General features: G+C 44.1%; 4 protein-coding genes and 1 long non-coding RNA gene across 9 annotated transcripts; 2 read left to right on the top strand and 3 right to left on the bottom strand.

The window, feature by feature from the left end:
• The first annotated feature begins 52,480 nt into the window (after positions 1–52,480).
• On the top strand, positions 52,481–106,949 carry crkl (v-crk avian sarcoma virus CT10 oncogene homolog-like). Its single transcript, XM_069933577.1, has 2 exons — positions 52,481–53,482; positions 97,180–106,949. Exons 1-2 carry the CDS (start codon positions 52,697–52,699, stop codon positions 97,312–97,314), a joined length of 921 nt encoding a protein of 306 aa, XP_069789678.1. The 5' UTR covers positions 52,481–52,696; the 3' UTR covers positions 97,315–106,949.
• Positions 106,950–133,098: 26,149 nt separating this feature from the next.
• klhl22 (kelch-like family member 22) lies at positions 133,099–204,038 on the bottom strand. 4 transcript variants are annotated; one of them, XM_069933572.1, is made up of 9 exons: positions 203,931–204,038; positions 177,045–177,148; positions 160,275–160,536; positions 149,033–149,198; positions 143,561–144,279; positions 139,068–139,260; positions 136,457–136,690; positions 135,940–136,153; positions 133,099–134,663 (listed from the first exon to the last, which is right to left on the bottom strand). In XM_069933572.1, the coding sequence occupies exons 3-9, from the start codon at positions 160,475–160,477 to the stop codon at positions 134,641–134,643; spliced, it is 1,752 nt and encodes a 583-aa protein (XP_069789673.1). In that variant the 5' UTR covers positions 160,478–160,536; positions 177,045–177,148; positions 203,931–204,038; the 3' UTR covers positions 133,099–134,640. The 4 variants fall into 4 exon arrangements, with proteins under 4 accessions (XP_069789673.1, XP_069789671.1, XP_069789672.1 ...); XM_069933570.1 differs by having other exon boundaries at positions 133,099–136,153; XM_069933571.1 differs by having other exon boundaries at positions 133,099–136,153; positions 203,942–204,025.
• Positions 204,039–227,206: 23,168 nt separating this feature from the next.
• ddt (D-dopachrome tautomerase) lies at positions 227,207–240,221 on the bottom strand. 2 transcript variants are annotated; one of them, XM_069933576.1, is made up of 3 exons: positions 240,007–240,196; positions 233,609–233,784; positions 227,207–227,398 (listed from the first exon to the last, which is right to left on the bottom strand). In XM_069933576.1, the coding sequence occupies exons 1-3, from the start codon at positions 240,112–240,114 to the stop codon at positions 227,326–227,328; spliced, it is 357 nt and encodes a 118-aa protein (XP_069789677.1). In that variant the 5' UTR covers positions 240,115–240,196; the 3' UTR covers positions 227,207–227,325. The 2 variants fall into 2 exon arrangements, with proteins under 2 accessions (XP_069789677.1, XP_069789676.1); XM_069933575.1 differs by lacking the exon at positions 227,207–227,398 and adding an exon at positions 229,760–229,979 and having other exon boundaries at positions 240,007–240,221.
• Positions 240,222–246,922: 6,701 nt separating this feature from the next.
• Positions 246,923–261,659, bottom strand: LOC138761435 (glutathione S-transferase theta-1-like). The gene is made up of 5 exons (XM_069933569.1): positions 261,477–261,659; positions 258,796–258,883; positions 254,448–254,598; positions 250,283–250,459; positions 246,923–249,031 (listed from the first exon to the last, which is right to left on the bottom strand). Exons 1-5 carry the CDS (start codon positions 261,586–261,588, stop codon positions 248,825–248,827), a joined length of 735 nt encoding a protein of 244 aa, XP_069789670.1. The 5' UTR covers positions 261,589–261,659; the 3' UTR covers positions 246,923–248,824.
• On the top strand, positions 257,813–262,961 carry LOC138761436 (uncharacterized). The gene is made up of 2 exons (XR_011356322.1): positions 257,813–260,389; positions 262,067–262,961. It is a non-coding gene; the product is annotated as an uncharacterized lncRNA (long non-coding RNA).
• Positions 262,962–274,136: the final 11,175 nt, after the last annotated feature.

Raw genomic sequence — 274,136 nt, 5'->3', positions numbered from 1 at the left:
TCTCCAACAGCAGTGTTTCCTGTGGATGTTCTTCATACTGAGGAGGGTTTTGCCTATGATGTCCTGGGCTGTGTCCAATACCTTTTGGTGGGCTTTATGCTCAGGAATATTGGTGTCCCCATCCCAGATTTTGACACCACTAACTATGCTGAAGGGAAAGCCATGATCCTGGAAGAAGGAAGACATCTTAAAGGCATCCATGTCGAAAGTCTCATTGGTGACTTTGCGATGGAGATGGAAGAACTAAGAGAATGTAGTCCTCACAGCAAACAAGGTGGAGCAATGGATGTTACAATAGCTCTGGGAGTTTTTAGGCTGGTACTGAATATTTATCACTGGCCTATCCAATGCAGTGAAGGCAGATTCAGGACAGCACAGAAAGAGTCAGAGATGGATCAGCTGAGGACTTCACCATTTTGTTTTTAAAATTTAAACATACAGCACCATAACAGGCCCTTTTGGCCCATGAGCCTGTGTTGCCTAACTACACCCAATTGAACCACAACCCTGGTACAATTTGGTGAGGGGAAACTGGAGCACCCGGAGGATACCCACGCAGATATAGGGAGAATGTACCAACTCCTTTCAGACACCGCCGGATTTGAACCCTGGTCAGTGGTGCTGTAACAGTGTTGCACTAACAGCTACGCTAACTGTGCCTCCTGTAATCTGAAATCTTTTCTTTCAGATTATGGGCAATCTTTCATGGGGAAACACAAATTACTAGATATAACAATAGCAGAAAATAGCAGAATACACAATTAGAATCAACCATAGAATTGGGAGAAAGTGAAGCATAACCAACATAAAGGAAATAGTAATTATTTTCATAAAGAGATTGGAACTAAAATTGTTTTAAGACAACCTGAATACAGTAAAATCCTGGTGATCCAGAATTCAAACAACTGGCATAATCAAGCAATTAGCAAAAAAAATTGTAGAAAATAAATAGGTAAAAAATATGAAAGTTTTAAACTGGTGCCCCAGCGGTCAGTCCACCATTCACGGAACACACAGTCTCAAGCAACCGGCAAATTCACTTACCTGGCATCTACCAGGCCCCATGTGCCAGATACCAGGGGTTTTAATGTAATAATTTTCCTACAATTGCAGTTAAGAAACTGATAGGGATGCATTACATAGATATTGTCTTGGGTATGCAGCACATGTCTATAAAAACTATGTGGTATAGTTTTAGCCAAATGTCTATAAAAACTATGTGGTATAAGCCATCAGAGATATGGGTATACTTCTAAGCAGGGAAAATTAACAGTATTGAAGGATCTTACCACACATTGGATTTTAAACAAGCGGGTAAATTAATGATGTAACTGTAACAATAAATAACTCTGTATAATCTAACAACCAAGAAACTGCAGGTGACAGAAATTGCTAGATATAACAGCATGTGATAGAAAGGAACTATGGAAAATAGCAGAATACACAATTAGAATCAACCATAGAATTGGGAGAAAGTGAAGCATAACCAACATAAAGGAAATAGTAATTATTTTCATAAAGAGAGTTGTCAAAAAGTTTGTAGTGCAGGCATGGTAAAAAATTAGAGGTGCATGGAACAAGGGTTAAACAATGGTCAATTTTAACACATCTTTAAAACTTGCACGAAGCAACTGGCCAGAGTTATTGCACGTTTTCAACCTCAGTGCTACAGTCTGAGGACCCCACTTGCTTCAAAATGACTTCCACCAAACCAGAACCCAAGAAGAGCGAGGTGACTTGTCTCAGTGACTATCGGTCAGTGGCGCTTATGTCTTCTGGGAAGATAGGTTGGTAATGAATCAAGTCAACTCCTGTCTCATGAAAGACATGGATCCAACTTCAATTCATCCATTGTCATATCAGGTCAACAATGGATGCCATTTTGCTAGTTTTCCACTCTGTGTTATATGACCTAGAGCACCAGAACACCAATGTCAGGCTGTTGTTCAATGACTACAGCAGTTTGCCATTTAACACCATTATACCTCCAAAATTAATAATTGGACTCAAGGACCTACGATTCTGTTCACCTCTTTGAAACTCGATTCCTTCATCAAAAGACCCCAATAAGTGCAGATTGGCAACATCACCTCCTTTTTGCTGACCATCAACACAGAGCACTCAAGGCTTCGTGTTTAGTCTCCTGCTCTTTACTCATGAATACATAGCCAAATTCAGCTCCAACACAATCTATTAATTTGCTGACAACACCACCATTGTTGGCTGAATGAGGTCAGAATATAACGTGGAGATTGCAAATCTACTTGTGTGGTCTTCAGTGTCAGCAAGACCAAGGAGCCTATTGTGGACTTTAGAAAGGGGAGGTTGAAGGAGCACCCACTTATATTCATTGACAGTACAGTGGGGAAGGGTTTGAACCTTCAAGTTCTTAGGAGTCCACATATTGGATGACTTCTGGAACTAGCGCATTGAACAATCATGAAGAAAGTACTGTACACAAATGTCACTACTTTCTAAGAATTTTGAGATTTGGCATGTTATGAAATACTTTACCAAACGTCCACAGGTGTACTGTGGAAAGTATACTGATGGGCTGGTTCAGAAACTTTAATGTGCAGGAATGCAGAAGGCTGCAGAAAGTGGAGGATATACAGGTGCGGGCTGAGTTGATGGTGATAGAGGGAAAAACATGTTTTTTGAAGAAGGATCACATCACTGATGATCTGGCCTGGAAGACCTTATCCTGGGAGCAGATGCGACAGAGACAGGAATTGAGAGAAAGGAATAGAATCCTTAAATGTGCTGCAATGTAGTCAAGGTCACTGTAGGAATTTGTAGATTTGTAGAAAATGTCTGCAGTTTGTCTCCTGAGATGGAAACAGAGAGATTACGAAAGTGGAGTGTGTTGCCAGAGATGGGCCAAGTAAGTTTGAGATCAGGGTGAAAGTTAGTAGCAAAGTGGACAAAGTTAATATTCATCATGGTGCATGAGGCACCCATGTGGCTGTCAATGTAGCAGAGGAAGAGTTCAGGAGTTTTGTCTGTGTAGACTTGTAGCAGGGATTGTTCCATGTAACCAACAAAAAGATAAGCATTCCTGGGACCCATGTAGGTACCTATGGCTACCCCTTTGTCTTGGAGAAAGAGAGATTAGACAAAGCAGGAGTTATTGAGGGTGAGAACAAATTCTACCAGGCAGAGGAGGGTGGTGGTAGAGGGGGACTGTTTGGTTCTGTCATTGAAAAAGAAACAAAGAGCTTTGAGACCTTTGGTATAGGGGATGGAGATGCAGAGAGATTGGATGTTCATGGTGATGATGAGGTGGCCAGGTTCAGGGAACTAGAAGTTGTTAAAGTGATGGAGGGCATGTGAGGAATCACAGATGCAATTAGGCAGTGATTTTCAAACTCCCCACCTAAACTCATATTCCACCTTAAGCAATCCCGATGCCATAAGTGCTCTGTGATTAGTAAGGGATTGCTTAAGGTGATATGTGAGTGGAAAGAAAAAGTTTGAAATCACTGTTTTAATTGTCTCTAATTGACTAGTTATGTGCATGGTTTCATGTTCATGTTTAAAGGAAATGGGTCAAAGACAATTTTTCTCAAGCAGAATATTTCAGTAACAATTGGGACTAGAGCAGTAGTTCTCAACCTTCCCTTCCCACCCACATACCATTTTAAGCAATCCCTCACCAATCACAAAGCACTTATGGCACAGGGATTGCTTAAGGTGGAATGCGAGTGTGCGGGGCAGTTTGAAAACCACTAAACTAGACCAATCTTAGTACAAAGCACATGGTACATCAGGATGGCACCAGGCCTGCTTCAAGTCTTCTCCATGAGAGTATTCTCTGTGGTGAAAACATAGAAAAATACTGGAGGAACTCAGCCAGTAATGCAGCCTCCATAGGAGGTAAAGATAGAGGGAATGGTTCCCGTGGAAGGCAGAGAGGGGAGGTGAGGTGAATATGTATCTGGTGTTGGGATCACATAGGAGGTGGTGGAAATTGATATGTTAGATGCGGAGGCTGGTGGGGTAGTAGGTGAGGACAAGGGAATCCTGTCCTTGTTGTGCGTGGAAGCAGAGGGAGCCAGGGCAGGTGTGATTAATGGAGGATATGAGGGTGAGGGCTGAGATGATAATGGTAAAGGGAAAGCCATGTTGTATGAAGGACATCTCTGATTATCTGGGACTACCTCGTGCAGGGAGTAGATGCATCAAAGACAGGGGAATTGAGAGGAAGGAAATGAATCCTTACAGTGGTAGGGTGTAAAGAGGTGTAAACAAGGTAGTTGTGGGAATTGGTTGATTTGTAGAAGATATCTGCAGAGTTTGTCTCCCAAGATGGGAACTGAGAGATCAAAAAAGGAATGTTAAATTTAATTTACACATAAAGTACTGTAACAGGCCAATTCAGCCCAACAAGTCCGTATCACCCAAATTGCACCCCATTAACTTACACATGGTACATTTTAAAGGGTGGAAGGAAACCAAAGCCCCCATAGGAAATCCATGCAGACATGGGGAAAACGGACAAACTCCTTGCTGACAGCATGGAATTCAAACTCAGGTCTGGTCCTGATTGCTGGCACTGTAAATGTGTTGTGCTAACTGCAATGCCACCTGGCAAACAGAGATTGACCAAGCGAATTTGAGATCGGAGCACAGGTTGGAAGCAAAGGGGACAAAGTTGATGAGCTCATCTTGCAGGCATGAGGCACAAATAGAATGGGAGTATTGCCTTGGTAGGCTTGTAGCATGGATTGCACGAAATAGACAATAAATAGATGAACACATGTATTTGATCTGCAGAAAGTGTGATGCGTCAAAGAAAAGGTTATTGAGAATGAGGACAAGATATACCAGGTGGACGAGGGTGGAGTTGGAGGGGCAATGATTGGTTCTGTTGTTGAGAAAGAAACAAAGCTCTTTCAGACTTTGGGTAAGGGGGATGGAGGTGTGGAGAGATTGGATGTCGATGGAGAGGATGAGGTGTGGAGAGATTGGATGTCCATGTTGAGGGTGAGGTGTGGAGAGGTAGGATGTTTATGGTGAGGGTGAGGTGTAGAGAGATTGGAAGTTCATGGTGACGTTGAGGTGTGGAGAGATTGGATGTTCATGGTGAAGGTGAGGTGTGGAGCGACTGGATGTTGAGAATGAGGGTGAGGTGTGGAGAGATTGGATGTTAATGCTGAGGTTGAGGTGCAGTGAGACTGGATATTCATAGTGAGGGTGAGGTGTGAAGAGATTAGATGTTCATGGTGAGGGTGAGGTGTGGAGAGATTGGATGTTCAAAGTAAGGGTGAGGTGTGGAAAGATTGGATGTTCATGCTGAGGGAGAGGGTTGGAGAGATTAGATGTTCAAGGTGAGGGCGAGGTGTGGAGAGACTGGATGTTCATAGTGAGGGTGAGGTGTGGAGAGTTTGGATGTTCATGGTGAAAGAGAAGTGCGGAGAGACAGGATGTTCATGGTGTGGGTGAGGTGTAGAGAGATTGGATTTTCATGCTGAGGGTGAGGTGCAGTGAGACTATGTTAATGGTGAGGGAGAACTGTGGAATAATTGGATGTTCATGCTGAAGGAAAGGTGGAGAGAGACATGATGTTCATGGTGAGGGTGTGGTGCAGTGAGACTCGATGTTCATGCTGAAGGTGTGGTGTGGAGAGACTGGATGTTCATGGTGAGTGTGAGGTTTGGAGAGACTGGATGTTCATGGTAAAGACAAGGTGCCGAGAGTCTCGATGTTCATTGTGAGGGTGAGATGTGAAGAGATTAGATGTTCATGGTGAGGGTGAGGTGTGGAGAGATTGGGTGTTCATGGTGAGGTGTAAAGAAACTGGATGTAAATGGTGAAGGCATGGTTTTGAGAGACTGGATGTTCATGGTGATGGTGAGATGTGGAGAATCAGCATGTTCATGGTGGGAACGAGGCATAGAGAGATTAGTTGTTAATGCTAAGGTTGAGGTGCAGTGAGACTGGATGTTCATAGTGAAGGTGAGGTGTGGAGAGATTGGATGTTCATTCAGAAAGTTTTGTAAGGAGAGATTGGATCTTAAGTGCTAGGGTGAAGTGTCGAGAAATTGGTTGTTCAAGGTGAGGGTGGGATGTCGAGATATTGGATGTTCTTGGTGAGGGTGAGGTGTGAAGAGATTGGATGTTAATTCAGAAGGTGATGTGTGGAGAGATTGGATGTTCAAGGTGACGATGAAAGTAGAGAGTTTTGATGTTTAAGGTGAGGGTGGGATGTGGAGAGATTGGATGTTCATGGTGAAGGTGTTGTGTGGAGAGTTTGGATGTTCATGGTGATGGTTATGTGTGGAGAGACTGGATGTCCATGGTGATGGTGGTGTGTGGAGAGTTTGGATGCTCATAGTGGGGGAGAGATTGGATGTTTCATGAGGAGGGTGAGGTGTCGAGAGTTTGGATGCTCATGGTGAGGTCGGGAAATGGACAGATTGGAGTCTCATGCAGAGGGAAAGGTTTGGAGTGATTGGATGCCAATTGTGGGGGAAAGGTGTGGGGAGATTGGAATTTCAGGAGAAGGGTGTTGTGTAGAGCAAATGTACGGTCATTGTGAAGATAAGGTGTAGAGAATTTGGATGTTCCTGGTAAAGATGAAATGTGAAGAGATTGGATGTTAAAGTGAGGGAAAGGTGTGGAGAGATTTGATGATCAAGGTGGGTGAGTCAAGTGGAGAGATGTAATGGTAAGGCTGAGCTGTGGAGAGTTTGGATGTTCATTCAGAAGGAGATGTGTGAAGAGATTGGATGTTCAAGGTGAGGGTGAGGTGTGGGGAAACTGGATGTTCAAGGTGAGATCGAGTTATGAGCAGATTGGATGTTCATGGCGAGGGTGAGGTGTGATGTGATTGGATGTTCATGGTGAAGTTGAGGTGTGGAGAGACTGAATGTTCATTGTGAGATTTATGTTTGGAAAATTGGAGGCTAATGGTGAGAACGAAGAATGGAGAGATTGGATGTTGAAGTCAAGGGTGAGGTGTGAAGAGATTGAATGTTCATGGTGAAGGTGAAGACTGGAGAGATTGGATGTTCATGGTGAGGGTGAGGTGTGGAGAGACTGGATATCCATGGTAAAGGTGGTGTGCGGAGAGATTGGATGTTCAAAGGGAGGAGGTAGTCTGGAGAGATTGGATGTTCACGGTGAGGGCAATGTGTGGAGTAATTGAATGCTAATTGTGGGAGAGAGATGTGGGGAGATTGGAAGTTTCATGAGGAGGGTGAGGTGTGGAGAGGTTGGATGCTCATGGTGAGGTTGGGAAGGAGAGAGATTGGAGGCTCATGCAGAGGGAAAGGTGAGGATTGATTGGATGCTCATTGTGGGGGAAAAGTGTGGAGAGATTGGAATTTCAGGAGGAGGGTGTGGTGTTGAGAGATTGGATGTTCATACTGAGGGTGAGATGTGGAGAGATGTAATGCTCATGGTAAGCCCAAGCTGTGGAGAGTTTGGATGTTCATTCAGAAGGAGATGTGTGAAGAGATTGGAAGTTCAAGGTGAGGGTGAGGTGTAAGGTGATTGGATGTTCATGGTGAAGTTGAAGTGTGGAGAGACTGGATGTTCATTGTGAGATTTAGGTTTGGAGAAATTATAGATTAATGATGAGAGCGAGGAATGGAGAGATTGGATGTTGAAATCAAGGGTGAGGTGTGAAGAGATTGGATATTCATGCTGAAGGTGAAGAGTGGAGAGACTGGATGTTCATTGTGAGATTTAGGTTTGGAGAATTTGGCTGTTCATGGTGAGAGCAGGTTGTGGACAGATTGGTTGTTAATGGTGAGGGTGAGGTGTGAAGAGATTGGATGTTCATGATGAGAGTGAGTTATGGACAGATTGGATGTTCATGGTGAGGGTGAGGTGTGGAGACACTGGATGTCCATGGTGAGGGTGAGGTGTGGAAAGACTGGATGTACATGTTGAATGTGAAATGTGGAGAGACTGAATGTTCATTGAGAGAGTGAGGTGTGCTGAGATTGGATGTTCATGTTGAGGGTGAGCAGAAAAGAGTGTGGATGTAAATGGTTAAGGTGAGGTGTGCGGAGATTGAATGTTCAAGCTGAAGGTCAGGTGTGGAAAGAGTGGATGTTCTTTTAGAAGGTGATTTGTGGAGATATTGGATGTTCAAGGTGTGGGTGAATGTGGAGAGTTTTGATGTTCAAGTTGAGGGTGATGTGTGGAGAGATTGGATATTCAAGGTGAGGTTGAAGTGTGGAGAGATTTGTTTTGATGTTCATGGTGAAGGTGAAGTATGAATAGACAGGATGTTCATGGTGAGAAAGAGGTGTTGAGAAATTGGATGTTCATGGTGATGGTTATGTGTGGAGAGACTGGATGTTCATGGTGAGGGTGTGGTTAGGAGAGATTGGATGTTGAAGGTGAGGGTGTGGTGTGGAGATATTCGATGAACAAGGTGAGGGAGTTGTGTGGAGAGATGGGATTATCATGGTAAGGCCGTGTTGTGTGGAGAGACTGGATGTTCATGGTGAGGATGAGGTGCGGACATGTTGGATGTTCATGACGAGAACAAGATGCGAAGAGATTGAATGTTCATCTTGAAGGTGAGGTGTGGTGAGATTAAATTTTCATGGTGAAGGTGAAATGTGGAGAGACTGGATATTTATTCAGAAAATTATGTGTGGAGAGATTGGATGTTCAAGGCAAGGTTGAAGTGTGGAGAGTTTTGATGTTCATGGTGAAGGTGAAGTATGAACAGACAGGATGTTCATAGTGAGAACGATGTGTGGTGAGGTTGGATGTTCATGTTGAGGTTGAGGAGAGGAGAGACTGGATGTTCATTTGAATGTGAAATGTGGAGAAACTGAATGTTCATTGAGAGGGTGAGGTGTGGTGAGATTGGATGTTCATGTTGAGGGTGAGCAGAAGAGAATGTGGATGTACATGTTTAAGGGGAGGTGTGCAGAGATTTGATGTTCAAGCTGACGGTAAGGAGTGGAGAGATGAATGTTCATTCAGATTGTGATGTGTGGATAAATTGGACATTCAAGGTGAGGGTGGGGTGTGAAGAGACTGGATGTCCATGGCGAGGATGAGATGTGGAGAGACTGGATGTACATGTTGAATGTGAAATGTGGAGAGACTGAATGTTCATTCAGAAAGTGATGTGTGGAGAGATAGGATGTTCATGTTGAGGGTAAGCAGAAGAGAGAGTGGTCGTACATGGTTAAGATGAGGTGTGCAGAGAATGAATATTCCAGCTGAAGGTGAGGGGTGGAAAGCGTGGATGTTCATTCAGAAGGTGATGTGTTGAGATATTGGATGTTCAAGGTGAGGGTGAAGGTGGAGAGTTTTGATGTTCAAATTGAGGGTGAGGTGTAGAGAGATTGGATGTTCATGGTGAAAGCGATGTGTGGAAAGTTTGGATGTTCATGGTGATGGTTATGTGTGGAGAGACTGGATGTTCATGGTGAGGGTCTGGTGAGGAGAGATTGGATGTTAATTATGAGAATGAGATGTGGAGAGATTTGATGTTGAAAGTGAGTGTGCGGTGTGGAAAGATTCGATGAACAAGGTGAGGGAGTCATGTGGAGAGATGGGATGATCATGGTAAGGCCATGGTGTGGGGACATTGGATGTTCATGGTGAGGGAGCGCTGTGGAGAGACTGCATGTTCATGGTGAGGATGAGGTGCGTACACATTGGATGTTCATGATGAGAACGAGATGTGGAGAGATTGGATGTTCATGGCGAGTATGAGGTGTGAAGAGATTGGATGTTCATCGTGAAGGTGAGGTGTTGTGAGATTAAATGTTCATGGTAAATGTGAAATGTGGAGAGACTGGATATTCATTCAGAAGATGATGTATGGAGAGATTGGATGTGCAAGGTGAGGTTGAACTGTGGAGGGTTTTGATGTTAATGGTGAATGTGAAGTATGAATAGACAGCATGTTCATGGTGAGAACGATGTCTGGTGAGATTGAATTTTCATGTTGAGGGTGAGGGGTGGAGAGACTGGATGTTGATTGTGAGATTTAGGTTTGGAAAAATTGGAGGTTAATGGTGAGAGCAAGGAATGGAGAGATTGGATGTTGAAGTCGATGGTGAGGTGTGAAGGGATTGAATGTTCATGGTGAAGATGAAGAGTGGAGAGATTGGATGTTCATGCTGAGGGTGAGGTGTGGAAAGACTGGATGTCCATGGTGAAAGTAAGGTATGGAGAGACTGGATGTTCATGGTGAGAGCACTTTATGGACAGATTGGATGTTCATGGCGAGGGTGAGGTGTGGTGAGATTGGATATTCATGGTGAGGATGAGGTTTGGAGAGTCTGGATGTTCATGGTGAGTGTGAAATGTGGAGAGACTGAATGTTCCTAGAGAGGGTTTGGTGCAGGGAGCTTGGATGTTCAAGGTGAGGGTGAAGTGTGGAGAGATAAGATGTTCAAGGAGTGGGTGAGGTGTGGGGAGGTTGGATGTTGAAAATGAAGTGGAGGTGTCGAGAGATTGTTTGTTCATGGCTTGGGTGGGAAGTGGCAAGATTGTCTTTTCAAAGGGAGGAGGTGGTGTGAAGAGATTGCATTCTCATGGGGAGGGTGAGGTGTGGAGAGATTGGATGTTCTTTGTGGGGAGAAGTGTGGAGAGCTTGGAAGTTTCATTAGGAGGTTAAGATGAAGAGTGATTGGATGCTCACTGTGGGGGAGAGGTGGGGAGAGATTTGGAATTTCAGGAGAAGCATGTTGTGTGGAGAAATTAGATTGTTATGGTGAGAATAAGGTGAAGAGAATTTGGATGTTACTAGTGAAGATGTGGTGTGGAAAGATTGGATGTTAAAGTGAGGGGGAGGTGTGGAGAGATTTGATGATCAAGGTGGGTGAGTCAAGAGGAGAGATGTAATGCTCATGGTAAGACCGAGTTTTGCATAGTTTGGATGTTCATTCAGAAGGAGATGTGTGAAGATATTGGATGTTCAAGGTGAGAGTGAGGTGTGAGATGATTGGATGTTCATGCTGAGGGTGAGGTGTGGAGAGACTGAATGTCCATGGTGAGAATGTGTGGAGAGACTGGATGTTCATGGTGAGAGCGAGTTAAGGACACATTGGATGTTCATGGCGAGGGTGAGCTGTGAGGTGATTGGATGTCCATGGTGAAGTTGAGGTGTGGAGAGACAGGATGTTCATTGTGAGATTTAGATTTGGAGAAAATGGAGGTTAATGATGAGAGCGAGGAATGGAGAGATTGGATCTTGAAGTCAAGGGTGAGGTGTGAAGAGATTGGATGTTCATGGTGAAGGTGAAGAGTGGAGAGATTGGATGTTCATGGTGATATTTAGGTTTGGAGAATTTGGATGCTCATGGTGAGAGCAAGTTATGGACAGATTGGGTGTTAATCACAAGGGTGAGGTGTGAAGAGATTGGATGTTCATGGCGAAGGTGAAGAGTGTAGAGATTGGATGTTCATGTTGAGGGTGAGCAGAAGAGAGTGTGGAGTTACTGAGTGATTGGATGCTGATTGGATGCTGAGTTCCTGAGTGATTGGATGCTCACTGTGGCGGCAAGGTGGGGAGAGATTTGGAATTTCAGAAAAGGGTGTTGTGTGGAGAAATTAGATGGTTATGGTGAGAATAAGGTGTAGAGAATTTGGATGTCACTGGTGAAGATGAGGTGTGGAGAGATTATATGTTAAAGTGAGGGAGAGGTGTGGAGAGATTCGATGATCAAGGTGGGAGAGTCAAGTGGAGAGATGTAATGCTCATGGTAAGGCCGAGCTGTGTATAGTTTGGATGTTCATTCAAAAGGAGATGTTTGAAGAGATTGGATGTTCAAGGTGAGGGTGAGGTATGAGGTGATTGGATGTTCATGGTGAAGTTGAGGTGTTGAGATACTGATGTTCATTGTGAGATTTAGGTTTGGAGAAATTGGTGGTTAATGGTGAGAGCATATAATGGAGAGATTGGATGTTGAAGTCAAGTGTGAGGTGTGAAGAAATTGGATGTTCATGGTGAAAGTGAAGAGTGGAGAGATTGGATGTTCATGGCAAGGGTGAGGTGTGTTGAGATTAGATGTTCATGTTGAGGGTGAGCAGAAGGGAGTGTGGACGTACATGGTTAAGGTGAGGTGTGCAGAGATTGAATGTTCAAGCTGAAGGTGAGGTGTGGAGAGAGTGGATGTTCATTCAGAAGTTGATGTTTGGAGAGATGGGAAGATTAAGCAGAGGGTGAAGGTGGAGAGTTTTGAAGTTCAAGTTGATGGTGAGGTGAGGAGACATGGGTTGTTCATGGTGTAGGCAATGTGTGGAGAGTTTGGATGTTCATGGTGATGGTTATGTGTGGAGAGACTGGATGTTCATTCAGAAGGTGATGTGTGGAGAGATTGAATATTTAAGGTGAGGATGAAGTGTGGAGACTTTCGTTGTTCATGGTGAGGATGAGGTGCCTACATATTGGATGTTCATAATGAGAATGAGATGTGGAGTGATTGGATTTTCATCGTGAAGGTGAGGTGTTGTGAGATTAAATGTTCATAGTGAAGGTGAAGTGTGGATAGACTGGATATTCATTCAGAAGATGATGTGTGGAGAGATTGGATGTACAAGGTGAGGGAGTCGTGTGGAGAGATGGGATGATCATGTTTTGGCTGAGCTTTGGGAACATTGGATGTTCATGGTGAGGGAACGGTATGGAGAGACTGGATGTTCATGGTGAGGAAGAGGTGCAGACATATTTGTAATGGAAGATTCTACCTTTTTTATAAACTTGCAGCTCTGGGTTCTGCAAGGCTGAGAACCTTCTTGTGTTTTAGAATCAGCAGACATAAGCAAAATTCCACCGAGGGGCCAGAGATGCTGTTATCTGAAGAAAGGACATCTGTGCACCGAGAACATTTAATCTTCCTGCTTGTTTTGGTCACAGACTGTCAGAGGCCTAGCCTTGACGTAGAATAAACCATTGTATTCAATGTGATAAGCTGAAAATTATGTCATTCGTTAATAGCCTAGCATGCTCGCTTGCTTGCTTATCTTTCTTGCTGTGCTGGGAATAGGTGCTTGGGTAAGCATTTTTTGGGTAATATAAGCCATGGTCCCACTGCTGAAGTGAAAGACTCTCCGAGAGGTAGCAACATCTCTCAGCAAGAAGAAGAAGAACTTCTGGAGTCCAGCCAATGTCCCGGTAATGGGACATCCTGACAACCTACTACAAGTGTCCAGTCGTTGCCTCACTTCAGCAGTTGGGACCAGTCCAAGCATTGATAAGTATACTTGGGAAGGGCTTGCATATTGTAATGTGAAATCAGCTTTTGAATTTATAATAAACATTTGTATAAACTGAACTGCTCTCGGCGTGTGTGTCTATTTTCTTTCGGTAGTTCAAACACTGTGACCAATCTAAAGCAAACAAAGTGAGAGGTACAAGTTTACCCACGACAATTGGCGCTGCGAGCAGGGTTGGTCTCAAGATGTTTCACCGAAAGAAAGAGGTGAGCCCTGAGCAGTTCTTGATTCCAGGATGGACTTCCAAAATGATGGGTTTGGCATGTTGGCCAATACCCTGTCTTTGTTGGGACCACCCAATTGTTGGGATGAGAAGTTAGATTCATCAAGTGCACCTCTGGGAGAGCGGGTTGCCACTCTCCTTCGAGAAAGAAAATTTCCTGATAAAAAGGGGATGCTGACGGAGGATTTTTGGTTGCTGGCCACAGCCTTACGCCAGTCCGTTCAGCGTGAAGCAGAATCAGTTCAAAGAGAAGTAGAATCTCAGCGTAAGAGAAAGCAATTAGAGGAGGAGCTAGAAGCCATGCGACAACGCTGTTCCATGATGAGCAAAATTGTTCACACCAGTCAGGACAGAGCCAAAGAATTGGAAGTTAAGCATGTCCAAACGATCTGCCGTAATATTAAACTCCGGCAGCAGCAGCTCTGTGCAGATAAGGAAATACAAGGAGTAGAACCCGATCCATATCGTATTCGTGCCATGATAATGAATGGTGACGATCCTGATGTAATTGAGGATTGGGATGGGAATATCTGGAATGACAATGGTAATGATGCAGATACTCCCCAGCATGTGTCTACACCCTCTCCACCTGCTGTTCACGCCCGCCCCATAAGGCAGCAGACTTCCCAAACAGACAGAAGGGGGGATGATGTAAGGGTAGAGATTGAAGGGATAGATACCCCGGTCTCCCACGTGGATCCAGGGGAAAATACCCAAACCCCTGCTTATGCTCTATGGCCCCACCCCCCTCTACGGGATGGCCTCGACCTCCTCCCCGAGTCTGGGTGGAGGGCCCTGCGGGCCAAAGTGGGGGCAGAGGTCAAGAGCAGTCAATGATCTGTGACTTCTCTATAAAAGAGCTGGCTGCCATTGGAGATCGATTTAGGCAAAAGGCAGGAGAAACTCTGGCAGCCTGGCTCCTGCGTGTCTGGGAACAAGTGGGGGGTAATGTATTTTTAACCCCTGAGGAATTGTTGGGATTAGGAACATTATCTACTGATATCAGGGTCACTGCTGAGCTGCGGGTTAGAGGGAGAGAGATGGATTACTTACTTACTACTCTAGGGAATGCCCTGCAACGAGTATATCCATCACCAATAGATTGGGATTTACATTTGCAGAACAATTGGAGAACCCCAGAGGAGGGTATAGTAGTAATTCATCAGCAGGCCCTGGCCTCTGCCTTGTATGCAGGGCATTTGAGGCTGTGGGTACATGGAGGGAGCCCTGATGAAGAGATATTCACGGCCGGATTGCATACCAGATTGGTTCGTTCCGCCCAACCCACTACACGGGGGCTGGTTCTGTCCGTAATTAGTCCACTAATTGGGCACCCTGTGTCTGAGGCGATGCACGCCTTATCTGGGCTTCGAAAATTAGAATTGGGAGGTTAAATCCACTCACGTACAGCCCAGGTTAAATCAGACAAGCAGGATGAAAAGAGAGGGGCTGCTGCTAATAACGGACCGACAAGGAAGGACCTTTTTCTAACCTTGTTAAGGTTAGGCGTACCTAAAAGTGATGTTGATGGGAAACCTACTGCGGTCCTTTCTGCCCTTTATAAGAGAAAAGCAGGGGAACATCATCCCCAGCTGCTGAGTCTCCTGACCCAGCTGTGCCCTCTGCTCCCCCTGCTGCTTCTAACGAGCAAGCTTCTCCTGCTCCAGTTATCCGTGATGAGGTACAACTAATGGTTAACAAGGCTCTTATGGATAATAGTGGCATGTGGGCCTGGAAGCCCCCGAACCCAACTAAAGCATGAAGGTGTGGGCAGGGGTCTCGTGTCTACTCCATTGAGATACAACGGATACACGGGGACCCATGGCCCTACATACCATTAACAATCCATTGGGGTGGGGGTAATGACCGCCAATATTTGGCCTTGGTCGATACCGGTGCGGAGCACTCAGCGATTCCGGGTAACCCCGACCTCTGGACTGGACCAACCTTTCAAATAGAGGGGTTGGGAGGAGCGGTCACCCTGGCAAAGGAATTAAAAGTCCGTGCCATGGTGGGTGACACCCCTTCCCCTATCTGGTTACATGCCCTGGTGGCTGCTACTGACGAGTGTATCCTGGGTATTAGTATGTTGGCCGGTACGACCCTTAATACTAGGCAAGGGGGATTTGCATTTGGAATTCGGACCATTACAAAAAAACTAGTAGTGGGTCAGGCTAAGTGGGATCCTGTGATGGTGCCACCCCCATGAAACCAGTGTGCATTCCACAATATCGCCTCCCTGGAGGGCAAGAAGAGATTAGTGCCACCATTGACATTTTGCAAGAAGAAGGGGTAATGAGCCCCGCAACATCGCCCTTTAATAGCCCTGTTTGGGCTGGACGGCTCCTGGAGAATGACAGTTGATTATCGCTTTTTGAACAAACATGCCCCACCACTTGCTTCAGCAGTTCCGGATATTGTTACCCTTTTTGAAAACATTGCTACTGGGAACTCAGGAACATGGTATGCTGTCATTGATCTCGCTAACACCTTCTTCAGTATTCTTATAGCTGAGGACTCACAGGATCAGTTCGCCTTTACCTGGAATGGGCGCCAGTATACATTCACTCGCCTCCCTCAGGGTTATGTACACTCTCCCACTATTTGCCACAGCCTAATTGCCTGTGACCTGGAGACGGTGCCAGTATCGCCTTCCCTCTCAATTCACCATTATATTGATGATGTGATGATCCAAGGGGCCACAGAAGAGATGGTACAGGAAGGTTTGGAGAGTGTTCAAGATACCCTGATGCAAAGAGGGTGGGCCATTAATCCCGCCAAGGTATAGGGCCCGTCCCAGACAGTTATTTTCCTTGGAATTCAGTGGCATGCTGGAGAACAAGTGGTTCCCGATAACGTTCGCAATAAAATCGCAGACTTGGCCACTCCTACTAACAAAAAAGAGACCCAGCGTTTCCTGGGGTTATTGGGATATTGGCGACGCCATATTCCACACTTGGCATTGCTTTTACGTCCTCTGTATAAGGTTACCCGAAAGAAAATAGACTTTGTATGGGGTGACGATCAGGAACGGGCATTCCAGTCCGCCAAGCAGGCTATTCTTCAGGCCCTGCCCATTGCTCCCCACATCCCAGATACCCCCTACGAACTACAGGTCTCCGTTACTGATGATGTGGCCTCCTGGAGCCTCTGGCACAAATAAGAGGGTCACCGAGTCCTGCTGGGATTCTGGTCACGTACCATGCCTGAGGCTGCCACTCGTTATTCTGCTTTTGAACAACAGTTACTAGCCTGTTACTGGGCCCTGCTGGAGACTGAAAGAATGACAGGTGATGCAGATGTTCAATTGAGACCTGCACTTCCAATAATGAATTGGGTTCTGGCTAATGATGGTAATCTAAAGATCGGGCAGGCGCAGCAGTCTTCTATTGTTAAATGGAAGTGGTATATTCAGTCGTGCAACCAGAGGGCCTGAAGGGGTGGGCCGCATACACGAACAGCTGGCTGATCTTGCGTCTCGTCATGAGGACGTTGAACCTGCCTTGCCCCCTCCTTTACCCCCTTCACCAATTCAGTGGGGTAAACCATATGATTTGCTCACTCCAGCAGAACAAGAGGATGCCTGGTTTACTGATGGTAGCAGCCGGTGGGTGCAAGGAAAGCAAAAGTGGAAGGCAGTGGCTTACCATCCAAGTCAGGAACTCACTTATCAGAGGAGGGGGATGGTGGCTCCAGTCAGTATGCTGAGTTGAAGGCAGTCACTTTACCACTAGATCCCCATGATCACCCTCTTCGCCTGTTTACTGATTCCTGGGCTGTGGCTAATGGACTTGTGGTATGGATGCCTGATTGGCAAAAGAATGACTGGATGATACATGACGGCCCAGTGTGGGGCAAAGAGCTGTGGCAGCTGTTGTGGGATGCTTCCCACCACTGTGAGATAACTGTGTATCATGTTGATGCCCATACTAGTGTGGCGACTAACATGGCACAACATAATGCAGTTGCAGATCAGCTTGCCACTATCAGCCGCACTGATACCGTCCCCCTGGCTTGATGGGCACATGAACAGAGTGGTCATTTGGGGGAGAAGGGATCAGCTATGTGGGCTCATACACATGCTTTACCCGTACATCAGGATGATGTCCACATGGTCATGCGTACATGCCCAGAATGTCAACTTGTGAATAAAACAGGGTGCTTGCCCAGCTGCGGTTTAGCAAATTAATTACATAGGCCCCATGCCAGACTGTATGGGTAAACGTTACGTCCTAGTAAAGGTTGACACCTTTTCGGGCCTGGTTTTTGCCTTTCCCACCAAGACGGCTGACCAAGCTAGTACTATCCAAGAACTAAATCATTTAATTTCTCGTTATGATGTTCGAGAGGAGATTCAGTCTGATAATGGCTCGCACTTCTCCGGGAAAGCAATCTGTGATTGGGCAAATGACAACGGTATCTTATGGGTTCACCATATTCCTTATTACCCACAGGCTGCTGGGTTAGTTGAACGAATGAATGGCTTACTGAAGGAACAAATTTGTTTGTTAACACCACTGGGAACCCTGAAGGGGTGGTGTCATGTGCTGCAGCAGGCAGTCGACAATTTAAATCATCGCCCTTTAAAAGGAGGTACACCTTTCCACCGACTTCTTCACGCCTCTGAACTACAGTCTATTCCAAAGGAAAAACAGTCATTGCCCCCCACTCCTGAACTAGAGAATGCCGGACAAAAGGTATGGGTGGCACCACCAGGTAGTGGCCCTCCTGTAAAAGGAGAAATAGTGACACCTGCCCAGGGTAACAGTCGATGGGTAGCTATTGAGGGACAGGATGATTTAGTCAGTTTAAACACTGAACATTTACGGTATCGTGAGTGACATGTGTCAGGCTTCTTTGTTCCAGGTTCTCCGTTTTACGCTCTTGGTGATCTGGCTTAACAGCTGCTTTGGTGCCAACAACTGGATTTGTAATAACGAGGACGTTCCGAGGGAGTTGTCCGTGGGAGACACGGTCTGGTGCATTACATCAAGGAAGTCCTCGGTCACCCGCCTCAAGTGCAGCTTATATAAATATGTTATTGTTCAGCATGTTTCAAAATCTGTTCCTGAGCTCCAGTGTCTGGGTATTGTGGCCAACAAGGATAATGTGAGCCTTGGTTGGAATTCTTTTTCATGGTTAGCTGGTACATTTGGGGGGTTTTTCCACAATATTCTCCGTTGGTTGCTCACTTTATTGCTTGTTTTTGTGATTATTGTAGTTTTAATTACTCTTTTACGCTCTTTTTGTACTCTTATGCTTGTCAAGTCTCGTGTCTGACACTTGTGACCAAGGGATTGAATGTAATGGAAAATTCTAACCTGTTTTTTTAAAACTTGCATCTCTGGGTTCTGCAAGGCTGAGAACCTGCTTGTGTTTTAGAATCAGCAGACATAAGCAAAATTCCACCGAGGAGCCAGAGATGCTGTTATCTGAAGAAAGGACATCTGTGTACCAAGATCATTTAATCTTCCTGCTTGTTTTGGTCACAGACTGTCAGCCTAGCCTTGATGTAGAATAAACCATTGTATTCAAAGTGATAAGCTGAAAATTATGTCATTCGTTAATAGCCTAGCATGCTCGCTTGCTTGCTTATCTTTCTTGCTTTGCTGGGAATAGGTGCTTGGGTAAGCAGTTTTTGGGTAATATAAGCCATGGTCCCGCTGCTGAAGTGAGAGACTCTCCGAGAGGTGGCAACATCTCTCAGCAAGAAGAACTTCTGGAGTCCAGCCAACATCCCGGTCATGGGAGGTAGAGAAGCTGCTACCGGCGTCCTGACAACAAGTGTCCAGTCGTTGCCTCGCTTCAGCAGTTGGGACCAGTCCAAGCGTTGATAAGTATAGTTGGGAAGGGCTTGCATATTGTAATGTGAACTCAGCTTTTGAATTTTTAATAAACATTTGTATAAACTGAACTGTTCTCGGTGTGTGTGTTTATTTTCTTTCGGTAGTTCAAACACTATGACCAATCTAAAACGAACAAAGTGGGAGGTACAAGTTTACCTAAGACAATATTGGATGTTCATGATGAGAAAGAGATGTGGAGAGATTGGATGTTCATGGCGAGTGTGAGGTGTGAAGAGATTGGATGTTCATCGTGAAGGTGAGGTGTTGTGAGATTAAATGTTCATGGTGAAGGTGAAGTATGGAGAGATTGGATATTCGTTCAGAAGATGATGTGTGGAGAGATTGGATGTTCAAGGTGAGGTTGAAGTGTGGAGGGCTTTGATGTTCATGGAAAAAGTGAAGTATGAATAGACAGGATGTTCATGGTGAGAACGATGTATGGTGAGATTGGATTTTCATGTTGAGGGTGAGGAGTGGAGAGACTGGATGTTCATTTTGAAGGTGAGGTGTGGTGAAACTGGATGTTCATTTGAATGTGCAATGTGGAGACACTGAATGTTCATTGCGAGGGTGAGGTGTGGTGAGATTGGATGTTCATGTTGAGGGTGAGCTGAAGAGAGTTTGGATGTACTTGTTTAAGGGGAGGTGTGCAGAGATTTGATGTTCAAGCTAAGGGTAAAGTGTGGAGAGATTGGATGTTCATTCGGAATGTGATGTGTGGAGAGATTCGATGTTGAAGGTGAGGGTGGGGTGTGGAGAGAATGGATGTTCATGGTGAAGGTGTTGTGTGGAGAGTTTGGATGTTCATGGTGATGGTAATGTGTGGACGACTGGATGTTCATGGTGAGGGTGGTGTGTGGAGAGATTAGATGTTCAAAGGGAAGAGGTACTCTGGAGAATTTGGATGCCCAAGGTGAGGGCAATATGTGGAGTAATTGGATGCTCATTGTGGGGGAGAGATGGTGAGAGGTTAGAAGTTTCTTGAGGAGGGTGAGGTGTGGAGAGGTTGGATGCTCATGGTGAGGTCGGGAAGTAGGGAGATTGGAGGCTCATGCAGAGGGAAAGGTGTGGATTGATTGGATGCTCATTGTGGGGGGAAAGTGTGTATAGATTCGAATTTCAGGAGGAGGGTGTTGTGTTGAGAGATTGGATGTTCATACTGAGGGTGCGATGTGGAGAAAATGAATGGTCATGGTGAGGGGGAAGTGTTAGGAGTTTGGGTGTTCATGGTGATGCTGAGGAGTGGAGAGATGGATGTTCATGGTGAGGATGAGGTTTGGAGAGTCTGGATGTTCATGGTGAATGTGAAATGTGGAGAGGCTGAATGATCCTGGAGAGGGTTTAGTGTGGGGAGCTTGGATGTTCAAGGTGAGGATGAAGTGTGGAGAGTTAAGATGTTCAAGTAGTGGGTGGGGTGTGGAGTGATTGGATGTTCAAAGTGAAGTGGAGGTGTCGAGAGATTGGTTGTTCAGGTTGAGGGTGGGAAGTGGAGAGATTGGATTTTCAAAGGGAGGAGGTGGTGTGAAGAAATTGCATTCTCATAGGGAGGGTGAGGTGTGGAGAGATTGGATGCTCTTTGTGGGGGAGAGGTGTGGAGAGTTTGGAAGTTTCATGAGGAGGTTAAGGTGCAGAGTGACTGGATGATCACTAAGGGGGCGAGGTGGGGAGAGATTTGGAATTTCAGGAAAAGAGTGTTGTGTGGAGAAATTAGATGGTTATGTGAGAATAAGGTGTAGAGAATTTGGATGTTACTGGTGAAGATGAGGTGTGGAGAGATTATATGTTAAAGTGAGGGAGAGGTGTGGATAGATTCGAACATCCAGGTTTGTGAATCAAGTGGAGAGATGTAATGCTCATGGTAAGTCCGAGCTGTGCATAGTTTGGATGTTCATTCAGAAGGAGATGTGTGAAGAGATTGGATGTTCAAGGTGAGTGTGAAAAATGAGATGATTAGATGTTCATGGTGATGTTGAGGTGTGGAGAGACTGGATGTTCATTGTGAGATTTAGGTTTGGAGAATTTGTATGCTCATGGTGAAAACTAGTTATGGACAGATTGGATGTTAATGCCGAGGACGTGGTGTGAAGACATTGGATGTTCATGGTGAGAGCGAGTTATGGACAGATTGGATGTTCATGGCGAGGGTGAAGTGTGAGGTGATTGGATGTTCATGGTGAAGTTGAGGTGTGGAGATACTGGATGTTCATTGTGAGATTTAGGATTGGAGAAATTGGAGGTTAATGGTGAGAGCGAGGAATGGAGAGATTGAATGTTGAAGTCAAGGGTGAAGTTTGAAGAGATTGGATGTTCATGGTGAATGTGAGGTGTGGAGAGACTGGATGTCCATGGTGAGGGTGAGGTGTGGAGAGACTGGATGTTCATGGTGAGAGCGAATAATGGACAAATTGGATGTTCATGGCGAGGGTGAGGTGTGGTGAGATTGGATGTTCATGTTGAGGGTGAGGTGTGGAGAGACAGAATGTTCATTGTGAGGAGTAATTGGAGGTTAATGATGAGAGCGAGAAATGGAGAGATTGGATCTTGAAGTCAAGGGTGAGGTGTGAAAAGATTGGATGTTCATGGTGAAGGTGAAGAGTGGAGAGATTGGATGTACATGTTGAATGTGAAATGTGGAGAGACTGAATGTTCATGGTGAGGGTGAGGTGTGGCGAGACTGGATGTCCATGGTGAGGGTGAGGTGTGGAGAGACTGGATGTACATGTTGAATGTGAAATGTGGAGAGACTGAACGTTCATCGAAGGGGGAGGTGTGGTGAGATTAGATTTTCATGTTGAGGGTAAGCAGAAGAGTGTGTGGAGGTACATGGTTAAGGTGAGGTGTGCAGAGATTGAATGTTCAAGCGGAAGGTGAGGTGTGGAATGAGTGGATGTTCATTCAGAAGGTGATGTGTGGAGAGGTTTGATGTTCAAGCTAAGGTTAAGGTGTGTAGAGATTGGATGTTCATTCAGAATCTGATGTGTGGAGAGATTGGATGTTCAAGGTGAGGGTGATATGTGGAGAGTTTGCATGTTCATGGTGAAGGTAATGTGTGGAGAGTCTGGATGTTCATGGTGATGTTGGTGTGTGGAGAGATTAGATGTTCAAGGGGAGGATGTAGTCTAGAGAGTTTGGAAGCTCAAGGTGAAGCAATGTGTGGAGTAATTGGATGCTCATTGTGGGGGAGAGATGGGGAGAGATTGGAAGTTTCATGAGGAGGGTGAGGTGTGTAGAGATTGGATGCTCTTTGTGGGGGTGAGGTGTGGAGAGTTTGGAATTTTCATGAGGAGATTAAGGTGCGGAGTGATTGGATGCTCACTGTGGGGGCGAGGTGGGGAGAGATTTGGAATTTCAGAAGAAGGGTGTTGTCTGGATAAATTAGATGGTTATGGTGAGAATAAGGTGTAGAGAATTTGGATGTTACTGGTGAAGATGAGGTGTAAAGAGATTGGATGGTAAAGTGAGGGAGAGGTGTGGAGAGATTCGATGATCAAGGTTGGTGAGTGAAGTGGAGAGATGTAATGCTCATGGTAAGGCCGAGCTGTGGGGACATTGGATGTTCATGGTGAGGGAGCGCTGTGGGGAGACTGGATGTTCATGGTGAGGATGAGGTGCATACATATTGGATGTTCATGATGAGAACGAGATGTGGAGAGATTGGATGTTCATGGCGAGTGTGAGGTGTGAAGAGATTGGATGTTCATCGTGAAGGTGAAGTGTGGAGAGACTGGATATTCATTTAAAAGATGATGTGTGGAGAGATTGGATGTTCAAGGTGAGGTTGAAGTGTGGCGGGTTTTGTTGTTCATGGTGAATGTGAAGTACGAATACACAGGATGTTCATGGTGAGAACGATGTGTGGTGAGATTGGATTTTCACATTGAGGGTGAGGAGTGGAGAGAATGGATGTACATTGTGAGATTTAGGTTTAGGAAAAAGTGGAGATTAATGGTGTGAGTGAGGAATGGAGAGATTAGATGTTGAAATCAAGGGTGAGGTGTGAAGAGATTGGATATTCATGGTGAAGGTGAAGAGTGGAGAGATTATATGTTCATGCTGATGGTGAGGTGTGGAGAGACTGGATGTCCATGGTGAGAATGTGTGCAGAGACTGGATGTTCATGGTGAGAGCGAGTTATGGACAGATTGGATGTTCATGGCGAGGGTGAGCTGTGAGGTGATTGGATGTCCATCGTGAAGTTGAGGTGTAGAGAGACAGGATGTTCATTCTGAGATTTAGATTTGGAGAAAATAGAGGTTAATGATGAGAGCGAGGAATGGAGAGATTGGATGTTGAAGTCCAGGGTGAGGTGTGAAGAGATTGGATGTTCATGGTGAAGGTGAAGAGTGGAGAGATTGGATGTTCATGGTGAGGGTGAGGTGTAGCGAGACTGGATATTCATAGTGAGGGTGAGGTGTGGAGAGACTGGATGTACATGTTGAATGTGAAATGTGGAGAGACTGGATGTTCATTGAGAGGGTGACGTGTGGTGAGATTGGATGTACATGGTGAAAGTGATGTATGAAGAGTTTGGATGTTCATGGTGATGGTTATGTGTGGAGAGACTGGATGTTCATGGTGAGGGTCTGGTGTGGAGAGATTGGATGTTGAAGGTGAGGGTGCAGCGTGGAGAGATTCGATGAACAAGGTGAGGTTGGGTTGTGGATAGAATGGATGTTCATGGTGAAGGTGATGTGTGGAGTGTTTGGATGTTTATGGTGATTGTAATGTGTGGAGAGACTGGATGTTCATTGAGAGGGTGAGGTGTGGTGAGATTGGATGTTCATGTTGAGGGTAAGCAGAAGAGTGTGTACGTATATAGTTATGGTGAGGTGTGCAGAGATTGAATGTTCAAGCTGAAGTTGAGGTGTGGAGAGAGTGGATGTTCATTCAGAAGGTGATGTGTGGAGAGATTGGATGTTCAATGTGAGGGTGAAGGTGGAGAGTTTTGATGTTCAAGTTATGGGTGAGGTGTAGAGAGATTGGATGTTCATGGCGAGTGTGAGGTGTGAAGAGATTGGATGTTCATCATGAAGGTGAGGTGTTGTGAAATTAAATGTTCATGGTGAAGGTGAAGTGCGGAGAGACTGGATATTCATTCAGAAGATGATGTGTAGAGAGTGGATGTTCAAGGTGAGGTTGAATTGTGGTGGACTTTGATGTTCATGGTGAAGGTGAAATATGAATAGACAGGATGTTAATGGTGAGAACGATGTTTTGGTGAGATTGGATGTGCATGTTGAGGGTGAGGAGTGGAGAGTCTGGATGATTCTGGTAAGGGTGAGGTGTGGTGAGACTGGATGTTCATTTGAATGTGTAATGTGGAAACACTGAATGTTCATTGCGAGGGTGAGGTGAGTGAGATTGGATGTTCATGTTGAGGGTGAGCAGAAGAGAGTGTGGACGTATATGTTTAAGGGAAAGTGTGCAGAGATTTGATGTTCAAGCTAAGGGTAAGGTCTGAAGAGATTGGATGCTTATTCAGAATCTGATGTGTGGAGAGATTACACGTTCAACTTGAGGGTGGGGTGTGGAGAGATTGGATGTTCATGGTGAAGGTGATGTGTGGAGAGACTGGATGTTCATGGTGAGGGTGGTGTGTGGAGAGATTAGATGTTCAAGGGAAGGAGGTAGTCTGGAGAATTTGGATGCTCAAGGTGAGGGCAATGTGTGGAGTAATTGGATGCTCATTGTGAGGGAGAGATGTGGAGAGGTTGGAAGTTTCATGAGGAGGGTGAGGTGTGGAGAGGTTGGATATTCATGGTGAGTTTGGGAAGTAGAGTGATTGGAGGCTCATGCAGAGGGAAAGATGTGGATTGATTGGATGCTCATTGTGGGGGCAAAGAGTGGAGAGATTTGAATTTCAGGAGGAAGGTGTGATGTTGAGAGATTGGATGTTCATACTGAGAGTGCAATGTTGAGAAAATGAATGGTCATGGTGAGGGTGAAGTGTTAGGAGATTGGGTGTTCATGGTGATGGTGAGGAGAGGAGAGATTGGATCCTCAAGGTGAGGATGAGGTTTGGAGAGTCTGGATGTTCATGGTGAATGTGAAATGTGGAGAGGCTGCATGTTCCTGGAGAGGATTTTGTGTGGGGAGCTTGGATGTTCAAGGTGAGGATGAAGTGTGGAGAGTTAAGATGTTCAAGAACTGGGTGGGGTTTGGAGAGGTTGGATGATCAAAGTGAAATGGAGGTGTCGAGAGATTGGTTGTTTATGGTGAGGGTGGGAAGTGTCGAGATTGGATTTTCAAAGGGAGGAGGTGTTGTGAAGAGATTGCATTCTCATGGGGAGGGTGAGGCATGGAGAGATTGGATGCTCTTTGTGTGGGATGGGTGTGGAGAGTTTTCACGTTTCATGAGGAGGTCAAGGTGCAGAGTGATTGGATGCTCACTGTGGGGGCGAGATGTGAAGAGATTTGAAATTTCAGGAGATGGGTGTTGTGTGGAGAAATTAGATGGTATTGCTGAGAATAAGGTGTAGAGAATTTGGGTGTTACTGGTGAATATGAGGTGTGGAGAGATTGGATGTTAAAGTGAGGGAGAGGTGTGGAGAGATTCCATGATCAAGGTGGGTGAATCAAGTGGAGAGATATAATGCTCATGGTAAGTCCGAGCTGTGCATAGTTTGGATGTTCATTCAGAAGGAGATGTGTGAAGAGATTGGATGTTCAAGGTGAGGGTTAGATATGAGATGATTGGATGTTCATGGTGATGTTGAGGTGTGGAGAGAGGTGTTCATTGTGAGATTTAGGTTTGGAGAATTTGTATGCAAATGGTGAGAACGAGTTATGGACAGATTGGATGTTAATGCCGAAGATGTGGTGTGAAGAGATTGGATGTTCATGGTGAGAGCGAGTTATGGACAGATTGGATGTTCATGGCGAGGGTGAAGTGTGAGGTGATTGAATGTTCATGGTGAAGTTGAGGTGTGGAGATACTGGATGTTCATTGTGTTGTCTGGATAAATTAGATGGTTATGGTGAGAATAAGACGTAGAGAATTTAGATGTTACTGGTGAAGATAAGGTGTGGAGAGATTGGATGTTAAAGTGAGGGACAGGTGTGGAGAGATTTGATGATCAAGGTGGGTGAATTAAGTAGAGAGATGTAATGCTCATGGTCAGGCTGAGCTGTGGGGACATTGTATGTTCATGGCGAGGGAGCGCTGTGGAGAGACTGGATGTTCATGGTGCGGATGAGATGTGGAGAGATTGGATGTTCATGGCGAGTGTGAAGTGTGAAGAGATTGGATGTTCATCGTGAAGGTCAGCTGTTGTAAGATTAAATGTTCATGATGAAGGTGAAGTGTGGAGAGACTGGATATTCATTCAGAAGATGATGTGTGGAGAGATTGGATGTTCAAGGTGAGGTTGAAGTGTGGAGGGTTTTCTTGTTCATGGTGAATGTGAAGTATGAATAGACAAGATGTTCATGGTGACAGCGATATGTGGTGAGATTGGATTTTCATGGTGAGGTTGAGGAGGAGAGACACTGGATGTTCATTGTGAGATTTTGGTTTGGAAAAATTGGAGGTTAATGGTGAGAGCGAGGAATGGAGAGCTTGGATGTTGAAATCAAGTGTGAGGTTTGAAGAGATTGGATGTTCATGGTGAAGGTGAAGAGTGGAGAAATTGGATGTTCATGCTGTCGGTGAGGTGTAGAGAGACTGGATGTCAATGGTGAGTGTAAGATGTGGAGAGACTGGTTGTTCATGCTGAGAGCGAGTTATGGACAGATTGGATGTTCATGGTGAGGGTGAGGTGTGAGGTGATTGGATGTTCATGGTGAAGTTGAGGTGTGGAGAGACTGGATGTTCATTGTGAAATTTAGGTTTGGAGAAATTGGAGGTTAATGATGAGAGTGAGGAATGGAGAGATTGAATGTTGAAGTCAAGTGTGAGGTGTGAAGAGATTGGATGTTCATGGTGAAGGTGAAGAGTGGAAAGATTGGATGTTTATGGTGAGGAAGAGGTGTGGCGAGACTGGATGTCCATAGTGAGGGTGAGTTGTGGAGAGACTGGATGTACATGTTGTATGTGAAATGTGGTGAGACTGAATGTTCATTTAGAGGGTGAGGTGTGGTGAGATTGGATGTTCATGTTGAGGGTAAGCAGAAGAGCATGTGGACGTACATGGATAAGGTGAGGTGTGCAGAGATTGAATGTTCAAGCTGAAGGTGAGGTGTGGAAAGAGAGGATGTTCATTCCGAAGGTGATGTCTTGAGATATTGGATGTTCATTGTGAGGGTGAAGGTGGAGAGTTTTGATGTTCAAGTTGAGGGTGAGGTTTAGAGACATTGGATGTTCATTATGAAAGTGATGTGTGGAGAGTTTGGATGTTCACAGTGATGGTTATGTGTGGAGAGACTTGATGTTCATGGTGAGGGTCTGGTGTGGAGAGATTGGATGTTGAAGGTGAGGATGCGGTGTGGAGAAATCCGATGATCAAGGTGAGGGAGTCATGTGGAGAGATGGGATGATCATGTCAAGGCTGAGCTGTGGGGACATTGGATGTTCATGGTGATGGTGTGGTGTGGAGAGACTGGATACTCATGGTGAGGATGAGGTGCGGAGAGATTGGATGTTAATTATGAGAATGAGATGTGGAGATATTGGATGTTCATGGCGAGGGTGACGTGTGAAGAGATTGGATGTTCATCATGATGGTGAGGTGTGCTGAGATTAAATTTTCATGATGAAGGTGAAGTGTGGAGAGTCTGGATATTCATCCAGAAGATGATGTGTGGAGAGATTCGATGTTCATTGTGAGGATGAGGTTTGGAGAGTCTGGATGTTCATGGTGAATGTGAAACATGGATAGGATGAATGTTCCTGGAGAGGGTGTGGTGTGGGGAGATTGGATGTTCATGTGGACCTCTCAAGGAGAGGGCAATCTGTGGAGAAATTGGATGCTCATTGTGTGGGAGAGATGTGGAGGGATTGGAAGTTTCATGAGGAGGGTGAGGTGTGGAGAGGTTGGATGTTCATGGTGAGTTTGGGAAGTAGAGTGATTGGAGACTCATGCAGAGGGAAAGATGTGGATTGATTGGATGCTCATTGTGGGGGAAAAATGTGGAGAGATTCGAATTTCAGGAGGAAGGTGTGGTGTTGAGAGATTGGATGTTCATACTGAGAGTGCAATGTTGAGAAAATGAATGGTCATGGTGAGGGTGAAGTTTTAGGAGATTGGGTGTTCATGGTGATGGTGAGGAGAGGAGAGATTGGATGCTCATAGTGAGGATGAGGTTTGGAGAGTCTGGATGTTCATGGTGAATGTGAAATGTGGAGAGGCTGCATGTTCCTGGAGAGGATTTGGTGTGGGGAGCTTGGATGTTCAAGGTGAGGGTGAAGTGTGGAGAGTTAAGATGTTCAAGGAGTGGGTGGGGTGTGGAGAGGTTGGATGATCAAAGTGAAATGGAGGTGTCGAGAGATTGGTTGTTTATGGTGAGGGTGGGAAGTGTCGAGATTGGATTTTCAAAGGGAGGAGGTGTTGTGAAGTGATTGCATTCTCATGGGGAGGGTGAGGCGTGGAGAGATTGGATGCTCTTTGTGGGGGAGATGTGTGGAGAGTTTTCAAGTTTCATGAGGAGGTTAAGGTGCAGAGCGATTGGATGCTCACTGTGGGGGTGAGATGTGGAGAGATTTGAAATTTCAGGAGATGGGTGTTGTGTGGAGAAATTAGATGGTTATGCTGAGAATAAGGTGTAGAGAATTTGGATGTTACTGGTGAAGATGAGGTGTGGAGAGATTGGATGTTAAAGTGAGGGAGAGGTGTGGAGAGATTCAATGATCAAGGTGGGTGAATCAAGTGGAGAGATTTAATGCTCATGGTAAGTCCGAGCTGTGCATAGTTTGGATGTTCATTCAGAAGGAGATGTGTGAAGAGATTGGATGTTCAAGGTGAGGGAGAGGTGTGAGGTGATTGGATGTTTATTGTGATGTTGAGGTGTGGAGAGACTGGATGTTCATGGTGAGATTTAGGTTTGGAGAATTTTGATGCAAATGGTGAGAACGAGTTATGGACAGATTGGATGTAAATGACAAGGGTGAGGGGTGAAGAGATTGGATGTTCATGCTGTGAGCGAGTTATGCACAGATTGGATGTTCACGGCGAGGATGAGGTGTGAGGTGATTGGATGTTCATGGTGAGGGTGAGGTGTGGAGAGTGTGGATGTCCATGGTGAGGGTGAGCTGTGGAGAGATTGGATGTTCATGTTGAGGGAGAGCAGAAGAGAATGTGGACGTACATGGTTAAGGTGAGGTGTGCAGAGACTGAATGTTCAAGCTGAAGGTGAGCTGTGGAAAGAGTGGATATTCATTCAGAAGGTGATGTGTGGATAGATTGGATGTTCATGGTGAGGGTGGTGGAGAGTTTTGATGTTCAAGTTGAGGGTGAGGTTTAGAGAGATTGGATGTTCATGGTGAAAGCGATGTGTAGAGAGACTGGATGTTCATGGTGAGGGTCTGGTGTGGATAGATTGGATGTTAAAGGTGAGGGTGCGGTGTGGAGAGATTTGTTGAAGAAGGTGAGGGAGTCGTGTGGAGAGATGGGATGATCATGGTAAGGCCGTGCCGTGTGGACATTGGATGTTCATGGTGAGTGTGAGGTGTGAAAAGATTGGATGTTCATTGTGAAGGTGAGGTGTTGTGAGGGTAAATGTTCATGATGAAGGTGAAGTGTGGAGAGACTGGATATTCATTCAGAAGATGATGTGCGGAGAGATTGGATGTTCAAGGTGAGGTTGAAGTGTGGAGTGTTTTGAGGTTCATGGTGAATGTGAAGTATGAATAGACAGGATGTTCATGGTGAGAACGATGTATGGTGAAATTGGATTTTCATGTTGAGGTTGAGGAGGAGAGAGACTGGATGTTCATTGTGAGATTTAGGTTTGGAAAAATTGGAGGTTAATGGTGAGAATGAGGAATGGATAGATTGGATGTTGAAGTCAAGTGTGTGGTGTGAATAGATTGGATGTTCATGGTGAAGGTGAAGAGTGGAGAGATTGGATGTTCATCCTGAGGGAGAGGTGTGGAAAGACTGGATGTCCATGGTGAGTGTAAGGTGTGGAGAGAATGGATGATCATGGTGAGAGCGAGTTATGGACAGATTGGATGTTCATGGCGAGGGTGAGCTGTGTGGTGATTGGATGTTCATGGTGAAGTTGAGGTGTGGAGAGACTGGATGTTCATGGTGAGATTTAGGTTTGGAGAAATTGGAGGTTAATGATGAGAGCGAGGAAAGGAGAGATTGGATGTTGAAGTCAAGTGTGAGGTGTGAAGAGATTGGATGTTCATGGTGAAGGTGAGGATGGGGAGAGATTGGATGTTAAAGTGAGGGTGAGGTGTGGAGAGATTTGATGATCAAGGTGGGTGAGTCAAGTGGAAAGATATAATGCTCATGGTACTGCCAAGCTGTGGAGAGTTTGGACGTTCATTCAGAAGGAGATGTGTGAAGAGATTGGATGTTCAAGGTGAGGGTGAGGTGTGGAGAAATTGGATGTTAATGGTGAGAGTGAGTTATGGACATGTTGGATGTTCAAGGTGAGGGTGAGGTGTGAGGTGATTGGATGTTCATGGTGTTGTTGAGGTGTGGAGAGACTGGATGTTCATTGTGAGATTTAGGTTTGGAGAATTTGGATGCTCATGGTGAGAGTGAGTTATGGACAGATTGGATTTTAATGGCAAGGCTGAGGAGTGATGAGATTGGATGTTCATGGTGTGTGTGAGTTATGGACAGATTGGATGTTCACGGCGAGGCTGACTTGTGAGGTGATTGGATGTTCATGGTGAAGTTGAAGCATGGAGATACTGGATGTTCATTGTGAGATTTAGGTTTGAAGAAATTGGAGGTTAATGGTCAGGGCGAGGAATGGAGAGATTGGATGTTGAAGTCAAGGGTGAGGTGTGAAGAGATTGGATATTCATGGTGAAGGTGAAGAGTGGAGAGATTGGATGTTCATGCTGAGGGTGAGGTGTGGAGAGACTAGATGTCCATGGTGAGTGTAAGGTGTGGAGAGACTGCATGTTCATGGTGAGAGCGAGTTATGGACAGATTGGATGTTCATGGTGAAGTTGATGTGTGGAGAGACTGGATGTTCATTGTGAGATTTAGGTTTGGAGAAATTGGAGGTTAATGATGAGAGCGAGGAATGGAGAGATTGGATGTGGAAGTCAAGTGTGTGGTGTGAAGAGATTGGATGTTCATGTTGAGGGTAAGCAGATGAGACTGTGGAGGTACATGGATAAGGTGAGGTGTGCAGAGATTGAATGTTCAAGCTGAAGGTGAGGTGTGGAAAGAGAGGATGTTCATTCAGAAGGTGATGTGTTGAGATATTGGATGTTCACGGTGAGGGTGAAGTTGGAGTGTTTTGATGTTCAAGTTGAGGGTGAGGTGTAGAGAGATTGGACGTTCATTGTGAAAGTGATGTGTGGAGAGTTTGGATGTTCACGGTGATGGTTATGTGTGGAGAGACTGGATGTTCATGGTGAGGGTCTGGTGTGGAGAGATTCGATGTTGAAGGTGAGGGTGCGGTGTGGAGAGATTCGATGAGCAAAGTGAGGGAGTCGTGTGCAGAGATGGGATGATCATGGTAAGGCCGTGCTGTGGGTACATTGGACGTTCATGGTGAGGGAGCAATGTGGAGAGACAGGATGTTCATGCTGAGGATGAGGTGTTTGAATATTGGATGTTCATGATGAAAACGAGATGTGGAGAGATTGGATGTTCATGGCGAATGTGAGGTGTGAAGAGATTGGATGTTAATCGTGAAGGTGAGGTGTTGTGAGAGTAAATGTTCATGGTGAAGGTGAAGTGTGGAGAGACTGGACATTCATTCAGAAGATGATGTATGGAGGGATTGGATGTTCAAGGTGAGGTTGAAGTGTGGAATGTTTTGATGTTCATGGTGAATGTGAAGTGTGAATAGACCAGATGTTCATGGTGAGAACGATGTGTGGTGAAATTGGATTTTCATGTTGAGGTTGAGGAGGAGAGAGGCTGGATGTTCATTGTGAGATTTAAGTTTGGAAAAATTGGAGGTTAATGGTGAGAGCGAGGAATGGAGATATTGGATGTTGAAGTCAAGTGTGACGTGTGAAGAAATTGGATATTCATGGTGAAGGTAAAGAGTGGAGAGATTGGATGTTCATGCTGAGGGTGAGGTGTGGAGAGACTGGATGTCCATGGTGAGTGTAAGGTGTGGAGAGACTGGATGTTCATGGTGAGAGCGAGTTATGGACAGATTGGATGTTCATGGTGAAGTTGATGTGTGGAGAGACTGGATGTTCATTGTGAGATTTAGGTTTGGAGAAATTGGAGGTTAATGATGAGAGCGAGGAATGGAGAGATTGGATGTTGAAGTCAAGTGTGTGGTGTGAAGAGATTGGATGTTCATGGTGAAAGTGAAGAGTGGAGAGATTGGATGTCCATGGTGAGGGTGAGGTGTGGAGAGACTGGATGTACATGTTGAATGTGAAATGTGGTGAGACTGAATGTTCATTGAGAGGGTGAGGTGTGGTGAGATTGGATGTTCATGTTGAGGGTAAGCAGAAGAGAGTGTGGAGGTACATCGATAAGGTGAGGTGTGCAGAGATTGAATGTTCAAGCTGAAGTTGAGGTGTGGAAAGAGAGGATGTTCATTCAGAAGGTGATGTGTTGAGAAATTGGATGTTCACGGTGAGGGTGAGGGTGGATAGTTTTGATGTTCAAGTTGAGAGTGAGGTTTAGAGAGATTGGATGTTCATGGTGAATGTCATGTGTGGAGCGTATGAATGTTCATGGTGATGGTTATGTGTGGAGAGACTGGATGATCATAGGTGAGGGTCTGGTGTGGAGAGATTGGATGTTGAAGGTGAGGGGTGGTGTGGAGAGATTGGATGAACAAGGTGAGGGAGTCAGGTGGAGAGATGGGATGATCATGGTAAGGCCGTGCTGTGGGGACATTGGATGTTCATGGTGAAGTTGAGGTGTGGAGAGACTGGATATTCATTGTGAGATTTTGGTTTGGAGAAATTGGAGGTTAATTGTGAGAGCAAGGAATGGAGAGATTGGATTTTGAAGTCAAGGGTGAGGTGTGAAAAGATTGGATGTTCATGGTGAAGGAGAAGAGTGGAGAGATTGGATGTTCATGGTGAGGGTGAGGTGTGAAGAGTCTCGATATCCATGGTGAGGGAGATGTGTGGAGTGGCTGGATGTACATGTTGAATGTGAAATGTGGAGAGGCTGAAAGTTCATTGAGAGTGTGAGGTGTGGTGAGATTGGATGTTCATGTTGAGGGTGAGCAGAAGAGACTGTGGACGTAAATGGTTATGATGAGGTGTGCAGAGATTGAATGTTAAAACTGAAGATGAGGTGTGGAGAGGGTGGATGTTCAATCAGATGGTGATGTGTGGAGATATTGGATTTTCATGTTGAGGGTCAGCAGATAAGAGTGTATACGTACATGGTTAAGGTGAGGTGTGCAGAGATTGAATGTTCAAGCTGAAGGTGAGGTGTGGAAAGAGTGGATGTTCATTCAGAAGGTGATGTGTGGAGAGATTGGATGTTCAAGGTGAGAGTGAAGGTGGAGAGTTTTGATGTTCAAGTTGAGGGTGTGGTGTGGAGAGATTGGATGTTGAAGGTAAGGGTGCGGTGTGGAGAGATTCAATGACAAAGTGAGGGAGTCATGTGGATAGTTGGGATGATCATGGTAAGGCCGAGCTGTGGGGACATTGGATGTTCATGGTGAGGGTAAGCAGAAGAGAGTGTGTATGTACAAGGTTAAGGTGAGATGTGCAGAGATTGGGTGTTCAAGGAGAGGGTGAAGTGTGAATAGTTTAGATGTTCAAGGTGTGGGTGTAGTGTGGTGAGGTTGGATGTTCAAGATAAAGTGGAGGTGTCGAAAGATTGGTTGTTCATGGTGAGGGTGGGGAGTGGAGAGATTGGATTTTCAAAAGGAGGAGGTGGTGTGAAGAAATTGCATTCTCATGGGGAGGGCGAGTTGTGGAGAGATTGGATGCTCTTTATGGGGGAGAGGTGTGGAGAGTTTGGAAGTTTCATGAGGAGGTTAAGGTGTGGAGAGATTGGATGCGCACTGTGGGGGCGAGATGGGGAGAGATTTGGAATTTCAGGAGAATGGTGTTGTTTGGAGGAATTGGTTGGTCATGCTGAGGATGAGGTGTAGAGAATTTGGATGTTCCTGGTGAAGATGAGGTGTGGTGAGATTGGATGTTAAAGTGAGGGAGAGGAGTGGAGAGATTCGATGATCAAGGTGGGTGAGTCAAGTGGACAGATGGTAAGTCCAATCTGCGGAGAGTTTGGATGTTCATTCAGAAGGAGATGTGTGAAGAGACTGGATGTTCAATTTGAGGGTGAACTGTGGAGAAATTAGATAATCATGGTGAGAGTGATTTAATTACATATTGGATGTTCATGGTGAGGGTGAGGTGTGAGGTGATTGGATGTTCATGGTGAAGTTGAGGTGCGGATAGAGTGGATGTTCATTGTGAGATTTAGGTTTGGAGAAATTGAAGGTTAATGGTGAGAGTGAAGTCAAGGATGAGGTTTGAAGAGACTCGATGTCCATGGGGAGGCTGAGGTGTGAAGAAACGGATGTACCTGTTGAATGTGAAATGTTGAGAGACTGAATGTTCATTGAGAGGGTGAGGTGTGGTGAGATTGAATGTTCATGTTGAGGGTGATCAGAAGAGAGTGTGGACGAACATGGTTAAAGTGAGGTGTGCAGAGATTGAACGTTCAAGCTGAAGGTGAGGTGTGGAGAGAGTGGATGTTCATTCAGAAGGTGATGTGTGGAGAGATTGGATGTTCAAGGTGAGGGTGAAGGCGGAGATTTTTGATGTTCAAGATGAGGGTGAGGTGTGGGTAGATTGGTTGTTCATGGTGAAGCCGATGTGTTGTGAGTTGGATGTTCATGTTGATGGTTATGTGTGGAGATACTGGATGTTCATTCAGAAGGTGATGTGTGGAGAGTTTTGATATTCAAGGTGAGGTTGAAGTGTGGAGAGTTTCGATGTTCATGGTGAAGGTGTAGTATGAATAGACAGGATGTTCATGGTGAGACTGATGTGTAGTGTGATTGGATGTTCATGGCGATGGTTATGTGTGGAGAGACTGGATGTTCATGGTGTGGGTGTGGTGTGGAGAGATTGGATGTTGAAGGTGAGGGTGCGATGTGGAGAGATTCGATGAACAAGGTGAGGGAATCATGTGGATAGGTGGGATGATCATGGTAAGGCCGAGCTTTGGGGACATTGGATGTTCATGGTGAGGGAGCGGAGTTGAGAGACTGGAAGATCATGGTGAGGATGAGATGTGGAGAGATTGGATGTTCATGATGAGAATGAGATGTGGAGAAATTGGATGTTCATGGGAGGGTGAGGTTTGAACAGATTGGATGTTCATCGTGAAGGTGAGGTGTTGTGAGATTAAATGTTCATGGTGAAGGTGAAGTGTGGAGAGACTGGCTGTTCATTCAGAAGAGGATGTGTGGAGAGATTGGATGTTCAAGGTGAGGTTGAAGAGTGGAGAGTTTTGATGTTCATGGTGAAGGTGAAGTATGAATAGGCAGGATGTTAATGGTGAGAAAGATGTGTGGTGAGATTGGATGTTCATGTTGAGGGTGGGGTGTGGAGAGATTGGATGTTCCAGGGGAGGAGGTAGTCTGGAGATTTTGGATGCTCACGGTGAGGGCAATGTGTGGAGTAATTGGATGCTCATTGTGGGGGAGAGATGTGGAAAGATTGATAGTTTCATGAGGAGGGTGAGGTGAGGAGAGGTTGGATGCTCATGGTGATGTCAGGAAGTAGAGAGATTGGAGTCTCATCCAGAGGGAAAGATGTGGATTGATTGGATGCTCATTGTTGGGGAAAAGTGTGGAGAGATTCGAATTTCGAGGAGAGTGTGGTGTTGTGAGATTGGATGTTCACACTGATGGTGCGATGTGCAGAAATTGAATGGTCATGGTGAGGGTGAAGTGTGACAAAATTGCGTGTTCATGGTGAAGGTGAGGAGTGGAGAGATTGGATGTTCATGGTGAGGATGAGGTTTGGAGAGTCTGGATGTTCATGGTGAATGTGAAATGTGGAGAGGCTGATTGATCCTGGAGAGGGTGAGGTGTGGAGAGATTGGATGTTCATGTTGAAGGTGAGCAAAAGAGAGTGTGGACACATGTGCTTAAGGTTAGGTGTTCAGAGATTGAATGATGAAACTGAAGTTGAGGTATGGAGAGAGTGGATGTTCAAGGTGATGGTGAAGTGTGGAGAGTTTAGATGTTCAAGGTGTGAGTGGGGTGTGGAGAGGTTGGATGTTCAAGGTGAAGTGGAGGTGTCGAGAGATTGGTTGTTCATGTTGAGGGTGTGAAGTGGAGAGATTGGATTTTCAAAGGGATGAGGTGGTGTGAAGAGCTTGCATTCTCATGGGGAGAGCAAGGTGTGGAGAGATTGTATGCTCTTTGTGGGGGAGAAGTGTGGAGAGTTTGGAAGTTTCATGAGGATGTTAAGGTGCAGAGAGATAGGATGCTCACTGTCAGGGCGAGGTGGGGAGAGATTTGGAATGTCAGGAGAAGGGTGTTGGGTGGAGAAATGGGATGGTCATGGTGAGGATGCGGTGTAGAGAATTTGAATGTTCTTGGTGAAGATGAGGTCTGGAGAGATTGGATGTTGAAGTGAGGGGTGTGTGGAGAGATTCGTTGATCAAGGTGGGTGTCAGGTGGAGAGATATAATGCTCATGGTAAGGCCGAGCTGTGGAGAGTTTGGATGTTCATTCAGAAGGAGAAGTGTGAAGAGATTGGATGATCAAGGTGAGGTTGAAGTGTGGAGAAATTGGATTTTAATGGTGAGAGCGAGTTATGGACAGATTGGATGTTCATAGCGAGGGTGAGGTGTGAGGTTATTGGATGTTCATGGTGAAGTTGAGGTGTGGAGAGACTGGATGTTCATTGTGAGATTTAAGTTTGGAAAAGTGGAGGTTAATGGTGATAGTGAGGAATGAAAAGTTTGGATGTTGAAGTCACGGGTGAGGTGTGAAGAATTTTGGATATTCATGGTGAAGGTAAAGAGTGGAGACATTGGATGTTCATGGTGAGGATGAGGGGTGGAGAGACTGGATGTCCATGGCGAGGGTGAGGTGTGGCGAAACTGGATTTACATTTTGAATGTGAAATGTGGAGAGACTGAATGTTCATTGAGATGGTGAGGTGTGGTGAGATTGGAAGTTCATGTTGAGGGTGAGCATAAGAGAGTGTGGACGTACATGGTTAAGGTGAGGTGTGCAGAGATTGAATGTTCAACGTGAGGGTGAAGGTGGAGAATTTTGATGTTCAAGTTGTGGGTAAGGTGTGGAGAGACTGGATGTTCATTCAGAAGGTGATCTGTGGAGAGATTGGATATTCAAGGTGAGGTTGAAGTGTGGAAAGTTTGGATGTTCATGGTGAAGGTGAAGTATGAATAGACAGGATGTTCATGGTGAGCATGAGATGTGGAGAGATTGGATGTTCATTGTGATGGTTATGTGTGGAGAGACTGGATGTTCATTGTGAGAGTTGGCTTTGGAGAAATTGGATGTTAATGGTGAGAGCGAGGAATGGAATGGAGCGAGGAAGGTGAGTTGTAAGGAGATTGGATGTTCATAATGAAGGTGAAGAGTGGAGAGATTGAATGTTCATGGTGAGGGTGATGTGTGGAGAGAATGGATGTTCATGGATATGGTGAGGTCTGTAGAGATTGGATGTTTATGTTGAGGATGAGCAGAAGTGAGTGTGGACATACATGGTTAAGGTGAGGTGTGCAGGGATTGGATGGTCATTCAGAAGGTGATGTGCGGATAGATTGGATGTTCATGGTGGTGGTTATGTGTGGAGAGACTGGATGTTCATTGTGAGGGTGTGGTGTGTAGAGATTGGATGTTGAAGGTGAGGGTGTGGTGTGGAGAGATTTGATGAACAAGGTAAGGGCGTCGTGTGGAGAGATGGGATGATCATGGTAAGGCCAAGCTGTGGGAATATTGGATGTTCATGGTGAGGGAGCGGTGTGGAAAGACTGGATGTTCATGGTGAGGATGAGATGTGAAAAGTTTGGATGTTCATCATGAAGTTGAGGTGCTGTCAGATTAAATGTTAGTGGTGAAAGTGAAGTGTGGAGAGATTGGATGTTAAAGTTGAGGTAGAAGTGTGGAGAGTTTTGATGTTCATGGTGAAGATGAAGAATGAATAGACAGGATGTTCATGGTGAGAACGTGGTGTGGTAAGATTGGATGTTCATGTTGAGGGTGAGGTGTTGAGAGACTGGATGTTCATGGTGAAGGTGGTGTGTGGAGGGATTTGATGTTCAAGGGGAGGAAGTAATCTGAAGAGATTAGATGCTCAAGGTGAGGGCAATGTGTGGAGTGATTGGATGCTCATTGTGGGGGGAAGAGATGTGGAGAGATTGGATGTTTCATGAGGAGGGTGAGGTGTGGAGAGGTTGGATGTTCATGGTGAGTTCGGGAAGTAGAGAGATTGGAGGTTCATGCAGAGGGAAAGGTGTGGATTGATTGGATGCTCATTGTGGGTGAAAGCTGTGGAGAGATTAGAATTTCAGGAGGAGGGTGTGGTGTTGATCAATTGGATGTTCATACTGAGGGAGATTGTGGAGAAATTGAATGGTCATGGTGAGGGTGAAGTGTGAGAAGTATGGGTGTTCATGGTGAAGGTGAGGTGTGGAGAGATTGGATGTTCATGGTGAGGATGAGGTTTGGAGAGTCTGGGTGTTCATGGTGAATGTGAAATGTGGAGAGGCTGAATGATCCTGGAGAGGGTGAGGTGTGCAGAGATTGGATGTTCAAGGTGAGTGTGAAGTGTGGAGAGTTTGGATGTTCAAGGTGTGGGTGGGGTGTGGAGAGTTTGGATGTTCAAGGTGAAGTGGAGGTGTCGACAGATTGGTCGTTCATGTTGAGGGTGGGGAATGGAGATATCGGATTTTCAAGGGGAGGAGGTTTTGTGAAGTAATTGCATTCTCATGGTGAAGGTGAAGAGTGGAGAGATTGGATGTTCATGGTGAGGGTGAGGTGTGGAGAGACTGGATGTTCATGGAGATGATGAGGTCCGGAGAGATTGGATGTTTATGGTGAGGATGAGCAGAAGGGAGTGTGAACGCACATGGTTAAGGTGAGGTGTGCAGGGATTGGATGTTCATGGTGATGGTTATGTGTGGAGAGACTGGATGTTCATGGTAAGGGTGTGGTGTGGAGAGATTGGATGTTGAAGGTGAGGGTGCGGTGTGCAGATATTTGATGAACAAGGTGAGGGAGTCGTTTGGAGAGATGGGATTATCATAGTAAGGCCAAGATGTGGGGATATTGGATGTTCATGGTGAGGGAGCGATGTGGAGAGATTGGATGTTCATGATGAGAATGAGATGTGGAGATATTAGATGTTCATGGTGAGGGTAAGGTGTGAAGAGATCGGATGTTCATCGTGAAGGTGAGGTGCTGTGAAATTAAATGTTAGTGGTGAAGGTGAAATGTGGAGAGACTAGATGTTCATTCAGAAGGAGATGAGTGGAGAGATTGGATGTTCAAGTTGAGGTAGAAATGTGGAGAGTTTTGATGTTCATGGTGAAGGTGAGGTATGAGTAGACAATATGTTCATGGTGAGAAAGTGGTGTGGTGAGATTGGATGTTCATGTTGAGGATGCAATTTGGAGAGACTGGATGTTCATGGTGAGGGTGAGGTGTGGTGAAACTGGATGTTCATTTGAATGTGAAATGTGGAGAGACTGAATGTTCATTGAGAGGGTGAGGTGTGGTGAGATTGGATGCTCATGTTGAGGGTGAGCAGAAAACAGTGTGGATGTAAATGTTGAAGGGGAGGTGTGTAGAGATTGGATGTTCAAGCTAAGGGGGAGGTGTGGAGAGATTGGATGTTCATTCAGAATGCTATGTGTGGACAGATTGGATGTTCAAGGTGAGGGTGAAGTTGGAGAGTTTTGATGTTCATGGGGTGGGCCAGGTGATGGAGAGACTGGATGTTCATGGTGAGGGTGGTGTGTGCAGAAATTTGATGTTCAAGGAGAGGAAGTAATCTGAAGAGATTAGATGCTCAAGGTGAGGGCAATGTGTGGAGTGATTGGACTCTCATTGTGGAGGAGAGATGTGGAGAGATTGGAAGTTTCATGAGGAGGGTAAGATGTGGAGAGGTTGGATGCTCATGGTGAGGTCGGGAAGTAGAGAGTTTGGAGGTTCATGCAGAGGGAAAGGTGTGGATTGATTGGATGCTTATTGTGGGGGCAAGGCGTGGAGAGATTGGAATTTCAGGAGGAGGGTGTGGTGTTAATCAATTGGATGTTCATACTGAGGGTGATTGTGGAGAAATTGAATGGTCATGGTGAGGGTGAAGTGTGAGAAGTTTGGGTGTTCATGGTGAAGGTGAGGAGTGGAGAGATTGGATGTTCATTGTGAGGATGAGGTCTGGAGAGTCTGGATGTTCATGATGAATTTGAAATGTGGGAAAGCTGAATGTTCCTGTAGAAGGTGAGGTGTGGAGAGGTTGGATGTTCAAGGTGAAGTGCAGGTGTCGAGTGATTGGTGAGGGTCTGGAGTGGAGAGATTGGATTTTCAAGGGGAGGGGGGTGGTATGAAGAGATTGCATTCTCATGGGGTGGGTGAGGTGTGGAGAGTTTCGATGCTCTTTGTGGGGGAGAGGTGTGGAGAGTTTGGAAGTTTCATGAGGAAGTTAAAGTGTGGAGAGATTGGATGCTCACTGTGGTGGCGAAGTGGGGAGAGATTTGGAATTTTAGGAGAAGGGTATTGTGTGGGGAAATTGGATGGTCATGGTGAGGATGATGTGTAGAGAATTTGGATGTTCCTGGTGAAGATGAAGTGTGGGGAGATTATATGTTAATGTGAGGGTGAGGTGTGGTGAGATTCGATGATCAAGGTGGATGAGTCAAGTGGAGAGATGTAATGATCATGGTAAAGCCGAGCTGTAGAGAGTTTGGATGTTCATTCAGAAGGAGATGTGTGAAGTGATTGGATGTTCAGGTTGAGGGTGGGGTGTGGAGAAATTGGATGATCATGGTGAGAGTGATATCATTACATATTGGATGTTCATGGTGAGGGTGAGTTGTGAGGTGATTGGATGTTTATGGTGAGGTTGAGGTGTGGAGAGATTGGATGTTCATTGTGAGGGTGAGATGTGGAATCATTGGATGTTTAATTTGAGGGTGAGGTGTGGAAAGATTGGATGTTCATGGTGATTGTGAGGTGTGGAGTGATTGGAGGTTCATGGTGAGGGTGAGGTGTGATAAGAAAGGATATTCATCGAGAGGGTGAGGTTTCAAGTGATTGGTTGTTCAAGGTGAGGGTGAGGTGTGGAGAGACTGGATGTTCAAGGTGGGTGTGAGGTGTGGAGTGATTGGAGGTTCATGGTGAGGGTGAGGTGTGATAAGAAAGGATGTTCATGGAGAGGGTGAGGTTTCAAGTGATTGGTTGTTCAAGGTGAGGGTGAGGTGTGGAGAGACTGGATGTTCATGGTGGGTGTGAGGTGTGGAGTGATTGGAGGTTCATGGTGAGGGTGAGGTGTGGTAAGAAAGGATGTTGATGGAGAGGGTGAGGTTTCAAGTGATTGGTTGTTCAAGGTGAGGGTGAGGTGTGGAGAGACTGGATGTTCATGGTGGGTGTGAGGTGTGGAGTGATTGGAGGTTCATGGTGAGGGTGAGGTGTGATAAGAAAGGATGTTCATGGTGAGGGTGAGGTGTCAAGTGATTGGTTCTTCAAGGTGAGGGTGAGGTGTGGAGAGACCATGTTCATGGTGAGGATTACTTGTGGAGAATTTGGATGTCCATAGTGAGGGAGAGATGTGGAGGGTTTTGATATTCATGGTCAGGGTCAGGTGTGGAGAGCCTGGATGTTCATGTTGAGGGGTGGTGAGGAGAGTTTGGATGTTCATGGTGAGGGTGAGGTGTGAGGTTATATGGATGTTCATGGTGAGAATGAAGTGTGGAGAGATTGGATGTTCATGGTGATGTGTGGATTGGCTGGATATTCATGGTGATGGTGAGGTGTGGAGAGACCGGATGGTCATGGTGAGGGGAGTTGTGGAGAGACTGGATGTTCATGGTGAGGGTGAAGTGTGGAGAGATTGGATGTTCATGGTGAGGGTAAGATGTGGAGAGGTTGGATGCTCATGGTGAGGTTGGGAAGTAGAGAGTTTGGAGGTTCATGCAGAGGGAAAGGTGTGGATTGATTGGATGCTTATTGTGGGGGCAAGGCGTGGAGAGATTGGAATTTCAGGAGGAGGGTGTGGTGTTGATCAATTGGATGTTCATACTGAGGGTGATTGTGGAGAAATTGAATGGTCATGGTGAGGGTGAAGTGTGAGAAGTTTGGGTGTTCATGGTAAAGGTGAGGAGTGGAGAGATTGGATGTTCATTGTGAGGATGAGGTCTGGAGAGTCTGGATGTTCATGATGAATTTGAAATGTGGGAAAGCTGAATGTTCCTGTAGAAGGTGAGATGTGGAGAGGTTGGATGTTCAAGGTGAAGTGCAGGTGTCGAGTGATTGGTGAGGGTCTGGAGTGGAGAGATTGGATTTTCATGGTGAGGGTAAGGTGTAAATAGATTGGATGTTCCTGGTGAGAGTGAGGTGTGGAGTGATTAGATATTCAATTTGATGGTGAGGTGTGGAAAGAGCGAATGTTCCTGGTGAGGGTGAGGTATGGAGGGATTGGATGTCCATGGTGAGGGTGAGGTGTATAGAGATTCAATGTTCATGGTGAGGGTGAGGTGTGGAGAGATTGGATGTTCATGGTGAGGGTGAGGTGTAAATAGATTGGATGTTCATGGTGATGGTGAAGTGTGGAGAGATTAGATGTTCAATTTGATGGTGAGATGTGGAAAGAGTGGATGTTCCTGGTGAGGGTGAGGTGTAGAGTGATTGGATGTTCATGGTGATTGTGTGGTGTGGAGAAATTTGATGTTCATGCTGAGGGTGAGGTGTGGAGAATTTGGATGTCCATAGTGAGGAAGAGATGTGGAGGGTTTGATTAATCATTGTGAGGGTGAGGTCTGGAGAGACTGGATGTTCAGGGTAAGGGTTAGGTGTGGAATGATTGGAGGTTTATGGTGAGGGTGAGGTACGGTAAGAATGGAGTGAGGGTGAAGTGTCAAGTGATTGGTTGTTCAAGGTGAGGGTGAGGTGTGGAGAGACAGCAAGTTCATGGTGAGGATGATGAGTGGAAAGTTGGGATGTCCATAATGAGGGAGAGATGTGTAGCATTTGGATATTCATGGTGAATGAGTGGTATGGAGAGATTAGATGATCATGGTAAGCGTTAGGTGTGGAGATATTGGATGTTAATTGTGAGGGTGTGGTGTGGATGATCATGATGAGGGGAGTTGTGGAAGGACTGGATGTTCATGGTGAGGGTGACGTGTGGAGAGAATTGATGATCATGGTTAGGGTGTGGTGTCAAGTGATTGGTTGTTCAAGTTGAGGGTAAGCTGTGGAGACACTGGATGGTCCATTTGAGGGTGAGGAGTGTAGAGACTGGATGTTCATAGCAAGTGTGAGGTGTGGAGTGACTGGAGGTTCATGGTGAGGGTGAGGGGTGGTAAGAAAGGATGTTCATGGTGAGGGTGAGGTGTCAAGTGATTGGTTGGTCAAGGTGAGGGTGAGGTGTGGAGAGATTGAATGTTCTTTGTGAGGGTGAGGTGTGGAATCACTGGATGTTTAATTTGAGGGTGAGGTGTAGAGAGACTGGATGTTCATGGTGATTGTGAGGTGTGGAGTGATTGGTGGATCATAGTGAGGGTGAGGTGTGGTAAGAAAGGATATTCATGGTGAGGGTGAGGTGTCAAGTGATTGGTTGTTCAAGGTGAGGGTAAGGTGTGGAGACACCATGTTCATGGTGAGGATGACGTATGGTGAATTTGGAAGTCCATAGTGAGGGAGAGATGTGGAGGGTTTGGATATTCATGGTGAGGGTGAGGTGTGGAGTGATTGGGTGTTCATGCTGAGGGTGAGGTGTGGATAGATTGGATGTTAATGGTGAGGGTGAGGTGTGAAGAATTTGGATGTCCATAGTGAGGAAGAGATGTGGAGGGTTTGATTAATCATTGTGAGGGTGAGGTCTGGAGAGACTGGATGTTCAGGGTAAGGGTTAGGTGTGGAATGATTGGAGGTTTATGGTGAGGGTGAGGTACGGTAAGAATGGAGTGAGGGTGAAGTGTCAAGTGATTGGTTGTTCAAGGTGAGGGTGAGGTGTGGAGAGACAGCAAGTTCATGGTGAGGATGATGAGTGGAAAGTTGGGATGTCCATAATGAGGGAGAGATGTGTAGCATTTGGATATTCATGGTGAATGAGTGGTATGGAGAGATTAGATGATCATGGTAAGCGTTAGGTGTGGAGATATTGGATGTTAATTGTGAGGGTGTGGTGTGGATGATCATGATGAGGGGAGTTGTGGAAGGACTGGATGTTCATGGTGAGGGTGACGTGTGGAGAGAATTGATGATCATGGTTAGGGTGTGGTGTCAAGTGATTGGTTGTTCAAGTTGAGGGTAAGCTGTGGAGACACTGGATGGTCCATTTGAGGGTGAGGAGTGTAGAGACTGGATGTTCATAGCAAGTGTGAGGTGTGGAGTGACTGGAGGTTCATGGTGAGGGTGAGGGGTGGTAAGAAAGGATGTTCATGGTGAGGGTGAGGTGTCAAGTGATTGGTTGGTCAAGGTGAGGGTGAGGTGTGGAGAGATTGAATGTTCTTTGTGAGGGTGAGGTGTGGAATCACTGGATGTTTAATTTGAGGGTGAGGTGTAGAGAGACTGGATGTTCATGGTGATTGTGAGGTGTGGAGTGATTGGTGGATCATAGTGAGGGTGAGGTGTGGTAAGAAAGGATATTCATGGTGAGGGTGAGGTGTCAAGTGATTGGTTGTTCAAGGTGAGGGTAAGGTGTGGAGACACCATGTTCATGGTGAGGATGACGTATGGTGAATTTGGAAGTCCATAGTGAGGGAGAGATGTGGAGGGTTTGGATATTCATGGTGAGGGTGAGGTGTGGAGTGATTGGGTGTTCATGGTGAGGGTGAGGTGTGGAGAGCCTGGATGTTCATGTTGAGGGGTGGTGTAGAGAGATTGGATGATCATGGTGAGCGTTAGGTGTAGAGATATTAGATGTTCGTGGTGATAATGATGTGTGGAGAGATTGGATGTTCGTGGTGATGTGTGGATCGGCTGAATATTCATGGCGATGGTGTGGTGTGGAGAGACTGGATGGTCATGATGAGGGGAGTTGTGGAGAGACTGGATGGTCATGATGAGGGTAAGGTGTGGAGAAACTGGATGTTCATGGTGAGGGTGAGGGGTGAAAAGATTGGATGTTCATGGTGAGGATGAGGATGTCGATGGTGTTGGTGAGGTGTGGAAGGTTTGGATATTCATGGTGAGGGTGAGGTCTGGAGAGAATGGATGTTCAGGGTGAGGGTTAGGTGTGGAATGATTGGAGGTTTATGGTGAGGGTGAGGTATGGTAAGAATGGAGTGAGGGTGAGGTGTCGAGTGAATGGATGTTCAAGGTGAGGTTGAGGTGTGGAGAGACTGCATGTTCATGGTAAGGATGATGTGTGGAGAGTTGGGATGTCCATATTGAGGGAGAGATGTGGAGTGTTTGGATATTCATGGTGAGGGTCAGGTGTGGAGAGCCTGGCTGTTCATGGTGAGGGAGTGGTGTGGAGAGATTAGATAATCATGGTGAGTGTTAGGTGTAGAGATAATGGATGTTCATTGTAAGGGTGAGGTGTCGAGTGAATGGTTGATCAAGATGAGGCTGATGTGTGTAGAGACTGGATGTTCAGGGTGAAGGTGAGTTGTGGACATACTGGATGTTCATGATGAGGTGTTGAGTGTTTGGTAAGGCAGAGGTGTGGATAGTTTGGATGTTCATGGTGAGGATGAGGTGTGGAGAGTTTGGATGTTCATTGTGAGGGTGAGGTGTGGAGAGAATTGATTTTCATGGAGAGGGTGAGGTGTCGAGTGAATGGTTGTTCGAGGTGAGGCTGAGGTGTGTAGAGACTGGATGTTCAGGGTGAGGGTGAGTTGTGGACATAATGGATGTTCATGATGAGGTATTGAGTGTTTGGATGTTCATGGTTGGGGAGAGGTGTGGATAGTTTGGATGTTCATGGTGAGGCTGAGGTGTGGAGTGTTTGGATCTTCATAGTGAGGGTGAGGTGTGGAGCAACTAGATGTTCATAGTAAAGGTGAGGTGTGAAGAGACTGGATGTTCATGATGAGGTGTGGATGTTTGGATGTTCATGGTGAGGCTGAGGTGTGGAGTGTTTGGATCTTCATAGTGAGGGTGAGGTGTGGAGCGACTGGATGTTCATTGTGAGGGTGAGGTGTGGAGAGATTGCTTATTCAAATTGAGGCAAAGGTGTGGAGAGATTGGATGTTCATGTTGATGCGTGGAGTGGCTGTATATTCATGTTTTTGGTGCGCTGTGGAGAGACTGGATGTTCATGATGAGGCGAGTTGTGAAGAGACTGGATGCTCATGGTAAGGGTGAGGTGTAGAGAGACTGGATGTTCATGGTGAGGGTGAGCTGTGGAGCAACTGGACGTTCATAGTAAAGGTGAGGTGTGAAGAGACTGGATGTTCATGATGAGGTGTGGATGTTTGGATGTTCATGGTGAGGTAGAGTTGTGGATAGATTGGATGTTAAAGGTGAGGATGAGGTGTGGAGAGTTTGGATGTACAGTTTGAGGGTGAGTTGTGGACAGGTTGGATGTTCATGGTGTGAGTGAGGTGTAGAGACATTGGATGTTAATGGTGAGGTTGAAGTGTGGAGAGACTGGATGTTCATGGTAAGGGTGAGGTGTGAAATGTCTGGATGTTCATGATGAGGTGTGGAGTTTTTTGGATGTTCATGATGAGTTAGAGTATTGGATAGATTGGATGTTCATGGTGAGAATGTGGTGTGGAGAGTTTGGATGTTCATTGTGAGGGTGAGGTGTGGAGAGACGAGATGTTCATGCTGAGGGTGAGGTGTGGAGTGATTGGTTGATTATGGTGAGGTTGAGGTTTGGAGAGATTGGCTGTTCATTGTGAGCATGAAGTGTGGAGACATTGGATGTTTAATGTGAGGGTGAATTGTGGAGAAACTGGATGTTCATGGTGAGCGTGAGGTGTGGAGACAATGGATGTTTAGAGTGAGAGTGAGATGTGGAGAGACTGGATTGTCATGATGAGGGTGAAGTGTGGAGAGTTTGGATGTTGATGGTGAAGGTGTGGTGTGGAATGATTGGATGTTCATGGTGAGGGTGAGGTGTGGAGAGATTCGATGTTCATGGTGAGGGTGAGGTATGGAGAACCTGGATGTTCATGGTGAGGGGTGTTGTGTAGAAATTGGATGATCATGATGAGCGTTAGATGTGGAGATATTGGATGTTCATGGTGAGAATGATGTGTGGAGAGATTGGATGTTTGTGGTGATGTGTGGATCGGCTGGATATTCATGGTGATGGTGAGGTAAGGAGAGACTGGATGGTCATGATAAGGGAAGTTGAGGAGAGACTGGGTGGTCATGATGAGGGTGAGGTGTGGAGAGACTGGATGTTCATGGTGAGGGTGAGGTGTGGAGAGATTGGATGTTCATGATGAGGGTGAAGTGTGGAGAAATTAGATGTTCAATTTGATGGTGAGATGTGGAAAGAGTGGATGTTCCTGGTGATGGTGAGGTGTAGAGTGATTCGATGTTCATGGTGAGTCTGTGGTGTGGAGAAATTTGATGTTCATGGTAAGGGTGAGGTGTGAAAAGATTGGATGTTCATGGTGAGGGTGAGATGTGCAGAGATTGGAAATTCATGCTAAGGGTGAGGTGTGGATAGATTGGATGTTCATGTTGAGGGTGACATGCGGGGTGATTGGAGGTTCATAGTGAGGGTGAGGTGTCAAGTGATTGGTTGTTCAAGGTGAGGGTGAGCTGTGGATAGATTGGATGTTCATGGTGAGGATGAGGTGTGGAGAGTTTGGATTTTCAGTGTTAGGGTAAGATGTGGATAGGTTGGATGTTCATGGTGAGAGTGAGGCGTGGAGAGGTTGATGTTCATGGTGAGGCTGAGTTGTGACGAGACTGGATGTTCATGCTAAGAGTCAGGTATGGAGTCAATGGGTGTCCATGGTGAGGGTGAGGTGTTTAGAGACTGGATGATTCTTGTGAGGGTGAGGTGTGGAGACACTGGATGTTCATGGTGAGGGTGTGTTGTGGAGTAACTGGATATTCATAATGAGAGTGTGATGTGGGGAGACTGGATGTTCCTGATGAGGGTGAGGTGCAGAGAGATTGGATGTTCATGTTGAGGGTGAGGTGTGGAGAGAATTGATGTTCATGGCGAGTGTGAGGTGTCAAGTGAATGGTTGATCACGGTGAGGGTGAGGTGTGTAGAGACTGGATTTTCAGGGTGAAGGTGAGTTGTGGACATACTGGATGTTCATGATGAGGTGTTGAGTGTTTGGATGTTCTTGGTTAGGGAGAGGTGTGGATAGTTTAGATGTTCATGGTGAGGCTGAGGTGTGGAGTGTTTGGATGTTCATTGTGAGGGTGAGGTGTGGAGCGACTGGATGTTCATTGTGAGGGTGAGGTGTGGAGAGATTGCTTATTCATGTTGAGGCAGAGGTGTGGAGAGATTGGATGTTCATGTTGATGTGTGGAGTGGCTGTATATTCATGTTTTTGGTGCGCTGTGGAGAGACTGGATGTTCATGATGAGGCGAGTTGTGGAGAGACTGGATGTTCATGGTAACAGTGAGGTGTAGAGAGACTGGATGTTCATGGTAAAGGTGAGGTGTGAAGAGTCTGGATGTTCATGATGAGGTGTGGAGTGTTTGGATGTTCATGGTGAGGTAGAGTTGTGGATAGATTGGATGTTCATGGTGAGGATGAGGTGTGGAGAGTTTGGATGTACAGTTTGAGGGTGAGATGTGGACAGGTTGGATGTTCATGGTGTGAGTGAGGTGTGGAGACATTGGATGTTAATGGTGAGGTTGAAGTGTGGAGAGACTGGATGTTCATGGTAAGGGTGAGGTGTGAAGAGTCTGGCTGTTCATGATGAGGTCTGGAGTGTTTGGAAGTTCATGGTGAGTTAGAGTTGTGGATAGATTGGATGTTCATGGTGAGTATGAGGTGTGGAGAATTTGGATGTTCATTGTGAGGGTGAGGTGTGGAGAGACCAGATGTTCATGCTGAGGGTGAAGTGTGGAGTGATTGGTTGATTATGGTGAGGTTGAGGTGTGGAGAGATTGGCTGTTCATTGTGAGCGTGAAGTGTGGAGACATTGGATGTTTAATTTGAGAGTGACGTGTGGAGAAACTGGATGTTCATGGTGAGTGTGAGGTGTGGAGTGATTGGAGGCTCAATGTGAGGGTGAGGTGTGGTAAGATAGGATGTTCATGGTGAGGGTGGGTGTCGAGAGAATGGTTGATGATGGTGAGGTTGAGGTGTGGAGAGATTGGATGAACATGGTGAGAATGAGGTGTGGAAAGATTGGATGTTAATGGTCATGTGTGGATCAGATGGTTATGGTTAGGTGTGGAGAGACTGGATGGTCATGATGAGGGGAGTTGTAGAGAGACTGGATGGTCATGATGAGGTTGAGGTGTGGAGAGACTGGATGTTCATGGTGAGTGTGAGGTGTGGAGCAACTGGATGTTCAAGGTAAGGGTGGAGTGTGAAGAGACTGGATGTTCATGATGAGGTGTGGAGTGTTTGGATGTTCATGGTGAGGATGAGGTGTGGAGAGTTTGGATGTACAGTGTGAGAGTGAGATGTGGACAGGTTGGATGTTCATGGTGAAAGTGAGGAGTGGAGAGATTGGATGTTAATGGTGAGGTTGAGGTGTGGAGTATTGGGATTTTCATGCTGAGGGTGAGATGTGGAGTGACTGCTTATTCATGTTGAGGCAGAGGTGTTAAGTGATTGGATCTTCATGTTGATGTGTGAAGCGGCTGGATATTCATGTTTATGGTGCGCTGTGGGGAGACTGGATGTTCATGATGATGGGAGTTGTGGAGAGACTGGATGTTCATGGTGAGGGTGAGGTGTGGAGAGACTGGATGTTCATGGTAAGGTTGAGGTGTGGAGAGATTGGATGTTCATGGTGAGGGTGAGAAGTGGAGAGACTCGATGTTCATGGTGAGGGTGAGGTGTGGAGACACTGGATGTTCATAATGAGAGTGAGATATGGGGAGACTGGATGTTCAAGGTGAGAGAAAGGTGTGGAGAGATTGGTTGTTTATGGTGAGGGTGTGGTGTGGAATGTTTGGATGTTCATTGTGAGAGTGATGTGTGGAGAGACCGGATGTTAATGATGAGGGACAGGTGTGGAGAGATTGGATGTTCATGGTGAGGTGGTGTTGTGGAGAGTCTGGATGTTCATGGTGAGGTGGTGTTGTGGAGAGTCTGGATGTTCATCGTGAAGGCGTGTTATGGTGGGATGCAATATTCATGGGGAGTTTGATGTGTGGAGAGTGTGGCTATTCCTGGTGAGGGTCAAATGTGGAGAAACTGGATGTTCATGCTGAGGGAGAGTTGTGGAGAGATTGGATGTTCATGGTGAGGGTGAAGTGTGGAGATACTGGATTTTCATGGTGAGGGAGAGGTGTGGAAAGATGGGATGTTCCTAGTGAGGGTGAGGTGTGGAGAGCCTGGATGTTCATGGTGATGTGTGGATCGGCTGGATGTTCATGGTGATGGTGAGGTGTGGAGAGAATGGATGTTCATTTTGAGGGGTGGTGAGAATGGATGTTCATGGTGAGGGTGAGGTGTGGGGCGACTGGATGTTCCTGGTGAGGGTGAGGTGTGGAGTGAATGGTTGTTCAAGGTGAGGATGAGATGTGAATAGTTTGGATGTTCATGGTGTGGATGAGGTTTGGAGAGTTTGGATGTTCATTGTGAGGGTAAGGTGTGGAGAGACCGGATGTTCATCCTGAGGGTGAGGTGTGGAGTTATTGGATGTTCCTGCTGAGGGTGAGGTGTGGAAAGTCTGGATGTTCATAGTGAGGGTGGGTGCGGAGAGATTGGTTGATTATGCTGAGGCTGAGGTGTGGAGTGACTGGATGTTCATTGTGAGGGCGAGGTGTGGAGAGATTGCTTATTCATGTTGAGGCAGAGGTGTAGGGAGATTGGATGTTCATGTTGATGTTTGGAGTGGCAGGATATTCATGTTTTTGGTGTGCTGTGGAAAGACTGGATGTTCATGATGAGGTGAGTTGTGGAGAGACTGAATGTTCATGGTGAGGGTGAGGTGTAGAGAGACTGGATGTTCATCATGAGGGTGAGGTGCTTAGAGACTGGATGTTCCTTGTGAGGGTGAGGCGTGGAGAGATTGGATGTTCATTGTAAGGTGTGGAGAGATTGGATGTTCATGGTGAGAGTGAGGTGTGGAAAGATTGGTTGTTCATGATGTGGGTGAGGTGTGGTCCGGCTGCATGTTCATGGTGACGCTGAGGTGTGGATAGACTGGGTGTTCTTGTTGAGGGTGAGGTGTCAGGATATTGTATTTTCATGGAGAGGGTGAGGTGTGGAGAGTTGGATGTTTATGATTAGGGTGAGTTGTTGAGAGACTGGATGTTCATGGTGAGGGTCAGGTGTGGAGATAGTGGATTTTCCTGGTGAGGTGAGGTGTGGAGAGACTGGACGTTCATAGTGAAGCTGAGGTGTGGATAGATTGGATCTTCAAGGTGATGGTGAGTTGTGAAGAAATTGTATGTTCATGGTGATGCTGAGGTGTGGTGAGAATGGATGTTCATTGTGAGGGGTGGTGAGAATGGATGTTCATGGTGAGGCTGAGGTGTGGAGAGACTGGATTTTCATGGTGAGGGTGAGATGGTGGAGTTGAGGGAACTGGAAGTTTTTCAGGTGATGAAGGACATGCTGGAATGCAGCTGGACCAACTTCATTACAAGTCACATCATTGCCTGCCCTTACAATATATATGGTACATCTGGATGGCACCAGGTGTTGTCCGCCGTGGCTCCGGCCTCTGGAGTGGCGGCAGTCCTCTCTGGTGGGTGTGGCGTTGGTCTTCCAGCGGGCTCCAGCACTGGCTTTGGCACAGACATTCAGGCCCTCCGGCCGTGCCGTTTTTCCCGGCCCACGGCCACCTGCCACACTCGTCACGCCCCCCGCCCCGCTCTTCCCGCCGCCCTGACGTCACGCGTCGCCCAAGGCACCCAGAACGAAGCGCTGCGCGGCCGCCATCTTATGCAGCGGGCGGGCCGGGAAGCGAGTGGGAGGCCGTGCCGAGGCAGCCGGCATGCGGAGGCGCCTGTGAGGTGCGAGAAGAAGCCGCCGTCGTCCGTGGTGTTGCTGCGCGCTTGCTGAGCGGGGTGGGGAGGGCGGTGGACGGCCCCCCCCCCTCGCTGCCGTTGTGCTCGTCGAAGCCGGGGGGGCCCCGCTGCGCTGCGATGGCCGCCGCCAAGTTCGAATCGCACGACCGGACGAGCTGGTACTTCGGGCAGTTGAGCCGGCAGGAAGCACAGGCCAAGCTGCAGGGCCAGCGGCACGGCACGTTCCTGGTGCGGGACAGCACCACCTGCCCGGGCGACTATGTGCTGTCGGTGTCGGAGAACTCCAAGGTGTCGCACTACATCATCAACAGCCTGCCCGGCAAGTTCAAGATCGGGGACCAAGAGTTCGAGCACCTGCCCGGCCTGCTCGAGTTCTACAAGATCCACTACCTGGACACCACCACCTTGATCGAGCCGGCCGCCAGGGTGGCGGGGCAGCCCGCCTCGCTGGGCAAGGCCTCGGGCCCGGGCCACGTCTTGGTGGTCGGGCCCGGCGGCGAGGAAAGCGCCGAGTACGTGCGGACATTGTACGACTTCCCGGGCAATGACGTGGAAGACCTGCCTTTCAAGAAAGGCGAGCTCCTGGTGATCGTGGAGAAGCCCGAGGAGCAGTGGTGGAGCGCTCGCAACAAGGACGGGCGCCTGGGCATGATCCCCGTGCCCTACGTGGAGGTGGTGGTCAAGTCGGCGCCGCAGCAGCAGCTGCCGCAGGCTTCCGGCTACCGCAACTCCAGCAGCTACGGCATCCCCGAGCCCGCTCACGCCTACGCCCAGCCGCAAACTAGCAGCCCCTTGTCCACCGGCTCCAGCCCGCTGCCCACCACCCAGAACGGGCCCGTCTACGCCAGGGCCATACAGAAGAGAGTTCCCTGCGCCTACGACAAGACTGCCTTGGCGTTGGAGGTAGGCGCGCAATCGGGCATCCTTTCTCTTCGGTTGTAATCTGCCCAGATTCCGGCAAGAGGAACTCACTAATTGTTCTACTGAGAACAGTCTCAAGAGGAAGTTATGGATGGGGGCGAATAGCCCTCCTAGCCCACAGACCTCGCTCCACGTCCCCAGGCCCCCCTCCCCAGGCCCCCCGCCCCCGTCCCCAGGCCCCCCGCCCCCGTCCCCAGGCCCCCCGCCCCCGTCCCCAGGCCCCCCGCCCCAGGCCCCCCGCCCCCGTCCCCAGGCCCCCCTCCCCCTTCCCCAGGCCCCCCTCCCCCTTCCCCAGGCCCCCCTCCCCCTTCCCCAGGCCCCCCTCCCCCTTCCCCAGGCCCCCCTCCCCCTTCCCCAGGCCCCCCTCCCCCTTCCCCAGGCCCCCAGGCCCCCGTCCCCAGGCCCCCGTCCCCAGGCCCCCGTCCCCAGGCCCCCGTCCCCCGGCCCCCGTCCCCCGTCCCCAGGCCCCCGTCCCCCGTCCCCCGTCCCCCGGCCCCCGGCCCCCGTCCCCCGGCCCCCGTCCCCAGGCCCCCCTCCCCAGGCCCCCGTCCCCAGGCCCCCCTCCCCCGGCCTAACTCCCCCCCCCCCCCACCCCGGCCTAACTCCCCCCCCCACCCCGGCCTAACTCCCCCCCCCACCCCGGCCTAACTCCCCCCCCCCCCCCACCCCGGCCTAACTCTCCCCCCCCCCCCCACCCCGGCCTAACTCTCCCCCCCCCCCCCACCCCGGCCTAACTCCCCCCCCCCCACCCCGGCCTAACTCCCCCCCCCCACCCTGGCCTCCCTCTCCCCCCCCCCCCGGCCTCCCTCTCCACTCCCCCCCCCGTCCTCCCTCAGCCCCTGTCCCCCCGGCCTCCGTCTTCCCTTCCAATATCTTGTGTTCTTAAATATTGAGCCTGCATTCACCACTTCAGCTGGCAGCTACTCCCACTACTCAGTGTGAAGAATTTCTCCCTAAACTTCTCCATTTTAATCCTTAACCCATGTTCTTTTGTTCGTATCTCACCTAACCTCGCTGAGGGAAAAGACCTACTTGCATTTCCTCATAAAGTTTGTATACCTCTATTAAATCTCTCCTCATTCTTCTACACTCCAGGGAATGAAAGTCCTAACCTGTTTAACCTTTCCCTGTAATTCAGTTCCTGAAGTCCAGGAGCATCCTAGTAAATCTTCTCTGTACTCTTTCAATTTTATTGATATCATTCCTGTTGTTAAAGTGACCAAAACTGCCCGCAATACTCCAAATTTGGCCTCATATTTCCAGGATGGAGTTAGTCTATGGTTGTAAATAAAGCAATGGGCAACTATGTTCTCTTTTATCTGTAAAAACTATTTCAAAAAGCATTGGAAGGAATTTGGAATGAAGTTGGAATTCAAAACAACAGGAGGAAAGTTGTACTGTCAATTGATGAATTTACACTGGGTATATTATAATTTCTGCTCATTTTAAAAAAACATTTCAGTCTCAAATGTGCAACAATTCAGAGGTGCTGAAAAGAATTGATGGAACTCCTTTTAGATTCACGAGTAATATAGAATAAACTCCAAACGTTATTTCAACCAGCTTAGGAAGAAGGAGTTGAGCTTAAACTGGTTTTTACAACATTCTCAGTGCTCAGGTAATGCTATTTGTTTAGAACCTTGTTTCTTTTTTGGAGTGGGTTGAGATGGGACATCCACATGAAAGAAATCTGATGATTGATGGCCAATAAATATCTAGACATTAAGAGAATCGACAGATATAAAATTAATAAAGGAAAATGACAGATAAAGATCAATCGTCTCCTTATTGAAGGGCAGAATATGTGCCTTGTTTTTTATGTTGTGTGATAAAATATTTCAGATTAAGGCATCAGACAAGATGCTTTCTGAACTAGGTAGGCAGGGAAAAACAGAAGATGGGTGAAAGGTTGAAAAACTAGATTTGAGGCATGGACTGGATGGTTTATTGAAGCAGTTCACATTTCTTTGACATCCACTGGAGTTCGATGTGGGTTTATGTTAATGAATAGTTTGTGTTTGAATTTGAGAAACTATTCTGAAGCATGGGATCAGTGGAACTTTGGTTGTGTGGATATAAAATTGGCGAGTAGGAAGAAAGTTGAGAACTAGTGAAGTGCCACAAGGATCTGTTCTGGGATCCCTGCTTGTTGCGATTTATGGATATATGGATGAAGAGGTGGAAGGATGGGTCAGTAAGTTTGCAGATGACATGAAGGTTGGAGGAGTTGTGGATGGAGCTGAAGGTTGTCGATGGTTACAAGAGGATATAGATAGGATGCAGAGTTGGGCAGAAAAGTGGCAGATGGAGTTCAATCTGAATAAGTGAGACATGATTCATTTGGGAAGGACAAACCAGAAGGCTGAGTACAGGGTTAATGGTTGATACTTAAGAGTTGGATAAAGAGAGTGACCTTGGGGTTCAAATCCATACATCTCTCAAGTCACTGATAGGATAGTTATGAAGGCCTCTGGGATGCTGGCTTCATTGATAGGGGGATTGAGTTTAGACATAGAGAAGTCATGTTGCAACTCTACAAATCTCTGGACCACACTTGAGAATACTGTGTTCAGTTCTGGTCACCTCATTATAGGAAGGATGTGGAAGCTATGGAGAGGATGCAGAGGAGATTTGCAAGGTTAGCAGGGACTTTTCTCTTTGGAACGTATAAGGATGAGAGGAGACTCGATAGAGGTCTACAAGATTAAGAGAAGCATAGTTAAGGTGGACAGCCAGCATCTGTTTCCCAGGGCAGGAACAGGAATCGATAGAAGACATGTACAAAGTTATGGGATGGAAGTTTAGGGGAGATATCGGGGTAAGTTTTTTTTTTAAAGAGTTGTGGGTGCTTTAAATGCCTTCCTAGTGGTGGTGGTGGAGTCTGAAACATCAGGGACATTTAAGAAACTCTTTGACAGGCACGTTGAAACAAAAATAGAGGGTAATGGAGTGGGGAGGGTTTAGTACTTTTTTTAAAGAAATATAAGGGTCGGCACAACATCGAGGTCCAAAGGACCTATACTGTGCTGTAGCATTCTATGTTCTGCAGAATTATTTTTCAAACTAAAAGCAAAATATAGCAGATGCAAGAAATTTGAAATAAATCTGAAATGTTGAGGGGGGTGGGGGGAAGAATAATAATTTACCTGAAACTAATATTCTCATTAGAGGTGTGACCTAGCTTGATGAGTATTTCCAGCATTTTCTGTCTTGCTTTATGATCGATATAATGATTGCTGCCTGCTTGTATATTGAGATTGAACACAAGGTTTGTAGAGGGTAGTTCTGGAAAGTTTCAGTTGGGTATTAACTGAAATTAATTGCATTTATCTCACTACCTCAATGTTTGAGGGGTACATTGTTGTAGTTTATTTTACAGGATGTCACATTGGTGCAGCCAGTAGAGATGCTGCCACACAGTTCAACCAATCAGAATTCATTCTGTGATGTTCATGTACTTCCACATGGGTTTCCTCCAGATGCTCAAGTTTCTTCCTACATCCCAAATAACTGAAAGTTGCTGGGGTAATTGGCCACTGAAAATTGCCCCTAGTGGGTAGATGAGTGGAAGAATCTGGCAGAAATTGCTGGACATGTAGGGAGAATAAAGTGGGATTCGTGTAAATGGATGCCTGATTATCAGCGCAGACAGAATGGTCCAAAGGTCCCTTTACATGTTCTGTGATTCAGACCACTTTGGCTGTGAATGCCAGTCAATGAATAGTATAGGTGAGAGGAAGTGATTTTTGGAATCTGCCTCATACTGATAGGCCAGACACTAGAGCAATTTTTTTTTCTGCCACTCCAGAATTGGTAGTGCAAATGTAAACATTTGTGGCTCTTCAGGGAGACCCTTAATTTGAATTTTTCTCTTCACTGTCTTCTGGTAAATGGAAGCTTGTTGTTTTGCAAGTTGTATGTATGAAGTGATTACAAGGCAGTTATGTGGAATCTTCATTAAGCAATAGACAACTGCTGTACGGAAGGCTTTGATTAAATTGATTATGAAGCTATTTCACTTCAGTGTCTTGGCATAAATTCTCATCATAATTTCTTTGTTTCTAAGTTGCACTAAGACTTGCATAATTTTAGTGCATTAACTTGGAAGGGTAAAGAGTTTCTTCCTGGTCTATTCCTGCATAAATCATCTAGATGTGCAGGAATCATGGATATTGACATTTAATGTTTCTCGCAAATTGGCTTTCCATTAGTTTTGTATCCTCTGGCATTGCCATATAAACTTCATCTGTGTTGACCATTTTTCATTTCTAAGAAAAATGATTGTGGGTCTGGTAAGTTCCTGTCACTCATCATTGATATATTATGGATCTGATGTTTGAATGGGATTTAGTCTGTAAATAAATCTATAATTCTGTGCTATCTTCTTAATTCTAAATTTTATTTTAGCTTGTATGGTATTTGAATATCATAGAAATCTGTTGCTATGATTGATCTAACCTGCAAAACCTCTATGCACAGTGTGCATTCATCCAGTAAGGTCTTGTGAATATTGTTACTTTTACTGGTAGGTATTTCAGAAAGGAAAAGCTGGGTATCTTAAAACTAATATGAATCGTTAATTTGCTTAAATATTGGTTGATGCTAGTTTTAGTCTTGTATCTGCCATCCAAGGGAGATTAGTGACTTGCCGTACTTCAACCAAGAATATTTGGAGTTAAATGCTTTCATTTGGTAAGGGGTCAGCGGAACAAAATTGTTGGAGTTTTGAGTTTGTGACATCAGATTATCAGTGGAAAGCTTTACACTGTTACACTAAGACGTCATTCCAACAATGTACAGTTTGTCCAATGGAGGAAAGGAGCATATGTAAGTTAGGTGTGAAGAAACTTGTGCATCCTTTGGAATGTTTACGTAATAGGCTAGAATTTTGTGCTTTTTAATGGGGAAGTGGATTTGATTCAGCATTATACAGTAAAACCTCGTATCCGACACCCATGGGGATTGGTATTTTCCAGTTGCTTGAGACTTACTCTTTCCATGCCTAACTAGTACACCTACATTAAGAATAAACAGCTTAAAAGATGAAAATACTATGTTGTACTTACACTGAACAAATTTAACTTTTACAAATATATAAACCTCCACAGCCTCCTGAAAGATGAACAATAAAATTGTAGTTAATTATAACCCCTCCCCCTTTCAAAGTTTACAAATAAAGCCTCTGACTGGGGCGACTCTTACTAAGCAGGGATAAGGAGACACTTTTAAGAGAGTCACCCATGTTGTGAGCGGGTGGCATCAACCATCTCTTCATTTTGGCCACAGCTAACTTTATTCAAACAGCTTTTACAAACAAAGCACAAACGACCAAGACACTCTGCTGACCGAATATTTGCTTCCATCTTCACCAAATGTTTGTTACTTCAGAGTATCTATTAATTTATTCCCCAAGAGTTTTTTTAGCTGGTTGCTTGAGGCTGCCAGTTGCTTGAATTCCGGATACCATATGTTTTACTGTAGAAAGATTTGGAAACATGAAATGCATCTGCATTCTCCTTCCTATTCATATTATTTTTGATCTGGCCTCAAAATGGCCTAATTGCATTCATCCAGCGAGGCCTTGTGAACTTTAAGATACTTTTCCTGGCAAAAATGTCTATCTTCTGGTAGGTATTTCAGAAAGAAAAACCTGAGCGTCTTAAAACTAATATGAAAAGTTAATTTGGTTAAATATTGGTTGGGGCAGATGATTCCTAATTTTTCAATCTGCAACGTCCAACATTCTTGTGTGAGATGTTGAGAGAAGCAGTTCCAATCTAATACCAGAAATCAATCCCCTGGTTTGTTTCTGATATGGCTGCAGCTGTTAAAAGGAGGATTGTGCCTCAGCTGCCTGTTGCACTTCTATAATGTGGAAACAAGTATTGAAGCAGCTTAGAAAGGGGCCTGGAATAATAATCTCAGTAGAAAGGGAAACTTACGACAGATAAATGCCTGTGGAGTAACTTTTTAGTAGTTGTTTTGGAGAATTGCTGTTGACACAAATTTACTGTGGGCCTGCAGGTTTCCATCTTTGTATTTGACTGCTCTTGTATCTTTAGTTAACTATATACAGAGATATGGTCCAGATTCTTCATATCAGTGGGACTGGATGAAGACAGATCTTTTTGTTGAGATCATTGGCCACTTTAGTTCCAAAATATTGCCACACTGACATGTCTGCCTATGACCTTGAACTGCCAGGATTAAGCAACCACACATTGGAGAAACAGCACCTTGTATTTCATCTGGCAGTCTCCAACCCAACAGCATCAATATCAACTTCTTGAATTGCTGTTAATTACCCCCTCATCCTTTCTCTTTCCTTATCCCTCTCTCCCTTTCTCCAGCTCCCCACACCCTTACTTCTATCAAATAACTATCCTTTGCCTTTTTTTCCCCATCACTTCTCAGTGTCTTTAACCCTATCCTTGCACCTATATCCATCCGTTACCTCTTACCTGCTAGCCTCTATTTCCCTCTTCCCCCAACCCCCCCCCCCCCCCCACCCACACATTTTTATTCGGATGTCTTTCCAAACCTTTATTTTTGTTTTAAATTACATCTTCATATAGACACACAACACATGGTAATCAGGTGTGTACACCATGATATGGAGAAACACTATTTTGTCTGGTTGTGTACTTTCAGTCAGATGATAATGAATTTAAACTTTATTTTTGAGATTTTTCTTTTAAAGGGCTCTGGCCTAAAACATCTACTGCCTTTTACCTTCCTGTGACTGCTGCATGACCTGTTGATTTTCTCCAGCATTTTTGTGTACATCTATAATTATCTAGTTTTCTTGTGTTTTGCTGCAACTTACTGTTCCCCTTTAGATGGTAAAGATTGCAAGCTGGATTTTATTTGTTTTAACTCTGGAAAGAACTTAAGAATGGCAAATAAAGCGAAAGAAGTGGGATGGATGAACCTCTTGACAGGATTTTTAGGCCACCTTTGGCCAAGGCTCAGTGCAACCTATCGAACTTTCCTAGTTGCCCATACCTGTCCTCCACCAGATTTCCAAAGATTGGAAGTGATCGACTAAAATCAAGAGACTATAACTGCTCACCCTGGTCATAGAAATTACAACCAAACCAGGGGTCTTTAAACCTATCTTCTTAGGAAAACATAATTACATTTTAATTTCTGAATGCAACACTGCATCACAACTACTCCAGACTTTTTCACCCATGAAAAGCTTCACAATATGCCTGGATAGCAGAAGGAAAGAATTAGAGAATGTGAAGCGTGTAGAGGAAAACATTCATGTAATGTAACCTAGCAGAAAGGAATTATAGAAGTTGGCTGAAATTGTGAGTGAATTTCAGGAGGCAGCTCAATTGTTGGTTGGGGGGAGGTTTGTTAAGGGTTTAGGTCAGTGGCTCTCAACCTTTTTCTTTCTACTCACATACCACTTTAAGTATTCCCTATGCCATAGATGCTTTGTGCTTAGTAAGGGATTGCTTAAGGTGGGATATGGGTGGGAAGAAAAAGTTTGAAAACACTGTTCAGTTTCATAACTCCAAAGGAAATGGGCCAATGACAATTTTTCTTAAGCAAAGTATTTCAATAACAATTTGGTCAAGAGCAATGATTCTCAACCTTCCCTTCCCACTCACATACACCTTAATCAATCACAGAGCACTAATGGCATAGGGATTACTTAAAGTGGTATGTGAATAGAAAGAAAAAGGTTGAGAACCACCGGTTTAGGTCAATGAGTTGATCTGCTTGACCAGTTTTCAGGCCAGTACTGTATTTTCACTCATAATACACATATAATGCGCATGTGTATATAACATGCAGTAAATCATATATTGTGTAAGTAAATAAATAAATAGATAGATAGATAGATAGATAATTAGAAATTCATATAATGCACACATGTATATACTGCATGTGTGTAGTATTCTTAAATTTCCAACTGACAAAATAAATTTACCTTTAAATGGGACATGAGACAATACATATCAGTATTTGCCACAGTTAATCTTCAAATTTAACACACAATCAACTTCCCTCAGAGGTGTCAATTGTCCATTTATATAGATGATATCCTGGTGCAACACATTAACAAATTTTGGAGAGGAACCAATTTAATAGATCGAAGACAAGTTAAGAGTTGAGCAGGATTTTAATTCTAAAGTTACCTCAAATCAGATAATATCCTCCCTCAGGGATGGGTTTGGGCAATTAAGTTTGATAAGATGCAGTGCCCCAGCCACAATGTCCAGTTTATACGAATACCATACATTCAGTACAAAGATATTCCCAAGTTCAAAATTTCCAACACTCGCTATAAATTGTACCCGCTCTTTCATTGCTGTTATTACATTCTCTTGCTAGCTATAACATTTCCACGATTGCTACAAATTGTGTGCATTCTTTCATTGCTGCTATTACATTCTCATGCTGGCTATAACATTCCCACACTCACTATAAATTGTGTACGTTCTTTCATTGCTGTTATTACATTCTCTTGCTAGCTATAACATTTCCACGATTGCTATAAATTGTGTGCATTCTTTCATTGCTGCTATTACATTCTCATGCTGGCTATAACATTCCCACACTCACTATAAATTGTGTATGTTCTTTCATTGCTGTTATTACATTCTCACGCTGGCTATAACATTCCCACACTCGTTATAAATTGTTGGCGCGTCTTTCCCATGGCCACTATAAATTGTGCATGTTCTTTCAACATGCATTATATGCATAAAAATATGGTACGTCTCTGGTCACTTAAGAATGCTTCAAACAAAGCACCTTTCCGGTGTTGATCAAATATGATGAGCAGTACACGATACAAACTAGAATTGACCAGTGTAGTCACTGTAAGGAATGTAGCATTCTATATGCTCATAATTTAACCAGCAGAGCATAATCAGAAAATGACACAGTGAAGTACTGATTATCTCACAACCACCATTATTAAAATGGTTGTGTCCAAAAGACAGAGATTAAACTGGCACAACTGAATGGCCAACACCCAACCCCAACCAACCAATTTTCCCCTGCAACCATGTCTGCCTGTCCCGCATCGGACTTGTCAGCCACAAACGAGCCTGCAGCTGACGTGGACATTACCCCTCCATAAATCTTCGTCCGCGAAGCCAAGCCAAAGAAGAATCAACTTAAATACTTGTGGATACTTATTCTGTATTACTTTGTCACCTAGTTGTCCTCCTATTTACATTTATTTAGACTTGTAATGTTTCATCACTACACTTTGCTCAATTTCCACTTTATCTTTCTGAATCCTTTGTCTCAGGTTTAGCTTATTATATATAGCCTCTGTTTGTTGTCAGTCTCTAATGATTTTGGTCTTCACCTAATCCAAAATCCTTGAGCACCCAGTCTACTAAATTCTAGTGAATGCTCACTTAATGACATCATGTGCACCAGATGTATTTAATAGATCGAAGACAGGTTAACAGTTGAGCAGGATTTTAATTCTAAAGTTATCTCAAATCAGAGGCACTTGATATGTTAATCTCCTCCCTCAGGGATGGGTTGTATTTTCAGATGCATTTTCCTGGAAAACCTATTTTTTATTGCACATTAAAACTGTTAAATACATTTTACTGTAAATATGCACCCACCTAGTTATTGTTTTTCATGTAACTTCTCTAATACCTCATAATGGAACAAAACCTTTGAAATCGCTTTATTTCAGCAGTGTGAATTCCCTGACCTTGTGGTCCCTATTGTTGTTTCATTCATTTCTGTGAATGCCTTCCAACAGCCTGGTTTGTGCTTTTTTTTTTGGCTTAACCACCCTGCCTGTTCATGCAGCAGATCAAAGTATATAATTTTTAACCATGACTTTAATCTGTAGGATGTAGGTGTAGATAAATATACATACAGGTATTATGAATGCTGTTGAAATTCTGTTTTTGAAAGGCAGTTAAAGTTGGACAATAAATGTGTAAAACACGAAAGTCTCCAGACCCCGTGGTTGAAGTAAAAAGTAAAGATCAGTGTACTTTAAAGGTAAAGATTCCACTATTGCCCCTTTGTCCAGTGCCCCTCATGGAAACTAACAGCATCTGGTGTTCCTAGGTGGTCTCCCCTCCACAAGTACTGATCAGAATTGTGCCTGCTTAGCTTCTGAGATCAGACAATCCTAGGTGTATTTAGGCTATTAGATGCTGTATATAGCAAAGATAAAAAATATATAACCAACTTTTCAGGCTTCAGAATCCGAATTTGTCATGAACAAGTCACAAAATTCAGTGTTGCAGCATCTTATGCAAATTCATATTATGAACCATTTTCAACAATAATAATAAATAAAAATAGTAGTGTACAAAAAGTAAGGAAGTGTCTTAGGTTCATCAATTATTCAGGAATCTGGTGGCCGTGGGGAAGAAGCTGACCTTGCGCCGCTGGGTCCTCATCTTTAGGCTCCTGTACTTTTTCCATGTTGATAACAGAGTGAAGGGGGCACGGTCTGGGTGGTGGGGGCCTTTGAGGAAAAAGCTGCTTTTTTAAAACACCGCCTCATGTAGATGTCCTCGATGGAGTGGAGTCTGGTGCCCGTGATGTTGCAGGCCAAGTTAACAACTCTCTGGAATTTTTCCTTGTCCTGAGATTTGGCGCCTCCATACCAGACAGTGATGCAACCAACCAGAATGCTCTCCACGGTACACCTGTAGAAGTTTTCAAGAGTCTTCGGTGACGTACCTAATCTCAAACATCTCACAAAGTATAGCCACTGGCGGGCCTTCTTTGTGATTGTATCAGCATGAAGGCTGTAAGGACAGATCCTCAGAGATGTTGACACCAGAAATTTGAAGTTATTGACCCTCTCCTCTACTGAGCCTTCAATAAGGACTGGGTTATGTTCCCCGGACTTCTGAAGTCCACAATCTTCTTTGGTTTTGCTCATGTTGAGCACAAGGTAGTTGTTACACCACTCAAAGAACTGCTCTACCTCCCTCCTGTATACTTCCTCATTGCCGTTTGTGATTCTGCTGACAACTGTAGTGTCATTGGCAAACTTGTAGATAGCATTGAAATTGTCCCTGGCCACACAGTCCTGGGTGTATAATGGGTGGAGCAATGGGCTAAGCACGCATCCTTGGAATGCATTGATAATCATTGAGAAGGAGATGGGAGACATTGGTTCCAATTCATATTCACTGGTCAAGGATCCAGTTGCACAGTGGGGTACAGAGACCCAGAGTTTGTAGCTTCTTAACCACCACTGAGGAAATGGTATTGAAGGCAGAGCTGTGGTCGATAAAGAGCAATAGGTGAATTTCAGTGGTCTGGATCTTTGTTTAGATATTTGTTAATTCTAGCGATGTCAGTGGAAGGTAGTGCTACTGGGTGATGGTCATTGAGGCAGCTCATACTACTCTTCTTGGGCACCTCTTTGAAGCAAGTGGGAACCTCTGACTGCAGCAGTGAGAGGTTGAAAACGCTCATGAACACTCCTTGAGCCCTTCATCAGTATTCAAAATAATATACACAGTTTGTTCTGCTGAGTTTCTTCAACATTGTGTTTTGTCAATAAATGCGGACCTTACTATTGATGTTCCTGGAGGAAAAAAAAATTGAATAAGCAGTTTTGATTTTGTTGTTAGTTTTATACCACCACTCATTTTCTTGGTTTAAGTAAAAACACAAGAATGCTGGATGAGCCAGTTCCTTGATTTGGTAGGTTATGAACTACAAATGTAACAAGTGAGCAATTTTATGTAGAGGCTCACATTACAGTTTGAGAATCAAGTGTCCTTCCAACACATCATTTTCCCATATTCTTGTGTATGCAGGTAGGTGAAAGAGTTGGTTCTATTTGTGTTACCTGTGGCTCATTTGGTAATGCTCTTGATTCAGAAGATTGCCAGTTGAAGTCCCACTGGGACGTCACCAGAATTCTGTGCCATATCTCTATGCTCTATTATACTAAGTTGACTGTGGACAAGAGTGATTTGATCTTGAGGACAGGTTTAAACAAAAACCATGGCACTATTTGTAGAGAAATAGTTATCCCAAAGTGAAAATCAGAAAACTTGCAATTCTGGAAATGTGAAACAAAAGCAGGGCTGGAAGCCCTCAGATAAGGCAGCTTATGTGGAAAAAGAAAGTTTAATATTTCAAGTCAAGCATCCTTCCTAAGAAGAAGGAAAGAAAGAAATTAAGTTAATTTTAAGCTGCTGAGTGAGTATGAAGGGATGTTTAAGCTAAAATGAATATCTGACGGGGTGAGGCCAAGTTAGCTGTGGTGGTGAGCTGTTCAAGTACATTGGTTGTTAGTGTACTGAGAGGAGGTGGAGAAAATCCAAAAGCTCTGAAGTGCAAATTTGTAAGAATATTGAGTCAGTCCTTTGTTGTGATAATTAAAGACAAGTCCGTGTATGGGAGAACTGGCCGGTTGTACATTTTGTTATCACATCTGCAACTTGGCCAGACAGGGGTTGTATGCTGTTTTTCAATCTTCAGACTTCATTATAATATACAGGAGGTCCTGGTCGGTCAGTCAGAGTGGGCAAATGGAAGATCCAGGTCATCCAGAAAATGAGCATGTGCTTCAGAGTGGTCACTTGGCCTGCATTGTAGTTCTTCAATGGACAGAAAACTTGTTTGAATGTTCTGGCTAATATTTATCCCTTATTAAATATCACAATTGAAATGATCTTATCATTCGCATTGCTCTTTTTGAAACTTGGCACACAAATTGTCTGCCTTGTTTTCCTGCATTAGACCATTGCTGTCATCGAGTTCTTAAGTGATCCTGAAATTATCAAAATCGAATAGGTGCTGCTTATTGCTCTTTGGTTTAACAGGGCAGATATGAGGACAAATATATAAATGAGTGTTCACATTTTGTTGTGGTGCCAATTTTTAAGGGAGGGAGAAAATGGGAAATTATAGACCGGTCAGCCTGATGTCGGTGGTGGGGAAGATATTGGAGTCTATCATAAAAGGAGTAATAGCAGAACACTTAGTCAGTAATAATAGTATAAGGGCTAGTCAGCATGGATTCCTTAAGGGTAAGTCATGCTTGACTAACCTGGAATTTTTAGAGGATGTGACAAAGAGGGTGGACTTGGGAGAGCCAGTGGATGTGGTGTATTTGGACTTCCAGAAGGCCTTTGATAAGGTACCGCACGGGAGACTAGTGGGCAAGATCAGGGAGCATGGTATTGGAGGTAAGGTGCTGACATGGATAGGAAATAGGTTAAGAAATAGGAAACAAAGGGTTGGGGTAAGCGGGTCTTTTTCAGGATGGCAGGATGTGACAAGTGGAGTGCCGCAGGGATCGGTATTGGGTCCTCAGTTGTTTGTAATTTATGTAAATGATTTGGATGAGGGGATTATTAATAACTTGAGCAAATTTGCAGATGACACGAAACTGGGTGGCGTTGTGAGGAGGATGTCAGGAAAATGCAGAGGGACTTGGACAGGTTGGGGGAGTGGGCTGCTGAATGGAAGATGACGTTCAATGTAAGCAAATGTGAGGTTATCCATTTTGGGGGCAATAATAGGAAAGCTGAGTATTATTTAAATGGAGACAAGCTAGGGAGTGGGGAGGAGCAAATGGATCTGGGAGTACTTGTTCACTGGTCACTGAAGACTAGCATGCAGGTTCAGAAAGCTGTGAAGAAGGCTAATGGCATGTTGGCTTTCATAAAGAGGGGATTGGAGTATAGGAACAGAGACGCCCTTCTGCAGTTATACAGGGCCCTGGTGAGACCCCACCTGGAGTATTGCGTCCAGTTCTGGTCTCCAAACTTGAGGAAGGACATACTAGCTATAGAGGGTGTGCAGCGCAGGTTTACAAGGTTAGTTCCAGGGATGGCAGGGTTGTCATATGCAGCAAGGCTAGAAAAACTGGACTTGTATCCATTGGAGTTTAGAAGGATGAGGGGGGACATGATTGAGGTATATAAAATCATCAGGGGGATAGACAAGGTGAAGTCTGATTACTTGTTCCCAATGATGGGGGAGACGAGGACTAGAGGGCATAGTTTAAGAATACAGGGTAGGCCCTTTAGGATGGAGATGAGAAAACATTTTTTTACCCAGAGAAGTGTGAATCTGTGGAATGCTCTGCCACAGAGGGTGGTAGAGGTAGATTCACTGATTATGTTCAAAAGAGAGTTAGATAAGACTCTAGTGGGCAAAGGAGTTAGGGGTTATGGGGATAAGGCTGGAAAGGGGTACTGATGGTAGTGATCAGCCATGATCTGTAAAATGGCGGTGCTGGCTCGACGGGCCGAAGGGCCTACTCCAGCTCCTATTGTCTATTGTTTACTTGTCTGCTGCAGATTAAGATCCAGATTTAGTTATTAGTCTTGCAAGTACTGTAAATAAAAGAACCATGGCAGGCAGCTAGAATTAAGATGTAGGTCTGCCATGACTACATTGAATGAAACTGATCTCATTCCTTTACATCTGGCATTTTAGGCAGTAGCAAATGCCATTAGGGTTAGCTGTGATGCCAATGTAACCCTTCAGTTTTATGATTGAATGCAGCTTCACAACCATTGTCTTTGAGGCTAGTTCCTCATTTTATGGGTTGTATGTTATATATAAATAGATCTGAAAAGAGATTATGGGAGTTTAGTGTAGATCGCTTCACAAACAAAGTAACACTTCACACATTTACAAATGCAAAAGCTTTGCTGAAGCTAGATATTCAGGCTCCTAGTAGTTTGCAGAGACCATGAAACTGCTTTGGAAAAAATTTCCAAAGCAGGTGCAAATGGAAAAGTCTTTGCTCAAGTGCTGATAAGATCTTTGGAGCCCTGTAAGAAGTCTTGGTTTTTACAAGCAGAGAGAGAAAAGAACAAACCAAATTCTTCTTTGTGGGATAGAGAGAGAGAGAGAAAAATCAGTTCTACGGATTCAGTTAAGGCTGCAAAATGGAAAGCTGGCAGGCTTGTTGAAAACCCTATTTTGAAGACGGGTTGTGAGTTCTGAGTCCAGCCTGTTGAAAACCCTTGTCGTCCTTACAAGAGGAAATGACTGGCTAAGGTGTTTCTCCTGAAATAAGGGAAACAAGAGGAATTCTGTGGTGACCTGGAAGAAGAGGGTATCATTTGGGAAAACCCACGATGGGGCAAGTTTCTTCAACAAGACAGTGAAAGTAATTGATCGAAGGAAATCAGTTTGTGTGCATCCCAACGAGCAACAAATATCTCTCTGAAACCAACAAGAAACTTCCTGAGTGGTAACCATTTAACTTTAAATGGAAAGGTGCCAAAGCCTGTGAACATTCATAAATGTTAAATTCTGTGCCTGATATCGACCGTCGAACTTGGAGAAGTGAGAAGATGCCAGAGCCTGTGAAGATTCATAAATGTTAAATTCTGTGCCTGATACCGGCGAACTTGGAGAAGTGAGAAGTGAATGATTGGACAGTGAAACAGAGAGCTTTCTTGAACATTACATACACGTGCGCTTAGAATTAGAAGGGGGTTAATTTAATAGTAATAAGTTAAATTTTGATCCTGTTTTTATGTTTAAATAAACTTAAAAGGAACTTTTGTTTAAGTAACCATTGTCTTGGTGTATTTCTATTGCTGCTGGGTTTTGGAGTCCTCTGGGTTCGTAACACTCATTTCTGCTTTTGTCATGTGGAAGTGCTAAGTAGAGGTTAGATGACCCACAGGAAAGAACACCAGTCTGGGAGTTACTTTCCCATATCTGTCCATGTTCCCTGTGATATTGTGGTGTTCCATTGGTTGAAAATATATGAGCAGAAGACTGAGAATGCATAGCATGTTTGAAAATGTTTTCAAAACTCAGTCACATAGCCATAGAGAGATCTCCAGCAAGGAAATTAAACTTAGTCACTATATTAACGGGTACTGGATAATTAAAAATATTGATTTGTCAATTTAACAAACTGGAGAGTAAATTATTTTAAGAAATCCCAGTCCACCTACTCTAATTTAAAGCATTAATGTCCTATTTCTATTAAATACTAATTGATAGACTGAACTAATTTTAGAAAGTTTAATAATTCTGAAGTTCAGAACTAGGCTATTGATCTATTTTTGTCCATAAGCCCATGCTGTCCTTGGAATGTTTTTAGTCCATGCAGTGTTGGAAATCTCCTTAACACTCATTTACAATTCTGATTCAGGTGGTGCTTCTGAGTTTAGGAAGTAATTAACATGCTGGTATTTATTCTTCTTGATGGCTTTTGAGATGATATTGAACAGATTACTTCTGAGTATTGCTTGTCAATGCAGAATGTAAGATTAAACCAAAAACATCTTTCTTATTTGTGTCAAGTAAAAAAGATTTGTTTCTTTCCATTCTTCAAAATCATTAGTCATTAGCATTCTGGCTATTCAACAATTTACATTTTTTGCTCTTGGAATAGGTGTGATGTTTAGGCGTTTGTAAAATATCCTTGATTGAGGGTGTCAATAATGCATCATTTCCCACTTTTGTGCTCCCTCTCTTGATGTTCAGTGTTACAGTTGCAAACATTAATTGAAGTTGCATGAAGTCAAGTTCTTGCTGCCAAATATTTCAAATCTTGCATGTAAACTTGGTAATCTTTCCATTTGAGGAAATTAATCTATTTAGGACAGATTAACCAGACTTGGGGGGTATCTATGGATCCCTCTATTCTAAATTTATCTGATACAGAAATTGGAGCCTTCAAATTGGTAATTGCTATCACTCTTTGGGGTAAAACAAGTGAACACAACTTACAAAGAAGAAAAATAATAGTTTGCTGTATCCTTCTTCAGATTGGTCACATCTGTTTGACCGCTAAACTCCGAAAATGTTCCCAAGTTTGAGTGGGTCACTAATCCTGCTCGTAAATGCTGTACCTGCTGAAATTGTATATCATAAATAAATAATCTTGGCTTAGTTGTTTGAAGATTGTGAATCTAGCCTCAGTGTAGATTCTTGGCCATGTGATTACAATACTAGATATTTCTGCGTTCGAAGATAAGTCTTTCAGATAAGACGTTAAACAGAAACTGCCAGTTTTGCATGAATGTTTGTCAAATTCTTGTTGCATGGTTGAATGAACCAGGGTGTTTTAACCTTGCAAATGTTTGTCCATCACCTGTCAAAACCCAATCTTCTCCATACAAATTTATTAGATTGTATTTTGCACAAGTAGTGTAAATGGTTGTGATTGTAAGAAGCAATTAGTTGTCAAGGAGTTCATGACATCTTTGAGTATTGTAGAACTAGTTGTGGAACAAGTACAACCACCCCAAAAAAAGATTAGATGTCTCTAATCAAATGGGTTTGTTTTATTTGGAAATGAGACCAGTATCATTTATCATTTGAGTTTGGACACATTTCCTCTTTCAAATTCTTGCCGTGCCATAGATCCAACTTCCAGTAATGCAGGTTATCCCACAATGGGGAGGTCGCGAAAGCTGATGTTGATTCACAGTGCACATTGCTCTTAGAATTGCTACCAGACTCTGGCATGACATTTATTTTTGGTTCATGTTTTGAAAATATTGACAAAGTAGCAGCATTACTACCATGAGCAAATAATTTTATTTGAGCTAACAGCTTAGGGAAAAAGATTCTGTCATCATGCCTATATTCTATACTTCTGTTATTTTAGAGCTATTCGAAAATTGTTTTTTTGGCTTAATTCCATACACATCAGTTCAGTATGGAACATAAATTTTTGAGCCTGAAGTCTTCTGAATTGGGAGTTGGCCATTTGGCTCCTCAAATTTTCTCTACCAATTAATAAGATTGCGGCTGTTCTGATTGTAACCTCAATATATGGTAACCTTCGGTCCTTCACCAACCCCCTCTATCTTTTGAGGAAGAGAGCTCAAAAGAGTCTCAAGTTGCAGAAAAATAGAATTCACTTCATCTAACTTCAATAAGCAAGTCTAGATTTTTCTATCAAGAAGTCACTTTCAGGTTCTAGAATCTCAACCATGAAGAAGCCTCCACATCGAGTCTATCAAAACTCTATAGGATCTTGCGTGATTCAATCAGGTATTCTCTTTCTCTTGTAAATGGATACATCCCAAGCTTATTCCTGTGTACATATTCAATTCTCCCATCAATAAGGCATAACATTCTGTTCTCTCTTAGTTCGATCCAAACTAGTGCTGTCCATGTGGAGTTTCCAAGTTTTCCTCATGACCATATGTGCTTTCTCCCAGCTGCTCTTTCTTCCCCATTCCCAAAAACGTGGTGTTTGATAAGTTAATTGCCGAATGTAAATTGTCCCAAGTGGTAGGATATGGAGTATTTACAGGAACGTGTAGAGAATAAAAAGGGTTAAATTTGTCCGTGGGGATTTGGGTCAGTGAAGTGCCTGTTTCCACGTTGAGCATTTCTGTTATTTGCTTGTGAATCAGCACTTACGAATCTTGAGATCTGCCTTCTCTCCAGTTAACTGACTATCTTATGAGCCACATCATCAAATATGGAAATGTCTAGCATATTGTCATCTCCTGAAAATATTGTTACATACCAGCTATTAATTTTGTAGTTTTCTTATCCAACACAAACTCTTTTGAATACAAGCAGTCCCCAGAATGAGTTCCATTGCCTGGGTCTGTCCATAAGTCGAATTTGTACGCAAGGTGAAACAGGTACTTAAGGTTCTTATTTAGCGTTCGTGAGGTAATATCATGTGCCCGTTCATAAGTACGAATTGTTTGTAACCTGGATGTTTGTAACCCAAGGACTGCCTGTACATTTTTCTGGTTATGATGTAACCAAAGAGCACTTGTCCAAAATTCAAAATGAAACACCAATCTAACGAATGTCTGAAAGGGATGCTGATTTGTATAACAGGTACAAGAAGGACCAAGTAAAGGTGAGAGTAAGGTGAAAAATGTAAGCAAAATAATATCTTCAAATTCTGCACGAGTGTGTCCTGGAAAAAGAGATATGGGAGTGTGCTCAAGTAGGACTGAAACAAAAATTGTTCCATATATCTTTCAAAAGACAGGCAAGTGTCCATAGCTACACCATTAATCTGGATTAAGTGAATGCAGTTGATTTTGTTCAATGTGAGAATGAGTTCAGCCATGCAAATACGTGTTAGTGGAGGGAAATTGGTTAGGACTGTTTGAGGAAGAAATGGAGGCCGCCCTCTGCCCTATGAGATGAAATTAAGATGAAATGCCAACCATTGGTTTGATTTCTTAATTGTTTGCCAGGGCATTGGATAATGCTACCCCAGACCTAATCTGTTAAAATGACAGCAGAGTAGTTTTATGTTTAAAAACTTGCTGGAAATATCCAGCATGTCAGGTGGACTTTGTGGAGAAGTAAATGTGACTATTTCAGAACACAGCAATTGCATTTCATCAGAACTGAGTAAAGCTGAGAGGGTTGAAAGATTACCAGTGTTTAAAAAGCAATCCTACCTTTCTTTCTCCTCCTCCTGGGCCAAATATTTGAATTTTTGTTTACATTATCTGTTTTTTAAAAAAATCAATTGCAACGAAGAAACAAAGTGGAATTTTGACATCCCTGTCGTACCTAAGTTTGTACACGTAACCTGATTGTGGATCATTGTCGCCGTTCAATTTACGAGTGCAATTTCCCCCAAGCATTCACTTGCCTAACACTTTGTTTCTTTCCTCTCCCATTTTGGCCGATCTGTTCTTGGTTTCCTGCATAGCTTAAATGAAGAGATTATCTTGACTTTGATGTTTAATCTGTCTGCATACATTTCCAACGGAATTTTACCTTTCACCTCTATTCTCCTTTTCTTCCCCACACAGTGACTTTATCTAAACTTAAAAACTATATGCCCCTCTTTTGCCAGTTCTGATGAAAGGTTCTTGATCTGAAACTTCCACTAACTCTCCCACATATGTGAGATGATTTCAAATCAAAAAGACAGGATCCATTCCAAGACCAGATAGGATTAAAATTTTAAACCAGGTGTTGCTGTTCTGGAAACAAATGCAAGTCAGCAAGCCCAGGGATGATGGTGAAGGAAACCTGTTGTAGATGAGGATGATTGTGGCAGAGCTATTGTAATCAAATTTCCATTTTTCAAACATTTGAATGTACTGTTATCATGAGCAAAAATAAAGTGATAGGAAAACCCCTGGAAATCTGTCAGTAGCTGGACTAAATCTACACTTGACAGTAACTCATTGAGCAGATAGAATGGTGTAGCCATGCAAAGTGATACCCATCATCAGATCTCTTTGGTTATGCTTGAACAGCACTGAATATTCTGATCATTTATGTGTTGTGTGAGATTCGGAGGGTTACTGAACTGTGGTGCCTTTCTCAGAATTGCTGCCCTATTACTGCTGCAATAGTGTCTTTAGGAGGATGTGTGTTTTGATTAATTGTGCTGCTTCATTGCCATGGCAGGTTAACACTGTATATTTTTAAGACCTTAACCCTTGCAATATAATCCATTATATTCCAAACTGGTGTGCAACATTTCTGAAAGTACTGTACACCTATAGTTTTCTATGCATCAGGTTCACAAGCACCAATCTAATGAGCACAGCATTCCAGCTGACAGTCCATACCTATGGAGTGTTGCTTTCTTGAGATGCCTTCAATATGAGATTTCAAATTGAGGCTCAACATTCTGTCTCAGATGTAAAAATATTTTGAAGAACAGAGTCCCAGCTAACATTTATCCCACATTTAGAAATTTTAAAAAAGATTAGCTCTCTTTCAATGGGAACTTACTGTGCCAATTCTGCCACATTTCCTTCACAACAGTGACTATGCTTTGAAAGTCTTGTTGTGGGACGTCAAAGTTCTAAAGAGAGATGGTTGACCATTTCCATTTACTACTTGAAACATGGAGTTCAATTTGAGGATTTGCAAACATTCATCCAATCATTTTCATAGTGCATAACCTCACGGTAAGCTGATTTTATTTTTTACTGCTATTCTCCAAACCCTGAAATTCTCCCTCAAATCCTTTCTTGCTGGCTTGAAAAGCACTTTTGAAACACAAAACTGTCTTCAGTGCACCCAGTTCCTCACTGGTCTGATACTCTGTGTCAGAAGTTTATTCAGTAGAATAGACCTTTCAGTCCACAATGTTGTGAACCCTCTATTTATCTTGTCTTTTAAATGTTCCTATTGTACCAGCCTCCATCATTACCCCTGGCGATGCATTCTACAGGCACCTACCACTCTCAGTGTAAATAAATTGTCTCTGGTGTCTCTTTAACTTTTCTCCACTCACCTTAAACAGATGTCCTCTGGTACTTGCTGTTATCACCCTGGGAAAGGGTACTGGCTGTTCACCCTATATATGCCTCATAATCTTGCTTATATCTAAGTCTTTTCTCACCTTCATTGCTCCAACAAAAAAAAGCCCCAGCTCAGTCAACCTTGCTATGTAAGACATGTTCTCTATTCCAGGCAAAGCTTCCACATCCTTCCTGTAATGCAATGACGAGAATTGCATGCAATAGTCCATGTGGTCGAAGCAGAGTTTTATAGAGCCGCAACATTACCTCACAGCTCTTCAGCTCAATCCCTCCTGACTAGTGAAGTCAGCACACCATACATCTTATCCCTACTAACTTGAGGCAACCTTCAGGGATTCATGGACTTGAATCCCAAGATCCCTTTGTTCCCCTATGCTGTTAAGTATACTGCCATTGACTGTGTACTCTCCCGTCAGGTCTGACCTTCCAAAGTGCATCATTTCACAGGATTGACCTGCATCTGCCATCTTTCTGTGCCAACGCTGCATCTTGTCTATATCCTGTTGTAACCTACGGCAACCTTCTTTACGGTATACACCTCCAACCCTTCTCAAGGGCAAACTTGCTGACCCACCCCTCCACTTTTTTGTCTAAGTAGTTTGTAAAAATCACAAATAACATAAATCCCAAAATGGATCCCTGTGGAGTTCCACTAGTCACCAACCTCCAGTCAGAATGCATTAAATATACTACAACCCTCTGGCTTCCTCAGGCAACCCCCCAATTTTGAATCCAAGCAGCCAAGACTCTGTGTTTCCCATGCCTCATGACTTCATAATTAAGGTTTCCATAGGGAACCTTGTCAAACTCCTCACTGAAATTCATATACACCATATCCACTGTTCTACCTTCAATTTCTTTCGCAACCTCTACAAACTCAATTAGGCTCCTGAGGCATGACCTGCCCTTCACAAAGCGATGCTGACTATCCCAGAGAAGATTATGCTTCTCCAAATGTTCATAAACCTTTCCTCTAAGAGTCCCCTCCAATAGTTTTTCCCTTGACTGGTCTATAAATTCCAAGTATTTTCCCTTTTACCTTTCAGACATTTGCCATTTTCCAATTCTCCAACATCTCTCCTGTACCTGAGGACACAAAGATCATCGCCAATACTCCAGCAGTCCCTTCCCTCGCTTCCTGTAGTAACTTGGGGATAATCTCATTCAGCCCCAGGGACTTGTCTATCTGGCTATTTTTAAAAAGATCCAGCATTTTCTCTTTTTCAACACTGACCTCACATTGACCAAGGTCCCCCTCTCTGGTATTCATTTAGGACCTCCCCTACCTCCAGACACATGTTGCCACTTTATCTCCAAGTGATTCTACACTCTTGTTATCTTCATAGGCATGTAGAATTCCTTGAGGTTTTCTTCATCCTACTTATAAAGGCCGTTTCATGCCCCCCTCTAGTTCTCCTAAGTTGATTTTTGGCTACCATACAATTCTCATGAATCCTTCATGACTTTTGTTTCCTGATTCTGATGTATGCTTCCTTCTTGACTAGCTGTTCCATCTCTCTTGTTAACCATGGTTCCTTTCCCTACTATCTTTTCCCTGCCTCAGTGGGATGTTCTTAAATATCCTCCATATGTCTGCTGTCCATTTCCAACATCTATTTTTCATCATTTCTGTTTAATTCCAACATAATGAGCCCATCCCAATTAAACACGCCCATTTTTAAAATCTTCTCCCATCTTTGTCCAAAGCTATGCTAAAGGCCAAGGAGTTGTCACTGTTTCCAAAATGCTCACCCACTGAGAGATCTATCACCTGAGCAGGTTCAGTACCCAGTTTGGCCTCTCCTCCAGTTGGCTTGTCCACATCCTGCATCAGAATCCTGGAACACACCTGACTATTTCTTTGCCATCCTTTTTGCACCTTATCAAAATTTGCTTTTCAGTGGTCGAGTGACTATATTTGGGGACCTAAAGAATACACCCAATAGAATGATCACTGCCTTCATATTTCTGACGTCCATCCACACTTAGAATAATAGAGCCATTGATTAATTGTCATGTTAACTTAAAGCTTTACGTATTAAAATTGCTGTGGAATCTGCCAACTGTCAATTCTCAAGTCTGCGATTGGGCAGAAATTTAAGGCTGTCAACTAATCACCACGAGTATGATTTCTGATGTGTTAGTTACTCTTTTTAATTACATGAATGTTTTGTATCTTCTGTTGTTATGTTGTTTGGGGATGGGTATTTTTCTTGCTTTTAACCAAGAACAACAAGAGTGCTGGCTTCAGGGACAATTTTGGGTTTGCACCATGTAATTTGTGTTCAGCATTTTCAACCTTTGACCTCTGGTTGCAGGGAACCTCTGCGGCCTGTCCCGACACAAGTAAATCTTATTTTTGAAATCAATTGTTTGAAATAATTTCTTCTGGAAAAAGAAAAGAAGGAAAGTAGATGGACACTCACAAATGAATGTTGTGGCCCTGATTTCTGCCTGTGTGAGAGAAGGATGAAGACCTGGCGAGGAACTTGATTAAAAAAAAATAACTTAATTCTTTGCAGTGGAAACAAACAATGGAGTATTTACGCGAGCTCTCCACTGGCCACCGTGACAGAGGTGCACCAAAGAAAAGGTACAAGGACTGCCTAAAGAAATCTCTTGGTGCCTGCCACATTGACCACCGCCAGTGGGCTGATATCGCCTCAAACCGTGCATCTTGGCGCCTCACAGTTTGGTGGGCAGCAACCTCCTTTGAAGAAGACCGCAGAGCCTACCTCACTGACAAAAGGCAAAGGAGGAAAAACCCAACACCCAACCCCAACCAACCAATTTTCCGCTGCAACCGTGTCTGCCTGTCCCGCGTCGGACTTGTCAGCCACCAACGAGCCTGCAGCTGACGTGGACATTTACCCCCTCCATAAATCTTCGTCCGCGAAGCCAAGCCAAAGAAACAGCCTACTCAAACATCATTAGTGTGGGATATTCAGAAAGCATTGTGCTGATAAGCGAATAGTCAATATTTTTGGGGGAGGGATGAAAAGGATGAGAGGGAACAGTTGAAGGGAGTAGTGGTGAGAACATTGTAAAGAGGGAAATATGCAGGGAAAGGTGATCTCTCTCAAAAACAGTAGATCAGACTCTGACTAAAACTCTGAAGTTGGCTAAATTCACCAGGCACAGATTTAAGGGAGCATAATTACTACTAGTAGTTGCTCTGCCTGATTTTCATCATGCTTCTTTCCTGGGAGTCTATGGCAGAACCCTTTGAAAGTTTCACCTGAGATTATTAACGTTTATGGCTAAAACATTCCCTTAACCAATGTAGATCTTTGGAGAAGAACAACAATGGGATTTTTATTTTGGAGCATTTTGTACAATGACAATTCTGCTCTTTCACCTGGCTTTTATTGGAGAATGACTCCGTGACCTGATTTACTTTGCTGAAATTCCTGGAGCCTAGAATATTGGGGAAAGAAGCAAGCATTGCAGCCTAAAACAGGGATATTCTAAAAAGGACGAAATATGCAATAAGACAATTCTATAAAATGCAGTTCTATTTAGTACCAAAGAGAGCAAATGAGAGAATTTCCTTTGCAGAGGACATGCACTCAGTCTCCAAGCATCTGATTGCAGTACCTATGATTTTAATTCACCATCCCACTCTTGGCCCTTCTGTGGTCTCTGCTGTTATGAGATCCAGTGAACAACAATTCATCTGTCTGGATACGTTGCAACCTATTGAATTTTCTAACTTCAGATAACTTATTGCTTTTTTTTCCAAGACTGGCCATTTGTTCTTGCCATTCCTTTCCTGTTTCTTTTATTTATTCTAGCCTGATTAGCTTGCCCTAGTAGGTCAGATTATACAACATCCAGACTTCTTCACAGCATTAGCAACATATTGCTCAGACAAAGGAATTTAACTGAGCATATGACGTCAGTACCATTTCACTCTATTACTGACGTACCCTGTGTTTCCCCAGTTGCTTACCTCTACTTTCTCTGCTATCGAGACCCTCTTTCCCAATTTTGAGGAAGTCTTTGCCCTGAAACATTAGCAGGTTTCTTTTTCTACAGGTGCTGTCCAACTGGCTGAGTCCTTTCAGTATTTGTTGGCATAAATCAGTTGCTGAATTTTAGGTAACAACCATACTTGTACATTTTGGCCCTAGTCTCAGCTGTCAGGCTCCGATTTCAGATTTATTGTCAGAGTACATACAACCCTGAGATGCTTTTTCCTGCAGGTGAGGCAGGATTACCGCTTTTTAGTGGTGCAAAATAATGTACTCAATACATGTAAACAAATAAAGAAATGTAAACTGCAATACTGAAAGAAAAAGAAAAAAATGAAGTGAAAAAATAAGAGTCTTTAAATGAGTCTATGTTTATTGTTTAGGAGCCTGATGGTCCAGGTGTAGCAGCTGTTCCTGAACCTGGTGCTGCAAGTCTATACCTCTTTCCTGATGGTAGAAGCAAGAACAGAGTGTGTACTGGATAATGTGGATCCTTGATGATTGTTGCTGCTCTTCCATGGCACCATTCTCTGTAGATGGTGTCAATGGTGAGGAGGGTATTGCCTGTGAAATCCTGGGCTGTGACAACTACCTTTTGCAGGGCTTTATCCTTGGGGTATGCGTGTCCCCATACCAGACTGTGATGCAGCTGGTTAGCATACTAACCCACACATTTGTAGAAATTTGTCAGGGTTATAGCAAACCTCCACAAATTCTTAAGGAAGTAGAGGCGCTGGCGTGCTTTCTTCATGATGCTATTAGTGTGTTGGTTCAAGATGGCCAAGAAAAAAATGAAAAAGTTACTACATGCCTTCAAAATTTTCACTATAGGTTACTTTTCAAAATTTGGCCAGTAAATGTAGAAGTTGGATTTTAATATTGATAACAGGAAGTGATTTCTGCGCTTTCCTTTTCAATGTTGAAAGAAGCCATTCCGTGCACTCAAAATCCCATCAATTTTTCCCTCTTCCTGCAGCCTATTCAAACATGCCAATTAACAGCATGTCCCTTTCTCCCACCACCACCTGGAGTGTTCAGCCAGCACATCCTTGAGATGCAGGAGGAATTGGAGAACCTGTGGGGAAGCCCGCACACTCACAAGACAAATGTTTTCAATTCCACAAAGACTGCACCAGAAGTCGGAATTGAATCCAAGATGCTGGGGTTGGAAAGTTGTCACCGTTTTTTCATTCTTCATGTGTATTGCTTCCTCAGAAGAAAATTTGAAGCAACGTGGTTTCAGTAGTGGTAGCCAACTTTCTCATGACCCTTTCCTGGAAATCCCAGAAATATTCATATTTCTTTTCAAATCCTGCAGAAAACAGTGTAATATTTCTTTTGAAGATGATTGTGTGTTTGTGCTTATTGTTTTGAAAATTAACTTTCTTCAGATCCTTCTGTCGCCTCTCCCTCCCTATCTCCTCAACATTTTTCCCCCAAAGTAATAGCAGTAGCTTTTCTCCAATTATAAATTACAGATTGCTTTTCTTGCCAGCATTTTTGGTTTTTAATTGTTCAAGCTCCTGTATTTATGTATATTTCATTTGAAGGAAATTCCTTTATATAACTTTGGGATATAAATCAGAATTAACAAGATGTCAAACATGTTCTTCAATGGAGAGAATTCAATCATACGGACCCAGGCCCGACAGCTTAGTTACTTGAAGGCTGGCCTCGTCCATTTAATTTCTTTTATCCCAATCTGATCTTCCAAGGGAAACGTTGTACTCATGGAAATGGATATTGAACAATCCGGTTGACATGCCAGGGTCAGTTTCCAGCATGAGCTGGACTCAGCAGGTGTAGTGAGAACATGAAGCTACAGTTGGCTTCAGGCCATCCAGATACAGAAAGGGAAACAAAGCCTGGCATTCCTCTTCCCAGCTGATAGCTTATCATAAATTTGCATGATATTTATGGTCCAAAGCTACTTCACAGAAATGCCATCAAACTAAATTTGGCACTAAAGGTAACTCAGTACAAGCTGATTTTAAAGAGCAAGAGGTAAAGCGGTTCAGGGAATTAATGCAGGTCTGTCATCAACCAGTGGGAAAAAATGAGCTGCCAGTGAACAAAATGAAGGAAATTGGGTTGTCTTGGAGAAAGCCAGAGTTGGAGGGAATGTAGATCCCAGAGTGGTCAGGGTAAGGGAGGTAAGAGAAATTAGAGTTGTGAAAACTGCCAATTTCAATATTGTCAGTCTCTTGGAACTGGAATATTTTTGTTTGCTATTTGGGGCCAGATCTTTAGAGCGAGCTACTTTCGGATTTTGACAACCTGCCTCTGAGAAAGAGGAAACCAAAATAAAGGATTTTCATACTTGAAAATCACTGATGTTCCTGAAGAGCAATTTGCTCCATGGTGGGTTTGGTTTAATTGCAGAAGGGCGAAGATAGCACGAGAGAAAGTGACATAACAGACCAAAGGCAAAACCATTCACTGTTGCATTATTTTGACAGGATCCTTATCACCACTAAAATTATTTAAATGATTCTTCATTTTGTTAAGGGTACAGCATGTAACAGCCCCTTCCAGTCCATGAGCAAGTGCTGCCCAAATACACCCACATGACCAGTTAAATAATCCCATATGCCTTTGGAAATTGGGGTGAAACCAGAACAACTGGAGGAATGTTACCAAGACCAATGAGCTGATTGTAGACTTTAGGAAAAGAAAACCAGAGATGTGCAATCCAGTGATCATTAGGGGATCAGGGTAAGCAAATTTAAATTCCTAGGAGTCATCATCTTAGAGGAGCTTTTCTGGACCCAACATACCAGTGTCATTGTGAAGAAAGCACATCAATGCCCCTACATCCTCAGGAGTTTGCTGAGGTTCGTTATGTCATTGGAAACCTTGGCAAGCTTCTCAGATGTGTAGTGGAAAGTGTGCTGTCTTGCTACATCAGGGCCTGGTATGGGGGGCACCGACACCTCTGACCAGAAAGCCCTGCAAAAGTTAATGGACACAGCCCAATACATCACAGGGAAAACTCTCCCTGCCATTGAGAACATCTACATGGAACGCTGCCGTCAGAGAGCAACAGCAATCATGAAGGATGTGCGATGTTCTCACTGCTATCATCAGGAAAGGGGCATCAGTGCTACAGGACTCTTACCACCAGGTTCAGAAACAGTTGCTACCCCTCCACCATGAGACTCCTAAACAATACCTCAATCAGATTAATTTAAGGACTCTGACTTGCACATTATTTTGGGATATTTATATTTTCTGTATTTGCACTTTTTAATTTACATTTCTCTCTTGTACACATGTGTTTCTTGAGTACAGTTTACGGTTACTGAAAAGTAGAAATTCATATTTGTCTGGCCCTTTTCTGATTTTCTTTTGGATCCATTGTCAGGATCATACAGCATGGAAACTGGCCCTTCTGTGCCTGTACCAGCAATCAAGTCCTAATCCATATTCCTAGCATTCAGTCCAATGCCTTCTACAGCTTACAAATGCTAACCAATTTGCTAAAAATGGGAGCTTGCACCATTTCCTCTGATTGGAGTGAATTCCAGATGTCTGCCACTGCAAGGATTTAATATTTCCGTCTCAAATATCTAAACGTCCTACTTCCTCTCCTCATAGACACTTACCTTTGGGTAAAATTTTCTTCTTTTCTGTCCCCCTCATAATTTTGTGCATCTCTCAGGTGCCCCCTTAGCCACCTCTGCTCTATGGAAAATAAATCCAGCCTATCCAGGCACTCATTCTCTTAACTAAAGCACTCCATGCACACAATATTCTATACCCCCTCCATTACATTCACATCATTATTATGTAGCAACCAGAAATGCAGATGGTTCTTCAGCAGTAGTTTAATTGTTTCTATTACTCTTGTATTCTAAGTCACAGCCAATGAATAAAGTATCCTGTATATTTCATTAACTAACTTCTCTATCTTCAGGGGTCCTTGAACTTTTACATCAAGCTTCTTCAGTAATCCTGGGGACCTCCCATTTGTGGTTTATATACTTGCCTTATCAGCCCCCCCCCCCCCCCCCCCATAAATATCTCTTTTTCAGGGTTGCATTACATCTTTCATTGCTATACACAGCTTACCAACCTGTGAATATCTTGCAGTTGAAGACCAGCATCAATTTTCATATCACCTGTTTGTTGATGCCATAATATTCTTATCAGAAAGTTAAATTTGCATAAATCTGAGGCTTTCACATGCTAACCCATGCATTAAAATCAAACTGGTGTACATCAAACTGAATTGTGATTTATTGTGTGTGGTCAGCATTTGTTCTTTTGCTGGAGTTTGTTTAAAAGTTCAAGGCACCTCTTTTTCAGTCTATTATGACCATGACCAAGATTGGTATTGTTTACTGTTCTAGGGGAGAGATATCTATTGAGAGATTTTATCTTCAAAAGGATAGTGGAATAAATGAAACACTGCCTTGCCACCTGGTTATATCAGCTCTTGGTATATAGTACATCTTGTTGAATGAGCAGAATGACTGCTGGATATCTCAAGACACAAAATCCTTCGAGATCATTTGGGGGAATAAAAATATTTGTGCAGTGTTGAAACAGCTTATACTCATTGAAATAGTTCTGATATATAATAATATGTTGTTGAATGTGGGGAACTTGATCTGTGCACAGATTAGATGAGACAAAATTGTAATTGGAGGGTTTCTCTGGGTTTTGAAATAGTGCATCAGGATTTTTGCATCTGTGGCAAGACTACGATCTCATCCAAAATAGAGCACCCATCATTACTGAACTGGAATGTCAACCTAGATTTTTGTGCTCAAAATATAGTTTTTGGATGCAAATAATAATTTGGCGGCTGTTGAGACCACCCCAGTTATATGGATCTTCTCCCTTTATAAAGACGGCATAGTTAGAGCAAAGCTACTACTAAGTTTGGCGCTGCCTGTAAGGAGCTTGTACTTTTTCCCCAGGCCTGCATGAGTTTTCCCCTGATGCTCCGGTTTCCTCCTACCCTTAAAAAAGATGTACGGGGATTGTAGGTTAATTGGGTGCAATTGGACAGCACAAGAAGAATCTGTTATCCTGCTGTATGTCTGATTTAAATTTAGAAGTGGCTGCCTTAAGGATATACAAAGTCCATGTTCAAACTGGCATCAGCTATATCAATCAGAACTAAGCTGAAATCTTGCACCTTTCTGAGGAAGCAATTGCTTGTGAACAATGCCTTTCAAAACCAAGCCATATTTGACTATGACTATGGCCACCATTGGCAGTAATAGTAATAAGAAATCTCTCCAGCTCGAATTCGTCTACTTCACCAACCATATTGCATATCAGCTCATTGAAATAGTTACATTGGCAAAGGATAAAATTCAAAGAACCAAAGGGTTCATGCACACCAGAAGCAGGCCTAGCAGAATAAGCCCATAAGATATAGGAGCAGAAACAGGCATTTCAGCCTGTTGAATCTGCCCTGTCATCCAATCATAGGCTGATTCATTTTCCCACTCCGCCTCACTGCATGGCCTTCTCCCCATAACATTCGATGCCCTGGCTAATCAAGAGCCAATCAGTCTTGCCCTGGATCCCATGCATTCTAACCCTTTGGACTGGCTCACTATGTCAAAGGCCATGTTAAAGTTCATGTGGTCAATCAGCATCTCCTTGCCCTTGTCAATCCTCTTGGTCACCTCTTCAAAAGGTTTACTCAGATTTCTTGCATGTGATCAATCAAAAACAAAGCCATATGAGCTATCCTTATTCAATCCTTGACTTTCCAAATGCCAATAGATCCTATTCCCTCAGGATCCTCTCCAGTAGAATGTCAGGCTCACTGGCCTGTATTTTTGTGGCTTATCCTAAAATAAAAGCACCTTCCAGTTCATGAGCAATCCCTTCCCATGCTTCCCATAACATCTGAGAGTGTACCAGGTTAGGCAATGGAATCTGTCCACCTTGATGCATTTTAAGGCTGCCAGCAGTACCTCCTTCATAATGTTGGTGCATTTTGAGATATATTTCTCTTTTCTTTCTTTGGCTTGGTTCGCGGACGAAGATTTATGGAGGGGTATGTCCACGTCTGCTGCAGGCTCGTTGGTGACTGACAAGTCCGATGCGGGACAGGCAGGCACGGTTGCAGTGGTTGCAGGGGAAAATTGGTGGGTTGGGGTTGGGTTTTTCCACCTTTGTCTTTTGTCAGTGAGGTGGGCTCTGCGGTCTTCTTCAAAGGAGGTTGCTGCCCAACGAACTGTGAGGCGCCAAGATGCATGGTTGGAGGCGATATCAGCCCACTGGCGGTGGTCAATGTGGCAGGTACCAAGAGATTTCTTTAAGCAGTCCTTGTACCTCTTCTTTGGTGCACCTCTGTCTCGGTGGCCAGTGGAGAGCTCGCCATATAACACGATCTTGGGAAGGCGATGGTCCTCCATTCTGGAGATGTGACCCACCCAGCGCAGTTGGGTCTTCAGCATCATGGATTTGATGTTTGCGGACTCTGCCAGCTCGAGTACTTCGATGTTGGTGATGAAGTCATTCCAATGAATGTTGAGGATGGAGCGGAGACAGCGCTGATGGAAGCGTTCTAGGAGCCGTAGGTGATGCCGGTAGAGGACCCATGATTCGGAGCCGAACAGGAGTGTGGGTATGACAACGGCTCTGTATACGCTAATCTTTGTGAGGTTTTTCAGTTGGTTGTTTTTTCAGACGCTTTTGTGTAGTCTTCCAAAGGCGCTATTTGCCTTGGCGAGTCTGTTGTCTATCTCGATGTCGATCCTTGCATCCGATGAAATGGTGCAGCCAAGATAGGTAAACTGGTTGACCGTTTTGAGTTTTGTGTGCCCGATGGAGATGTGGTGGGGGCTGGTGGTCATGGTGGGGAGCTGGCTGATGGAGGACCTCAGTTTTCTTCAGGCTGACTTCCAGGCGAAACATTTTGGCAGTTTTCGCAAAACAGGATGCCATGTGCTGGAGAGCTGGCTCTGAATGGGCAACTAAAGCGGCATCGTCTTCAAAGAGTAGTTCACAGACAAGTTGCTCTTGTGTCTTGGTGTGAGCTTGCAGGCGCCTCAGATTGAAGAGACTGCCATCCGTGTGGTACCGGATGTAAACACCGTCTTCATTGTTGAGGTCTTTATTGGCTTGTTTCAGCATCATGCTGAAGAAGATGGTAGAGGGTTTTGAGATATCACTGTTCCCTGAACTCCCATTCTCGGTTAACACAGATGAGAAATATGCATTTAGTGCTCAACCAACTTCCATGACTTTACACTTGGATCACCACTCAGATCTTTAAGGGGGGGGGGTCTGTTCCCTCCCTCGCTATCCTTCTGCTTGGAATATACATGTAGAATCTCTTGGGATTCTTTAAAAATTAAAGCTATAATTCATTCCTGGGCTTCATGCATCAGATCAACATCTGGAAGTTGTTGCTCCTCCAAAAGAAAAATCTAATTGGCCTTTTTGCACTCAATTATCAGCAAAAGGATCTCAAAGCAAAAAGAAAGCAACTTTGCCGCTGGTGCGCACGCAAGCAGGGAGCGGAGACACGGTCTTGTTCCGCATAGACCTACTACGCGGTCACGTTGTTAAAAAAACTCCATACAGGCCTTAAATGGTCTGTTAAATGAGTGACTTTTAGTTTAAATTTTCAACCACAAAGGTCTGTGTCCAAGCTGGCTACAAAGGGTTGTAGCTTTTGGTGGAGCAACAGACTGGCTCAGGGGACCAGAAAGAACACACTCTTTCCTACCACCCACTGAGAGGGAGAAGCATAGGAGGCTACCCCACAGGATGGTGACCATGGCAGCAGACCAGTGAGGGCCTCAATGGCTGAAGAATCAATGCAGGTTGTTGGTGACTTCCAGTTGAGAGATCCACACAGCCTGCTGGAGGCTGGCTTATGGGGACCAATTATCGGAACCAGGATTTGAGAGGGTGCTGAGGGCAAGAAGGGCTTCTGAAAGGCCTCAGGTGCTGAAGACTTTTTTAAATATTTTTTTTATTTCTCACCCTGTGAACCATATCAACCAAAACACATACAAATATTTCCCTCACAGTGGCACTTTCTCCCCTTTTCCCCCCCTACCTTCTGACCCCCCCCCCTCCAAAACCAATAAAAATTCAGCAGATACAATAAAATCATTAAACAATGTTATCACACAATGAAAATAAACAAGAAAATTGTGTCATCTACTTTTACACACTGGATCAAGTCATTTTGTCTTCTTGTCATTTTAGGAAGTGGAGGTCCAAGGCAAGCCCTCTCTGTTACGTTCCATGTATGGTTCCCAAATTTGTTCAAATAACGTGACTTTATTTTTTAAATTACATGTTATTTTTTCTAATGGAATACATTTATTCATTTCCATGTACCATTGCTGTATTCTCAGGCTCTCTTCTGATTTCCAAGTTGACATTATATGATTTTTTGGTACAGCTAAGGCTATCATAATAAATCTTTTTTGCGCTTCATCCAGTTTGAGACCTAATTCCTTACTACTTATATTACTTAGAAGAAAGATCTCTGGATTTTTTGGTATGTTTTTTGTGATTTTATTTAGATTTTCCCAAGAGTTTTTCAGTTTCTCACATGCCCAAATGTGTTGTTCCCATTTCCTTCTTACAGCGAAAACATCTATCTGATAATGTTGGATCCCTTTTTTTTTAAACTTTTGGGGCGTGATATATAACCTGTGTAACCAATTATACTGTATCATGCGTACCTTGTGTTTATTATATTCTTCATAGTTCCAGAACATAACTTTTCCCATGTTTCATTTTTTAATTTTGTTTAAATCTTTTTCCCACTTTTATTTGGGTTTATAGCTTATTTCATCATTTTCCTTCTCTTGCAGCTTGATGTACATGTTTGTTATATATCTTTTAATTATCATTGTGTCTGTAATCACATATTCAAAGCTGCTTCCTTCTGGTAATCTCAGTTTGTTTCCCAATTTATCCTTTAAGTAGGCTTTCAGTTGATGGTATGCAAACATTGTACCATGAGTTATTCCATATTTGTACTTCATTTGTTCAAATGATAATAAATTATTTCGCAAAAAAACAATTTTCTATTCTTTTGATTCCTTTTCTCTCCCATTCTCTAAAGGAAAAGTTATCTATTGTAAAAGGGATTGGCTGATTTTGCGTCAATAATAATTTTGGTATTTGGTCATTTGTTTTTTTTTCCTTTCTAAGTGAATCTTCCATATATTGTGTAAATGATGCAATATGGTGAGCTTTTATATCGTACCAGCTTTTCATCCCACTATATATCATCCCAGTATATATTCCGGTACCTTCTCCCCTATTTTATCTACTTCTATCTTAGTCCAGTCTGGTTTTTCCCTTGTCTGATAAAAATCTGATAAATACCTTAATTGTGCTGCTCTATAATAATTTTTAAAGTTTGGTAACTGCAAACCACCTTGGTTGTACCTCTCTGTTAATTTATCTAACGCTATCCTCGGTTTCTCCCCTTTCCATAAAAATTTCCTTATTATTCTCTTTCGTTCATTAAAGAATTTCTCTGTTAAAGGGAATTGGTAATGTTTGAAATAAGTATTGTATCCTTGGGAACACATTCATTTTAATGCAGTTTACCCTCCCTATCAACATTAGCGGTAATTCTTTCCAATGTTTTAAGTCTTCCTGCAATTTCTTTATTAGTGGCTGATTATTTAATATGTACAAGTGGCTTAAATTATTATCTAACCTAATACCTAGGTGTTGGATTGCTTGTGTTTGCCATTTAAATGGCGATTCTTTTTTTAAATTATGTATAATCCGCATTACTCATTGGCATCTCTTCACTTTTATTTGTGTTGATCTTGTTCCCCGATATTTCTCCATATTCCTTCAATTTCTTATGTAGTTCTTTTATTGGTTCTGTTGCTAAAGCGAACAATGAAGGAAATAATGGACATCCCTGCCTAGTTGACCCACTTAATTTAAATTGGTTCGATACATGTCCATTTACTGTTACCTTCGCCAGTGGACCATTATATAATGCTTTCATCCAATTAATCTATTTTTCTGGTAGATTGAACCTCTGTAATACTTTAAATAATTCCATTCTACCTTGTCAAAGGCTTTTTCTGCATCTAAAGCAACAGCCTCTGTTGGCTTCTTATTTCCTTGAACTGCATGAATTAGATTAATAAATTTACAGACATTATCCGCTGTTCGTCTTTTCTTAATAAATCCAGTTTGATCTTGTTTTACTATTTTTGGTACACAGACAGCCAACCTGTTTGCTAATAATTTTACTATTATATAATCTGAATTAATTAGAGATATTGGTCTATATGATGCTGGTGTTAGTCGATCTTTCCCCTTCTTTGGTATTACTGTAATTATTCGCTGTCTTAAATGAGTCTGGCAAGTTTTGTTTCTTCTATCTGGTTCATTACTTCCAGGAGAGGAGGAATTAACTCTTAAAATGTTTTATAGAATTCTATTGGGAATCCATCCTCTCCAGGCGTTTAATTGTTCGGCAGCTTTTTTAATGCTTCCTCTATTTCAAATGGTTTTATCCGTTTGTTTTGTTCCTCTTCTTGCAATTTCAGCAGTTCAATTTTAGCTAAATAAAACTCTTCTATTTTATCATCTTTCCCCTCATTCTCGGTTTGGTATAATTGTTTATAAAATTCCTTAAAGTTCTCATTAATCTCCATTGGATTATATGTAATTTGTTTGTCCTTTTTCCTTGATGCCAATACAGTTCTTTTAGCTTGTTCTGTTTTAAGTTGCCAGGCTAATATTTTGTGTTTTTTCTCCTAGTTTGTAATACTTTTGCTTTATTTTCATTAAGTTCTTCTCCACCTTGTACGCTAGTAATGTTTGGTATTTTATTTTTTTGTCTGCCAATTCTCTTTTTGTTATATCATCCCTTGTTGCTAGTTCCTTTTCTGTACTTACTCTTATCTCCCTTTCCAACTGTTCTATTTCCCGATTGTAGTCCTTTTTCATCTTAGTTACATAACTTGTTATCTGCCCTCTAATGAAGGCTTTCATTGCGTCCCATAATATAAATTTGTCTTTCACTGATTCCGTATTTATTTCAAATGGTGGGGAGCTGGCTGATGGAGGACCTCAGTTTTCTTCAGGCTGACTTCCAGGCCAAACATTTTGGCAGTTTCCGCAAAGCAGGACGTCAAGCGCTGAAGAGCTGGCTCTGAATGGGCAACTAAAGCGGCATCATCTGCAAAGAGTAGTTCACGGACAAGTTTCTCTTGTGTCTTGGTGTGAGCTTGCAGGCGCCTCAGATTGAAGAGACATCTCCATCGGGCACACAAAACTCAAAACGGTCAACCAGTTTACCTATCTCGGCTGCACCATTTCATCAGATGCAAGGATCGACAATGAGATAGACAACAGACTCGCCAAGGCAAATAGCGCCTTTGGAAGACTACACAAAAGAGTCTGGAAAAACAACCAACTGAAAAACCTCACAAAGATAAGCGTATACAGAGCCGTTGTCATACCCACACTCCTGTTCGGCTCCGAATCATGGGTCCTCTACCGGCACCACCTACGGCTCCTAGAACGCTTCCACCAGCGTTGTCTCCGCTCCATCCTCAACATCCATTGGAGCGCTCACACCCCAAACGTCGAGGTACTCGAGATGGCAGAGGTCGACAGCATCGAGTCCACGCTGCTGAAGATCCAGCTGCGCTGGATGGGTCACGTCTCCAGAATGGAGGACCATCGCCTTCCCAAGATCGTATTATATGGCGAGCTCTCCACTGGCCACCGTGACAGAGGTGCACCAAAGAAAAGGTACAAGGACTGCCTAAAGAAATCTCTTGGTGCCTGCCACATTGACCACCGCCAGTGGGCTGATAACGCCTCAAACCGTGCATCTTGGCGCCTCACAGTTTGGCGGGCAGCAGCCTCCTTTGAAGAAGACCGCAGAGCCCACCTCACTGACAAAAGGCAAAGGAGGAAAAACCCAACACCCAACCCCAACCAACCAGTTTTCCCTTGCAGCCGCTGCAATCGTGTCTGCCTGTCCCGCATCGGACTGGTCGGCCACGAGCGAGCCTGCAGCTGACGTGGACTTTTTTGCCCCCTCCATAAATCTTCGTCCGCGAAGCCAAGCCAAAGAAAGAAAGAGAAGATTTATTTCAAAGTACATTTTAATTGGCGTTCAATAAACTCTCTAAATTCCTGCCTTTTAAGTAGCATGGAGTTTAACTTCCATCAATATGTTCTTGGTGGGATGTCCTCCAGTTCTATTGCTAATAACAGGGGTAAATGAACAGATAGCAATCTAGCTTTATGTTCAGTTTTCCTAACTCTCCCTTGAATATGGGCCGACAACAAAAACATATAAATTCTTGAGTATGTTTTATGCCTACTCGAATAATGTAAGTATTCCTTCTCCTTTGGGTGTTGTTTCCACCATATATCCATAAGTTTCATTTCCTGCATTGATTTAACTATAAATTTGGCCACTTTATTCTTTTTGCTAGTCTTTTGTCCAGTTTTATCCAACATTGGATCCAAATTATGGTTAAAGTCCCCTCCTATCAATATATTCCCCTGGGTATCTACAATCTTCAAAAAAATATCTTGAATAAACTTTTGATCCTTTTCATTAGGTGCATATATATTGAGCAAATTCCAAAATTCTGAATAGATCTGACTCCTTATCATTACATACCTCCCTGCTGGATCTATTGTTTCCTCCTCTGTTTTAATTAGTACATTTTTATTAATTAATATAGCTACACCTCTAGCTTTTGAATTATATGATGCTGCCGCTACGTGCCCTACCCAATCTTTCTTTAATTTTTTATGTTCCACTTCAGTTAGATGAGTTCCCTGCACAAATGCTATGTCTATTTTTTTTCTTTTTTCAGTAAATTTAATAGCCTCTTCCATTTAATTTGGTTATGTATTCCATTAATATTTATAGTCTTATAATTCAACATGGCCATCTCATACCCTGTTTTCACCTCATTTCTGCTTCCTCCCAACCACCACCCCCCTTTTCCCCATTTCCATCTCTCAGTTTTCCCTTTTTAAGCTCAATGTATGACCACACATTAAAATCATAAAATTACTCCCACATCCAATATTCCCTTAGCCCCAGATGTTCCCCCCCCCTCTCTAAGTTGCCCCTTATCCCTTGCCATGCACCCACAACTCTCCTCTCCATTTGGATTGCGAACCCGCTCGCAAGTATCAATTGATTTCGCAGTGATGGTTATTCTCTCCCACCCAACCCCCATACCCCCAGAAAATACTTTTTTTTGCACATATAGCAAAGCTCACCCTCTTCTTTTTCCCTCAATATTTCTTTTCTTCCCTTCTCTTTCCCTTCTTTAGTTCTTACATATACATTATTTTAACATCTTTATATCTATTTTATCTCCATTCTTCATTCTCTCTGTCTGCAGGCATTCTGCAAATTCTCGTGCTTCCTCCGGATCCGAGAACAGTCTGTTTTGCTCCCCAGGGATAAATATTTTAAGCACAGCTGGATGTCTTAACATAAATTTATAACCTTTTTTCCATTGAATTGATTTTGCTGTATTAAACTCCTTCCTCTTCTTTAAGAGTTCAAAACTTATCTCTGGGTAAAAAAATATTTTTTGACCCTTGTATTCCAATGGTTTATTGTCTTCTCTAATTTTATTTCTTGGCCTTCCAGTATATTTTCTCTTGTCGTATATCTCAAAAATTTTACTAAAACGGGTCTTGGTTTTTGATGTGTCTGTGGTTTTGGAGCTGGTGTTCTGTGTGCCCTTTCTATTTCCATTCCTTCCTGTATTTCTGTCATTCCCAGGACCTTTGGGATCCATTCTTTTATAAATTCCTTCACATTTGTGCCTTTTTCATCTTCCTTTAGGCCCACTATTTTTATGTTGTTTCGTCTACTATATTTTTCCAACATATCAATTTTCTGAGCTAACAACTTAAGTCATTCACTTCCATTTCTACAGCCGTTTCTCGTTCTTCCACATTTTCTAATTTTTTCCCTATTTCTGTCATGACCAGGTCTATTCTATTCACTTTTTCTTCTGTACTTTTCATTTTTCTTTTCATTTCATTAAATTCTAATGTCAACCATTCTTTTAATGCTCCCATTTGTTTATGAAAAAAAACTTTATTTATTTTCTGTCCATCTGTTTTACCTTCTATTTCTCTGTGCAGAGCTTGGTCGTCTTCCTCTTCTTCTGTGTCTGCACCTGTGCTTGTGTCTTCTCTTCTTTGTATCTGTGTCTCTTCTGACTTTCCTGGTGAGTTGCTTGCCTCACTTTGCTGGGCTGCTTCTTGCTTGGCTTCTTGCTGTTGGTCCTCTTCTTCTGGGCTACTCATCTGTTGGGCCTCCTGCTGCTGTTCTTCTTTGCTTTCACTCCCTTTCCTATCGCTTTCCTCTTCCAGCTGAGAGCCTTGGTGTCGGGCATCCTTCAGCTGGTCGCGCTGTGTTTGCCCGCTCCTCAGCTGAGCCCCCCTCCCGTCGGTGTTCTCCTTCTCCTTAGTAAGTGCACTTCTGTTTGGCTCAGAGAGCCATATTTGCAGTCCAGCGGTCGTTGGGGGGCGGGGGGGTGGGGTCGCAACTCTGCGGGGTCATCACCAATCTTGGAGAACAGGTGCTCTTCTCCATAACGCCTCCCTGTTTCTTCAGGCAGGTAAGGCCTTCTCCTTTCTCTTCTGGCACCTTTTCTTTTTTTCCCCTTTGTTTTTACTTTTTCCTTTTTGGGTGCCATTTTCTTTCTTTTCTCTACAACTTTATCTTTTATTTGTTATGTTTTGTGTTTTTTCTTCACTTTATTTCTTCTTTTCTGGAGAGGGCTGGTATTCCCCTACTGGCCACTGTTCCATCACGTGACTCCCTCAGGTGCTGAAGACTTCCTGATCGTGTCAGAGGTTTGGACCCCAAGCTGGGGTTGTGGGAGAGGCCTGTGGAGGTTGTGTGTCCCTGAAGGGACTCTTGCATTTCTTTATCCTTTTGTTCGGGCAATGCTCATGGTGACTCTTTGTTTGCCTTTGCATCAGACAAAAGTTGAAGTACGTCACGTATATTAAATGTTTAATGTATTATTACATGACAATAAAAGGAGCCTTTGTAGCGGCATTCTCTAGTAACTGTCCTCAGTTTGGGTTTTGCCAGGGAACTCTTCAAACATAGGAACAGGATTCCATGGTGTGATTGGAGTGATTGATTCGAGTGGTATGGGAATGCTGGTAAAAATTAAGATGTGTAAAGATGATGACGTGCTCCTCACGTGCAGTCGTTCATCCCCCTTCTGACAGTTTTGGTTTGGACCTTGTACCATTTTGCTGCTTACTGCTGAAAAGGGCAGTCCAAATTTGCCGTCTGAAGGTCATTTGAGCCAGGAAGAGGATTTTAAAACTTAATTGGTGCTATAGATGGTCTGTTGACTGCTGTTGCAGGACAACTACTTTCTTGCTCTACAAAAGGTGTTAATTGGATAATACAAGGAGAGAGTTGATTTTGTCTGAGGGAGACTGGGAAAAGGGAGATAGAGTAAGGGGAGACAACAGGGAAGAGCGGGGGTGGCGGGGTGGGAAGGTTTAATGAAAGCCAGTGAAATCAATATAAATGCCATCCAGTTGGAGGGTGCCCAGATGGATGATGAGGTGTTGTTCCTCCAATTTGCAGGTGGTCTCAGTCTGGCAGTGCACGACACCATGGACAGACATGTCAGCAAGGGAGTGGGATGGGGAATTGAAATGAATGGCCATTGCTATTGTAATGGACAGAGCTGAGCTGCTCAACAAAGTGATCTCCCAGTCTGAGTCCAGTCTCTCCAATGTGGAGGAGACCACAGTGGGAGCACCGGATGCATTAGATGACCCCTGCAGGTTCACAAGTGAAATGTTGCTTCATTTGGAAGGACTGCTTGGAGCCCCAAATGGTGGAGAAGGTTGGGTGCAAGCGGAGCTTCTCCTGTGGTCATAGGGTAGGCTTCAAGGGGACGATTGGTGGGAAAGAAGGGAATATGTGACTAGTGGTGGGATCATGTCGTTGATGCTGGAAATTGTTCAGAAAGATGTTTTGGATGAGGGGCTGGTGAGGTGGTAGGTGAGGACAAGAGAAATCCTGTCCTTATGGCAGAGGGGGGCAGGGCAGATGTGTGGGTAATAGAGGGTATATGGGTGAAGACCAAGTTGATGGTGGTAGAGGGAAAGCCATGTTTGAAAAGAGGACATCTCTGATGATCTGGCATGGAAGTCCTCATACAGAGTGCAGATGTGAAGGAGACAGAGGAATTAAGAGAATGAAATTGAATCTTTATAGGGGACAGGGCGTGAAGAGGTACAGTTGAGGTAGCTGTGGGAGTTTGGTGGGTTTGTGGAAGATGTCTGTCGAGAGTTTGTCTCCCGAGATGGAGACAGATACCAAGGAAAGGGAGTATTTTGCTAGAGATGGAACAAGTGAATTTGTCAGGATGGAAGTTGATAGCAAAGTGGATGAAGTAGATGAGCTCATCATGGGTGCATGAGGCAGCACCAAAGAAGTTGTCGGTGTATCAGAGGAAGAGATGAGGGAGGGGCCTTGTCTGTGACATGGATTACCTGCACTAAAGACTCTTTGTATTTCAATAATTGCTCTGATAAACATCTAACCGGTTAGACTCTGAAATATAAAATTTAAATTATAGAACATTACAGCACAGTATAGGCCCTTCAGCCCATGTTCTGAAGTCTTTTGAATGTCCCCATTGTACCAGGCTCGACCACCAACCTTAGCAGTGCATTCTGGGCACCCACCACTCTCTTGGGTGGGGGGGGGGGGTGGTGGGAGAAACACCTCTGACATCTCCCCTAAGGTTTCCTCCTCTCGTCTTAAATAGATATCCTCTGGCATTTACTACTGTTGCCCAAGAAAAAAGGATGCTGGCTTTCCACCCTATCTCATCTTGTACACCTCTATTGTGATTCTTCTCATTGCTTGAACGAGAAAAGTCAGAGGTGGGGTTGACTTATGTGTCATGTGGGTTTGAATGTGGTTGTGGATAGCAATGTGCTGTTGTCTGCTGTTCTAACAGCTTGCTGCAGAAATTGGCACCTGTGCCAAGCACTTTGGGTTCCACTGCCACCTGGTGTTCAGCTCTGTGCTGGCTGCATTTCCCCGAACATCCAGTATGTGATTCTGATACTGTGTTCTCTGTTGCCTGGTTGATTCTTTGAGGCTGTGTTGAGACCAACAGGTCACAAGCGGTGAGCACTATTTCCCAATGGCACATTGAGAACTTGTTTAATTTGTAGATCTTTAGATTGTGGTTAGAAAAAGGACACCTTTGCAGCATTAGGGTTCAAAGCTATTTAAATTAAATTTTAAATTTAATCATACAGCACCGTAACAGGCACCGGCCCATGAGCCCTTGCTGCCCAACTACCCCATTTAACTTACAATCCCCATACATTTTGAAGGATGGTGGAAAACTGGAGTGCCTGGAGGAAACCCACACAGTCATGGGGAGAATCTGCAAACTCCTTCCAGACAGCACCGGATTTGAACCCGGTCGCTAGCGCTGTAAGTGCTGCCCGAACTGCTATGCTAGTTGTGCCCCAGTATTTCTGACTGCACTTCTCAAAATTTGTGCAAATATATTGCCTATGTCAAAGCAGCTTGCTGATGCATAATCTTGATCATTTAAATGTGACCACATTTCAAACCTGTGGCTCCTGCTAGGATTTTGTCAAACATGAAGAAAAATAATTCAAAACCTTGTGTCACTTCCTTCAGATTACTTTGTCTCTTGATGATGCCTTTGTGATCTGAACCAATCGGTTATTGTGCAGTTTGCAACATCAAAACTCTCCAATCTTGCCTAACAAGTGTATATTTATATTTTGTTTCTGGTTCCTTAAATAATTTTATGGCTAATCGGAGGTTGTTTTCATTTGATTAAAGCATATGGAGCTGTGTTCCCAGTGCAGCATTCAGATAATGGGGCCAGTGTAGACATTGCCTGGCTCTCGCACTGAAGTGTAAATGTTGCTGAAGCTTCATTCTGCTTCAAATGGCTCCCCACCCTGCTCAAAGTGGGATTCAAAAAATTGGCTGGGTTTGGATGAGGGTCCATGGAAAATGAGGGGTGGGAAAGGGTGGTGAACAAGAAAGAGGTCTGTGGGCAAATAATGTTGAAATGGTGGAAGGAGATTGGGGTTGTTAGTTTTATTTTAAAGTTGGGGTTGCGTTCTGATTAAACCCATCGTAAGTGGAATGCCATACGCAAAACTGCTGGAGAAACTCAGCAGGTCCAACAGCATCCATAGGAAGTAAAGGTCACCAACGTCAGATTTAAGGTATTGGATGCTTGGTAGGCAAGCCTGTTGAGTCCTTAGTCTCTGGTGTGCATGATGCAAAGATACTGCTGGAGAAATTCAAGTACTAAAGTAAGGCCACAAAATTTGTACTGCTTTGTTTTCAGTGAAATGGTTTATTCCAGAATTAGCTAATAGTTCAATTGTAAATAAGATGATTGAGAATTTGTACAGCAGTTTTGAGTTGAATGGAGTCTGCTCTCTGTACAATATTGTCCTTGGAATCCGTACTGTGAATTGAAGTGTATATTTCTCTCAACAGGTTGGTGACATTGTGAAAGTGACCAGGATGAACATCAGTGGTCAATGGGAAGGTGAAGTGAATGGCCGGCAAGGACTGTTTCCCTTCACTCATGTCCAGATCATCGACCCCCAGAACCCTGAGGAGAATGAGTGACCTGAAGGTGTGAACATTTGGTCGCCTCCATCTGCCTGTTCATCACACAGTCAGCATCAGCCTTTGGTGCGTCGCTTCCAGACTAAAGGGGAACACATCATTTGCCATGGAAATGCGATTGGGTTTTTGAGTATCTGCTTAACTGCTGGAATTTAACTTTTCTGTCTGAGCTGTTCCCATGTACCATTAAAACTACATGATTACTAATAATAAATGGAAATGCAGACAGGAAAGGAGCCTCCCTCCCAGTACCACGATAGGTTCAGCTACAGATTGGAAGTTTTAACCAACTGGGTTTAGTTGGCCAAGCCTTTCACAATGGAGTACTCAAATGGATATTCCTCCTTCCTGCATTCATTAACTCTGGCATGTAGGGATGCTCCTGGGACTACTAGATTCAGCGTAATCTTGAGTGATCACCGCATCACAGCTGAGTGAATAATAACAGGTTCTGAACTCAAAAGAATCTTTTTAAATCATTTTCAGTATATTAGCCTGTGGTGCCATATACGATAGGTAGAGACATCATAATTTTGTTTGGATACAATCCTAGCTTTAGGTCACAACCATGGATGTCACTTTTGCAGTTCTGTGACGCCTGTAAACTGAGCTTTTAAAGGGGAAACACTGGGTAGACAAGCAGAATTGCCCTCAGTCCAGAAAGATTGCTCGGTGTGGGCTGAAGTGTACCCCAAAATCATCAGATGGGGCAGGTCATTGTCAACCTGAGACTTTCTGGGATTGAGAGTTGGTCTTTTACAGGCTGGTCCAGAGGCTCGCGTTTCACTCAGTAAGAAGCTTTTCATATCTGTAGAGGGAGGTCATGGTTCCATTGTTACAAGTAGCTTTGTCTTTGCTGTTTTTTTTATAAACAAAAATAGAATGGTACACAAAATATTTAGGTAATCGGCAGAAATTATTCTGGTGAAAATATTTGTGCCTTTTGGAAGTGGTTTCCAAAGTGAAAGTTTCTCAGTCTGCATTGATTGACGATGCTCTGTGTCGGTCAATTCATTGAGGAAGCCCCACTCCAGCACATGCATCACTGAGCAGTGTCCTGGTCCCATCAGGTCTCCTCCCAGTGCAGGGGTCCACAGGAGTTGAGCTTGAGGAGCCAGTAGTTGAACGTTTTATTGCTGTGATGTGACACACACTTCCTCACACATACACACACAATGCAGATGCATGTCTGTCCTCATATTCTAGGGAAAGGAATTGATGCCCCCTTAAAACAACCATTTCTCTTGAAGTGAACTTCCTGTGATTTGCTCCTTTTTCTAAGTCAGTTATTCAATATTTGAAACCTCACATGTGATTTGAATATAGGTGCACAGACTTAATGAAATGGGTGTAAAAATTGTCACCCAGAGTCCAACACTAAAATCCATCACTTGTCAACACAGTCATTACCCTGCATCACAGATGACTAGTGATTGCTGCACCTGTTTGATGTTAATAGGCTGATAATTTTGTAAATGTAAAAATCTTATTTTCTTGTAAATAAGATTTACCAATTGCATCGATACACCTGTGTATTACAATACATAGAGACGGCAGTAATGTGTTCATCATGGTCACTCACTCGGTGGCGTGGAGGCTCAGAGCAGCAGGGATTATCAGATGGATTGCTTGTTCTGTATTGGGAAGGTCAGCTCTTCTGCAGCTCTCCATGGCTCACTGTTTGGGGAGATGTAATTGCTCACTTGAGGTTGTGTCACCATCAAACCAAAGGATGTACCTAGTGCCTAAAAAAAAATGCTGTGGAAAGAGCATTTTGGGGGAGATTAGGTATCATTGTCTTGCTTATTTTAACACTTGGCTTTTAGAATCTAAACAAATGTAAGGACTGGTGAAAAAATCATTTTTAATCTGTTTTTTCCTGATGAAATTCTAGCCTTGCTGAGTGAACAGGCCTTTAGTCCTAATGAACAAATCATTGATGTGTTTCGACCTGTCTCAGTATATCTCCTTGTACTAATGTTTTGGACCTATTTTATTTTTATGTCCTTCAAACCACTATCAATCCCTTGGTAGGCATGCCAAGCTCTTACACTGGACTCCTGAAACCCTCACATTACCTTGAGAACATTTGGTGGCTGAGGCTTCTTGATTCTCCTTTTGGAATTAAATGGTGTGGTGCAGGAAAGGGAGCAAGCTCCCACAAACCGCAATGTGATGATGACTGGCACGAGCTCGAACTCACTAGCTGGTGTTTTGTGTGTGATGAGCAGAAACCGCTGGTGATGAGTGCCCAATCAACCACCAAGAAACTGGCCCAAGTGCTCCCATGTTTTAATTCAGCTCAGTGGCTCCTATTCACCTGTGGATAGGAGGTTAGTGTTGCACGTACCTTATACAAGTATAACTTCTAGGCACAAGTCAGAAAGCATGTGGAAATCTTTGCTCCTCAAAGTAGACATGGATCATTTCCATCTATTAGATGAATGTTATGGACTTGAACCCATCAGCTTATTTTCTTGGGGTTGGGTTTGGTTGGGGGTAGGGGGGGAGGGTTGGTGTCAATAGTGCTGTGCTGTAGTTTACATGGAGATAATGGGGTTGAAAAGGAGGAGAATCTTCACAATGTGAGATATGGAGCATGAAGTGATAGAAGTGTGAAACTGCAGGTAGATGTTTCTGTGTTGGTACAGCACAGTACTAGCCTTTCCGCCCACAATGTGCTGACCCATGCAAACCCACTTCATCAATTTAACCTTCCATTTTTTTCATGTGCCATGTTTTTTTTCAATATCCCTATTGTATCAGCCTCCAACATCACCCACGGCAATACATTCCAGGCACCCACCACTCTGCACAGAAAAAGCCTACCTCTCACATCCCCTAAACTTTCCTCCACTCACCTTAAATCAATGTCCTCTGATATTGGTCATTGCCACCTGGGGGAAAGGTGCAGGCTCTCCCCCTATGTCTCTCATAGAACCATTGACCAAAGCAGAATAATTGAATGGGGGAAGTGAAGGAACCAGAAGAGAGAGGATAAGATGCAGAGAGGTCATCAAGAGAACTATTGGTCAGCCTGCAGCAGAACTTGTTTAATCAACACAGAGCAAGGCTCCTTGAGGATGAACTGGCATGTGTAGTTTGTGCATATATTTCGTGGTTGTGTTACCTCCCATCAAGGACTTCTATCCTTGTGGCAATATCAGGCTTCCTGTCCCCAAAAGGCATTTCAGACGCTAGGCGCTTTTAAACTGCCTCATCTGGGTAGTCTGGGACCCAGGTGTGTTTAATGGGTCGAAGGTGCTCCCAGCATCTTTTAACCTGCATAAGGATCGCCTCATTAAATTGCCAACCCGGCGATTATAAAGGGGGATCCCGCCCCCGCGATGACACGGTGAGTGACGTGTCATGTACTCACCAGATGAAATGAAGTAAAAGATTTTAACCTTACTCTTCCTGGGAAGCCTGTTTAAACCATGTTATAATGTCCCCTTTCCTCACCTGCACTGCTGAGTTCCTCCTCTACATTTGAACTTGGCGCCAACATGCTGCCCGGTGACGCACGTACACAAGTGCTGATGTTACCGGAATAACTGGGTTGTTTTCAGGCCGTCAGTGGACAAGAACTAGATAAGTTTAACTGGGTTCCCTGACTACCTCCGAGGTAGGTCAGGGACCCAGTTGATTTAGGAGCCTTTCAAGCTGTTTTGTGAGAGGGGTGCTAACTAGGCAATTAACCCCATTTTACAAGGCAGCTTGAAAGCACCTACTGTTGTCCACTGGTCCCACTCAGTGTTGTAACAGGAAACCTACACAAAGGGAAAAAATGAAAGGTGGAGGTCATGAGCATGGAATAAGAGTACGCATGCCTTAGGTCATTGGCACTGAATGCATACCTCTTTATTCTCACCATCACACATGTCCTTCCTTCTTCATAAAGTACTCAATTAGGATTGGCCCATTTCCTCTGGACCCAGCCATAATATTTAATTTAGTGATCAGTGCAGTAACAGGCCTTTGTGTTCCACGAGTCCACATTGCCCGATTAGATCCATGTGACCAATTGATCTACTAACTCCACACATCTTTAGAACATGGAGGAAACTGGAGCACCCAGAGGACACTTTCCTCCTTCATACCTGAGTGGATCCCTCCTTTTCCTAACTACACTCTTGCCTCTAATATAATCCTAGAGATTGCTCTTGCTCCTATTCCCCAGGATATTTCATGGCCCTGTTCAGTTCTCCTCATTTCTTTTTCAAGTTGTTTGCTCTATTCTGTGAAAGCGATTACTCAGGGAATAGGAGATTCTCTTTCACTGTTGCTCATGGTGCATAGTATGTCTGGGAGGTTGTCATCCAATACTGACTACCGCTGAGGATACCTGCCCCTGCTCTGCTGTGATCTTTGTGGTCAGAGAACTGCAGGCAGTTAGCTGTTATTGGGGCAGTTTAGCCATGAGGAAGTCCACAGGAAGGGAAACCTGTTTGCCAAAATCATGTGTGATTGGAGTCTATCTTGCAAGCGTTGGAGTAGTAGAAGACTAGGAACCTGAACTAGAATGCAGAGGGAACAACACGTGAGGGATCAGACAGCTAAACTACAATTGGGGGGAGTGGGGGTGGAGGAGCACAACTGATTGCCTCAAGATTAAGCAGTCATGAAGATCATGAATATATTTCAGTAACTGTTAGGATCTTTTGCTACTGGGCATCAATGATCTGAACATTTGGAACATGACAGCTTTTCCAATTGATGCGAAACCCAGGTTGGTATGTGGAGCTCAATGTGCCAATTTGTTGCATTCTGACACTTCCAGAAATTATCTCTCTTGGGCTGGTTGATGATATCTGTCTGTAACTGCAAAATGTAGCAGCTGCAATAAATCAGAGGTGAAAGAAGTGGGTGACGGGAATGCTCAGCTCTAAAAATAGTGCCATTGATAAACAGGTTGGTAACTAACAGAAGATGCCCGATCTACGTTATCTCTGGGTTTTGAGGGTCTCAGCATCCTTGCACTTAGTTTGATAGGAATGTGACTTCCAGAAAATGTGGGCACGTGGATAATGCACGCCAACTCTTTAAAAATTTTGAGAGTGAAAACCAAACAGCTAGTTTTACGTCACCATTCAATCCCAATGTTTCCAAAAAAAATCGCATGCAATGTGACTGAAACCCCCAATATCCTCAGTAGAAATTCATTCATTCACTCTACAAATTTCAGCATTTGTATAATGTTGCAAGATGTCAGCTTTCTCTGTAGTACTGATAGATATATACTACCAACAATTCATGTTTTAAATACTTTTATTTCTTTGGGTCATACATTAAAACATTTTACTTTGTCCAAACCAAAACTTCCTCGACTTGGGTAGGAAGCCTCTCAAAATGCTACTTGCTGGAGGTGTATAATACCTTAATTGCCTGGCCTTTTATTTTTCTGACCTCACAAGCCTTATTTAACCAAGCAAGAGAACCCCAAACCATGAGACACTATTGCCCCAATTCCTTCCTTCAATAGGTGAAGAAGCTTGTACAAATTCAATTCTCTGTAAGCTCTGAAGATTCAGTAAAATAGAAGATTTCACTGAGGTTTTCAAGTATCTCTGTAAATACAATCCTAGCTCTAGCTCACAACCATTGATGTCACTTTTGCAGTGCTTTTAAAGGGGAAACACTGGGTAGACAAGCAGAATTGCCCTCAGTCCAGAAAGATTGCTAGGAGTGGGCTGAAGTGTGCCCCAAGACATCAGATGGGGCTGGTCATTGTCAACCTGAGACTTTCTGGGATTGAGAGTTGGTCTTTTACAGGCTGGTCCAGAGGCTCGCGTTTCACTCAGTAAGAAGCTTTTCATATCTGTGGAGGGAGATCATGGTTCCATTGTTATAAGTAGCCTTGTCTTTGCTGTTTTTGATATATATAAAAAAAATAGAATGATACAAAATATCTAGGTAATCAGCAGAAATTATTCTGGTGAAAATATTTGTGCCTTTTGGAAGTGGTTTCCAAAGTGAAAGTTTCTCAGTCTGCATTGATTGACAGTGCTCTGTGTCAGACAATTCATTGAGGAAGCCTCACTCCAGCACATGCATCACTGAGCAGTGTCCTGGTCCCATCAGGTCTCCTCCCAGTGCAGGGGTCCACAGGAGTTGAGCTTGAGGAGCCAGTAGTTGAACGTTTTATTGCTGTGATGTGACACACACTTCCTCACGCATACACACACAATGCACATGCATGTCTGTCCTCATATCTAAGGGAAAGGAATTGATGCCCCCTTAAAACAACCATTTCTCTTGAAGTGAACTTCCTGTGATTTGTTCTTTCTTCCCCCCCCCTCCCCCACACACCCTTTTTTTAGTGAATTATTAAATATTTGAAGTAGGGCACATTATTTGAAGTATAGTGTGGAAGTAGGCCCTTCAGCCCAACTTGCCCATTCCAATCATATCTTCCCACCAAACAGTGTTTGCCCTAGATAACCATTCGATCCATGTATTAGTGCATTTTTTTTTCTAAAAATGTTGCAATAGGACATGTGTCAAATACCTCCTCCAGCAGTTTGTTCCACACAGCCACATCCCTCTGTGTGTTTAAAAAAAAAAAAAAGTTTTCCCTCAGGTTTCTGTTCAATCCCTTCCCCCTACTCGTTAAACCCATGACCTCTGGTTAGTGACTTCCCTGCTCTGGACAAAAGACTCTCTTCACCTGATCAATTCCTCTCATGATTTTGTGCACCTCTATGAAATTCCCACTTGCTCTCCAAGGAATATAGCCCAAGCCTGCTCAGCTTTTCCCTATAGCTCAGGACCCCAGATCCTGGCAACAACCCTGTAAGTCTTTGCACCCTCTATGGCTTGACAACATCTTTCCAACACGTAGTGAACAAAACTGAACATAATACTCCAAATGGGGTTTCGCCAATGTCTTGTACAACTTCAGTGTGGCCTCCCAACTTGAGTACTTAATATTCTGACTGATGAAGGTTTAATGGCGGGTAAAAACTCACCCAAGTGCAAAGCTCAACTCCTCCTGTCAGTAAACTCACCCTGCATCACAGATGACCAGTGGATGTTGGATCCATTTCATGTTAATGGGCTGATCCACTGGTAAATTGGATTTATTAATTGTTCCAATACACAAGGTACCTGTGGAATAATTGCACAAAGACAGCAGTAATGCGTTCATCACGGTCACTCACTGGGTGGAGTGGAGGCTCAGAGCGGCAGGGATTATCAGATGGATTGCTTGTTCTGTGTCAGGAAGATCAGCTCTCACAGCTCATTGCATGGGGAGGAGAAGCAGCTGTCCACTTGAGGTCCCGTCACCATCAAACCAAAGGATGTACCTAGTGCCTAAAAAAAAATTCATGCTGTGGAAGAGCAGTTTGGGGGAAGATTAGGTATTGTTGATTTGCTGATTTTAACAGCTAGCTTTTGGAGTCTGGTCAAGTATAAGGATGGTGTGAATCTGTTTTCCCTGATGATATTCTAGCCTTGCTGAGTGAACGGACCTTGGGTTCTAATGAGGTAGCAGTGCCAATGTAATGAGCTGTCATATGCAAATCATTGATGTGTTTGGACCTATCTCACTATATCTGCTTGTACTAATGTTTTGGCCTTGAATTGTTTTTCTTTCCTTCATCAAACCACTATCGATGCCTTGGCAAGCCTGCCAAGCTGTTACACTGGACTCCTGAAATACCTTGAGAACATGTGGTGGCCTAGATTTTTCTTTTCTTGTTTTTGCATTTTGAATGTCTGATGGGTTCCAGTTTGAAAGTGTTTCCCCTTTACAAGTCAAGAGCACCCGACTGCCTCACTTCCTGCTTCACTTGCCTATGTTCGCCACATTATAATCAGGCTGTGCCATGGGGAGGAAGTAGCACTGGCACCTGTGGGTCTGGTAGGTGTACCACAGGAAGTGAAGCCACTCAGCCCATCACTTCAGCCTTTGTCACTTCCCACTCATCTGCTGTGTTTGCAACACATCAAATTAGCAGCAGCTCTTTGATGCTTGGGTGTGATCACAGAAAATACCTCTAATCTACATCATGCTACTATAATTTTTGTGTAGAGCTTTTGCTGTTTGTTCTAAAAGAACCATTAAATGCCTTTTGTTTAACATTCTGCAAATGGGAGCATTTGCCTAATAATGTTTAACCATTGTCTGAATAAACCTTGTATTTTAAAAACAAGTATTAAGTCCCGTAAACTGCTGCAATCCCAGTAAATCTGTAAAATGCCTTGTTACTTACGTAAATGGGCAATGGGTGCTTTTGATTTGCTTTCAGAAGTTAACAGTATTACAAAATGTGGTCTGTTTTCTGGGGACATTGAGGGCATGGTTTTTTTCTTGTTCACAATGTAGTATCTGAAGTAGTTTTCATCATTGAATTCAAATGTAGAAATGTCCCTGGCAGAGTCGGTCGGTGTCTGTCGTGCTGGTTTGTGTACAGTTGGTAAAATTTACATTCAGTTTCATTTTTCCTGTACAATTTCTGAATCTGCATCATTCATAGAACTCGTGTGATACTGGATTGGAGCAACATAAAGAACAAAGGGAAAATGTTACATGCCTTGCTGCTACTCCAGAGCAATGTGGTCTTGGGAATCAGGAAAGAGTCCTCCTGGTGGATTGGGAGAAGGTTCTAGGATTTGGGTGGGAAAGAGATGAGCCATTAATCAAAGATAATCAAAAGGATAGGCTGTATGTACAAGGTAATTAAGCTTACGGAACCGTTCCAGGCAACATCTGCAACGTACACTGGGTTTAGTTTTTACACTTTACTGTGGTCCGAAGTTTATATTGATGTGAATGAAGCATTTGATCACCATTGTGGCTTCAATATCCGGAATCGCTGATGAATACTAGAAGCCACAGGCTGCTAATGTGTGTCTGAGTAATGTACCATGGCAGTCGCAGCTTGAAGTATAACATTTCCACCACTGTCAGTTTGGCAATGAGTCAGTACTGGGCTAATTTTAGCTCATTTTTTCCTCTGTAGAGCTGTGGTGAACATGCTTTTGCTCAGAGCTATGGCTCTGTCCCCAAAATCAGCTGCTAATTTTTGATAATGGCATTGGCTACAATTGCAAATGCTCATTTCCCAGCCGAGCCACAAGCAAGCCTCTCCCATCAGGGCAGGGAATCTAGAAACACCTTAAGGAAAAGCCCTGTCTTCATTTACATTGAGTGTGTGGAAGGCTGTTGCTGTGAGCGTGCATGTGTGTGCACTGAGGGAGACCCATGTTTATCGACTGAAAAATGAAGAGTGGGGAAAGATGCAGTTGACTAACATGGGCCTCAAGTGGTTAATGTATTCATTGCTGTGAGAAGCAGCAGCTTCTTCTGGTTAACTGTATATCATTGCCCACAAGTGTAGTAGTTTATCTGATGTCTGGCTACTGTGCCTGAAGGATTTTGTTTGTTGAGCTTAGGAGGAGTTATTCATATCTCTCATTTTAACTGCTGCATTTTTTTTCTGTTCCAATCATGGTTTGTCATTTTATTCCACCACTCTTACCCCTCAAACCTCGTCCCCTGACCATTTTAGTTAAATTTGAACATAACATTTTTGGGAGTGTGTTCAACACTGAAATGGAAATGGTACAGATGGCTTGAAAAGATATTTGGATCGTTACCTGAAACTTAATAAAATGATTAACTCTTGTAACTGTATCATTGTTTTACTGACTGATCCAGAATTGTTCCAAGCTTTGTTAAACTCTGCAAGAATCTCCCATTCTCACACATGAGGACTATCCTGCCATCAAGGAGGTCCATCTGATGAAGCTTCATTGCATTCCTGCTGTTCTTTACAGGGGTAGGGAGGGTAGGCCTGTGTACACCTCCAGTCTAAGCTTGGCCCACAAAAACTGTTCTGTAATTGCAAATCAACTCTGATTTGTGGGTGAGTTGAGGTAAGCTCAGGATCCCTGAACAGGATCTATTACATCATCTCACTTCTTAACAGACTGAGCTTTTTTTGGCTGCTACGGTAAATAACTTGCCACATAACTGCCTCTACGTCCATACGAACAGGTGTAGATGTGGCCACTGTGTAGCAGAGCATCTGCATTCTGCGCCAGCCATCTCGAGCTTCTGATCGCATGTCATTTCGATTCCCTTTCCCACACTGGCCTTTCCTTCTGCCTTTTTCACTGCAAGTGTGAGGCCCAAACACTAGAGGAACAGCACCTTGTATCTGGATGGTCGAACAAATGCCTAATGGTATTCCCCTCCTTGAGTAACTTCCCTGTGCTCCTTTCTGATTCTTACTGGTCCACAAAGATCAATTACAATTTTTTTTGTGAAATATTTCAATAACAATTGGGTCCAGAGCAGTGATTCTCAACCTTCCCTTCCCATTCACATCCCACCTTAAGCAATCCCTCACTAATCACAGAGCACCGATGGCATAGGGATTACTTAAAGTGGGATATGAGTGGAAAGATTGAGAACCACTGCTCTCGAAGCATACAGCAGAAAAATGGGTCCTTTGGCCCTTCTAGTCTGTGCTGAATTACTATTCTGCCGAGCCATACTGACTTGCACCCATTCTATACACCTCCCATCCAAATATCTCCAAATTTTTTCTTAAATGTTAAAATCAAGTCTGCATTCACCGCGTCAATTGGCAGTTTGTTCCACTCTCTGTGAAGAAATTCCACTTCATTCCCTTAAATTTCTCACCTTTCACCCTTAACCCATGTACTCTGGTTTGTATTCACACCTGACCTCAGTGGAAAAAAAGACTGCTGGCATTTACTCTACCATTACCCTTCATAATTCTGTATACCTCATCAATTCTCCCCTCATTCTTATATGCTCCAGGGATTAAAGATTACCTTTGCATTGTCTCCCTCCCTCCTTGTAACCAAAATTTATTTCCCCCTTACCCCCAATCAAGCTACAGCTGCCCATCATTTGTACCTCTGGTCCCATCCATTGCACTGACCAAGTCTGTCTGCACCCCACCCTCCCCCCCCTCCCCATTTTGGGCATCTCCCTGCATTCAGTCCAGATTTAATGAAGGGTTTAGGGCCAAAATGTTAACCATCCCTTTGCCTTCACAGATGGTGCCTGACTTACTGAGTTATTCCAGCAGTTTATTTTGCTCATATCACAGTATATCCAATTTCCACTGCCTAGCGCTTCATATATCTAAGATGTTTACATCCCCTGAAGCCTCACAGTAATCGCTGACACCCAGTTTCAAGTTTAGATATATCAGGTAACCAATCTGTGCTATTGTATGCTGGGACAGACAGGGCTATGGCGTGGAAATTGGTGGTCATTTCAACGTGGAGTCAGGTGTGTCATCACTTGTTTGTGCTGGTGAGTGAGATAAAGGAATAGAATCTACACAGGAGACAGGGTGGGAAGAAGTGTAGATGACAACGGGAGTGAATGGGTTTATCAAAGATGTCAAGATAGTTTGCTGAGGTGGAAACAGAAACATTGAGAAAGGGGAGGGTTGCCAGAGATGGCCCAAGTGACGAGGAGGTCGGGGTGGAAGTTCACAGCAGAGGGGTTAAAGTTGTCGAGCCCATCATGGGTGCAGGAGGCAGCCACACTACCGCACTGGACACAGCGAGAGAGGAGAAAGTGGATCAAAACATTCAGACTTCACTGTCCCAGGGTAGGCTGGGCAGCCATGAGAGGCCAACCTGACCAACATGGTTTTCAGGGCGATCCCCTTCTGCCTATACTTGGTCCAAATCCCTCGAATCCATAAATCTGTTCAAATGTCCTTAGAATGTTAGTGCGCTGGCAGCTCGTTCCAGATTACAGTCTGAGTCAAAACACTTCCTTTCAGGTCCCTCCTAAATCTTTTCTTTCTCCTTAAACCTATGCCCTCTGGTTCTAAAATCATCTTCCCTGGGGAAAAAAATGACCTCCCCCCCCTCCTTGTGATTTTGTCACCTGACAGCATCCTTTGTTCCAGGGAATAAAAACAGCCTATCCAACCTCTACCTTTCACTCAACCTTTCCAGTCCCCTCAACACCCTGGTGAACCTCCCTTCTGACTTACCAATGGCTGGGTGACCAGAACTGTGGCCTCACCATCAGCTGAATCACGAGGCCCCAACTTCTGTACTTTACATCCTGCCAAGTAGAGATGAGTGTGCCTTCACCACCCCGTCCATCCACCTGTGTGGTCACTTTCAGCAAACTCTGCCCCTCTACCCCCCAAGTCTCTCTGTTCCTCAATCCTCTCCAGGGCTCAACGATTCACTGTGAATCCTGCCCTGGTTTGACCTACTAAGATGTAACACATCCCACTTGTCAGAGTTAATCAGATTTATGAGACATGATCTCTCACACACAAATCCACACTACCTCCAATCAGCCCCTAACTATCCAAATCCCTTCCAACCACTGATGTCAGGCTCACTAGCCAGCAGTTTCCTGACTTGGCCTTGCTTCCCTTTTTAAATCACCAGTCTTTCAGCACTTCACCTGAGGCCAAAGATCATCCCTCCAGCCCGCTTTTCCTCCAAATATACCTGTAGAATCTCCTGGGGTTCTCCTCTGCCCTGCCTGCCAGCCCCATCTTCTTGGCCTCCTGTATTCAACAAGTGATTCACTTGATGCCCATTTCTTAAAATCTGCTGTGAGCTTCCTTCTGACCAGACCACAATATCCCTCAGCAACTTCTCCATTGGCTCATCCCATTTTCTCCACGTCAAAGGTGCAGCCATGGATATTCACATGGCTCCCTGCCACACCTGTCATTTTTGCTATGTTGAGCAAGGCTCCTCAACTCTGCCTCCACTTCACTGTCGATGACATTGGGGCCTCGTGCACCCGTGATCAACTCGTCAGCTTTATCCACTTTGCTGCCAACTTCCACACTGACCTCAAATTGACTAGATCCATCTCGGTCAACTCTCCCCTTTTACCCTTTTTTCTTACACAGCGATCCCACTTAATTTGTGTGTGAATGACCCGTCTTTAAAGCCAGCTCAGGTCATTCACACTGAACCGTGAAAAAGCTGGGTTGGTGCAACCTTTTTACACAGCAACTGGCATCCGGGAGCAAAAGGAGGCGGGACCTGCAGCATCACAGTGTCGGCGCCCTGTGTGATGTATAATGTACGTGCCGGGCAGTGACTTCGTTGCCGCCGTTATCAAGTTTGAAGCTCCCGCACACATTCAGTGTCATCAATGCGTCACAGCCTTCGATCGTCCTGGACCAGGGAAGCCGGGTACGTCTTCCATATCAGCTCTGATACTACTCACCTTGGAATGAAAATGGACCCCCCCCCCCCCACCATCCTGTGTTTGTTGCGTTTACACAAGTAAGTGAAGTGGATAAAGGGGGGAGGGTTAATTTCCGTCTTGACAGCTGTGTAAAAGGGGTATCTGAGGGTGGGGGAGTTAATTCCCATCTTAATGGCTGTGTAAAAGGGGTATCTGTCTCCATCTCCAGAGACAAACTATCTGTAGACATCTTTTATAAACCCACTAACTCGTGGTTATGTCGACCATGCCTCTTTCCACCCTGTCTCCTATCAGGATTACTCAATTACTCCGTCCCTACTGCATTGTTCCAGGAGGGGAGCAATTCCACAGGAATACAGAGGTTTGTATGTCACCCAATCTCATGCTGGCATTTACTCATCTATACCTATCATAATTTTGTATACCTCTATCAAATCATCCCTCATTCCTCTACACTCCAGCGAATAAAGTCCAAACCCGTTTAACCACTAGGCCCTTTCAAGCAGGGAGAGCGCCTGTCTCTAAAGGCAATGGTTCTTCGCTTTTGTACCTCTGAACGAGCTGTGGCTGGCTCTGAGGCACCAATTCCAACCCTTCTCAGGGAGTGATAATCGGTAGAGCGCTGCACTTGACCACTTTTCCTGAATGTACAGCTGCTGGTTGGGGGTGGGCTGATGATGCTGTCAGCCCACAACCCATCTCCCCACTCACCCCTCTCACCCTTCTCCCCACTCATCCCTCTCCCCACTCACCACAACCTCCTCAGGGCAGGGGCAGTGGGTGGGAGCATTCGGGGCAGTGGGGGTCATCAGGGGCAGCCGGTGTGGGCTGTACCGGGCTGCTTCAGCCTTCGGGGCCGCTCTCTGCGCCTTAAAACGCAGCAGAGCAATGGTCGTCTTCCCTCCCCCCTCATGCAGCTGGAACTGTTCTGCGAAACAGAGCGGTTCCGGGTATGTGGGGGATTATGGGTAGGGAAGAGGGCCATTGCTCTGCTGTGTATTTATGACGGGTGGCGTTACAGCTCCATCAGATCCAAAGGGTGCCTCTCAATATGACGTTTTCAATCCACTCTTGTAGCTGGACGCCAGGTGGAGGCCAGACATGAAATGGCCTTTTGCCTGTAACTGACTTGCTCAAGCCACAGAAACATCCAAGTAAATCTTCTCTGTACTCTCAATACTTTTTAGACCGACAGCACTGTAACAGGCCCTTTCGGCCCACGAGCTCATGCTGCCCAATCAAACCCAATTCACCTACAACCCCTGGTGTATTTTGAATGGTGGGAGGCAGGGAACCAGAGCCCCTGGGGAAAATCCACGCAGACACGGGAGACACATACAAACCCCAGTCCCGATCACCTGCGCTGTGACAGCGTTGTGCTGTTGTGATATATCTCCTGTAGTTAGGTGACCAAAACTGAAGGAGAAACAGACAGGTACATGATTGGATGGAGTGGCAGAAGGAAAACATTTAAAACATGAAACTTTATCAGAGCTCTTGTTACCCTGAAGAATTCCGCTGGCACCATCAACAACTATTTCAATACTCAATAGTTCAACCTTTTAGTTCGGAGCCACTGTGGAGAGCTCTATGGTACACCTTGTCCTGTCTCACACTGGGCTTATACCTACACACCTCGCACTGGCATGTACTCACACCTCACACGAGCTCATACTGGGCTCACAACTGCAGGGTTCACACCTCACACTGACGTGCAGGTGAAACTTTTAATTGACACAATGGTTGCAATGTGTATGATGTGTGAGTTGACCAGAATTGTCCATCTGTTGGGGACCTGGCCGGGTGTTTTCATTGACTGGTTTTTGTTCGCCTTGACAGAGTGCATTCCCAAACTCCCCGAGTCTGTTCCAGTGAGCTTGTCGACACCCCCGTGTCCCCAGTGTGGTCCCTGAACCACTTGTTAATTTTTGCCCAGCTACATTCACTGACAGACCTTCCAGTGCATTCACCAACCCACCTGTATGGAGTTTGCATCATTTGAGAGGATTTGAACTGTATTTATTGATCCACTGGACTGGGCCTGGGGACACATCGAATGATCACATCCAATAGTGGAGCTGACAGAAGGTAGTTCTCCTGCTGCTCTTTCACATTACCCTTGCTGGGTTTCCACTGTCTCCAGTTCTGGTTCTATTCAGTCTTCTCACTCGTTCAATGGGTCGCTACATTCATGGAAAGGAAGTGAGGCTTTAAAATGCATCTGTAACAGAAACTGGGGCAAACACTAGGCTGAGTGACCTTGTCTGGAGAAGTACGCAGAGGGGTACGATCCTGAGATCACTGGGGGATCAGAGGTGGAGATGGTGAGCAAATTTAGGTTCTTGGAAGTCACTATCTCGGAGGATCTTACCTAGACCCAACAGACCAATAGCACCGTGAAGAAAGCACATCGGCGCCTCTACTTCCTCAGGAGTTTCCGGAGGTTTATTATGACACCAGAAACCCTGGCAAATTTCTACAGAGGTGTGGTGGAAAGTGTGCTGACTGGCTGCATCTCAGTCTGGTATGGGGACACCAATGCTCCTGAGCATAAAGCCCTCCAAAAGGTAGTGGACACAGCCCAGGACAACACAGACAAAACCCTCCCCACCATCGAGGACATTTACAGGGAAGGCTGTTGTTGGAGAGCAGCAGGAATCATCAAGGATCCACATACCCAGCACACACTCTGTTCTTGCTGCTGCCATCAGGAAAGAGGTAAATTTCGGCATATAAGTCAAGTTGTGAAACTCTCAAAATAAATTCACAAAAAGGAGAGGTTGTCTTGCACGTCAGATAAACATTTGAGAGTTAAAATCATCAAATAAACCAGATTGATGTCAATTCAACATAAGTCGATGTTGGAAGCACCTCCCCACCATTGGTGATGCCACTCTTCACCTCCCCACCAACTGGCACTGCCATAACCGCTCCAAGCTGGGACCCTGAGGTCGCCGCTACTGCTTGGTAGGCCGAGGGTTTTTTTACTTAAATAATTTACAGCTTTGTTATTTGCGATTGGAACATTTCTTTTTTTAAATTGTGGGTTGCTCCTGGGAAGCCCGAAAAATGTACGCTGGATTTACCATAAAATCCTTAAAATTAGCTGATATGCCAGTTGACTTATATGCTGAAATATACGGTCAGTGACACAAGACTCACACCACCAGGTTCAGGAACAGCTGCTTCCCACCAGGCTCGTTTTTTTTAATTTTTTTATTTTTCACACTATAAACCATATTGATCGATACATACATTTTCCTTCTTAAATATAGAGTGTCATTTTCTCCCCCCCTTCCCTCCTTCCCTCCCTCCCTCCCTCACCTCCCCTCCCATTTATTTAAAGTTCAGAATATAAAATACATTAAACCCATTAAACAATGTTGTCACTCAATAAAAATAAACAAGAAATTCCACTGAGTCAGTTCTTTTCATTATCTTCTCCTTCTGTCATTTTAGGTGGTAGATGTCCCCGGTAGGTTTTCTCTATTGTGTTTCATGTGTGGCTCCCATATTTGTTCAAATATTGTAATGTTATTTCTTAAATTATATGTTATTTTTTTCTAATGGAATACATTTATTCATTTCTATATACCATTGCTGTATTCTCAAGTTATCTTCTAATTTCCAGGTTGACATAATACATTTTTTTGCTACAGCTAGGGCTATCATAACAAATCTTTTTTGTGCTCCATCCAAATCAAGTCCAAATTCTTTGTTTTTTATATTACTTAGGAGGAAGATCTCTGGGTTTTTTGGTATATTGCTTTTTGTGATTTTATTTAGTATCTGGTTTAGATCTTCCCAAAATTTTTTCACTTTCTCACATGTCCAAATTGCATGAACTGTTGTTCCCGTTTCCTTTTTACAGCAAAAACATCTGTCTGATACTGTTGGGTCCCATTTATTTAACATTTGAGGTGTAATGTATAGCCTGTGTATCCAGTTATATTGTATCATACGTAACCTCATGTTTATTGTATTTCTCATGGTTCCGGAGCATAGATCATTCTTGATCTTTATGCTTAGATCTTGTTCCCATTTTTGTTTGGTTTTACCATTTGTTTCCTCGTTCTCCTTTTCTTGTAGTTTAATATACATGTTTGTTATAAATGTTTTGATTATCATTGTGTCTGAAATCACATATTCAAAATTACTTCCCTCTGGTAACCTCAGACTGCTTCCCAATTTGTCCTTCAAGTAGGATTTCAGTTGGTAGTATGCCAACATTGTATCGTAAGTTTTATTATATTTATCCTTCAATTGTTCAAAGGATAATAGTTTATTTCCAAAAAAACAATTTTCTATTCTTTTGATCCCTTTTTTCTCCCATTCTCTAAAGGAAAGGTTATCTATTGTAAAAGGGATTAGCTGATTTTGCGTCAATATTAGTTTTGGTAGTTGGTAATTTGTTTTATTCCTTTCTACATGAATCTTCTTCCAAATGTTGAGCAGATGATGCAATACCGGGGAATTCCTACGTTGTACCAATTTTTCATCCCATTTATATAATATATGTTCGGGTATCTTCTCCCCTATTTTATCTAGTTCTAATCTAGTCCAATCTGGCTTTTCCCTTGTTTGATAAAAATCTGATAGGTATCTTAATTGTGCGGCTCTATAATAATTTTTAAAGTTTGGCAGTTGTAAGCCTCCTTGTTTATACCATTCTGTTAATTTATCTAGTGCTATCCTCGGTTTCCCCCCTTTCCATAAAAATTTCCTTATTATTTTCTTTAAATCCTTGAAAAATTTCTCTGTTAAGTGTATTAGTAATGTCTGAAATAGGTATTGTATCCTTGGGAAAATGTTCATTTTAATACAGTTTATCCTTCCTATCAGTGTTAATGGTAAATCTTTCCAATGCTCTAAGTCGTCTTGTAATTTTTTCATTAGTGGATAATAATTGAGTTTATATAGATGGCCGAGGTTTTTATTTATTTGTATACCTAGATATCGCATTGCTTGCATTTGCCATCTAAATGGTGATTCTTTCTTAAATTTTGAGAAATCCGCATTATTCATTGGCATTGCTTCACTTTTATTTGCGTTAATCGTGTACCCCAACACTTCTCCATATTCCTTCAATTTCCTATGTAATTCTTTTATTGATATTTCTGGTTCTGCTAAGTATATTATAACGTCATCTGCAAATAGACTGATTTTATATTCCTTGTCTTTTATTTTTATCCCTTTTATTTTATTTTCTGTTCTTATCAATTCTGCTAGTGGTCCTATGGCTAATGCGAACAATAAAGGAGATAGTGGGCATCCCTGTCTTGTTGATCTGCTTAAGTTAAATTGTTTTGATATAGCCCCTTATATAATGCTTTAATCCAATTAATATATTTCTCTGGTAAGCTGAATTTTTGTAGTACTTTGAATAAATAATTCCATTCTACTCTGTCAAAGGCCTTCTCTGCATCTAATGCAACCGCTACAGTTGGAGTTTTATTTCCTTCTACTGCATGAATTAAGTTAATAAGTTTACAGATATTGTCTGTTGTTCGTCTTTTTTTAATAAATCCAGTTTGGTCTAGATTTACTATTTTTGGTACATAGTCGGCTAATCTGTTTGTAATAGTTTAGCTATTATCTTATAATCTGTGTTAAGTAAAGATATTGGGCTATATGACGCTGGTGTAAGTGGATCTTTCCCTGTCTTTGATATTACTGTAATTATTGCTGCTTTACATGACTCTGGTAAGCTTTGTGTTTTATCAATGTGGTTGATTACTTCCAGAAGGGGAGGAATTAATAAATCTTTAAATGTTTTATAGAATTCTATTGGGAATCCATCCTCTCCTGGTGTTTTACTGTTCGGTATTTTTTTTTATTATCTCCTGTATTTCTTCTATTTCAAATAGTTTTGTTAATTTATTTTGTTCCTCTGTTCGTAATTTTGGTAGTTCAATTTTAGTTAAAAATTCATCTATTTTATCTTCTTTCCCTTCGTTTTCAATTTGATATAGTTGTTCGTAGAATTCTCTGAAGTTTTCATTAATCTCCGTTGGATTATATGTGATTTGCTTGTCTTTTTTCCTTAATGCCAATACCATTCTCTTAGTTTGTTCTGTCTTAAACTGCCACGCTAGAATTTTGTGCGTTTTTTCTCCTAGTTCATAATATTTCTGTTTTGTCTTCATTATGTTCTTCTCCACCTTATATATTTGTAGTGTTTCATATTTTATTTTTTTTATCTGCCAATTCTCTTCTTTTAGTTGTGTCTTCCTTCATTACTAATTCTTTTTCTATATTTGCTATTTCCCTTTCAAACTGCTCTGTTTCCTTATTGTAGTCCTTCTTCATCTTGGTTACATAACTTATTATTTGCCCTCTGATGAACGTTTTCTATGCGTCCCATAGTATAAACTTATCTTTCACTGATTCCATATTTATTTCAAAGTACATTTTAATTTGTCGTTCAAAGAATTCTCTAAAATCCTGCCTTTTAAGTAGCATGGAGTTTAATCTCCATCTATACATTCTTGGTGGGATGTCCTCTAACTCTATTGTCAATAACAGGGGTGAGTGCTCCAATAATAGTCTAGCTTTATATTCCGTTTTCCTAACTCTCTCTTGCATGTGAGCTGATAACAGGAATAGGTCTATTCTTGAGTATGTTTTATGTCTGCCCGAATAATATGAATATTCCTTTTCCTTTGGGTGTTGTTTCCTCCATATATCCAAAAGTTGCATTTCTTGCATCGATTTAATTATAAATTTGGTTACTTTGTTCTTTCTATTAATTTTGTTTCCAGTTTTATCCATGTTTGAATCCAAATTAAGGTTGAAATCCCCTCCTATTAGTATGTTCCCTTGCGTGTCTGCTATCTCCAAAAAAAATCTTGCATAAATTTTTGATCTTCTTCATTGGGTGAATATACATTGAGTAAATTCCAAAACTCCGAATATATCTGACATTTTATCATTACATATCTCCCTGCTGGATCTATTATTTCCTCTTCTATTTTGATTGGTACATTTTTACTAATTAATATAGCTACTCCTCTAGCTTTTGAATTATATGATGCTGCTGTTACATGTCCTATCCAATCTCTCTTTAATTTCTTGTGTTCCACTTCAGTTAAGTGTGTCTCTTGTATGAATGCTATATCAATTTTTTCTTTTTTCAGTAAATTTAAGTTCCTTCCTTTTGATTTGGTTATGTATTCCATTAATATTTAAAGTCATATAGTTCAACATAGCCATTTCATACTTTGTTTATCTTTCTTTTCTGTTTTCTCATCATCACCTTTCCTTCTTATCCATTTCTGCTTTCTTTTTTGAAGACATTATAAGAAAACATTTCTAAAACATAAAATATTTCCATTATTCTCCTATCTAAAATTCCTTTAACCCCACTATCCCCTCCCCTTCCTGAGTTGCCCTTTGTCCCTTGTCGGGCAACCACATCTCCCCTCTCCATTTGGATTTGCGAAATCACTCACAAGCGTCAACTGATTTCGCAGTGACCATAATTCTTCCCCACCCAGCCCCCCCAGAAAAGATTTTAATCTTCATATATAACAAAGGTCACTCTCTTAATTCCCTCCTTACTTCCTTTCTTCCCTTTCTTTCCCTTCTTAGTTCTTATCTATACTCTATTTTTTTTAAATATACATACACACATATACACACACACATATATATAGATATATATACATACATACATAGATATATAGATATATATATATCTATATATCTATATGTATATCTATACCCATATACACACATACATATAGTTTGTGGTCATTTTTGGTCTCGTTACATGTCTTCATACTGCAATCCACTGAAGAGGTACTGGGCTTCTCCTCCAGGAAAAACAAGGACTGGTTTGACGAAAACAGCCAGGAAATCCAGGAGCTGCTGGCAAAGAAGCGAGCTGCCCACCAGGCTCTCCTTACAAAGGCGTCCTGTCCAGAGAAGAAACAAGCCTTCCGTCGCGCATGCAGCCATCTTCAGCGCAAACTCCGGGAGATCCAAAATGAGTGGTGGACTAGCCTCGCCAAACGAACACAGCTCAGCGCGGACATTGGCGACTTCAGGGGTTTCTACGAGGCTCTAAAGGCTGTGTACGGCCCCTCACCCCAAGTCCAAAGCCCGCTGCGCAGCTCAGACGGCAAAGTCCTCCTCAGCGACAAGATCTCCATCCTCAACCGATGGACAGAACACTTCCAATCTCTTTTCAGTGCCAACCGCTCAGTCCAAGATTCCGCCCTGCTCCAGCTCCCTCAACAGCCCCTAAGGCTGGATGAGGTTCCACCCTGGATGAGACATATAAGGCAATCGAACAACTGAAAAGTGGCAAAGCAGCAGGTATGGATGGAATCCCCCCCAGAAGTCTGGAAGGCTGGCGGCAAAACTCTGCATGCCAAACTGCATGAGTTTTTCAAGCTTTGTTGGGACCAAGGTAAACTGCCTCAGGATCTTCGTGATGCCACCATCATCACCCTGTACAAAAACAAAGGCGAGAAATCAGACTGCTCAAACTACAGGGGAATCACGTTGCTCTCCATTGCAGGCAAAATCTTCGCCAGGATTCTACTAAATAGAATAATACCTAGTGTCGCCGAGAATATTCTCCCAGAATCACAGTGCGGCTTTCGCGCAAACAGAGGAACCACTGACATGGTCTTTGCCCTCAGACAGCTCCAAGAAAAGTGCAGAGAACAAAACAAAGGACTCTACATCACCTTTGTTGACCTCACCAAAGCCTTCGACACCGTGAGCAGGAAAGGGCTTTGGCAAATACTAGAGCGCATCGGATGTCCCCCAAAGTTCCTCAACATGATTATCCAACTGCACGAAAACCAACAAGGTCGGGTCAGATACAGCAATGAGCTCTCTGAACCCTTCTCCATTAACAATGGCGTGAAGCAAGGCTGTGTTCTCGCACCAACCCTCTTTTCAATCTTCTTCAGCATGATGCTGAACCAAGCCATGAAAGACCCCAACAATGAAGACGCTGTTTACATTCGGTACCGCACGGATGGCAGTCTCTTCAATCTGAGGCGCCTGCAAGCTCACACCAAGACACAAGAGAAACTTGTCCGTGAACTACTCTTTGCAGACGATGCCGCTTTAGTTGCCCATTCAGAGCCAGCTCTTCAGCGCTTGACGTCCTGCTTTGCGGAAACTGCCAAAATGTTTGGCCTGGAAGTCAGCCTGAAGAAAACTGAAGTCCTCAATCAGCCAGCTCCCCACCATGACTACCAGCCCCCCCACATCTCCATCGGGCACACAAAACTCAAAACGGTCAACCAGTTTACCTATCTCGGCTGCACCATTTCATCAGATGCAAGGATCGACAATGAGATAGACAACAGACTCGCCAAGGCAAATAGCGCCTTTGGAAGACTACACAAAAGAGTCTGGAAAAACAACCAACTGAAAAACCTCACAAAGATAAGCGTATACAGAGCCGCTGTCATACCCACACTCCTGTTCGGCTCCGAATCATGGGTCCTCTACCGGCACCACCTACGGCTCCTAGAACGCTTCCACCAGCGTTGTCTCCGCTCCATCCTCAACATCCATTGGAGCGCTTACACCCCTAACGTCGAAGTACTCGAGATGGCAGAGGTCGACAGCATCGAGTCCACGCTGCTGAAGGTCCAGCTGCGCTGGATGGGTCACGTCTCCAGAATGGAGGACCATCGCCTTCCCAAGATCGTGTTATATGGCGAGCTCTCCACTGGCCACCGTGACAGAGGTGCACCAAAGAAAAGGTACAAGGACTGCCTAAAGAAATCTCTTGGTGCCTGCCACATTGACCACCGCCAGTGGGCTGATAACGCCTCAAACCGTGCATCTTGGCGCCTCACAGTTTGGCGGGCAGCAACCTCCTTTGAAGAAGACCGCAGAGCCCACCTCACTGACAAAAGGCAAAGGAGGAAAAACCCAACACCCAACCCCAACCAACCAATTTTCCCTTGCAACCGCTGCAATTGTGTCTCCCTGTCCCGCATCGGACTTGTCAGCCACAAACGAGCCTGCAGCTGACGTGGACTTTTTACCCCCTCCATAAATCTTCGTCCGCGAGGCCAAGCCAAAGAAAGAAGAACATGTCTTCATCTCTCTGTCTGTTTTGTAGTTGTTCTACAAATTTTCATGCTTCCTCCGGATACAAGAATAGTCTGTTTTGCTGCCCTGGAATAACTATTTTGAGTACCGCTGGGTACTTTGCCATAAATTTATATCCTTTTTTCCATAGGATCGTTTTTGCTGTATTAAACTCCTTCCTCTTCTTCAGGAGTTCAAAACTTATATCTGGATAGAAAAAATTTTTTGACCTTTGTATTCCAGTGGTTTTTTGTCTTCTCTTATTTCCTTCATTGCTTTCTCCAATATATTTTCTCTTGTTGTATATCTTAGGAATTTTACTAGAATGGATCTTGGTTTTTGTTGTGGTTGTAGTTTAGGGGCTAATGTTCTGTGTGCCCTTTCTATTTCCATTTCTTCCTGTAATTCTGGTCTTCCTAGGACCCTGGGGATCCATTCTTTTATAAATTCTCTCATATTCTTGCCTTCTTCATCTTCCTTAAGGCCCACTATCATTATATTGTTTCTTCTATTATAATTTTCCATTATATCTATCTTCTGAGCTAACAGCTCTTGTGTCTCTTTAACTTTTTTATCAGATTCTTCTAATTTCTTTTTTAAGTCCTCTACTTCCATTTCTATGGCTGTTTTTCGTTCTTCCACCTTGTCCACTCTTTTTCCTATATCTGACATGATCATCTCTCATCTATTCATTTTTTCTTCTGTACTTTTTACTCTTCTTTTTATTTCACTGAATTCTTGTGACTGCCATTCTTTTACTGTTTCCATATATTCTTTAAAAAAATATATATCCATGTACTTGCCCTTCCCTTCTTCTTCCATTTTCTGTGTTCTCCCTCCTCTTCTTCTGAGTCCACTCCAGGATCTGTGTCCTTTACCTCTGTCTCTTCTGGTTTTCTTGTTTGGTTGTTTGTTTTATCTTGTTGAGTATTTTTGTTCTTATTATTTTTATTAGAAGTATCTTGCTGCTGGTCTTCTTCCTCTGGGTTGGTCATCTGTTGTTTCTTTGATTTCTTTTTACTCTCTTCTTTCTTGTTCTCATTATTTTCTATATTCTCCTCTTGTTGCTTTGTTGTGGTTGTCAATTTCAGCTGTGGAGATCTACCCCTCAGCTGGTCCCCCCTCCTGTCAGTGTTCTTTTTGTCTTGCACATTACGCATGCGCGACTCCTCGCACATGCGCGGTTGCGCACTTTTGTTTGGCTCCGTGAGCCATTTTTGTAGTCCTGAGCTCGGGGCTTCAACTGACCTGAGGGAGCGGGTTTCTCTCTCCACAGCGGGCCTCCTCGGACAGGTAAGGCCTTCACCTTCTTCTTCCGACATCTTTTCTTCTTCTCTTCTTCCCGTTGCTTTTGGCTTTTCTTTCTTCGCTGCCATTTTCTCCACACCTTTATTTTCACTTTATTTTAGTTTTTGTGTTTGTGCCTTTGTTTTTTCTCTGTCTTTTTTAAACTTTTCCAGAGAGGGCTGGAGTTCCCCGACCGGCCACTACTCCATCACGTGACTCCCTCTCCCACCAGACTCGTTTAAGGACTCTTGACTCTGCACTTCATTTAATGTTGCATATTTATTCTCTGTATTTGTTAGTTTGTTTGCCTTTTTTTTAAATTTTACATTCCTCTCTTTTGTATCTTTTCTTGAGTACAGTTTTTTCCATTTCTGGTGAGTATAAATTCAGCCTGGCCCGAGGAAAATAGAATCTCAGGGTTATCGGTGATGTCCTGAATGTACTCAGACAATAAACTTGAACTTTGAGCTAAAAAATAGCAGTGGTGGATGGAAGTAGTTGATTCCTGCAGGGTGTGTGTGTGTGGAGCTGGGACGGCCCCGGGATTACGTTTCACTGGAAGTGCATATTTTTGGCTACTGTCAGTGTGCTTTGAATGTCTTTTACAACTTCTCCAGCAACAGGAGGACATTAAAAGATGAGTTGGAAGTCCTCACAGCATTTGAAACATGCCAAGCCCCTGCAGATGAGGAATAGTCCCAATGGCACCATCACTGCTGTCCCACTGCGGCAAATTCCCACGGGGGGGGGAGGGGGTGGGCACCCGCACTGTGTTGAAGCTTCTCTCTCCACTTGAAGGTGGCCCCAGTTATTGCCCAGTGGGTGGGATCCATGTTGACCGTCTGCAGCTTCCTTTGGGTAAAGAAGAAGTAAAACTTGAAAGTTTGCAGACACCGTGGTTGAGGTGAAGACATGATGCTGGGGAAACTCAGCTGGTCACACAGTGTACGTTATGTAGCAAAGATAAAAGAGGCATAACTAATGTTTTGGGCTTGAGCCTTTCAGCAAGTTATGGTAATATGTCGGCCGGTGCCCGAACTATGTTCATTTATCATTCGATCGCACCCCCAGTACTACTCGACAAACCAGTGTTCTTCGGTCCACAGTGTATAACAGTGCACATCACATAAAGACATTCCACACAAACCGATAAGTACAGTTCATGTATGCGTACATATATTTAAAATAAATACTATAAATAAATAGAAGAGTCTCGTAGAGATGTTTTTAGCAGTTCCTTTGGTCGTTCACCATTCCCTCTGCCCGTGGGAAGAGGCTGCTCCTCAGCCTGGTGGCTCTAATCCTCCTGTATCCCTTCCCCGACGTGAGCAGCTGAAGGATGCTGTGTGTGGGTGGAAGGGGTCCTCAATGATTGGTGTGCCCTCTTCAGACAGCGATCCCAGCAGATCAGGTCGATGGGGGTGGAGGGAGACTCCTGTGATCCCCTCTGCCACTCCTATGGTCCTGTGGATTGACCTCTGACCCATTTCTCTGCAGCATCCATACCCACACTGTGATGCAGTCGGCCAGGACGCTCTTGATAGAGTTCCTGTAAAAGGTTGACATGATGGTTGCTGGTAGCCTTGCCTACTTCAGTCTTCTCAGGAAGTTCAGTCACTGTTGCATCTTCCTGACGAATGAGGAGATGTTGAGTGTCCACGATAGGTCACTAGAAAGTGGAGTCTGAGGAACTTGGTGCTCTCCACTCTCTCTAGGACAGAGCTGTTGATGTGTAGTGCAGGGTGGTCATCTCTAGTCCTCCTGAAGTTCCCGATCATCTCCTTCATCTTGTCCACATTGACACTCGGGATGTTACTCTTGTACCACATCATGAGATTTCCACCCCCCCCCCCCCACTTCCCTGTAGAGCAACTAATCCTGGTTGTTGTTGAGGCCAATGGCCGTTGTCTACACCCTCTCTGGAACTGGATAGTTCCATCTTGCGTGTAAAGTTCAATTCCCACCTTTTGAGCTCCCAGCCCTGCGTCCATTTCAGAGTGGAAAGATCCATCCCTCTACATTATTGTTTTCCTTGTTTTCATTCTGATCAGAATGTTGACGCCTCGGGCTCTGGTGTGATGGAAGACTGAAGACGGGCACCCCTATCCCACTGACAGTACCTTGTGACTGACTGCACTTCCTGCGGTAATCCTTCTGTGCCTGTGGAGGTGGATAGGGGTATTGGGGTGGACTGCCCCAGATGTTGGCCCACTTCCCACACTAACCTGGTCCAGATACAGATTGCCAGCCTGCCTGGTTCTTTGTACCACGTGGCCTTTTCAACATCAGAGAGATTGGGCGCAGACTGGGAGATCGCTTTGCGAAGCACCTTCGCTCCGTCTGCATCAGTGATATCCCAGTGACCAACCATTTCAGTTTTCTGTCCCACTCCCACACTCACATGACCAGGGCCTCGTGCTATCCCACCAAGACCAGCCGTAAATTGAAGATTTTCCGTCTGGGCTCTCTTCAGCCAGATGGCATTAACATTAACTTCTCCGGTTTCTGCTAACCTGTTCTCCATTCTCCCTCCTTTCTCCTTCCCCTTGTCTTCATTCCCTCACTATTCACCCAGCCATCCCTCCTCCCCCTGCTTGCTGCTGCGCCCTCTCTCCCTTCTCCACCTATTACTTCTGCCTGAGGAACCATGCTCCTCCCCCAAACCTCCCCCCTTACCTTTACGTTTGGATGCCTGCCAACATTTTTCCACCTTGATGAAGAGCTGAAGTGCGAAACGTTGGTTCTGTATTTTTATGTAAAGGACACTGTTTGACCTGCTGAGTTTCTCCAGCATTTTGTGTATTTACTTCAACCACAACATCTGCAGGCTTTTGTGTTTTAGTTTGGTACCACATGATCATTGAACGAGGCAGGGTGGGCCACTGCCCCCCACCTGGTCTCCGGGCACAGTGCCACAACGTGTGCTGCGGAGACTGATCCAACCCTGACCAAAGATCCTCGGCGCCAGCTAATCCTCGACAGGATGGCACTTCCCACCTACTTGTGCTTCGGTTAAAACAGTAGCTAGCGACACCTCCAGACCCGAGTCCATCCAGCAGAGGCGTCCCTCCCTGACCACCATCCATGCAGAGACAGGCTGACGGACCACTGGGCCTCCCTGACCTGCCTCATCAACCATGTTAATGTCATGGCCAAGGAAGAGTCAAGCCTCTGCTTTCTCTGAAGGAAGTTTGGCATGTCCCCCCCACACCATCTCTCAACCTCTTCTACAGGTGCACCATTGAGAGCAGACTTGCTGGGTGCAACACAATGTGGGGCTCAGGATTGGAAGAAGCTGGTGAACGCATGGTCCCCTCCATGGACTCTACCTATGCCTCCCTCTGCCTTGGAAAGGCAGCCAGCATCGGTTTACACTAAAACGCTGGTGAAATGCAGCAGGCCAAGCAGCGTCCTTGAAGCAGCAGAGAGAAAGACACATAACCAACATTTTTGGGCCCAAGGCTTTCTTCAGGTTATAAGCTAGAAGCAGGCCGAAACCTGGGAAGAGGAGCACAGACCCACAGGCAAGAGGTCATTGGTGGATATGGGTGGGAGGGTGGACGAGAAAAATGCTAGGAAGTGATGGGGGAGGGGTGGTAGCTTTTTGAACGGAATGGGAAGGGGGTGGGGAGCTGAAGGCAAGGAGACAGAGGGATGGGGAAGACAGCAGAGGGGCCTAATGGGAAATTGGGTAAGTTGATGCTAATGGAGGGTGCCCGTATGGAATTGTTAGGTTTTCCTCCCCCAATTTGCAGGTAGCCTCGATTTGGTGAGATACAAGGTCACAGGCATACATGCCGGCATGGGAAAGAGGCGCAGAATTGAAATGGTTGGATGCCAGGAGATCCCCGTCATTGCTGCGGACAGAGCAAAGGTAATACTGGGAGATTGTTTCGCGGAGTTCCAGCCAACATCAGTTACCCCTCACACCCCGGACATACTCTCTTCTCCATCCTCCTAATTGGGGAGAATGATCAAGAATGTGAAGCCTTGCACCAACAGGCTTAAAGACAGTTTTTTCCCTGCAGCCATTAGGTTCCTGACTGAACCCCGCAACAGTTGCTCCCAATGCTTTGTGTTACCTTTTTTTCCATTGTAACCCTGCACTCTGTAATTGTGCCCTTCTAACTTTTTTGAGGCTGTTTACCAAGACTCCCATGGAATTACATGAAAGATACTAACATGGGTAGAGCATTTGCTGCTAACCAGGAAGCAGAGAGAAGAATAAAGGGATCCTATTCTGGTTGGCTACACTGCATAACAAATTTTTAATCAAAAGGTTTGCTTCCAGAAAAAAAAAGGGGATTATGCTGGACAACTTCAAGCTGAACACAAAGATAACTTCAGATTTGCTGTATCACATAGGAAGTTGGAGAAACATTAAATTAACTGTCTTTTAATTTAGCATGTTTAATGATGCTGACATGTTGCATTATTTCAACTGAACTAAAAATGTTTAGCCACTGATTTTTGTTTGTACTCAGCTTCTAATGCCTCTCTTGTTGGTCTCCAACAATAGTCGGCCGGCACTGATGGATTCCAGTTGCCCTGATGCAGCATCCTGGTGAAACCTTTCACTGACTGAACCAAGACCAGCAGGGAAGAAGTCCAAGTGGGAATGCAAGAAGTGAATTTTCAGTGACATGTTGTACCTCGTGGTTTTGCCAGCTTGAAGTAGGCTAGTAGAAAACGGTGGCACTGCTGGAGCCACTGTATAGTGGCAGCGCTGCCGCTGGTGCAGACCTGCGGGGAGCAGAGATACAGCACTCCTGTGGGGTCCAGCTGCCGAGTCGACTGCCGTTGGCTCCGCACGGGCTTCTTGCAGCCCATTGAGGGAGCCAGTGGTGGCTTTTATTCGAGATCCCACGACCTCAGGGTCTGCACCCAAAATGGCGGCACCTATTAATCGGCAGCAACCAACCGGAGGATTGGAGCAGAAAACAGCAAGAAAAAGCTGCGCCTGAGGAGAAAGTAGAAGTAGAAGAGACAGCCCATGGGACTGTGACCACGGAGGCAGACCAGTGGAGGTGGGGGGGGGGGGGGGGGGGGGGCTCTGCCGGTGGGCTGCTGGCGACTTGAGGCAAGAAACCCACGAAATCTGCAGGCTGCTGGACATAGCTGTTGGGAGACTCGTGCCAGGCTGTGGAAGGCTGGAGACCAGCTCGAACTGTCTGGAGGGGTACTGGGTATCAGAACTGGGATATAAGGAGGTGCCGATAGTTTGGATTGGACTCTATGGAGGCTGCGTAAACACGTGAGGTGAATCCACAGAGACTCGGTAACTGGGGGAATTCTCTTTTGCTTCTCTTTCTCCGACTGTATGAAATGTAAGAGGCACTCAGCCAATTCCTACCGGTGGCGAATCTGTCTGCTTTGCAGCAGGCAACAAAGAATTTCGTGTAATAGGACACCATTTTATGAAAATAACAATAAATTGAATCCTGATCTTGAAATATGTAATATCTTTTTTAAAAAGTATGTGATAAGAAATTTTAAGGTGATTTTTGTGATCAACTGCCTAAAATCCAGAAAATACATCCAAAAGTGTTCAGGAAGCAAAATCTTCATTGTTCAAAGTTATCAGTGGTGTTCTGCAGGGGTCGATGTTGGGGATGTTTGTTCAAACGTTGTACGTTAATGATTTGGATTGCAAAATACACAGCTACATTTGCAGATGATACAAAGATAGATAGTGGGGAGGAAATTATGGGGCCGCAGAGAGATTGGGACGGATGAGGAGAATGGGAAAAGAAGTGGCAAATGAAAGCTGTGGGAATGTGTATGGCTGTGCATTTCTATGGAAGGAATAAAAGGGCAGACTATCATTTGGCTGGGGAGAAAATTCAAAATTCGGAGCTGCAAAGGGACCTGGGAGGCCTCGTGCAGGATACCCTAAAGGTTAACCTGCAGGTTGCATCGGGGGTGAAGAAGGCGAGTGAAATGCCAACATTTTGTATCGAGAGCAACAGGAGATGAGCAGGGATGGGATGTTGAGGCTTCATATGGCACTGGCGAGGCCTCACTTGGAGTACAAGGTACAGTTTTGGGCTCCTTATTAAAGAAGGAATGTGCTGCCATTGGAGAGGGTTCAGAGCAGATTCACAACAATTCCTGGACTGAAGGAGGTATCATATAAGCAATGTTTGACGGCTCTGGGACTGTACTCGTTGAATTTCAGAAGAGTGTGGGGACCTCATCGAAACATGTTGAATGGTCTGGACAGAGTAGATGCAGCAAAGTTGTTCCCCATGGGAGGGGAGTCAAGGACAAGAGGGCACGACTTCAGGATTGAAGGGCACCCATTTAAAACAGAGATGCAGAGGAATTTCTTTAGCTAGAGAGCGGTGAACCTCTGGAATTTGCCGCCAGAGGCCAGGTCATTGGGTGCATTTAAGGCAGAGATTGCTAGATATCCGAGTAGTCAGGGTACCAAAGGAGAAGTCAGGGGAGTGGAGCTGAGTGGCAGAGTGGATCAGCTCAAGATGGAATGGCAGAGTGGACTTGAAGGAGCCAAATGGCCTGCGTCTGCTCCTACGTCTCATGGTCTTGCGTGGCTGTATGAATGTTAGAACTGACCTATTCAACTGCATGTGAAAGAAGCATTCTCGCTGTACCAGGTATAATGTGACAAATAAACTCAGCCTCCAGACTGTCTTCACAAGGTCCTTAAATGCAAGCTGTTTTGTGATTATCTGCTGAAAGGATCAGAGGGGTGGTGAGGGAAGGTTCGGTTAGTGAAAGTAGAACCATAGAACACTACAGCACAAAAACAGGCCCCTTCGGCCCTTCTAATCTGTGCCGAATTATTTTTTTCCTAGTTCGTCATCCTCCATACTTCTCCCATCCACGGACCTGTCCAAATTCTTCTTAAATGCTAACAATGAGCCTTGATTCACCACCTCAGCTGGCAACTCAATGCACACACCCCTCTCTGTGTGAAGAAGTTCCCCCTCACGTTCTCCTTTCATCCTTCACCCACGTCTTCTGGTTTGTAACTCACCTACCCTCAGTGGAAGACATTTACTCTGTCTATCCCCCTCATAATTTTAAACACCTCTATCAAATCTCCCCTCATTCTTCTACCCTCCAGGGAATAAAGTCCTAACCTGTTTAAAGTCCTACCCTGTGACTCATTTCCTGAATTGGTTAATCTATTTATTAGATTCGAACTATGCATCAGGGATGGTTCATCTTCCGTTTGGGGTGTGAAGCAGACATGATGTGGCAATTATTGCAGAAGGGGAGGAAATTGTCAGTGCAGCAGTACACAAGCTTCCTGTTGCCTTCATTAAACGAGCTGTTTTGAGAGAGCCAGAGACAGTATTAGGGTAGGACACAGCTCTATTATCCATCATCATTCGCTGTTCACTCATCTGTTAACACAACGTGTAGACGGAGCATCTCAGTGTGAAAAGGCACAGGTTTGGGATTCCTGGATGTTCTTCACAGCCAATGGAAGTGATGCTGTTGTAATACCAGCACCAGTCAATGAGAATACAGAGAAGTCCCAGTTAAAATCTACAGATGCTGGGGCCGAGTGCAACACATGAACGGGCTGGGAAAATCAGCAAGTCACACAGCATTCAGAGGAAGTAAAAGGTTAACCAAAGTTTTGGGCCTGTGTCCTTTGACAGTTTGACTTCCTATGGATGCTGCATGTCCTGCTGAGTTTCTGCAGCATGTTGGTGTCCCGTGAACTGCAATGACAATTGAACAGCAATAATGTCTGGGAAGCAGGGACAAGTCTGTTCTTTCATACATAACTATTGAACCATTTACAGCACAGAAACAGGCCAGTCCGGCCCTACTAGTCTGTGATGAACACCCTCTCTCACATAGACCCACTGACCCGCATTTGGCCCATAACCCTCCACATCTCTCCCGTCCATATACCTATCCATCCTTTCCTTGAATAGTAACATCGATTCTACCACCACTGCCGGAAGTTAATTCCATACCCCCACTATCCTCTGCGTGAAGAAATTTCCCCTCATGTTTCCCTTAAACTCCACTCTCAGTGGAAAAGGCCCCTGAGAGTCTATCTCATTGAATCTATCTGTCCCCCTTATAATTTTGAATACCTCTCAAATCTCCCCTCATCCTTCTACGCTTCAGGGAATAAACCCTTCCCTGTAATTCAAACCCTGAAACCCCAGCAGCATTCTCGTAAACCTCCTCAGCACTCTCTCTATACTGTTTATATCCTTCCTGTAATTCAGCCACCAAAACTGCACACAATATTCCAAATTTGGCCTCACCAATGCCTTATACAATTTCGACATAACATCCCAACTCCTGTGTTCAATACTCTTATTTATGAAAGGCAACATACTAAATGCCTTCTTTACCACCCTATCCACATGTGATTCAACTTTCAGAGAATTATGTACCATGGCTCCTAAATCTATTTGTTCCACTGCACTCCTCAATTGTCTACCATTTAACGTGTATGTCCTATTTCAATTCGTCCTACTGAAATGTAGCATCTCACATTTATTAGCATTAAACTTCATCTGCCATCTTTCGGCCCACTCATCATTTTACATTGTCTGTAAATCCATGCAGTCTTTGACACAGCATAGATAGAGCATTGGCAGATGGGCCAGAACCAGAGAGTGAGAATAAAAGGATCCTACACTGGTTGGCTTCTGGTCACCAGTGGTGTTGGGATTGTTCTTTTTTATGTTGTATGTTAATAATTTCGATTGTGGTTAAATTTGCAGATGATACAGAGATAGGTGGAGGGAAGGTAGTGGGGAGGAAATGAAGGGGCTGCAGAGAGTCTGAGATCGATCAGAATGGGCAAAGAAGAGGCAAATGAAATATGACATTGCTAAGTGTACGGTCAAGCACCTTGGTGGAAAGAATAAAAGGGCAGACTATTTTCTGTCGTTCAAAATTTGGAGGTGCTAAGGGACTTGGGAGTCCTCGTGGGGATACCCTAACAGTTAACCTCAATGGTGAAGAAGGTGAACACAATGTTGGCATTCATTTGTGGAGGAATAGGATATAAGAGCAGGGATGAGATGTGAGGCACCGACAGGTGAGGCCTCATTTGGAGTACTGTGTCCTTAAAACAGTTTAAGGTTAGCGATTTTAGCCAATTATCACCTTTAATGAGGGTTATTATGGGAGTGTGGTATCTCATAGCCGCTGCACAATTTGCGATGCCCAAGACTGTGTTTCTCAATAGGATGAGAAGCTTTAGATGCAGAAGAGAGCCTTGGTCTCCTGAGACCCTATCCTTCATTCCCACAGACATACTTCTCTCTTCCAGAGAAGTGCCTATGCTTGTGTCAGGGTTGGGGGTGGGGGGGAGGGGGTGGTGATGACGAAATGTTGTAGGACTCGCGGAGACACTCTCAGTTGTGCATTGGAATTTTGCTCAATTCCCAAGTTGAAACCATCATTTGGAAACAAGCAACCGAATAATCCTGAAGGGACCATCTCGACTTTTATTGGCTCGAGGAGTGTAAGAGTGAATGGCCCCATGAACCAAGAGATTTGCTGAGCTATTAAGAAGGTGATGAAGAGACTGTATGGACCAGCCTGGGCATGGATAAAAACTCATCCTTCAAACCCCCTTCCCTGGAAAATCATAACTGAATCAAATGTTACTCCTCCATTTTTATGCCAGCCCATTGAAACTGCAGGTGACAAGTCATACTGACAAGGGTGCTTGCTGGGTGAATAATTTGTGCAGTGGCGATGAGTCCCACAATGCTCCACTTCCATGTTATATCAGCAGATGAATGTGGTGGTGTAGGGTACATTAAAATATATTTCTATGAAACTATAAATAATACTATGTGTTTTATAATGGCTGCTTGGGTTTGGGGGGGAATTGGTAGGAAATCTGAAAGCTTAAAGGGGTGGTAGCGAAAATGATTATAACCTTCATCAAGGATGTAATCACTGACTATATAGTGATCTGAGGGAGCAAGATCATTTTGTTAAAAATAAGTCTGATTGTTTTGAAGAGGCAATAAGTGAGGTTGGCACCATTGGGTGAGTTAAAATTTATCACTGTTGACTCAAAATAAAAATCATTGAGACTCCACACAAATGAATATTTGCAAAAATAAGATTTTAATTGGATGAGTCATGGTCTAATTCTCTCTCTCTCTTCCCCCCCCTTCACTTGGTTCGAAGCGGCTAAAAATGATGCAATTCCCCCAAGGGAAAACGATTTCTCCACCCTCTGGCTGATGAACTTAAAGCGCACGCGCACCCCCTCACTCTGCCATTCTGGAAAAAAGCAATAGCACGTGGTTTGTAACGCTGCCATCCATTGTTCAAACTAGATCACTGCAGACTTTCTCCAAGTCGCCAGAAAGCTGGGACTGGAGAACCTATGTCCTCAAGTCACCGACACCCAAGTAAGTTTGTATCCATTCATAAAATGTGCAAGGCTGCTGGCTGCATTTGCAATGTTTTAGAGCATTGAGTTCATCTCTCTCCTCTGAATTTAGCTTCCCTGGGCACTTGGTGACCTACTTGTAACTTTCGTTCTCTCTTTTAAACTACTAGATGTTTTAATATTTATATGTATTTTTTTTAATTTAGGGCTGGGGAGAGGAGAGCATTATAACATTTGCTACAGGCCCCACACTTGCCTAACCCAGCCCTGCCTTGGAGTTCAGAAGAATGAGGGGGTCCACATAGAAGCACTTTGAATGTTGAAAGGCTGGACCACTTTAGATGTGGCAAAGTTGTTTCCCATGGTAGGGGAGTCCAGGACAAGAGACTATAGGATTGAAGGACACCCATTTAAAACAGAGATGTGGAGGAATTTCTTTACCCAGAGTCCTCCGAACCTCTGGAATTTGCCGCCATGGGCGACTGTGGAGGCCAGATCATTGGGTGTATTTAAGGCAGAGATTGATAGGTATCTGAATAGTCAGGGTATCAAAGGTTATGGGGAGAAGGCAGAGAGATGGGGCTGAGTGTGAGAATGGATCGGCTCATGATAAAAACGCAGAGTGGACTTGATGGGCTGAATGGCCTATTTCTGCTCCTAGATCTTATGATCTAATGAGGGGCTTCCTGAATTCAGTTTAACTCGCTCAGATCTGTAGTCAGTTGATGCACCATGGAACGGTCTCCCCTTAATTGTGGCTTAGTGGATTCCAGACCATCATACATCTTTGCCAACACTTGGAGTTGAATCACCTTTAGAAACGTACAGTTTTTTGATTCCTTTTAAGGATTACAAATGACAAGACTGATTGGAAAATCTAATGAAACATACAAATTTTTGTTTATTTTTATATTTCATGCAGCAGAAAGGTTACACTTTTAAATTAAAATGACTGCAGATTTCAAATACAATTTAAATTTTTTTTTTAATTTAGACATACAGCATGGTAACAGGCCTTTCCGGCCCACATTTCTGTGCTGCCCAATTTACACCCCATTAACCTACACCCCCGGTACGTTTTTGAAGGGTGGGAGGAAACCGGAGCCCCCCGAGAAAACCCACATAGACACGGGGAGAACGTACAAACTCCTTACAGACCGCGTGGGATTCAAACCCTGGTCCGGTCCCAATCACTGGCGCTGTAAAGGCATTGCGCTAACCGCTACGCCAACCATACCGCCCAATTAAATTAAGATGGAGAGTAAATTCCATTGAATGGCCATACTCCATTCTAATTCCATGATTTTCACTGAATTTCCTTCCAGTTATGTTGAACACCTCATTATCTGGTGAGTTCTTGGTAAGTTTTAAAAAACAAGCTCGTTCCAAGCACACGACATGCAGCCTCTCACACACGGTCCTGTCGCAACCACTTGCCAGGTTCAGACAAGCTTTTCCCTAATAACTATTCTTTTCCTGGATTAGTGGCACAGTTGGCAGACAAAAGGAACTGCAGATGCTGTCATCTGAAGCAAAGGCACAGCTGGAGGAGCTTGACACATCAAGCAGCATCGGTGCAGGGGGGGTGGGGGGGAGGACTTCCTGCTGTTTTAGATTGAGACCCTGCCCTGAATCTTTTTGCAAACCTCTGATGAACGTGTGGCCAATTATCTCATGGCTCAAACCAATTAGACTTCAGGACTGACTTAATAACTTGGTGAAGGTTTCACAGGCAAGGCTTGCAGCATTGTGAGTGAGGTGGACATTCAATTCAGATCACCTTTAAAAGACCCACAGGAAAACTGATGTGTTTGCAAAGAGATGCTGAAGATTTATCTGATATTCCCTTCAGTGTGCTCATGGACAGTACAATATTTTTTAAAACAGAGTGATTGTGAGTGGTGCACTCGCTAATTAATAAATTAAGTATTTCATACAACGAACCTAGGTAACATGCATTTATATGGCACCTTGATCACAGAGGCACATCCCAGGACACTGAGCCACAGGAATAGATTGGAGGGCGAGAGGCGGCACTAAGTCTGCACTAACCGTTATAAATAGTGAAAATGAGTAACAAGGTCAATCAGAAAGAACAATCATTTTTAGCAAGCATGGCAGGGAATCGGGTCCACCTCTCTCACCACAGCATTTTAATGGGAAACAATCCCAATGATGACCCATTATGTAAAGTGCAGCCCTCCTCAGAGGGAGTATAAAAAATAAAATCAATTAAATTTAAAAAAGCCTGCATTTATAGAATCTGAAAACCACTCTACAACGGTGAGATGTTAATTGGTGCAGTACAAGAAATGGAGCAAGCACCCACTGCCATGAGGTTGGACTCACTGGCCAGTGTGCTATGCGTGGGGGCTAGCGATCAAGGACTATCGAGAAACTGGCCCAGGCACTCCCATGCTTCAGTTCAGCTCAGTAGATCCCATTCACCTGGTGGGACAGAAATGAGAGTGGCACACCGTACGATCTGGTGAATCTTTGCCTTAGTACTTGAAGGAGGGCTCGAAAGTAGTCATGGATCACCTCCATCCGTTAAATGAATTCTGGTCTGAGGACCACCGGAGCCTTCATCTGACTGGGCAGGTGGCATCTCAGTGGTTCCATCTGTACTGTACATTAAGTATGAGCTCAGTGGGACTTGAATCCACCATCGTATCCCTCAGGGCTAACAGAGCTAGTGCTGTGCTGTAGTCCACATAAAGATACAGAGCCCACAGTTTTGTAATGGAGTGAAGAAGAGAGGTGATTCACAATGTGGGGGATGAGAAAATGCAGGGAGAGGCTTCTGTGCTTGTTGTTTTGAGAAGGACCACCCAAAGCAGAATAAATACATGGGAGTGAGAAAAAAGCAGGCTATGGTTAAGGGTAGAGATTAATGGAACTGTTGGTAAGCTTGCAGTGGAATTTTAAATTAGGTATACAGCAGGGTAACAGGCCTTTTTGGCCCAAAAGCCCATCTTGCCCAATTACACCCAATTGACCGACAGCCCCGGTAAGGTTGGAATGGTGGGATGAAACCAGAGCACCAAAAGGAAACCCATGCAGATACAGGGAGAATGAAGAAAGCCCCGACAGACAGCGGTGGATTTGAACCCGCGTCGCTGGCACTATTTATCAAGTGAACATGTGGTGAGGCTCTTTGAGGATAACCTGGCAATGTCTTCACACCATGTAAAACTCATGGGCTCAGGAACATTCTGCTTCTTGCACTCCATCAAGAGTTTTGCAGCTGATGCTTCGTCTTCCTCTCCCATCCAAGCATGAGTGGGAATTCAGTATACACATTTCCCTCTGCTCCTACTTTCTGTCAACACTTCCTGAACACAGCTGCCTGCTGAGAATGGCCACTTCCACAGGATAATGGGGGGTGAGACAGAGAGGGGGGCACGTGTTCCTGTAGATCTATCTCCCTTTACAGGCAAGTCTACTCAGCAAGTGCTGACAACCCAGATCCTTAAGGAGGGGAGCCAAGGAGGTGAGAGGGAGAACGAAAGGGACACAGTGAACTCCAGGGGGCATTACGGGCTCCCTTATCCTTGGATTCAGTCTTCGCTGGAACTGAGCTCCTCAAAGTCAGAAATCCCAACCACTTCAGGGAGCATGTAGGCACGGCGGCGGCAGGCTCGCTGGGCTGGTTTCCGGGGCATCACATTCACCCAGTCCTCCACCAGTCTCCTAGGGAGAGTGAGGACGCAGCAGGACATACCTGAGTTGGCACATTCCATGTCGGGGGCTTCCTCCCAACACCGATCCGTCACATTGTACATGTGGACGTAGTCTGTGCGTGTGTAGCGATCGTGCGATCTCCCGCCCAAGACGTATATCTTGTTGCCCAGGGTGGCAATACCAGGCTCCCCGTGCCCAAAGGGCATTTCGGACACTGTTGACCACTGGTCCCGCTCAGTGTTGTAACAGGAGACCTACATAAAGGGGTCATAAAAAAGTGGAGTCCATGAGCACGGAATACGAGGATGCATGCTGTACACCATTGGCATGGCACCTTGTGTGCCAATATTCTGAACCGCATGTGCACCTTCAAAACCACCATGCCATCTGCTCCTGTGGAGCTAGGCAGTATGCCAGCTGAGGTGGAAAAGAGCAGGTTGGGGTGGGATGAAGGACAGCTGACAAACCTAAACTTGGAAGTGGAACATGGTTTCACGTTGTGTTTACATCCCAGGCATCGAATCTTCCCCCATTGATGGAAGGACCCCGAAGCTTACCTGCATCACATCCTGCCTGTATCCGTTAGCATTATTGCTGCCACCCAGAAGGTAAAGTTGGCCTTGGATTGCAGCCATTCCATGCCAGGCCCGTTCCACAGGGGCATCAGCCTTCTGTTCCCAATGGTTGGACTCTGGGTGGTAACAGTGCAGCTCCTTCAAGTAATTTCTGCCACTTCTCCCGCAGGCGATATAGATCTTCCCAGCATGCACTGCTCCAGCATGGGCATATACCTAATTGAATACATAACGATGCCAGATTGTTTGGAATGTGAACAACCTTTTGTTGTAGTTATTTCTCGATCACTGATCCTTCAATGGCCTCATTCAATCTGGCCCCAACTCAGTACAATGAAACCCCTGGTATCCGGTGCCTTTGGGGGATTGGTAAATGCCGGATAAGTGAATTTTCCAGTTGCTTGAGATTGCATGTTGCGAGGATTCGTGAACCAATGGTGAGACATGCCAATTTTAAACTTCCCTTTTTTTAACCTATTTTCCTTGTGTTTTTGCCGGTTGGTTGAATTCCAGATACCAGGGGTTTTTACTATATCTCATAGGCTTGGAGTGGAAATGAACAGTGTGTTTCTTGTTGCCCCTCATCTTTTCTCATCTTTGTCTTTCTCTTTATCAGCCTATCTCACCCCATGCCTGAGGAACATTGCCACCCAATTCCAGCCTCACCCATGCCCATAGTTTAAACATATCAATTTCTTTAGCAATAACCTTGGGTCTTCCTCAAACCTGTGTTTTTACAGGCCCTACTGTTGACCAGAAAAGGCAATGTCCCTTCCTTGAGCATTAATGCCCACATCCCAGAACTCTGCAGTCAATAGTGGGAGTCTGCACAGAGTACATTACCAGCCAGAGGAAAGGGTAGTTGGAGAATCAGCCTGAGGACTGGTGTGGCTGAATATGTACAAATGCTGCTAAAGTTCAGAAGTGTGGAGGTGCTTGGGGCCTTTAAATCTACATCAGCCAGTCTGGATCTGAGTGGGTCTGGAAGTGATGTATAGTTCCATGGTATAGTCCTAAAGTGAGGGGCTGAATAGCCTGTCTCTGCTCCTATGTCTTATGTCAAACTCAATCTAACAGTTGGCATACAGTCAGATAATTGACTGGAATCATTAACTTCAATTCAACTCACAGATTGTTTCTAACCAAAATAAAACTGGAAATAACTTGTTTATTGTCAACTTTTACTGAATCTACAGAGCTTACAGAGAATTGAATTTGCCCACTGTCTAATTCTATCACCATCCCGTGATACCCATTGTCCAATTCTACCACCGTCCCATGATGCCCACTGTCCAATTCTACCACCATCCCGTGAAACCCATTGTCCAATTCTACCACCGTCCCATGATGCCCACTGTCCAATTCTACCACCATCCCGTGATACCCACTGCCCATGATAGCCACTGTCTAGTTCTACCACCATCCCGTGATACCCACTGCCCAGTTCTACCATCATTCCGTGATACCCACTGCCCAGTTCTACCACCATCTTGATACCCACTGTCTAATGCCACCAACATCCTGTTATAACCACTGTCCAATTCTACCAATATCCAGTGATTCCCACTGCCCAGTTCTACAACCACCTCATGATGCCCATTGCCCAGTTCTATCACCATCCCGTGATACGCATTGCCTAGTTCTACCACCATCCTGATACCCACTGTCCAATTCTACCAACATCCCGTGATATCCACTATCCAGTTCTACCTCCGTCCAGTGATGCCCACTGCCCAGTTCTACCACCATCCAGTGATACCCACTGCCCAGTTCTACCACTATCCCATGATGCCCACTGTCCAGTTCTACCACCATCCTGTGATACCCACTGCCCAATTCTACCACCATCCTGTGATGCTCACTGCCCAGTTCTACTACCATCCCGTGATACCCACTGTCCAGTTCTACCACCATCCTGTGATGCCCAGTACCTTCTCTCCTTGATGTCTCATGAACTTAAATGTTGTTTTAATCTCAAGAGCAGTGATTTACACTCATCTCTGGAATTCATTTCCATGAGATCAGGTGCAAATCCCATCAGTAGGCAGATTATCAGTAAGTAGGAAGTCTCAAAAGCATCATGATCACTTTGATGCTAATTGACAGCATTGGGCTGGACTGGGTATGTCCTGCTGTTGTGGACAGAACACAGCTGGTAAAGGACACGGTGGAACTGTTATAAGTAGGGGGATGAATGAGCTACAATTACAGAGCCTGCAAAGGTTGGAAAGTCCTTTATCCATCTGTGGGTGTGATGATCCAAGAGGTGGAAATGTTGCATAGGAAAAAGACAGATTTTCTCAACCAATTAAGTTGGCCCCAGAAAAAGAACTGAATGAAACACGAGTATTTTCACAGGTAATGGAACAAAGTCCTTGCAGATTAAAGGATCTTTAAATTTTCAGTTTCCTGAAACAGTACATCTCTGGTCCACCACTCACCTTCATGTTCAACATCGTGAAGTTACACCTAAATAGCTCTGACAAATTCCCTCCCATTCTGGCCAGAACTTCCACTCCTCTGCCAATAGTGAGAGAAGAAGAATACGCCCATTCAAAGCTATCTATTTCTTGCGCTATGAATTTGTACATACCTCTTTCTTCAGTGGTGCCACATATTCCCAAGAATTTAATCGGGGGTCATAGCGCTCCACCACGTTTAATTCCTTGTGGTAGTCTCGACCTCCTATTGCATATAGATACTCGCCCACCACACACACACAATGGTCAGCGTGTGGCTGTTGCATTGACTGGATTCTAATCCACCTGTTGTGCCGGGGATCGTACCTTAAAGCAAGATTCAAGCCACAATAAAACTGCTGTGAAGTTTTAAAAGACAACATACCCATTTCACAACAGCTTAAACCAAAGATGCTTTTTCAAGGTCAAAATCAAGGATCTTTAAAGAAAAGATGAAGCAATGTCAACAGAAATAATAAAACATGACAGATCTGTCGACTGGGCTAATTTCGAACCATCAGGTTATGAAAAGAGAAGATTCTGTAAAGTGCCAACAAATCTTATAAATAATCTCCGATGAAATATGGTTAGAGGAAGACACAATGTTTACCAACTAGAAAGCAGCAAGAGACATCATTATGAGTGATACTTGTTAATTCTGGTTGGAGTGAGATAGGAACAGTTTAAATAGGTGAGAGGTATAAGCAGAGCAGCCACTGTGGCAGCGACCATTGTGCGACTGGGCCAGAGTTCCAGTGGCGTGCTGAGGCTTTGGCTCAAAAGATCTGGCGAGAAGAGGCAGAGACTAATAAGACTCTGGTGAGAGGTTATTGTCATTTATTCAGAGTGGCAACAGGGTTGGTGGAGTGTTCATCTTGTGAGATGTGAAAATTCTGGGAGACTTGCCATCTCCCTTTCAGCTAAATCTGTGTGAGGTGCACCAAGTTACAGCTCCTTACAGACCGTGTTTGAGATCTGGAGCTGCAGCTCGATGACCTTCATCTCGTCTAGGAGAATAAGTTCATAGAAAGGAGCAACAGGGAGGTAAGGGAGTCATACGGAAGCTGCAGAAGTCAGGAAGTTGGGTGGCTGTCAGGAGAGGGAAAGTAAAGGCAAGCAGGTAGGTGGTGCATGGTACCGTCGTTCCCCTCAATATTAAGTATACCGCTGTTGTGGAAAGGACCTTCCAGGGCAAAGACACAGTGATCGGGTCTCGAGCCTGGCCATGTGGTTCAGAAGGGAAGGAGGGAGAAAAGAAGAGCAGTAGTGATAGGGGATTCAATATTTAGAGGAGCAGACAGGAGATTTTATGAGCATGAAACAGACACCCTTGTGGGTTTTCTTTTACCTCTCAGGTGCTAGGGTCTGGGACGTCTCGGATTGGGTCCACCGCATCCTGAAAAGGGAGGGTGAGCAGCCAGAAGTGGTGGTGCATAAAGGTATCACTAACATAGGTCAGAAAAAGGATGAGGTCCTGAAGAGCAAATACAGGGAGTTATAGTAGGTAGGAAGCTGAAAGACCTCAAGGGTAGTAATGTCCGGATTGGGGCTATGCCACGTACCAGTGAGGGTAAGAATAAGATAATAGGGCAGATGGTGCAGAGGACAGTTTCAGACGAACAGGGGAGGCAACAACTACAATTTGGAGGGTGAGAGACCGTGACGAATGGAAAGACATGGTCGCCCACGCCAAACGGCAGGGCACCTGAATGAATGAATGGTATCACGGAGGATGTTGTGGAGGGTTTGTCTACAGTGTGGGTGGGTCATCACTGTACTGGGAATGGTCTATAGGCCCCTAAATAGCCCTCAGGACACCGAGGAGCAGTAAGTAGGCAGATTTTGGAATGGTGCAGAAATAACAGGCTTGATGTTATGGGAGACTTCAACTTCCCAAATGAAGACCAGCACCTCCTGACTGGAAGAGGGACAGAATTTGTCAGGTGTGTCCAAGAAGGATACCTAACAAAGTACCTAGAGGATCGCTTGACAAATCAACTAAAGGAGAGGCCATACTAGATCTAGTACTGGGTAATGAACCTGGTCAGGTGACAGACCTCTAGGTGGGAGTGTATTTCAGTGACAGTGAGTATTTCCCTGACCATTAGCATTGCTATAGACTAGGATAGATAGAAGGAAATAAAATGGTAAAGTGTTTAAATGAGTAAGGGATCATTATGATGGGATTAGGCAGGAATTGGGAAGAGGAAATTGCGAACAGGTATTCTTGGGGAAAAATCATAGATGTGGAGGATATTTAGAGACCACTTGCATAGGGTTCTGGATAGGTTTGCCTCACTGAGACAGGGAAAAGATGGTGAGACAGCTAATTAACAGGAAATATAAGGTTTGCGAAGCAGAAGTCAGGAATGGCTCATGAGAATTATATGGTAGCCAGAACTTAGGAGCTAGAAGGGAGCACAAGAAGGCCGTGGCAAGTAGGGTTAAGTAAAACCCTAAGGCGGTCCATACATGTGTGAAGAACAGAAGGATGACTAGAGTGAAGGTAGAGCCACTTAAGGATAAAAGAGGGAACATGTGCCTGAAGGCAGAGGAGGTAGGGGAGATCCTAAATGAATTACTTGGTTCAGTGTTTACCAGAGAGAGACCTTGGTCAATGTGAGGTGAGTGCAGAACAAGTTTATGTGCTGCGTGTTGAAGTTAAAAAAGAGGAAGTGCTAGATCTTCTTAAACACATAAGGATTGATAAAGTCCCCAGGACCAGATGTGATATACCCCAGATTACTACAGGAAGCAAAGGAAGAGATTGCTAGGGTATTGACATTGTATCCTCCCTGGCCACCAGAGGATCAGAGAAAGGAGAATGCAGTCCCCTTGTTTAAAAAAGGTAATAGGATGCAGAAGCTATGGAGAGGCTGCTGAAGAGATTTACCAGGATGTTCCCTGGATTGGAGAACACGTCTTATGAGGAAAGGATAGAGAGCTATGGCTTTTCTCTTTGGAGTGAAGAAGGATCAGAAGTGACTGAATAGAGGCACAGTTAGCATAGCGGTTAGCACAGTGCTGTTACAGTGCCAGTGATCAGGTCTGGGATTGCAATCCCATGCTGCCTGTTCTCCCCGTGTCTGCGTGGGTTTTCCCCGGGGGCTCGGTTTCCTCCCACTCTTCAAAACATACCAGGGATTGTAGATAACTGGGGGTGGCACAGGCTCATGGGTTGAAAGGACTTGTTACCGTGCTGCATCTCTGTATATATGCGTGTATGTTTAAGATTATGTGAGGCAAAGATAGGGTAGACAGCCATTACCTTTTTTCCAGGATGAAAAAGGACATCTGTTTAAGATAAAGGGAGGAAAATTATTGGGAGACAAATGGGGGTGGTGGGGGGGGGGATGTTTTTAAAACATCTTGAAATGCATTGCTGGAGGCTGGTACAATAAGGACATTTAAAAGACTCTTAGTCAAGCACATGAATTAAAGAAAAATAGAGGGTTATGGGTGTGAGGTGGGGAAGGTTTAGTTTGTTGAATCGAGATTGGCACAACATTGTAGGATGAAGGCCTATACTGTACTGTAATGCTCTATGTTCACTTTGACATAGATAACGGACAAAACTGTGGAAAAAAAACAGTCTAATCAGAATATAGAATAGTAGATCTGTGAGAACCAACAGCAAAGTCATGCACACCACAACAGATAACGTGGTGAGGCTGGGAGATTGGGAACAGGACAACACCCAGTAATACAGTCGGACTGGGAGATCGGAACCACAACCTGTAATACAGTGATAACTGACAAAACTATGAAAAAAACCAGCCTAATCAGAATATACAATAATAGATCTGTGAGAACCAACAGCAAAGTCATGCACACCATAACAGATAACGAGTTGAGGCTGGGAGATTGGGAACAGGACAACACCCAGTAATACAGTCGGACTGGGAGATCGGAACCACAATCTGTAATACAGTCAGACTGGGAGATTGGGAGCAGGACAGGGAGGGGTCCACACATTGTAATTCAGTCAGACTGAGAGCAGGACAATACACTGTAATGTAGTCGGACTGGGAGATCAGCATCACGCCCTTTAATACAATTGGACTGGGAGATCGGAAGCAGGACAACACACTGTAATACAGTCTGACTGGGAGATCAGCACCACACTCTGTAATACAGCTGGACTGGGAGATTGGGACCACATCCATAATACAATTGGACGAGGAGATTTACAGGCCACACCCTGTAATACAGTCGGACAGGGAGATCGGGACCACACCCTGTACTACAGTCAGACAGGGAGATCGGGAGCAAGACCATACACTGTAATATAGTCGGACTGGGCGATCTGGAGCAAGACAATACCCTGTAAAACAGTCGGACTGGGAAGTCGGAAGCATACCCTGTAATACAGTCAGATTGGGAGATTGGGCACACATCCTGTAATACAGTCGAACTGGGCATTTGGGAGCACACGCTGTAATACAGTCGGACTGGGAGATTGGGGCCACCGCCTGTAAAACAGTCGGACAGGGAGATCGGGAGCAGGACCACACCCTGTAATACGGAGATTTAGAGACCACAGGTGAATTGTGACAAGTGTCAGAACGTGCATTCTCGACTCAGATGCATTCACTCATACACAACAGAGGAAGAAATGGTGCCATACCTCCAGCAGCTCACCTCTGCTCTGTACCCTGCAGTGTTGTTGTCCCCACCCACAAGATAAGCAAAGTTATTCAAAACAGCAATGCCCTGGTTTGACATCTTTGGCATCTGTGCCTGGGTTAAGGTGCGCCACTCCTGGCTCAGTGGGTTTAGAAACTTGACCTCATCACTCAAGTCTTCATCCTGGGAGGAGTACATTCCTCCAAATCCCACCACACATTGGTATTCTGACCTCAGCTGTGTCTGCGGAGTCTGGAGGACAGGCTGGAGGATCTCATTCTGGTGGTAGGCCAGGGCGTCTGCTAAAACCTCCTTCAGCGGACAGGGGCTCAGTCGATTGTACAGTTTCTGAAACGTCTGCTGCTCAATCAGTGCAAAGCGGACCATTTCCAGCAGCTTTGGTGGGTCATGAAGGGAGACCTGGTCTCTCTCGATCTCCTCCTGGGTATAGTAGTAAAGCAGAGCAGCTTCGTACACGCTGTTCTCAGAGTTTGCGTGCAGCTTGTCGTTGCTCAGCAGGCTCTGCACCTTGGCCAGGGGCAATCGACGGTAAGTCTGGGTCTTGCTGAAACTCAGAAAGTTTTCGAGGATGTACAAGTCAATTCTGTCACTCAGCTGGACTAGACTGTAGTGCTCAGCCAGTCGATACAACTCAAGAATGTTATCATCATCAATCCAGGAAATGAGGAAATCACAGCAGAAGTCGATTACTTCCGGAATCTGGATGAAGCAAACGGAAACTTTGAGCAATCAAAACTGTGCACAGCCCCCTGCCGTGGGAAATGCTTCTCAACTGGGCAACAGCCATGAAGATCAGACAGCATAGAGACCTTTCAGCCCACTGTGCCTGCACCAACCACTGAATACCCAGTCCCCGGGTAGCAAGAAGATCCTGTCCCTGAGAATTATTTGCGACCCAAACTTTGCCAAGTTGGAAATGAACAAAACCTGACCAGCAGGAGTGCTACCAGCACTCAATAAGTGCTCCCAGTTCTGCTTGGCTCCACCAGTCCGACTATTGCGGCTCATTCACATTCATTTTGATCTTCGAAACCCAGGAGGGCTTGTACGCCAATTCTGCACATTGGCCAATTTTTCCATTCCTCGCTTTCCCATCAACTCCCCGCCATTCCTACCCACCCCCATCCCCAGATTCTACTACTCAATTAGCCCACCGACCCTCATGTCTTTGGGATGTAATAGGAAATAATGTGGTTCCAGGGAGAACGTACAAACTCCTCACAGACAGTGCCTGAGGTCAGGGCTGAACCCAAGTTGTTGGGGCAGCTAGACAGCAGTTCGACCAGCTGCACACCCTCACCATGCCTTGCTGCCATCGTTCTTCTGGGACAAAGCTAGAAAGCACTGGAACATGAGCTGGTGATCAGGTATGTTTGCACGATGAAATTTTCTGAGAAGAAAGCAAGGACAGATGAAGCGAACAGTGAGAAGCTGAAGGGAATCAGTGGGTCAGGCAGCATCCATGAAGGGAATCAGATGGTCAAAGTTTCAGATCGGGACCCCTTTTTAGACTAAGGTGGGAAGAGGAGATAGCAAACATAGAAAGGGTGGTGCGATGGCAAGGGACGAGTCAAGATGTGAGAAGATCCAAGTGTAGTGGCAGCTTCATACACATTGTTCTTAGAGATTGCATGCTCAGCAGGCTCTGGTTGGATGGAGCTGGGAGAGGCAAAACAGGCAGAGGTGTAGGGGTGGCGACGACAGGGAGGGGTGAGAGAACATCAAGTTTTAGATTAGGCTGGAAGAATGGAAATCAGTGGAAGGCCTTCTCTTCATTGGGCGCAGGCTGGGAGATCGCTTCCTTGAGCACCTTCAGTCTGTCCACACCAGTAACAGGGGCTTCCCAGAAGCCAACTAATTCAGTTCTGCATCCCACTCCCATACTCACATGTCTGTCCATGGTCTTATACTATCCCACCAAGACCACCCATAAATTGGAGGAACACCACCTGATTTTCTGTCTGGGCTCTCTCCAACCGGTTCGCATTAACATAGATGTTTCCAGTTTCTGATAACCTCCTCTCCTTTCCTACTCCCTCCCCTTCACCCTTTCAGCTCTCTACCCAATTCCCTCTCTATTCACCTACCCATCCCTCCTCCCCTTGCTCCCTCCTTTCTCCACCTATTACCTCCTGCCTTTGCTACCATGCTCCTCCCCGTATGCCTCCCCCCTTACTTTTTTATTTGGACACCTGCTGACATTTTCTCATACCTCAATGAAGGGCTAAAGCCAGAAATGTTGGTAATCTTTGCTATATGACACTGTTTGACCTGATGAGTTTCTCTAGCGTTGTGTTTTTACTTCAACCACGGTGTCTGCAGGCTTTCATATTTTACTTTTGAAGAAAGTGGAACTGATTGGGGTGGGGGGGGGGGGGGTGCGGTTAACGTAATTGGAAAGTTCAATATTTGTTTTGTTAGGTTGTAGGTTACTCAGGCAGGGTAATTCTAATCTGGGAACAGATGAGGCTGAAGGCTGCCGGGTCTGCTTGAGATTGGGAAAAAGAATTAAAAGGAGTTCCTGGAAATAATTCAAAAGACACAGGACTGTTTTATCCCAAAGAAGCAGCTGCTTTCTAAAGGGAGAGTGAAACAACTAAGGGTGGACAGGGGAAGTTGAAAGCAGCAGCAAATCAAAAGAGATTATGAAAATTAGTGGGAAGCCAACAGAAGGCAACAAAAAAGCACTAAGGGGAGAAAAGATAAAATATGAAGATAAGCTAGCCAATATCACAAAAGAGGAACCCAAAGAGCAAGAGAGAGGCAAGAGTGAACACTGGACCACTGGAGAAGTGGTAATGGGGAACAAAGATGTTGGTCTTAATGTCAGGCAGGGTATGTGATCTGAAGTACCCACTGGCTTAAAATTTGATTCCAGGCGCAGTTTAACAAGAATGCCCGAGGGCAGCATTCCAGTGACTAGGGAATGGAATGTGTGACAGACCTTCAGCAACATTGCGTGGTTCTTCAGGAAATTTCTGGACATCAATTGGAGACAGTGTGAGGAATTTATACAGGGGGGTGATGAAGCATCAGCACTGGAGAGTGTCTGCATTTTTGGATGATGGCATCTGAAATGGGTACATGGCACATCCTTGGGAGACACCAGAAGAACCAGCATGGAGACAGAAAGAGATTCACAGCAGAGATAGGAAGAGAAGCGAGGAAGAGGAGAGATTATTCAGACAGGAAATTAGCATTTTTGAGACTGTGGCAAGGATAGAAAGTAAATGACGAAAAATTTCAAATCAGAAGTTCCAGGAAAGATGGCCATAAGTTCAGAAGGCTGTAAAATTCAGGACAAAGTGAAGGTCCACATCAATGACGGGGATCTCCCAGTGGCCAACCATTTCAATTCTGCGCCCCACTCCCACGCTGATATGTCTGTCAGTGGCCTTGTACTGTCACACCAAGACCACCCATAAATTGGAGGAGCTCACCTTATTTTCCACCTGGGCACTCTCCAACCGGATGGCATGAACATCAACTTCTCTGGTTCTGCTAGTCTACTTCCTGTTCTCCCTCTCTCCCCATTCCCTCTGTCTTCTTTCCTCCAGCTCTCCACCCCCTTTCCTCTCCATAGACAGAGCCATTTCCCCTCCACCTGTTTGCTGGTGTACCCTCCCTCCCTTATCCACCTATCACCTGCTGCCTGTGGGATTGTGGTCCTCCCCTCCCCCATTTTGCTTACATTTTGCTCATACCTTGATGGGCTCAAGCCCGAAATGTAGGTTACGTATCTTTATCTGTAAAGTACACTGTTTGAAACTGCTGAGTTTCTCCAGCATTGTGTTCTTAGGGTAAAATGTTGGATAAAGCCCAAATTAATTATTGGCTGAACAATTCTTGACCACAGGACAACTTACTTCCTGACAAGACATGAGGGTGGCATTGATTTAATAGGCTGAAGGCCTGGATCTGTGTTATATAGTTCTAACACTACGCAAAGTGAACCAATTTAATTTTGTCCGTTTTTAATGGTACGTAGTTTCAATTAAACAAACTCAAGAATCATTTTATTCTCAAAGGTAAATAGCTACCACCCATTCCCACAATTCTTAGACTAATGAGTTCAGGTTATCCAGTATTTAGTGATGACTATTAGTAAAGTGGAATTATTTTTACAACCCATTTCTGCATTTACAAAGTGGCTTACTGCCACCTAGTGAATATAAGTAAATAATGCAGAAATGCAAAAAATAAATCAGGTTTGCAGTTAAACCTCTCTCTGCTGGCAGCTGCTTATGTAGGTCAGCTTGAAACAGCATGGAGGTAGACCATAAGATATAGGAGTAGAAACAGGCCATTTGGCCCATTGAGTCCATGTCACCAAAAATTCCAAACATTAAGCAAGAGAAGTGATATCTACAGGGGGAAGGAGAGAGATACACATATAGAAGCAATAGATTGAATGGTGAGTGAATGGAAAAGGATGGGGAGGAAAGGAGAAGGGAGTGGAGCAAGATGTGGGGAAAGGGGGGGGAGGGGTGGTGTGCAAAGAGTGGCTGGAAATACAAAGGAAATGGGGAAAGAGGTGGCAAAATTAGGGGAGAAATGGGAAAATAGGGATCCAAGTGTGGGAAGGAAGGAAGCAGGGTGAGGAGCTATCAGTGTGTAATTAAAGTGTGGGGAGCAAGAAAAGTGGGAGTGTAGGGGAAGAGAAGAAATGGGGTGAGAAGAGGACATTGATAAGGACTGTGTGGCTTTTCTCTCGACCATCAGAAATGAGGCCTCTCTGATCACCAACGTCCAGCACAGACCTTTGAGTAATGCACGAAAGTGCTTGAGGAACTCAGCTGGTCACGAAGCATCCGTGGAAAGCCAATAGGCTGTCGACGTCTCGAGCCTAGGCCTAGCCGGGAGACATCGACTGCCTCTTGCTTTGCGACTCAAGTTCTTCCAGCACTTTTGTACATTCCTCTCATTCTCTAGCATCAACAGGCTCCTTATTTACCTCCAATTATGTATCTTGAGTGATTGACCAACAATTAAATCTCTAAAGTTAGACAGCCCTCCATCAATTCTGCCATGAGCCTAGATGGACACTGGTGTGTTTCAGTGTGCCTTTGGTGGACATATGGATTATATGAAACTTTGAAGGCAAGATGAGGCCAAATTCAATGAGACCACCTTGGTTGCTGTGCATCTTAGGAAGGTTCAAGGAGAGAAACAACTGGCAAGGTTCTGGTTTTAGATCGCCTTTTCTACAATCATGTAAGTCCTTATGTAGGTGGTGAAAGCTATCATTTGAGGTGATCTGAAAGCCAGAAAATTACTCTTCTCATTGTGGCATTGATGACAAGTTGTTCTGATTTGCCTCAGTTCTGGTGTGAAGACTGCCATACCCCGAGAGACCAACCTCCATGGGCTTGTAATCATCCAAGATTGTGTTACCTCTCTTTCAATTAGCGAATGTTGTTAAAATCTGCGGGGAAAATTATTAGTCCATTACCTGCAGTTGACAGGCAGCCACCAACACATCCTGTACATTGTCCAGGTTTAGCTCCATCTTAGAAGTGTAAATAAAGTCCAAAATCTTGCACATGACCACGTAGGATATGTCATGCAGAAAGATCTCCTTCTCTTGCATCTCCCGCAGTCCACCAGCAAACATTCCCCTGCAAACAAGAAAATACTGGTCAATCTCAATGAAATTATTGGGCAGCACTTTATTATAGAAATAATTAGCTATTCAGTACAGAAAGATGATCATAGCAGAATATCTTCCACAAAAGGCCATCGTATAAGACTTCCTGGTAAAGTGCAAGTTGCAGTAATTACAAGAAGTGTCTCAATGTGCCCTGTTTTGAGGTAAGTGATTATATCAGGAACAGATGATCTAAGGAAGAAACAGTAAAAATGAAGAAATGCTGGAGGAAGTCAGCAGAAGATCTTGCAGCGTCCATCGCTAATAGCTGCAGCACAAAGAAACCTCAATCATAAGAAATATAAACCTGCAACTTCCGACTCAACATGAGTACCTGAGTCACAAACTTCTTTGGGATTCGATCTGAGTGTCTTAGTAGGACCATCACTAATCCAACTAGTCTTGGTGTAAAGGATGTATCACCAGAATCAGGATTAAGAATAAAAGGTTAATTTTGTTGTCATGTAATAATGCCTAATAGACTTCAACTTATATCTGGGGTAAGGCAAATAAAGAGTCACCATAAGCATTGCCCAGCAACCCTAATAGGAGAAAGAGAAGCAAGAGAATCCTTTCAGAGGCACTGAATGCCTGTAGATTCACCTCCAGCGCTCCTGCAGCCTCTGCTACCTGAGCTCCAGATCATGAAATGATCATGAAGTCTTCAGTGCTCGAGACCCTTCAGAAGTCCTTCTTTCCCTCAGCACCCTCTCGAATCCTGGTTCTGATATTTGATTGCTATAAGCCAGTCTGCAGCAGCCCGCAGCCTGTGTGGGTCCTTCGGTCGGTGAGCCCCTCTCTGGTCCACAGCTGTGGTTATCGTCCCATAGGGTTGTTTCCCATGCTTTTCCTTCTCAACACGGGGTGTTCTTCCCATTTCTGGTCCCCTGTGCATGTCTGCTACTCACCCAGAGTCTGCAACCCCTCATGGTGGTTGCAGGATTTAACCCCAACTTGCCTCACCAATCTATTTGATGTTCATGCCATGTAAGATTTGGCTGGAGTGACCATGCAATCTTCACGGTCTTCACAGGAAGGATGCTATTCATATTCCAAGACACGACCTATGGTGAATCGGATGGATTCTGAAAAGATTTAGTAGCTCCAAACTGATCATCAATGAAAAGCTATAATTCTTCAGCAGCAGCTGGAATATAATATAATGTAACCTCTTAGTCTGACGTATCTCCCAATCTGTGATTACTGACCTTGATTCAGTACCAAGAGAATGCCAACACCTCAATTGAAAAGGAAGACCCACTGTTGCAGCTACAAAGTGGGACATTTATGATGAACAGTGGAAGCAGCGTGCTCTGGACACAGCCAATTAACTGCACAACTAGGGTACTGGAACATAAATCTTAAGACCTTGCCATAACCAGTGGTTGACAAAATGTCTGCCGTGAGGAAGGTGAGGCACCAAGTGCATCCATCAGAAAACAGCAGGGCAGGAAATCAGGCTGAAACATTTGGAATCTTTGCAAGTCATGATCACCTTGACCCGATCTTGAGGTTCCTATCATCAGATTCAATCTTCAATCAATTCTGATTCATTCTATGTAACATCAAGAAACACCTGAGAGTACGAAATACAGCAAAGGTTGAAGGCCACAATCATTCCTCTTATAGCGCTGAAGACCTGTTCTCTGGAATTTATAACCATTCACCCAAACAGTTGTGACATCTAGCTGCACATGAGGAAAACTAGGCAGGTGTGGTCTCTGATCATTCAAGAACCCTATTCCAGCATCATCTATACAGCCATTCTCAACGGGGGTTGTACAGCCCTTCTGGGAGCCACAGCACACTTAAGGTGTGGGCCACAGACTGAAATCATAAAATATTTTTTATGTAGTCAGTAGGAGAGAAGTACGGAAGAAATTAACTAAACTTGACTACTTCATTGGGCAGGGGGCCCATAAACTTTGAGCAGAGTCCTAAGGGGGCCATAGGCAAAACATGGTTGAGAATGCCTGGACTATACATCTGAAGGTGTTGTTGATAATGCCAAAAATAAAAATCACAGAAGGTCTGAGGTAACAACAGGAAGACCATGTTTGTGGCTCAAGGGGTCTGAATAAGAGTAGAGTTGAACTGTATTATTTACTGTCACATAATGAGATAGATTAAAAACTTGGTTTGGCATGCTATCCAGGCATGTCAACCTATACTTAGGAGTAACAAAAGAAAAACCTACACTCTGGAACCACAAAGGAAAATGGTTGTTGTTGCTTGCGGGGGTGGGGGGAGGAGTAGAGGGAAAGGAGTAATTATCTCAAGGATGTTGCTGCAGAACTTCCTCAGGATACTGTCCTGGACTCAATCATTTTCCATGACTTCAGTGACCTTTCCTCATTATAAGCAGCACAGTTGGAGCAAGTTGGCTGATCTTTGCACAATTTTTAATTTTATTTGCAACTCCTCAGACTGCATCATTCAGGCATGTGACAGTTTAAAGCAATATTTGTGACACACAATGCCAAGCAACGAATATTTTCAATGAAAAGCTCCAACCACATTTCCTTTGACAATATCACTGTTGAATGCCCCACCAGCTTTGTGGTTATTGCCATTGAGCAAAAACTCAGTGCAACAAGACGCATAACTAGTCCAGTTACCAGAGGTGGCCAGAAGCTGGGTATCCTGGTTATCTGTTATCCTTGAAACACAAAATCTCCAAATGCTGTAATTGGAGTAAAAACACAGAAACGCTGGAGGAACTCAACAGGTCTTGCAGCATCCACAGGATGATCCACAGGAAACCAACGTTTCGGGCCTGAGCGCTTCTTCTAGTTATGCTCTGACTTCCCAAAGACTTTTCATGTTCTCAATCGAAGTGGTGAAGAGAGTGATGGAATGCTTGCCTGGATGAACAAAAGCTCCAACAAAAGTCAAGGAGCTTCACATGATAAAGCAAAGTGAGTTGTTTGATTGGCATCGCATTTACCAACCCAAATATTCATTCCCTCCACAGTGTAGTCTATATACAAACAGCTCCATTGGAAAAAAGGCTTGGACTAATTCTACCATGTGACTTAGTGGTGCTGTGTATTTTGTGGCGAAGTGAACTGATACATGAGTACAATCACAGGTTTGAGGGGCAGGTGTGGTAGCTACACGCACTGTTGATCCACCACCCCCCCCCCACCCCCTTTCTGGTTTTCCTTTACCATCCAGAACGACTGCAGCAGCTGCCATTGGGAACTGTTCAGGTTGAACTTTAACAGAACTTTCCAAGCAAGTATGAGGAGAAGGGAAAGAACAGTGAAGCATTTCATAGGATAAAAAAAAATGGCAATAAATATTAATGGATTAAAATCTCTCTAGTTGGATAAATCATCACTTCCAAATAAAATGTTTTCCAAGCAAATGAAGAAAGACTAGAGTCCCTGCTGATAATTTTTCACACATTCCTAGCAAATAGGTGCAGGACCACCAACATTGTGCAACTGTTTAAATCAGTCAGCCAATCCTGTCTGGAGGACAACTTATTGGGAAAAAATTGTGAAGATCAATATCAATTTCATTTGGAAATGCCTACATTAATTAAGGCAGAAAATACTAAAAATTAAGCAATACAAGTGATATTTATTTTAGAGAGACAGACAGGCATGGATAGAATGGTGAGGGAAAGGAAAGGATGAAGTTAAGGGGATGGAGCAGGGTAGGGAAAGGGAGAAGGATGGGTGGTGTGAAAGCAGTGGGTGGAAATGGGGCGAGAGACAGGGAAACAGAGGCAGGGAGACAGGGAAGGAAGGATCTGAGTGTGGGAAGGAAGGGAAGGGAAGGAAGTGGGGTGAGGAGTTATTGCTGTGTAATTGAAGTGTGGGGAGCAAGAGAAGTGAATGTGTAGGGGAAGAGGAAAAGTGGGGTGGGAAAAGGTAGGAAAGAGAAAGAAAGCATTGATGAGGGTTATGCCTTTGTACCATTCTTCATGGACTATAACAAAGCCATTTATGAGGTCCCAAGTGGGAGACCGTCCATGAAGGGTCTCTATAGATCCAAGAGAAAGTGGTAAGTTGGCTCCAAACATGGCCCTGCAGCAATAAACAATGGACAGTGGTTCTCTGTGTTTTTACATCTGGATTTACACTGGGGCTCTGCAAGACACAGTGCTAGCTTTCCAATTTATCATGGTAGATAGAGCAGATGTCTACAAATCTGGACCGCTTAGGGATTTAGTCAATCTGGATTTTCAGATTTTCTGGATTCTCGGGCAGTACTTTTAAAATTCGAATTTAAGGAGAAGGAAAGAAGAGGTGAACAGGTAAATTGTAAAAGTTTATCCATTAGCAAATATAGCATGCCTCATTTATCAAAATGAGCAGTTTTAAAGAAAAATAACATCAATAAGCATGGTTGCATAAGCTGGCTCAATTTTAAAAAAAAGTTTTCGAAAAGTCCAGATTCTTGGGTAGTTTGGATTTCTGGCATCCGGATTTTTGAACTTCTACTGTATTAATAATTTACTTAAATGCAAGGACTATCAATAAACATGGAAAAAAACAGAATAATTAACTATCTAGTCGAAAGTGTTCTCAAAGATCTTATAACATGGAAGGTAGCATTTTGTCCTTACCAACTCTATACCAGCTCTCAGAGCAGCACCCATAATCCCATTCCCCTGTAACCTAATTTCTCTCGCATATCCAGTAATACTGCTTCCTCCAATTCTCCTGCCACTTCCCGACACTTGGGGTAAGTTATACAGTCGCCAATTCACCAAACCACCAGCAATTCTTTGAGAGGTGCAAGGAAAACAGAGCATCCAGAGAAAACCAATGCCATCAAGGGGTGTGCATGGAAACTCTATTACATCACCGAAAGTGAGGACCAAACCTGGGTCAGTGGAGCTGTAAGAAAGTGGAAGAATCTGCTGCACCACTGTGCCACCTACTGTGGAGAAGGAAGGTCGTAAAAAGGGAAGAATTGATGTTAAAAATATGGCAACGCTACCAGAGGTGCTGTAATGGCAGCAGTATTGCTGGTGCAGCCCAGGAGAGCGAGGATCAGAAACACAGTGCTGCTCTGCGGGGTCACACCGATGGCTCTGGACAGGTTAAGGAGCTAACAGTGGTTTTTCTAAAAATTCTGCAACCATGGAGGTCTGTGCCGAATATGGTGGTGCCTGTGCTGGACAGCATACCATGAGGAGTTGCAGACTCTGGGGGCGCAGCGGATTGCGGAGGGTACCAGAAAAGGGGAGAATACACGCACCCCCCCCCCCACCCCACCAGTGAGGAGGAGAAGCATGGGAGACAACTCTACAAGGAAGGTAACCATGGCAATGGACCAGCTTAAGGACTCACAGAGGCTGCGGGCTGTTGGCTGTTGGTGACTGCAGTCGAAGGACCCAAACAAGCTGTGGGCCGCAGGAGACTGGCTCGTGGGAAACCAAGTATCGGAGATGAGATTCGATAGGGTACTGAGAACAAGAAGGGCTCCCGACGGGCTTTGGGTGCTGAAGGCTTCCTGATCTTATCAAAGGTTTGGACCTGAAACTCAAGCAGCCGATATTTTGAACAGGAGTTTGTGCAGCTGCAGAGGCTGTTGGAGGGCTGGAAGCGAATCCAGAGACTCTCAGTGACTCTGAAAGGACTCTCTTTTTCTTTGCTTTCTCCTTTTGTTAGGGGTGCCAGGCAATGTTGATGAATACGCTTTCTTTTTAAAATATTTTTATTGAGCTTAATATATAAATCCCACATGCAAAGTCATCTAATAAAAACAAACAGCGGGTCATATCATGTAAAATGTCACATATTAAACATATAATGTAAATCAAAAACCCATCATCATTGTTTATTTGATTTGTTTCTTTAAGACATCAAATTCTATCAATATGATATTTAACAGTTTATCCCGCTCTCATAATATATCCCATTATAACTTTGGATAGAAAATAGATAAGACAAAATTAAACAATCCCGTAAAATAAACAAAGGGTAAATTCTATCTTAATTAATGATATGATCCACGATAAACCACATTTAAACCCATATTTAACTAATTAATCTAAAAAAAGATAAAAAGAAAACAATAATACTCAGACTAATCTAAACCCACCCACCCCCCTTTAACCAAGGTTAACGTAGAATTGTAGATATGGATCCAATAACGACCTTCAGACACCAGACGGAGTATCTCCGGAGCATCCAGACCTTCTTAAATCTTCCAGTTATGGTAGTAATCTATGAATGGGCCCCATTATCTTGTCAAATTAAAACTTTCTATCTATAACGTTCTATCTAATTTTCTCCAAGCTTAAATAGAATAATATAATGTAACCACTGGGCATGAGTGGGTGAAGCACTGTCTTTCCATTTCATTAAAATTGCTCGTCTAGCTATCAACGAGGTGAAAGCTAAAATTTTTTGAGGTTGAAGTCAAGAATATATCCTCTTCTCAAGAAAAACCAAACAAAGCAACGCGAGGGTATAGTTCTAATTTTATCTTTAGAATCATTGATAAAGTTTAAAAGATCTTTCTAAATTTTTTCTAAATTAGGACACTCCCAGAACACACGAATCAATGAAGCTTCTAAGATTTTACATTTATCTCATAGTGGCTCAACCTCTGCATAAAAATGAGATAATTTGAATACGTGTATCCTATGCACCACCTTAAATTGTAACGATGTCGTGAACAAAATGAGGAGTCATTAATTAAGAGTGAAAATCCAATCTTGGTCTGAAAATGATATATTCAAATCGTGTTCTTAATCCCAGTCATTGAATCTGTTACATTTTAATAAACTAGTGGGTAAAAATGGAATTGAATTTCTCTGAAAATGCATCTATGTTGGCAACTTTAGGTTCCTTTTTACCCCTTTCCTTTTCTAAATTGGCACATAATCCGATATTGAGAAATAGGTTGAGAATATGGGCACAATTTAGGAATTTTCTTGGCTAGAATAGTTTTTTCTTTTGCCAGTCTTATTATAAGTTATAAAAATATTTTTATTCAAAAGAATTTTGCTTCTTTTGAACAACTGAAAGCCAAATTCAAACTTCCAAATTGACATTTTTTTTAGATATTTACAAGTTAGGCTTTTTCTTTAGTCTAAGCTTTCTGATTTTCCTCGAATTTCAGAAAAAATATTCTTGATTTACTTTTTGATTTGCAGTTCTCCCAGCATGAATTAATATCAATTATTTATAATAACTTATTAGATTTAAGAATAACCTCGATGGTGACTCTTAGCCTTAGGGGAGACTTAAAGTTGAATTATATCACATATATTACATTTTTTGTATTATTACGTGACAATAAAAGGAACTGAGGAACCTCAGGTCGACACAATGAGGCAACTGAAATTCCAACTAGAGAAATGAGGAAATACACTATAAATTAACAAGAGGATCTGTGAATTTATGGAACAAAGGTGTGCATAACTAAGAACCGCCAAAAGTACTAAAAAAGTCAAATTAAAAAAGCACCCAGAATATTTACCTTTATTACCCAAGACACAGGAGCAGTAATTTTATGCTACAATTGTACAAAAATACCAGAATATTACATATAATTCTGATGTGCAGACTGACAGAGAGAAGATATACGAGGATGCTGCTACTGCTCTAAAATTTTAGCTATGAAGAAGATTAGATAGACTGGGATTATTTTCCTTAAAACCACAGAAAGTATGGAGTCAACAATTTCAGCACAGCTCCCACTATCATCCTTAACACTAGGACCCTGCACTGCAGTGTTTTCAGCCCCCCCATTTTGTTCCCTGTATACCCATGACTGTGTGGCCAAACATTGCTCCAGTTCCATCTTTAAATTCATGGATGAGAATGCCATTGTAGGCGGGATCTCTAACAAGGACACGTTAAGAGTATGGAAGGAAGGCTGAAGAACTAATGGCTTCGTGCAAGGACTCCCCATTAATCTCAGCAAGACAAGGATCTGTTTAGAGCTCAAGTCTCTGATCTGCACCAATCGTGATAAGGTGGAGTGACCAGGCAGCTTTAAGTTCCTCAGAGTAAACATCTCCAATGAATTGTCCTGATCCACCCATGTTGACAGAATGGCAAAGAATGCACACTAGCACCTCTAGCTCTTCAAAAGCCTGGCATGTCACCAGTATCTCTTAACACTTTTTACAGGTGCACTGTTGAAAGTATCCAGTCAGGGTACATCAACATGTGGGACGGGAACTGCTTCAGCCCAAGACCACAAGAAACTGCAGAGGATTAAGAATGTGGTTCAGACCATCATGCACAACCCTTCTCAAATGACTCCCACTGCCTTAGGAAAGCAGCAAGTACATTCAAAGACTCATCCCATCTCAGCCACTCTCTTCACCCTCCTCTTGTTGGGAATAAGATTCTCAAGTGTGAGATCACCACCTGATTCAATAATTTTTCCCTGTTATCAAATTCCTGAATGAACCTCACAATAGTAAAATAACATTGCCTTCATTCTGTACCAACTGATCTCTCTCTATTACTCTGCACTTTTATCTTGTATCTTTTTTGTTGTACTAAGTATGAGTTGCCTAGCTGGACTACTCACAAAACAACCCCTGTCAATGCATCTTAGTTTACATGTGACAATAGACTTGAACTTGAGTTTAATTATGAGGAGCCAAGAAGGGGTGAATAGAAAGGACATTCCCTTAATGGAGAGGCATTAATCAGGGAGTCTTTTCAATCAGAGGGAGGCAAGGACTTAAAAGTAATTTCCTGTAAGGGATCCTCATCACATTTAAAGCTACTTTGACATACACATAATAGCCATAACTTTGAGCAACAACATCTAAAATCATAATTTTTAATTGAGTTACAGGGAAAGGTTAAACAGGTCAGGACTTTATTCTCTGGAGCTTAGAAGAATGAGAAGAGATTTGATAAATATATATAAAATTATGATGGGTGTAGATAAGAGTAAATGTAAATAGGCTTTTTCCACTGAGAGTAGGTAAGATGCAAACCAGAGGACATGGGTTAAGGGTGAAAGTGGAAACGTTTAGGGGGGGATTTCTTCAGAGAGTGGTGAATGCAGGCTCAATTTTAACATTTAAGAAGAGTTTGGATGCATTCATAGATGGGAGGGGTATGGAGGGATATGGAATGGCTGCAGGTCAGTGGGACTAGGGAGAATAGTTCAGTACACACTAGAAGGGCTGAAGGACCTGATTTCTGTGCTGTAATATGGTTCTAAATGCTGGAAGGTTGAATTGGACCAAGAAGCTTTCTCAGCAGGCACAACATGATGGATTGAAGGACTTCTTCTGTCCGTAGGAATTTTAGTGATGATTTTACATCAATGAAGCGAGACCAGCAAAGAAAATTTGTTTTCTGAATGAAAGAGATTAGAATAAATAATCATAAGACCTTTGCAATCAGTATCCCAATTATGTCAGTGGAGCATCACATATTAAATGTAATTGAATAGGGGTAATTAAAAATATTAATCTGGCAAGACAGGAAACACAAAGAATTATGGAATAAACAACTGTTGTCTAATCTGTACAGCAGAATCAGCCAGAAGAAAAAAACATGATTCCCTCACGATTTCATGCATGCAGACATCTGCTGCTTGATATATCTGTCCCAAGACAATTCTTCCTCTGCTACATTGGTGCTGCCTCATGCACCCATGATAATTCCGTCAACTTCATCCACTTTGCTACCAACTTTCACCCCGACCTCAAATTCACAGGTCCTTCTCTGGCAGTGCTCTCCCCTTTCTTGATCTCTCTGTCTCTATCTCGGGAGACAAACTCTCTACAACTCCCAGTTACCCCTTCACACCCTGTCCCCTGTAAGGATTCTATTCCTTTCTCTCAATTCCTGTCTCCATCAATTTTGCTCCCAGAATGAGGTCTTCCATTCCAGTTCACCTGAGATGTCCACCTTCTTCAAAAAATGTGGTTTCCCCTTTACCACCATCAACCATCTGCTCAGGCTTTATCCACATCTCCTCTATTTCCTGCACACCTGGCCTAGCCCATCTACCCCTAGACTCAACAAGGACAGGATTCCCCTTGTCCCTTTGCATTCAATATATTATCTTCGAAAAGTTTTGCCACTGTTCCCCTCTCTGTCTTCCCCAGAGATGACTCCATCCATGACTCCCTCACCCATTCATCCCTTACTACTAATCAACCCCATGGTACCTACCTCTGTAATCACAGCAAATACTATACTTGCACCCACATTTCCTCCCTCACCACCATTCTGGGCCCCAAACAGTGCCTCTAAGTGAAGAAACACTTACTTATGAACCTGCAGGAGTCACCTACTGCATTTAGTGCTCACGTTGTGGTCTCGTCTACACCAGAGAGACTGGATGCAGACTGGGAGATCATTTCGTTGAGCACCTTTGCTCTGTCCTTCCCAGTAGCCAACCATTTCAGTTCCTCACCCCATTCCCACACCAACTGTCCATATCTGTCCATGGCACTGCCAAAATGAGGCCATATTGACTTCTCTGGTTTGTGTTAGGTCCCTCCCCACTCCTCTCTTTCCCTTTCCTCCAGCTCCCAACTCTCTTCCCTCTCCATTCAAATCAGAGAGCTACCCCCTTCCCAGCATTTTTTCTGCCCTCCCACCCATATCCACAAATGATCTCTCTTGCCTGTAGGCCTGTGCTCATCTTCCTGCCCCTTCTTTCCACCTCCCTCCAGTTTTTGATCCACTGCTTTTTGCTTAAACCTTGATGAATGGCTCAGCCCCAAATGTTGGTTTTATATCTTTGATTCCTATGGACCTAATATTGATATTTCTTTGATTCTGATGCTGAATCAGAATTTATTGTCATGAACATGTCTTAAATTGTTTTGTGCCAGCATCAAGGTGCAAATATTGCTGTAAATTACATTTTTGAAAAAAAAACAGTTGCAAAATAAATAAATAAATAACCTCTACTGAAATTCTCCAGCACTTTTGTGTATTACATAATTAGAAATTATTTTTAAGTAGTCAGCAAAATAAATGCAATTTTTCTCACCTACAAAACACTAGAACAATGCACAGCCATATCTGGAAAAAAAATGAAAGACCCCCAGAAACCCACAACAACACAAACTAGACAGGCATAGTACCTGAAATAGTCACAAGATGCTGCTAGAAGTATACGGTGAGCTTCAATGGACTTGCCCTCTACGATCAGTATAACATCAAACAGACTTGAGCTGTTCCGGAGCGCAGCCAGTCCATCCAACAGAGACTGGGAATGTGCTGAACTCTGGTAGATCTGGCTCACTTTTTTCTGATTTTGCTGTTTGCCCTCATGCTCTTCTGCCATGGTCAATGTTGTCGATGAAACCCAACCTGGCTAACAGGTGGCTTTCCAGACCGGCTGTTCTGAAAAATATTAAAATGTACCAAAATTCTTCATCTTAAGTATCAAAAATAAAGGCCAGAATCATTTGACCGGCTGTTCTGAAAAATATTAAAATGCACCAAAATTCTTCATCTTAAGTATCAAAAATAAAGGCCAGAATCATTTGTGTTTATTCAGCTGAGGTTATAGGATCAAATAATGATTTTATTCATTTCCAATATTAATAGGATGGAAAGTCAAATACGAGGATTCACTGTCTTTAAATTTAGAGCCTGCACATGCTAAAGTAAAGTTATAAACATTGCTATATCCAGAACATAGTGGAAATATGAATTATTTTTCCACAAATGTTAATTGATGTTTAAATTTGAGAATTGAGACACCCTGTGCCTCAAACTGAACCGGACATCTCACAAACCTTCAGAACTATTTAACCTTGAGCAGAGCTCTCTTTCTTAGATCTTCCAATCCAACTTCAGCCTATTTCATTTGTTCTGCTATCTGAACCAATTTTCACGCATAGAGAGCCCGTCATAATGTTTGGGACAAAGATACTTTTTTCCGGGGGGCGAGGCAAGATGGCGTGGAGACTAGAGGTGTAATCCCTGCCCTCTCTGGTCAGACTTTTAAGTACCTGTTTTTTAACCCTTTATTTTTAATTTTAAAACTTTAATTTTTAGTTTGATATTTTGGTGAGCCATTATGGCTGCTAATGTAAAAAAAACTATGTCTCTGTTACAAAAGAAAATACAGTTTGGAAGTGCAGAAGAATTGGGGCCTAAACGATTTGAAAGAGCCTCAGATCCATTTTCAGCGATCCCCAAGCTTCAACGATCGCCAGTGGGGACAAAAGTTAAGGTAACAGCTACTCACCAGTCTCAAGGTGGCGCTGGTTTGACCCGTTCTGCAGAGGAAGGAGCACCCTCCCGAGTAGTCGGGCACGAGCCTGGAGGCTTGTTACAAAGAACACCCCCGTTGGAAGAGACGGGAGCGCGGAAGGACTGTGATGGTAGACACGCAGTCTATAGCGACTGTGGGCTTGGGTGGCACCATTAATTACGGAGAACTCTGTAATTTTATGAAAAAATGGTCTGTGGGGGGGGTACGGCAGCGATGACCCCCTGAGGAAGTCGGGGGTCGTCGTTGGGTGTCCAAACTCACAGCTAAATGACTAGAATGCTGCCTTCTGAAGAACAATAAGAAAAAGACTTATCTTACTCTACCACTGCACAGGAAATGGAAGAATAGCTGGAAGAAAGTGAGTTACAATTTATGGAACCGGATCCTGCATTTCAAACTGCACCTCAGCCTATTTATATGATATTTGAAGCTATTGCTTCTTATTTGGATGTTATTACTGGTCAATTGAACCAGCTGGTTCAAATGAATACTGATACATGTTCAGAACTGATTGTGGATAAGGCAGAAGCTAAAGAAAAATGGGAAAACTTTTAAAAATTTGAAGCTTCCTTTTCTGCATATAAACAACAGGTACAATTCAATACAGAAACAATAGTAAAGGTGGAAAAATCAGTTAAAGATTTAGGAGCCCGGGAAAAAGAGTTAACAAAAAAAAGACTATTTGGAAAATCAAAGCAGAAGAAACAATGTGAAAATTGTGGGTTTGCATAAGGGATAGAAGGTCACGATCCTGTCAAATTTTTTAAAAATTGGATTCCCCAGATGTTAGGAGAAGTCTTTTCCTGATGGATTGGTATTGGAATGAGCACAAGAGATTTAAGAAGAACACTCTTACCTGGTCAACCTCCAAGAGCTGTGATAGTTTGTTGTTTGAACTGTTTGGACAGGGAGACAATTCTTCGACTTGCAGTTCAAAATGCAAGACAAAGGCAAGCTCCAATGAATGTTCAGAATAGAGTTTTCTTCTACCCTGATTTGAGTCAAGATATCATCAGACGCCAACGTAAATTTAATCCAGTTAAAGATGTTTTATGGCGTAAAGGTTACAAATTTGCTTTTCGTTATCCTGCTGTGTTGAAAGTGTTTTATGGAAACTATCAATCCCAATTCTTTGAGAGTGAGCATGAAGCAATGGTTTTTGCTAATTTGTTACTAGATGTCAGAGGACAAAGAAGAAGTCCACCATTATCTCCTAAAAGAAAATCTGATAGACTTGGAAATGGGCAAAATGGCAGAAGTGGAAAGAACGGGAATGGAAAGAGCTCGCCTACACTTGAAATGAGTTCACCATCTGGACTGAAGTCTCAAGGCTGATTTTTTTTTGTAATATGTTAATATTTTTGATTGGCTGGCTGGGGAGGAAGGGATTGCACTAACTTCTTTGTTAGTCATCAGTCACTAGTGGGTAATCCACACCCAGTTATTTTAGGGAGTTACTACCTTTTGGTAGATTTTTTTTTTCCTTTTCTCTTATTAACGAATATTATTTTTATTTGGAGGGCCTATATATTTTAATTTGAGGATCCTATATAAAAAAAAAATTCTCTTTGTTAATATTAATTTTGTGATTATTTTTGGTATTTAGTAATTGTATTAGATATGTCAAATTTGAAATTTGCTACCTTTAATGTTCAGGGATTAAACAACCCAATCAAGCGTAAGCAAGTTTTGGCTTATATTAAAAAGATGAAGATTGATATTGGTTTTTTACAGGAGACACATATGAATGAAAAAGAAAGTATGAAATTGAAAAGGGACTGGGTTGGACATGTTTTTTTTTCTTCATTTAACTCTAAATCTAAGGGAGTAGCAATTTTGATACATAAAAAATTATCTTTTGAATTACAATCAATTCTTAAATTGAATTGTAAGATTTTTAATGAATTTTGGACTTTACTAACATTTATACACCGAATGTAGATGATGAAGCATTTATTTTGGATGCATTTTTGCTTCTGGGACAAGCTAATGAAAATGTTCTGGTTGGAGGAGATTTTAACTGTGTTTTGGAACCTTTATTAGATAAATCTCCAAAAAATATTAAAAAATGTAAAATGGCAATTCAAATTCGAGCTTTGATTAAAGATTTTAATTTAGTGAGCATTTGGTGATGTCTTAACCCAACAGAGAAGGATTTCTCTTTTTATTCATTTAGACATGAATCTTTTTCCAGAATTGATCTTTTTTTTTTAGTATCGGCACATTTACGGGGAAAATATTGCAAGCAGAATATAAAAGTAGGGTAATTTCAGATCATTCTTTGTTGTATTTTACTTATGAGAGTTCTGAAAAAGTTTGTGTAGCTTCTCGTTGGAGATTCAATACGATGTTGTTAAAAAAAATGGAATTTATTGAATTTTTTTAAAAAACAAATAAATTTCTTTTTGGAAGAAAATGTTAACTCCGTTCAGAGTATATTTGTATTGTGGGATGCTATGAAAGTTTACTTGAGAGGTCAAATAATTAGTTATACCTCTAAGGTTAAAAAGAATTATTTGACCGAAAGCCTTGAATTAGAGAAACAGATTAATGAATTAGAAAAGGAATTTCAGAGAGATGCGACAGAACAGCAGAAGATAAGTGTTGTCTAGATTGAAATTGAAATACAATACATTGCAATCTTATCAATTTGAATGCTTGATTAATAAATCTAAACCACGGTATTATGAATGGGGGTGAGAAATCGCATAAGGTACTTGCATGGCAGTTAAAGAAAGAACAGGTATCAAGGATTATTAATGCAGTCAGACAAAATTCGACTGTTACTTACAAACCTCATGAGATTAATGATGAATTCCATTCATTTTATAAGAAATTATATACTTCTGATGAAAAACAGGAGAGCGGATCGATTGACTCCTTTTTATCGGTGTTGAAATTACTGGTACTAGGAGAAGACATATTGGAGCTGGAGGCTCCTTTTACTGATTTAGAAATTAAATTGGCTATGTTGGAAATGCCGAATGGAAAATCACCTTGTGATGACGGGTTTTCGGTTGAATTTTATAAGGCATTTTATGATGATTTATCTACAGCGTTTGGAGATGTGTTACGACATATTAATGAACATTATGATCTACCTGAATCATGTTCTAGTGCCTTAATTACTGTATTCCTAAGAAGGATAGAGAGATCCGTTGAAGGTGTCTTCATATAGACCAATTTCATTGTTAAATGTAGACTATAAAATCAATTGGCTAAGTTTTTACCTAAGGTGATATATGTTGATCAAACAGGTTTCATAAAGAATAGACATGCTTCAGATAATATTCTTCGAGTGATTAGTTTGATTAATAAATATCGACAGTGCCCTGACCATCCGATGGTGATATCTCTCGATGCAAAAGGCTTTTGATAGAGTTGAGTGGAACGTTTTATTTAAAGTTTTAGAGAAATTTAAGTTTGGTCCTTCTTTTATTGGTTGGATTAAAGCTTTATACAATAAACCAATATCCAGGGTATTGACAAATAGTCAGTTCTCGGAACCTTTTAAATTAACTTGTTCAACTAAACAAGGTTGTCCTTTGTCTCCAGCTGTGTTTGCGTTAGTAATTGAACCTTTAGCACAGATGATACAACAAAATACACAGATACAAGGTATGAGAGTTTTAGATGAGGAGTATAAAATTAATTTATTTGCTAATGATGTATTGGTGTATTTAACAAACCCAGCTCAGTCACTTTTACACTTGAAGGAGTGTTTAACACAATATGGATCTTTGTCTGGATATAAAGTTAACTGGGAAAAAAGTGAAGTTTTACCGATAGGTGAAGGAGTTTATAAGAATATTATTAATTTGAAGTGGACTGATCGAATTAAATATTTGGGTATAAATGTGGATGTTGATTATCAATCTTTATATAAATTAAATTATGTACCGTTAATAAAAAAGATCAAAGCTGATTTGATTAAGTGGAAGAATCTTCCTATAAATTTAAGTGGATAAATACAATTAAAATGAATATCTTTCCACATATACAATATTTGTTTCAGTCAATTCCGTGTTTACTTAATAAGAATTTTTTTTCAAGATTTAAATAAAATGGTTAGGGAATTTTCATGGAAGGGTAAATTTCTGAGAGTAGCTTTGAATAAGTTAACTTGGAAATATGCATTAGGGGGATTACGTTTACCACATTTTCAAAATTATTATGAGGCAGCTCAATTTAAATTTATTAGTTCATTAATGGATTTGGAACGGCCCCCTAGTTGGGCTAAAATTGAGATAGCGAATATTTTTGAATTTGAAATACATCAATTTTTGTTTCAGTGGAATTTAAATTTATTACAACAATATAATACTTTACTTTGGCTTGGCTTGGCGGACGAAGATTTATGGAGGGGGTAAAAAGTCCACGTCAGCTGCAGGCTCGTTTGTGGCTGACCAGTCCGATGCGGGACAGGCAGACACGATTGCAGCGGTTGCAAGGGAAAATTGGTTGGTTGGGGTTGGGTGTTGGGTTTTTCCTCCTTTGCCTTTTGTCAGTGAGGTGGGCTCTGCGGTCTTCTTCAAAGGAGGCTGCTGCCCGCCAAACTGTGAGGCGCCAAGATGCACGGTTTGAGGCGTTATCAGCCCACTGGCGGTGGTCAATGTGGCAGGCACCAAGAGATTTCTTTAGGCAGTCCTTGTACCTTTTCTTTGGTGCACCTCTGTCACGGTGGCCAGTGGAGAGCTCGCCATATAATACGATCTTGGGAAGGCGATGGTCCTCCATTCTGGAGACGTGTATAATATAATGTGCCTATACTAAAACATTTAATGAAGTTATGGATGAGGAAAAATAGAACAATAGGTTCTAAAGGTAAATTATTGACTTTAACACCATTATATAAGAATCAACTTATTCCTTTTTCAATGTATAGTCAATGTTTATTACATTGGAAATCTAAAGGTATAAAAAACTTGGGATTGTTTTAAAGAAGGTCAATTTTTATCCTTTAATCAAATGAGGGAAGATTTTGGTATTAATGAGAATTCTTTATTCATTTATTATAAACTTCGATCCTTAGTAAAACAAATATTTGGTAGAGATATGATTTTACCTAAATTGACTAAATTTGAAACTTTTCTTGTGATTGTACCAAAGAAGGGATATATTTCATTGATGTACCAAATATTACAGGAAAGTATGGAAAAGAAGGATGGGATAGATCTAAGATTAAATGGGAAAAGGAAATTAACCTTACTTTTTCCGAGGATGACTGGTTAGATATTTGTCATGGTAGTGTTACTAGATTGACAAATGTTTGTTATGCAATGGTTAATTACAATTTTTTACATCAATTGTATTTAACACCTGAAAAGTTTTTTAAAAATATGATTTTAGTGAATCAGACTCTTGTTTAGATGTGGTAATTCGGTTGGAACTTTTTTTGCATGCTGTTTGGTTATGTGTACATATACAATCTTTTTAGAAAGCAATTCAATTGTTTTTGGAACATTTGTATAAGATCAAAATACTTCTAGACCTGACAATATTTGAAGCCTTTGAAAGATTTGGGATTAGACAAATTTCAGATTGCTTTTGTATATTTAGCTTTATCTGTAGCAAAATAAATGTATAGTAAGTACATGGAAAAATGCTAATGTGATTGATATTAATAGATGGAATAATGAGATGAAAACTTGTTTGGTAATGGAAAAAGTCACATATGTTTTACATGATAATTATTTTTTTTAATAAGTGGTCTTTATATTCATAATATTTACATTTAAATTTACCTTGATTAAATTTTAGTAAATATATTTCAGGTTTTTTTCTCTTTGGCTCTCCTAAAGAAACCAGGCTGAGAGGGGGAGGAGGGGGTTTCTTTCTTTTTCTTCTCTTCTTTTTTATATATAGAGAAAAAAAACTTATTGTTCATAATATGTGCTTTTTTTAATCGTATGTAATAACTTTGTCAAACAAATAAATAAAGTTGTCAAAAAAAGATACTTTTTTCCTTTATTTGGCCCTGTGCTCCACAGTTTTAAATTTGTAATCAAACAATTCACACCTGAAATAGCTATGATTACTCAGGTATGTTTAATTGCTTCATTGGTGCAGGTGTAAGCTTCTAAGCTTTTGATCATCTTTGGAGTCTGTAGATGCCATTTGTCACCATGAGAACCAGAGCTGGGGCAATAAAAGTCGAGAAATCATTATAGGGCTGAAAAACAAAAATAAAACAGTAAGAGACATCGCCTAAATGTTAGAATTACCAAAATCAACTATTTGGAACATCATTAAGAAGAAAGAGCGTACTGGTGAGGTCAGTAATTCTAAAGGGTCTGGTAGTCCAAGGAAGACCCCCACTGCTGATGACAGAAGAATTCTCATCATAATGAAGAGAAATCCCCAAACGTACAGAATGTCCAACAGATCAGAAACACTCTTCAGGAGGCAAGTGTGGATGTGTCAATAACTACTGTCTGCAGGCTTCATGAACAAAAATATAGAGGCTACACTGCAAAATGCAAACCACTAGTTACCCACAGAAACAATCTGCCAAGAAGTATTTAAGAGCCTGCAGAATTGTGGAAAATGGTCTTGTGGACAGATGAGACCAAGATTACCTGTGTCAGAGTGATAGCGATCAAAGTGTAGAGGCGTAAAGAAACTGCCCAAGGACCAAAGCATACCACCTTTGCCATTGTCTGCATCTTGCAGTGTAGCCTCTGTATTTCTGTTCATGAAGTCTTCTGCGGACAGTAGCCATAGACACATCCACACCTGCCTCCTAAAGAGTGTTTCTGATCTGTTGGACATTCCGTACGTTTGGGGATTTGTCTTCATTTTGATGAGAATTCTTCTGTCATCACCAGTCTCTTTGTAATTACTGAGCTCACCAGTATGCTCCTTCTTCAAGATGTTCCAAACTGTTCATTTTGATAATCCTAAAGTTTGGGCAATGTCTCTTACTGTTTTATTCTTGTTTTTCAGCATGGTCCTCACATTGAAAAATGGCAACTTCATGCTCCAAAGGTAATAAAAAGCTTAGAAGCAAGCCTAGCTCCCTTATACCTTCCCTTATACCTGTACCATTGAAACAATTAAACATACCTGAGTACTCACAAACACCTGTGAAGCCAAATGTTCAAATATTACCGTGCCCTAAAATGAGAGCATTATTTTATAAAAAAGGTTGTAATTTATACATGGTTAAACCAAAATGTTTACAAATAACTTTGAATAAAATCTGGAATGTGTATTTTAATCACATGTGAAATGTTTGATTACAAATTTAAAACTGTTTTGCACAGGGGCAAATAAAGGAAAAAAAAAAGTGTATTTGTCCCAAAAATTATGGAGGGCACTGTACATCTTTGTTTTATGTAATAGGAGTCCAGCTGATTCACAGCTCCATATTCAATGAATATCGTAATTAAATTATCACGTAAAGACAGGAATTAACCTGGGATTTTCCTACAATTTATTGCTGAGCGTTGAGCCATGAAATGCACTACATCAACCAAAGGTTTTATTTTGTTCCTGAGCTCCCCTTCCCTGATGAGTTTTATAGCCAAAGGCACTCGTCGCTTGACTTTACTGATTAACAACTGGAGGAAAAGGGGAATATCTTCACTGAATTTACACAGATGTTTCTCGGCAGGGGTTAACCCAAATGATTAGAAGGTTTTCTTTGCCTTGGCTTCGCGGACGAAGATTTATGGAGGGGTAATGTCCACGTCAGCTGCAGGCTTGTTTGTGGCTGACAAGTCCGATGTGGGACAGGCAGACACGGTTGCAGCAGTTGAAAGGGAAAATTGGTTGGTTGGGGTTGGGTGTTGGGTTTTTCCTCCTTTGTCTTTTGTCAGTGAGGTGGGCTCTGTGGTCTTCTTCAAAGGAGGTTGCTGCCCGCCGAACTGTGAGGGGCCAAGATGCACAGTTTGAGGCAATATCAGCCCACTGGCGGTGGTCAATGTGGCAGGCACCAAGAGATTTCTTTAGGTTTACCTCTTCTTTGGTGCACCTCTGTCTCGGTGGCCAGTGGACAGCTCGCCATATAACACGATCTTGGGAAGGCGATGGTCCTCCATTCTGGAGACGTGACCTACCCAGCGCAGTTGGATCTTCAGCAGCGTGGATTCGATGCTGTCGGCCTCTGCCATCTCGAGTACTTCAATGTTGGAGATAAAGTCGCTCCAATGAATGTTGAGGATGGAGCAGAGACAATGCTGGTGGAAGCATTCTAGGAGCCGTAGGTGATGCCGGTAGACGACCCATGATACGGAGCCAAACAAGAATGTAGGTATGACAACGGCTCTGTATACGCTAATCTTTGTGAGGTTTTTCAGTTGGTTGTTTTTCCAGACTCTTTTGTGTAGTCTTCCAAAGGCGCTATTTGCCTTGGCGAGTCTGTTGTCTATCTCGTTGTCGATCCTTGCATCCGATGAAATGGTGCAGCCGAGATAGGTAAACTGGTTGACCGTTTTGAGTTTTGTGTGCCCGATGGAGATGTGGGGGGGCTGGTAGTCATGGTGGGGAGCTGGCTGATGGAGGACCTCAGTTTTCTTCAGGCTGACTTCCAGGCCAAACATTTCGGCAGTTTCCGCAAAACAGGACGTCAAGCGCTGAAGAGCTGGCTCTGAATGGGCAACTAAAGCGGCATCGTCTGCAAAGAGTAGCTCACGGACAAGTTGTTCTTGTGTCTTGGTGTGAGCTTGCAGGCGCCTCAGATTGAAGAGACTGTCATCCGTACTGTACCGGATGTAAACAGCGTCTTCATTGTTGAGGTCTTTCATGGCTTGTTTCAGCATCATGCTGAAGAAGATTGAAAAGAGGGTTGGTGCGAGAACGCAGCCTTGCTTCACGCCATTGTTAATGGAGAAGGGTTCAGAGAGCTCATTGCTGTATCTGACCTGAGCTTGTTGGTTTCGTGCAGTTGGATAACCATGTTGAGGAACTTTGGGGGGCATCCGATGCGCTCTAGTATTTGCCAAAGCCCTTTCCTACTCACGGTGTTGAAGGCTTTGGTGAGGTCAACAAAGGTGATGTAGAGTCCTTTGTTTTGTTCTCTGCACTTTTCTTGGAGCTGTCTGAGGGCAAAGACCATGTCAGTAGTTCCTCTGTTTGCGCGAAAGCCGCACTGTGATTCTGGGAGAACATTTTCGGCGACACTAGGTATTAGTCTATTAAGGAATATCCTAGCGAAGATTTTGCCTGCAATGGAGAGCAGCGTTATTCCTCTGTAGTTTGAGCAGTCTGATTTCTCGCCTTTGTTTTTGTACAGGGTGATGATGATGGCATCACGAAGGTCCTGAGGCAGCTTTCCTTGGTCCCAGCAGAGCTTGAAAAACTCATGCAGTTTGGCATGCAGAGTTTTGCCGCCAGCCTTCCAGACCTCTGGAAGGATTTCATCCATACCTGCTGCTTTGCCACTTTTCAGTTGTTCAATTGCCTTATATGTCTCTTCCCGAGTGAGGACCTCATCCAGCTCTAGCCTTAAGGCCTGTTGAGGGAGCTGGAGCAGGGCGGATTCTTGGACTGAGCTGTTGGCACTGAAAAGAGATTGGAAGTGTTCTGACTATCGGTTGAGGTTGGAGATCTTGTCGCTGAGGAGGACTTTGCCGTCTGAGTTGCGCAGCGGGCTTTGGACTTGGGGTGAGGGGCCATACACAGCCTTTAGAGCCTCGTAAAAACCCCTGAAGTCGCCAATGTCCGTGCTGAGCTGGGTTCGTTTGGCGAGGCTAGTCCACCACTCATTTTGGATCTCCCGGAGTTTGCGCTGAAGATGGCTGCATGCGCGACGCAAGGCTCGTTTCTTCTTTGGCCATGATGGCTTTGCAAGGTGAGCCTGGTGGGCAGTTTGCTTCTTTGCCAGCAGCTCTTGGATTTCCTGGTTGTTTTCATTCAACCAGTCCTTGTTTTACCTGGAGGAGAAGCCCAGTACCTCTTCAGTGGATTGCAGTATGGCAGTCTTCAGCTGATCCCAGAGGGTTTCAGGGGATGAGTCCGTGAGGCGGATTGCATCCTCGAGCTTTGCTTTGAGGTTTGCCTGGAAGTTTCCTCTCACTTCGTCTGACTGCAAGTTTCCAACATTGAACCTCTTTCTGGGGGCTTTACTGTTCCTGGACTTTGGCTTGAAGTGAAGGTTGAGCTTGCAGAGAACCAGCCGGTGGTCAGTGTAGCATTCCGCGCTGGGCATGACCCTGGTGTGGAGCACATCTCATTTGTCTCTTTCTCGCACCAGGACGTAGTTCAGGAGGTGCCAGTCTTTGGATCAGGGATGCATCCAGGTAGTCTTCAGGCTGTCCCTCTGCTGAAAAAGGATGATTGTAATGACAAGCCGCTGTTCTGCGCAGAGCTCCAACAGGAGGTGCCCGTTGTCGTTGCACTTGCCAACACCATGCTTGCCCAGGATTCCTGGCCAGGTTTCTGAGTCTTTGCCGACGCGAGGGTGGCGTTGAAAGAGGTTGCGCAGATCAGTGTAGAACTTGTCCTTTTCTGCTGGTTCCGCCTGGAGGGTTGGAGCATAGACACTGATGAGGGTGATGCGACGCTTGTTTTGAAGGGGGAGTTGCATGGACATGATCCGGTCCGAGTGGCCTGTCGGGAGGTTTTCGAGTTTGGAGGCAATGGAGTTCTTGATCATGAAGCCTACACCAGATAGCGTCATTCATCCACAGGCTTGCCAGACCAGTAGTGTGTGTAGCCCGCGCCGCGTTCTTGGAGGCTGCCTACATCTGCAAGGCGGACTTCACTGAGAGCGGCTATGTCGATGTCAAGTCTGAGGAGTTCATGTGCGATGAAGGCAGACCGACGTTCAGGTTGATGGCTGTCAGCCTTGTCTAGCATGGTTCTGATGTTCCAGCATGCTAGCTTGAGTTTGTGAGCATCCTTTGAGGGGGATGACGTGGAGGGGGAGGACGTGGACATGTCCTCGGGCCTGCGCAAAGGAGCTTTTGGGTGGAGTGCAGTGTGCGCAGTACTGGCCCCACCCTTTACACCCATGGTTCGTGTGCCATGGCCAAGCAAGCTGGGACGTGGCAGTGAGGTCCTTGGGTCGTAGGTTTTATAACGGAGTGGCCTTCTCCTATGCAGGTTTCTTACCCGGGCTGGAGGGGCCTGCCTCCCCTCCTAGGTCGGACCATACCTGGTCGCAAAATTAGAAGGTAGATCCAGAGCTAATATACTAAATGCCATGACAAATCAACTTGAGGATGGATTTCTACCAGGATTCTAAAATTGTAAACAATTATAATGACAATTCAAATCAAGAATTACAACATCTTATCTGCTGGGATTTCCTACCCATTTATAGCTAAGCATCAACCATGAACTGCATTTACTTTAATTCAAGAAACTTCAACCTCATGGGTAAGTCTAATGATCAGACCATTAATCAACAACTGGAATTATGCTATTATTATAATCAGAGGGAAAGCCAACTTCATGTTCCAAGATATAGAAGTTTAAGATGAATGTAAAGTGGGGAGGGGAAGAGGTTCACACTACCCAAGGCTACCAGCTCCCATCTTGACAACATTTTCGAGTACACTTGACACTGTCCTGTCTAGGTCTATCAGTGTGTGATATGTAGCTGCCAAGCATCAGACCAAAGAGGATCATTAAAGCGGTCAAGATCACTAGGGTTTCTCTTCCCTCTACTGACGACTTTCACCAGGTATGTTGCTTAAATAACGCTTAAGAATTATTGAGGATCCCTATCATTCATGACATGGGGACCTACTACCATCAGGAAGGAGGTGCAGGAACATCAAAACCAAGACTGCCAGGCTGGGAAATAGCTTCTTCCTGCAGACTGTGAGATGGATGAACAGTATCCAGGAACCTTGAGTATCTTGTAAATGAAACTGAGTAAATTATTCCAGAATATTTATATTTATTATATACTCTATTTTATGAATATGAGTGATTATTACATGCTGTGCGAGAAATGTATCAGTGTACACCGTGGTCTGGAGAAACGCTGCGTTGTCTGGTTATATATGTATAGTCAGAAGATGATAAATCATAATGTGGAGAGGGGTGATGACTTTATTGTGATTATATTATAAGCCTCCCAACAGTTAGCAGGAATTAGAGGAAGTGACATAAGCAAATCACAGAAATGTGTCGGAGTGATAGGGTTATAATAGTGGGGATTTTTTTTTGCCTGGTCATTCAAGGGGTTCAACAGGCCAGAGTTCATCCAAGGATTGTTGAGACATTGTGGAGAAAACTTCTAGAAACGGGGAAATGCTTAACCTTACCTTCAAGAATGAAACTATAGTCAAGTGGTGGAAGAGTTGTTGGGGATAATTTTGTGAACACTGACCATAATTCTGGTTCAAGTTATGGAAAGAGGCTGATTCTCAAGAGAAGACCTTCAATTGTTGGGGGGTGGGGAGGGAGGCCTGCTGATTTCAAAAAGATAGGCGAAGATCTAGCAAAAATAGATTGGGAGAAGATGCTTGATGGTAAGAGGACACCTGACAATTTTTTTTTCAAGAGAGGGTAAATATTTCAAGGATAGCATGTTCTGGATAGAGTAAAAGGGAAAGAGCAAAGTAAGGGAACCTTGGATGACAAAGGTATGATCAGGAAACATGGAAACAGGTGGTAAATATAGGGAACTGGGTCAAGGATGTCTTTTGAGAAATGTACTATAGGAAAGAAGAAAATAAGTAGAAGAGCATGAAGGAACCAGGAAATATCCTTAGCAAGTAAGATGAAGAGGAATCTCAAAGCATTCTATATCAGTGGCAAAAGGGTAGTCTCCTGAGGAACCAAAGGGGTCACCCACATGTGGAGAGGGGACGAAGGTGAGAACCTAAATTTTATTCTCCAAAGTGAAGGGCAGGTACGTGGATAATCTGAAGCAGGTCAGCATTAATAAGGGGTAGAAGGTGTGAGATGTCACGGAATGTATAAGGTTTGATAAATCCAGAGTCAAAGGAGTTCTTTCCCAGGTTGCCTTGGGAAGCCAGGAAGCGTATTTTTAAATCTTCGCTCATCAAAGGTAATGCACTAGAAGACTGAAAAATAGCTAATGTTGTTACTTGGTATTTCAGACAGGTAGGAGGGAAATGAAGAGAGAAAATTCTAATAGATAGGATTTATGTAACACGGGCTAATAAGGATTAGGATTTTCTGAAGGAAGTCTGACTAGTGGTATGTCACAAGGATCAATGCTGAGACTCTTGCTGTTAGTTTTATGTATTCTGGATGAGGCTACAAATGCAGGAAGTAAGTTTGCAGATACAAATGTTAGTGGTGTTTTGGATTGGTGAGGAAAATTGTCTAAAGATACAACAGGATATGAGTCGGATGGAATTTAATCTCAACAAATGCAAAGTGATGCACTTTAGGAAGTCAAATGGGAGCAGAACGTGAACAGTAACTGGTAAGGCACAAAGGAATATCGTAACAAAGAGACAGACAGCATGCAAAAGGCAAATAGGCAGCAATCTGCTAAATCTGTCATGAATGCAATTTTAATTTTATTATGGAGTGAAACACAAAGGTCTGTAGACACTGTGAGAATGAAGTGAAACATGAAAGTCTGTTCAATTTATTATGCAGGCTAACAAGTCACCTTTTGAATGGAGGTGGTGGGGAAGAACTTGCAGAACTATTTATCTCAAATAAACTATAATGCATACTCCATGAGAGTTTTGCTCTTAAATTCTCTCAGTGGACAAACTAAAAACACTATTTGAATGAGAGTTTATTTTAAAGATCATTTGAAGAGTGAATAACCATATATTTAAAATGAGAATGATTTTACAAAATTATTTAAAACTATACAGGGGCTTTCCAAGGGGAATAAATGATCATAATTTAGTGAGTGCGATGACTCATCCAGCTTCTCTTTCAAAGCATTGAAGCAATTGATCAGAACCACAGGAACTTGTATTCAAATGCCACATTTAATGTAAATTGTCCCAAGACACTTCACAAAATTATTCCACAAAATTTTGACAGCTAATTTACACACAAAGTTTTTGAGAAAAAATATATAAAGATCATGCAACTTGGCCTCAGTGAAATAGATAAAACCATGAAAACAATCAGAAAGAAGGCTCGCCAGTGGCTATACTTGGTGAGGAGTTTGAGGAGATTCGGTAACGACATCAAAGACTTCTGTAAATTTCTACAGGTGCACCGTGGAGAACATTCTGACTGGTTGCATCACTGTCTGGTATGGAGGAGCCAAACCACAAGACAGAAAAAATGCGACAGAAAGCTGTGAAGGCCAGCGCAATCAAGGGCATCAGTCTTCACTCCATTGAGGACCATCTACAAGAGGTGGTGTCTTAAGAAAGTAGTCTCTATCCTCAATGACCCTCACCACCCAGGCCATGCCCTCTTCACACTGCTACCATCAGGAAGGAGGTACAGGAGCCTGAATACGAGCGCCCAGTGGCACAAGGACAGCTTCTTCCCCTCTACCATCAGATTTCTGAATGGCAATGAACCACAGACACTACCTTGCTTTCTCTTTTTTTTTGCACTAATTTATTTATTCCTAACTGTAATTTTATAGCAATATTTTCACTGCAATGCTGTCACAAAACAACAAATTTTGTGACATGTTCATGATGATATATTCTGATTCTGAAAAAAATTCACTGGGTTTCCAAATGCTTGTCACCAGCCAACGCTGCTGCCTTCCATGCTACTATGATAGCATTGAACACAACAGTCAAAAGGTTACAGATTCAAGAACCAATTCAGGGAATTCTTCCTGGCATCTATCTTTCTAAATTTCAGGAACAGATGTCTTTTTCCAGCATTTATTGCCTAGACCTAACTCCCCTTGAGAAGACGGTGGCGAGTTCACTGTTAAACTTCACTGTTCTCCTATGGAATGATTGGGGAGAGTTCGAGCAGCTAGATCTCATGATGATAATACTGAAGACAGGACGGTGCTACTTGGTGGTGGTGTTTCCTTGCACCTGCTGCCCTAACCCTTTGCTCAGAGATTGCAGTTAGAGGAGCTTCTATCAAGAGTAGCAAGTGAATGGGATCGGCCGGCTCTTCAACCTGGATGATACCATTTTATATTCAAACTCAACTTTATTCAAACAGCTGCTGCAGGCAGGGCACAATTGGGCACTCTGCTGGCTGAATGATTGATCCCACCTTCACCAAGCGATTACGTGTTGCTTCAGAGAACATTTGTTTTTACAATTTAAATTTTTTATTTATTCTTATTTATTTCTATTTTTTCGGCAGGTTGCTTGGGGATGCCTGTTGCTTGAATTTTGGGTAATGGTGATTTTACTCTAATGGGAAAGCTTTTGTGAATGAGGCTGCAGGACGTCTAATCTCCAACCTACTCACATTTATGTGGCTGAGCTTGTTGCATTTTTGGTCAATGGTGACTCTCCAGAATGTTGATGGTGGCTCAGCATCTGCAGTACTCTTGAATGTCAAGGGTAGGCAATTAGATTTCCTTGTGTTGGAGATGGTCATTAATTAAAACTACAGTACCATATTACTTTTTACATGAATGCAGTCAATGCAAGCCTGGTTCATTTGAAAAGGATTTACCAGTGGAAATGAACATTGTGACAAAAGAATTCTTGAAATCTGAAATAAAAGCTGAAAACATTGGGGGGAAAAATATTTGGCAGAATAGAGCAATATACAAACACATTTCTGAAACATTGGTTACCCTTTACTTCCAGTGGATGCTGCGTGATCTGCTGTGTTTCTCCCATACGCTTGAGTATTGCATTTGACCCCAGCAGATGCAGACTTCCTCGATTAAAGCAGTTTCTGTTGAGAGAAAAAAAAGTCAACATTTCCAGGTTGCTCTGAACTGGAGCAGGATATTCTTAAAAAGGGAGGGTGAGCAACCAGAGGTTGTGGTACATATTAGTACCAATGACATAGGCAGGAGTGGGGGTAGAAGTCCTGAAAAATAGGTTTCGGGAGTTAGGAAAGAGGCTGAAGAGCAGCATCTCCAAGGTGGTCATCTCTGGGTTACTCCCAGTGCCATGAAGGTCAGAACAGGAATATAGTGCAGTCAAATCTTGTAGTTTTTCGAGGAGGTTACCAAGAAGGTAGATGAAGGAAAGACTGTGGATGTTGTCTATATGGACTTTAGTAAAGCCTTTGACAAAGTCCCACATGGGAGGTTAGTTTAAAAGGTTAAGACACTGGAGAGGTTGTAAACTGGATTCTAAATTGGCTGTGTGGGAGAAAGCAGAGAGTGGTAGTTGATGATGGCTTCTCAGACTGGAGGCCTGTGATTAGTGGTGTGCCTCAGGGATCTCTGTTGGGACCATTGTTGTTTGTTGTCTATATCAATGATCTGGATGATAATGTGGTGAATTGGATCAGCAAGTTTGCTGATGACGCAACGATAGGAGAAGTTGTGGACAGCGAGGAAGATTTTCAAAGCTTCCAGAGGGAAAAAGGGCCAAAAAATGGCAGATGGTGTCTAATGCAGACAAGTATGAGTTGATGCATTTTGGAAGGGACAAACACAGTGGCACTAAAGTATGCAGAGAAGCAAAGCGATCTGGGAATACAGATACGTTGTTCCTGAAGGTGGTGTTGCAGGTGGACAAGGTTGTAAAGAAAGCTTTTGGCATTTTAGCCTTTATAAATCAAAGTATTGAGGATATGAGTTTGGATGAAGTTGTTTAAGACATTGGTGAGGCCAATTTGGAATATTGTGTGCAATTCTGGTGGCCTAACTACAGAAAGGATATCAATAAGATGGAGAGAGTGCAGAGATTTACTAGGATGTGGCCGGGTCTTTAGGATTGAGTTACAGTGGAGTGAAGAAGAATGAGGGGAGATTTGATAGAGATTTACAAGATTATGAGAGGTAAATACAGAGTGGATACGAGTCGGCTTTCTGGGGGAGATAAATATGAGGGGTCATAGTTTTAAGATGAAAGGGGAAAGGTTTAGGGTGAACATTAGGGGAAAGTTTTTCACTCAGAGAGTGATGGGAGTGTGGAATAGGCTACCATGCAGGCTTGATCTTGAGTTTTAAAAATAAATTGGATAGATACATGGATGGAAGAGGTCTGGAGGGTTATGGAGTGGGAGCAGGTCAGTGGGAGTAACGAAACAGTGGTCGGCACAGACTAGAAGGGTCAAATGGTTTGTTTTCTGTGTTGTAGCATTCTGTGATTCTAAATGAGTGCAGGGGGCAGGATCTTTGGAAACCTTTCTGAGGAAGGGCTGACCTGCATAAATCGGATGGGTTGAACCTGGTAGGGAGGTTTGCAAATGCTGTAGAGGGGCGTTTAAACTAGATACGCAGGAGCGTGGGAAGCAAATTGAAGAGGCACTTGGCTCACAAGCAGAGACAGCCAATAGGGAGTGGGTGTGGAAGAACAGGCAGATAGGGCAAAACTGCAGCCACAGCAAAGAATTGCAATGAACATGGACATAGAATTAAAAAAATAACAAATACAGTACTTAAGGGTTTGTATTTAAATGTATGCAGCATAAGAAATAAAGTGGATGTCTTTGCAGTATAGTTACAGATTGGCAGGTATGTTGTTGTGGCCATCATGGAGTCGTGGCTGAAGGATGGATATCATTGGGAGCTGAAGGTCCAAGGATGCACAATGTATTGAAAGGATAGGCAAGCAAGCAGAGGGAGTGGTGTGGCTCTGTTAGTAAGGAATAACAATAATCATTAGAAAGTGGGGACAGAGGATCAGAAAATATTGAATCATTGTGGATTGAATTAAGAAATGACAAAGGTAAAAAGACACTTGGCAGTCATGTTCAGACCTCCAAACAGTAGCAGGGTCGTGGACAATAAATTACAACAGTAAATAGAAAAGGTGTGCCAGAAGGGCAATGTTATGGTAGTCATGGGGGATTTTAACATGCAAGTGGATTGGGAAAATCAGATTAGGACTGGATAGGCAATCCGTCCATCATCACAATTGCTCAACAGCTGATGCAATATCGCTGGCTCTCTACGCAGCTCTGGATCATCTTGAAAATACCAACTCATACATATGGCTGCTCTTCATCGACTACAGCTCGGCCTTCAATACCATTATTTTCTCAGTGTTGGTCGAGAAGCTACAAACTCGAGGCCTCTGTACCATCCTCTGTAAATGGATCCATGAAGTTCTCATCGGAAGACGACAGTCAGTACAAATTGAAAACATCTCCTCACTGATTATCAACACAGGCATACCCCCAATGATGCGTGTTTAGCCCTCTGCACTACTTGTTATAAACCTATGACTGTGTGGCCAGGAACAATTCCAATGCTATCTACACGTTTTCCGATGTGACCACAGTCATTGGCAGAATCACAAAAGGCAATGAGAAAGCGTACAGGAGGAAGATAGATCAGCTCATTGAATGGTGTAATGACAACAACATTGCACTCAAAGTCAGCAAAACCAAGGAGATGATTGTAGACTTCAGGAGGAAGTCAGGGGGACAAGACCCAGTCCTCATCGAGGGTCAGAAGTGGAGAGGGTCAAGAACTTCAAATTCCTGAGTGGCAACATCTCCGAGGATCTGACCTGGGGCCTCCACATTGATGCAATCACAAAGAAGGCTCACCAGTGGCTATACTTTGTGAAATGTCTGAAGAGATTTGGTATGTCACTGAAGACTCTCGAAAAGTTTTACAGCAGTGGTTTTCAACCTTTTTTTTTCCACTCACATACCACTCTAAGTATTCCCTATGCCAGAGGTGTTCTATGATTAATAAAGGATTGCTTAAGGTGGTATGTAGGTGGAAAGAAAAAGTTTGAAAACCTCTGTTTTAATCGGTCCTAATTGACTCTTTATGTTCACGGTTTCATAACTCCAAAGGAAATGGGCCAATGACAATTTTTCTTAAGCAAAATATTTCAGTGGCAATTGGGTCTAGAGCAGTGATTCTCAACCTTCCCTTCCCACTCACATACCACCTTAATCAATCCCTTACTAATTACAGAGCACCGACGGCATAGGGATTACTTAAAGTGCTATGTGAGAGGAAAAAGTTTGAGAACCACTGTTCTACAGGTATACTGTGGAGAGTATTCTGGCTGGTTGCATCACTGGCTGGTATGGAGGCGTCAACTCTCGGGACAAGAATAAATTCCAGAGGGTTGATAACTCGGCCTGCAACTTCATAGACAGCAGATTCCACTCTATCAAGGGCATCTACATGAGATATTATCTTAAAAAAGCAGCCTCTATCCCCAAATACCCCCCACCATCCAGGCCATGCCCTCTTTACTCTGCTACCATCGGGGGAATAAGGTACAGGTGCCTAAAGATGAGCACTTAACGGTACATGGACAACTTCTTCCCCACTGCCATCAGATTCCTGAATAATCAATAACCAATGAACGAAAGACATTGCCTTACTTTTCGTACACTATTATTTTTATTTTTTATAGTAATATCATAAGATGGTATACTATGAATGTTTGCATTATGATGCAGCCACAAAACACTGAATTTAATGTCTGGTTTGTGACAATAAATTCAGATTCTGATCTCAAGAGAGCAAATTTGTAAAATCCTTTGAGAATGCTTTTTAGAGTAGCTTGTTGATGAGCCCACTTGGGGATTGGCTGTACTGGATTGGGTGCTGTGTAATACACCAGAGGTGATTAGAGAGTTTCGAGTAAAGTGATCACAATACAAGCATACCTTGTATAAGAGAAGTTCAGTGTTTTTTTAAATTTTTTATTTTTCACACTATAAACCATATTGATCAAGATACATACACCCTCCTTCCCGAATACATACAGTGTCATTTTCTCCCCCCCTCCCTCCCTCCCCACCTCCACGCCCATCCATTCAAAGTCCAGAAAATAAGACACATCAAACCCGTCAAACAATGTTGTCACCCAACAAAAACAAACAAGAAATTCCACTGAGTCAGTTCTTTTAATTCTCTTCTCCTCCTATCATTTTAGGTGGTAGATGTCCCCGGTAGGTTTCCTCTATTATGTTTCATGTATGGCTCCCATATTTGTTCAAATATCGTAATGTTATTTCTTAAATTATATGTTATTTTTTCTAATGGAATACATTTATTCATTTCTATATACCATTGCTGTATTCTCAAGTTGTCTTCTAATTTCCAGGCTGACATAATACATTTTTTTGCTACAGCTAGGGCTATCATAACAAATCTTTTTTGTGCTCCATCTAAATCAAGTCCAAATTCTTTGTTTTTTATGTTACTTAGGAGGAAGATCTCTGGGTTTTTTGGTATATTGCTTTTTGTGATTTTATTTAATATCTGGTTTAGATCTTCGCAAAATTTTTTCACTTTCTCACATGTCCAAATTGCATGAATTGTTGTTCCCATTTCCTTTTTCCAGCGAAAACATCTGTCAGATACTGTTGGGTCCCATTTATTTAACTTTTGAGGTGTAATATATAGCCTGTGTATCCAGTTATATTGTATCATACGTAACTTCGTACTTATTGTATTTCTCATAGTTCCTGAGCATAACTTCTCCCATGTTTCCTTATTTATCTTTATGCTTAGATCTTGTTCCCATTTTTGTTTAGTTTTACCTTTTGTTTCCTCATTCTCCTTTTCATGTAGTTTAATATACATGTTTGTTACAAATTTTTTGATTATCATTGTGTCTGTAATAACATATTCAAAATTACTTCCCTCTGGTAACCTCAGACTGCTTCCCAATTTGTCCTTCAAGTAGGATTTCAGTTGGTAGTATGCCAACACTGTATTGTGAGTTATATTATATTTATCCTTCATTTGTTCAAAGGATAATAATTTATTTCCCGAAAAGCAATTTTCTATTCTTTTGATCCCTTTTTTCTCCCATTCTCTAAAGGAAAGGTTATCTATTGTAAAAGGGATTAGCTGATTTTGCGTCAGTATTAGTTTTGGTAGTTGGTAATTTGTTTTATTCCATTCTGTTAATTTATCTTCTTCCAAATGTTGAGCAGATGATGTAATACTGCAGAATTCCTATGTTGTACCAATTTTTCATCCCATTTATATAATATATGTTCAGGTATCTTCTCCCCTATTTTATCTAGTTCTAATCTAGTCCAATCTGGCTTTTCCCTTGTTTGATAAAAATCTGATTGGTATCTTAATTGTGCGGCTCAATAATAATTTTAAAAGTTTGGCAGTTGTAAGCCTCCTTGTTTATACCATTCTGTTAATTTATCTAGTGCTATCCTCGGTTTACCCCCTTTTCATAAAAATTTCCTTATTATTTTCTTTAACTCCTTGAAGAATTTCTCTGTCAAGTGTATTGGCAATGCCTGAAATAGGTATTGTATCCTTGGGAAAATGTTCATTTTAATACAGTTTATCCTTCCTATTAGTATTAGTGGTAAGTCTTTCCAATGCTCTAAGTCGTCTTGTAATTTTTTCATTAGTGGTTAATAATTGAGTTTATATAGATGGCCGAGGTTTTTATTTATTTGTATACCTAGGTATCGCATTTCTTGCGTTTGCCATCTGAATGGTGATTCTTTCTTAAATTTTGAGAAATCCGCATTATTCATTGGCATTGCTTCACTTTTATTTGCGTTAATCTTGTACCCCGTTACTTCTCCATATTCCTTCAATTTTTTATGTAATTCTTTTATTGATATTTCTGGTTCTGTTAAGTATACTATAACGTCATCTGCAAATAAACTGATTTTATATTCCTTGTCTTTTATTTTTATCCCTTTTATTTTATTTTCTGTTCTTATCATTTCTGCCAGTGGTTCTATGGCTAACGCGAACAATAAGGGCGATAGTGGGCAACCCTGCCTTGTTGATCTGCTTAAGTTAAATTGTTTTGATACATATCCATTTACTGTCACTTTCGCCAATGGCTCCTTATATAATGCTTTAATCCAATTAATATATTTCTCTGGTAAGCTGAATTTTTGTAGTACTTTGAATAAATAATTCCAATCTACTCTGTCAAAGGCCTTCTCTGCGTCTAAAACAACCGCTACTGTTGGAGCTTTATTTCCTTCTACTGCATGAATTAAGTTAATAAATTTACAAATATTGTCTGTTTTCGTCTTTTTTTAATAAATCCAGTTTGGTCTAGATTTACTATTTTTGGTACATAGTCGGCTAATCTGTTTGCTAATAGTTCAGCTATTATATTATAATCTGTGTTAAGTAAAGATATTGGTCTATATGACACTGGTGCGAGTGAATCTTTCCCTGTCTTTGGTATTACTGTAATTATTGCTGTTTTGCATGAATCTGGTAAGATTTGTGTTTTATCAATCTGGTTGATTACTTCCAGGAGGGGAGGAATTAATAAATCTTTAAATGTTTTATAGAATTCTATTGGGAATCCATCCTCTCCTGGTGTTTTATTATTCAGTAGTTTTTTTATTATCTCTTGTATTTCTACTATTTCAAATGGTTCTGTTAATTTATTTTGTTTCTCTGTTTGTAATTTCGGTAGTTCAATTTTAGTTAAAAATTCATCTATTTTGTCTTCTTTCCCTTCGTTTTCAGTTTGATATAATTGTTCGTAGAATTCTCTGAAGTTTTCATTAATCTCCGTTGGATTATATGTGATTTGTTCGTATTTTTTCCTTGATGCCAATACCATTCTCTTAGTTTGTTCTGTCTTAAGCTGCCATGCTAGAATTTTGTGCGTTTTTCCCCTAGTTCATAATATTTCTGTTTTGTCTTCATTATGTTCTTCTCCACCTTATATGTTTGTAGTGTTTCATATTTTATTTTTTTATCTGCCAATTCTCTTCTTTTAGTTGTATTCATTGCTAATTCTTTTTCTATATTTGCTATTTCCCTTTCCAACTGCTCTGTTTCCTGATTGTAGTCCTTCTTCATCTTGGTTACATAACTTATTATTTGCCCTCTGATGAACGCTTTCATTGCGTCCCATAGTATAAACTTATCTTTCACTGATTCCGTATTTATTTCAAAGTACATTTTAATTTGTCATTCAATGAATTCTCTAAAATCCTGCCTTTTAAGTAGCATGGAGTTTAATCTCCATCTATACATTCTTGGTGGGATGTCCTCTAACTCTATTGTCAATAACAGGGGTGTGTGGTCCGATAATAGTCTAGCTTTATATTCCGTTTTCCTAACTCTCTCATGCATGTGAGCTGATAACAGGAATAGGTCTATTCTTGAGTATGTTTTATGTCTACCCGAACAATATGAATATTCCTTTTCCTTTGGGTGTAGTTTCCTCCATATATCCAAAAGTTGCATTTCTTGCATCGACTTAATTATAAATTTGGTTACTTTGTTGTTTCTATTAATTTTGTTTCCAGTTTTATCCATGTTTGAATCCAAATTAAGATTGAAATCCCCTCCTATTAGTATGTTCCCTTGCGTGTCTGCTATCTTCAAAAAGATATCTTGCATAAATTTTTGATCTTCTTCGTTAGGTGAATATATATTGAGTAAATTCCAAAACTCCAAATATATCTGACATTTTATCATTACATATCTCCCTGCTGGATCTATTATTTCCTCTTATATTTTGATTGGTACATTTTTACTGATTAATATAGCTACTCCTCTAGCTTTTGAATTATATCATGCTGCTGTTACATGTCCTATCCAATCTCTCTTTAATTTCTTGTACTCCACTTCAGTTAAGTGTGTTTCTTGTACAAATGCTATATCAATCTTTTCTTTTTTCAGTAAATTTAGCAGTTTCTTCCTTTTGATTTGGTTATGTATTCCATTAATATTTAAAGTCATATAGTTCAACATAGCCATTTCATACTTTGTTTATCTTTCCTTTCCGTTTCCTCATCATCACCTTTCCTTCTTATCCATTTCTGCTTTCTTTTTTTGAACACTTTATAAGACAACATTTCTAAAACATAAAACATTTCCCTTATTCTCCTATCTAAAATTTCTTTAACCCCACTATCCCCTCCCCTTCCTGAGTTGCCCTTTATCCCTTGTCAGGCAACCACATCTCCCCTCTCCATTTGGATTTGCGAATTCACTCGTAAGCATCAACTGATTTCGCAGTGACCGTAACTCTTCCCCTCCCAGCCCCCCCAGAAAAGATTTTAATTTTCATATACAACAAAGGTCACTCTCTTAATTCCCCCCATACTTCCTTTCTTCCCTTTCTTTCCCTTCTTAGTTCTTATCTATATTCTTTTTTTTATATATACATACACACATACACATACATATATATACCTACATACACACATACATATAGTTTGTGGTCAATTTTGTTCTCGTTACATATCTTCCTCTCTCTGTCTGTTTTGTAGTTGTTCTGCAAATTTTCTTGCTTCCTTCGGATCCAAGAATAGTCTGTTTTGCTGCCCTGGAATAACTATTTTAAGTACCGCTGGATACTTTAGCATAAATTTATATCCTTTTTTTCATAGGATCGTTTTTTCTGCATTAAACTCCTTCCTCTTCTTCAGGAGTTCAAAACTTATATCTGGATAGAAAAAATTTTTTGACCTTTGTATTCCAGTGGTTTTTTGTCTTCTCTTATTTTCCTCATTGCTTTCTCCAATATATTTTCTCTTGTTGTATATCTTAAGAATTTTACTAGAATGGATCTTGGTTTTTGTTGTGGTTGTGGTTTAGGGGCTAATGTTCTGTGCGCCCTTTCTATTTCCATTTCTTCCTGTAGTTCTGATCTTCCTAGGACCCTGGGGATTCATTCTTTTATAAATTCTCTCATATTCTTGCCTTCTTCATCTTCCTTAAGGCCTACTATCTTTATATTGTTTCCTCTATTATAATTTTCCATTATATCTATCTTCTGAGCTAACAGCTCTTGTGTCTCTTTAACTTTTTTATCAGATTCTTCTAATTTCTTTTTTAAGTCCTCTACTTCCATTTCTACGGCTGTTTCTCGTTCTTCCACCTTGTCCACTCTTTTTCCTATATCTGACATGATCATCTCTAATCTATTCATTTTTTCTTCTGTACTTTTTACTCTTCTTTTTATTTCACTGAATTCTTGTGACTGCCATTCTTTTACTGATTCCATATATTCTTTAAAAAAATATAAATCCATTGTCTTGCCCTTCCCTTCATCTTCCATTTCTCTGTGTTCTTCCTCTTCTTCTTCTGAGTCTACTCCAGGATCTGTGTCCTTTACCTCTGTCTCTTCTGGTTTTCTTGTTGGTTTGTTTGTTTTAATTTGTTGGGTATTTTTGGTCTTTTTATTTTTATTAGAAGTGTCTTGTTGCTGGTCTTCTTCCTCTGGGTTGGTCATCTGTTGTTTCTTTGATTTCTTTTTACTCTCATCTTTCTTGCTCTCATTATTTTCTGTGTTTTCCTCTTGCTGCTTTGTTGTGGCTGTCAATTTCAGCTGTGGAGATCGACTCCTCAGCTGGTCCCCCCTCCCGTCAGTGTTATTTTTGTCTTGTGCATCGCGCATGCGCGACTCCTCACGCATGAGCGGTTGCGCACTTTTGTTTGGCTCCGTGAGCCATTTTTGTAGTCCCGAGTTCGGGGCTTCAACTGACCTTAGGGAGTGGGCTTCTCTCTCCGCGGCGGGCCTCCTCGGACAGGTAAGGCCTTCACCTTCTTCTTCCGACGTCCTTTCTTCTTCTCTTCTTCCCGTTGCTTTTGGCTTTTCTTTTTTCGCTGCCATTTTCTCCACACCTTTATTTTCACTTTATTTTGGTTTTTGTGTTTGTGCCTTCGTTTTTTCACTGTCTTTTTTTTACTTTTCTGGAGAGGGCTGGAGTTCCCCGACCGGCCACTACTCCATCACGTGACTTCTCCCCGAAGTTCAGTGTTATGGAAAATCACACTGATCAAAGCATTATTACAATGCACTTTAATACATTCCAATCCTATATTATTTATTATTTTACCTGGAACTCTTATGTAAACGTGTATAAAATATTTAAAAGGGTTATTTATATCAAACTGAATAATAACAGAGATCTTTATTGGCAATAAGGGAACATTATTTATTTAAGGAAATATTTGCCCAATGTACTTTACAATTCTTTAGTTCCAGCTCCCCCCCGCCTGTCTCCGGAAAACTCAGGGACTGTCCGCGACAGACACCACCCACCCGGAAAGGGAATTTATACATTTTCTTTGAAAATATGTAAATCATCGACCATGCTGTCATTTTGAATTGATTGTAAATTACATACTGAAAGAATGGCTAACCAACCTGAAATCATACCAAAATAGGCACAATTATGCCACTAATTTACAAGATGCAGAGAAGGATAAAAAATTATGCTGTTCACTAATTGTATCTTCAACCTGATGAAATATGTGTAGAAATTATATTTTTATTTGATCAAAGATAGAATGAAAGTGCATGGACTGACTGCTAGGGACGGGACCGACCATGTTATATCAAAGAACATGCAAGGAAGTAAAAATTAGTAGGAAGATAGAGGATAAATATTGTAGAAGGTAACCAAAAATTTCTATCGAGGGAAAATATGAAGTATGAAAAAAGGCTAGCAACTAATGTCAAAGAGGATACAAAAAGCTTCTTCAAATGTACAAAGAGTAAAAGAGAGGTGTGTAGATATAGGACCACTAGGAAATGATGCTGGAGAAATAATGGAAGACAAGGAGATGGCAGAAGAACTAAATGAGTATTTTGCATCAGCCTTCATTGTGGAAGACATCACGAATGTGACAGATGTCACATTCTGATAATGAAAGGGTTATCATACGAAGAGTGTTTGACAGCTCTTGGCCAGTACTCATTGGAATTTGGGAGAATGAGGGGGAACCTCATTGAAACACTTTGAATGTTGAAAGGCATGGACAGAGTAATGTAGAAAAGTTATTTTTGCTGGTGGGAGAGTCAAGGGCAAGAGGGCACAACTTCAGGTTTCTTTAGCTAAAGGGTGGTGAATCTGTGGAATTTGTTGCCACAGGTGGTTATGGAGGCCAAATCATTGAGTGTATTTAAGACAGAGATTGATAGGTTCTTGATTAGCCAGGGCGTCAAAGATTATAGGAAGAAAGCTGGGCAGTGCAGCTGAGGAGGAAAATAGATCAGCTCATGTTTGAATGGTGGGGCAGATTCAAAGCCTATGTCTTATGATATTAAACCTTTTCTTTCCTCGGGAACATTGGCAAATTTATGATGAATGGACATCAATATGCTCAGCAGACAGAAATTCGCTTATAATCACACTTACATCCACATCCAAGCAGATCAATCAAGTTATTTTTCTTGGTTAAAAAAAAAACTAGCTCAACAAAAACAACTTCAATTCAATTTTAACAGAATAAAATGTCCCAAGATGAAAGAACTGCTGCAAGCAAAGTTGAACATTGGGCAGTCTTGACATCTGGATGAAATAATTGAAGATAGCTACTCCTAGAATAGAACCCAAGAAACTGTTGTATCAATTTTTTTGATGGCAATTTTCAGATTCATACTAAGGTTCTGTAACTTTCAACCCAAGGTTTAAGTTAAATTATACACTGTGTATATTTAACTAAAACTGGAATGTTTTAAAACATTTTTCAAGATAGCAGGTATACTTTTTCCAAAATATGGATTCTTATGAAGTTATGTTGCAATTTTATTTTAAATAATTACTTGTTTAATTTAGCCTTTTGTTCAATTAGAGCCAAATTAGCCTGTTACAGTGCTGGATGTCTAAATTTTGGAGAAAAAAATTAATTTAAATAAATTTAAACCTTGCTGTTTTCATTTGCAGAAATATGGAAATGTATCATGTAGTAAATAAGTTCCCTGCCAGTCTCACAGTTAATTGGGCACCCAGTTGGAGTGGATTGAATGAAATTACTGTCATTACCTAAAATCACAGCACATGGCATCATAAGGTCAGAAGTTCTAAAGTATGTTGATGATTGCACAATTGTTCGAAGGTGTTCACATTCCCTCAGTATGTGAAGTAGTCCATGAGTACATGCAGCAAAATTTTGACAATATTTAAGTCTGGGCAGAACTTGTGCAAGCAGTAATATAAAACTAAAGACACAAGAGACTGCAGATTCTGGAATCTGGACCAAAAAAAGAGATCTGCTGAAGGAACTCAGCAGGTCAAGCAGGAAGTCTTGACAAAAAGTTCCGACTTGAAACGCCAACAATACTTGTTCTTGCACTGATGCTGCTCGACACTGAGCTCCTCCAGCAGAATTGTTCTTTTTTTGCAGGCAATGCAGAATCATAATTACAAAACATTAATATAACATAATGTGAATAACCGTATTTATCTTTCCTTTATTTATTTTCTATTTTTCTGGTTTGGAAAATTGTTGTAATTTGATGTATGCTATAGCACTTAATTGGTGTATTTTATGTACCTGCTTGGCTGCCTCTGCACAATGTACTTATGTATATGACAATAAACACATCATTCATTATCATTTCTAAAGAAGTGTGCAGTTCCTGCACAAGGTGGACTTAGTGAGTCAAAGCAAACATACAGCCTTATACTTGATTAAAGTATCAGAAGATTAAAAGCATGATTTTTGGTTCACGGAGTAATCGGATGGTGACTGAGTTAATCTGACTGTAAGACTGTGGTGCAAAAGGCCAAAGAAAACAGAATGCAGCAATGATAAGGAATAGTAGAGATAAGTGAAGAGACTTCTGTTCTCCGAAGCCGTGTGTGAAAGTCCCATCCATACCCACAGGCTGTAATACTGCCTGTTGCCATGGTTACAAAACTCTTCAGAGCAGACAAGAGCTTGGAAAGGAAGGTAAAAGGTCTTCTGTTATAGTCCAACAGGAACCAACGACACGAGTTTCAGCAGACGTATCAGCAGATAGGATTCAATGACGATGATGTCTGGACTACTAGTTGAGGCATGTGTAACTGGCATGGGCTCTCAAGATCAGAGCTGGAATTGGCGTGGGAGAAGTATTTTTGGCACACTGGCACCATTATAGAGGGAGGTCACCATATTGCTGGGATAGGAATTAAGTTGGGCAAGAAGTAAAACACGAAAGTCTGTAGACACCATGGTTGAAGTAAAAACACGATGCTGGAGAAACTCAGAAGGTCAAACAGTGTACTTTATGTAGCAAAGATAAGAATACATAACCGACATTTCAGGCTTCAAGGAATGGAAAAATGTCGTAAGGTGTCCAAATGAAAAGGTAAGGGGGGAGGAGTGGGGGAGATGCATGGTCCCAAAGGCAGGAGGTTAATAGGTGGAGGAAGGAGGGAGGGCCCAGTAGCAAGCAGGGGAAGGAGGGATGGCTCTGTGAATAGAAAGGGAAGGGAGTGAGAGCTGGGTGAAAGGAGAGGGGGAAAAGAAGGAAGTGAGAAAGTAAAGCAAGTTAGCAGAAACCGGAAAATTCGATGTTAATGATATCTGATTGGAGAGAGCCCAAACGGAAACTCAGGTGTTTTTACTCCAATTTATTGGTGGGTCTTGGTGGGATAGTACATGAGGTCACAGATAGTCATGTGAGTATGGGAGTGCAACGCAGAACTGAAATGGTTGGCCACTGGGAGGTCTTTGTCATAGATAAGGACAGAGCAAAGATGGTCCTTTAATTTGAAGGAAGTGAGATGAGTCAAAGGAGAAGTTTAGTGTGACAACAAGCTCTACCAGGCAGAGGAGGGTGATGGTAGAGGGTGACTGGTTGGGTCTCTTATCCAGAAAGGTGATGGAGGTATAAAGGGATTGGTCATCCATAGTAAAAAAATGAGGCGGCCAGTTCAAGGAATCTGAAGTCATTGAAGAGATGGACAGAATGTGAGGTATCATGGATGTAGGTGGGGAGGAATTAGACCAGGGAGAAAAAATAGAGTCAAGGTAAGGCAAAACTAGTTCAGTAAGGCAAGAGCAAGTGGGAACAATAGGTCTACCCAGATGATTTGGTTCATGTGCCTTTGGTAAAAGGTACATTTGGGCAGTGCAGGGATAGAAAACAATGAGGTTGGAGGCCTTGGGAGGGAGGTGACCAGAGATGAAGAAGTTGGAGATGGTTTTGAAGATGGTGGCTTGATGAGCTGGGCATATTATTTGATTCCCTGGTCTACAAATGGAGATGTGAAAGGATGAAAGAAGAGGGAATTTGGGTGAGGGAAAAATTAAATTTTAATTTAAGACAATTAAAGAGAATAAAATTATACCAATCTGCACTATGTAATAATAATTGATATATCAGATAAATGGTGTACACAACCAGGACAGATCACCAGCCACTCGAGTCAGCCTCGTCTTTGAATATGATCATGGCTGACCTACATTTGACTTCAACTCCACTTAGAACATTACAGCATAGAAATAGGCCCCTTCGGACTTTCAAGTCTGTGCCGAACCATTTTTCTGCCTAGTCTCACTGACCTACATCCAGTCCATAGCGCTCTATACCTTTCCCTTCAATGTACCTGTCCAAAGTCTCTTAAGTATTAAAATTAAGCCTGCATTCATGACTTCAGCTGACAGCTCATTCTATGTGAAAAAAATGTCCCCTTTCATCCTTAACCCATGTCCTCTGGTTTGTATCTCACCTAACCTCAATGGAAAAGGCCCACATACATTTATTGTCTATCCCCTCAATTTTAAATACTTCTATCAATCTCCCCTTATTCTTCTACACTCCAGGGAATAAACTCCTAATCTGTTTAACCTTTCCCTGTGACTCGGTTCCTGAAGTCCAGGCAACATCCTAGTAAATCGACTGTGCACTCTTTCAATCTTATTGATATCCTTCCTGAAGTTAGGACACCAAAACTGCACGCAATACTCCAAATGTGGCCTCACCGGTGTCTTTTTTTTAAATAGTTTATTTGAAAATTTTTCCACACATGTAATTAATAAACAATTATATAAAACAGTAAGAATTTAAATTTATGAGGGTTTCAATCATTACATAATGGTTACAACCCCTCCCTTCCCTCCCATACACCCACCCCAATAAAAAAGATATATAGTAATGTAAAGAAGAAGAAAGAGAAAATAGCTTCATGGACTGCTTGGACAATCACTTTCCAACATACAGGACTCCAACAAGGTTTATCTGATCAATTTAGGTAAGAAGATTAACACAGGTCTCCACAGCTGGGAGAACACCACTACATATTTATACCTAAAATTTGCATACAAGGGCTCCAAATTTGCAAAAATATACCATATTTGTTTCTCAAATTATATGAAATTTTCTCCAAAGGGATACAGCTTTGAATTTCTGCATTCCATCTTCCCATACCCAAGTGTGAATCTGATTTTCAGATCACTGCAATAACTTCCTTGCCACTGCTTATTCTATTTTAACAAATTTCATTTGGTATATTGATAGTTTCAACTTAGGTCTTGTTCCTTCTATATTTCCCAACAGAAATAAATCTGGGTTTTGTGGAAATACAATACTTGTAACTTGTTCTAAAATAATTCCCTAAGTCCACCCAAAATGGCTTTACCTTAGGACGACCAAGTTGAACGCAAGAAAGTTCCTGTCTCTTCACCACACCTAAAACATTGATCTGATAAATCTGATTTCATTCTATACAATTTTTCTGGTGTCAAATACAACCAATATAAAATATTATACTGATCTAGTTGATCCCTTACATTAATAGTATTGGCATTTCTATCTTGACAAAGATTCGATCATCTTTACTCATCAATTATAATATTCAAATCCAGCTCCCACCTCTGTCTAGATTTGTGGACTCCATGTTTCATAATTCCTTTTTGTAGTAAAGGATAGATTGGAGAGGTAACAGCATTGCTGGACCTAGCTTTTCCCTCAAATATCCTCTCACTTGAAAATAACAAAAAAGAGTATTGTGAAGTATTCCATATTTATTTCTTAGTTGTTTAAATTACATCAATTGGCCTTGGACATAACAGCCTTCAATATTTTTAATGCCTTTATGAAACAAAATAATTAAAAAATTGATTATCCATTGAAAAAGGTTTTGAATCAGAGGCATCTTGAGGATATATTTTCTTTCATTCAGATTACATCGTTTATCTTGTTCCAAACGGTCATCAAATGTTTCAGCAAAGGTGTTTCTTTAAAACCCATCATTAATTTTGAATCCCATTTGTACATATATTCCACTGCAAATCTCTCTCCTTATTTTATCCAGTTTAGTTTATCTGCTCCTTCAAAAAGAGAAGTGAAAATCTCATTTGAGCCGCATGATAATAATTCTTAAAGTTCGGAAGCTGAAGGCCTCCCAATTCATATGTCCATGTTAATCTTTCTATAGAAACTCTTGACATTTTACCTTTCCAAAGAAATTTCTTTATATATTTATTTAATTCTTGGAAAAACTTTTGAGGTAATAATATAGGTAGGGTTTGGAAAAGGTATTGCAATTAACCCTACCTACTAATGTTATAGGTAAAATCATCCACTTTTTAAAGTTTTTAACCTTTTTAAGTAATGGCAAATAGTCAATTTAAATACATTTTTTAAATTATTTTCATAAATCTCTAGATATTTAATCCCATCTTTTGTGTAAAATAAGAACTCAGTTCTGTTTGTTCTTCAATACTCAATCTAGGTAAATTTATCTGTGATAAATATCTATTTTGTTTTCATCTTATAAAGACTCTGAACTATATCTTTGGCTTGGCTTCGCGGACAAAGATTTATGGAGGGGGTAAAAAGTCCACGTCAGCTGCAGGCTCGTTTGTGGCTGACAAGTCCGATGCGGGACAGGCAGACACGGTTGCAGCGGTTGCAGGGGAAAATTGGTTGGTTGGGGTTGGGTGTTGGGTTTTTCCTCCTTTGCCTTTTGTCAGTGAGGTGGGCTCTGCGGTCTTCTTCAAAGGAGGTTGCTGCCCGCCAAACTGTGAGGCGCCAAGATGCACGGTTTGAGGCGTTATCAGCCCACTGGTGGTGGTCAATGTGGCAGGCACCAAGAGATTTCTTTAGGCAGTCCTTGTACCTTTTCTTTGGTGCACCTCTGTCACGGTGGCCAGTGGAGAGCTCGCCATATAACACGATCTTGGGAAGGCGATGGTCCTCCATTCTGGAGACGTGACCCATCCAGCGCAGCTGGATCTTCAGCAGCGTGGACTCGATGCTGTCGACCTCTGCCATCTCGAGTACTTCGACGTTAGGGATGAAAGCGCTCCAATGGATGTTGAGGATGGAGCGGAGACAACGCTGGTGGAAGCGTTCTAGGAGCCGTAGGTGGTGCCGGTAGAGGACCCATGATTCGGAGCCGAACAGGAGTGTGGGTATGACAACGGCTCTGTATACGCTTATCTTTGTGAGGTTTTTCAGTTGGTTGTTTTTCCAGACTCTTTTGTGTAGTCTTCCAAAGGCGCTATTTGCCTTGGCGAGTCTGTTGTCTATCTCATTGTCGATCCTTGCATCTGATGAAATGGTGCAGCCGAGATAGGTAAACTGGTTGACCGTTTTGAGTTTTGTGTGCCCGATGGAGATGTGGGGGGGCTGGTAGTCATGGTGGGGAGCTGGCTGATGGAGGACCTCAGTTTTCTTCAGGCTGACTTCCAGGCCAAACATTTTGGCAGTTTCCGCAAAGCAGGACGTCAAGCGCTGAAGAGCTGGCTCTGAATGGGCAACTAAAGCGGCATCGTCTGCAAAGAGTAGTTCACGGACAAGTTTCTCTTGTGTCTTGGTGTGAGCTTGCAGGCGCCTCAGATTGAAGAGACTGCCATCCGTGCGGTACCGGATGTAAACAGCGTCTTCATTGTTGGGGTCTTTCATGGCTTGGTTCAGCATCATGCTGAAGAAGATTGAAAAGAGGGTTGGTGCGAGAACACAGCCTTGCTTCACGCCATTGTTAATGGAGAAGGGTTCAGAGAGCTCATTGCTGTATCTGACCCGACCTTGTTGGTTTTCGTGCAGTTGGATAATCATGTTGAGGAACTTTGGGGGACATCCGATGCGCTCTAGTATTTGCCAAAGCCCTTTCCTGCTCACGGTGTCGAAGGCTTTGGTGAGGTCAACAAAGGTGATGTAGAGTCCTTTGTTTTGTTCTCTGCACTTTTCTTGGAGCTGTCTGAGGGCAAAGACCATGTCTGAACTATATAATTTAGAATAAAAGCTCTTAAAAGAATCATTTATTTCATGAGGTTTATAATGAACAGCATTCAAATCATTTTTAACTAATATCTTAAAAATTTCTATCATAGCACCCCAACTTCTATACTCAATACTTTGATTTATGAAAGCAAATATGCCAAAAGCTCTCTTTACAACCCTATCCACCTGTGACACCACTTTCAGGGAATTATTTATCTGTATTCTCAGATTGCTTTGTCTGCCACACTCATCAGTGCCCAACCATGTATGTCTTTTCTTGGTTTGTCCTTCCAAAATACAACAGCTCATACTTGCCATTTGGCAGCCCATTTTTCCAGTTAGTCCAGATCCCTCTCCAAACTTTGAAAACCTTCTTCGCTGACCACCACACTTCCAATCTTGGTGTCATCTGCAAATTTGCTGATCTAATTTACCACATTATCATCCAGATCATTGATATAGATGACAAACAATGGCCCTAGTACCGATCCCTGAGGCACACCTCTAGTCACAGTCCACCAGTCTGTGAGGCAATGATCCATTACCACTCTCTGTCTTCTCACTTTAAAGCCAATGTCAAATCCAGTTTACTACTACTTGAATAACGAACGATTGAACCCTCCTGACTAACTGCCCACGTGGAACTTGTCGAAGGCCTTACTGAAGTTCATGTAGATAACATCCACAGCCTTTCCTTCATCAAATTTCCTGTTTCCTTCCATATAAAACTCTAGGATTGGTGAAACACAACCTACCAAGCACAAAGTCGGGCTGACTATCCTTAATCAGTTCCCGACTATCCAAATACTTGATATCCGGGTCTGCTTTTAATCTATATACCTCCAATTAAAGTCACACCAGGGATATATGGTAAAAGGGCCAACAGAAAATTGAAGACTTTTCATCTGAATTAATGCAATTTTTTTAAACAAAATAGACTAATTGGTGGCACAAATAGAAATGTCAATGATCCATTGACTGTTGTGGAGACTTGGTTGCAAAGTGATCAAGATGAGGAATTAATTATTCCCACAGGCACTGTAATGCTTTTAAAAGTGAAGCAGAATGAATAAAAGAGACAAGTACCCTTGATAATGAAAGATGGGATTAAAGGCAATGATGGAGTGGAATTCAGGTCAGAAAATCTAGTAGGATTAGTTTGGGTGGAAATTAGAAATGACTACTTCTCAAATTCCAGTAAAATTCCCATTATCTGGAATTCAAGCAACCAGCAAAAAAATCACAGAAAATAAATTGGTAAAAAATACAAAAGTTTAAAATTGGTGCCCCTTAGTGCTCATCTTGTCAATCGTGCAACATGCAATCTCAAGCAATGGGCAAATTCACTTACCTGGCATCTACCAATTGCCATAGATGCCAGTACCGGAGGCTTTTTTACTCCGCTATGTAAATTCTCTTGCAATGCTCTTTTACATAACTTGATGTCCACTTATCATAGAGTCATACAGTGAGGAAACAGGTCCTTTGGCCAACTTGCCCATATCAATCAAAATGTCCTAGCTTCACTCGTCTCACCGGCCTGCATTTGGCCCATATTCCTCTAAAGCTAGCCTATCCAGGTGTCAGTGCAAATGTTTCTTAAACATTCAATAATACCAGCTTCAACCACCTTCTGCTGTAGCTTGTTCCACACCTTCACTACCCTCAGGTTAGGGCTTTATTCTTTGGAGTGCAGGAGGATGTGGGGTGATCTCATAGAGGTATGAGGTATTTTATTCATGAGAGGGTTAAGGTGAGAGAGGAAAGATTTAACAGGAACTCAAGCTTTTTTTTAAAAAACACCCAGGGTGCTGGGTGTATGAAATGGACTGCTGGAGGTGGCTGAGGCAGGGACTATTGCAATGATTTTAGAAAAAATTGGACAGATACATGAATAGGATGGATAAGAACAATATAGACCAAATACATGCAGGTGGGACTCAAGTGGGTGGGACATTTTGGTCAGCGTGAACAAGTTGTACCAAAGGGCCTGTTTCCAAACTATGACTCTGCAAGTAATCAAGAATTTCACATCCTACAAATGGAAATAAAATCTTTACACACTACTTCCTGCTGCAAAGTACTGATCTTTTAGAATATTCCATGTTACACATTCAATAAACTAATAGAACAATTCTAATGTGTCAAACTTTCAGGAAACTTTTAACAATGTTCTACTTGGAAGGCTCAATTTATGGGGATACACAACAAAATACCAAAGAAGTTCAGCAGCCCAAGGAGCATCTGTGGGATGAAAACAACTGTTCACCTTTCAGATTCTGATATAGGGGCTCGAACCAAAACATGAACAATTTCCTTTTCCACAAACCCCACCACAGATACTGCTGGATGTGCTGAGTTCCTCCAGCAGTTTGCTGTTTGCTCCAGATGGCAAAATCTGCAATCTGGAATCTTGGCAGAGGAAGAAAGTGGAAATCAGAATAGGAGCACCTATGGGGATAGGAGAGAGCAGGGCTATTGGAGAGATTGTAGTAACAGCAGGGAATAGGGTAAATGAAAGGACTCAAGAATTAGCAGGAGTGGGACAATTGGAATGGCTAGGAGAAAAGAAGGGAAATGGGATTGTTAAAGTGGGCCTGAGGTGGCTTGATAAACAAATATGAATAAGAGCTGCAAACATTACACTGGCTCGTGTTTCTTACCCAATGGTTAATAGTCCTTTACTGGCTTAGTCAAATATGGAGTTTTTGTTGTTCTTCATAATCATCTTTAACTATGGTATCAAAACATACCACAGAATATTCTCTGCTATATTATTTTCATTACTACTTTAAAACCTACATTCTCAGGATAACAGGAGGGTTGATGGAAAAAGGAGGCAGTGTAGTTGGAGGGATTGTATTAATAAAATTAATAAGTGTACTGTACTGGAGGGTTTACAGGTATGGAAGGGCAGAATAACTAAGACTGTGAAGAGGAGGGAGTGAGATCATTATGATGGCAGCAATTGGGCTAAGTGGAGGGCAGGGAGCAGAGTAACAGAGTGGTGATGAGAATAGGAAGGAGTCGAATAAGAGAAGTGCTGTAGGAATAGGAGGGAGTGGGCATGGAAAGAAGGAAGAATGGAAATTGGAAGAACTATGTAGATAGGAAAGGCTGTGAAAATGAAGGGAGTTTGATAACCTTTCCAGAAAACGGGACTTGGAGCAAGAAGAGTGTGCGAGGGCTAGGAAAGCTTCAGTAGGTGAGTAACATGCTTGTTTATTTTCCAGCAAATGGAATTTAGAGTGTGCAGAGCAGGACAGTTTCAGTAGGTGAGAAGTATAAATGGAGTGGCCAACGTGTGAGAGGGCCAGAGTGAGAGAGGGGAATTGAAGCTTTGGCTCAAGAGGCTTCGGCAAGAAGGGACTAAGGAGTTGAGGTAAAACAGCCCTCCAAAGGAACAAAAGGATTTGGCAAGAAGGCACAAGTAGAGGTAGGTTGTCTTATTTTTCCTTGTGTATTTCACACACTCTGGAAATGGCAGCCAGGGCAGGGACATGCTCCTCTTGCAGTCTGTGGATAGTCTGACAATTTCAGCTGTGAGTAGTGCATCAAATTGCTGCTCCTTACAAACCTTGTTAGGGAACTAGAGCTGGATGAACTCTGGATCATTTGGGAGGCTGAGGGGCTGAGAGACAGGAGCTACAGGGAAGCAATCACATTTAAGAGGCAGGAGGTAGCTGGGTGACAGTCATGAGAGGGGAAAGTAAGTGCAAAGTACCTCTATGACTGTTCCCCTCAATAACACATATACAGTTTTGAATACTGATGAAAGGGACAACCTACCAGAGACACAGCGCAGAGTTGGGCCTTGTGGCTAAGAAGGGAAGGAAGGAGAAGAGGAAACCTGTAGTAATAGGCGATTCGATAGTGAGGGGAACAGATAAGAAGTGGAACTGATCAAGAATACCAAAAAAATTGCTTCCCAGGTGCCAGGGTCTGGGATATCTCAGATCAAGTTCATGGCATTCTTAGCAGGGAGGGTGAGCAACCAAACGTCACGGTCCACATAGGGACAAATGACATGAGTACAAAGAGTGAGGAGATCCTGCAATGAGAGTCAGTGAGTTGGGCGCCAAGTTGAAGGACAGGACCTCCAGGGTTGTGATCTCAGGATTGCTACCCGTGCCATAGACTAGTGAGGTTTGAAATAGGAGGACAATGCAGCTTAATATGTGGCTAAAGAGATGGTGCAGGAGGGAGGGCTTCAGAATTTTGGATCATTGGGCTCTCTTCCAATGAAGGTGGGAGGGACACCGGCAGGATGTTTTGCATCTGAACTGGAGAGACTGATATCCTTCCGGGATGGTTTACTCATGCTACTCTGGGAGTGTGGGGTGGGAGGAGTGCTTAGGGGGGGGATGTGGGGTTAAACTTGACTTGCAGGACGAATGGAACCATAATGCCAGACCAGATAGTAAGAGCAAGTGTAATAAAAGATTATGTTTAAGACTGCATACAAAGACAGGAATCAAAAGGTTGCGCATGGTGGGAATAATGTAAGAAGTATTATAGGAAAGGCAGGCAAGCTTAGAGCATGGATTGTTTCGTGGAATTATGATGTTGTGGCCATTAGTGAAACTTGGATAAAGGAGGAGCAGGACTGGGGTTCCATTGTTTCAGACACAATAGAGGAGGGATGAAAGGGAGAGGAGTGGCATTGTTAGTCAGGGGAAAATGTCAAAACTGTGTTCAGACAGGACAGACTAGAGGGCTATATGGGTAGAGCCGAGGAATGGGAATGGTATGAGCACTTTAATGAGGTTGTATTATTGACCACCCAATAGTGAGTGAGAAATGAAAGAGCAAATCTGCAGAGAGATAGCAAGACAGCATCGGTAGGTGACTAACTTCCCACATATTAACTTGGACTCTGGATGGGTTCCAAAAATAATCTGAGAAATTATAGACCTAACATCAGCAATGGAGAAGTTATTGGAAGGTGTTCTATGAGATCACATATACATATATTCAGGGACTGATTAGGGATAGTCAACATGGCTTAGCAAGGTAGATTGAATTTAACAATTTTGTAGTTTTTTTTGAGGAGGTTACCAGAAAAGTAGATGTTGTCTACATGGACCTTTGACAAGGTCTTGCTCAGTGTTCATGTGAGGTAGTATATTGGATACGACATTGGCTTTACAAGAGGAGCTTGAGAGTGGTAGCCCCCTGACTGCAGGCCTGTGACTAGTGGTGTTTAAGGATTGATGCTGGGTCCATTGTTGCTTGTTATTATCCATATCAAAGACCTGGATGATAATGTGGTAAATTGGATCAGGAAGTTTGTAGATGACACAATGATTGAAGGTGTAGAGGCTTCCAAAGCTTGCGGAGGGACAAGCATTGAGTATAGAAGAAGTTGTTCAAGACATTGATAGGCCAAATTTGGAGCATTGTGTGCAGTTTTGGTCACCTAACTTTACAGGAAGGATATCAACAAGATTGAAAGACTGCACAAATTTATAAGGATGTTGCCAGGAACTTGAAGAACTAACAGGGAAAGGCTAAACAGGTTAGGACTTTATTCCCTGGAGTGCAGAAGAATGTGAAGAGATTTGAGAGGTATACAAAATTTTTCTTCTTTCTTTGGCTTGGCTTCGCGGACGAAGATTTATGGAGGGGGTAAAAGTCCACGTCAGCTGCAGGCTCGTTTGTGGCTGACAAGTCCGATGCGGGACAGGCAGACACGGTTGCAGCGGCTGCAGGGGAAAAATGGTTGGTTGGGGTTGGGTGTTGGGTTTTTCCTCCTTTGCCTTTTGTCAGTGAGGTGGGCTCTGCGGTCTTCTTCAAAGGAGGTTGCTGCCCACCAAACTGTGAGGCGCCAAGATGCACGGTTTGAGGCGATATCAGCCCACTGGCGGTGGTCAATGTGGCAGGCACCAAGAGATTTCTTTAGGCAGTCCTTGTACCTTTTCTTTGGTGCACCTCTGTCACGGTGGCCAGTGGAGAGCTCGCCATATAACACGATCTTGGGAAGGCGATGGTCCTTCATTCTGGAGACGTGACCCACCCAGCGTAGCTGGATCTTCAGCAGCGTGGACTCGATGCTGTCGACCTCTGCCATCTCGAGTACTTCGACGTTAGGGATGAAAGCGCTCCAATGGATGTTGAGGATGGAGCGGAGACAACGCTAGTGGAAGCGTTCTAGGAGCCGTAGGTGATGCCGGTAGAGGACCCATGATTCGGAGCCGAACAGGAGTGTGGGTATGACAATGGCTCTGTATACGCTTATCTTTGTGAGGTTTTTCATTATGATGAGTATAAATGGCATATATAAAGTAAATATAAATAGGCTTTTTCCAACAAGGTTGGGTGACATGAAACTAGAGTACAAAGGTTCAGGGTGAAAGGGGAAAAGTTTAAAAGGAACATTGTGGAGAGGGACTTCTTCACACAAAGAGTGGAGGGAGTGTGGTACAAAACGGCAGCTGAATTGGTAAATGCAGGCTCAATTTTGATATTTATGAAAAATTTCAACAGGCACATGGATGGGAGCGGTAGGAGGGATCTGGTTGGAGTGTAGGTCAATGAGACGAGGCAGAAAAATAGTTTGCCACAGACTAGGAGGGTGAAGGGTCTGTCTCTGCTGTAATCTTTTCTGGTTCTATGGAGGGGCTGTGGAAATACAGGCAGGGCCATTGAAGGGAGTTGTGAAAATAGCAGAAAATAAGGTAATTGGAGAGCCCATAGGAAAAGTAGGAAGACTTATTTGGAGGAGCTGGAAGTAATGCAGCATAATGTGTAATTGGAGGTGATAAGGAATGGTGGGGTAATTGGAAGGATGGTGAGAGTACAGTACCTGGAAGTGAGGCAATTGGTGGCTGTGGGACAAGTTGTGAAAGGGCTAACTGGAGTAGGGAATTGCACAGGTAGTATTTGAGAAAAACGGAGCATCAGGGAATGAGGTATTTGGGAAAATGGGACATCGGGGAATGTGTTTGGGAAAGTGGGGCATTGGAGACAGGTTTGGAGGGAACTGGGGCATTTAAATGAGGAGTTGGGGGGAAAGTGGGACATTTGGAATGAGGAGTTGGGGGGAAAGTGGGACATTTGGAATGAGGAGTTTGGGGCAAGTGGGGCATTTGGAATGAGGAGTTTGGGGCAAGTGGGGCATTTGGAATGAGGAGTTTGGGGGAAGTGGGGCATTTGAAATGAGGAGTTTGGGAGGAAGTGGGGCATTTGGAATGAGGTGTTTGGAGGGATGTGTGACATTTGGAATGAGGAGTTTGAGGGGAAGTGGGGCATTTGGAATGAGGAGTTTGGGGAGAAGTGGGGCATTTGGAATGAGGAGTTTGGGGAGAAGTGGGGCATTTGGAATGAGGAGTTTGGGGAGAAGTGGGGCATTTGGAATGAGGAGTTTGAGGAGAAGTGGGGCATTTGGAATGAGGAGTTTGGGGAGAAGTGGAGCATTTGGAATGAGGAGTTTGGGGGAAGTGGGGGATTTGGAATGAGGAGTTTGGGGAAAAGTGGAGCATTTGGAATGAGGAGTTTGGGGGGAAGTGGGGCATTTGGAATGAGGATTTTGGGGGGGGAAGTGGGACATTTGGAATGAGGAGTTTGGGGGGAAGTGGGGCATTTGGAATGAGGAGTTGGGGGGAAGTGGGGCATTTGGAATGAGGAGTTTGGGGGGAAGTGGGGCATTTCTAGATTATTAGAAGATTCAAAAGAGTAGGGTATTATACAAAGCAGAACATTACAGGACAGGCCCTTTGGACCATGATGTTATGCCGAATGATACATTTACAAACGTACTTTACAATCTCATCCTTCCTTACCTCACACCCATAATCCTCTTTTTATTACATCCCTGTGCCTGTGTAAGAAAGTTTCAGATGTTCCTATTGTACCAACCAACACCACCACCCAGGGAATGCATTCCAGGCACCCAACACTCTGTCAAAAAAATACTTACACCCGACGACTCCCCCAATTTACCTTGAACAAGATGTACTATTGTGTATGCTGCTGTCGCCCCAAGAAAAAGGGCACTTACTGGGGGTCCAACCGGTCGGTCTCTGCCTCTCCTAAACTTGTCAGCCTCACAAGTCATTGCCTCTCCAGAGGCAAGCCCTGAGTTCTGTCAATCTTGCTTCCCAAGACATTTTATCTAATGCAGGCCACATCCAGGTAAATGTGGAACACCCAAAGTTACAGAAACAGCTTCTTCCCCTACACCATCAGATTTCTGAATGGGCAATGAACCACAGACACAGCCTCACTTTATTTCACCTCTTTTGCTCGGATTGTCTTTAAATAGTGAATTTATAGAAAGGTGATTTATAGCAGCTGTTGCACAATCCCTGCTGCCACCAAACGACCAACTTGGTGAGACAAGATCATGTCAGTGAGCCTGATTCTGAACCCGCCTCCCCCCAGCTCCCACATCCTCCCTGACATGGGGCGTCCAGACCTGAGGACAACATTCCAAGCTGGGCAATGGGATGAGGAGAATTCGGGGCGGGCTCGGAAATGAAGGAGGGGAAGCGGAAGGGTGCAGGGTCGCTTTCCTGGGGTGGGCAAGGCGGCGGCTATTTAAACTCAGCTGGGGGTGGGGGGTTGGGTTTGTCCCTCCTTCTTCTTCCCCAAGGTTACGGGCACTGAAATGAGCCAACAATGCAGATTTCAATACACTCCGGCCCGCATGTCCCCGGTCTGGGTCCTACCTTCGCCTTACCGCAGGACAGCAGGGCCCGGGGCCCGCGCCTCTATCCGCCCGCTCACCGCCATTTTACTGACTGCCTCGCACAAAATGGCGGCGGTGACGTAGGGGCGGCTGCGGACTGCAACTGAGCTACCCCCGCAAAACCTCTTCACCTCCCTCACTCACGCTCCTCAACAATCCTCACCCTCCTCCTCACCCACCCTCTCCTCCTCCCTCACACCCTCCCCACCAATCCCCCTACCTCACACCCTCCTCTCCTCCTCCCTCACACCCTCCCCACCAATCACCCTCCCTCACACCCTCCTCTCCTCCTCCCTCACACCCTCCTCTCCTCCTCGCTCACCCACCCTCCCCACCAATCCCTCTTCCACCCTCTCTTCTCTCTCACCCTCCCCACCAAACTCTCTCCCTCACCCACCAATCCCTCACCCACCCTCTCTTCTCTCACTCACCCTCCCCACCAATCCCTCTCCCTCACACCCTCCCTACCAAACCTCCCTCACCCACCCTCCCCAACAATCCCTCACACCCTCCTCACCCACCCTCTTCCCTCACTCACCCTCCCCACCAATCCCTCACTCACCCTCCTTCATTCACATTCCTCACCAATCCCTCTCCCTCACTAATCCCTCATCCACCCTCTCCCTCCTCCCTCACCCACCCTCCCCATCAATCCCTCCCCCTCACCCACCCTCACCAATCCCTCTCCCATCTGCCTCTCATCCAGATTTTTGCTCATCCCATCATCCCTCCCTACATCTACACCCTCCCCACATCCATTCCCTTCCTCCCCCATATCCAACCCCATATTCCCTGTCCTCACCCATCCCTCCCCATATCCTTTCCTCACCTCACCCAGCCCTCCTCACCAAACCCACAGTGACCCCCTCCAGAACCTCTTCCCATTTCTCCCCTTGCATCCTCTCCTCACCTACCTCCACCCCTTCAACCCCTCCAAAGCCTTCAACCACTCCTCCCTCCTCCCCTTGCATCCTCACCCACCCTCAACAGCCCCTCCAATCCATGATTCCCCAAACCTCACCAACTCTTTCACCATTCCTAGAAGGGGAATTCCAAAGGGGAGATGTAGGAAGATGATGAAGGCAAAGATCTTGCAACATTTAAGAAGTATCTCAATGAACATTTGAATGGTCGAGGCATGGAAGGTTATAGATCAAGTGCTGGTCAATGGGGTCAGTGTAAATGGTTCTTCTGAATGATGGGCCAAAGGCCCTTTTTATGTGGCGATGACTATTTTACCATAACATCTTCACCTTTGCCTTGCACTGAATGCTTCCCCACTCAACCAATTGCACGATAATCCCCAAACCGCTACCCTCGGAGTTCACAATCTACAATTCCCTCCATCCCAAGCTCTCATCCTAAATTATATGCTTAATTCTCCACCATTCAGCAACCTTTCCCAATCCTCACTCTTCCCCACCCTTCCTCTGCCATGTCACCTTCCTCCCTCCCCCACCTTCCTTCTTTCCAATCTTATTGTCCACCCTATTCCTGCTTTTCCTCTACTATCCCCTCCTTCCCATATTCACTATTCTCACCTTCCTCTTGCTTCTTCAAATCCATGCCTTTTATCCTCTACCCCACCTCCTGCAGTCCCCAACCCACTATTGCAGTCTGCACACTCCCTTGTACCTTCACAATTGTGACGGCACCAACTGCCACCCCATCTTCAGAAGGACACAGTTCTTGCCAGTCTGGCCTCCCTCTGCTTTCCTCCCACTTTTCCCAACCGTTGCCTCCTTCTCACTCCAGCCTGCTTCCTGAAGCTCCAACTCCCACCAGTTTTCCTCAGGCTCCTGAAGGGCCTCGGCTGCTGAAGGCTATGTGATCATGCCGGGAAGTTTGGATCTGGAGTTCTGGTTGCCGATAGATTGAATAGGAGGCTGCGAGAGCGCTGAAGGCAAATCCACAGTCACTTTTGCGACTCTGAAGGGACTCTCTTTTGCTTGTCTTTCTCTTGTACTGTAAGGGGCACTGGGTGATACTAATGGCAACTCTTTGTCTGTCTTACAGCAGGTAGATGTCAATTTCCTGTTTCAGGTCCTTCATAGTGATTGTTAGGTATCTGGGGAATGTTGTAGAGCAGAGGGATCTTGGAGTGCAGGTATACCCCACTTTATGAAACTAGAGCATTCCTATGAAACTTTTCATAAGCCAAAATGGCGTAAATCAAAGACCCATTCACTACGATGGAAAGTTACGTACTTAAAAGCGAAAAACCCATTCAAATCTTTTCGTAAAAGTGAATGCAGGTTTCTTCATAAAAGCGAATTTCCATAAAGCGGGTATTCGTAAAGTGGGGTAAACTGTACCTTGAAAGTGGAGCCACATGTAGACAGGACACCGAAAAAGGCTTTCAGCACATTGGCGTTCATGAGTCAGGGTATCGATTTGGAAGTTGTTAGGTTATGCTGCAGTTGGAAAACATTGGAGAGTATTGTGTTCAGTTTTAGTCACCGTGTTGCAGGAAGGATGTCGTCAAGCTGGAAAGGGTGCAGAGAAGATTCACAAGGATGCTACAGGACTCAGGGGGCCTGAACTATAGGGGGAGGTTGAGCAGTCTGGGGCTTTATTCCTTTCTTTCTTTTCTTTTCCAATATTTTTATTAACATTGAAATTTCACATCTAAAAATACAGCATACATATTCAAAAAGATACATATTCATCCAAGATACTCCACATCACGCGAACCCGCATTACGCCTACTTTGAGTTCCCAGCCACATTTTAATCAAACAGATGATATTGTATTAATATTTGATTATAAAAATGGAAAACCTAAACCCACTATCAAGAAAGAAGCTGTTTGGCCAAAAAAAAGGACAATTCTCAACATTTCTACCTTCATAACAAATCAAAGATTATAAAAGTAATTCAAAAAGATCCCCACAGTGCTTGAAATTTTGAATTCAAATTGATAATTGAGCATCTAATCTTCTCTAAGTTTAAACATGACATCACGTACCCATTGAGCATGATTAGACAGGGTAACATCACTCTATCTGGCTTTATTCCTTATTGCTTTAGTGCGGGAGGATGAGGGGTGAACTCGTGGAGGTGTAGAAAATCATGAAGAATAGACAGGGTGATCACAGAGAGTCTTTTGCCCAGCGTGGGGGAATCAGAAACCAAAGGACAGAGGTTTAAGTGAGGGGCATGAGATTTAACAGGAACCTGAGGGGTGACTTTGTTTTACAGAGGGTGGTGGGTGCATGGAATGGGCTGCCAGAGGAGGTGGTGGAGTCGAGCAACGATTAAGAAACAAACTGAGCAGATATGTTACAAGATGGGTTTAAAGCAGTAGTTTTCAAACTTTTTCTTTCCACTCACATACCACCTTAAGTAATCCTTGTGCCATAGGTGCTCTGTGATTAGTAAGGGATTACTTAAGGTGGCATGTGAGTGGGGAAAAAAGGTTGAGAACCATTCCTCTGGGGTCAAGGGATATGTATCAGGTGCAGGCAGGTGTGACTTGTGTGGGTAGGACATTTTGATCAGCATGGGCAAGTTGGGCAAAGGGCCTGTTGCCATACCCTATGCCTCTGTGACATATCAACTCTGATGTTTTATCTATTTCCAAATATCCTGCTGCCATTTCCTTAATAATTGATTCCAGCATTTGTAGAATGTCAGAAGTCAGGCTAATTGGCATGTAGTTCACTGTTTCTTTCTTCAAAAGTGATATTCCAATCCATTCATACTTCCTTGCATTTTACCAATTTGGGAAGATCGCAGCCCTAGATCCCATTTGGCATCTCCAGAGCCACTTTTGTACACTCTAATGCAGGCTATCAGGTTCTGGTAACTTGCTAGCCGTAGCTAAATAGAGGTCAATTTTTTTAACCAAAAATAGACTTATTCACAATATTTTCAAAAGGAAGACCATTCAAATTCTCTTATTTTTGTATCCATACATTTCCATCACTGTATGTTGTTACATTCATTTCCATTTACAGCATTACCATCTCTGTGGCATGGTATATAAGATTATTAAGAGCTCAGGTAAGGCCAGCAACTTTTTCCTGGGGCAACAAGAAACAGCAAATACCAAAGGTTTAAGGTGACGGGGGGAAAGTTTAGAAGAGATGTCAGGGTTAACTCATTTACTCAGTGGTGGGTGCCTGGAATGCAGTTGGAGGTGGTGAAGGAGGCTGGTTCATTTGGAACATTCAAAAGAGATAAGCGCATGGATGTAAGAAAAATAGAGGGTTATGGGTGTGAGGTGGAGCAAAACTAGATTATTGTGGTGTTGGTTTACATAGGTCAGCACAACATTGTGAGCTGGAGGGTCTGGACTGTGTTAACTCCGATTTGGCAACCTGTTTGTAGAGCTCGTCGAAAGAATCAAAGACATGTTGATCCAAACCAAGGCTTTTATTAGCAAAAGACAGGAGCTCTTCACAGGTGGCCGACCAGTCCAGAATGATCCGACCTGGCTAGGGACACAACCTTTTAAGGCCCAGACAGTAGGCGTGGCTTAGCTCTCAGCCAATCGCTGTAAGCACAGTCTAGATACTGTAACTATATACACTATATACATTGGTGATAGATCTGTACTATCACATTCACCCCTTCTTGGAGAACAGACCCTGGAGAAAAAAACAAAAAAAAACGAGGGAGAGAATGAAAGGAAGGAGTAGGTTAAGGACTGAAGCGTTCAGGGGGTCTGACCATCCAGCGTAACCGCCATGGTGCCGGGATTGGGGTCGCTGGAGTGGTGTCACCAGCGGGCTCGTCGGGTGCGACCGCTCCTTCACTCAATTCCCCAGTCGTGTTGTCGGCAGGGTAGCCCGGGTCGTTAGGGTGCTGTTGGTCCTTCTGTTGCGGCACGGGGCCTGGGGAATAAAGAGTTGGGGAAGGTTGGGTTGGGGGGTTTGCTGGGTCTACTGCGTCCTGAGCTAGGTCACGCACCGAAACAGTGTCCTCCCGCCCATCTGGGAACTCAAAGTAGGCGTAATGCGGTTTTGCGTGATGTAGAATCACTCGGTCGACCAAGGGGTCGTTCTTTGAGTGCCGGACGTGGCGTCGCAAAAGGACGGGGCCAGGGACGGTGAGCCATGGCGGTACAGTGGTTCCTGTTTCGGATTTCCTTGGGAAAAGGAACATCCTTTCGTGGGGTGTGGCATTTGTTGCGGTACATAGGAGGGAGCGGATGGAGTGTAAGGCACTAGTGAGAACTTCCTGCCAGTGAGAGGTGGGGAGACCTTTAGACCGGAGAGTCAGTGTAACCGCTCTCCATATGGTAGCATTCTCCCTCTCGACCTGGCCGTTACCGTGTGGGTTATAGCTCGTGGTCCTGCTTTTTGGTATATTGCTTTTTGTGATTTTATTTAATATCTGGTTTAGATCTTCCCAAAATTTTTTCACTTTCTCACATGTCCAAATTGCATGAAATGTTGTTCCCATTTCCTTTTTACAGCGAAAACATCTGTCAGATACTGTTGGGTCCCATTTATTTAACTTTTGAGGTGTAATGTATAGCCTGTGTATCCAGTTATATTGTATCATACGTAACTTCGTACTTATTGTATTTCTCATAGTTCCTGAGCATAACTTCTCCCATGTTTCATTCTTTATCTTTATGCTTAGATCTTGTTCCCATTTTTGTTTAGTTTTACCATTTGTTTCCACATTCTCCTTTTCTTGTAGTTTAATATACATGTTTGTTACAAATATTTTGATTATCATTGTGTCTGTAATCACATATTCAAAATTACTTCCCTCTGGTAACCTCAGACTGCTTCCCAATTTGTCCTTCAAGTAGGATTTCAGTTGGTAGTATGCCAACACTGTATTGTGAGTTATATTATATTTATCCTTCATTTGTTCAAAGGATAATAATTTATTTCCCGAAAAGCAATTTTCTATTCTTTTGATCCCTTTTTTCTCCCATTCTCTAAAGGAAAGGTTATCTATTGTAAAAGGGATTAGCTGATTTTGCATCAGTATTAGTTTTGGTAGTTGGTAATTTGTTTTATTCCTTTCTACATGAATCTTCTTCCAAATATTGAGCAGATGATGTAATACTGGAGAACTCCTACATTGTACCAATTTTTCATCCCATTTATATAATATATGTTCAGGTATCTTCTCCCCTATTTTATCTAGTTCTAATCTAGTCCAATCTGGCTTCTCCCTTGTTTGATAAAAATCTGATAGGTATCTTAATTGTGCGGCTCTATAATAATTTTAAAAGTTTGACAGTTGTAAGCCTCCTTGTTTATACCATTCTGTTAATTTATCTAGTGCTATCCTCGGTTTCCCCCCTTTCCATAAAATTTCCTTATTATTTTCTTTAACTCCTTGAAGAATTTCTCTGTTGATTTTAATGTTCATTTTAATACAATTTATGCTTCCTATCAGTGTTAGTGGTAAGTCTTTCCAATGCTCTAAGTTATACATGTCAAACTCTGGCCCGCGGGCCAAATTTGGCCCACGATATAATTATATTTGGCCCGCAAGATCATTTCAAAAATTTATTAGAGGTGGCCCGCTGGCCGCCGCGCCAGTATAGCACATGCACAGAAATACAACAAATCCCAGAATGCATTGGCGTCAGCCCGCTAATCGCCCCCACCTCCTCTGTTTACGTTGCAGGGTCTCACCGTGGACTCTGGTTTTGGGGCCTGGCCGGTGTCAGGGGAAGCCAAGGCCGCTTCCCAGCGCCCAGAACCAGAAGCCTCGGGCTTGACCTCACCAGGACCGTTGCCTACTCCCCCTCCCTGCCGCAGGCCGACCCGCGACTCATGGTGACAGGACCGCTGATCCCCCGAGATGCCACCCAGCAGCAAGAGCCGATGCCCCCGCACTGTCGTTGTCCAACCCGATCGCCCGCAAACCCCGCCCTCCCGCACACAGGCCTGAGTAAGTATTATGAACTTTAATCTCAGGATAAAACGATCTTCCAATAGTTTCATGTCACAGTGATAAATATATTCCTGGTTAAAAATGGTCCTGCACCTGGATACAAGCTCATTAGGCATAAAACTTGAAAAGTGTGTAAATCAAAGGATATCTGTACCAATGGAAAAAGGGCATGGCAAATAACCCTGCTAGAGTTCATGCCCACAATCAGTCACCCATTTGATTGTTTCAGGAATCATGTTATTCTCCCACATTCTCAATAGCCCTCAGATTTTACTATTCGACAGCACACTAGCAACATTTGACAAATCCTCTATAGAGAAATATTATTTATTGAATATTTTATTTCTCATTTGTTAATGCTTCTGGAAAGAGTTTATCCAAAACTATTATTAAACATTTATTTTTAATAAGAAAAAGTTTAACATTACATATGTTAAAAGAAGAGAAAACATGCAGATGTTGTTGAAAATTTTCAATAAATATTTAGTTCGGCCCTCGACTTAGTCCAAGTTTTTAATTTTGGCCCTCGGTGAATTTGAGTTTGACACCCCTGCTCTAAGTCGTCTTGTAATTTTTTTCATTAGTGGATAATAATTGAGTTTATATAGATGGCCGAGGTTTTTATTTATTTGTATACCTAGGTATCGCATTGCTTGCGTTTGCCATCTGAATGGTGATTCTTTCTTAAATTTTGAGAAATCCGCATTATTCATTGGCATTGCTTCACTTTTATTTGCGTTAATCTTGTACCCCGACACTTCTCCAATTTCCTTCAATTTCTTATGTAATTCTTTTATTGATATTTCTGGTTCTGCTAAGTATACTATAACGTCATCTGCAAATAATCTGATTTTATATTCCTTGTCTTTTATTTTTATCCCTTTTATTTTATTTTCTGTTCTTATTCATTCTGCTAGTGGTTCTATGGCTAACGCGAACAATAAGGGCGATAGTGGGCATCCCTGCCTTGTTGATTTGCTTAAGTTAAATTGTTTTGATATATATCCATTTACTGTCACTTTCGCCAATGGCCCCTTATATAATGCTTTAATCCAATTAATATATTTCTCTGGTAAGCTGAATTTTTGTAGAACTTTGAATAAATAATTCCATTCTACTCTGTCAAAGGCCTTCTCTGCGTCTAAAGCAACCGCTACTGTTGGAGCTTTATTTCCTTCTACTGCATGAATTAAGTTAATAAATTTACAAATATTGTCTGTTGTTCGTCTTTTTTTAATAAATCCATTTTGGTCTAGATTTACTATTTTTGGAACATAGTCGGCTAATCTGTTTGCTAATAGTTTAGCTATTATCTTATAATCTGTGTTAAGTAAAGATATTGGTCTATATGACGCTGGTGCGAGTGGATCTTTCCCTGTCTTTGGTATTACTGTAATTATTGCTGTTTTGCATGAATCTGGTAAGCTTTGTGTTTTATCAATCTGGTTGATTACTTCCAGAAGGAGAGGAATTAATAAATCTTTAAATGTTTTATAGAATTCTATTGGGAATCCATCCTCTCCTGGTGTTTTATTATTCGGTAGTTTTTTTATTATCTCTTGTATTTCTACTATTTCAAATGGTTCTGTTAATTTATTTTGTTCCTCTATTTGTAATTTTGGTAGTTCAATTTTAGTTAAAAATTCATCTATTTTGTCTTCTTTCCCTTCGTTTTCAGTTTGATTTAATTGTTCGTAGAATTCTCTGAAGTTTTCATTAATCTCCTTTGGATTATATGTGATTTGCTTGTCTTTTTTCCTTAATGCCAATACCATTCTCTTAGTTTGTTCTGTCTTAAGCTGCCACGCTAGAATTTTGTGCATTTTTTCTCCTAGTTCATAATATTTCTGTTTTTTCTTCATATGTTCTTCTCCACCTTATATGTTTGTAGTGTTTCATATTTTATTTTTTATCTGCCAATTCTCTTCTTTTAGTTGTGTCTTCCTTCATTACTAATTATTTTTCTATATTTGCTATTTCCCTTTCCAACTGCTCTGTTTCCTGATTGTAGTCCTTCTTCATCTTGGTTACATAACTTATTATTTGCCCTCTGATGAACGCTTTCATTGCGTCCCATAGTATAAACTTATCTTTCACTGATTCCGTATTTATTTCAAAGTACATTTTAATTTGTCGTTCAATGAATTCTCTAAAATCCTGCCTTTAAAGTAGCATGGAGTTTAATCTCCATCTATACATTCTTGGTGGGATGTCCTCTAACTCTATTGTCAATATCAGGGGTGAGTGGTCCGATAATAGTCTAGCTTTATATTCTGTTTACCTAACTCTGTCTTGCATGTGAGCTGATAACAGGAATAGGTCTATTCTTGAGTATGTTTTATATCTACCCGAATAATATGAATATTCCTTTTCCTTTGGATGTTGATTCCTCCATATATCCAAATGTTGCATTTCTTGCATCGATTTAATTATAAATTTGGTTACTTTGTTCTTTCTGTTAATTTTTTTCCCAGTTTTTTCCATGTTTGAATCCAAATTAAGGTTGAAATCCCCTCCTATTAGTATGTTCCCTTGCGTGTCTGCTATCTCCAAAAAAAATCTTTCACAAATTTTTGATCTTCTTCGTTAGGTGAATATACACTGAGTAAATTCCAAAACTCCGAATATATCTGACATTTTATCATTACATATCTCCCTGCTGGATCTATTATTTCCTCTTCTATTTTGATTGGTACATTTTTACTGATTAATATGGCTACTCCTCTAGCTTTTGAATTATATCACGCTGCTGTTACATGTCCTATCCAATCTCTCTTTAATTTCTTGTACTCCACTTCAGTTAAGTGTGTTTCTTGTACGAATGCTATATCAATTTTTTCTTTTTTCAGTAAATTTAGCAGTTTCTTCCTTTTGATTTGGTTATGTATTCCATTAATATTTAAAGTCATAAAGTTCAACATAGCCATTTCATACTTTGTTTATCTTTCCTTTCCGTTTCCTCATTATCACCTTTCCTTCTTATCCATTTCTGCTTTCTTTTTTTGAACACTTTATAAGACAACATTTCTAAAACATAAAACATTTCCTTTATTCTCCTATCTAAAATTTCTTTAACCCCACTATCCCCTCCCCTTCCTGAGTTGCCCTTTATCCCTTGTCGGGCAACCACATCTCCCCTCTCCATTTGGATTTGCGAATTCACTCGCAAGCGTCAACTGATTTTGCAGTGACCGTAACTCTTCCCCACCCAGCCCCTCCCAGAAAAGATTTTAATTTTCATATACCACAAAGGTCACTCTCTTAATTCCCCCCATACTTCCTTTCTTTCCCTTCTTAGTTCTTACCTATATTCTATTTTTTTTATATATATATATACATACACACATACATATAGTTTGTGGTCATTTTTGTTCTCGTTACATATCTTCCTCTCTCTGTCTGTTTTGTAGTTGTTCTGCAAATTTTCTTGCTTCCTCCGTATCCAAGAATAGTCTGTTTTGCTGCCCTGGAATAACTATTTTAAGTACCGCTGGATACTTTAGCATAAATTTATATCCTTTTTTTCATAGGATCGTTTTTGCTGCATTAAACTCCTTCCTCTTCTTCAGGAGTTCAAAACTTATATCTGGATAGAAAAAAATTTTTTGACCTTTGTATTCCAGTGGTTTTTTGTCTTCTCTTATTTTCCTCATTGCTTTCTTCAATATATTTTCTCTTGTTGTATATCTTAAGAATTTTACTAGAATGGATCTTGGTTTTTGTTGTGGTTGTGGTTTAGGGGCTAATGTTCTGTGTGCCCTTTCTATTTCCATTTCTTCCTGTAATTCTGGTATTCCTTGGACCCTGGGGATCCATTCTTTTATAAATTCTCTCATATTCTTGCCTTCTTCATCTTCCTTAAGGCCCACTATCTTTATATTGTTTCTTCTATTATAATTTTCCATTATATCTATCTTCTGAGCTAACAGCTCTTGTGTCTCTTTAACTTTTTTATCAGATTCTTCTAATTTCTTTTTTAAGTCCTCTACTTCCATTTCTGTTTCTCGTTCTTCCACCTTGTCCACTCTTTTTCCTATATCTGATATGATCATCTCTAATCTATTCATTTTTTCTTCTGTACTTTTTACTCTTCTTTTTATTTCACTGAATTCTTGTGACTGCCATTCTTTTACTGATTCCATATATTCTTTAAAAAAAAATATATCCATTGTCTTGCCCTTCCCTTCATCTTCCATTTCTCTGTGTTCTTCCTCTTCTTCTTCTGAGTCCACTCCAGGATCTGTGTCCTTTACCTCTGTCTCTTCTGGTTTTCTTGTTGGTTTGTTTGTTTTAATTTGTTGGGTATTTTTGGTCTTCTTATTTTTATTAGAAGTGTCTTGTTGCTGGTCTTCTTCCTCTGGGTTGGTCATCTGTTGTTTCTTTGATTTCTTTTTACTCTCTTCTTTCTTGCTCTCGTTATTTTCTGTGTTTTCCTTTTGCTGCTTTGTTGTGGCTGTCAATTTCAGCTGTGGAGATCGACTCCTCAGCTGGTCCCCCCTCCCGTCAGTGTTATTTTCGTCTTGTGCATCACGCATGCGCGACTCCTCGCACTTTTGTTTGGCTCCGTGAGCCATTTTTGTAGTCCCGAGTTCGGGGCTTCAACTGACCTTAGGGAGCGGTCTTCTCTCTCCGCGGCGGGCCTCCTCGGACAGGTAAGGCCTTCACCTTCTTCTTCCGACGTCCTTTCTTCTTCTCTTCTTCCCATTGCTTTTAGGTTTTCTTTTTTTGCTGCCATTTTCTCCACACCTTTATTTTCACTTTATTTTGGTTTTTGTGTTTGTGCCTTTGTTTTTTCACTGTTTTTTTTTTAACTTTTCTGGAGGGGGCTGGAGTTCCCCGACTGGCCACTACTCCATCACGTGACTCCTCCCCTCGTGGTCCTGCTTGAAGCGATACCACACTCCAGAAGGTACTGTTGCAGCTCTGCGCTCATGAATGAGGACCCCCTATCACTGTGGATGGAATTGAGGTACCCGAAAATAGCGAAAATACTGTGAAGGGCCTGTATCACTGAGGTGGCAGTGGTGTCTGGGCAGGGCACAGCGAACGGGAAGCGGGAGTACTCGTCGATGGCCGTAAGGATGTAGATATTATGGTTGGTCGACGGTAGGGGCCCCTTAAAGTCTACGCTAATACGCTTGAAGGGGCGGGTGGCTTTGATAATGTGGGAGTTATCCGGACGGAAGAAGTGGGGCTTGCATTCAGCGCACACCGAACAGGCTCGGGTCATGGAGCGGATCTCCTCGACTGTGTAGGGTAGGTTGCGCGCCTTCTCAAAGTGGGCAAACCTAGTGACCCCTGGATGACAGAGCGCCTCATGGAGTTTCTGTAGTCTGTCCATCTGTATGCTGGCGCACGTCCCCTTGGAGAGCGCGTCATGCGGGTCGTTGAGCTTACCAGACCGGTACAGGATGTCATAGTTAAAGGTGGAGAGTTCGATTCTCCATCTGGCGGTTTTGTCGTTTTTTATCTTACCACACTGGGTGTTCCTGAACATGAAGGAGACCGCGCGTTGATCAACAGTGTAAAGCGCCTCCCAGCGAGGTAATGTCTCCAACGACGCACCGCTTCAACTATGGCCTGGGCCTCCTTCTCGATCGAGGAGTGTCTACTCTCTGGACCCTGGAGGATTCTGGAGAAGAAGGCTACAGGCCAACCAGCCTGGTTCAAGGTGGCTGCCAGGGTGGCAACGGTTGCCACAGTGAGGACCGAGGCCAGGTCAAGTGTTCCGCATGGTGGCGAGAGACGGGCCAACACCATGGTTGAGAGGGTCCTCTGATTTTATTTGTTGAAAACAAATGTTTTTGGTGTATTCCACAGTGAAGAGAGATTAAAAATATATCTATCACATCTCCCCAAATTCTTTATTTCCCATTATTAGTTCACTAGCCACGTGTTCAAAGTTTACTTCAGCTACTTGCTTCCTCTTAATATACTATCTAAAGGTCTATTGTCTGTATTTATATTTCTTGCCAGCTTACTCTGTTTTTACAGTCATCATTTCCTGTTTTCCAAAATACAGTAAACCCCCTGTTATTCCAGAATTCAAGCAACCGGCAAAAAAAATCACGGAAAATAAATAGGTAAAGAATACAGGTTTAAAATTGGTGACCCACGCCACTAGTTCATCAGTAATGCACCCAATCTCAAGCAACCAGAAATTTTCCTTTTCCGGCATCTCCCAATCCCCATAGGTGCTGGATACCGGGGGTTTTACTGTAACTTCTAATCTTCTGACCTTCCACTAATCCTTGTCACTTTGCCTGCTTTTTCTTTAGTCACAAATGGATCTTCCTCCTCACAGAGCCTTATTTCTTTACTAAGAATTGTAAAATATCACGTTCTTACCACTGCTTATATACTGCCTTCCCTTTAAATTCATTTTCCCATTTATGCCTTCATACCTTTTGTAATTGCCTTTTAAACATTAACTTCACACCAAATTTTCTTAATCAAACAATATATGAACTTGTGTCCTATAATGATCACTCTTTCCTAGTGTCTTTTATTGTGACACTGTAGTGGCTACTACGGTAGAGTTACTAAAGTAATACACACACACACGCCAGATTAGTCAACTCAAGACTGACTTTATTCAAATTTTACTATCTTCTTTTATACCCTGCATGTCCCGGGCTCCATGGGACATGACAGGAAATTGCTACTGGAGTGCTTCCGATCCACGGGACCAGCTGGTTTAAATTAATCCTTGTGAGTGTCCCGCGCCTTCCGTCAGGATACTCAGCAGTACAACGCGCTGTTCTTCAGGACGCAGTACCTCTCTGTTAGGTGAGTATTCACCTGTTTGTATTGTTGTTTCGTGACCCGCAGAACCGTGCCGGCGACGGTTCGCAACGCCGCACTGCGCACTCGCTCAGCCCACTACCTCACCATTAATTAATTTTACCTCATTACACATGATGAGATTGAAATAACTTGTTCCTTCCCTTTTTTTGTATGCATATAATATTTTCTTGAGTAGTCTTTTGCACTACTGATAAATAGAAATTCTGTCTGGCCCACTGGAAGAAGAATCTCAGGGTTGTATGTGATGTATGTACTCTGACAATAAACCTAAACTATGAACTTTGAACTTAGGTAGAAACTGACCCAATCTGATTTTATGATTTATAAGAAAATTAGTCGCCCATGATCATTGCAGAGTATTTCTTGATTTCGTCCTCCTCATTATTTCTTGTTAAATACTAGCCTAATAGTCTCTAGCTTAAACTCTGCAACAGCCATTCTCAAAAGGGCTCACACCACTTTTAAGGGAGGACCAAGGACTGAAATCATTTAAATTTTTTTTAAGAAGGAACCAATTAAACTTAACTGCTTTACAAGAAAGAGGGCCATCAACTTTGAGCAAAGTCCTATGGAGGCCATTGTCAAAAAAAGGGTTGAGAACAGCTGGTCTAGAACATGCTCATCTTGTGAAGAGAGAACCAGAAGGGAAACACAGTTATTTCTTAAATACTGGTGCTTGGAGAGATGTAGGTTGCAAAAAGTAAAATGTACAGGTATAACAAGCAATTGAGATGTTGTGCATTCACCAGCCCTGCTTGTTACGTGCAGTCGATGGGTCAGTCGTGATGAAGATGGTGACACGTACCTGTCTATTCCACTCCAGAGCGGAAGTTGGCGTACACACTTGCGTCGGCATGACGCAAGTGGTGGGGCGGACGCGCGGTCTGACTGCCGGCCTGATAAACAAGTGTGCAGAGTTTGAATAAACACTCTGCTGTGACACTCAAGCTAACAGCCTGCATCTCCAGTCTATCCTACTGCTCTCACACAGCATGCTACGGTTCAAGTTTATTATCATCTGACTACACAACCTGATGAAATGTTTCTCTGGTGCATGCAACATCCACAGTACATAGTAATCACATACATTCATAAAAATACAGCACAATTTCAAATAAATATTTATAAATCTTTTGGGATGATTACTGAGCAACAGGATGCTGTTCATCAATCTCATAGCTTGTCCCGATTTTGATGCTCCTGTTTCTCCTTCTTGATAGTAGTGGATCAAATAGACTATGTTCTGGATAGAAAGGGTCTTCAATAATTATTGGAGCCCTAGGTTGATTCACTAGATCAGCCATTCTCAACCATTTTTTGGTAATGGCCCCCTCAGCCTCTGCTTGAATTTTATGGGCCTCCTTCCCTATGAAGTAGTCAAGTTTTGATTTCTTCCATACTTCTTTCCTACCAAATTCATAACAAAAATTTAAATATTTATGTTGCATGGAGGTGAAAAGTAAACAGGCTTGTAGTGAGGTCGCTACGGCTACAGCTAAGTTATAGCTCTCGGTTACACCCTAAGACTGTAGCTCAAATCCACAGCAGAGTGTATTCGACATTGAGTTTATTCAGTGGCAGCTCTGCCTTTTATAGACACCACCAGGGCGTGGCTCGAATGGGCCGGCTGCTGATTGGTTACCTCGGATGCCTGGACCCCCTGCAATCCACCGGTGGTGATTGGCCGGTTTCACCACCCTGCTGATGGCCTATGGAAACGGGTGTTTCAGCCCATATGATGCTTTTCCGTGTTCGACAGCCATTTCCAGTGTTGGCCCGAGGCGCAGGCCATGCAAGACCCCCGCTCCCCCCCCTAACCCCCCCAGAACCAGCAATCAGGGCCCCTTTTTTAAGAGGCCAACCCCTGCGTTATGGAGTTGGGTGAGTGATGGGCTGGTCAAAGTCCAAGTAGGCCAGTTTCAACCAGTCAAGTGTGAAAGTCTCTTCCCTGCTGCCAATGTCCAAAACACAGATGGAGCCATTGTGTCTCAGGACACTTTGGCGCCTCGTAAGGCCTCTGTAGAGGTGGCCGGTGATCCCCACACTGAACAAACACATATTTACTGACAGTAAAGTTCTTTGGGACACAAGTGCAGGGTTGGCCATAGGGTCTAGGTTTAGTGGGGGCCAGGGTGCCTAGATGCTTGAGTAGTCGGGACAGTGTGCTGGTTGGGGGCTCCTCTATGTCCTCCGGGGCCATCACGAATTTGCCCGATATAATTAGGGGTGCGCCATAGACTAACTCAGCAGAAGGTGTCTCGAGGACCTCCTTGGGTGCGTTGTGGATGCCTAACAGGACCCAAGGGAGTTCGTCGGCCCAGTTAGGTCCAGTAAGTCATGCCATTAAGGCTCCCTTAAGGTGTTTGTGGAACCTCTGCACCAACCCGTTGGTGAAACACTGTGGTGTGGTGGAGTTGGATCCCCAGGGTGTGGGCTAAGGCGGTCCCAGTGAATTGGGCCCCCCCGTCTGATGTAAGGTGTTCGGGGACCCTGAAACTCGCTACCCAAGTGTTGAGTAAAGCCCATGTGCATGCTTCTTTGGAAGCCTCTTATGGTGGCACCGCCTCTGGCCATCTGGTCATCCGGTTGACCATTGTGAGAAGGTAACGTGTGCCTCTAGATACAGGTAGGGGGCCCACAATGTCAATGTGGCTGAAGCGGTGATGTGTTGGCTCGAATGTCTGTGGTGGAGCTTTGATATGAGTCTGGACTTTGGATGACTAGCACTGTGTATAAGTCTTGGCCCAGAGGGCGACCTCTTTGTGGAGGCTGTGACAGACATACCTGTTCGCCACCATTTTGACTGTAGTCCTGATGGCCGGGTGACCCAAGTTGTGGACCGAGTTGAAAACCCTCCTCTTCCATGTAGCCGGAATGACAGGGCAAGGTTTACCTGTCGAGGTGTCGCAGAGCAGCGTGCGATTGTCGGGGTTGATCTGGTTGTCCTGTTGTAAGCTGGTGAGTGCTGTCTGGTACGCTGGAATGTCAGGGTCTGCTTGCTGCACATCAGCCAGGGCTGCGTAGTCGATGCCAGGAGTAGGGTTGTGCACCGCCAAGATAGCTGGATGGGATAGGGCATCGGCCACCACGTTGGATTTGCCAGTTATGTGTTCAATGTCCGCTGTAAATTCAGAAATGTAGGACAGGTGCTGCTGTTGCCTGGCTGACCACGGATCTGATACCTTACTGAAGGCAAAGATAAGGGGTTTATGGTCCGTGTAAAGTTTGAACTTCCTGCTCTCCTGGAAGTAACGGAAGTGCCAAATTGCCAGGTATAAAGCTAACAGTTCTCTATCAAAGGCTCTGTACTTGAGCTGTGTCTGAAGTGTTTACTGAAAAAGGCCAATGGTTGCCATTGTCCATTCACTAGTTGCTCAAGAACACCCCCGACCACTGTGCTCGAGGTGTCTGTTGTGAGTGCGGTTGGGGCCTCTGTCTGCGGATGCATGAGGAGGATGGCCTTGGCTCGGGTGTTTTTGGTGCCTGTTAGGCCTCGGTTGCCTCCTGGATCCATTGTATGTTTTCACTGGGTCCTGCCATGAGGGGAAAGAGTGGGCTCACGATGCAGGCCGCTGCAGGTATGAAGTGGTGATAAAAGTTGACCACTATCTGCAAACTCTTGTAGTCCCTTCACTGTCGATGGCATGGGGAAAGAGCAACTAGCATCCACCTTAGTGCATAATGGTCTGGCTCCATGTTGGCCCAGGAAGTCAATAGTCTCTTGGCCAAACTGGCACTTGGCCGGGTTGATGATAAGGCCGAAACTGCTCAGCCTTGAGAATAATTGTTTTAAGTGGGCGGCATATTCATTGCAGGTGTGGCTGGTGATTAAAATGTCATCGAGGTCGTTTCAGCTTCAGCTACGTTATAGCTCTCGGTTATAGCCCTAAGGCTGGCTATAGCTCGAATCCACAATAAAGACACACACCAGTAGAGTGTATTCAACACTGAGTTTATTCAGTGACAACTCTGCCTTTTATAGTCAGCTTGGCCACGTCACCACCGGGGCATGGCTTGAGCAGGCTGGCTGCCAATTGGTTACCTTGGATGCCCAGGCCCTGATTGGGCCCCCTATGATCCACTGGTGGTTATTGGGCAGTTTCACTGCTCTGCCAGCAGCCTATAGAAACAGGTGTTTCAGCCTCCACGATGCCTTGCCAGTCGCTGTGTCAGACAGCAATTTCCTGTGTTGGCCCGAGGTGCAGGCTGCTATAGGCTTTTACTTAAATGAGCTGTGCCCCCCCCCCCCCCAAGTGGGGAGGCGTGGAGCCCTGTTGAGAATGATGGCTCTAGACTGTGGTCTGTCGCCCACCATGTCCTCGTCCTGCAACCAAGCCTCAGTGCGTCCTTCAGCATATACTCCCGCAGCCTGGAAATGTGCCAGTCAGGAGCATTCCCTCACTGGCATCTCCACGTACTGGAGGACCAACAAGTTTCGGACAGAAAAAAGTAAGTCTTTCACCAAGTTGAAGATCTTCCAGCAGCTCTGGTGTTTGGCTCTGCGTATGTGTCCCCGGAACAGCCTGTAAATCAGAGAGTCACCACAGCAGCACTGCCATCTTCATGAAGTTATGACTTTATAACCACAAGTATCATCTGTGCTCCTGCAGAGCTGCCTTTTGGGTTCAGGGGTGCAGATGACGTAGGTCAGTGCTTCTTTCGAGATGTGTGGATAAGGTGGCTGGTGGAAAGAAACTAGATGTAGGGGAGGAGCAGAAAATTTTTAATTAAATTTTACATTTCGACATCTAGTGCGGTAATATGCCCTTCTGGCCCACAAGCCTGTGCCGCCCAATTAGCCTACAGCCCCCGGAGGAAACACACATAGATATGGGGAGAATGTACAAACTCTGGACTGCAAACAGCATCAGATTCAAACCTGGGTCGCTGGCCCTGCAATAGTGTTGCACTAACCCCTACGCTAACCGTGATATAGGCACACCCGACATTTCTTTGCATTAAGACCAGTCTATTCAGGGCCAAGGGTTCGAATCATGAAGCACAAGTTAAAAGACATGAATTTCTCTGGGCTCCTTAACTTAAAAAGGACCTGGATTGATAGAATTGAAGGCATTACTGAGGTTGAGAAAAGCCATCTGCGGTCACTGAAGAGGGCAGATGAAAAGGACTCCTGTCGTGGGTTTCCCCGGGGAAAGTAGTAGGGACTACCTTATGAAACTAATGCTGTTGGATTTGTTTCCCTGAATATGCTCACAATTACAACACGGGTTTCCCTGGAATATCCCGGAATATCCCCCTCTCCTCAGATGTGGATGGTAAGGTATCTCACTGCCAAGCTTTAGGACGCTGCAAGGATTTTACAATTAAATCTTAATTTAGAGACACAGCACGGTGACAGGCTCCTCTGGCCCATGAGCCTGCGCTGCCCAAGTACACCCATGACCGACGAACCCCATACGTCTGGAATGTGGAGGAAAGCAAAGCATCCAGAGTAAACCCACGCAAACACAGGGAGAATATACATATCCCTTCCAGACAGTGCTGGATTTGAAACTGTCTTGTTGGTGCTGTAATAGCATTGTGCTAACCGCACTGCTGTTCTGACGTTTTACCTTTCTGGTCTGAATATCAGGGGCGGCACATTTGGTATAGCAGTAGCGCAACGCTTTTACAGCGCCAGCAATAGGGGCAGGGGTTCGAATCCCACACTGTCTGTAAGGAGTTTGTACATTCTCCCGGGGGTTCCAGTTTCCTCCCACCCTTCAAAACGTACTGGGCGGCACAGACTCATGGGCTGAAATGTCCTGATACTGTGCTAAAAAAACTAATATGAGGAATGTTTGACAGCTCTTGGTTTGTACTCATTGGAATTTAGGAGAATGAGAGACGAATCTCATTTAAACATTTTGAACATTGAAAGGCATGGACAGAGTAGATGTAGAAAGGCTATTTCCCACGCTGAGAGAGCCCAGGACAAGAGGGCACAACTTCAGGTTTCAAATGGCAGCCATTTAGAACAGAGATGTGGAGGAAATTTTTAGCCAGAGAGTGGAGAATTGTGTAATTTGTTGCCGCAGGCAGTTGTGGAGGCCAGGTCATTGGGTGTATTTAAGGCAGAGATTAGCCAGGCATCAAAGGTTATGGGGAGAAGGCAGGGTAGTGGAGCAGAGTGGGAAAATGGATCAGCTCGTGATTAAATAGCGGGGCAGAGTCAATGGGCTGAATAGCCCATTTCTGTTCCCATGTCTTTTGGTTTTATGATATTTCAACCATAATTTTTTACTCTCAAGAACTTGGCAGATTTGGGATGGAGTCTGATGAAACATCAATATGCTCAGCAGACAGAAATTGTTCGAGAATGTGTGCATCAAATAGATAAGGTGTATCAGAAGGCCAATATTATGGTAGTCATGGGGAATTTTATCATGAAAATAGATTGGGAAAACCAGTTTGGGACTGGATCTCAAGAAAGAATTTATGGAATGGCTATGAGGTGACATTGTTGATGGGCCCACAATGGGATTGGTTGTAGTGGATTAGGTGTTGTGCAAAGCACCAGAGGTGATTAGAGAGCTTAAAGGGACCATTAGGGCGAGTGATAGAGTTCAATTTATGAATTTAACAAGGAAACTAAAGACAGAAGTGTCTGTATTTTAGTGGAGTAAAGGAGTTTACAGTGGCACAAGAAAGCAACTGGCCAAAGTAGATTGGAAGGGGACACAGGTTGGGAAAATGTCAGAGCAGCAATGGATGGAGTTTTTGCAAGAAATGAGGGTGGCGCAGGATAAATACAGAGCAAAAAAGAGGAATAATCTTAATGAAAAATGTCACAACTGTGACAAGGGTAGTCAAAACCAATGGATAAGCAAAAGAAAAGGAATACAAGGAAGAAAAAAATTAGTGGGAAGATAAAGGATTGGGAAATTTTTTAAAACTTCCAGAAGGCAACTAAAAATTTCAGAAAGGAACATTATGAAAGCAGACTAGCAAATAATATAAAAGAGGATACCAAAAGCTTCCTCCAGTATATAAAAAAATAAACGAGAGGTGAGAGTAGATATACGACTACTAGAAAATGACACTGGAGAAATAATAATGGGAAGCAAGGAGATGGCAGAGGAGCTAAATGAGTATTTCGCATCAGTCTTCACTATGGAAGACACTAGCAATATGCGGGATATCAAAGGGTATTAGGGGAGGGAAGTGAGTGCAGTTACTATTTCAAGGGAGGAGATGCTCAGACCAGATGGATTGGATGCTCAGGTTCTGAAAGAAGTGGCGGTGGAGATTATGGAGACATTGATAATGATCTTTCAGGAATCAATAGATTCTGATGTGGTTCTGGAGGATTGGAAGATTCCAAATGTCATCCCACTATTCAAGAAGGCAGGGAGGGAGCAGAAAGGAAATTATAGACCAGTTAGCCTGACATCAGTAGTTGGGAAGATGTTGTAGTCAATTCTCAAGGATGAGACTACAGAGAACTTGGAGGAACATGGCAGGATAGGCCAAAGCCATGGTTTCCTTGAGGGAAAATCTTGCTTGACAAACCTATTGGAATTTTTTTGAGGAAGTGACAAGCAGGCTGGATAAAGGAGATGTATTGGATGTTGTGTATTTGGATTTTTAGATGGCCTTTGACAAGGTGCCCCACACTTAAAAAGATAAGAGCACATGATATAACAGGAAACATACTAGCGTGGGTTGAGCATTGGCTGATCAGCAGGAAGCAGAGAGGTGGATTACAGATCATATTCTGAATGGCTGCCAGTTGCTCTGTGATACTGGTGTTCCACAGGGGCTGGTGTTGGGGACTCTTTATATTAATGATTGAGATTATGGAATGAATGGCTTTGTGGCCAAGTTTGCAGATGATACGAAGGTAGACGGACGAGCAGGTAGTGCTGAGGAAACATGGAGGATGCAGAAGGACTGAGACAGATTAGGAGACTGGCCAGAGAAGTGGCAAATCACTGAAATGCTGGAGGAACTCAGCTGGTTTATACAGGATTTATAGGAGACAAAGATATATTGCCGGTGATTCGGGCCTGAGCCCTTCTTCAAGGTAAAATCAAAAGGCAGAAGCAGGATACATCAGAAAGTCTCAGAATTGAAACAATGGAGGGATGTATCTAGACCAACAAAAGGTGTTAATTGGATGAGATAAGGGACTAGGGAGAATTTATCATGTCTGTACCAAAGGAGATAGGGACGAGAGAGACGATGGGGAAAGTGAAAGGGTTGGGATGGAGTTTAATGAAAGCCAGAGAAGTCGATATCAATGCCATCTGATTGGAAGGTGCCCAGTTGGAAGATGAGATGTTGTTTCTCCATTTTACAGATGGTCTCAGTCTGGCAGTACATGAGTCCATGGACAGACATATCAGCAAGGGAATGGGATGGAGAATTGAAATGGGTGGCCACTGGGAGATCCACGCTATTGTGGCAGACAGAGCCGAGGTGCTCAACGAAGCGATTTCCCAGACTCTCCGATGTAGAGGAGACAACAATGGGAGCACTGGATGCAGTCAATGACCCCTGCAGAGTCACAAGTGAAACTTTGCTTCACTTGGAAGGACTGTTTGGGGCCCCGAATGGTGGTGACGAGGTGTAGGTGAGCCTCTCCTGTGGTCACAGGAGTAGAGCCCAACAGGACGATTGGAAGGGAGGGAGGAGTGAACAAGGAGGTCACAGAGGGAGCAAAAGGTGGAGGACAGGGGAATATGTCTCTTGTGGTGGGATCTCAATGACAGAAAGTGTACGATTATGCATGGGCAGATTATTTTCTAAATGGGGAGAAATGTGGAAATACCCAGATGCGAAGGGTCCTGGGAGTCCTCGTGCAGGATTGCCTAAGTAAACTTGCAGGTTGAGTCAATGGTGAAAAAGGCAAATGCAATATGGCATTCCTTTCAAGAGGAATAAAATACAAGAGCAGAGATGTCATGTTGAGGCTTTATAAAGCACTGGTGAGACCTCACTTGGAAGTATTATGTGCAGTTTTGGACTCCTCATTTACAAAGGGATGTTCACAATTCCGTGTATGAAGGGTTATCACCTGACGAGCATTTGACAGATCTTGGCCTCCACATGTTGGAATTTGGGAGAATGAGTGGGGATCTCATTGAAACATTTTGAATGTTGAAAATCATGGACAGAGTAGATATAGAAAGGTTGTTTCCCATAGTGGGAGAGTTGAAGACAAGAGGGTACAATTTCAGGATTGAAGGCTATCCACTTAGAACAGAGATGCCAAGGAATTTCTTTAGCCAGAGGTGGTAAATATGTGGAATTTTTGCCATGGGCGGTTGTGGAGGCCAAGTCATTGGGTGTATTTAAGGCAGAGATTGTTTAGTCCTTGTTTAGCCAGGGTATGCAAGGTTATGGGAAGAACGCCGGGTAGTGAGGCTGACTGGGGAAAATGGATCAGCTCAATGGGTTTAATTGCCTTTTTCTACTGTATGTCTTATGAAATAGATGCAGAACCAAAATCAGGCTGCAACTTCTAGTTTATTCCCAGAACCAATTATGCTGCAATCACCTGAATTGGGTCCACGCAACTGTAAAAAATGCCTCATCACCCCTCAATTATTGCTCATTGAATCAAAATCAGAGTCAATTTGATAAAATCAATGGAAATGTTTAATATTGGGTCCAATAACGTGCTGACGGGTGCAGCTGTCCATTAAGACCTTGGGCAGGCCAATACACAAGGGTTTGCATCCATCAGTCCATCACCTACAGGAACGTCATGACGGTACCATTTTTCCCAATCTGCCATTTCTCCAAAGGGTAAAATCGAATCAGGATCCTACAAAGCAGAAGAGTTCAGGGAACAGTAAATCAGTTTCCTTCTGGAGGTCATTTCTTGAATCACTAAAGTGGATTAATCAAGCATTGCATAAGGCTACTCCAGGCAATGAAGAGAAACCTCTTCACAAACTTATCACATTTTAAACCGAACTTCCCAGGATACTGCTGCTAAAATGCTCAACGCTAGAATTTACGAAATTCAGCTGTCTGATCCAATCCATCATTTACCACAGCAGTCCACCAGGTTTAGATAATGATCATGTTTATTCTTATACACGAGTGAAATACGAAAGTCTGCAGACGCTGTGATTATTGTAAAAACTCACCGAAATGCTGGAGGACCTCGGCCAGTCTTTTGACCATCTATAAGAGACAAAGATAAATTGCCAATGTTTCAGGCCTGAGTCCTTCTTCAAGGAATATATAGAAAGCCTATTCTTTGAAGAAGGGCTCAGGCCTGAAACATTGGCAATATATCTTTACCTCCTATGGACGCTGAAAAGACCAGCCGAGCTCCTCCAGCATTTCGGTGAGTTTTTATTATTCTCATACACATTGTGCTATGAGTACATATGTTCTGAAATTCTTACTTGTGCAGCTGAACAAACACTTTGTGGGGGGTGGTGGGGGAAACAATCCCTTGAAGATGAGGGGGGGGATAAGCTCCGTGAGAAGCCAGAGGAAATGGGTGAAATTTTAAACAATTCTATTTTCTTCAGTATTCGCTAAGGCAAAGAATATTGAGCCAGATGAAGTGAAGAAATATGGAAGGGAGCTCATGGATAATATAAGAATTAATGAGGAGGTAGTGTTGGCTATATTAAAAAAGATCAAGGTGGATAAATTTCCAGGCCCTGACAAAATATTCCCTAGGACCCTGAGGGAGATTAGTGAACAAACAGTTGACAGAAATATTTAAAATGTCACTGCCCAGAGGACTGGAGGGTGGCTCATGTTGTTCTGTGTTCCAAAAAGGATCCAAAAGTAAACCCAGTAATTATAGGTCGGTAAGTCTTATGTCGCTGGGGGGGGGGGGGGGGGGGTGGGGGAGGGGTACATTAATGGAAAGTATTCTTAGAGATGGTATAAACAACTATTTGGAAAGACAAGGATTCTTTCAGAATAGTCAGCATGGTTTTGTATGTGGTAGATCATGTCTAACAAATCTTATAGAGTTTTTCAAGGAGGTTACTAAAAAGGATGATGAGAGGAAGGAAATGGATATTGTCTATATTGATAAGATTCCCCATAAGAGGTTAGTAAGGAAGGTGGAAGCATTAGGTATTAATGATGAAGTAGTGAAATGGATTCAGCTATGGTTGGATGGGAGATGCCAGAGAGTAGTGGTGGAAAATTGTTTGCCAGTGACAAGTGGAGTACCTCAGGGATCAGTACTGGGTTCACTGCTGTTTGTCATATATATTAATGATCTAGATGATAGGATGGTAAATTGGACTAGTAAATTTGCAGATGATACAAAGGTTGGTGGTATTGTGGACAGTGAGGAAGATTATCAAAGCTTACAGGGTGATATAGGACAGTTAAAAGAGTGGGCTGAAAGATGGCAGATGGAGTTTAATACTGATAAATGTGAGATGCTACATTTTGGTAGGACGAATCAAAATAGGATATACATTAAATGGTAGACAATTGAGAAGTGCAGTGGAACAAAGGGATTTAGGAGTCATGGTACATAATTCTCTGAAAGTTGAATCACATGTGGATAGGGTGGTGAAGAAGGCATTTAGTATGTTGGCTTTCATAAATCAGAGTATAGAATACAGGAGTTGGGGTGTTATGTTAAAATTGCATAAGGCATTGGTAAAGCCAAATTTGGAATATTATGTGCAGTTTTGGTGGCTGAATTACAGGAAGGATATAAACAGTATAGAGAGAATGGAGAGGAGGTTTACGAGAATGTTGGCCAGGGTTTCAGGGTTTGAGTTACAAGGAACGGTTGAGCAGGCTGGGACTTTATTCCCTGGAGTGTAGAAGGTTGAGGGGTGATTTGATAGAGCTATTCAGAATTATAAGAGGGACAGATAGAGTCAATGTGGATCAGCTTTTTCCACTGAGAATGGGGGAGATTCAAACAAGAGGGCATGGATTGAGTGTAAAAGGGGAAAAGTTTAAGGGAAACATGAGGGGGAATTTCTTCACGCAGAGGGTGGTGGGGTATGGAATGAACTTCTGGCAGTGGTGGTAGAAGCGAGGTCAATGTTACTATTCTTTTTTATATTTTTTTAATTTTTATTTTTCTCACTATGAACCATATTAATCAAAATACACACAAACATTTCCCTCTTGAATTTTCAGTGTCATTTTCTCCTCTTTTTTTCCCCTTCCTTCCCTCCCTCCCTCCCACTTCCCTCCAAACCCATTAAACGTTCAACATATTTTCTTCTTTTCTTTTCTTTGGCTTGGCTTCGCGGACGAAGATTTATGGAGGGGTATGTCCATGTCTGCTGTAGGCTCGTTGGTGACTGACAAGTCCGATGTGGGTCAGGCAGGCACGGTTGCAGCAGTTGCAAGGGAAAATTGGTTGGTTGGGGTTGGGTGTTGGGTTTTTCCTCCTTTGTCTTTTGTCAGTGAGGTGGGATACAAACAATAAACCCATTAAACAATGTCATCACACAATGAAAATAAACAGGAAAATTGTGTCATCTACTTTTACACACTGGGTCAGTTCATTTCGTCTTCTCATTCTATCATTTTAGGGGGTGGAGGTCCATGGTAGGCCCTCTCTGTTGTGTTCCATGTACAGTTCCCAAATTTGTTCAAATAATGTGACTATTTTTTTAATTATATGTTATTTTTTCCAATGGAATACAATTATTCATTTCCATGTACCATTGCTGTATTCTCAGGTTCTCTTCCGATTTCCAAGTTGACATTATACATTTTTTTGCTACAGCTAAGGCTATCATAATAAATCTTTTTTGCGCTTCATCCAGTTTAAGGCCTAATTCTTTACTTTGTATATTACTTAGAAGAAAGATCTCTGAAATTTTTGGTATGTTGCTTTTTGTGATTTTATTTAATATCTGATTTAGATCTTCCCAAAATTTTTTCACTTTCTCACATGCCCAAATTGCGTGTACTATTGTTCCCGTTTCCTTCCTGATACTGTTGGGTCCCATTTATTTAACTTTTGGGGCGTGATATATAGCCTGTGTAAACAATTATATTGTATCATGAGTAACCTCGTATTTATTATATTTCTCATAGTTCCGGAGCATAGCTTTTCCCATATTTCATTTTTTATTTTTATGTTTAGATCTTTTTCCCACTTTTGTTTGATAAATTATTTCCCAAAAAACAATTTTCTATTCTTTTGATTCCTTTTCTCTCCCATTCTCTAGAGGAAAGGTTATCTATTGTGAAAGGGATTAGTTGATTTTGCGTCAACAATAATTTTGGTAGTTGGTAATTTGTTTTTTTTCCTTTCTACGTGAATCTTCTTCCAAATGTTGAGTAGATGGTGTAGTACTGGTGGACTTCTATATTGCATAAGTTTTTCATCCCACTTATAAAGTATATGTTCTCCCCTATTTTATCTAGCACTATCTTGGTCCAATCTGGATTTTCCCTTCTTTGATAAAAATCTGATAGATATCTCAATTGTGCAGACACACAACCAAACATTACATACAGACAGACAATGCATATTCAGAACAAGTATTGATATATTCAAATAAATAATAAATATTGTTCCATTATTATGAGAGCCTTGGATAGTTAGCCATTAGCAGTTCATTTGATCATTCAGCATTACATGCAAGAAGGTAGTCAAGTTATAAAGGACTCCCATCACCCTGGTCACAACCACTCCTCACTGCTATCTTCAGGTAGAAGGTACAGAAGCCTGAAGGCCAGTACCTCTAGGTTCAAGAACAGTTTTTCCTTTCTAACAGCTATCAGACTCTTGAATCTCCCTGTGTCACACTAATCAGGGACTGCACTGAAACCATGCTGATTTGGGCCTATCTTTTACCACACTGCTAGGTATTCCACAACCTCATTCACGACCATTGACTCCAACAGCTTCCCAACCACAGACGTCAGGCTAACCAGACTATAATTTCCTTTCTGCTGCTTCGTTCCCTTCTAAAACAGCAGAGTGACATTCGCAATCCTCCAGTCCACCAGAACCACGCTAGAATCGATTGATTCCTGGAAGATCATTACCAATGCCTCCACATCTCTGCAGCTACTTCAGAACCCAAGGGCACATTCCATCTGGTCTGGGAGACTTACCTACCCTTCGACCTTTCAGCTTCCCAAATAACTTCTCTCTCATGATCTTGACTGCAGCCACTTCTCTTCCCAGAGTGCCATGTGAAAATCTGGTTTGCTACTAATGTATTTCATAGCCTAATAGCCTGAATACGCCTGAGACTGATCTCGGAAGATAAGCAGGCTGAGGCTTGGTCAGTATTTGGAGGGGAGATGGCCGAGGAACATCAGGTGCTGTTAAGTTTCTGAGAGAGGAGCTGGACAAAGTGGCAATTCCCTGTCTGCCTTACGGATGAGAAAAGTTAAAGAATTTCATGTATTACCTGACAATAATGGAATATCTTTCACAGTGAAGACTGATTCAAAATATTCATTCAGTTCCTCGGCCATCTCCTTATTACCCATTATAATTTATCTAGCATCATTTTCGATCAGTCCTATTTCTACTTTGGCCTCTCTTTTATTCTTTCTATATCTTTAAAAAATCTTGAAGATATTATTTTCCAACCTCCATTCATAATTCACTTCCTTCCTAATTACCTTCTTAGTTGTCTTCTTTTAAGTTTTTAAAAGTTTCCCTCTCCTCCATCTTCCCACTAATTTCTCCTTCCTTGCCTGCCCTCTCTTTTGCTTTTACTTTGGCTTTAACATCCCTCGTCAGCCACAACCGTCTTTTTTCCATTCCCAATTTTCTTTCTTTTAAGTATGTGCCTGTCCTGCTCTTTCCTCATTTCTCGCAGAAACTCCAGCCATTGCTGATCTGCTGTCCTGTTAGTGTCTTTTTCCAAATGACTAGTCTCTTGGATGCTCCTGCTGTGATCTTCTCTACATCAGAGACTAGATGCAGACTGGGATATCGCTTTGTTGAGCTCTGTCCACCACAATAACGTGGATCTTCAATTCTCCATCCCACTTCCTTGCTGACATATCTGCCCATAGTCTCATCCACTGCCAGACTGAGACCACCTGTAAATTGGAGGAATAGCACCTCATCTGACTGGTTACCATCCAACCGAATGGCATTGATATCGACTTCTCTGGTTTTTGTTAAACCCCACCCCAACCCCTTCGCAACACCCCCCCCCCCCAAAACCCCAGTCTCTCTATTCCCTGTCTCCTTTGGTACAGACATGATAAATTCTACCTAGTTCCTTATCACATCCAATTAACACCTTTCGATGGTCTGGATCCCTCCCCCAGTGTTGCAATTCTGAAACTTTCTGTTATATCCTGGTTCTGGCTTTTGATTTTTTCTTGAAGAAGGGCTCAGGCCCAAAACGTTAGCAATATATTTTTGTCAAAAATAATCCTAGGTGCTGAAATAAACCAGCTGAGTTCCTCCAGCATTTCGGTGTTTTTTTACAATTACAGCACCTGCAGCCTATCGTGTTTTTCTCATATTGGAATTACTGACTCCTGAGAGTTCCTTTACCGTAGCTCTCTAATCCCCCGATTCATTACTCAGCACCCAATCCTGAACACAAGCTGCTCCAGAAAGCCATCCCAAAGGCTCTCCCCTGAGGTCCCATACTAACCTTTCTCAATCTACTTTCATGTTAAAATCCCCCAAGATTAATGTAACACTGTCCTTCTGACGTGCCTTATCTATTTCCAGTTGTACTTTGTAGTCCACATCCTGTCTGCTGTTTGGAGCCCTATCTATAGCTGATATTAGGGTGAATTTACCTTTACCTTTCTTTAATTCAACCCATAAGGATCCTACCACTTCTGATCCTATCACTTCTTTCCTACGATTTAATATTGTTGATTAATGAAACCCCAGCCTGTTCAACTTCTCAGCCCCCGAGTCCTGGCAATATCCTCATGAATTTTCTCTGTCCCCTCTCCAGCTCGACGTCTTTCCTGGAACACAGTGACCAAAACTGGACACAATAGTCAAAATGGGGCCTCACCAATTGCCACGTCACTTCCCAACTTTTCTACCACGAGATGCAGAATTCTCAGTGCTTACCTGTCTGGAGGTAAGCCCAGTTCCTGGGTGAGGAATTCAAAGAACTTCGCACTGTGCTCTTTGTTTTGTTCAGCAGTGCTCACCACCCCAATAGAAGATACAATTAGTTGAGCACAGGGAGACGTGCTACCTCCAATCGACAATATCATGTCTGGCTTCACAGATATATTGATTCTCTGTATGGAGAAAACATTCTTTTAGAATTCGATGTATCAAACAATGTAATAATAGTCACGGTTATGGGAAAGTTTAATTTAAAGCATTATAATGTTGCAGATAAACTGAGGAAGGTTGGAGAACTAACATGTTTTAGGTAAGAGAAAACCCTTCCTAATCTGTGAGCCTAGGCTTGATTCCCTGTTACCAAGGAGCTCTGCTGACCATTGAATTCATCTCAGTTAATGGGGTGAGAAAGCAATGCTGAAGTGGGTGATAGTACCATAGAATACTACATCACCAAAACAGGCCCATTCAGCCCATCTAGTCTGAACTGAACTATGATTCTATCTCATCTCTACTGACCTACACCTGGACCATATAGCCTTCCATACTCCACCCATCCATGTACCTGTCCAAATGTTCCTTAAATGTCAAAATCGAGCTCGCATTCACTTCAGCTGGCAAACCCTAAAGTCTGCAGACACTACTTGAAGTAAAAACACAATGCTAGAGAAACTCTGCAGGTCAAACTGTGGACTTAATACAGCAAAGATGTAGAAGGTGTGGAAAATATTGGCAGGCATCTAAAGAAAAAGGTAAGGGGGGGGGAGTGATGGAGGGGAACAGCATGGTCCCAAAGGCAGGAGATAAGAGGTAGAGAAGGGAGGAGGAATGACTCGGTGAAGCGGCCAGTGAGGAGTGGCCCAGTGAGTGAGTGGAGCTTAAGGCTTTGACTCAAGAGACTTCAGTGAGCAGAGGCTAAGAAAAAGCTTGCTTGCTTGCTACCAGAAAAGTAAGGCCAGGCAAATCAGTTTAATCCTTTAATTAAATTTAGATAATGGAGTCAGCTAGGGCAGTGGATTGCTCTGGTTGTGGGAAATCTGGGACAGTCTAGTTATCCCAGATGACTACACCTGCAAAAGGTGCATTCAGCTGCAGCTCCTTACAACCCGAGTTAGGGAACTGGAGCTGGATGAACTGCGGACCTTGAGGGAGGCAGAGGCAGTTGTTGACAGGAGTTTCAGGGAGACAGCAACCCCTAAAATTTAGGAGACAGGTAGCTGGGTAACTGTCAGGAGAGGGAAGGGGAAGAGTCAGATAGTGCAGAGCACCCCTGTGTCTGTTCCCACCAACAATAGGTTTACCATTTTGGATACTGTTGGTGTGGACAATGTAGCAGGGACAATTCGAGGTGGTCACATCTCCGGCACGAAGGCTGCCCCCCCCACCCCAGAAGTGGGGAGAAGAGGAGAGCTATAGTAATTAGGGACTTGTTGGTTTGATGAGTGGATAGAGGATTCTGTGAACGAGATCAAGGCTCCCTGATGGTACGTTGCCTGCCAGGTGCCAGGGTCAGGGACATTTCTGATAGAGCTCATAGGATTCTGGAGAGGGAGGGTGAGCATCCAGGTGTCGTGGTCCATGTGGGGACCAATGACATAGATAAGGATGAGGTCTTGAAGAAGGAATACAGGAAATTAGGAAAGAAGTTAAAAAAACAGGACCTCAATAGTAGTAATCTCCAGTTTGCAGCCTGTGCCATGTGCCAGAGAGGGCACGAACAGGAAGTTATGGCAGATGAATGCGTGGTTGAAGAGTTGGTACAGGGGGCAGGGTTTCAGATTTCTGCTTCATTGGGATTTCTTCTGGGGAAGGTCAGACCTCTACAAAAATAACGGGCAGGCAGGTTTGCTAAGGATGTTGAGGAGGGTTTAAACTAAGTTGGCTGGGGGGCTGGGAATCAGAATGTGAGTGGAGAAATTAGGGTAGAAGGGAACTGGAGTTAAGGTCGAGAAAGAGGAAAAATAAATAAGTCAAAAATAATGTCCAACAAACACAGGCAGGTGAAAGGACAGGATAATTTACTGTACAGTAGGAAGACAGCCGAATCGGTAACACATACTGGTTTAAAAGTACAGTACTTGAAGACACAGAGCCTTAAGAATAAAGTAGAAGACCTCATTGGATAGTTACACATTGAAAGATTATGTCAATGTGATTGGGAGTTGAATGTCCAAGGTACACAGTGTACAGTAAAGAAAGGCAGGCAGGTAAGTAGAGGGGGTGGTGTGGCCCTGATGGTAAGCAATGATATTAAATCACTCGCCAGAAGGGACATAGGGTCAGATAGGGTAGAATCCTTATGGGTTAAGAAATGGCAAAGGTAAAAGGATCCTATTGGCAGTTATATACAGGGCCCCAAACCGTAGCTGGGAAGTGGACTACGAGCTACAGCTGGAGATAGAAAAAGTGCGTCAGATGGATAATGTCAAAATAATTATGGGGGATTTTAACATGAAAGGGGATTGGGAAGGTACTGGATCTCAGGAGAGAGTTTGTAGAATGCCCACAGGATGGCTTTTTGGAGCAGCTCGTCGATCAGCCCACCAGGGGATTGACGGTTTTAGACGGGATGATGTGTAATGAACCTGAGGTGATTAAAAGTAATGGAACCTTTGGGAAGTAGTGATCGCAGCACGATGGAGTTCAGTTTCAAATTTGAAAAGGAAAAGGTGATGTCAGGAGTGTCAATATTTCAGTGAAACAAAGAAAATCACAGTGGTGTGAGAGAGGAACTGGCCCAAGTTGATTGGAAAAGTAAGCTAGATGGAGGGACGGCAGAGCAGAATTGGATGATATTTCTACAAGAAATAAAGAAAGCCCAGGATAGATCTATTCCTAGAAAAAGGAAAATGATGAATGGAAAAATGGCATAAAGATGGGTAAAAAGAGAGGTCAAGGCTAAAATAAAAGCAAAAGGGAGGACAGACAAGGAAGCAAAAATTAGTGGGAAAACAGGACTAGGAAACTTTTAAAAACTTACAGAAAGGGACAAAGAAAGTCATTAGGAAGGAAAAGATGAATTATGAAAGGAAGTTGGCAGCAGTGCAGAGGACCTCAGGCTCCCAGCACCTGCAGCAGTGCATCGGACCCCAGGCAGCAGCAGCAGGGACCTCAAGCTCCCGGGCAGGAGTGGGAACCTCATGCTCCCAGCAGGAGTGGGGCCTTGGTGGGGAAGTGTCGGTGATCGGCGGTGGCCAGCATTTTTATTTGGTGAGAATTAAACTTTATTTTAATGCTTAAAAAGCCTTCCCTTGTTGTTTGTTGTCATATAAACACTTACGAGTGATTTGCTGTTGCAACTGGGCTGTTTTTTAAAAAAATGACTAGTTCTCTGAAAAAACTATCCGAAATAAGCCCAGTCTCGACCATTTCGGATAAGCGGAGTTGAACTGTACCAATGGTGTTCCTTAGGGGTCAGTTCTTTTTACAATGTATATTGATGATTTAGATTATTGGAGTGAATGGTTTTGTGGCCAAGTTTGCACAAGACAAGATAGATTGTGGAGGAAGAAGTGTTGAAGAAACTGAAAGTTTGCAGAGTCTTGGACAGTTTAGGAGAGTGGGAAAAGAAATGGCAGATGAGATACAATGTTGAGAAATGTACAGTTGTACACTTTGGAAGAGGAAATAAACAGGCAGATTATTATTTGGATGGGGAGAACATTCAAAATTTGGAAGTGCAAAGGGACTTGGAGGTCCTCGTGCAGGATAACCTAAAGATTAACCACCAGGTTGGATTGGCAGTAAAGAAACCGAATGCTATGTTAACATTCGTTTCAAGGGGAATAGTGGAGAAGAGTAAAGAGGTGTTGATGAGGTTCTATGGGGCACTGGTGAGACCTAATTTGAAGAACTGTGTGCAGTTTTGGGCCCCTTATCTTAGAAAGGATGTAATAATATTGGAGAGAGTACAGAGATTTACCAGGATGGTTCCTGGGAGTGGTCTTGGTGGGTATCTCATTTCAAATCCGTGGGACCACCCAGAGGCCAACCATTTCAATTCTGCACCCCACTACCATGCTCGCTTCTGTCCATGGACTCATCAAGACCACCCATAATTTGGAGGAACATTGTAGTTTTTGTCTCATCTAACCTCAGTGGAAAAAGTCTGCTTGCATTTATTCTATCCATACCCCTCATAATTTTATATACTTCCATAAAATATCCCCTTATTCTCTACTGCTCAAAGAAATGAAGTCCTAACATGTTTAACCTTTCCCTGTAATTCAGTTCAAGTCCCGGCAATATCCTCTCTGCCCTCTTTCAATCTTGGTTAGGAAAACAAAACACCAAATGAGGACCAATCAATAAAACTGCCATCTTCAGCCTTCAAAGAAAAGTATGAAAGAAATGATGTGTGAAGATAGAAGAGGAGGAGCACTAGCTAACAGGCAAGAGGTACAATTGGAATTAAACAAGAAAGTGTGCAAATGGTGTAATCGTAGTTTACACAAAATTGCTAGAGAAACTGTAAGTCATACAGCGTTCTTTAAGTAGCAAAGGTAAAGGAGCACAGTTAGCACAAATCCATAACAGCGCCAGTGAACTGGATTCAAATCCAACAATAACTGGAAGGTGTTTGTACGTTCTCCCTGTGTCTGCGTGGGTTTCCTCTGGGTGCTCTGGTTTCCTCCCACCCTACAAAACGTTCTGGGATTATAGGGTGGCATGAGCTTGTGGACCAGAAGGGCCTGTTAGCATCTATGTATAAATTTACAAAACCCTTCATCAAGGTATGAGCAAAAAGTGGAGGGAGCAGGACAGGCCCATAGGCAAAAGGACATGGACATTTATGGGTTGGGGGGGATATAAGAGAAAGAATCTGAGAAGGGGGAGGGGGAATAGGTCTCTGAATGAAGAGGGAAGGGGTGGAGAGTCTGCCATTCAGTTGGGGAGTATAAAAAGTGGATACATGTGGGACCTAAGCAGGTGGAAGTCTTTTGGAGTTAAAGCTAAAAAGAATCTGCAGAATAAAGGGCCCAGGCTCCAAACATTAGATATGTTTGACTTCCTATTGATGCTGCATGGCCTGCTAAGTTCCTCCAACGTGTTGTCCTGGACACCAGCATTTTCAGACTTTTTTGTTTATCTCTTCATTCCGGTGGTAAACCTCTCACTTATATGGAAAGACAAGTATGCATACTGTTCTTGTATGTTGCTTCCTTTGTACTTTGGAGAGCTATTAGTGGTCGTCTTCTGTCAGAACCTTCAAGGGTTGAGACCTTCAAATTCCTGGGTGTCAACGTCTCTGAGGATCTGTCCTGGAGCCTCCATGTTGATGCAATCATGAAGAAAGCTCACCAACAGCTATACTTTGTAAGGAGTTTAAGGAGATTTGGTATGTCACCAAAGATTCTTGCAAATTTCTACAGGAGTACTCTGGAGAGCATTCTGACTGGTTGCATCACTGTCTAGTAAGGAGGTGCCAATGCCCAGGACACGAAAAGGCTACAGAGGGTTATAAACTCGGCATGTGCCATCATGGGCATCAGTCTTTACGCCATCGAGGACATGCACATGAGGTGGTGTTTCAAGAAAGCAGCCTCTATCCTCAAGGACCCTCACCACCCAGGTCATGCCCTCTTCACTCTACTACCATCGGGAAGGAAGTGCAGGAGCCTGAAGACGAGCACCCAGCGGCACAAGGACGGCTTCTTCCCCTCCGCCATCAGATTTCTGAATGGACAATCAACCCCAGACACTACCTCACTTTCCCTTATTTTTGCTCTAATTTATTTATTTTACAGCAATAGTTGCACTGTGATGCTGACCCAAAACAAATTTTGTGATGTTCATGACAATAAATTCTGATTCTGTGAACAAGTTTCTATCCAAATTAAACCTATTAACTCTAGGACCAGAGATGAGTGTGGTTTCCCCAGAATTTTTCTGTCAACTACAATCACATGGTCTGCAGACTTTCTTGTTTCAGGCCTCATAGTGAAACCTCAAATAAAAGGAGTACAGTGCCCAGAACAAGTCAAGGACTTTGGTCAAAGGATCTGTTGGAGGAGTGAGCAGGTCGATGTTTCGGGTGGGAACCTTGCTTGGGGACTGAGTGCAGAGGGGAGAAATACAGGGCAGAGAGGATGGGGGTAAAGATGACGGGGTCTGTGAGCTGCACTGTAACCCAGCTTGTCTCCCCACGGATGCTGCCTGGCCTTTTTCGCCTTTCCAGACCTGTCTGCCTTTATTCAGATGTAGATTTGACGGAGTTTCCACCGCTGCGGCTCCGAGATCCGACACCCGCTGTTCAACGCCGTGCTCCCGGAAAGACGACCCACCCCCGCAGGGAGGGTTTCCCACCGTCACTGCCCGGCCGCCCACCCACCACGATCCCAGGCCCGGCTCAGCCTGGGGACAACGGGAGGAGACCCGTGCACAGCGTCACCTGCCTCCGGCGGCTTGTCGAGGATGACGGCGGCCGCCCGGCTCAGCCGCTCCAGCAGCGACCCGCGGAAGGAGCTAGCCGGCAGGGTGCTCTCCAGCTCCAGGAAAGGCATCGCAACACGGCAAGCCCGGTCCGGACTCTGGGCCGGGAGAGGCGGGACCGGGGAGAGTGGAGGGGGCTGGACCGAGAGAGGCAGTACTTGGGAGGGGAACCCAAGGGAAGAGGCCCGAGGGGAGGGGGCCCGGGGTGGGTAGGGAGCCCGGGGGTGTGGAGGCTGACGGCTGAAAAGGGGCAAGGCCAGGGGATGGGGAAAAGTGCTGGAGGGTGGGTGGGAGGGGAGACAGAGAATAGTCCTATGGGCATGGCCAGATGTGATGGTGATAGGGAGAGGGTGGGCAGGGGAGGTGGTGGTGGGGTGGATGGGGGCAGAAGGGTGGGGGAGGGAATGGGGCCAGTCAAGGGCAGATGGAGTGTGGCCTGAGGAGTGGGGTGGGCGAGGGAGTAGGTAGAGGGTGGCTCTAGAGGTAGGGGCCGAGCAGGGGGACAGCAATAGGGGGGATTCAGGATGAGGTTAGACAAAGTGCCTGATCTGAACTTGGGGTGAACACCAAGCAGATCGGTTTTACATCAGTACTGTTCTTCCCCATTGCTCGTTCTTCAACAGAAGGTGTCACCAATTCCTCAGAGTGCGAAGGGAACCATTGCAGGCCATGAGATATGGGACCAGGTTTAGGGTGTTCAAGAACAGTTCACGGAAAATGGCCAAGGGCACTGCGGTTCCACAAGAGAAGTGTCGGACTCTGGCTTTAACTTACTCTTAATTTAGTCTATGTGTAGTCTGAGTCCAGCGCGTTCTTTGAATGAAGTGATAGGAGAAAGTATTCGGTTCAACAGTCAATTTATTACACAGCACAAGAATAAAACTTAACAGAGCTCTGGGTCACTCATTAGTTCATAGGTCACCTGCACAGTGAGCTACTCCCCAAGACTGACCCCTATTGTCCAGTTGGTTCAGTTTATATAGGTCAACCTTATCATACAGAACAAAAGTTGGCTTCCTTTGCTAGATTTCATTATCACACAGAACCAAAGTTGTCTTCCTTTGCTAGATCTTTTTGCATAAGGGTTATCACAAGTCATCTCCTGTTTTGCAGATATCTGGGGTGTAGCACTCCCATCTTAATCCTCCAGGCCAGACTATCCCGTTGTGTTGATCAGAAATTAATTCATCCCCAGATATCTCTAATCACCATTCTGTTCTTGTCCGGCCAATTTCTGCTGTTCTCTTTAACACCTCCTCCTGCCTTAATCTTCCTCCTAGACTTGTTTTCCATTCCCTTTGTTTCTTACAGGCCATTCTTTGTTCTGATCTGGCCTGTGTCTCCTGTGCTACTCACCACCTCATTTAGTTTGAGCATTCCTCCTAAATCGTTTTGTGCATTTCCTCTCCCTGTATTTTGGAGAGACAATTTTGTTCAGCCAACTTTGCTCCATGCTGTGATTGCTACTTAATCACATTCCTTTTTCCCTGAACCATGCAGTAACTATACACTTATTAATTAATCATTTATTTCATACTGTTTTAACCCCTAGATTCCAACAGAAGGTGGTCAATTTCATTGCAATTATGAAGAGATGGCTCCACGTTCTCCTTGTCGAAGAATATTAATGTCAAGGACACACAGATAGAACCCCACTGAAGCATGCATTTAGTCACAGAGACACAAGAAAATGGAGCAGCAGCCACCCATCCGCTCTTCACTACTGACCAGCAGGATGAGTTATCACTCCCTCTGTCCTCACTGAACTCCAGAGTGGGGTTATCACTCCCTCTGTTTTTGCTGACCAGCGGGGTGGGGTTATCACTCCCTCTGTCTTCACTGACCACTGGGGTGGGGTTATCACTCACTCTGTCTTCACTGACTACCGGGGTGGGATTATCACTTCCTCTGTCTTCACTGACCACCAGGGGTGGAGTTATCACTTCCTCTGTCTTCACTGACCACCAGGGGTGGAGTTATCATTTCCTCTCTTTTCACTGACCACCAGGGGTGGAGTTATCACTCCCTCTGTCTTCACTGACCAGGGTGGGATTATCACTCCATCCATCTTCACTGACCACCAGGGTGGGGTTATCACTTCCTCTGCCATTACTGACCACCAGGGTGGGGTTATCACTCCCTCTGTTTTCACTGACCACCGGGGTGAGGCGGGAGGAGGACCCCACAGCGAACACGTGAGTGGTAAAAAGGTGGATACAAGTTGGAGAGTGGAGGTAAAAAAGCTGAGAAATGATTGGGGGAGAGGGTAGTTCTAGGAAAGAAGGGTAGGTAGGGATGTGGAGAACAGAAGGTGGTGGGATAGAGAACATAAGGAAGTGGTGAACGGAAACTGGTGGTTGATATTAATGGTGTCTTGTTTGGAGATTCCCATGACAGAATATTCCTCGTTGTTCCTCCAAGTTGTGGGTGGCCTCAGTTTGATAGTGGATGATGCCATGGACAGAAATGTCGCTGTAGGAATGGGGTGTGGAATTGAAATATTGGGTCATTGGAAGGTCCCTGTTATTGCAGTGACAGTCAAAGGTGATCAATGAAACAGGTTTGTCCATGGTCTCATGCACTGCTAAACCAGGGACACCTGTAAATTGGAGGAGCAATATTCCCTCTGGGCACTCTCCATCTGGTCAGCATTAACATTGACCTCTCTGGTTTCTGTTAGACCACTCTCCATTCTCCCTTTCTTCTCTATCCCTCTGTCTCCTTTTCTCCAGCTCTCCATTCACAAAACTACCCACTCCCCCTCATTTGCTGGTGTGCCCTTGTGGTGCATTGAGGTAGCAGCAAGCAAGCACAAAACTCAAGACTACAACAGGCTTTATTCCAGTAAAAATTTGACCAGTTTATGCCATGCTGGCTTCCCCATGTGACTGGCTCAGGAGGGGCCAGCTCAGGTTTAGACTCAGGTCTAGACTCAGGTCGTCTGATTGACAGCTGGCGAGGTGCAGTCAGCCCCTTAGGTGGTCTTCTTGCAGGTAGAGATCGCCCCCTGCAGTTGGCTGGTGGTCATAGCACCACATTCACCCCCATCATAAAATCAAGTCTAGGAGTGGGTGTGAAACGGTGGCGGGTGGTATTTACAGATTTAGTCGGAGTCTCTGGGACCCTTGCAAGGTTGGCTCCTGGTCAAAGGTTGGTGAGGGTGTGGCTGCCTGAGTGTTGGCTGGGTCCAATGTAGCTGTGGCGGCTGTTGTGGAGTCTATCTACGTCTGTCCATGGTGGGGTGGGGGGTGGCCGAGTAGGTGTGGTCCACTAAGAGTGGGGTTCTCTGGAGGAGCGGAGGGAGGAGGTCAATTCTCAGATCCTAGGTGGGCCAAGGTAGTCGTGATACCTGGGGGGGGGGGGGGGGGGGGGGGGGGAGGCCTGCTGGTGCCAGATCCCTGGTCAAGACAGTGTCTTCATGGCCACTGGGGTACCTGACGAGGGCATCGTTCTGGTTGGCGTGGAGGAGCACCTGCTTGACTAGCAGGTTGGACTTTTGGGCCCACACGTGTTTGCTAAGTTACACCAGTCCTGGAGATGTGAAGCCAATTTCCTAGCGCTCGTGAAGGGTCTGACTAGTAGCCGTACGCAAGAATGACCTAATGGAATGGAGTGCCTCAGGGAGGGCCTCTTGCCAGTAGTCAACAGATCAGCCTTTGGACCTCAGGGGTAGGACTGCCTTCCAGATCACCCCATTTTCATGCTCCACCTGCCCGTTGCCTCTCAGGTTGTAACTAGTTGTGTGACTAGTCGCAATGCCTCACACTACTAGGTGATGGCGCAGCACCTCACTCATAAAGTCAGACCTCCGATCACTGCAGATGAATGCTGGGTGTCCAAACATGGTGAAGATCTGTGTCAGTGCCGTGATACGGTGGCTGTGGAGGTGTCAGGGCAAGGGATAGTGAAGAGAAAACGGGAGCATCCATCTACGACCACGAGGAAGTAGACGTTCTTGTTCGTGAAAGGCAGGGGTCACTGAAGTCGATACTAAGTTGAACTACCCGGTCTGTACTGGATGTCGTAGCTGAACGTGGCCAGCTCGACTCTCCAGCGCAAGATCTTATAATTCTTGATCTTGCCCTTACGAATGGTGCTGAACATGAAAGCCACTGTGCGTTGGTCGGTGAGGAGGGTGAACCTCCTGCCTGCCAGTAGTGGCAGACTACTTCCACGATCGCCTGGGCCTCCTTTTCAATAGCGAAGTGCCCAAGCTTTGAACTGTGGAAGATCCTGGAGAAGGCCATGGGTCACCTCCCTTGGTTGAGGGTGGTCGCAAGAGCAACATTAGAGGCATTGCACTCCACCTGGAATGGGGTGTCCTCATCCACAGCGTGCATCGTGGCATCGGCGATGTCGTGCCTGATGTGAGCGAAAGCTGCCTGTGCAACATGGTGGGTGGGGGGGGGGGGGGGAGAGGAAAGGTGGTGGGTTGGGCCAGTGAGCACATCTTGTCCAAAAAACAGGGGACCCAGTGGGAGCAATGGGAGAAAGGCCCAAGGCACCTGCAGAGGGCCTTGATTGTGTTGGGAGGGGCAGTTCCATTAGTGGGCGCATGCATTCTGGGTCAGGACCAATGACACTATGTGCCACGATGTACCCCAGGATGGCGAGATGGGTGGTACTGAACATGCACTTCTCTTTGTTGAAAGTGAGGTTCAGCTCCTCGGCCGTCTGGAGAAATATCTCCAGGTTGTCATTGTGGTCCTGCTGGTCGTGGCCGCAGATTGACCAAGTACGGGAAGGTTGCTCTTAGGTTATGCTGGTCTCCTGCTGGAAAACAGAGACCCCATTAGTGACCCCAGACAGGACCTGGTGGAACTGGTAGAGGCAGTATATGGTTTATTCCGGGTGTGGATAGGGAGCTGATGGTAGGCCAACTATAGATCAATTGTCGAGAAGATCTTATAGCGGGCTATCTCATCTCTATTCGGGGTAGGGGTAGGCGTCCAGTTGGGTGTACCTGTCTATGGTCTGGCTAAAATCGATTACCATCCTTGGTTTGCTACCCCCTTTCACCACTACGACTTGGGCTCTCCAAGGACTAGTGCTGGGTTCTATGAATCCTTCCGCCAGAAGCTGCCTCACTTCTGCCTTAATAAAGGCCCTGTCGACTATGCAATAGCACCTTCTCCTGGCAGCTATGGCTTGCAATCTGACATAAGGTAGTTGAAGAGGGCAGGAGTTACTCATAGCATGGAGAGGCCACAGGTGGATTGGAGGTAGTTGCTGGGCTGTGTGCTGTGGAGTGTGAGTGGGGGAGGGGCCCACCGAAGGCGAGAGTAAGGCTTTGGAGTGACACTGGAAGTCTAGCCCTAAGAGGACTGGGGCACAGAGCTGGGGCATGACCAGGAGCCTGAACCCTTGGTACGCCTCCTCCCATATCTATTCCACAGAGCAGCGCCTGAGGGCCGTGATGGAGTGGTCCTTGGCGGTGAAAGTGATGGAAAAGTTTGTAGGATAGATTTTGAGCTTTAGTGTCTGGGCCACATTCGGCTGCACGAAGTTCTCAGTACTACTGCTATCGAACAGGCATTTTGTTACCTTCCCATTGACAGCGATGTCCATCATTGAGCACCTGAATCCATGGGGAATGTCTCTTTTTAAAGTGGTGGACGCTAGGACCATCTCAGGGTCCGAGTCACTGATGTCAAAGGGCCCTACATGCAGGAGATGATCTAGCTGCTGGCGCAACTTACCCCTGTGAATACTGCAGGTTCCAGTGTGGGTCAGACAGGCGATCCCGCAAAGGCTACCCAGTGAGGAACTCACATTGCTCCCAATGCGGGAAGAAAGGCCACTTTGCTAAGGTGTGCCTTTCCAGGCCTGTCTGGAGCGCTGCGGCCCTCCTCGACCAGCTGGGAGCCATCCTGAACATCACCACGTGCGAGGACTGGGTGATGCCATTTCTCACCCTGCCACTTCCGCCCATCACTGCTGACGTCACTTCCGGCCCAGCTACCAACCCGCACTGCTGCAGTGTGCTCGCTTCGGGTGCCGCCATTTTCTTCCAGACGACTTCCACTTGCACTGAAGACATCAATTCCACCCACTCAGATGACGTCACCTCCTGTTTCGCTGCCAGTCAGGTCACCCGACCACACCAATGCCATGTGTGTCCACTAAGCACCGCCATCTTGGGCCCCGACTGCACATCGACGGGATGTGGTCAACATGGATGCATACCTGATTGCCCACCCGATGCACCCCATGCCCTGGAAGGAAGCCGCTACTCACCTCATCTGCTAGGCCAGGGGTTGGGAGAGTCAGACATTGAAGGCCTCTGCGTGATGAGCTGCAGCCTCCAGGGAGAGGACAACCTCTATTGTCCTGGTAAGTGAGGCAATGTTTTCCTCCAGCAACTTGTCGGGCCCTTCTCGAGCTCAGCCCTCGCACGCAGGCGTCTCAGATCAGCCGCTCCACTTCCCCTTCAGTCACCCAGGTCTCGGCCAGGCATGGGTGGGTTAGCTCACACAGGACACCCAGAAAGGCATCTGCCATCTCACCTGGCTGCTGGGTCCTGATGCTGAACAGGTATCAGGTGAAGGCCACGTTTGTCAGGGGTTTGTACACGCTCTCCAGGATGGTCATCACAGGTTCATAGTCCGTGCAGTCCTTGATGGCCTGGAAAGCTCTTGGGCCCAGTTTGGTGCTGAGCACCATGAGCCATTTCTGGTTGGTGTTGATCACCTCAGCCTGTGTTAGGATGATCACCTCAATCGCATGCTTCCAGATCTTGAAACGTGCCTCGGCTTCCAGTGTTGAGGGTTGATCTCCAGACTCCCGATCGTTGGAAATTTCTCCATGGTCTTTCTTTAAAATTTTACTGGAATAAACTGCGGTGTGTTAGGTAGCAGCAAGCAAGCACAAAACTCAAAAGACTGTACAACAGGCTTTATTCCAGTGAAAGTCTGAACACCAGTTCATGTCTTGGTGGTTCCCCGTGTGATTGGCTCAGGATGGGCCAGCTCAGGTTTATATTCAGATCGGCTGATTGACAGCTGGCCAGTTGGAGTCAGCCCCTTAGGTGGTCTATTGAGATCAGCTGATTGACAGGTCTTCCTGCATGTACAGGGATCGCCCCTACAGGAGGTTGGTGATCGTATCACCACAGCCCTCCCTCACATCCACCTATTACTTCCTGCCTGTGGCCCTGTGCTCCTGCCCCTCACACCACCCCACCACCATTTTATTCAGGTGCCTGTCTACATTTTGCTCATCCCTTGATGAAGGGCTCAAGCCCAAAATGTTGGATATGTATCATTAGCTTTGCTATTTAAAGTACACTGCTTGACCTGCTGAGTTTCTCCAGCATCGTGTCTTCACTCTGTGATCACCCAGCCTCTCCGATATAGAGATCACAACAGGAGCACCAAATGCTGTCGATGACTCCCTGCAGATTCCCAAGTGAAACGTTGCTTCATTCGGAGGGACGTTTGAGGGCCCCGATGGCGGGTGAGGAAGGAGGGCGCAAGTAATAGGTACTAGGGAGTGTCGAGTGATTGGTGAGAGTGGACGAGGGAGCGGCAGAGGGAACGGTCCCTACAGAAAGCGGAGACGGCATGAGAGTGCCAGTTTCACTCAGGCGAATGCAATTTTAAACCCATTCGTCCCAGAACCATCTTTGAGCTGCATGTTTAACCCTGAGTGACCCTCGACCAATCTGCACGGGGTTCCGGCAGAACTTTCTGCTCGACCTCACCATCTAGATGAAGGGTATGAAAAGCAGCTCTCCGCTGTTGCCCCCAACCAAGCCATGCATTCATCTGGTGTGTGAGGTTCAAATGGATGCCACTTTCCAACTTTTTTTTGTTGATTCAGCCAGTAGATTTTTCAGCAGAAAGAGATTTGACAGCTATTGGACTAATATCAGGCACACTTTGTTGGCAATGCTTGGGACAGTTTACTCATTGAAGGATCCAACATTCAGACATTGTGCTGCCTGGGAGTATATTGCTTTACAGCCCTTGCCACTCCTCAGCTCCTGGCCAGATGGAGGAACTGGTACAAGAACAGAATTATTTTTATATTATTGTTGTAAGTTGGTTATAATATGAATGTTTGCTCTACGATGCTGCCACAAACAGCAAATTTCATGACTTGTTCATGATAATAGATTCTGAACTATAGCCCGAAAAGCTGACAGTTGTGGCACCATCCACCACAGACAACGCACGAAGAAGACTATGTTGCTAAACGTTGATTCCCAAAATTTCTGAGGCCTGTGACACAGATGGGGCAACCTGATGGGCAAAACAGAGGGAAACAGAACACTGTCATCACTGCATGGTAGGCCTGTGCAGTGAGACAGGTGTCTGTGGGCCTGTGCGCTCAGGGGTGAGCGTCGACTGTGCGTGGGGTTGTGCATGAGGACATGTGCACAGTCAGGGGTGCTCATGTGTGGGTCTGTGCACACATGGGTGTGTATACATGTGTGCACAGACAAGCGTGGGGGGGGGAACTGCACAGATGGTAAAAAATAATAGTGCACAAAGTTGGGCAGTGTCTGTAGGTCATTGATTATTCAGGAATCTGATGGCAGTGGGGAAGAAGCTGTTCTTGTACCAGTTCCTCCATCTGGCCAGAAGCTGAGGAATACTGCATGTAGAAGGGAATGTGCACACACAGGAGAGTTTGTGAGTGAACTGTGCACAGAGAGGTGTGTGTGGGACTGTGCAATTGGCTGTGTTTGTGAAAAAAGACTGTCCATCACTGGGTGGGTCTGGGTGACGAGAGCGCGCGCACGCGAGTGAGCGCGCGCGAGAGAGAAATGCTGCCTATTCACTTTTCCCCTTTCTGGATAATCTTCACCAGGCCTTCTAGTGCGGCGGGCTGGTTCTGCGAGATCCACTTCAACTTCTGCTGTGCGTTCATGACGGACTCATGCACCTCGTCAAACAAATCTTTCCCGAGCGCAGTCTTCACCCGTTCACGCCAAGCTGTGAGGGTGACACGTCCCTCCAAAGGGTCACAGCCTGCACCCAGGGGCTATGGGAGTGAGGGGAGAGGGTCTCAGTGAAGAGGTGCTTTCTTATTCCCCCCGTTCCCCCCGATTGCCTGCTGGAACATTCTGTCCCTCATGCTGGATTGTAGCGTGGAGCCTGGACCCTTTCTGCGGAGTCTGACCCAGTGCTTGCCCAGTACCTTGTCCCCTCCCCCTCCCCTGCCCCCTCCCCTGTCCCCTCCCCCTCCCCCTCCCCTGTCCCCTCCCCCTCCCCTGTCCCCTCCCCCTCCCCTGTCCCCCTCCCCTCCTCTCCCCCTCCCCTCCTCTCCCCCTCCCCTCCCCTCCCCTCCCCCTCCCCTCCCCTCCCCTCCCCCTCCCCCTCTCCCCCTCCCCTCCTCTTCTCTCCCCCTCCCCTCCTCTTCTCTCCCCTCCCCTCCTCTTCTCTCCCCCTCCCCTTCTCTTCTCTCCCCCTCCCCTTCTCTTCTCTCCCCCTCCCCTTCTCTTCTCTCCCCCTCCCCTTCTCTTCTCTCCCCCTCCCCTTCTCTTCTCTCCCCCTCCCCTTCTCTTCTCTCCCCCTCCCCTTCTCTTCTCTCCCCCTCCCCTTCTCTTCTCTCCCCCTCCCCTTCTCTTCTCTCCCCCTCCCCTTCTCTTCTCTCCCCTTCCCCCTCCCCCATACCTATGCTCAGATGGAGTATCACTGAGGCCAACCTTGTCAACAGACTGAATATTCACCATGTGTCTTCTCTGGAAGTATGAATAGGGAATGATGACCTTCAGCACATCTTACAGGCCATTCAGCCTGCTGCTGGTCCTCCCGAACCCTCTGCAGAATGTAACGAGAGCAACCTTGCTGGTGACCGGGAAAGGCCATGACCACTCAAGGTGCAATGGTAGACAACGTGAATCCACACACACCCACTTGTCCACTTCTGCATCTTCTGGGGGTGGGGGGGTCATTGAGGTCAATGGGCGCTGACCTGGGTTCCAAGGAGGCAGAGGGTCCGACCATCTCTGGCCCCTGTGTTAACACAGTATCCACCAGCAGGAACAGGGTGGAGGCCAATGGAGCAGGGCCTTCCCACTGGCTGGGGGAGGGAAGGAATGCCCTAGCCTGAAAGGAAGGTCTTCACCAGGGGTTAACCAACTATGGCGGCTTCTACTCTGGAGGGGAGGGGTGAGAAACAATACCCTCAAGGGAAAGCAGATGGTGAGAGTGGGATTAGAACAACTAGTAAGGAGATAGCATGAGTGAAGGGCTGAACAGCCTCCTCTGATGTTAACCTTCTGGTACCCACCTGCATCAGCTCCACAATAGCCACCACATCCGCCAGGGAGATCTCGGCTCCAGCGAGGTAGAGCTGGTCCCGCAGGAATTTCTGGTCAAACTGGTCCAGGCTTTGGTTCAATGCGTCCTCTGCTTCCCTTAACCTGGCCTCGGGTTCCAGGAAACCAGGGACAAACGGCACCAGGGCCTGCAGACACAGCATACCACAGCATGTGTGCAGATGGGAGAGGTAGGAGTGGAGAGCTGGCCTCCCGGCACAGACCACAACCTGGGACATGCACGGAGCGAGTGACCTCACACATTCCAGGCCGCAGGAGGGAGGTAAAAATGATGCTTTCTACTGAGGGGGTGCAGATAGGGTTCACCAGATTAATCCCTGGGATGGCAGGAACAACACTGGAATTGGGAGCGATCACTGTCGGAGTGGGCTGAGTCAGTGATAAGGCTTTGGTGAGAACAGGCTTTGGCGAGAACAGGTAAAGGGCCACCCTTTTCAAGGAACAAAAAGGATTCAGAAAAAGGCACAGGTAAGGGCAGGTTTTAGATATATTTTTTCCTCTCATCATAAGCCAGGGGAATCTTCCTCTTGTCGAATGTGGGTCATCAGGGAAGCCAGCAATAACCCTGATGACTTCATCTGCGAGAAGTGCATCCAGCTCCAGACAAACCAAGTTAAGGAATTGGAACTGGAGTTGGATGAACTCCAGATCATTTGGGAGGCAGAAGGGGTGATAGACAGGAGTTACAGGGACACTATCACACCTAGGAGGCAGGAGGAGGATAGATGGGTGACAGTCAGGAGAGGGAAAAGTAACAGGCAGGCAGGGTACCATTAATGGCTGTTTCCCTCAATAACAAGGTAGACCATTTTGGATACTTTTGTGGGGGAATGAGGTAACCTACCAGGGACAAGCCTTGCCAATCAGGTCTCTGGCGCAGAGAAGGGAGGAGAAGAGATGAGCTTAAGTTAAGGGGACAGATAAGAGGCTCTTTGGAAGAGATTGAGTATCACTGATGGTAGGTTTCCTCCCTGGTGCCAGGGTCTGGGATATCTCAGATCGAGTTCACGGCATTCTCAAGAAGGAGGGTGAGCAGCCAGATGTTGTGGTCCACGTAGGGACCAATGATGTGGGTAGGAAGGGTAATGAGATCCTGCAAGGAGAGTTCAGGGAGTTAGGTGCCAAGCGTGGTTCTCAATCTTTATCTTCCCACTCACATACCACCTTAAACTATCCCTTACTAATCACAGAACACCGATGGCATAAGGAATACTTAAAGTGATGTGTGAGTGGAAAGAAAAAGGTTGAGAACCACTGTGCTATGTTGAAGGACAGGACCTCCACGGTTGTGATCTCAGGTTTGCTACCCATGCCACGTGCTAGTGAGGTTAAAAATAGGATAATGCAACTTAACATGTAGCTAAAGATGGTGCAGGAGGGAGGGCTTCAGGTTTCCAGATTGTTGGGCTCTTCCAGGGAAGGTGGGATCTGTTCCCATGGGACAGTTTGCACCTGAACTGGAAGGAGACTGATATCCTTGCAGGAAGGTTTGCTGTGCTGCTCTGGTGTGTTTAAACTAGATTTACAGAGGGGTGGGCACCAGAGTGGCAAAGTAGATAGACTAGTGGTCCAGGGAAAAGATTATGTGAAAATGGCATGCTCCGTTGAGAGGTCAATGGGGTGTACATGGTGGAAATGTTCTCCAGTACATCAAAGACATGACCTTAGTGTACAGAATTATGACATTGTGGCCATTGTGAAACTTTGATGGAGGAGGGGCAGGACTGGCAGTTCAATGTTCTGGACTTCTGTGGCTTTAGAAGTGATAGAACTTGGGGGATGAAATGGGGAGGAGTGGGATTGTTTGTCAGGGAAAATATCACAGCTGAGTTCAGGCAGGACAGACCAGAGGGCTCATCTACTGAGGCCACATGGGTGGAGTGGAGGAACGGGAAAGGCATGACCACACTCATGGGCTTGTATTATAGACCACCTAATAGTCAGCAAGAATTGGAGGAGTAAATCAGTAGAGAGACAGCTGCAGAAAACAAGGTTGTTATAGTAGGAGATTTTAATTTTCTTATTGACTGGGACTCCCATACTGTAAAAGTGCTGGATGGCTTGGAGTTTGTCAAATGTGTTGAGGAAAATTTTCTAAATCAATATACAGAGGTACCAACTAGAGAGACTGAGATTATGGAACCCATACAGATTAAAGAGGAGGAAGTGCTTGCTGTCTTAAAGTGAATACAGGAGCCATGGGTGAGGTGCCAGAGGATTAGAGGGTTGTTTAATAAAGGCTCCAAAAGTAACCCCAGAAATTATAGGCCGGTGAGTCTGACGTCAGCAGTAGGTAAATTATTAGAATAAATTCTAAGAGATTGGATATACAATTATTTTGATATCCAGAAGTTGATTAGGGGTAGTCAACATGTCTTTGTGTGTAGTAGCTTGTGTTCAAGGAGGTTACCAGGAAAGTTGATGGAAAGGCTGTGGATGCTGTTTACATGGACTTTAGTAAGGCCTTTGACAAGGTCCCACATGGGAGGTTAGTCAGGAAGGTTCAGACACTCAGTGAGGTAGTAAACTGGATTCGACATTAGCTATATGGGAGAAGCTAGAGAGTAATGGTGGATGATTGCTTCTCAGACTGGAGGCCTCTGACTAGTGATGTGCCTCAAGGATCAGGCATCAAGGGTCCATTGTTGTTTGTCATCTATATCAATGATCTGGATGATAATGTGGTAAATTAGATCAGCAAGTTTGCAGAAGACACAAAGATTGGAGACATTGTGGACCGTGAGGAAAGCTTTAAAAGCTTTCAGAGAGATCTGGACCAAAAGGAAAACTTGGCTGAAAATGGCAGATGGAATTTAATGCAGACAAGTGTGAGATGTTGCATTTCAGACGGACATACATGGTGAATGCTAGGGCACTGAGAGATCTGGGAATACAGATACATAATTCTCTGAAAGTGGTGTCACAGGTGGATAGGGCTGTAAAGAGAGCTTTTGGCACATTGGCCTTCATAAATCAAAGCATTGAGTATAGGAGCTGGGATGTTATGGTAAAGTTGTATAAGACATTGGCGAGGCCCAATTTGGGGTACTGTGTGCCGTTTTTGGATGCCAAACTACAGGAAAGATATCAATAAGATAGAAAGAGTGCAGAGAAGATTTACTAGGATGTTGCCTGGACTTCAGGAACTGAGTCACAGGGAAAGGTTAAACAGGTTAGGACTTTATTCCCTGGAATGTAGAAGAATGAGGGGAGATTTGATAGAGGTATTTAAAATTATGAGGGGGATAAATGCAAGTAGGCCGTTTCCACTGAGGATATGTGAGATAAAAACAAGAGGACATTTGTTAAGGGTGAAAGGGGTACATGAGGGGGAACTTCAAGAGTGGTAGGAGTATGGATCGAGCTGTCAGATGAAGTGGTGAGGGCAGGATCTATTTTAACATTTAATAAGAAGTTAGACAGGTAGATGGATGGGAGGGGTATGGAGGGCTATGGACTGGGTGCAGGTCAGTGGGACAAGGCAGAATAGTATGGCACACACTAGAAGGGTTGAAGGGCCTGTTTCTCTGCTGTAATGTTCTATCATTCTTCAGTGGGCTATGGACCAAATGAGGTGTGCAGCTTGGCCAGCATGGATGAATTGGGCTGAAGGGCCTGTTTCCATGGCCTGTAATTTGTGACTATAAATTGGGTGCCCTTAGAAGGGCAGTGGATTCAAGTCCCACAGCACTGCGGAGTACTCCAGGTCAAAGTGTGGGGAAATCTGACCTGTGATGCCAGTGCCATTGATAGATCACTCCCCTTCTGGCCCAGAGACACTGGAAAAGGGAAGGAGTGTAGGCAGGATTCGGAGCCAGGAGTTCTGTCCTGGGAAGCATAACACACCCTACGGTCCTTAGGCTGCAGAAAACAAGCATGACCTTGAACAGAGAGTGAGGGGGGGGTGGTGAGGGAAGGTGTGGGGATGTTGGTGGGGAAGTGCTGGTAGGGATGTTGGGGGGGGAAGGGTGTGAAGTAGGGGAGGGGTTGTGGGGGAAGTGCTTGTCGGGGAGGGGGTGAAGTGGGGAAAAATGAGAGGTTGGGGAGGGACTGGTAGAGGTGTAGAGAGGGAGGGGTGAAGTGGGTGGGGATGTGAGGCAGGGATTCATAGCTGACCTTCAGCAGGAAGAGCTTGGAAGCCTGGGGTCGCAGAGCTGTGTGCTGCCAGGACAGATATTCATCCACCCTCGCCCTATACTGCAGGTCGGTCGGGTACCAGTGTGCAGGAGTGTGGAAACTCTCCGCCAGATATGTCAGGATGGCTGCACTGTGGGACAGGTGTGGAGAGTTACTCCCAGAAGCTTGCACTGACTCCCAACCCTCCACCCCACCCCGAGACCCTCCCTAAGCTCAGATCACCACCACAAGCTTTTACAACCCTGAGAGATCTCTGAGAAACCTTGAGATCAGACTCCTCTGAAAGACCCCATGAGCTCCAATCCTCTTAAGATCCCCCGTGACCCCCTCTGAGCTCAGACCCTACCGAGATCCCCCTGAAAGACCTCCTGAAAGGTCCTCCTTGAGGGAGCCCTCCTGAGCTCAGACCACCTTGAGACCCTCCACATGAGGCCTACCCCATTCATACCCCACCCCCGAGCTCCGACCACCTGAGAAACTCCCCTGAACTCAATTCTTCATCCCCTCCATGAAAAAAGATCTCCCCCAAGGATCAGTGCTGTCAGAGAGAGTGAACGCATACTGGGAGATCATTTCATTGAGCACCTTTGTTCTCTCTGCTGCAATAACAGGGACCTACTACCAATGACCAACCATTTTAATTCCACACCCCATTCCCCCACCGACATGTCTGCCCATGACATCAGGCACTGTCACACCAATTGGAGAAACAACACCTTATATTCTGGCCTGGGCACTATCCAAGCAGACAGCATTAACATTGACTTCTCCACAGAACCATAGAGCATTACAGCACAGAAAACAGGCCCTTTGGCCCTTCTAGTCTATGCCAAACTATTATTCCTAGTCCTACTGACCTGCACCCATCCCATCTCCTTCCGTTCCTCTCCCATCCATATTAACGTTAAAATTTTTTAGCTGGCAGCTCATTCTACACTCCCTCCACTCTGTGTGAAGAAATTTCCCTTAAATGTTCCCCCTAAATGCCTCCTCTTTCACCCTTAACCCAGGTCCTCTGGCTTGTATCTCAACTAACCTCAGTGGAAAAAGCCAACCAACTCTGTCTATACCCATCATAATTATTTTTGTCTCTGTTAAACCCCTAAGAGTCTCTCTCTCTCTCCAGCTCCCCACCCCATTCCTTGCAGAGAGTTACACCCTCCCCCACCCAGTCACTTCTCAGCTTCTTTCTCATTTCCCCTCCCACCTGTTTACCTTCCCTGCACCCTTTTATTTCAGGCACTTGCCCATCTTTCCAGATTCCCGAAGAAGGGCTCAGGCCTGAAATGCCAACTGCCTTTTGTTTCCTACCAATGCTGCATGACCTGCTGAGTTCCTCCAGCTCTGTGTGTGGTGCTTGTACAGAATGCAGCATCACCACCAAACAACAATAATTTGGTTTTGCAAGTTTTGTACCACTGCCAGCACTCTCTCTGGACTCTAGTCAGAAGCCCTATGCAGGGCCCTCCCTGAATATTATTCCTGAAACCCAATCAAGCATTCAGTGTGGTAGCAAGAATGGGGGCTTGCAAACAGGTTATAATGACAGCCCAAGCCACCTTTCCACTCCGCTCTTCCAATTTTGGTTACCACTGGGAGAGTGCAGAACCAAGCTGGGCAAGCCTAGTTGGTGGTCTTAAAATGGATTTGCTTTTACACTCCTCCTTCTCTCTCCATGGATGCTGCCTGACCACTGAGTGTTTTGGTTTTAGATTTCTCGTGCCTGCAGTATTTGGCTCCAGCAGCCACTCACTTCCCTGTCTCTTCTCCCATCCCGAGGCATCTTGCGTGATGTCCTGCTCCCCCCTCTGAAGACATTTCTGCCTGCCCATTGTGTACAACTTTGATCGTCCCCATTTCCCATTCTGCCCCTGCGTCTAGATTGGGCAACAGGTTTTTCCCCAAGTCCTCAGGCTCCTGAATTCCCAGAACAGATGAGGATAGAGTACCATTAACTTCCACTATATATGTTTTAATATTTCAATGTGTTGAACTTCTACTCTAATTTATATTTATGTAAATTTGCTCCATGATCTTTACCATGAGAGCATGGTATGAACAATAAGTAAAGGTGACTTGACCTGAGGTGTTGAGCAAACCCCTCTTCTGCAGCCACATGTCTTTCCTCAGCAAAGGTCTCCGGTTCCAACTAATTCCACTGAAATTCCTCCCTCTCACTTTCCATCTGCAAGTATGTTTAAACCCTCTGATGCTCCCCTCACATCCTGAGGCCCTTGGGCAAGGCCATGTGGGCACAGGGGTGATCTTGACCCTCCCCATGACCCCATCTCAAAGAAATCTGGCAGCGCATTAAACCCTTCTGCTGTCATCTTTACCTCTGCGCTCGAGGCTCCCTCCAAGACCACGGATCCTTCCTCCATCCCCAGAACCCCTCCTTCCACCCCTGTACCGCTCCTGATGCACTCACCACTAACTCATCGGCATTGGCCACCCTAGTCCCCCCCACCTCTCGGTTGCCTCCGTCTGCATGGCTCTGCTCACGAAGGATCAGCCCACCATCCTGACCAAACCTCCTGGCGATTATAGAGGCTGAATGACATCTCTCCCCGACCGCTGTCTCCCAGTCCACTTCCTCTAGATATATTCCCGTCACAGCTCCTGGTGACACCGTCTTCCCTCCCCTTGCTGCTACCCTCCTGTTGAGTTCCACAGGCAGGAGCAGACCCATTGTCCAGCCTGCTTTTGCCCTCCTCCACCCTTATGGCTAGACAAAGGACATGCAGTAGATGTTGTATATTTGGACTTTCAGAAGGACTTTGACAAGGTGCCACACATGAGGGTGCTTTACAAGATGTGAGCCCATGGAATTACAGGAAAGATACTTGGATGGGTTGGTCATGAAGTGGGAATAAAGGGACCCTATTCTGGTTGACTACCAGTTTCCAGTGGTGTTCCGGAGGCGTTTGTGTTGGGCCCACTTCTTTTAATGTTAATGACTTGGATTGCGGAATAAATGGTTTTTGTGGCTAAGTTTGCAGATGATATAATTAAAGGTGCAGGTAGTGAGGAGGAAACAGCGCAGCAGTTAGTATAATGATCTTCCAGCGCCAGCAGCCTGTATTCAAATCCGATGCAGTCTCGAGGGAATTTGTACGCTCTCCCCGCTTGTGAGTTTTCCCCAGGGGCTCTGGTTTCCCCCCACCCTTCAAAACGTACGGGGGTTGCAGGTTAATTCAATGAAATTGGGCGGAATGGGCCCATGGGCTGGTAGGGCCTGTTACCCTGCTGTGTATGTCTGAGGAAAAAAAATGGAGAGACTGCAGGGAGTCTTGGATAGGTTAAAAGAATGGGTAAAGAGGTGGCAAATGAAGTACAATGTGGGAAAGTGTACGGACATGCACTTTGGTGGAGAGGATAAAAGGGCAGATGATTATTTGGATGGGGAGAACAGTCAAGATTCAGGGACTTGGGAGTCCTTGTGCAGGATGCACTAAAGGTTGACCCAGTTGAATTGATGGTTAAGAAGGCAAATGGAGCATTGGCATTCATATCGAGAGGAATAGAATCTGAGAGCAGGGGTGTGATGTTGAGGGTTTATAGGCCACTGGGGAGGCCTCACTTGGGAGTACTGAGAGGGGCTTTGGACTCCTCATTTAAGAAAGGATGGGGTGAGTAGACATGGCAAAGTTGTTTCCCATGGTAGGGGAGTTGAGGACAGGAGGACACAACTTCAGGATTGAAGGGCGCCCATTTAAAACAGAGATGTGGAGGAATTTCTTTACCCAAAGAGCAGTGAACCTCCAGAATTTGCTTTCATGGGTGGCTGTGGAGGCCAAGTCATTGGGTGTATTTAAGGCAGAGATTGATAGGTATCTGAATAGCCAGGATATCAGACTTGCTAATCGTGCCATGTACATTTTTATCTATATCATTGATGCAGATGGCAAACAGCACTGAACCCTGTGGCACATTAAAAATCACAGGCTTCCAGTCTGAGAAACAGCCTTCCACCATCTCTCTCTGCTTCCTGCCATGAAGTCAATTTTCCATCCATTCCTCTATCTTTACCTTGGACCCCATGTGATGCAAGCTTACAGAGGAGCAGCCTACCACGTGGAACCATATTGAACACCTTGCTGAATTCCATATCTACAACGTCTTCTTGGTCACCCCTTTACAACACCCAATGAGATTTGTGAGTCACGACCTCCCTCTTACAAAACTGTGCTGATTAGCCCCTCTCCCAAGACCCCACTCTGATGTCCTGCTGTCACCTCTCCCCAGCCCTTGCCACCCACCCCCCCCCCCCCCACTCCGGTATCTGGAGGATGGTCACGAACATCAGGGATCCAGCCAAAGGACCTACCTCTCCGTCAGCACAAAGTCTCCCTCCTTCAACACCGGCACTTTTCCCAAGGGGTTGATCTTCTGGAATTCCTCGGAGTACTGCTCTCCTGGATGAAAACACAGGCAAAGGTGGCCGTCTTGGTGGCAGACCTCAGATTCTCCATGGCTTGGCTCTCTGCCTTTGTGCCACGTGCGTTCGCAGCCCCTCCCCTCCTCGGCCTGGTGAATGCCCAGTGAAGAATCCTGGTGTGCACTGCGCAAGTTGTCCCCACAACAGGGAGAGCAGCTGGGACTCTAGAATGTCTCATGAGGCCTTTTTATGCTGAAACCCCTCATTATAGCCAGTTCGTGTTTTAAAGAAGGGCGAATCTATCTTTTATGGTGATGATCTATAATGTGGATCCTGTGGTGCCTTTCTGCAGAGCTGAGTTGAGAGGGGCTTCCAGAGCTGAAGGAGGGCAGGGCAAGTGGTGCAGAAGCACCGGCTGCCACCGTGACATCAAGCACAGAAGAGCAGGGAAGAGTGCATCCAGTCTTTGGACTCGGGCAGATTTCCTGTGCAACCGAATAGCCTCTATTAACCATATGGGTTTTTTTTAAATTTGCGCTCCTGGGTTACGGGCTGATGATGTCATTGCTACGTCATCAGCACTCCCCTTTGGAGCCACATTCCTTTCACGGAGGTGGAGCAACTTCATTCCATCTGAGCCTACCCCCTCCCCCCCCCCCCAGGCAGATGCAATGAGTTCGACCAGTCAGTCCTCCTTCGTACATTTTATAGAGGTAAGTGAAGCGATTTAAGATATAATCGCATCCCCCCCCCCCCCCCACTATAAAAGGCCCTGTGAAAACCAGAGGAGATGGCTCTTCACCACACCATCTTGGAGGTTCAGCTCTCAGATTCTCTAGGTTCAGGCTTCTCAGTGCCCACATCCTCAAGAGCCCTCTCACGTCAGGCCAGAAGGTGAGGAATCATTGGTATCCTGAATACTGAAAAGAATTGCGCCAGCCCTTGACGCATTGTTAATCACAGGAGCTAGCTGGCCAGTCCTCCCTCTGAAATAAATAACATTGAAGTGCCTAAAACTCTTGCAATGTGCCAGAGGAACTAGGAGGATCAACCATTTGGCCCATCAAGCCTGCTTTGCTAATCTAGCTGTGGACTCAGCTCCACCTTCCTGCCGTTTGCCATAATACTTAATTCCCTGAGAATGCAAAAATCTATCGAACTGTCTTAAATGCTTTCAATGCTTCCTTGGGCAGCGAATTCCACAGATTCACCACCCTCTGGGGAAAGCAGTACCTCCTCATCTCTACCCCAAATCTACTCACCCGTATCTTGAGGGTATGTCCCCTAGTTCTGGTCTCATCTTCCAGGGGAAACAACTTCGATGTTATCTATTCCTTTCATAATTTTATCTCTCTCTGTAAGATTCCCCCTCCATTCTTCCAAACTCCAGTAACCATGGTCTCAGACAACACAATCTCTCCTCATAAACAAACCCCCCTCATCTGGAATGAACATGGTGAATGATCTCTGCACCAGCTCCAATGATGGTCTATCTCAAGTTCAGAACCAGAACACCACGGCAAACTCACAACTGGCAGCAAAGGTGAGCATGCTGGTTAACGCAATGCCCTGACGGTGCCAGCAATCCAGGTTTGAATCCCCCACTGTCTGTAATGAGTTTGTACCTTCTCCCCGTGACCTACATGAACTTTCCCCAGGCGCTATGGTTTCCTCCCATGAGTGGTTAGTAGGTTAATTGGTCACGGGTGTATTTGGGTGATGCAGACTTGTGGTCCCCCCTCTCCCTCCTGCCCCCCCTCTCCCTCCTGCCCCCCCTCTCCCTCCTGCCCCCCCTCTCCCTCCTGCCCCCCCTCTCCCTCCTGCCCCCCCTCTCCCTCCTGCCCCCCCTCTCCCTCCTGCCCCCCCTCTCCCTCCTGCCCCCCCTCTCCCTCCTGCCCCCCCTCTCCCTCCTGCCCCCCCCTCTCCCTCCTGCCCCCCCTCTCCCTCCTGCCCCCCCTCTCCCTCCTGCCCCCCCTCTCCCTCCTGCCCCCCCTCTCCCTCCTGCCCCCCCCTCCCTCCTGCCCCCCCCTCCCTCCTGCCCCCCCCTCCCTCCTGCCCCCCCCTCCCTCCTGCCCCCCCTCTCCCTCCTGCCCCCCCTCTCCCTCCTGCCCCCCCTCTCCCTCCTGCCCCCCTCTCCCTCCTGCCCCCCCTCTCCCTCCTGCCCCCCCTCTCCCTCCTGCCCCCCCTCTCCCTCCTGCCCCCCCTCTCCCTCCTGCCCCCCCTCTCCCTCCTGCCCCCCCTCTCCCTCCTGCCCCCCCTCTCCCTCCTGCCCCCCCTCTCCCTCCTGCCCCCCCTCTCCCTCCTGCCCCCCTCTCCCTCCTGCCCCCCCTCTCCCTCCTGCCCCCCCTCTCCCTCCTGCCCCCCCTCTCCCTCCTGCCCCCCCTCTCTCCTGCCCCCCCTCTCCCTCCTGCCCCCCCTCTCCCTCCTGCCCCCCCTCTCTCCTGCCCCCCCTCTCTCTCTCTCTCTCTCTCCTGCCCCCCCTCACTCTCTCCCCCTTACTCTCTCTCCTGCCCCCCTCACTCTCTCCCCCTCACTCTCTCCCCCTCTCCCTCTCTCCCCCCCCTCAAACTCCCCACCATCCCAGGATTTCCAGCCTGGAGTTTGGTCGTGATGAAATCACTGCCCCTTACCCTCAAACAGCTGCACCACTTTGAACTCAAACGGAATGTTGTTCTTCTTGAGGAAGATGTAGACAGAGCGGCAGGGCTGAGAGATCAGGTCGCCGTAAAGCTGCAAAGCCATGGTATCTTCCTGAGAGCACTCCCTGAAACCGCACCTGACGACAGGCTCTGGTCACAAGCTCCTCCCACACCTGATCATGTAACGCCCCTGGAAACGGGGAGGAGTAATCGCAAGAGAGTGATCAGGTGATGTTTCCTCAGTGGGAGGGATTACTCATATCAGGGTAATACCGCAATTCCCCTGCGTAATGTGGACGGAGATACTGATACAATGAAGGTTCCATTCTTACCAATAAAGAATGACATAAACAATGAATGATTTAAAAATATTTTGGCATTTTAACCCTTTATCACATATCATGAGTTTCTGAACACATCTTAGAAACACCTTTTAAGTACCTTTAAACACATTTTTACCCTTAGTATTTTCACCTCATTACAGACCATTAATTTACTGTTTTTTTAGACGTCACACACTCCCCTCCAAAATAAGTCGTCCCAACATTCCCAATTAAACATTTTTCTCTTTTGGTTTTCAGTCTCTCATGATGTTGACATGATAAGGCTCCAGCGATAACATCACCGTCCCTGGCGCTGGTTGGGACGTTCTTGGTGCCAACAATGGTTCCTCCTCCTCTTCTTCTTCTGCGTTCCCCGCCGGTGCGAGGTCCCGCACGGACACCGAGTCCTGTCTTCCGTCAGGGTACTCCACGAAAGCATACTGTGGGGTTACGTGCAGCAGGTCCCCCTTTCCGACAATTGGATCAGTCTTTTGCGTCCTTCTGTGAGAGATGGGAAAATTGACCTAAAATTATGAACATGGAAGAAACTGAAGTTCATCAGTAAAATGGCTGTAACCAGTTCAAACAGGATAAGTTTGGGGCTTAGGATGCAGGAAAGCAGAGTCAGCACGATTAACATAAGAATCTTCTATCCTTTGTGACAAGACCATAGGACTAAGATAAGGAATGGTAAGGTACAATAGAATGTAGGAAGTTGAGGTAGTCTGGATCAGATAAGGGTCTCCTAGCCCTGGACAGAAGTACCAAGTCATACATTTCTAATTAGCTAACCATACACAGATTTATACATATGAAATTAGCCAACCCTAGATAGAATGAGTCAACTCTGCATATCAAGAGACTGTAGCCCAGAGAATCAGGAAGGTGTGAATAAGGACAATGACATGAAGGGACACCGACAGGATACCCCCCCCTGGTTCTCCAAGTATACTGAAATTGCACGTAGGCAGGCAGGATTGCCTAATGCCAAACCTCTCCAGCAGGAGGCAGAAGAATGTAAGGGGGAGGGTATTCCTACACTGAAATCAACTGTATAAAAGTTGGGTGAGCCCCAGTGTGTGTGTGTATTCCCAGGGTAAGGGGAAGCACCCAACTTTGCATTGTTGTAGTAATAAATGTTCTTTGTTCTCAATTTTTGTCTCGAGCAATTTCTTTAAAGGTACTTTAATTCCTAACAAATGGGGGCTCGTCCGGGATCACACTCCCTCCACTGACAGAGTACCCCGACGACGAGAGTAGGTGCACCCCGGCTGATTCAGCTGGACTCACGGGCGACGGGTGGCTGGTCAGTGGAAGAAGCGAGTGATATCCGAGAAGAGGCATTGAGAACAAACGGCGGAAGGACGCGCGCTAGAGCAGTACTGCCAGAACTCGGTAAGAGTATTTTACTTGTTCCTAAGTATGGGAATAGCGGGCAGTAGAGATGAGAGTCCTGACACAGGACGTGACCACCAGATAGCTACGTACAGCCCGCTTGGGATGATGTTATCTGAGTGGGGCACAGGAAAGACCCGCGGTAAAGACAAACTGACGACGGTCAGGTATTGTTGTAATGAATGGGTGGGATACCCGGTTAAAGGGAGCTCCGTGTACTGGCCAAAATTCGGATCCGAGAATGAATGGATGTGTGAAGCTTTGAACTTATGGTTCTATCAAAACCAGCCAGACAATGTTGAGAGCAGGGAATATGCAGCCTGCTGGCTCAAGGGATCCATTGAACAGCTGGTTTTGAATGAGAAAGAATCCAGGGATAAGAGAGAGGAGGAACCTCTTGTCCCTGAATCACAGGGTTGGGATGTGTTACATTCCCTCCCTCCACCCTATGTTCCTCCTATGCCGGCTCCTATCTTTCCTTCCCCTCCTATGACCTACCCTTCTGCACCTTCCCCACCTCCCCCACCACTAGAGAAGAGAGAAGAGAGCAGGAGTGGTATGATAACTTGCTCACAAAGCACTCGATTACCACCTCTGTTGGCAGGAGAGAGAGGTAACTTTAATTCAGAACAGCGTGAGACTCTTCAGGAAGAAAGGGCAGAACCCTTTGATTCATTTCCCAGGGAGCAGGAACCCAGACCTAATAAGCCAGAAACCAATTGGATGAGACCACTGCGGGAAGTTCCCATGAGAGAGGGTCTCGGTTTTGTAAATGTGCCCCTGACCAGTACTGAAGTGTGTAACTTTAAGAAAGAACTGACCTCCCTGATAGAAGATCCCCAGGGATGTGCCGAACAGTTAGACCAATTTTTGGGACCAAATATATATACAATATGGGGGTCTCGACATAGAATCCCCAGCAGGGGAACAATTGGTACTAACAGGTTTTGTTACCAACTCAGCCCCAGACATTAAGAGAAAATTACAAAAGACAGAAAATTGGCATGAGCAGGGAATAACCCAGCTTCTACAGATCACACAAAAAGCATTTGTCCAGACATCTGAGGATAAGCAGAAAGCAAAGGCTAACATTTTGATGCAAGCAGTTAAAGGAATAGTAGATGAGTAACATGAAAAAAAAAAGGCAGGGACTGTGTGCCAGCTCCTGAATGTTGGGAGAAGTGCAGGGAGTGGGAGAGTAGAGACCAGAGATAATTTCATAAATCACGACTTCCCACTTCAGTCACTGACCAATATTGATTAAAATTCATGCTAAAATTTAAATGTCATAAATGATCGTTTTTCAATACTGAAGAATTAGCGAATTTAACTACCAGTTAATTCCAATTTATGAAATAAATTGTATTCAAATGTGATTTTGCACAGGGACTACCTGAGAATAGTGATGTTATAACATTTGCAGGGAGAAATGTTTGCGCAAATAGGGTGAGTTCTATACATCTTAACTTTAAGTGTATGTGAGATAAAGAAAGGATCTGATGTGTAAAGTGGCTGGATCAGCCAGTTGAAGGGTACTTTAATTCCTAACACTTCCATGATTCCAAATGAGCACTGGCGCTGGCGCGCTCATCCAGCTTGGCAGCACTGTGCCCAATGTCGATTTCCTTGGAAAAGAGAACAGGCGGTCATGGGGGGTCATGCTAACAGCCATGATAACAGCGACTGTATCGCGCACAAAGCGTCTGACATGACTTCTTGCCACCTTGATACTGGGAGGCCTTTTGATTTTAACATCAAGAGGACCGTCCTCCAGATGGTGCCATTTTCCCTCTCTACTTGCCCATTACCTCTGGAGTTGCATCTTATGGTGCAGCTAGTTGCAATCCCCCTCTCCAGGAAATACTGCTGTACCTTCGCACTCATAAATGCCACCCCCCCCCCACCCCCGTCAGTGTGTATGTAATTTGGGTAACCGCACACACTAAATATGGGTTGTAGGCAATTGATAACTGAGACTGCAGACACAACAGAGCAGGGAATGGCAAAAGGGAAGCTTGAAACTCGTCTATCACATTCAAAAAATAGAGATTCCTGTTTGTGGATGGGAGCGGCCCTTTAAAATCGAGGCTGAGGTGGTGAATGGCTGGGTGGCTTTTATGAGGTTGGCCTGGGCCAGGCAGTAGAACTGTGGCTTACACTCCGCACAGATGTGACAGCTCTGGGTAATTGACCTTATCTCTCCCACAAAGAACTGGTAGTTGCGCGTCCTTATAAAATGGAACATCTTTGTAACTCCCGGGTGGCCTAGCTCATCGAGGAGGCTCTGGAGCTGATTGCTGGTGGCACAGGTGCCTCTTCACAGCGCATCCGGGGGCTTGTTAAGTTTCTCTGGCCTGTATTGGATGTTGTAATCGTATGTTGACAGCTCAATTCTCCAGCGCAACATCTTGTCATTCTTAATTTTCCCTCTGTTCTGATTACCGAATATGAATGCCATAGATTTTTGATCCATGATGAGGATAAAATGTTTCCCAGCCAGATAGTACCTCCAGTGTCACTAAAGCTAAAAATCCACCCCACCACCTTCTCGATCATCTTCGCCACCAAGGACCAGACTATCAATACACTCGGGCGCTGCTCGGCCAATCTGAGTGTGGGGGGGGGGGGAAAGACATACACTGGGTTCAGGCTCCTGCACCCAAACTCTGCACCCCAGTCCTCCTGGGCTTAGATTTCCAATGCCTCCTGCAGTGTGTCACCCTTGCCTTCGGGGGGGCCACTATCTCCACTCACGCTCCACAGCGCGCCGTCCAAACAGCGGCCTTTCCACACTGCGCATCACCCCTCCAAAGTCCTAGTGGTCAAAGGGAGAAGCAAGCCGAGGATGGTCATGGACCATCAAATGATACACCCAGCTAGATGCCTACCCCTTACCAAGGATAGCCAACATGGTCAACGAGATAGCCGGTTACCGGATCTTCTCTGCAATTGACTTGAAGTTGGCCTATCACCAACTCCCCATCCACCCGTGAGACAAGCCCTATACTGCCTTCGAGGTGGACGGGCGCCTGTACCAGTTCCGCCAAGTTTTGTTTTGGATCACGAATGGGGTCTCCGTCTTCCAGCAGGAGATGGATCGAATGGTAGACCAGCACAAGCTGAAGGCGACTTTCCCATACCTGAATAATGTCATCATCTGCAGCCACGACCAGCAGGATCATGATGCCAACCTGGAGAAATTACTCCGGACGGTCGAGGAGCTGAACCTTACTTACAACAGAGAGAAATGTGTGTTCAGCACCACCCGCCTCGCCATCCTGGGTACATCATGGCACATGGTGTCGTCGGCCTAGATCCAGAATGGACGCGTTTGTTAATGGAGCTGTTCCTCCCCCCCAAACTCAAAGCCCTCCGCAGGTGCCTTGGCTTATTCTCTTATTACTCACAGTGGTTTCCCTGCTTCTCGGACAAGGTCCGCCCACTGGCCCAGGCCACAACATTCCCGCTCCCACCCGAGGCGCAGGCGGCCTTCACGTGCATCAGGCAGGATATTGCAGACACCACAATGCATGCCGTGGACGAAAACTTCCCCTTCCAGGTGGAGAGCAGTGCCTCCGATGTGGCCCTCACCGCTAATCTCAACCAATGGGGGTACCCAGTCACCTTCTTCTCCAGGACCCTCCACGGCTCTGAGCTAGGGCACTTCGCCATTGAAAAGGAGGCCCAGGCAATCATGGAAGCAGTCCACCACTGGTGCCACTACCTGGCCGGCAGGAGGGTCACCCTCCTCACCGACCAGCGGGCAGTGGCGTTCATGTTCAAAACCACCCACAGGGGCAAGATTAAGAATGATAAGATCTTGCGCTGGAGAGTCGAGCTGGCAACATAGTTACGACATCCAGTATCGTCCTGGGAAGTTTAACGACTCCCCTGACGCCCTCTCCCTGACCAGCGCATCACTCCATGATGACCAGCTGCAGGCACTGCATGAGTCCCTCTGCCACCTGGGCGTCACCCACTTATACCATTTTATCAAGTCCCAGAACCTACCGTACACCGTCAGGGATGTCAGGACCATGACCGAGGCGTGTCAGGTCTGTGCAGAATGGAAACCTCACTTTTTCTGCCCATCCCAGGCTCATGTCGTGAATGCCACTCGGCCCTTCGACCGCCTCACCATGGACTTCAAGGGGCCCCTGACTTCCACAAATCGCAACGTCTATTTCCTCATGGTTGTAGACGAGTATTCCTGCTTCCCTTTCGCCATCCCTTGCCCAGACATCTCCACAGCCACCATCATCAGGGCACTGACACAGATCTTCACCATCATCATCTACCCCGCATTTATCCACAGCGACTGGGAGTCTAGCTTCATGAGTGAGGAACTGCGCCAGTACCTGACATAAAGGGGCATCGTGACTAATCGCACGACTAGTTACAACCCAAGAGGTAATGGGCAAGTGGAATGCGAGAACGGGGTGATCTTGAAGGCAGTTCTTCTGGCCCTTAAGTCAAAGGGGTGGTCCGTAGAATACTGGCAGGACGCTCTTCCTGAGGTGCTCCATGCCATTTGGTCACTTCTGTGTACGGCTACCAATGAGACCACTCACGAACGCCTGTTTTCATTCCCCAGGAGATTGGCGACAGGAACATCTCTCCCAGCATGGCTCGCATCCCTGGGACTGGTGCTCCTGTGTAGACACATACGAGCAGACAAGGCTGAACTCCTAGTCGAGCAGTGTTTCTCCAACAAGCGAACCATAACTATGCCAGCATTAGGAAGGACACCGTCTCAACCAGGGACCTGGCACTGGCAGGAGCACCCACCACAGCACAGCATCCTCCAGCCCAGGACCCCCACCGGCCCGACACAAACCCCCGACAGCTATAGGGCACTCAAGACCCCTTGGGCACCAAGGACTTGCTACAACTGTGGGGGACTTAATCCCGGCCCCCCTGGCTACTCCTCTGCACTGCACCACGCCAGCCACCCCACACCCTCATTGACCAGTGACCAGGAGCCAGGCCTGCGATGGTCGCAGAGACACTGATGGCTGCCGGACCGTCTTAATCTGTAAATACTGTGTATATGTTTTGGGCTTTACTGCAACTCCCCCACCCCCACCCGCCCCATCCTGGGGGTTAATGTGGTGGTACACCTGTGACCTACTGCAGGGGGAAACCTCTGTACCTGCCGAAGAGCATGGGGATAAGTCAACACCAGGCCAGCTGTCAATCAGCCGACCTGAATAGACCAAGCCCCACCTGGTCGGGTGTCAATCACCCTCCAGGATATAAGCCTGAGCCGGCCCTTCGAAGTCACTCTCAGAGTTTACAGCAGCGCAATCTCACAGCTGGCTCTGTTGAGGTTTACGTTGAATAAAGCCTGTTGTAGTCTTTTGGTTTTGTATGTTTGCACATCCCCCAACTGCTGCCAGGAACAGCCATTTTGGACCATTGTCGGGAGAGGACGAATAAGAGTAGACAACGCTAGCTACACTTCATCTAAATCAGGTGAGTCCACACAGTTTGGCAGACGCCACAGCACAATGGTCATCCGTCTTGGCAGTGTCTCTCTCTCTATGTGTGTGTGGCCACTGATAGGGCGGCTCCTCAGGTTCGGCAGCAGCACTGGATGAAGGAGAGGCACGTGGTGAGTGCTCTATTCCCTCCCCAGGCAGGTTTTCAGCAGGCGCATCGAGCTTCTCCAGCTGCCCCCCCCCCCCTCTCCTGTAGACGGTGCTGGTGGTTCAACAGGAGCTGGTGTTTCAACTCGCTCTTCTCCTGGTGGGTTCCTGCATTCAAGTTCCGTCTCTGATTCACCCAGTATCTCATTCTGCTGGTGCTGTGGGGATCTGGACTGGCTCATACTGAAGCCCATACCCATCCTCGTCATCGGATTCCTGTATTTGAAATGCAGGTTGGTGTCTTTTTCACTGTTTCCCTTTGTCATTCTTAGCTAAAGGTAAGTGAACCCAGGGCATCAGCAAGTTTCTATGCAGGACTCTGAAGCATCCCTTACTCTTTTCTGGTCTCACTTCATAAATTGGCAGGTCAGGGCCCTCTTGTCTCACTACTATGTGAACTGTGTCTTCCCTATAGTTCCGGAGTTTACCAGATCTTCCTCAGGGTGTTAAGATTTTAGTGAAGACTGTTACGAGCCCAGAGGACACATAAACCCAGCAGCAATAAATATTCACCAAAACAAATGGTTGCTTAAACAAAAGTTGCTTAAACAAAAGTTGCTTAAACAAAAGTTGCTTTTAATTATCTTTCAACATGAAAACAGAATCACACTTTAACTTAACTAACCTAACTTAACCCCCTTCTAATTCTAAGCGCACGTGCATTAAATGTGTATGTAAGTTCAGAAAAGTTCCTTGGTTCACAGTCCAATCTCACTTCTCATTCACTGGTTGCAGGCAATTCTTATACTGTGCACAGAATTTAACATTTATAAAGTTCACCAGGCTTTGGTGCTTGAAAGGTAAATGGTTACCACTCAGGAATGTTCTTGTCGGTCTTCAGAGAGAAATTTGTTGTACGCTGTACACCCACAACTGATTCCTTTTCTATCAGCCACTTCAATGTCTTTCTGACGAAACTTGCCCCTTCAGATGATAACTCTTTCTTTCAGGTCACCACAGAGTTCCTTTCTGTTTCCCTTATTCCAAGTGAAATATTAGACGGCCAGTCTTCTCCTCTTGCATGAACCAGAAGGGCTTTGACTAGGCTGTCTTACAACTGAGCTTTCCATAAAGCCTGCCAACTTGTCCTGTTCAGTCCCAGCTACTTCTGTTGGCTGTAACACTGTACAAGTGATCTGTGTATGTTTCTCTCTCTCTTTCCCTCTGACTCTCTCTGAGAGAAAGTCTGTTTGACTCCCTCTGCTTGAAAAACCACATGACCCTCTCAGAACAGCAAGTTCTCTTCCAGACAGCAACGGCTCTGACATGCTCTTTTATCTGTTGCCTTTTGTAAACAACAATCCATTCATGGTCTCTTGAGCACTCTTCAAAGCTCTTGCAAAAGCTTTGGAGCCAATACATCTACCATGGGGCAGAGCTCCAGTATTTTAAATAAGATCATTTTAAAGTGTTTACATGTGGCCCAACCTTTCCTAATTTATCTCCCAAAAAGATACATATCTATCTATCTATCTATCTATTTATTTATCTATCTATCTATCTATCTATTTATTTATTTATTTATTTATTTACTCTGTCACAGTACTAATTTGTTTCTCATCAAAATTCTGAAGAGTGAATATTATAGATAGTTCTTTCTCAATAGTGGAATAGTTCCTTTGATGAACATTGATTTTTTTTGAAAAGTAGGCAACTGGATGGTCAATTTTATTATGTTTTTGTAATAAAACTGCACCTGTTGCTTCCTCACTAGCATCCACTGCTAAAGAAAATGGTCTGTCAAAATCAGGAGATTTTAACACAGGGCAATGGCATAGCATCCCTTTAAATTTTCAAAAACTGCCTGACAATCTTTAGTCCACACAAATTTCTCCCCTTTCTTCAAAAGATTGGTTAAAGGAAGAGCAACCTCAGCAAAATTTCCTGTAATATCCTACCATTCCTAAAAACCTTCTCACTGATTTCTTGGGAATAAGTAACTTTCTTGGGAATAAGTAACTCAGAAATTGCATTCACCTTTGCTTGAATAGGTGCAACTTTTCCATGGCCCAAAGTATGTTACAATGGCATTTGCAAATTGACTTTTTGCTAAATTAATAGTTAAGTTTGCTTTGGATAATCTTGCAAACAATTTGTCCAATTCCCTTAGATGTTCTTCCCATGTGTCACTTTTTGTGACCAAGTCATCAATATAAGCATCTGAATGTGTTAACCCTTGGATTACGGAATTAATCATCCTTTGGAATTTTGCAGGGGCATTTTTCATGCCAAAAGGTAACACATTATACTCATATTAAAGTTACAAAAGCCAAAATATTCTTTCCTCTCTCAGTTAAATGCACACACCGATAACCCTTCAACAAATCCAACTTAGTAAGAAATTAAGCTTTCCAAATTTGATCAATGCAGTCATCTATTCTCGGAATAGGATAAGCATCCTGTAATCTGTACAGAACCTAACAGTTCCATCTGGTTTCGGTACCAGAATACAAGGAGAACTCCAATCTGAGTTCGAAGGTCTAATAATATCATTTTTCAACATATATTCCACCTCCTGATCCATGATTTTATTCTTCTGAATGTCTATTCTATATGGGTGCTGTTTTATGGGACTTGCTTCTCCCACATCTACGCCATGATAAATCACTGATGACCTTTTTGGAACTGATCCTATTCCTAGGTTTCTAAATTTAGAGTCGTCACTTTCCTGACAAGGTTTTGTTTTCCTGACAAGGTTAGCAGAGCTTTACCCGCCTGCCGCCCCTGAACTAAAATCTATTTTGTTTGTTGAGACGGTCACACCACAAGCCAACCAACGTGGTTGAGTAGACCTGGACAACGTTCAATGGCTGGAAACGCCATTCAGATCTGATCTGTAACTGCTTTGAATCTGCGAGGAAGTGGCGGTGTACTCCCGTGAAGCCCCGTTCTCTTGTGGCCAGTCCTATGCAGTTTTTTCTGGATGGGTGAATGTGGCAAGACGAGGATGTGACTGCTGATGGGGAGCTGGCCCATCCCCCAACTGGTGACTCGTTCCCTGGTAACTCCTTCCCTTGTGACCCTGGAATAAAGGTTGACCTCCCTCTCCTTGAGCACTTGGAATCAGGCCAGCTACTCGTCTGAAGTGTAATAAAGCCTTTCGTTCCTCACTCTACACCTTTGGAGTCATTGACAGAGCCTATCACTGGACAAGAAGGAATAGCTTGCTGTGTTATGGTAAGAGCAAGCTATTCTAGACATGGAAAGCAATTTGAAAGTACGGTAATGGCAGAAGGAGTTTTTTTTAAAGCCACAAATATGTCAAGAGATTGCAGCAGTTGAGTAGAGATGTCAAAGTAGGAGATTTTAATTTTTCAGATATTAACTGGGTAAGGGGAGGTGCAAAGTTTTAGATGGGATGGGATTTGTCAGGAAAGTTTCCTCTGGCAATATATAGAGGGGTTTCCACAGGAGAGAACAACACTTGATCTGGTCTTGGAAAGTTGGGAAGTGCTTGTGTTGGTTCTGTTTGGTTGAAGAGAGTTATAGTGAGAGAGAGAGAGAGAGAGAGAGAGAGAGAGAGAGACAAGGCAAGGCCACAAGTTCAAATCCGGAATTGGGGCAAGGCCGGCTTTGAGAGAATGACCTCGTTAATTGGTTTCAAGGGCAAGACGAAGATATAGGGCAACTATCATCAGTTGGGATTGAGTTTATACTGGAGGCATTTTGGAAGTGGAGGAGAAAGCTCCAAAAGGAAATCAAATGGGCAAAAGGGGACCAGGAAGGAGCTCTGGCAGATAACGGTGACGGTAATTGCCAAAGAGTTTATAATGGGGAAAAAAAGCATTAACCAGAGGGAAAATTATCCTCTCATGAATCAAAGTTTCCTAGACTGTGTGGAGCCAGGGGAGGTGGACCTGAATGATTTTTACTATGGAGAAAGACAAGGGGACTGGGGACCATGGGGTAATCCATGGGCACCCCTTGACAATTGTCAGTATTACAGCTGTGAGGGTGCTGAAGGTGGAAACATTTCCTGGGTCCGAATAACATATACTTCGGAGTCCATGGGAAGCCACAGCAGAAATTGCGGATATCCTGGTTGAGATTTCTGAGTTTGTCATTTTGAGGATTGGTTGAGGTCCGAAAAAACTGGGCAAGAACCCAGAGAAGATGCAGGGAAGGATCTTGGGAACTACAGGCCAGTGAGGCTGACATCATTGGTGGTCCGGTTACTGGAGTATTCTGAGGGAGAAGATGTGCATGCTGATTTGACCATAAGCCCAAAGGATAAAGAGGCAGAGTCGGGCCATTTGGCCCATTGACTTCTCTGCCATTCCTTCGTGAGCTCCCACACAGCTCCAAAGGCTTCTCCCCATAACCTTTGATACCCTGATTATACTGATACCTATCAACATTACATCCCTGCTCTTGTATTCTATTCCTCTAGAAATGAACGCCAAATTTGTGTTCACCTTCTTCACCACCGACCCAACCTGCAGGGCATCCTGCACGAGGCCTCCCAGGTCCCTTTCAGCTTGAATTTTGAATTTTCTCCCCAGCCAAATAATAGTCTGCCCTTTTATTCCTTCCACCGAAGTGCACGGCCATACATGTTCCTACAGCTTTCATTTGCCACTTTGCCCATTCTCCTCATCTGTCCCAGTCCCTCTGCAGCCTCTCCATATCCTCCTCACAACTTTTTCCTTCCACCATTCAAATCATTAACACACAAAATAAAAAGTCCAGTTTATTGTCATCTGATTGCACAAGTACAACCCAAAGAAACAGCATTCCCATGTCCAAAACGCGCAGACACACAACCAGACGTAACACACATACAGACAAACAATGCACATGCAGGACAGGTGTTCACATACTCAGATAAATACATATTGACTCGTGAATAGGACCGCCTCAGAGTCTCAAAAAGTGGCCCCACACTGGCCCCCAGCGTAACACCCTTGGTAACTGGCAGCCAACCAGAATAGGAGCCCTTTCTCCCTACTCTCTGATTCCTGTCGATCAGCCAGTGGTTTACCCCATGCCAGTATCTTTCCTGATTCATGAGTCTCTGCGCAGAAGGCTGCCCGAGGAGGTAGCGGAGGCAGGCGTGATTGGAACTTGGAAGAGAAACATGGCAGGATACATGGATAGGCTGGGTTTGGAGGGCTGTGGCCAAAACCCCAAGAGGGTGGGACATGCGTGAGTGAGACATCTGGGTCGGCGAGGGTGAGCTTGGATGAGGACCTGCTTTCATGCTGTTTGACTCGATGAGCCAGGGAGAAAAAAAATCTTTCTCCATTAAGGCAAACTCAACCACATGTGACAGTGCCTTCTGAAAT

The sequence above is a fragment of the Narcine bancroftii genome, chromosome 4 (genome assembly GCF_036971445.1).
Source record: "Narcine bancroftii isolate sNarBan1 chromosome 4, sNarBan1.hap1, whole genome shotgun sequence".
In the NCBI taxonomy this organism is placed as follows: Eukaryota; Metazoa; Chordata; class Chondrichthyes; order Torpediniformes; family Narcinidae; genus Narcine; species Narcine bancroftii.
This window is presented reverse-complemented; position numbering and strand designations above follow the sequence as displayed.

Coding starts and splice junctions, on each gene's coding strand:
- crkl (XM_069933577.1), top strand. CDS start 52,697: ATGGCCGCCGCCAAGTTCGAATCGCACGACCGGACGAGCTGGTACTTC. Junction 53,483..97,179: donor AGACTGCCTTGGCGTTGGAG/GTAGGCGCGCAA, acceptor TTCTCTCAACAG/GTTGGTGACATTGTGAAAGT.
- klhl22 (XM_069933570.1), bottom strand. CDS start 160,477: ATGGCAGAAGAGCATGAGGGCAAACAGCAAAATCAGAAAAAAGTGAGC. Junction 149,199..160,274: donor GCATCTTGTGACTATTTCAG/GTACTATGCCTG, acceptor TCTTGTTTGCAG/GGGAATGTTTGCTGGTGGAC. Junction 139,261..143,560: donor GCAGAGGTGAGCTGCTGGAG/GTATGGCACCAT, acceptor TCTTGCTTTAAG/GTACGATCCCCGGCACAACA.
- ddt (XM_069933575.1), bottom strand. CDS start 240,114: ATGCCTTTCCTGGAGCTGGAGAGCACCCTGCCGGCTAGCTCCTTCCGC. Junction 233,785..240,006: donor TCCTCGACAAGCCGCCGGAG/GCAGGTGACGCT, acceptor TTCTCCATACAG/AGAATCAATATATCTGTGAA. Junction 229,980..233,608: donor CTGGGCTTACCTCCAGACAG/GTAAGCACTGAG, acceptor CACTGACAAAAG/ACAAAGGAGGAAAAACCCAA.
- LOC138761435 (XM_069933569.1), bottom strand. CDS start 261,588: ATGGCTTTGCAGCTTTACGGCGACCTGATCTCTCAGCCCTGCCGCTCT. Junction 258,884..261,476: donor AGTGGTGCAGCTGTTTGAGG/GTAAGGGGCAGT, acceptor GTTTTCATCCAG/GAGAGCAGTACTCCGAGGAA. Junction 250,460..254,447: donor CCAAGCTCTTCCTGCTGAAG/GTCAGCTATGAA, acceptor CTGTGTCTGCAG/GCCCTGGTGCCGTTTGTCCC.